General features: G+C 45.5%; 1 protein-coding gene across 5 annotated transcripts; it reads right to left on the reverse strand.

Annotated features, from left to right (window-relative positions):
• Nucleotides 1-17,618: 17,618 nt before the first annotated feature.
• Nucleotides 17,619-236,191, reverse strand: FBXL18 (F-box and leucine rich repeat protein 18). 5 transcript variants are annotated; one of them, XM_069733819.1, is made up of 5 exons: nt 236,103-236,191; nt 222,784-222,975; nt 169,694-171,240; nt 92,476-92,694; nt 17,619-17,872 (listed from the first exon to the last, which is right to left on the reverse strand). In XM_069733819.1, the coding sequence occupies exons 1-5, from the start codon at nt 236,121-236,123 to the stop codon at nt 17,716-17,718; spliced, it is 2,136 nt and encodes a 711-aa protein (XP_069589920.1). In that variant the 5' UTR covers nt 236,124-236,191; the 3' UTR covers nt 17,619-17,715. The 5 variants fall into 5 exon arrangements, with proteins under 5 accessions (XP_069589920.1, XP_069589922.1, XP_069589923.1 ...); XM_069733821.1 differs by having other exon boundaries at nt 235,972-236,191; XM_069733822.1 differs by having other exon boundaries at nt 235,804-236,191.
• Between the last annotated feature and the right edge of the window lie 52,167 nt (nt 236,192-288,358).

A 288,358-nucleotide genomic window follows, 5' to 3' on the forward strand; every position in this document is an offset into this window, starting at 1 on the left:
TTGTGCCCGACTCTCCGGGTGTATCTGAGCCGGCGGGTATCCTCAAAGAGGGAGTAATTGTGTCTGCCATCTCCCCTGATTTGCGGCGGGTGCTGCAGAAATTTCAGGCTAATAAACCTGATCGTTGCCCAGCGGAGAAACTGTTTGTCCCTGATAGGTGGACGAATAAAGTCATCTCTGAGGTTCATTGTTCGGTGTTAGCTGGTCATCCTGGAATCTTTGGTACCAGAGAGTTAATGGCTAGATCCTTTTGGTGGCCATCTCTGTCGCGGGATGTGCATACTTTTGTGCAGTCCTGTGGGATTTGTGCTCAGGCTAAGCCCTGCTGTTCTCGTGCCAGTGGGTTGCTTTTGCCCTTGCCGGTCCCGAAGAGGCCTTGGACACATATCTCTATGGATTTTATTTCAGATCTTCCCATCTCTCAAAAGATGTCAGTCATTTGGGTGGTCTGTGATCGCTTCTCTAAGATGGTCCATTTGGTACCCTTGTCTAAATTGCCTTCCTCCTCTGATTTGGTGCCATTGTTTTTCCAGCATGTGGTTCGTTTACATGGCATTCCAGAGAATATTGTTTCTGACAGAGGTTCCCAGTTTGTTTCGAGGTTTTGACGAGCCTTTTGTGGTAGGATGGGCATTGACTTGTCTTTTTCCTCGGCTTTCCATCCTCAGACTAATGGCCAGACCGAACGAACCAATCAGACCTTGGAAACATATCTGAGATGCTTTGTTTCTGCTGATCAGGATGACTGGGTGTCCTTTTTGCCTTTGGCTGAGTTCGCCCTTAATAATCGGGCCAGCTCGGCTACCTTGGTTTCACCGTTTTTCTGCAACTCTGGGTTCCATCCTCGTTTCTCTTCAGGGCAGGTTGAGTCTTCGGACTGTCCTGGTGTGGATACTGTGGTGGACAGGTTGCAGCAGATTTGGACTCATGTAGTGGACAATTTGACCTTGTCCCAGGAGAAGGCTCAACGTTTCGCTAATCGCAGACGCTGTGTGGGTCCCCGACTTCGGGTTGGGGACTTGGTTTGGTTATCTTCTCGTCATATTCCTATGAAGGTTTCCTCTCCTAAGTTTAAACCTCGTTTTATTGGTCCGTATAGGATTTCTGAGGTTCTTAATCCTGTGTCTTTTCGTCTGACCCTTCCAGATTCTTTTTCCATACATAACGTATTCCATAGGTCATTGTTGCGGAGATACGTGGCACCCGTGGTTCCATCTGTTGATCCTCCTGCCCCGGTTTTTGTGGAGGGGGAGTTAAAGTATATTGTGGAGAAGATTTTGGATTCTCGTGTTTCTAGACGGAAACTCCAGTATCTGATTAAGTGGAAGGGTTATGCTCAGGAACATAATTCCTGGGTCTTTGCCTCTGATGTCCATGCTCCCGATTTTGTTCGTGCCTTTCATATGGCTCATCCTGGTCGTCCTGGGAGCTCTGGTGAGGGTTCGGTGACCCCTCCTCAAGGGGGGGGTACTGTTGTGAATTCTGTGGCAGAGCTCCCTCTTGTGGTCACAAGTGGTACTTCGGCTGATTCTCTCTGTGAGCTTCCGTTGGTGGAGGAAAGTGGTACTGCGGCTTCTGAGTTTCCTTCCTCAGGTGATATAGGGAAGTCGTTAGGTGCTACCCTATTTAACTCCACCTGGTGCTTTGATCCTGGCCTCCAGTCAATGTTCTAGTGTTGGACCTGTTTCCTCCTGGATCGTTCCTGTGGCCTGCTGCTCTGCATAGCTAAGTTCCTCTTTGCTATTTGTTTGCTGTTTTTTTCTGTCCAGCTTGTCATTTTGTTTTTTTCTGCTTGCTGGAAGCTCTGGGACGCAGAGGGTGTACCTCCGTGCCGTTAGTTCGGTACGGAGGGTCTTTTTGCCCCCTTTGCGTGGTTTTTGTAGGGTTTTGTGTTGACCGCAAAGTTACCTTTCCTATCCTCGCTCTGTTCAGAAAGTTGGGCCTCACTTTGCTAAGTCTTTTTCATCTCTACGTTTGTCTTTTCTTCTTAACTCACAGTCATTATATGTGGGGGCTGCCTTTTCCTTTGGGGTATTTCTCTGAGGCAAGGTAGGCTTATTTTCTATCTTCAGGCTAGCTAGTTTCTCAGGCCGTGCCGAGTTGCATAGGCAGCGTTAGGCGCAATCCACGGCTGCCTCTAGTGTGGTTGGAGAGGATCAGGGATTGCGGTCAACAGAGTTCCCACGTCTCAGAGCTCGTTCTTATTTTTTGGGTTATTGCCAGGTCACTGTATGTGCACTGACCTCTATGTCCATTGTGGTACTGAATTACCTTTCATAACAGATGGGTATTGATTTGTCTTTTTCTTCAGCGTTCCATCCTCAGACAAATGGTCAAACTGAGCGAACTAATCAAACCTTGGAAACCTATTTGAGATGCTTTGTGTCTGCTGATCAGGATGATTGGGTGACTTTTTTGCCGTTGGCCGAGTTTGCCCTTAATAATCGGGCCAGTTCGGCTACTTTGGTTTCGCCTTTCTTTTGTAATTTTGGTTTCCATCCTCGTTTTTCTTCAGGGCAGGATGAGTCTTCTGATTGTCCTGGTGTGGATTCTGTGGTGGACAGGTTGCAGCAGATTTGGGCTCATGTGGTGGACAATTTGACGTTGTCCCAGGAAAGGGCTCAGCGTTTTGCTAACCGCCGTCGGTGTGTTGGTCCTCGGCTTCATGTGGGGGATTTGATCTGGTTATCCTCTCGTCATGTCCCTATGAAGGTTTCTTCCCCTAAGTTCGAGCCTCGGTTTATTGGTCCTTATAAGATTTCTGAGATTATCAATCCTGTGTCTTTTCGTTTGGCCCTTCCAGCTTCTTTTTCCATCCACAATGTTTTCCATAGATCTTTGTTGCGGAGATATGTGAAGCCCGTTGTTCCATCTGTTGATCCTCCTGCCCCGTTGTTGGTTGAGGGGGAGTTGGAATATGTGTTTGAGAAAATTTTGGATTCTCGTTTTTCAAGGCGGAAGCTTCAGTATTTTGTCAAGTGGAAGTGTTATGGCCAGGAAGATAATTCTTGGGTTGTTGCCTCCGATGTTCATGCTGCCGAGTTGGTTCGTGCTTTTCATTTGGCTCGTCCTGATAGGCCTGGGGGCTCTGGTGAGGGTTCGGTGACCCCTCCTCAAGGGGTGAATTCCGTTCTTGGTTGGAAGTAGTATTTTTGTGAGTTCTGCTCTTGGGCTCCTCCTGTGGTCTTTAGTGGTATTGCTGCTTCTTGGATTTAGCTTCTCAGCTGTTTCCTTTGATTGTCTTTTGGGCTCGGCTATATTAGTCTGGCCTTAGCCCTCAATCAATGCCAGTTTTCAATTGTCTCTGCCTGGAGTCATTGCTCTTTGGATTGTCCTGACTCTCTGACCAAGTTCTGCAAAGCTAAGTCTTTCTATGTCCTTTGCGGTTCACTTATTGTGGACTTGTTGTTTTGTACGGTCTTGTTTTTTGCTCATGTGTCCAGTTTATCAGTATGGATCTATTTAGCTAAACTGGAAGCTCTGGGCAGCAGAGTTTGCCCTCCACACCTTTAGTTAGGTGTGGAGATTTTTGCATTTCTCTGCGGCGGATTTTTCTAGTTTTTTCTACTGACCGCACAGAGCTCTTTTCTGTACTTTCCTTTTTAGCTAGAAGTGGCCTCCTGTGCTCAATCTTGTTTCATACTACGTATGTCATTTCATTCTCCTCTCAGTCATTACATGTGTGGGGCTGTCTTTCCTTTGGGGATTTTCTCTGAGGCAAGATAGTTTTCCTGCTTCTATCTTTAGGGGAAGTTAGCTCTTAAGCTGTGACGAGTTGCCTAGGGAGCGTTAGGAGCAATCCACGGCTGCTTCTAGTTGTGTGTTGAGCTTAGGGTCTGCGGTCAGTATAGATACCACCTGCTCAGAGCTAGTCTCATGTCGCTCCATAATCACCAGACCATAACAGTACCCCTGTAACCTATTTAAACCTGCATCGAGCCTCCTTTTTTATTTTAGGACTACTAAGTCTGTCTGCGGTCTCTCCTTGCAATCGTCCTCCGCTGACCACACCAATGCTGCCTGTGTACCCCAGTAACCTATTTAAATCTGCATCGAGCCACCTTTTTTTATTTTAGGCCTACTAAGTCTGTCTGCGGTCCCTACTTGCAATCGTCCTTCTCTGACCACACCAATGCTGCCTGTGTACCCCTGTAACCTATTTAAACCTGCATCAAGCCTCCTTTTTTATTTTAGGCCTACTAAGTCTGTCTGCGGTCCATCCTTCCAATCGTCCTCCGCTGACCACACCAATGCTGCCTGTGTACCCCAGTAACCTTTTTTAAACTGCATTGGGTCAACTTTTTAGTTTAAGGCCTACTACCTGTGACTGTCTGCGCCACTCAATACAGCTGATATTTTTAATCTGAAACTGCATTTGGGCTACTAGTTTGGTTGGGGCCTACTAACGGTGTCTGCCGCTCCTTGGTGTTCTCCTGGTTTGTTTTCCTGAGCTTCGATCTTCAGTCTTTCGGCCTATAATTTTAATAGGAAACTGCATTTGGGCTACTAGATTGGTTGGGGCCTACTAACGGTGTCTGCCGCTTCTTGGTGTTCTCCTGGTTTTTTTTGCCTTAGCTTCAATCTTCAGGCTTTCGGCCTATATTTTTAACCCCTTAGTGACGGAGCCAAATTTTTTAAATCTGACCAGTGTCATTATATGTGGTAATAACTCTGGAACGCTTCAACAAATCCCAGTGATTTTGAGACTTTTTTTCGTGACACATTAAACTTTATGATAATGATAAATGTAGGTCAATATGTTTTGTTTGTTTATAAAAAATATCAGAAATTTGAGAAAAATTTTCAAAAATTTGCAATTTTCAAACTTTGAATGATTATCTCTTTAATCCAGATAGTCATATGTTATGGACCTGGTGGTTAAGAGCACCCGGAACGACCTGATGGTTAAACTCACACAGGACAAGCTCTGAGAAGTGGGAACTCTGCTGACCGCAACCCCTAATCCTATCACACAACTAGAAATAGCCGTGGAGCGTACCTAACACGACCTAGACGCCTCTTCACAGCCTAAGAGCTAACTAGCCCTAAAGATAGAAAATAAAGCCTACCTTGCCTCAGAGAAATTCCCCAAAGGAAAAGGCAGCCCCCCCACATATATTCACTGTGCGTTAAGATGAAAGTCACAAACACAGAGATGAAACAGGTTTCAGCAAAGGGAGGCCAGACTTACTAAACAGACTGAGGATAGAAAAAGGTATGTTCGCGCTCAGCACAAAAAACTACAAAAAAACACGCAGTGTGCGCAAAAAGACCTCCGCACCGACTCACGGTGCGGAGGTGCCACTCTGCATCCCAGAGCTTCCAGCTAGCACGACAAAATCATGATAGCCAACTGGACAAGGAAACAATGAACAAATAATTAACTAGCAGGGACTTAGCTTCTGCTGGAGTAGACAGGTCACCAAAAAGATCCAAGAGCGAACTGAACCAGTACAAGAACATTGACAGCTGGCATGGAGTAACGATCTGAGTGGAGTTAAATAGAGCAGCCAGCCAACGAACAAACTACGTCACCTGTGGAAGGAACCTCAGAAGCAGCAGCTCCACTCACAGCCACCAGAGGGAGTCCATATACAGAACTCGCCGAAGTACCATTCATGACCACAGAAGGGAGTTCGAAAACAGAATTCACAACAGTACCCCCCCCACTTGAGGAGGGGTCACCGAACCCTCACCAGAGCCCCCAGGCCGATCAGGACGAGCCAAATGAAAGGCACGAACTAGATCGGCAGCATGAACATCAGAGGCAAAAACCCAGGAATTATCTTCCTGACCATAACCCTTCCACTTGACCAGGTACTGGAGTTTCCGTCTCGAAATACGAGAATCCAAAATCTTCTCCACCACATACTCCAACTCCCCCTCGACCAACACCGGGGCAGGAGGATCAACGGAGGGAACCATAGGCGCCACGTATTTCCGCAATAACGACCTATGGAACACATTATGGATGGGAAAAGAAGCTGGAAGGTCCAAACGAAATGACACAGGATTAAGAACTTCAGAAATCTTATATGGCCCAATGAAACGAGGCTTAAACTTAGGAGAGGAAACCTTCATAGGAACATGACGAGATGACAACCAAACCAAATCCCCAACACGAAGTCGGGGACCAACACAGCGCCGGCGGTTAGCGAAACGTTGAGCCTTCTCCTGGGACAATGTCAAATTGCCCACCACATGAGTCCACATCTGCTGCAACCTGTCCACCACCGTATCCACACCAGGACAGTCCGAAGGCTCAACCTGCCCTGAAGAGAAACGAGGATGGAAACCAGAATTACAGAAAAAAGGCGAAACCAAAGTAGCCGAGCTGGCCCGATTATTAAGGGCGAACTCAGCCAAAGGCAAGAAGGACACCCAATCATCCTGATCAGCAGAAACAAAGCATCCCAGATATGTCTCCAAAGTCTGATTAGTTCGTTCGGTTTGGCCATTTGTCTGAGGATGGAAAGCCGAAGAAAAAGACAAATCAATGCCCATCTTAGCACAAAAGGACCGCCAAAACCTCGAAACAAACTGAGAACCTCTGTCCGAGACGATGTTCTCCGGAATGCCATGCAAACGAACCACATGCTGGAAAAACAATGGCACCAAATCAGAGGAGGAAGGCAATTTAGACAAGGGTACCAAATGGACCATCTTAGAGAAGCGATCACAAACCACCCAAATGACCGACATCCTTTGAGAGACAGGGAGATCTGAAATAAAATCCATGGAAATATGCGTCCAGGGCCTCTTCGGGACCGGCAAGGGCAAAAGCAACCCACTGGCACAAGAACAGCAGAAGAACAGCTTAGCCCGAGCACAAATCCCACAGGACTGCACAAAAGAACGCACATCCCGTGACAAAGAAGGCCACCAAAAGGATCTAGCCACCAAATCTCTGGTACCAAAGATTCCAGGATGACCCGCCAACACCGAACAATGAACCTCAGAGATAACTCTACTAGTCCATCTATCAGGGACAAAGTTTCTCCGCTGGACAACGGTCAGGTCTATCAGCCTGAAACTTCTGCAGCACGCGCCGCAAATCAGGGGAGATGGCAGACAAAATTACCCCCTCTTTGAGAACACCCGCCGACTCAGGAACACCCGGAGAGTCAGGCACAAAACTCCTTGACAGGGCATCAGCCTTCACATTCTTAGAGCCCGGAAGGTACGAAACCACAAAATCAAAACGGGAGAAAAACAGCGACCATCGAGCCTGTCTAGGATTCAACCGTTTGGCAGACTCGAGATAAGACAAGTTCTTGTGATCAGTCAAGACCACCACGCGATGCTTGGCTCCTTCAAGCCAATGTCGCCACTCCTCGAATGCCCACTTCATGGCCAACAACTCTCGATTGCCAACATCATAATTGCGCTCAGCAGGCGAGAATTTTCTAGAAAAGGCGGCACATGGTTTCATCACCGAGCCATCAGAACTTCTTTGCGACAAAACAGCCCCTGCTCCAATCTCAGAAGCATCAACCTCGACCTGAAACGGGAGTGAAACATCTGGCTGGCACAACACAGGGGCAGAAGAAAAACGACGCTTCAACTCCTGAAAAGCCTCTACAGCCGCCGATGACCAATTGACCACATCAGCACCTTTCTTGGTCAAATCAGTCAATGGTTTAACAACACTAGAAAAATTAGCGATGAAGCGACGGTAAAAATTAGCAAAGCCCAGGAACTTCTGCAGGCTCTTCACAGATGTCGGCTGAGTCCAATCATAAATGGCCTGAACTTTAACAGGGTCCATCTCGATAGTAGAAGGGGAAAAAAATGAAACCCAAAAATGAAACCTTCTGAACCCCAAAGAGACATTTCGACCCCTTCACAAACAAGGAATTCGCACGAAGGACCTGGAACACCATTCTGACCTGCTTCACATGAGACTGCCAATCATCCGAAAAGATCAAAATATCATCCAAATATACAATCATGAATCTATCCAGGTACTCTCGGAAGATGTCATGCATAAAGGACTGAAACACAGATGGAGTATTAGAAAGCCCGAATGGCATAACCAGGTACTCAAAATGGCCCTCGGGCGTATTAAATGCTGTTTTCCATTCATTGCCCTGCTTAATTCGCACGAGATTATACGCCCCTCGAAGATCTATCTTGGTGAACCAACTAGCCCCCTTAATCCGAGCAAACAAATCAGACAGCAGCGGCAAAGGGTACTGAAATTTGACTGTGATCTTATTAAGAAGGCGGTAATCAATACAAGGTCTCAAAGAGCCATCCTTCTTGGCCACAAAAAAGAACCCTGCTCCCAACGGTGATGACGACGGGCAAATATGGCCTTTCTCCAAGGATTCCTTTATATAACTCCGCATAGCGGCGTGCTCTAGCACAGATAAATTAAACAGTCGGCCCTTAGGAAACTTACTACCAGGAATCAAATTAATAGCACAATCGCAATCCCTATGAGGAGGTAAGGCACCGGATTTGGGCTCTTCAAATACATCCCGGTAATCTGACAAAAACTCAGGGACTTCAGAAGGAGTGGAAGGCGAAATTGACAGCAATGGAACATCACCATGCACCCCCTGACAACCCCAGCCGGACACAGACATAGATTTCCAATCCAATACTGGATTATGGACCTATAGCCATGGCAACCCCAAAACGACCACATCATGCAGATTATGCAACACCAAAAAGCGAATATCCTCCTGATGTGCAGGAGCCATGCACATGGTCAATTGAGTCCAGTATTGAGGCTTATTCTTGGCCAAAGGCGTAGCATCAATTCCTCTCAATGGAATAGGATACTGCAAGGGCTCAAAGAAAAAACCACAGCGCCTGGCAAACTCCAAGTCCATCAAATTCAGGGCAGCGCCTGAATCCACAAATGCCATAACAGAATAGGACGACAGAGAGCAAATCAGAGTAACGGACAAAAGAAATTTAGACTGTACCGTACCAATGGTGGCAGACCTAGCGAACCGCTTAGTGCGCTTAGGACAATCGGAGATAGCATGAGTGGAATCACCACAGTAAAAACACAGACCATGCCGACATCTGTGTTCTTGCCGTTCCGCTCTGGTCAAAGTCCTATCACATTGCATAGGCTCAGGCCTATGCTCAGAGAATACCACCAAATGGTGCACAGCTTTGCGCTCACGCAAGCGTCGATCGATCTGAATGGCCAAGGACATAGACTCATTCAGACCAGCAGGCGTGGGAAATCCCACCATGACATCCTTAAGGGCTTCAGAAAGACCCTTTCTGAAAATTGCCGCCAGGGCACACTCATTCCACTGAGTAAGCACAGACCACTTTCTAAACTTCTGACAGTACACCTCCGCTTCATCCTGACCCTGACACAAAGCCAGCAAGATTTTCTCTGCCTGATCCACTGAATTTGGTTCATCATAAAGCAATCCAAGCGCCAGAAAAAAACGCATTAACATCACGCAATGCAGGATCTCCTGGCGCAAGGGAAAATGCCCAGTCTTGAGGGTCACCATGCAACAAAGAAATAATGATTTTTACTTGTTGAACGGGGTCACCAGAGGAGCGGGGTTTCAAAGCTAGAAACAGTTTACAATTATTTTTGAAATTCAGGAATTTAGATCTATCCCCAGAAAACAAATCAGGAATTGGAATTCTAGGCTCTAACATCGGATTCTGAACCACAAAATCTTGAATCTTTTCTACTCTTGCCGTGAGATGATCCACACAAGAGGACAGACCCTGAATGTCCATATCTACACCTGTGTTCTGAACCACCCAGAGGTTAAGGAGAAAAGAAAGACAAAAAACACTGCAGAGAAAAAAAAAATGGTCTCAGAACTTCTCTTATCCCTCTATTGAGATGCATTAATACTTTGGGCCAGCTGTACTGTTATGGACCTGGTGGTTAAGAGCACCCGGAACGACCTGATGGTTAAACTCACACAGGACAAGCTCTGGGAAGTGGAAACTCTGCTGACCGCAACCCCTAATCCTATCACACAACTAGAAATAGCCGTGGAGCGTACCTAACACGACCTAGACGCCTCTTCACAGCCTAAGAGCTAACTAGCCCTAAAGATAGAAAATAAAGCCTACCTTGCCTCAGAGAAATTCCCAAATGAAAAGGCAGCCCCCCACATATATTGACTGAGTTAAGATGAAAATCACAAACACAGAGATGAAGCAGGTTTCAGCAAAGGGAGGCCAGACTTACTAAACAGACTGAGGATAGAAAAGGTATATTTGCGGTCAGCACAAAAAACTACAAAAAACCACGCAGAGTGTGCAAAAAGACCTCCGCACCGACTCACGGTGCGGAGGTGCCACTCTACATCCCAGAGCTTCCAGCTAGCAAGACAAAATCATGATAGCCAACTGGACAAGGAAACAATGAACAAATAATTAACTAGCAGGGACTTAGCTTCTGCTGGAGTAGACAGGTCACCAGAAAGATCCAAGAGCGAACTGAACCAGTACAAGAACATTGACAGCTGGCATGGAGTAACGATCTGAGTGGAGTTAAATAGAACAGCCAGCCAAAGAATAAACTACGTCACCTGTGGAAGGAACCTCAGAAGCAGCAGCTCCACTCACAGCCACCAGAGGGAGTCCATGGACAGAACTCGCCAAAGTACCATTCATGACCACAGGAGGGAGTTCGAAAACAGATTTCACAACAGTCATACCATAGAAAAAAATTAATAAATAACATTTCCCACATGTCTGCTTTACATCAGCGCCATTTGTAAAATGTTATTTTATTTTGTTAGCATTTTAAGAGGTTTAAAAATGTACCAGTAATTTTTCATTTTTTCAAATAAATTTACAAAATTTATTTTTTTAGGGACCTATCCAGGTTTGAAGTGCCCTTAGGGGTTCTATATATTGGGAAACCCCAAAAGTTATACCATTTTAAAAACAGCACCCCCTGACATTGAAATCTGCTGTCAGGTAGAGTATTAACCCTTCAGGTGCTTTGCAGGAATTAATGCAAAGTGGCATGACAGAAATTAAAAAGTGTATTTTTACCACCTAAATATCTCTAACTTCTGAACAGATTACTACAGCTGGCAGACTCTAAGGCCGCTATTTGGTCATGAATTACCATGGCAAACATTAGGACCACAAAATTATGATTTCATGGTGCCAATTGGGATAAAGGGGAAGCCCCCACACTCTGTTAACCATTTATAACTATGTAGTCACTATTGACAGCAGCATCTAAGGGGTTAAACAGATTTGGACGGTGCAAACACTGATCGTGCCTGATGCAGCAAGTTGTCAGCTACAGTGTACAGCCGACAGCTGCTGGATTGTCACCTGTATGGGGAGGCTATTCTCTCATATCTCAGGTCAGTTAAAAGACATTTTGGTGGTCAATAAGGGGTTAATATTAAACAGCATTTGGCCTACTAGTTTGGTTGGGCCCCAATAACGGTGTCTGCTGTTCCTTGGTGTTGTCCTCCAAGGAAAAAAGCTGAGCTTCAATCTTCAGGCTTTCAGCCTATATCAGATATTTCACTGCATTGGCCTACTAGTTTGGTTGGGGCCTAATAACGGTGTCTGCCGCTCCTTGATGGTCTCCTGTTTTTTTTTCCTGAGCTTCAATCTTCAGGCTTTCGGCCTATATTTTTAATATGAAACTGCATTTGGGCTACTAGTTTGGTTGGGCCTACTAACGGTGTCTGCCGCTCCTTGCTGTTCTCCACTGAACAAAGCAGTGCCGCCTGTTTACTACTGTTGCCAATTTTTACCTGCATTTAGCCTACTTACTTATTTGGGCCTACGAACTGTGTCAGCCTCTCATTACAGTTGTCCTCCACTGAACAAAGCAATGCCGCCTGGTTAGTCCTGTTACCAATTTTGAACTGCATTTAGCCCACTTTATTATTTGGGCCTATATCGGTGTTTCCTCCTCATCCTGCCCATTGCCCAGCCAGTGCTAGATGAGTCTGCTGGTACATTGACCCAGATCACTACATTCCCCTTGCACGCTACACAGCCAGAATCTGACCCTGCTGAAAGTCAGGTTCCCCTTCCCGCATACTATACCACCTTACACGGGGACAAAGAGGTAGGTGCAGATGAAAGTGCAGCTTCCTTCATCAGGTGGGGGGCATACTCATTGGCGACGTCACTGGCACAGGGCCCCTCATAGTACGCAAACGTGTCGCTGCTGGTGGGAGGCGCCCCCGCCGTGCAAACACACCGCCGTACTTTGAGGGGCCCTGTGCCAGTGCCAATGCGAACGAGTGGGCCCCCCCTTCTTGCTCAGGATCACAGCACTTGCAAAGTTGAAATACTTACCTCTCCCTGCTCCACCGCCGTGAGGTAGTCCACGTTTCCTGGGCCTACTAAAAACTTGAATCAGCCCTACCCCCCACAACTTTAGCCAAATGACCCCCAATTTCCAATGCCTAACTATTATTATAAGGTACATTAAGATTGACAAGCTTTAGTAACAAGAATGGATGTTTAGGTGTTTTCCTGGCCTCCACTCACTGCCGCCTATGCTTCCCCATTGACTTGCATTGGGTTTCGTGTTTCGGTCGATCCCCGACTTTTCGCGATAATCGGCCGATTTCACTCGACCCAACTTTTGAGAAAGTCGGGTTTTGCGAAACCCGACTCGATCCTAAAAAAGTTGCTCAACCCTAGCCATCACCATTCTAAGCACTGCCGGACACGACTACAGCACCACCACCATGCCGAGTGCTGTTGGACAGCCCACCACCATGCCAACTGCTGCTCCTGCTTGTGCATCCTCCACTGCCACCAGCATGCAACAGCAGCTCCTGGACCATGACAGATTGACCACCATCACCAGGTCCCAGCTGCAGCAGCAGCACCCAGACCCTGGCATGGCTTTCACCACCACTAGGATGCAGCAGCAGCACCTGTACCCTGGCATGGCCTTCACCACCACCACCATGCAGCAGCAGCACCCCCCGGACCTTGGCATTGCCTTCAACACCACCACCATGCAGCAGCACACGGACCATGACAGGCTGGCCACCATCACCGGGCCACAGAAAATGAGCACACCGAGGCTCCCCAGACCGCAGCGCCGATCCCAAAATGTTAAAAAAAGAAACAGCGGACTATCGCCATCCCACCCCCCTCACCTTCCAATGTGTCTGTGATGTCAGGTTTGTCTCACCACTCCAGTGTGTCTCTGCCGTCCCATGCCTCCAGTACCATCCCTGAACTTCTGAGCTCACTAGTTTAATCACCCTTTCTCCTGCAACCCCTACGTCGTCTTCAGCCAGCCAGGCCTCACATTTACATACCCCCCAGTTCCGTCACTCTACCCCAAGCCAGCACAATTTTTTATTTTTGTTAATAAATTTCGATGTTTTTTGCCCCAATACTGTTTCGTTCTTCGTGTATTTCGCCACCAGCAACACACCGTGCGACGAATAAACACACTGTGGCATACACTTTATGTTTTTTCCTCCTCATAGCTCCAGGAGTGAGACAAGTTGAACACTGCAGCTTTGCTTCTTGTGTTTGGTATGAAGCTATGAGTTGTCAAAAACTAATAGTACTTGTATTTTTTCCATCATCTCTTCAGACTGCTTAATGTATGTGACGCAGACTGAAGAGACAATGGAGGTAATACAAAGCAGAACTATACTCAACAAGTCATGTGTCATAAATAGTGAATTCATGATGCACAAAACCCAGCATCTTGAACTCATTATTTCTGTCACCTGACCTGGTGAGTATAGATCTGCTTTGTATTATACCTCCATCTTCTCCTCAGTCTGCGTTCAATAGATAAAATGGAGAAGAGATGCAGGATGTAATGATGTCAACTACCATACCACTGACATCATAAGTGGTTTTTGGAGGAAAGACATAGGAGACTCGGTATAGGTATCAAAACACTTTATTTACAAAAAATATTAGTAACATTTAAAACATAACTGGTACAGAACCAAACCCAACAGAATATTTTACACAATATTATCTTGCCATGCCACACGTCCGATGTCAGAAACAAAAGAGGCAGCAAATTGGTTCCGCATGTGGGCAACTTCAACAGTTGACCACAGAGGGTGATGCTGGCAATCTGGCAATAGGTTTGCAACTGGTTCAATGTGGGGTCGCTCCTTAGCCATTATGTAATTGTGGAGTACCACACAGGCTTTGACAACCTCATCGACTGTCTCCATTTTTAGATTAATGGCTGTCCCAAGAATGTGCCATTTTGAGACAAGAATACCAAAGGTACACTCAACTGTTCTTCGGGCCCTTGTCAGTCTGTAGTTATAAATCCTTTTAGTGTGGTTCAATTCCTGACTGGAATATGGCTTCAGTAGATTTTCACACACCTGAAAGGCATCATCCTCAACCATAACAAATGACATCGGTGGGACTTGAGTGTTGGGGAGAGGTCGTGGCAGGGGAAAATTAAAATGTTGCCATATAAATGTCGGCCCATATACGAGTTCTTGAAAGTCTGGGAGTTATTGCCACGGCCAAAAGCTCCAATGTCTATGGCGATAAAGCGACAGTCCGCATCTGCTATTGCCATGAGCACTACTGAAAAATATTTCTTGTAGTTCAAGTACTCTGATGCAGACCTGGCGGGTTTGGTAATCCGTATGTGCTTTCCCTCCTCTGCTCCCAAACAGTTGGGGAAATTACACACTCTACAGAATTTGTTGGCAATTTCCATCCACATGTCTGCGGTGGGTAGGGGAATAAATTCATCTCGGAGAACATTCCACAAAGCCCGGCATGTGTCCGGAACTATTCGAGACAAGGTGGAAATTCCAAGCCGGTAGTGAAAGTGGAGCAATGATAAGCTCTCTCCAATGGCCAGGAATCTGCAAAAAAAAAAAAAAAATAAAAAAATATTACGAACAATTCTATTTATGGTGGGATTTTGCTAAACACAAAGGAAAATACAAATAATACATGCCAGAACAATAATAATTATGACAGGCATTTGTTTAGAATTATTACATACCTTAGTGTGACCAGGAGACGTTCCTCTGCATGAATCGCTCTACGGAGCTGGGTGTCCTGTCTCCGGATGGCTCCTTGGACACAACCAAGCAAATCCCGAAAAGTCTCTTGAGACATCCTGACATGAGCGTCAGCGCAGAGGATGCAGAAGACGCAGCGGCGGCTGGCGACGGTGGAATGGGGAGCAGGTGAATATAGCGCACTGCTTATACTCACCTGCCCCTGGCGCGGTCCCTGCTTTCCCGGCGCCGGCAGCTTCTTCCTGTAGTGAGCGGTCACATGGTACCGCTTATTACAGTAATGATTATGCGGCTCCACCCCTATGGAAGTGGAGTGGGGTCCATATTCATTACTGTAATGAGCAGTACCATGTGACCGCTCACTACAGGAAGAAGCTGCCGGCGCCAGGGAAGCAGGGACACAGCACCAGGAGCAGGCGAGTATGCTCAGACCGCTGCCACTCCACCTCCCCTGCTGACCCCTGGGTATTACTCGAGTATAAGCCGAGAGGGGCAATTTCAGCCTAAAAAAATGGGCTGAAATTCTCGGCTTATACCTGAGTATATACAATAAATCCAGGTTGAAATAAAAGCTCTCCATGCGAAGATCCATCATGACACAGGATACAGTACCAAACTGTGAAGATTTCAGCTGTCCAAGGGTCTATATAAAGATATTCCATAGCACACGTCCACTGTTGTCCCATTGGTGGTGTCTGTTTATCTAGATTTTTCTCCTGTAAAATTTTCCACCATGTGCACAAAAAACGCAAACGCATGCAAAACACATGTAAACATTGCGTTCTTTTGACCGCATGCACTAACGTATGTGTCTAAAAAATGCTGCGTTTGCACGCGGTTTATCGTGCGATTTCATCAGACCATATGACATTTTACCAATATTCTTCTGTATAATCCAAATGTTCTCCAGTAAACTTAAGACGGGCCTGGACATGTACTGGCTTAAGCAAAGGGACACGTCTGGCACTGCAGGATCTGAGTCCCTGGTGGCATAGTGTGTTACTGATGGTAGCCTCTGTTACAGTGGTCCCAGGTCTATACAGGTCATTCATGTGTGGTTCTGGGATTTTTGCTCACCGTTCTTTTGATAATTTTGACCCCATGGGGTGAGATCTTGCGTGGAGCCCCAGATTGAGGGAGATTATCAGTGGTCTTGTATGTCTTCAATTTTCACACCAAGCTGCTTGCCTATTGCAGATTAAGTCTTCCCAGCCTGGTGGAGGGCTAAAATTTTGCTTCTGGTGTCCTTCAACAGCAATTTGGTCTTCACCATAGTGGAGTTTGGAGTGTGACTGTTTGAGGTTGTGGACAGGTGTCTTTTATACTGATAAGTTCAAACAGGTGCCATTACTACAGGTAATGAGTGGAGGACCCTCTTGAAGAAGTTACAGGTCAGAAATCTTGCATGTTTTTAGGTGACCAAATACTTATTTTCCACCATAATTTGCAAAATAAATCTTGCCAAATCAGACAAGATGATTTTCTGGATTTGTTTTCTTATTTTGACCTATGGTGTTAATTATGTTAATTACAGGCCTCTCATCTTTTTAAGAGGGAGAACTTGCACAATTGGTAGCTGACTAGTGATCAGCGAGTATACTCGTTGCTCGGGTTTTCCCGAGCATGCTCGGGTGACCTCCGAGTATTTGTTAGTGTTCGGAGATTTAGTTTTCATCGCGGCAGCTGAATGATTTACAGCTACTAGCCAGCTTAAAGGGAACCTGTCACCCCGTTTTTTCAAGAGCTAAAAATAGCGTTAAATAGGGGCAGAGCTGTGCTTTACATTAGTGTATTTTGTGAGCCTTTATTCCCCACCTATGCTGCCGAAATACCTTTGTAAAGTCGCCGTTTTGAGCTGTCACTCACGCTAGTCAGGTCATATGGGCGTGGTGACAGCGCTGTTTCTGCCCCAGATCTCCGTTGGTGGCGTAGTGGTGTGCGCATGTCCAACTGGCGAATCCACTGTGCAGCTTGAAGGAAAATAGCGTTATCTGCGCTATTCAGCCGTTTATCGGTGGGCACGGCCATCTTTGTGAGGCCGCGTTTGCGCAGATGGTTTTTCTCGGCTTCCCGGGGCTTCAGGAAAATGGCCGTGGGTTGCCGCGCGTGCGCAGATGGCGAACTCGGCTTCAGGAAAATGGCCGCCGCCATTGCACGTGGTTTATCGTGCGTTTCAGGTTGCGGCATAAACACTGCGGATTCTACTGCAAATGTGACACTAGCCTTAGAGAGGTCTGGGTTATTTTTTTTCATACAGAAGGCATAGGAAACTGGACAGAACCAGTTTAAGGACTTGTGCAGAATCCATAATTTACGACCTTGTTATTACAAATTAAAATACTTTCTTTCCCCAATTAAAATATTTTATTTTTTAGGTCATGTAGTAAGCCATTCCGTTTCTTCTGTGGGTCTAATAAAATAATAGATGCTTGAGATCTGAGGGCAGAGAAGAATTATACACTGACAAAGTGGCAGTGTGTATTTTCTAATCTCTTATGCATTGTATTTATTTTATTTTAATTTGTACCAAATAATGGCAGACTTGGAGATTGTTTGCCCCTGCATGATCATGAATCTTCTAATTCACAAATTAGGATCTCCGAAAGTAAACTAAAATGTAACATGAAAGAGAAACACAACTTGTTTAGGGGTAATATAGTAATATTTTATTATGTACAATACAATGAAAATAAAAGTAATTGATGACATTTATTCATGCTGATTTTTCTGCAGTCTAAGAAACTTAAGGCCATAGCTTTGGGGGTTCCTCTGCCACTCGACTTTTAAATAAAGTTATTTCATCCAAATGCATCAAGGGAACATCTCTGATCACTTCAGCTAAATTCTCATGAAGTAAGGGGAAGATTGTGGTGTTTAATGCTGGACGGTCCACAGAAAACCTTAAAATATGAAAGAGAAAGACAGCCAAGGTTATAATATAATACTACACAAGTGAAAACACCAAAATACAGATTCAAAAGGCAGAAATAACCAATCTTAGCCAGAAGCATTCTTGTACTTGCTTCTCCATCAATAGTATCCAACCAAGTAAAGATTAGTGGACAAATCCATATAGCTACCACAAGATGAGTACCAAGTACCCACAGACCACTATATCACAAATGCCATAAAATCAATAAAGTTTATTGAGAACAAATTTAAAAGTATACATAATACCATGTGAGTTTTGTCAAAGAGAATTAGTCAAAATTCCATGAGCCGCGGAAGTACCACATCTAACCATATCATTTTAAGCATTAAAGCACACTGTGATTGATATAAGTCCCATATAAGATTCCCAGAAACATCCTTTAAGGTAGTCATACATATATTGTTCCCGGATGATGAGAATTCAGTATATAGTATATAAAGTAATTATCAGATGTTGTAAGTGGATCAATACTTACCCATAGTTGTGTACCGCTGCCCAGGAACACCCCGACGCGCGTTTCGCCCGTGCTTTTTCAAGGGGAGTCCCCTTGATGTGGTACTTCCGCGGCTCATGGAATTTTGACTAATTCTCTTTGACAAAACTCACATGGTATTATGTATACTTTTTAAATTTGTTCTCAATAAACTTTATTGATTTTATGGCATTTGTGATATAGTGGTCTGTGGGTACTTGGTACTCATCTTGTGGTAACAAGTGAAAACACCAGTTGTATATCTAGATAATGCAATGTGGACTGCCATATAATATTAAATGATGTATTGAAAATTCTGGCACTCAAAAAAATTGATGCAAATGAATTTTATTAAAGAAAGTCCCAATATCTTATAACGTTTCGGTCTTTGATTCAAACCTTCATCAGACTAGAGGAATGGAAGAATAGGAATACACAGTACGCCCAACCATGGAAATAGTCTTGAAAAATGGCTGTATTCCCATGGCCATGCTGTGTGGGATGGCTGAAAAAATTATAGGAAATTACCCATAGGTACGATGAGTTGCGTATGGAATGGGCATGAATTGCCATAGGAAAAGCGTTTTTCCCAGGGCGATTCATGCCCATTCCATACACCGCTCAAATCATTCAGCTGAGGTGATGAAAACTAAATCTCCGTACACTAACAAATACTCTGTGATCTTCGTGCCACCCCCAGTGATCTGGGTCCCCCCGATGATCTATGAGCCCCACTCTGTGATCTATGTGCCTCCCCGGTAATGTCTGTCCCCCACAATGCTGTATATCCGCCCTCCCTAAGTGCTGTATATCCCCCCAGGGCTGTATGCGCTCCAAGTGATATGTATATTCCCCAGTGCTGCATTTGCCCTCGAAGTGCTGTATATCCAACTGAGTACTGTATATTGCCCCCAGTGCTGTATATCCCCCAACCTGTGATGTATATAGCCCCCAGTGCTGTATAGAGCCCTCAGTGATGTATGTGACCCCAGCAGTGATGTATATTCACCCAGGGACATATATACCCCCAGTGCTGTCTGTGCTTCCTAGTGATGTATTTAGCCCCTCAGTGATGTCTATTCTCCACAGTCTCCCTGGTGATGAATATGTCCCAGCATCTCCTGTGATGTCAACGCCCCCCCCCAACCCCTCCTGTAATTCATATGACCACAGAGTCTCCTGTGATGCACATACAGCAGGGTCAATATTTCCTATGTTATATATGTACAGCAGTCCCAGCTGTACAACAGTCCCAGCATCTTCTGTGTGATGTATATACAGCTGTCTCCACGTCCTCTATGTGATATAGATACAGCAGTCTCAGCATCTCCTATGTCATGCATAGACCGCAGTCAGTGTCTCCTATGTGATATATATATATCCTATGTATATTTGTAGGCCCAGCACTTCCTGTGTGTATACAGTCATGGACAAAAATTTTGAGAATGAGACAAATATAAATTTTTCCAAAGTCTACTTCATTTTTTCAAATGGCAATTTGCATATACTCCTGAATGTCAGAGTGATCAGCTTAACAGCAATTACTGTACTTGCAAAGTCAATATTTGCCCAGAAAATGAACTTTAACCCCCAAAACACATTTCAACATCATTGCAGTCCTGCCTTAAAAGGAGCAGCTAACAGTTTTAGCGATTGATCCATTAACACAGGTGTGGGTGTTGATGAGGACAGGGTTGGCGATCAGTCATGATTAAGTAAGAATGACATCACTGGACACTTTAAAAGGAGGCTGGTGCTTGGTATCATTGTTTCTCTTCAGTTAACCATGGTTATCTCTAAAGAAACACGTGCAGCCATCATTGCACTGCACAAAAATGGCCTAACAGGGAAGAGTATCGCAGCTAAATAGATTGCACCTCAGTCAACAATCTATCGCATCATCAAGAACTTCAAGGAGAGAGCTTCCATTGTTGTCAAAAAGGCTCCAGGGCGCCCAAGAAAGACCAGCAAGTGCCTGGACCGTATCTTAAAACTGTTTCAGCTGCGGGATCAGACTACCAGCAGTGCCGAGCTTGCTCAGGAATGGCAGCAGGCTGGTGTGAGTGCTTCTGCACGCACTGTGAGGCGGAGACTCTTTGAGCAAGGCCTGGTTTCAAGGAGGGCAGCAAAGAAGCCACTTCTCTCCAGAAAAAACATCAGGGACCGACTGATATTCTGCAAAAGGTACAGGGAGTGGACTGCTGAAGACTGGGGCAAAGTCATTTTCTCTGATGAATCCCCTTTGTTTGGGACATCTGGAAAACAGCTTATTCGGAGAAGAGGTGAGCGCTACCACCAGTCTTGTCTCATGCCAACTGTAAAGCATCCTGAAACCATTCATGTGTGGGGTTGCTTCTCAGCCAAGGGGATGGCTCACTCACAGTCTTGCCTAAAAACACAGCCATGAATAAAGAATGGTACCAGAATGTCCTCCAAGAGCAACTTCTCCCAACCGTCCAAGAGCAGTTTGGCACCCAACAATGCCTTTTCCAGCATGATGGAGCACCTTGCCATAAAGCAAAGATGATAACTAAATGGCTCATGGAACAAAACAGAGATTTTGGATCCATGGCCTGGAAACTCCCCAGATCTTAATCCCATTGAGGACTTGTGGTCAATCATCAAGAGACAGGTGGACAAACAAAAACCAACAAATTCTGGCAAAATGCAAGCATTGATTATGCAACAATGGACTGCTATCAGTCAGGATTTGGTCCAGAAGTTGATTGACCTCTCGTGTCTCCCCTTTTCCCCATAGTTTGTAAGCTTGCGAGCAGGGCCCTCACTCCTCCTGGTATCTGTTTTGAACTGTATTTCTGTTATGCTGTAATGTCTATTGTCTGTACAAGTCCCCTCTATAATTTGTAAAGCGCTGCGGAATATGTTGGCGCTATATAAGTAAAATTATTATTATTATTATTATTGAGAGCATGCCAGGGAGAATTACAGAGGTCTTGAAGAAGAAGGGTCAACACTGCAAATATTGACTTGCTGCATTAACTCATTCTAACTGTCAATATAACCTATTGGTACTCATAATATGATTGCAATTATATTTCTGTATGTGATATAAACATCAGACAAACACTAATAAAAACCAGAGGGCAGCAGATCATGTGAAAATATATTTTGGTGTCATTCTTAAAAATTTTGGACATGACTGTATACAGCAGTCCTTATGTCTCCTATGTGATGTATATACAGTAGTCTCTGCATCTCCTATGTGATGTATATACAGCTGTCTCTGCACCCTCTATGTGATAAAGATACAGCAGTCTCAGTGCCTCCTTTGTGATGTATAGACAGCAGTCAGTGTCTAACTATGTGATGCTTATAAAGCAGTCCCATTGTCTCCTATCTGGGTGCAGAGAAGAGCGACCAAGGTTATTAGAGGACTGGGGGGTCTACAATACCAAGATTGGGTATTACACTTGGGGCTATTTAGTTTGGAAAAACGAAGGATAAGGGGTGATCTTATTTTAATGTATAGGTATATGAGGGGACAGTACAAATACCTTTCTGATGATCTTTTTAATCATAGACCTGAGACAGGGACAAGGGGGCATCCTCTACGTCTGGAGGAAAGAAGGTTTAAGCATAACAACAGACGCGGGTTCTTTACTGTAAGAGCAGTGAGACTATGGAACTCTCTGCTGTATGATGTTATGAGTGATTCATTACTTAAATTTAAGAGGGGACTGGATGCTTTTCTTGAAAAGTATAATGTTACATGTTATGTATATTAGATTCCTTGATAGGGCGTTGATCCAGGGAACTAGTCTGACTGCCGTATGTGGAGTCGAGAAGGAAGTGGTTTTACACTTTAACAAAAGTGATGACCAGATGACTGCACAGTTGTAAAAAAAACACAAATAATCCTCACTTTCCTTAGGTCCAGCACAGGCTCTCTGCTGCTACTATGGTCTTTGTGTTTGGCAGCAGCCATAATATCATGGTTACAGCATAAGCTGAAGCCAATCACGGAGCTCAGTGAGTCTGCTGCTGTAGACAACACAAGCCACTTACATTTAAAATGCATGCTCTCTGTAATGCGCTTCCTCTTTTAAATCTCCCACCATACAGATGTATGATCGCAGGACATGTGATCATTATGCCTATTTATTTCCTGTTGCAATGTGCTGTGCATTAATCTAATGATGCACCCCACATCTAGAAGGCTCTAAAAATAAACAGCAAAATAGCAATCATGGTAAAAAAACTTTGTAACTTAGTCATTAATTGGTTTTTAGATTACTTTATTAACCCCTTCATGATATATCACAAACTTGCATCATATGCCGACTCCTTGATTTCGAACCAGGCTGGCACACAGCCCACATCTTTCTTGTACATGATAGCTGATTTAATCAGCAATCATGTGCCTCTAACAACCGCGGATGGAGTGGAGTTCCGCCTGTGGCTGTTATTCTATTAAATTCCAATGTCAATGTCTGACAGCAGTGTTTAACATGCACAGACAGAGGCGTGTGTCATTCCATGCCCCCATCGGCCTGCCCGTGACGTAATCGATGGGTTGTAAGGAGAGCAGTCAGACTGCTGATGACCCCCATGCCTATCATTACAATCTTCCTGTGAAAGCGTGCGCATGGCTGGCGTTCATAGGAAATTGTGATTTTCACTATACAGAGCAAAATATCACAGACTTAAATACTATATTACACTAACTAGTATAAAACAACACTTTTATTAAAGATATATTAAAAGGAAATTTTAAAAATTGATGAAGTTAAATGCACTGGATTTAAAAATTATATAAAAAAATTAATGTGACTTTAAGTTCCTGATCTTGACTGTGTTTTATTCATCACCCAAAGTTCACAAAGGTCTTGATCCCCCCTTAAAGGCCATCCAATTGTGGTAGGAATTGATTCAATTACACAAAACTCAAGTATCTATATTGATAGGATCTTGAGGCCTTTTGCGATCTTGTTACCCTCATATATTAGAGATACAGACCTTCTCAAGGTGGAAGATGTGGTGATAGGTAAGGAGGTTTATCTGGCGTCAATCAACATAAAATCCCTTTATAGTAGTATTCCCCTTCCCCTGATGAAGTCACCCAGAGTAACAATACGCGTTGGGAGCTAGCGGGCTCTTTAATTTCCATTGAGTAGTGAGTATTACTATTTCTGTATTTATCTATGTACCTTACACTCTCTGCCATGTGCTCAATGTGGGGTGTCCTCGTTCATATTATGGATTGCTAACCATTATTTACTTATTTATATTTATATGAGCTGTCTATCAGAATTACTATTCATACAGAATTTAATCCTTTTTATAAACCATTATGTACCGATATTGCCTATTGGAAATCTATAGCCATGTAGAGGCGTTTTTCCACTTGAGCCTGTGGTGGGTGTGTATATTTACATTTCATTTACATTTCATTGTGATTTGTGGATAGTTACTACTCACTGGGATCCCCTCTTTTGGGACTATTTATTCCCTTGAAAATAGCAAATGGCCGACAGCACATTAGACATATGGATGCACGTCCTAGTTCCACTGGACCCCCATGGAGATTGTACATACCAAGTAAACAATGAAGGACAGCATCCAATCCAGGTGAAATGTTCAAAAATGGATTTCTTTATTTGCCAAAGTGCAACGTTTCAACCCACAAGGGTCTTTTTCAAGCAAGAAAAAGACTCTTGTGGGTTGAAACGTTGCACTTTGGCAAATAAAGAAATCCATTTTTGAACATTTCACCTGGATTGGATGCTGTCCTTCATTGTTTACTTGGTATTTATTCCCTTGAGCCTGCTTTATTCACATCCTCATATACAGGGGGTGTTGTTTGGGTATATATATTTTTAAAGTGTTTTAATGTTTTTATGTTTTGTAAGCACTTTTTGTCTCAATAAAGCCTTGCTCACTTTACATGGGTTGTGTGTGCACTTCATTTGCGCTTCTTTTTCTCTTTCTCTTATACATGCTTTTTATAATAAATAATAATAATCTTTATTTTTATATAGCGCTAACATATTCCGCAGCGCTTTACAGGTTGCACACATCATCATCGCTGTCCCCGATGGGGCTCACAATCTAAATTCCCTATCTGTATGTCTTTGGAATGTGGGAGGAAACCGGAGTACCCGGAGGAAACCCACGCAAACACGGAGAGAACATACAAACTCTTTGCAGATGTTGTCCAAGGTGGGATTAGAACCGAGGACTCCAGTGCTGCAAGGTTGCTGTGCTAACCACTGCGCCACCGTGCTGCCCTTTTTGGCGCATTAGTTGCACCCTCCCTCTTATATTGGTAATGTATTTGTAGTGGTGCCCACTCATTTTCTTCTTTTCTTTATAGTAATATTCCTTATAGCATCGGGCTAATGGCGCTAAAACGCTACTTTAGGTCAAAAGGGATACAGTTTGCCTCACATAATAGATTGTGTCTGACCTGAAGTTTGTCTTGAAGCATAATTTCTTTGCTTTCAATGATTAGTTCTTCCGCCAGCTCAGTAACACTGCGATGGGGAGCCCGGGTGCCCCAGGTATAATAACTTTGTTGGGAATTTAATAATAACACTGTGGGTCTGAGACTAACATATGACTGATTACAACTCGATCAATTTTGTGGACAGCCAGATTGGTAGGGACACTGCCACTGAAACCTTCCATAAACCTACTGCCACTAATGACTTTTTTCGTTGGGACAGTCATCACTGAGTAGAAAGCCTAAAAAATATATTGACAAGGATATATCAAAGCAGAAAACAAAGGGAAAAAGAACCCTTATAAAAATACCCTTTATTTGTATTCATTAAAAGCACAAAAATTGAAAAAAATCCATAAAGGGTCATCAAAAATGTATACAGTCAGGTTGGTATAAAAGATACCCATACATCCTTTAATAAGAAAAAATCTACGGGAATAGAATGCGTCTTAAGTCTCCCTTCCTAACCGGTACCCTAGGTCTCCGTTCCTAACAGCGGAAGTTGGCACCCTGAGGATACGATATGGCGCCCCCACTCCACGTAGGCTCTCTGTTGTGAATTCCGTTCTTGGGCTCCCTCCGGTGGATGTAAATGGCACTTTTGTGAATTCTGCCCTTGGGCTCCCTCTGGTGGTTTTGAGTGGAACTGCCGCTCCTTGGGTTTAGCTTTAGCAGCTGCTTTCACTAATCGTCTCTCCTGGCTCTGCTATTTAACCTGGCTCTAGTCTTCAGCCTATGCCACTTGTCAATGTTTTCTGGCTGGAGTCACATCTCTGCTTGGATTCTCCTGGTTTCCTGACCAGTTCTGCAAAGATAAATTCTGGCTTTGCTCATTTCAGTCCACACGTTGTGGAATTATTGTTCTGTGCATTCTATTTTTGTCCAGCTTGTCATTATGGATTTTTTCTGTTAGCTGGAAGCTCTGGGAAGCAGATTTACCCTCCACACCTTTAGTCAGGTGTGGAGATTTTGTAAACTCTGTGTGGATTGTTTTGTAGTTTTTATACTGACCGCACAGTATCCTTTCCTGTCCTATCTATCAAGCTAGACTGGCATCCTATGCTAAAATGTGATTTCATCTCTGCGTATGTTATTTTCCCCTCCTCTCACCGTCAATATTTGTGGGGGGCTATCTTTCCTTTGGGGATTTTCTCCGAGGCAAGATAGGTTTCCTGTTTCCATCTTTAGGGGAAGTTAGATCTTAGGCTGTGCCGAGGGGTCTAGGGAGTGTCAGGTACCCCCCACGGCTATTTCTAGTTGTGCTGCTAGGTTCAGGGTCTGCAGTCAGTACAGATACCACCTCCTTCAGATCTTGTCTCATGTTGTTCCTAAACCACCAGATCATAACAGCTATCCCTACCTGACCCTTACAGGAGGTCCTTAAGCAAAGCCAACACCACCACCCAATAAAGTGCTTAAAGTTCTATACAAACATAGGATATGTCTGGTCAGACCTATAAGGTGCTGGCCTAAAAAAGCGGATGCCTCTCTACAGCTGTATATAGGTATAAAACTTTTCACAAATGGAGAGAAGTGCTGTAAGGGCAGAGACACAATGCCGTATCTCTCGTGCGAGAATCGCATCGTGAAATTCGTACTGACTGTCGGCTCTTCTGACCTGAGCTTGACAGTTAAGTAATCCATCATGCTGTCATGCTCAGGTCAGTAGAGGTGCCGGCCAGTCCATGCAGTGCGATGCGATTCTCACACGAGAAATACAGCAGTGTGTCTCTGCCCTAAAAAAGATTCTCAGATTTGTTCAAACTGTCTCTTGACGCAAAATCTTCTGCATCAAATGAATAAATGGATCCAATAGAGAATGATCCACATGTATCTATATGCTTGTTGACCGTATAGGGGTAGTCCCAGTGCTTGAGAGGTAGGTATAAGTAAGAAAAATTAAATACCCAAAAGTCATAACCATCAGTTATCAGATTATTTAAAGTGTGACAAAATAATAAATTGCACATACCCCAAACGTGTCAGACTAAAGCCTAATAGACACAGCATATTCATGATAGAATAGTGCAAAATCATATACAAGTAAGGAAGACCAACGATCAACTTACGGTAACAAATAAAATGCCCCATCCGACGTGTTTTCCCCCTTTAGGTTCAATAAAGGGTCCATCAGGTGATATACTGGGTAAGAGAAACAGAGCTAAGATAAAGCTTCTGCCACATTGACCAAAAATATTATGATGGAATGCTGCGTCCGTTCCACCACAGATGGAACCCTTCTAAGGCTGGTTTCGCATTTGCGGTTGTGTCCGCAGCATTTTGGACGCATACATCCACATGCATCTCGATTTCCCATCTTTATCCTTGTAGACGCAGGTACATGCGTTTGCATGTGTTAGCCCGCATTTGCTTACGCATGTGTATTTTGGCGGTGTGTGGCTGACGCACCATGTTAGAATTTTTGTGGCAGCAAATTTCCGCCGCCATAAGCATGTGTACGCCTGCGGAAGGAATGAGTCAAATTAACGCATTACAGTCTATGGGAACGCATGCGTACACAAGTGTTTGCGTTTGCTTGCGTTTGCGTACGCATGCGTTCTTCTGAGTAAACATTTCTAGGAACTTGTATGAAGCCACCCCCCAAGCAAAGGTTATAAAAGTAGGTTTGGGCAGTGGAACTCCATTACTCTCAAGACTCTGGAAGCAACACAAGACTTGCAGTCTCAAGTGTGGAAGACTCCTACAAAATGTAAGCATACACGCTATATGTCTGCCTGTTTTTCTCCCTGCAGTCTGTAATCATTTCTATCTTTCTTGCAGCATTCCTCATCATGTCCTCCTCTGAAGATCAGAGCTCACACAGTGGACCGGATACTGAAGTGAGTACATTTGCTCCTGATAGTCACGGGTGGGATTCAAATTTTTAACAAGAGGTTCTGTGTTTGTGTGTAGGAAAGCCACACCAATTTTTAAGCCACACCCATTTACACACACCTTTTCCTCAAACATATACAAGTAGGAGTGCAGTCAAACAGTTGAAAAAAATACAATGGAATAAGATCAGAACAGTGCACATTCTGTCCAGCGGCTCTCCTAACCCGATCCAAAGCATGCAAACAACGCTGCGCTTACAAACCACAGGCAATTCCTGTTTTGGTTCTGAGCTCCATCTACTACATTATGCCACCAGAATACAAAGAGAGGGAGCACTGTGATCACCCCCATCATTCTCCGTACAGTAGAGGATGGTCTAATACCCATGTTGCCCTCTAAAATCCTGACCACACATTGCATCCACAGCACCCCTATAACAAATCACCCCAGATCCTACGAGACGCTATTTGGGGTCTAGATTTTTTTTTTGATAATTAGTAGATTAAAAACTTTTGTTTCATCATTTTTTTGAAGACAGAATATGGGAAAAATTAATTAAGGTAAAGCCTGGTTTAGGAAACCCAATTTCATAAATTTTATACATTTATTATATATTTGGGGGTCTCCTTTCAGGACCTTTATCAAACAACTAAAAGAAAGGGTGGCTGCAAAGAAAGTCTCATTCTCTCTCTGAATGACCAAGATTGTCCCCTCCTTACACTGACCACCACACAGGAGCTGACATACCATTGGTGCAACTGCACAGGGTAAGGGGGCCATTTCCACCACAAAAGCAAGAGAAATTATACTGAATTACTGTATGCATATATTATTTTTGCACAGGGGTCCTTTTCTCTGTGTCTGCCTTCTGTCGCCACCAGCGTAATGCCCGATTTCCCCTGTGATGGTGGAGCTGTGAAGGAACAAAAGAACTGAATGCTCTGTGTTGGTTGTCTCCATAGATCACAGCTGATCACTGAGGGTCCTACTATTTTACAAAATTCTCTGGTGTACACAATCCTTATCGGCATGGACTTTTTAGGGCATAAAGGGGGTGCAGCTCCCCATGGCTCATGTGGGTAACCATAAAGGGGGTGCAGCTCGCCCTGGCTCATGTGGGCAGCCATAAAGGGGGTGCAGCTCACACTGGCTCATGTGGGGAGCCATAAAGGGGTGCAGCTCGCCATGGCTCATGTTGGCAGCCAAGAAGGGGCTGCAGCTCGCCCTGGCTCATGTGGATAACCATAAAGGGGGTGCAGCTCGCCATGGCTCATGTGGGCAGCCATAAAGGGGGTGCAGCTCACCCTGGCTAATGTGGGCAGCCATAAAGGAGGTGCAGCTCGCTCTGGCTCATTTGGGCAGACAAAGGGGTGCAGCTTGCCCTTACTCGTGTGGGCAGACATAAAGGGGCTGTTGCTCGCCCTGGCTCACGTGGGCATTTTGCAAACACCCATTCATTTAATAAGTGCAGTGTAATCCTCAATGTCCCTATTGTGACATAGTAGGGACATTAAGGACTTGACAGACCGCTAATTAAAGTGGTCCATTACTGATGCACCCAAAGATCGGCTTGGGGTGTGTTATGCTATAGGGTAGTCCAATGGGAAGAAATATATAGAAAAACACCCCTGTTACCTGGGTGGTAAAGGTCTGATCATGCCCCGAACCCTCAATGCCCAGCAGTCCAGAAATAAAACCTGATTTGTACCTTGGGACAAATGAAAGCACCTGTGGGGATGCAACTGGTAGTGTGGCTATTACCTGTATGGTGAGTGACAGAGGCACCACAAGTCCCAGCAGCACAGGGCATGCAGGTGTGTACAGCTCCCCGTTGTGCAGCACTCCTGCTTTTGCACAACTACAACACCCAGAGTTCCTTAAGCAGCAGTTGGGAGTTGTAATTCCACAGCAGGTTGCAGAGCGCTAATATTTGCGTTGCGGAATTGCATTTCCGTATTATGGTGGATGGGTGAAGACACAAAAGAGAATAGTAAAACCAAAAACACTCAGTTTGAAAAAAATCGCAGTAATCCGCAAGTGCTAGTAAAAGATGTAAAAAACAGGGTATTTGGTTGATACGTTTTTTGCAAAAATGTATACTAAGCTGCTCTACCAAACTTCACGGTATACCCATATCAGAGCAGTCCTAACTAATGTATGCAATCCCTATCTGATGGATTTTTCCTCTCTGAACCCTGTTCACACAGGTAATATACAGATGATCAGGTTTTTAAATACATCAGATAGGGATTGCATACATTAGTTAGGACTGCTCTGATATGGGTATACCGTGAAGTTTGGTAGAGCAGCTTAGTATACATTTTTTGCAAAAAACGTATCAACCAAATACCCTGTTTTTTTACATCTTTTACTAGCACTTGCGGATTACTGCGATTTTTTTCAAACTGAGTGTTTTTGGTTTTACTATTCTCTTTTGTGTCTTCAGGTTTCTTGGTGGTGTGTGAACATGTTCCTACAGACTTGTTCACTGTGCAAGTAGCCCATGTGTTCCTGTTTCCATTATGGTGGATGGGGTAGAGAGAAGCGTTTGTTTAGCAAGGTGAGGCCTGGGAGCCGCTTACTCTCCTGGAGCAGAGCTCTGTCACCGGCAGTCCTGTCATCATCCTTCTTGTCGGTTATGACTAAACCCGGGCTGTATTGGCCACAGATATCAGTGCACGGGTCCCGGCGTGGTGCAGGCATCAGTGCACAGTATCTGGCGGCATGCAGGCTGGGAAGCAGAGCCCTCCGTGCTGTTGTTGTTGTGCTGCATAAGTACCGGATCGTGGCTCAATTTCCCAGCTTCTGGGAACTGGCTGCTTTTTTTAAGAAACGGTTCCATTGAACCAGGGAGAACCTGCCGAATCCCACCCCTGCTGATTGGCAAGTATTCACTGTCACTATTACACATGTGACAAAATATTTTTATTTTTATTTTTACAGAACCCTTCCAGTGCAGATCATCAGGAGCAGCAAACTCAGGCCCAAGCTCCGGTGGCAAGACGGTGTGCAAGTATTCTTGACTGTTTTTATTTATTCTTGGCTCTTGTTGTTACTCTTGCCTTTTTTAATTTATTCTTGACTGTTTTTGTGCCGCTTGACTTTTTTTTGTGACTGTTTTAGATTTAAGGGCAGAGACTCACTGCCGTATTCCTCCTGCGATAATCGCATTGCACTGCACGTACTGGCCAGCACCTCTCCTGCCCCTAGCATGAAAGATTACTATTCAGCTGTCAAGTTCAGGTCAAAAGAGCCGACAGCCAGTACCAGTTTTATAATGCGATTCTCACACGAGAAATAAGGCAATGTGTCTCTGCCCTAGTGTTTTATCTTTCTAACTTTTTTTTTCATTTCTAGGTCACACAACGGGAGGAGGAATACTTGGATAATTACCTCCTCATCATCATCCTGGTGCAGGAGCGAGTTCCATTGTGGGACACCCGTCAGCATCAGCACTCGGACATTGTGGTGATTCGGCGGCTGTGGAATGAGGTGGCCCAAGCGCTGATGGATGACTGGGACAATGCCACGTCACGGATCAGAAAGGCTTTTCGTAAGTATTGCAGTGAGGTCTGATGCGGCAGTGAACCTGAAGGCCGGAATCACACAACCGTGTGTGATGCTATAAACTCCTGCAAGTTTGTCGCATCACACATGATTGTGGGATCCCTGCCTAAAGTGCATTAACAATTTTTTTTGCCATATTCACAGTGATCACAGTCAAAACCCGTTGGCGTTCAATGAAGGATTGCTTCAACAACCACCTGAGACAGGAGATTCAAAATTGCAGTGGTGCTGCTGCAAGGCTTGGGATATACACATATCACCTGGTGCTGTCTTGCTAGGACAGACGTCCAATCTCAGAAAAAGTAAGATGCAAATGTATCATTTGGGCAACTTCAACTGTTGTCCTGAAAGGGTGATGATGGTAATCTGGGAATGGGTTAGAAACAGGTTCATCAAGTTCAATGTTGGGTTGCTCTTCAGCCATAATATAGTTGTGCAACACCACACACGCCTTGACCACCTCATCGACTGTCTCAATTTTTAGATTAATGGCTGACCCTAAAATGCGACATTCTGAAACAGGGATAAAAAATGCACACAACAGATCTTCTTGCCCTGGTCATTCTTTAATTAAAAATCCTTTTTGTGTGGTTCAAGTCCTGACTGGAGTATGGTTTCAGGAGGTTTCCACACATCTGAAAGGCCTCATCCCCAACCACAACAAATGGCATTGATGGGCCTTGAGTGTTGGGAAGAGGTTGTGGCTGGGTGAAATTAAAATTCCCATACAATCTTTGGCCCATGTCCGAATTTTTAAATGTCTGCGAGTCATTACCACGGCCAAAAGATCCAATGTCCATGGCATCAAACCTACAGTTAACACAGTTAACAGCTGCAATCGCCATGAGCACTATGGAAAAATATTTTTTATAATTAAAGTACTCTGATCCAGTTCCAGCCTGTTTGGTAATCATGATATGTTTTCCGTCCACTGCTCCCAAACAGATGGGGAAATCACAAACTTCCAAAAATTGGTCTGCAGTTTGCTGCCAGATTTCCGTAGTGGGTAGGGGGATAAATTCCGCACATAGAACATCCCACAAAGCCTGGCAGGTGTCTGTGACAATCCCAGAGTGTGGAAATCCCTATCCGGAACTGGAAATGGAGCGATAATAGGCTCTCTCCGGTAGCCAGGAATCTGCCAAAAGGAGAAAGAAAAAAATAAAATCAGAATAATAATTTTTATGACTGGGTGTTTTGAAAAAAAGAGAAAAAGAAAGAAAGAAAGAAAGGAAGAAAGAAAGGAAGAAAGAAAGGAAGAAAGAAAGGAAGAAAGAAAGGAAGAAAGAAAGGAAGAAAGAAAGAAAGGAAGAAAGAAAGGAAGGAAGAAAGAAAGAAAGGAAGAAAGAAAGGAAGAAAGAAAGAAAGGAAGGAAGAAAGGAAGAAAGAAAGAAAGGAAGGAAGAAAGGAAGAAAGAAAGGAAGGAAGAAAGAAAGAAAGAAAGAAAGAAAGAAAGAAAGAAAGAAAGAAAGAAAGAAAGAAAGAAAGAAAGAAAGAAAGAAAGAAAGAAAGAAAGAAAGAAAGAAAGAAAGAAAGAAAGAAAGAAAGAAAGGAAGGAAGGAAGGAAGGAAGAAAGAAAAAGAACATGGTTTATAGAACAATAATATTTAGGACAGCTAAACCAAAAAAAGGAAAAAATATTAAGTACATTGCAGAACAATAATAATTATGACAGGTGTTAATGTTTAAATATTACGTACCATAGTATCACCAGCAGACGTTCCTCAGCACGAATTGCTCTACGGAGCCGGGTGTCCTGCCTCCTGATGGCTCCTAGTACATGGTCCAGCAATACCATAAAGCTATCTTGAGACATCCTCGTGTACTCAAAATATTTTTGTGAGTTTTCATGGAGCTCAGTGAATAAGGAGTGGTAGGCTCCACAGCTTTGTCGTAGTTCAACAATTGGGTCCTGCCAATAGCGCAAATGCAGTCTTCTCTGCTCTTCTCTTTTCCGTTCTTGCTCACAAGCAAATGCAAAGGAAATAAACAAGTTGACATCCAAATCCAGATTGCAATAGAAACTCTCCATATGAAGATCCATCTTGACACAGGATTCAGGAACAAACTGAGGATTTCATCTGTATAAGGGTTTATATGGAAAAATCCCATGAGCCACGCCTCTTGAGGGCAGAGGATAGTACTGCAGTGCGCAGGCGCCGGAAAGGTCAGAGGCCCGGCGCCTGCGCACTGCAGTACTTTGTCTGCCCTCAACAGGGCAGAGCAAAGTACGCCTGCGCCGAAGATCAGAAGAGGACGTCTTGTAATGAAGATGGGAGGCGCAGGAGCGGACCAGAGACGCCCATCCGACCTGACCAGCAGCGGGACCGCCCCTGGGTGAGTATAATATAACGTCTTTTTCTCCTTTTTCAGGTAACATCGGGGACTTATCTACAGCATTACAGAATGCTGCAGATAAGCCCCTGATGCCGGTGGGCTTACCTCACCCGCGATTTTCGGGGTGACAGGTTCCCTTTAAGGCTAGAGGGAAAGGGAAAGCTGAATTGGGAGAGATTGATGATGATAGATGGGAATCGATTTTAGAATACGTGCATAAGATCTCTGAGTGAACCTGGGAGGTTATCGCAGTTATTTTAATTCATAGGGCATATAGAACCCCTGAAAGGTTATTCAAAGCTGGATTGAGGCTAATTCTGATTGCCCAAGGTGTTCACAATCTCAGGCGGGTATATTGCATATGTTGTGGCATTGTCCCAGATTGTTTTCCTTCTGGATAGTAGTATTGAATCGTATTGAATTAGTGTATGGGTGCATTTTTCCTAGAAATCCATTGGTATGTATATTGGGATACGTGGAAGAAATAACGGATAATACGACCAAAATAGTAATTGCAAGATTATTATTCATTGCAAGAAAGCTGATCGCTAAATTTTAGATTAGAGAGGAACCTCCAACTAGGAGAGTCTTTATTACACAGACGGATCATATACTTCTACCGGAAAAAAAGTATTTACACCAAGAGAAACAAGTTGGATCTTTTCCACAAGATATGGCAACCGTGGATTGATTGGAACTAATGCGGTGGGAGGGATATATGACGCTATAAAAGGTTTTCATGTGTTGTGAGTGTATGTTATTTGACTATGTGTAAAACGCGAGTAATGTTGTTTGCTTATGTTATGGCCTCTAAGGGTTGGGCGGGGATGGGGGGACAGGGGAGGGATACTTTACTTTAAAAATTGTTACCTGAGTAAAAAGTTATGTAATAAGCAATACATGTTTTATTCTGTCATATTCAATAAAAATTTATCTGATTAAAAAAAAAAAAAAAAAAAACGCAGGCGAAATCCGCAGAAAACCGGCAGGGAATCCGCAGGTAAAACGCAGGTCATTTTACTTGCGGATTCTGCAGAATCCGCGCTGAAAAATCTGCAATGTGTGCACATACCCTTAAAGAACCCCCTTCTCTCCAATCTAGCCAAGTGCCTGTTGTTCTCAGGGTTCTGTAATGGCTATGGACTGCATAACCTCGAACAGACTTGCCTCTCTTGAAATTGACTGATGGTGTAGGGGGAAAAATGATTTGAATTAACCGGATGAACCCGTAAAATATCCCAGTACTTCAAGATGTTCATTATTCTCTTGTTTTGGTCATCATAGGTACCAATCAGTGCGATTTGTTTTGATGCATCTTTAAAGTGAACCTCTCAGCAGGATTGTGCACAGTAACCTACAGACCATGTCAGGTTGGCGCTGTTATAATGATTATAATTATACCTTGGTTGATGAAATCTGTCTTGTGGTTGTTCTTTAATATTTATTTTTGGCTTTGAGCTAATGATATGCTCTGGGGTGGTCTTCATGTGGTGCTCTGATTAGGTATCCATATGTATGTCTTCTGACAGGTCACTGATCCCTCTGTGACTTGCCTCCTAGTTTACATAATCAATATCATTATATATTGGAGAAAAAAAAATCCCCTTCTGCAGGCAGGTGCCCGCGGTGGAGCCTGCTCTGCAACCTGGTTGCATATGTAATGTGTATAAAATTCATTTGCTGCTGACAGGTTTCCTTTAATGCCAGTAGTAAGCAGTTCTGTTTGGTTACTCCCAGTGCATGTCTGTAACCAGCATCAATTATTTGTGGCGGTTAGCCTCTATTATGTCATCTCCTTTTTAAATTGTTCGCCTGTATTTTGAAACATCTTCAGGAGGAACAATTACTTCCCAGCTTCAAAAATTGCCCTTTAGGGATCCCCTTCTTGAGGCTTAGAGGATGATAACTCTCCCACCTTAAGAGGCTATTTGATGCTGTCGGTTTTAGGAAAATAGAGGTTTTTAGGTAACTTTCCACAGCCTTTGCAATCATAATATCCAGGAAGGAAAACTTGTCCCCAGCTATCTTACATTTGAACCTGAGGCTGATTGTTCCTATTGAAGTGTGCTACAAATTTGACAAGGAATTTTGATTCCCCGACCACAGAACAAGGATGTCGTCACTGTATCGCCCCAGAATTGTATCCGGGAGCAGGGTTGAACTGGGGAACCGGGACACCGGAGAATCCTCCAGTGGGCCCGTCTCCAGCCCCTGCCTCCTTGGTTAGTGCCTGCCCTGTATGCAATAGCGTGCACCGAGTGGTGTGCACTTTATTGTATAGCTGGCACAGGCAGGCAGACTGCACAAGTGATGTGAAGTGTAGCGGCAGTGCCTTCACAGAAATGTGCATGTGTGCTGAACCTCACTTCAGCCAGCACAGTCAGAGGCACAGTTGACTGTGTGAGGTTGAGTCTGAGAGGAGACAACAGCTGACCCAAGGTCACCTATTTCCTGTGCCGAGTCTCCGGCTCCTCTTCCACAACTCCCTGGACAGCAGTGGTCTAACGCTGATTGGCTGAAATAGTTTTCTTTGTGTGATCTCACAGCACAGCTCAGGCTAGGAGCTGTGCTGTGATTTGTTAGCTATCCTGTCCAAGCAGCACAGAGGTATTGTATAGATAAGCAGATGGACAATGTTGATGGCTGCAGTACAATATGTCTGTAAGTAAAATATATGATGCTTGCAGCCCGACTACTTCTTCAGCCACTGAGGCAGTTAGAGGAGGGGGCCGTAATGCAATCTAAAGGAGACACAGGGTAGGGGGCCCATAGCAAATGTCTATTTTCCTGTGGGCCCCCTCCCCCATTCATTGAGTCAATCTCCCCCTCTGAGCACGCCCAGAGGAAATTAGAGGTAAAACACTGGGGGAGGGGGGCCACAGGAAATTAGTTGACAGTGGGGGAGGGGGCCCACAGGAAATTAGGTGACACAGTGAGGGAAGAAGGCTCTCAGGTATTTCACCACCCCTTCACGACATCCACCTTACATGTATGACACATGTTAAATGTCAGTGTTAATCTCTGACAGCAGCATTTAATACACACTGACATACATACGTATCATTCTCTTGGCCATCGGCAAGCCCATGACGTGATCACAGGTTGACGATAGGTTGTCTTGACAGTCGCGGGTCAGCTGATAACACCTGTGCCTGTCATTGTGGAGCTCCTCTGAAACCCTTCCTGTGGTCAAGCTTCAAATGAGACCATGATTCCTGCTATATGCAGCGATGCTGTGGCATCACTGCATATAATAGCACATGCGATTGGAAGATCGCATCTTCAGGTCTACTAACGGGGCTAACAAGAACAGTGAAAAATAAAAAACATGTCCGATCTATCAAAATATAAAAACAATTAACCTGATCAGTAAACCCTAGTGATGACCGAGTGTACGCTCGGTTGGTCTCCGAGTATTTGTAACTGCTCGGAGATTTAGTTTTTATCAACCCAGCTGAATGATTTACAGCTACTAGCCAGGCTGAGTACATGTGGAGGTTGCCTGGTTGCTAGGGAATCCCCACATGTTATCAAGCTGGATAGTAGCTGTAAATCATTCAGCTGTGGTGATGAAAACGAAATCTCTGAGCAGTTACAAATACTCGGAGACCACCCAAGCAACGAGTACACTCGCTCATCACTAATAAACGGCAAAAAATCAGGAACGCCAAATTCTTTTTTTGTGGTTGCCGCAACCAAGCTGTAATAAGCAATTAAAAAGTCACATATATGACATAATATCACGTATATTAAAATGATACTAATAAAAATATTGTCTGGCCCCCGCAAAAATTAAGCCATCACACAGCTCCATCATCCAAAAAATAAAAATGTCTCGGAAAATGGTGACAACCCCCCCAAAAATGTTATGCCAACTTCCAGATTTTTTCACTAATAAAATTAAAAAACTGGACCTGTTCATTACCGCCATAATCGTATTGATGAGCAGAATCATAATGCAGTCATTTTACAACAAAATGTACACCGTAAAAACAATACCCAAAAAACAGTGGCAGAATTTCCTTTTTTTTCACAATTTCACAGCACTTGGAATTTATTTCCCATTTTCCAGTACACTATGTGGTAATATGAATTGTGTCGTTCAAAAGTACAACTTGTCCCGCAAGAAACATATGCCTATATGGACATAAAAATAAAAAATGATGGCTCTTGAAGGAGGGGAAATAAAAAATGAGAGCTCAAAAATGGAAAATTTCCCCATCACGAAAGAGTTAATTCACATTAATTCACTATTACTTATTATTAATGTGCCATACAAAGACATATTGTGAGAGCAGTCAATGCAGTAAATCTATAGGAAGTCTGATATTTTAGGAGCTTGACCTGTATTTTGTTTTCTGCTCACTTCTACTTTTCCTTGACATAGTGAGCCGACACCAGAGATCTCAGTCTCAGAATTGTGAGTAGTGCCCCTGTTTCCATATATAGTAATGATTATTCAGGTCTTATTATAAATGGGATGTCATTGTTTGTAATGTTCAGGTTTGATGTTCACATTTAAGTTCATAGTTCCTTTCAGAGGGGGGACAACTTTTTAGAGAAAAAGACATTAGTGTTATGTCCTGCTCTGTCTTCTTTATTTCCATATCAGTACGGGAGTCAGTGCGGTAGACTTACTGTACATTATATTGTTGGGGTCTGTACTAGAAATTGGAGTCTAGGGGAGCTATAAGCAGCATGGACTGGTGGTCTGTGCACATAAACTGTATTTTTATCGGACTATAAGACGCCCTTTTTTAACCAACAAATTTTGGGGGAAAATTGGGGTGTGTCTTATAGTTGGAATGCACTTACCAGGAGTGTGGCAGCGGCAGAAGTTGGGCGATTCTGCCGGCCCTGAGCTGGGAGGAGGGGGTGTTCAATGGTCCGAAGCTGCATGGTGAGGATATGACTCCCATCCCAGACTGGTGCGGCAGTATTCCGTGGTGTAGGCTCCGCTGTCATTTTGTGAAAGCCCGGAGCCCCCACACTTCCATTGCTGCAATGCAGTGGCCTCCAGAAGCGGCGCATCTGCAGATTGAGATCTCGGCAACAAAATCTTGTCCCGAGCCCCATACCACCGAGCACAGCGGATCCCGTCTAGAATGGAAGTCATATCGCCAGACCACCAAACACGCCCTGTGACCCCGCTCCATCAGCGCTGCCGTTCCCCCGCCACCTGGTAAGCTGAATTCTGACTAAGACGGACCCTCATTTGATGCATTAATTTTCTTCCCCTATTTTCCTTCTGCAAATTTGGGGAGCGTCTTATGGTCCAGGGCGTCTTACATGCCGAAAAATACGGTACATGCAAGTCCAGTGATATAATAGACACATTGCCATAATTTCAGAAATCAGTTCCTTTAAATTATTATTTCAGAGTATTTTTTATTTCACCACAGGAGTGGTATCAGCAATGTAAGTTCCTTGTGTATAATAAAATATGTAGCAGTCACCGTCTTCTGCCACTGTGTCGTTGCTTTCGTCCTCTTCGCTGCAGTGGAATACGGCCAGCTACATATTAGTACGTATTTTACTACACACACCGGACCAGCATTACGGATACCACTCCTGTAGTTAAATAAAAAAATAACCTGGAGTGGTATTTTAAATAAGATGATATGTCAGCACTTCTGTGCAGTACAGGATATTGAGTATGTGTCCCATGTGGTGTAGTATATCGAAAATCTGTCAGTCCTCCAGTGTGGTGTAGTGTGTAGAAGATCTATCACCTCTCCTGTGTGGTGTTGTATATATAGGACCTGTCAGCACACCTGTGTGGTGAAGTATATAGAGGATCTGTCAGCTCTCCTGTGTGGAGTAGTAAATAGAGGATGTGTCCCGTGTGGTGTAGTATATAGAGGATGTGTCCCGTTTGGTGTAGTATATAGAGGATATGTCCTGTGAGGTTTAGTATATAGAGGATATGTCATCTCTCCTGTGTGGTGAAATACACTGCTCAAAAAATTAAGGGAACACTTAAACAACAGAATATAACGCCAAGTAAGGCTACTTTCACACTAGCATCGGAATCTCCCCGTCGCATTGCGTCGGGCAGAGATTCCGACGCTAGCATTTGATGCACTGCACAACGGGTGCAGCGGATGCATTTCTCCGGCGCATCCGCTGCCCCATTGTAAAGTGCGGGGAGGTGGGGGCGGACTTCCGGCTGCGCATGCGCGGTCGGAAAAAGCAGTCCGTCAGGAGCAAAAAACGTTACATTTAACGTTTTTTGCTTCCGGCGGTCCGCCACAACACGGCGCAACCGTCGCACGATGGTTGCGAGGTGTTGCAAAGCGTCGCAGTGAGTTGCTAATAATCTATGGGGCAAAAACGCATCCTGCAAACAACAGGATGCGTTTTTTGCCATAAACGACGCATTGCGACGTCTGGCAAAAAACGCCAGTGTGAAAGTAGCCTAAATCAAACTTCTGTGAAATCAAACCGTCCACTTAGGAAGCAACACTGTTTGACAATCAATTTCACATGCTGTTGTGCAAATGGAATAGCCAACAGATGGAAATTATTGGCAATTATCAAGACACCCTCAATAAAGGAGTGGTTCTGCAGGTGGGGAGCACAAACCACATCTCAGTACCAATGCTTTCTGGCTGATGTTTTGGTCACTTTTGAATGTTGGTTGTGCTTTCACACTCGTGGTAGCATGAGACGGACTCTACAACCACACAAGTGGCTCAGGTAGTGCAGCTTATCCAGGATGGCACATCAATGCAAGCTGTGGCAAGAAAGTTTGATGTGTCTGTCAGCGTAGTGTCAAGAGGCTGGAGGCCCTACCAGGAGACAGACCAGTACACCAGGAGATTTGGAGGCTGCAGGTGCTACCAGGAGACAGGCCAGTAAACCAGGAGACATGGAATGGGCCGTAGGAGGGCAACAACCCAGCAGCAGGACTGCTACCTCAGCCTTTGCGCAAGGAGGAACAAGAGGAGCACTGCCAGAGCCATGCAAAATGACCTCCAGCAGGCAACAAATGTGCATGTGTCTGCACAAACTATTAGAACCCGACTCCCTGAGGATGGTCTGAGTGCCCGACGTCCACAAATGGGGGTAGTGCTCACAGCCCAACACCGTGCAGGACGCTTGGCATTTGCCACAGAACATCAGGACAGGCAAATTCGCCACTGGCACCCTGTGCTCTTCACAGATGAAAGCAGGTTCACACTGAGCACATGTAACAGACGTGACAGAGTCTGGAGACGCCATGGAGAGCAATCTGCTGCCTGCAACATCCTTCAGCATGACCGGTTTGGCAGTGGGTCAGTGATGGTATGGGGTGGCATTTCTTTGCAGGGCCGCACAGCCCTCCATGGTGCTTGCCAGAGGTAGCTTGACTGCCATTAGGTACCGAGATGAGATCCTCAGACTCCTTGTGAGACCATATGCTGGTGCGGTTGGTCCTGGGTCCCTCCTAATGCAGGACAATACCAGACCTCATGAGGCTGGAGTGTGTCAGCAGTTGCTGCAAGATGAAGGCATTGAAGCTATGGACTGGCCCACCCTTTCCCCAGACCTGAATCCGATTGAACACATCTGGGACATCATGTCTCGCACCATCCACAAACGTCACGTTGCACAACAGACTGTCCAGGAGTTGGCAGATGCTTTAGTCCAGGTCTGGGAGGAGATCTCTCAGGTGACCATCTGTCGCTTCATCAGGAGCATGCCCAGGCGTTGTAGGGAGCTCATACAGGGACGTGGAGGTCTCACACACTACAGAGCATCATTTCCTTGTCTTGAGGCATTTCCACTGAAGTTGGATCAGCCTGTAACTTCATTTTCCACTTTGATTTTGAGCATCATTCCAACTCCAGACCTCCGTGGGATATTAGTTGTGATTTACGTTGATCATTTTTAGGTTTTATTGTTCTCAACACATTCCACTATGTAATGAATAAAGATTCACAACTGGAATACTTCATTCAGTGATATCTAGGATGTGGGATTTTAGTGTTCCCTTTATTTTTGAACAGTGTATACAGGATCTATCCTGTGTGGTATTTTTACATAACCCAGAAAAAAAAGTATACCCAGTTTTTGCATGTCTTATAGCCTATTTTTATTTTAAATGAATACCATTAAAGCTTAGTGATTTTATATCTTGGAGATGGATTCCCTTTTTCCACAAGTGCATTTTTACATAAGTGCATTGTGGGGCCCAAGATTGATTTTTCTCTGGTGGGCCCAAGGTACTCCAGTCCGGCACTGTCCGGGAGCACCATGAAACATCCCCGTTTTGGAACATAACAGTGTTCTCCCACCAACACAGTTAACATGTGGAGGCAAAGGGGCTCCCCATCGCTGTGCCCTTGATCTGGTGGTAGAATCGGCCAAACAGAAAATAGTTATGACCGAGTACAATTTTTAATAGATCCAACAGGAACTTGTTGTTATGTTCTGTTAGACGAGTTCTCCTTGTACTAAGGTAATATTCCACTGCTTGGATACCTTTTCTGTGTGGAATACTACTATAATTCAAGATGAACCACGAGTCCAGGAAAGACCAGCCATTAAGATACAGATTGGAATAATTGTGGTAAATTTCTGCACTGCTGAATCACTAGAATTCCAGAATTATTAGTACATGTGGCTTTATTATTCTACGCATTTCAGAGTTCAAGACTCCACAGGAACATTATGGCTATGTGCACACGTTCAGGAATTCATGCAGAAAATTCCTGAGAATTCCGGACATTTTCTGCATGAAAACCGCAAGAAAACCGCGTGCGTTTTTGCCGCGTTTTTGCCGCGGTTTTGACGCGTTTTTTTCCGGACACTTCCCAATGCATTTTGGAGTGGGAAATCTGCAGAAAAACCGCAAAAAGATAGAGCATGTCCGGATTTTGTGCGGTATGCGTTTTTTATGCGGGAAAAAAACGCATCATGTGCACAAAACATCTGGAATTCATTCTAAATGATGGGATGCTTATTGTATGCTGTTTTTGTGCAGTTTTATAGCGTTTTTATCGGGAAAAACCGCGAAAAACCGCGAAAAAACCCAACGTGTGAACACAGCCTATGGGTGTCAGGTCAGAGCATTCCTACATGAACAGTTTCCTGGAAAGTGGATTGGTTGTTGTGGGCCAGTTGAATGGCCACCAAGGTCTCCCGAACTGACCCCCTTAGACTTTTATCTTTGAGGTCATTTGAAGACAATGGTCTATGCTGTGAAGATACGAGATGTGCAGCATTTGAAACAAGAGATACTGGAAGCCTGTGCTAGCATTTCTTCTGGGGTGTTGCCATCAGTGTGTCAAGAGTGGGAGAAGAGGGTTGCATTGACAATCCAACACAATGGGCAGCACTTTGAACACATTTTGTAAGTGGTCATAAATCACGAAAGAATAAAGTTTTGTTAAAATCAAGCACACCATTGTTTTTCTTGTGAAATTTTCAATAAGTTTGATGTGTCACATGACCCTCTTCCCATTGGTAAAAATAAAGTTGGATCCAAAATAGCTGACTTCAAAATGGCCGCCATAGTCACCACCCATCTTAAAAAGTTTCCCCCTCCCATATACTAATGTGCCACAAACAGGAAGTTGATATCACCAACCCTTCCCATTTTATTTAGGTGTATCCATATAAATGGCTCACCCTGTAGATACAGCTTTAGATCAAGGCAGATATTAAATCCCTTCTTAGAAAAACAAAAAAAAAATGTTTTTTTTGTTTTAAATACGGTCCCATGGACTGTTTAATCCGTTCATCATTCAGAAAAAAAACTGGCACATTTTGGAACATGATACAGAGCTCACGGAAATTGTATCTAGGGGTCCTTTGATCTCTTGAAGAAGCACTAATTTAAGGGATGTTCTGGTGCACAACTGCATGAAATCTGAACAAAAAGACTGGCTTGGGGCCTGTACCTTTAACCCCTTCATGACCCAGCCTATTTTGACCTTAAAGACCTTGCCGTTTTTTGCAATTCTGACCAGTGTCCCTTTATGAGGTAATAACTCAGGAACGCTTCAACGTATCCTAGCGGTTCTGAGATTGTTTTTTCGTGACATATTGGGCTTCATGTTAGTGGTAAATTTAGGTCAATAAATTCTGCGTTTATTTGTGATAAAAACGGAAATTTGGCAAAAATTTTGAAAATTTCGCAATTTTCACATTTTGAATTTTTATTCTGTTAAACCAGAGAGATATGTGACACAAAATAGTTAATAAATAACATTTCCCACATGTTTACTTTACATCAGCACAATTTTGGAAACAAAATTTTTTTTTGTTAGGAAGTTATAAGGGTTAAAATTTGACCAGCGATTTGTCATTTTTACAACGAAATTTACAAAACCATTTTTTTTAGGGACCACCTCACATTTGAAGTCAGTTTGAGGGGTCTATATGGCTGAAAATACCCAAAAGTGACACCATTCTAAAAAATGCACCCCTCAAGGTACTCAAAACCACATTCAAGAAGTTTATTAACCCTTCAGGTGCTTCACAGCAGCAGAAGCAACATGGAAGGAAAAAATGAACATTTAACTTTTTAGTCACAAAAATTATCTTTTAGCAACAATTTTTTATTTTCCCAATGGTAAAAGGAGAAACTGAACCACGAAAGTTGTTGTCCAATTTGTCCTGAGTACGCTGATACCTCATATGTGGGGGTAAACCACTGTTTGGGCGCACGGCAGGGCTTGGAAGGGAAGGAGCGCCATTTGACTTTTTGAATCAAAAATTGGCTCCACTCTTTAGCGGACACCATGTCACGTTTGGAGAGCCCCCGTGTGCCTAAAAATTGGAGCTCCCCCACAAGTGACCCCATTTTGGAAACTAGACGCCCCAAGGAACTTATCTAGATGCATAGTGAGCACTTTGAACCCCCAGGTGCTTCACAAATTGATCCGTAAAAATGAAAAAGTACTTTTTTTTCACAAAAAAATTCTTTTAGCCTCAATTTTTTCATTTTCACATGGGCAACAGGATAAAATGGATCCTAAAATGTGTTGGGCAATTTCTCCTGAGTACACCAATACCTCACATGTGGGGGTAAACCACTGTTTGGGCACATGGTAAGGCTCGGAAGGGAAGGAGCGCCATTTGACTTTTTGAATGAAAAATTATTTCCATCGTTAGCGGACACCATGTCGCGTTTGGATAGCTCCTGTGTGCCTAAACATTGGCGCTCCCCCACAAGTGACCCCATTTTGGAAACTAGACCCCCCAAGGAACTTATTTAGATGCCTAGTGAGCACTTTAAACCCTCAGGTGCTTCACAAATTGATCTGTAAAAATGAAAAAGTACTTTTTTTTCACAAAAAAATTCTTTTCGCCTCAATTTTTTCATTTTCACATGGGCAGTAGGATAAAATGGATCATAAAATTTGTTGGGCAATTTCTCCCGAGTACGCCGATACCTCATATGTGGGGGTAAACCACTGTTTGGGCACACGGCAGGGCTCGGAAGGGAAGGCGCGCCATTTGACTTTTTGAATGGAAAATTAGCTCCAATTGTTAGCGGACACCATGTCGCGTTTGGAGAGCCCCTGTGTGCCTAAACATTGGAGCTCCCCCACAAGTGACCCCATTTTGGAAACTAGACCCCCCAAGGAACTTATCTAGATGCATATTGAGCACTTTAAACCCCCAGGTGCTTCACAGAAGTTTATAACGCAGAGCCATGAAAATAAAAAATAATTTTTCTTTCCTCAAAAATGATTTTTTAGCCTGGAATTTCCTATTTTGCCAAGGATAATGGGAGAAATTGGACCCCAAATATTGTTGTCCAGTTTGTCCTGAGTACGCTGATACCCCATATGTGGGGGTAAACTACTGTTTGGGCGCACGGCAGGGCTCGGAAGGGATGGCACGCCATTTGGCTTTTTAAATGGAAAATTAGCTCCAACCATTAGCGGACACCATGTCACGTTTGGAGAGCCCCTCTGTGCTTAAACATTGGAGATCCCCCAGAAATGACACCATTTTGGAAACTAGACCCCCAAAGGAACTAATCTAGATGTGTGGTGAGGACTTTGAACCCCCAAGTGCTTCACAGAAGTTTATAACGCAGAGCCATGAAAATAAAAAAAAATAATTATTTTCTCAAAAATGATCTTTTAGCCTGCAATTTTTTATTTTCCCAAGGGTAACAGGAGAAATTTGACCCCAAAAGTTGTTGTCCAGTTTCTCCTGAGTACGCTGATACCCCATATGTGGGGGTAAATCACTGTTTGGGCACATGCCTGGGCTCGGAAGTGAAGTAGTGACGTTTTGAAATGCAGACTTTGATGGAATGCTCTGTGGGCGTCACGTTGCGTTTGCAGAGCCCCTGATGTGGCTTAACAGTAGAAACCCCCCACAAGTGACCCCATTTTGGAAACTAGACCCCCAAAGGAACTTATCTAGATGTGTGGTGAGCACTTTGAACCCCCAAGTGCTTCATAGAAGTTTATAATGCAGAGCCGTGAAAATAATAAATACGTTTTCTTTCCTCAAAAATAATTATTTAGCCCAGAATTTTTTATTTTCCCAAGGGTTACAGAAGAAATTGGACCCCAAAAGTTGTTGTCCAGTTTCTCCTGAGTACGCTGATACCCCATATGTGGGGGTAAACCACTGTTTGGGCACATGCCGAGGCTCGGAAGTGAAGTAGTGACGTTTTGAAGTGCAGACTTTGATGGAATGCTCTGTGGGCGTCACGTTGCGTTTGCAGAGCCCCTGATGTGGCTTAACAGTAGAAACCCCCCACAAGTGACCCCATTTTGGAAACTAGACCCCGAAAGGAACTTATCTAGATGTGTGGTGAGCACTTTGAACCCCCAAGCGCTTCATAGAAGTTTATAATGCAGAGCCGTGAAAATAATAAATACGTTTTCTTTCCTCAAAAATAATTATTTAGCCCAGAATTTTTTATTTTCCCAAGGGTAACAGGAGAAATTTGACCCCAATATTTGTTGTCCAGTTTCTCCTGAGTACGGTGATACCCCATATGTGGGGGTAAACTACTGTTTGGGCACATGCCGGGGCTTGGAATTGAAGTAGTGACGTTTTGAAATGCAGACTTTGATGGAATGCTCTGCGGGCGTCACGTTGCGTTTGCAGAGCCCCTGATGTGCCTAAACAGTAGAAACCCCCCACAAGTGACCCCATTTTGGAAACTAGACCCCGAAAGGAACTTATCTAGATGTGTGGTGAGCACTTTGAACCCCCAAGTGCTTCATAGAAGTTTATAATGCAGAGCCGTGAAAATAATAAATACGTTTTCTTTCCTCAAAAATAATTATTTAGCCCAGAATTTTTTATTTTCCTAAGGGTTACAGGAGAAATTGGACCCCAAAAGTTGTTGTCCAGTTTCTCCTGAGTACGCTGATACCCCATGAGTGGGGGTAAACCACTGTTTGGGCACACGTCGGGGCTCAGAAGGGAAGTAGTGACTTTTGAAATGCAGACTTTGATGGAATGGTCTGCGGGTGTCACGTTGCGTTTGCAGAGCCCCTGGTGTGCCTAAACAGTAGAAACCCCCCACAAGTGACCCCATTTTAGAAACTAGACCCCCCAAGGAACTTATCTAGATATGTGGTGAGCACTTTGAACCCCCAAGTGCTTCACAGACGTTTACAACGCAGAGCCGTGAAAATAAAAAATCATTTTTCTTTCCTCAAAAATTATGTTTTAGCAAGCATTTTTTTAGATTCACAAGGGTAACAGGAGAAATTGGACCCCAGTAATTGTTGCGCAGTTTGTCCTGAGTATGCTGGTACCCCATATGTGGGGGTAAACCACTGTTTGGGCACACGTCAGGGCTCAGAAGTGAGGGAGCACCATTTGACTTTTTGAATACGAGATTGGCTGGAATCAATGGTGGCGCCATGTTGCGTTTGGAGACCCCTGATGTGCCTAAAAAGTGGTAACCCCTCAATTCTACCTCCAACACTAACCCCAACACACCCCTAACCCTAATCCCAACTGTAGCCATAACCCTAATCACAACCCTAACCGCAACACACCCCTAACCACAACCCTAACCCCAACACACCCCTAACCCTAACCACAACCCTAATTCCAACCCTAACCCTAAGGCTATGTGCCCACGTTGCGGATTCGTGTGAGATATTTCCGCACCATTTTTGAAAAATCCACGGGTAAAAGGCACTGCGTTTTACCTGCGGATTTTCCACGGATTTCCAGTGTTTTTTGTGCGGATTTCACCTGCGGATTCCTATTGAGGAACAGGTGTAAAACGCTGCGGAATCCGCACAAAGAATTGACATGCTGCGGAAAATACAACGCAGCGTTTCCGCGCGGTATTTTCCGCACCATGGGCACAGCGGATTTGGTTTTTCATATGTTTACATGGTACTGTAAACCTGATGGAACACTGCTGCGGATCCGCAGCGGCCAATCCGCAGCCAAATCCGCACCGTGTGCACATGGCCTAATTCTAAAGGTATGTGCACACGCTGCGGAAAACGCTGCGGATCCGCAGCAGTTTCCCATGAGTGTACAGTTCAATGTAAACCTACGGGAAACAAAAATCGCTGTACACATGCTGCGGAAAAACTGCACGGAAACGCAGCGGTTTACATTCCACAGCATGTCACTTCTTTTGTGCGGATTCCGCAGCGGTTTTACAACTGCTCCAATAGAAAATCGCAGTTGTAAAACCGCAGTGAAATGCGCAGAAAAAAACGCGGTAAATCCGCCATAAATCCGCAGCGGTTTAGCACTGCGGATTTATCAAATCCGCATCAGAAAAATCCGCAGAGGAACAGAATACGTGTGCACATACCGAAACCCTAACCCTAGCCCTAACCCTACCCCTAACCCTACCCCTAGCCCTACCCCTAACCCTAACCCTACCATTAGTGGAAAAAAAAAAATTTCTTTATTTTTTTATTGTCCCTACCTATGGGGGTGACAAAGGGGGGGGGTCATTTATTATTTTTTTTATTTTGATCACTGAGATATAATCTCAGTGATCAAAATGCACTTTGGAACGAATCTGCCGGCCGGCAGATTCGGCGGGCGCACTGCGAATGCGCCCGCCATTTTGGAAGATGGCGGCGCCCAGGGAGAAGACGGACGGGACCCCGGCTGGATCGGTAAGTATGATGGGGTGGGGGGGGGACCACGGGGGGGGGGGGGGGGGGGGGATCGGAGCACGGGGGGGGGAATCGGAGTTCGGGAGGGGTGGAACGGAGCACGGGGGGCGTGGAACGGAGCACGGGGGGGCTGGAACGGAGCACCGGGGGGTGGAACGGAGCACCGGGGGGTGGAACGGAGCACCGGGGGGGTGGATCGGAGTGCAGGGGGGGTGATCGGAGCACGGGGGGGTGATTGGAGCACGGGGGGAGCGGACAAGAGCACGGGGGGGGAGCGTAGCACTGGACGGAGGGGAGCCGGAGCAGTGTACCGGCCAGATCGGGGGGCTGGGGGGGCGATCGGTGGGGTGGGGGCACATTAGTATTTCCAGCCATGGCCGATGATATTTCAGCATCGGCCATGGCTGGATTGTAATATTTCACCCGTTATAATAGGTGAAATATTACAAATCGCTCTGATTGGCTGTTGAAAGTGAAACTGCCAATCAGAGCGATCGTAGCCACGAGGGGGTGAAGCCACCCCCCCTGGGCTAAACTACCACTCCCCCTGTCCCTGCAGATCGGGTGAAATGGGAGTTAACCCTTTCACCCGGCCTGCAGGGACGCGATCTTTCCATGACGCCACATAGGCGTCATGGGTCGGAATGGCACCGACTTTCATGACGCCTACGTGGCGTCATGGGTCGGGAAGGGGTTAAGGGAAACTAAGTGTGGACATTGTTCCTTTTGTCCTCAACACATGATAGGATGCTCTTTGCTCATTGGGGCTGTTTCACACGGGGTATGGGATTTTATTTCTTGCAGGACCAATTACGTTGTACTCGTGATATCCTGCCCTTGTAAGATTTCTCACTCCTATATTTGTGAGGTCCCTCCGTCATTCCATATCGTTAGCTAGATTGTGGAATACATATTCCACATCACTTTACAATGACAGCTAAAACATGCCCATTTGAATTTTGGGCTTCGCCTGCCACCACCACCACATCCACAGCCACGTGGCCCTCGCTTGACATTTTCAGATGGCCAGTATTTGCCGTGAAGTCTGAGTTTTGTGAACTCCACAGTTCATTTTGACCACCGAATCCCAATGGAGCCAATGTCATAGCGAGTGACGCTGCTGGAAGGTGACTATAATACAGGAGTTGGGGGAGCTCTATGTATGTCAATAAATTGGATATTAACCCCTTCATGACCAGGGGATTTTTCGTTTTTCCGTGTTCGTTTTTCGCTCCCCTCCTTCCCAGAGTCATAACTTTTTTATTTTTCCGTCAATTTGGCCATGTGAGGGCTTATTTTTTGCGGGACGAGTTGTACTTTTGAACAACATCATTGGTTTTAGCATGTCGTGTACTAGAAAACGGGAAAAAAATTCCAAGTGCGGTGAAATTGCAAAAAAAGTGCAATCCCACATTGGTTTTTTGTTTGGCTTTTTTGCTAGGTTCACTAAATGCTAAAACTGACTTGTCATTATGATTCTCCAGGTCAGTACGAGTTCATAGACACCAAACATGACTAGGTTATTTTTTATCTAAGTGGTGAAAAAAAATTCCAAACTTTGCTAAAAAAAAAAAAAAAAAAAAAAAAAATTGCGACATTTTCCGATACTCGTAGCGTCTACATTTTTCATGATCTGGGGTCGGTTGAGGGCTTATTTTTTGCGTGCCGAGATGACGTTTTTAATGATAGCATTTCGGTGCAGATACGTTTTTTTGATCGCCCGTTATTGCATTTTAATGCAATGTCGCGGCGACCAAAAAAACGTAATTCTGGCGTTTCGATTTTTTTTCCCGCTACGCTGTTTAGTGATCAGGTTAATACTTTTTTTTAATTGATAGATCGGGCGATTCTGAGCGCGGCGATACCAAATATGTGTAGATTTGATATTTTTTTTATTGATTTATTTTGATTGGGGCGAAAGGGGGGTGATTTAAACTTTTATGTTTTTTTTATTTTTTTCACATTTTTTTAAACTTTTTTTTTTTTTTACTTTTGCCATGCTTCAACAGCCTCCATGGGAGGCTAGAAGCAGGCACAACGCGATCGGCTCTACTACATAGCAGCGATCTGCTGATCGCTGCTATGTAGCAGAAATGGAGGTGTGCTGTGAGCGCCGACCACAGGGTGGCGCTCACAGCCACCGGTCATCAGTAACCATAGAGGTCTCAAGGACCTCTATGGTTACAATATACAAGCATCGCCGACCCCCGAACATGTGACGGGGGTCGGCGATGACGTCATTTCCGGCCGCCCGGCCGGAAGCGGTAGTTAAATGCCGCGGTCTGCGTTTGACAGCGGCATTTAACTAGTTAATAGGTGCGGGCAGATCGCGATTCTGCCCGCGCCTATTACGGGCACATGTCAGCTGTTCAAAACAGCTGACATGTCCCGGCTTTGATGCGGGCTCACCGCGGAGCCCTGCATCAAAGCAGGGGAGCCGGCATCGGACGGTATAGTGCGTCCGATGCCGGTAAGGGGTTAAAAGACATGAAAAGCATTATAATGAAATTCTGAATACAGTGTATGCAAGCGAGGGCCTGTATTGTGGTCAGTCTGTCAGGCCTGAAACCCATGTCAGGAACATGTACAAGCCTCATTTTACTGGTAAGCAGCCTCTTCAAGGGAAAGAGACAACCAATCTGAACAAGTCTACGCACTTCTTCTGGAAACTACCCAACCAGGCAGAATTTCTCTTTTACATGGTTTTGAGTAACAATGGAGTAATAACAGGATATTTCCAAGAGAGTGATGAGGTCTGTGGAGTGTATTACTCAGGTGACAGGCAGTTATACAGAGCTCAGGTAAAGACCTTAGCATGGCAATGACCATGTTCCAATATGTGTAAGGATGTGGCATGAATAGGTCTGTGGAGTATATTAACCCCTTAAGCCCCGAGGGTGGTTCGCAGGTTAACCCCTTCACACCCCCGGAGATTTTTCCGCTTGTTCATTTTCGTTTTTTTGCTCCCCTCCTTCCCAGAGCCATAACTTTTTTATTTTTCCGTTAATATGGCCATGTGAAGGCTTATGTTTTGCGGGACGAGATGTACTTTTGAACGATACCATTGGTTTTACCATGCCATGTAACAGAAAACAAGAAAAAAATTCCAAGTGTGATGAAATTGCAAAAAAAGTGCAATCTCACACTTATGTTTTGTTTGGCTTTTTTGCTAGGTTCACCAAATGCTAAAGCTAATTTGCAATTATGATTCTCCAGGTCATTACGAGTTCATAGACACCTAACATGTCTAGGTTATTTTTTATCTAAGTGGTGAAAAAAAATTCCAAAATTTGCTAAAAAAAAATATAAAATTGTGCGATTTTTTTGATACCTGTAGCGTCTCCAATTTTCGTGATCTGGGGACAGGTGAGGGCTTATTTTTTGCGTGCCGAGCTGGCGTTATTAATGATACCATTTTGGTGTAGATATGTTCTTTTGATCGCCCGTTATTGCATTTTAATGCAATGTCGAGGCGACCAAAAAAACGTAATTTTGGCGTTTTGATTTTTTTTCTCGCTACGCTATTTAGCGGTCAGGTTAATCCTTTATTTTTTTGATAGATCGGGCGATTCTGAACGCGGCGATACCAAATATGTGTATGTTTGATTTTTTTAATAGTTTTATTTTGATTGGGGCGAAAGGGGGGGCGATTTGAACTTTTATATATTTTTTTAAATATTTTTAATCACTTTTTTTTTTTTTTGGCATGCTTCAATAGCCTCCATAGGAGGCTAGAAGCATGCATAACTCGATCGGCTCTGCTACATAGAGGTGAAGTACAGATCACCTCTATGTAGCAGAAATGCAGGGTTGCTTTGAACGCCGACCACAGGGTGGCGCTCAAAGCAATCGGCCATCAACAACCATAGAGGTCTCAAGGAGACCTATGGTTGTTATGGCAATGCACTGCTGACCCCCGATCATGTGATGGGGGTCAGCGGTGCGAGCAATTCCGGCCGCGAGCGCTAGTTAAATGCTGCTGCTGTCAGCGCTTGACGGCGGCATTTAACTAGTTAATGGGCGCGGATGGATCGCGATTCCGCTCGCGCTCATTGCGCGCACATGTCAGCTGTAGAAAACAGCTGACATGTCGCGGCTTTGAGGTGGGCTCACCGCCGGTGCCCACCTCAAAGCAGGGGATCTGCCAGCTGACGTACTATTCCGTCAACTGGCAGAAAGGGGTTAATGACCGGGCCAATTTTTACAATTCTGACCACTGTCACTTTATGAGGTTATAACTCTGGAACGCTTCAACGGATCTTGGCGATTCTGACATTGTTTTCTCGTGACATATTGTACTTCATGATAGAGGTAAAATTTCTTTGATATAACGTGCGTTTATTAGTGAAAAAAACGGAAATTTGGTGAAAACTTTGAAAATTGTACAATTTTCCAACTTTGAACTTTTATGCCCTTAAATCACAGAGATATGTCACACAAAATAATTAATAAGTAACATTTCCCACATGTCTACTTTACATCAGCACAATTTTGGAACCAAAATTTTTTCTTGTTTGGGAGTTAAGGGTTAAAAGTTGACCAGCAATTTCTCATTTTTACAACACCAATATTTTTTAGGGACTACATGACATTTGAAGTCATTTTGAGGGGTCTATATGATAGAAAATAACCAAGTGTGACACCATTCTAAAAACTGCACCCTACAAGGTGCTCAAAACCACATTCAAGAAGTTTTTTAACCCTTCAGGTGTTTTACAGGAATTTTTGGAGTGTTTAACCCCTTCCCGACCCATGACGCCACGTAGGCGTCATGAAAGTCGGTGCCATTCCGACCCATGACGCCTATGCGGCGTCATGGAAAGATCGCGTCCCTGCAGATCGGGTGAAAGGGTTAACTCCCATTTCACCCGATCTGCAGGGACAGGGGGAGTGGTAGTTTAGCCCAGGGGGGGTGGCTTCACCCCCTCGTGGCTACAATCGCTCTGATTGGCTGTTGAAAGTGAAACTGCCAATCAGAGCGATTTGTAATATTTCACCCATTATAACGGGTGAAATATTACAATCCAGCCATGGCCGATGCTGAAATATCATCGGCCATGGCTGGAAATACTAGTGTGCCCCCACCCCACCGATCGCCCCCCCAGCCCTCCGATCTGGCCGGTACACTGCTCCGGCTCCCCTCCGTCCAGTGCTCCGCTCCCCCCCGTGCTCTTGTCCGCTCCCCCCGTGCTCCAATCACCCCCCCGTGCTCCAATCACCCCCCCGTGCTCCAATCACCCCCCCTGCACTCCGATCCACCCCCCCCGGTGCTCCGTTCCACCCCCCCGTGCTCCATTCCAGCCCCCCCGTGCTCCGTTCCAGCCCCCCCGTGCTCCGTTCCACGCCCCCCGTGCTCCGTTCCACCCCTCCCGCACTCCGATTCCCCCCCCCCGTGCTCCGATCCCCCCCCCGTGGTCCCCCCCCCCACCCCATCATACTTACCGATCCAGCTGGGGTCCCGTCCGTCTTCTCCCTGGGCGCCGCCATCTTCCAAAATGGCGGGCGCATGCGCAGTGCGCCCGCCGAATCTGCCGGCCGGCAGATTTGTTCCAAAGTGCATTTTGATCACTGAGATAGATTATATCTCAGTGATCAAAATAAAAAAAATAATAAATGACCCCCCCCCTTTGTCACCCCCATAGGTAGGGACAATAAAAAAAAGAAAATTTTTTTTTTCCACTAATGTTAGAATAGGGTTAGGGTTAGGGTTAGGGGTAGGGTTAGGGCTAGGGTTAGGGTTAGGGGTAGGGTTAGGGCTAGGGTTAGGGTTTCGGTATGTGCACACGTATTCTGGTCCTCTGCGGATTTTTCCGCTGCGGATTTGATAAATCCGCAGTGCTAAACCGCTGCCGATTTATGGCGGATTTACCGCGGTTTTTCTGCGCATTTCACTGCGGTTTTACAACTGCGATTTTCTATTTGAGCAGTTGTAAAACCGCTGCGGAATCCGCACAAAGAAGTGACATGCTGCGGAATGTAAACCGCTGCGTTTCCGTGCAGTTTTTCCGCAGCATGGGCACAGCGATTTTTGTTTCCCGTAGGTTTACATTGAACTGTAAACTCATGGGAAACTGCTGCGGATCCGCAGCGTTTTCCGCAGCGTGTGCACATACCTTTAGAATTAGGCTATGTGCACACGGTGCGGATTTGGCTGCGGATCCGCAGCAGTGTTCAATCAGGTTTACAGTACCATGTAAACATATGAAAAACCAAATCCGCTGTACCCATGGTGCGGAAAATACCGCGCGGAAACGCTGCGTTGTATTTTCCGCAGCATGTCAATTCTTTGTGCGGATTCCGCAGCGTTTTACACCTGTTCCTCAATAGGAATCCGCAGGTGAAATCCGCACAAAAAACACTGGAAATCCGCGGAAAATCCGCAGGTAAAACGCAGTGCCTTTTACCCGCGGATTTTTCAAAAATGGTGCGAAAATATCTCACACGAATCCGCAACGTGGGCACATAGCCTTAGGGTTAGGGTTGGAATTAGGGTTGTGGTTATGGTTAGGGGTGTGTTGGGGTTAGGGTTGTGGTTAGGGGTGTGTTGCGGTTAGGGTTGTGTTTAGGGTTATGGCTACAGTTGGGATTAGGGTTAGGGGTGTGTTGGGGTTAGTGTTGGAGGTAGAATTGAGGGGTTACCACTGTTTAGGCACATCAGCGGTCTCCAAACGCAACATGGCGCCACCATTGATTCCAGCCAATCTCGTATTCAAAAAGTCAAATGGTGCTCCCTCACTTCCGAGCCCTGACGTGTGCCCAAACAGTGGTTTACCCCCACATATGGGGTACCAGCATACTCAGGACAAACTGTGCAACAATTACTGGGGTCCAATTTCTCCTGTTACCCTTGTGAATCAAAAAAAATGCTTGCTAAAACATAATTTTTGAGGAAAGAAAAATGATTTTTTATTTTCACGGCTCTGCGTTGTAAACGTCTGTGAAGCACTTGGGGGTTCAAAGTGCTCACCACATATCTAGATAAGTTCCTTGGGGGGGTCTAATTTCTAAAATGGGGTCACTTGTGGGGGTTTCTACTGTTTAGGCACACCAGGGGCTCTGCAAACGCAACGTGACACCCGCAGACCATTCCATCAAAGTCTGCATTTCAAAAGTCACTACTTCCCTTCTGAGCCCCGACGTGTGCCCAAACAGTGGTTTACCCCCACTCATGGGGTATCAGCGTACTCAGGAGAAACTGGACAACAACTTTTGGGGTCAAATTTCTCCTGTAACCCTTGGGAAAATAAAAAATTCTGGGCTAAATAATTATTTTTGAGGAAAGAAAACGTATTTATTATTTTCACGGCTCTGCATTATAAACTTCTATGAAGCACTTTGGGGTTCAAAGTGCTCACCACACATCTAGATAAGTTCCTTTCGGGGTCTAGTTTCCAAAATGGGGTCACTTGTGGGGGGTTTCTACTGTTTAGGCACATCAGGGGCTCTGCAAACGCAACGTGACGCCCGCAGAGCATTCCATCAAAGTCTGCATTTCAAAACGTCACTACTTCAATTCCAAGCCCCGGCATGTGCCCAAACAGTAGTTTACCCCCACATATGGGGTATCACCGTACTCAGGAGAAACTGGACAACAAATATTGGGGTCAAATTTCTCCTGTTACCCTTGGGAAAATTAAAAAATTCTGGGCTAAACAATTATTTTTGAGGAAAGAAAACGTATTATTTTCACGGCTCTGCATTATAAACTTCTATGAAGCACTTGGGGGTTCAAAGTGCTCACCACACATCTAGATAAGTTCCTTTGGGGGTCTAGTTTCCAAAATGGGGTCACTTGTGGGGGGTTTCTACTGTTAAGCCACATCAGGGGCTCTGGAAACGCAACGTGACGCCCACAGAGCATTCCATCAAAGTCTGCATTTCAAAACGTCACTACTTCACTTCCGAGCCCCGGCATGTGCCCAAACAGTGATTTACCCCCACATATGGGGTATCAGCGTACTCAGGAGAAACTGGACAACAACTTTTGGGGTCAAATTTCTCCTGTTACCCTTGGGAAAATAAAAAATTGCAGGCTAAAAGATCATTTTTGAGAAAATATTTTTTTTTTTTTTCATGGCTCTGCGTTATAAACTTCTGTGAAGCACTTGGGGGTTCAAAGTCCTCACCACACATCTAGATTAGTTCCTTTGGGGGTCTAGTTTCCAAAATGGTGTCATTTCTGGGGGATCTCCAATGTTTAGGCACACAGGGGCTCTCCAAACGTGACATGGTGTCCGCTAATGATTGGAGCTAATTTTCCATTTAAAAAGCCAAATGGCGTGCCATCCCTTCCGAGCCCTGCCGTGCGCCCAAACAGTGGTTTACCCCCACATATTGGGTATCTGCGTACTCAGGACAAACAGGACAACAATATTTGGGATCCAATTTCTCCTATTATCCTTGGCAAAATAGGAAATTCCAGGCTAAAAAATCATTTTTGAGGAAAGAAAAATTATTTTTTATTTTCATGGCTCTGCGTTATAAACTTCTGTGAAGCACCTGGGGGTTTAAAGTGCTCAATATGCATCTAGATAAGTTCCTTGGGGGGTCTAGTTTCCAAAATGGGGTCACTTGTGGGGGAGCTCCAATGTTTAGGCACACAGGGGCTCTCCAAACGCGACATGGTGTCCGCTAACAATTGGAGCTAATTTTCCATTCAAAAAGTCAAATGGCGCGCCTTCCCTTCCGAGCCCTGCCGTGTGCCCAAACAGTGGTTTACCCCCACATATGAGGTATCGACGTACTCGGGAGAAATTGCCCAACAAATTTTATGATCCATTTTACCCTACTGCCCATGTGAAAATGAAAAAATTGAGGCGAAAAGAATTTTTTTGTGAAAAAAAAGTACTTTTTCATTTTTACAGATCAATTTGTGAAGCACCTGAGGGTTTAACCCCTTAATGACCGCCAATACGTCTTTTAACTGACCTGAGATTTAAGAGAATAGCCTCCGCATACAGGTGACAATCCAGCAGCTGTCGGCTGTGCACTATAGCTGACAACTTTCTGCATCAGCCACGATCAGTGTTGGCACCGTACATATCTGTTTAACCCCTTAGATGCTGCTGTCAATAGTGACTACAACATTATAAATGGTTAACAGAGTGTGGGGGCTTCCTATTTAACCAAACTGGTGCCCTCAGGTCATGATTGTGTGGTCCTGATGTTTGCGATGGCAATTCATGACCAAATAGCGGCCTTAGAGTCTGCCGGCTGTTGTAATCTGTTCAGAAGTTACCGACATTTAGGTGGTAAAAATACACATTTTCATTTCTGTCATGCCACTTTGCATTAATTCCTGTAAAGCACCTGAGGGGTTAATAAACTACCTGACAGCAGTTTTCAATATGTCAGGGGGTGCTGTTTTTAAAATGGTATCACGTTTGGGGGTTTCCCAATATATGAGACCCCTAAAGTCACTTTAAACATGGATAGGTCCCTAAAAAAATAAATGTTGTAAATTTCCTTGAAAAAATGAAAATTGCTGCTACATTTTTAAACCTCCTAAAATGCTAACAAAATAAAAAAACATTTTACAAATGATGCTGATGTAAAGCAGACACGTGGGAAATGTTATTTATTAATGGTTTGCTGTGGTATGACCATCTGGATTAAAGGGATAATCATTCAAACTTTGAAAATTGCTAATTTTTTAACATTTTTCTCAATTTTTTCATATTTTTTATAAATAAACACAAAACATATTGACCTAAATTTACCATTATCATAAAGTATAATGTGTCACGAAAAAATCTCAAAATCACTGGGATTTGTTGAAGCGTTGCAGAGTTATTACCACATAAAGTGGCACTAGTCAGATTTCAAAAATTTGGCTCCGTCACTAAGGGGTTAAAGTGCTCACTAGGCATCTAAATAAGTTCCTTGGGGGGTCTAGTTTCCAAAATGGGGTCACTTGTGGGGGAGCGCCAATGTTTAGGCACACAGGAGCTCTCCAAACGCGACATGGTGTCCGCTAACGATGGAAATAATTTTTCATTCAAAAAGTCAAATGGCGCTCCTTCCCTTCCGAGCCTTACCATGTGCCCAAACAGTGGTTTACCCCCACATGTGAGGTATTGGTGTACTCAGGAGAAATTGCCCAACACATTTTAGGATCCATTTTATCCTGTTGCCCATGTGAAAATGAAAAAATTGAGGCTAAAATAATTTTTTTGTGAAAAAAAATACTTTTTCATTTTTACGGATTAATTTGTGAAGCACCTGAGGGTTTAAAGTGCTCACTAGGCATCTAAATAAGTTCCTTGGGGCGTCTAGTTTCCAAAATGGGGTCACTTGTGGGGGAGCTCCAATTTTTAGGCACACGGGGGCTCTCCAAACGTGACATGGTGTCCGCTAAAGAGTGGAGCCAATTTTTGATTCAAAAAGTCAAATGGCGCTCCTTCCCTTCCAAGCCCTGCCGTGCGCCCAAACAGTGGTTTACCCCCACATATGAGGTATCAGCGTACTCAGGACAAATTGGACAACAACTTTCGTGGTTCAGTTTCTCCTTTTACCATTGGGAAAATAAAAAAATTGTTGCTAAAAGATAATTTTTGTGACTAAAAAGTTAAATGTTCATTTTTTCCTTCCATGTTGCTTCTGCTGCTGTGAAGCACCTGAAGGGTTAATAAACTTCTTGAATGTGGTTTTGAGTACCTTGAGGGGTGCAGTTTTTAGAATGGTGTCACTTTTGGGTATTTTCAGCCATATAGACCCCTCAAACTGACTTCAAATGTGAGGTGGTCCCTAAAAAAAATGGTTTTGTAAATTTCGTTGTAAAAATGACAAATCGCTGGTCAAATTTTAACCCTTATAACTTCCTAACAAAAAAAAATTTTGTTTCCAAAATTGTGCTGATGTAAAGTAAACATGTGGGAAATGTTATTTATTAACTATTTTGTGTCACATATCTCTCTGGTTTAACAGAATAAAAATTCAAAATGTGAAAATTGCGAAATTTTCAAAATTTTTGCCAAATTTCCGTTTTTATCACAAATAAACGCAGAATTTATTGACCTAAATTTACCACTAACATGAAGCCCAATATGTCACGAAAAAACAATCTCAGAACCGCTAGGATACGTTGAAGCGTTCCTGAGTTATTACCTCATAAAGGGACATTGGTCAGAATTGCAAAAAACGGCAAGGTCTTTAAGGTCAAAATAGGCTGGGTCATGAAGGGGTTAAATAAAAATGAACATTTAACTTTTGTTAATAAACAATTTACTCCAGCTCCAATTTGTTTTATTTTACCAAGGGTAACAGGAGAAAATGGACACCAAAAGTTGTTGTACAATTTGTCCTGAGTACGCAGATTTGACTTTTCAATGCAAAATTGACCGGAATTGAGATGGGACGCCATGTTGCGTTTGGAGAGCCCCTGATGTGCCTAAATATTGAAACCCCCCACAAGGGACACCATTTTGGAAAGTAGACCCCCTAAGGAACTTATCTAGATTTGTGGTGAGCACTTTGACCCACCAAGTGCTTCACAGAAGTTTATAATGCAGAGCCGTAAAAATAAAAAATATTTTTTTCACAAAAATGATCTTTTCGCCCCCAATTTTTTATTTTCCCAAGGGTAAGAGAAGAAATTGCATCCCAAAAGTTGTTGTGCATTTTGTCCTGAGTACGCTGATACCCAACATGTGGGGGTAAACGACTTTTTGGGCGCATGGCAGAGCTCGGAAGGGAAGGAGCGTCATTTGGAATGCAGACTTAGATGGATTGGTCTGCAGGCGTCACGTTGCATTTGCAGAGCCCCTGTTGTACCCAAACAGTAGAAACCCCCCACAAGTGACCCCATATTGGAAACTAGACCTCCCAAGGAACTTCTCTAGATGTTTTGTGAGAACTTTGAACCCCCAAGTGTTTCACTACAGTTTACAACGTAGAGCAGTGAAAATAAAAAAATAAAAATTCCCACAAAATTGATTTTTAGCTCCCAAATTTTTATTTTCCCAAGGGTAACAAGAGAACTTGGACCCCAAAAGTTGTTGTTCAATTTGTCCCGAGTACGCTGATACCCCATATGTGGGGGTAAACCCCTGTTTGGGTGCACAAGAGAGCTCGGAATGGAAGGAGCACTGTTTTACTTTTTCAACACAGAATTGGTTGGAATTGAGATCGGACGCCATGCCGCGTTTGGAGAGCCCCTGATGTGCCTAAACAGTGGAAACCCCCAATTCTAACTGAAACCCAAATCCAAACATACCCCTAACCCTAAACCCAACAGTAACCCTAACCACACCCCTAACCTTGACACACCCCTAACTAGTCCAAACCCTAATCCCAATAGTAAATGTAATCCAAACCCCAACCCTAACTTTAGCCCCAACCCTAACCTTAGCCCCAACCCTAACTTTAGCCCCAACCCTAACTTTAGCCCCAACCCTAACCCTGACTTTAGCTCCAACCCTAGCACCAACCCTAACCCTAGCCCTAACCCTAACGGGAAAATGGAAATACATTTTTTTTTAATTTTATTATTTTTCCCTAACTAAGGGGGTGATGAAGGGGGGTTTGATTTACTTTTATAGCATTTTTTATAGCGGATTTTTATGATTGGCAGCAGTCACACACTAAAAGACGCTTTTTATAGCTAAAAAGTTTTTGCGTCTCCACATTTTGAGACCTATAATTTTTCCATATTTTGGTCCACAGAGTCATGTGAGGTCTTGTTTTTTGCGGGACAAGTTGACGTTTTTATTGGTAACATTTTCTGACACGTGACAGTTTTTGATCACTTTTTATTCCGATTTTTGTGAGGCAGAATGACCATAAACCAGCTATTCATGAATTTATTTTGGGGGAGGCGTGTATACAGTTCCGCGTTTGGTAAAATGGATAAAGCAGTTTTATTCTTCGGGTCAGTAGGTTTACAGCGAAACACCATTGATATAGTTTTTTTATGTTTTGGCGCTTTTATACGATAAAAACTATTTTATAGAAAAAATAATTATTTTGGCATCGCTTTATTCTCAGGACTATAACTTTATTTTTTTGCTGATGATGCTGTATGGCGGCTCATTTTTTGCGGGACAAGATGACGTTTTTAGCAGTACCATGGTTATTTATATCTGTCTTTTTGATCGCGTGTTATTCCACTTTTTGTTCGGCGGTAAGATAAAGCGTTTTGTGCCGCTTTTTTTTTTCTTACGGTGTTCACTGAAGGCGTTAACTAGTGGGACATCACAGATCACTGATCTGACAGTTTGCACAGCACTCTGTCAGATCAGTGATCTGACTTACAGCACTGCAGGATTACCAAGCGCCTGCTCTGAGCAGGCACTTGGTAAGCCACCTCCCTTCCTGCAGGACCCGGATGCGCCGGCCATTTTGGATCCGGGCCTGCTGCAGGATGGAGAGGTAAGAGACCCTCGCAGCAACACGATCACATCGCGTTGCTCCAGGGGTCTCAGGGAAGCCCGCAGGGAGCCCCCTACCTGCGCGATGCTTTCCTATACCGCCGGCACACCGCGATCATGTTTGATCGCGGTGTGTCGGGGGTTAATGTGCCGGGAGCAGTCCGTGACTGCTCCTGGCACATAGTGCCGGATTTCAGCTGCGATAGGCAGCTGACACCCGGCCGCGATCGGCGGCGCTCCCCCCGGGAGCGCGGCCGATCGCATATGACGTACTTGCCCATCACTGGGAATTAAGTCCCAGGGCACCTTGATGGGATAGTACGTCATATGGGATTAAGGGGTAAACCCAGTCTCTTAGATGTGCTTAAAATGTACAGAAACTGGGCAATACCCCACCACCATTTTTTTAACCAAAATTTAGAAAATTTAAGGTAGGTGACAGTTTAATAAAGAGACAAGTCTCATTTAGAAGCCTAGAAAAGCCAGCAATGGTTTTTGTCCAGTGCCAGACAATGTTAAATGCTAATGAACATGTATGCTCTATCTAACAATTTGGTAAGAGACATATATATTGACAAGGGACAACTGAACGTTGCACTGAGACAATGAACTGGACATGGTTGCTGACTGTTGTGTCTGTGCAACTGCAGGTTGTGGGAAAGAGCTATCAGTGCCTCCTTCCTGGACAGCAGATTGGAAATGCCGTAACACAGGGGACGGGCCAGTGGTTTCACCCTGTGATACAGATGTTGTACCCAGGCATTCCGCTCGCGTACTGGAGTACTGCGTATGGCAGCAGAATATGGCGTATGCTAATAGATATGATGTTGAGTTTTCCTTTATAAAGGCATGTGTGGGTAAGATTTTCAAACTAGCAGCATATATACAGAGCATGTTTCATTACTCATATTATTCTGTGCAGGGCTGAAACTTGAAGAGTGTGGAGCAAGTTAATGTATTGATGCTCCACAATGTCCAAGTGTAGACCAAAAATTCAACATCAGGCTCCCAGTTAAACGCTTAAAGAGTTCATGAGAAGGGAAACAAAATTAAAAAAAATAGAATATATAGAGACTAGTTGGTCCGTGCAAAATTTTCGCACATTGGTCGTCGGGGGCACAGGCAATTTCTGAAAAAGCAAGCTGGTCAAATGTAAATGTATTTAATGAGATGAACACAGACAGGTTTGAGCTACGTGATCATTCTTTTCAATAAGTGTCTAAAGTTCTTTACAAACAGTAATGGCATGTAATTTCACCTTTCCCTTGTGGCAACAGATGGAAGCAGATTGGTCACGACCGACTTCACCTAAATAGAGCTTTGCTGAACAATGTGGACATTCTTATCCATACTCCCAACACTGTGGGTTTTAACTTCATTGTCTGGAAGTAATAAGCGAGCACAACAGTATGTCTTTGGAAGTGAATGTTGGCACCTCCTTGCACAGATGTCTTGCTGTATGCAGGAAGTAATCAGGTGGAACTATATCAATACAGTGCTCTTGCAGTAGTGTTCTACGCTGATTCACTATCTGTTGTCTGTGCTTCTGTTGAGCCCGTCTATGGTTTACAAGTCTTTGTTGCCTTTGTTCATCAGGTTGTAGTCTGATGTTCGCTGAGATGGTGTCTGAAGAGGTCTGGGATGTCTCGTTCGTGATGGCCTGACTTGAGGCCTGCTTTTTATACACCTCTTCCTAGTCATACTGCAAAGTAGTTCCAAACCCAAACAATATCAGGTCTGCGCTTGAAATGTACAATAGGCAATGCATGTTTCCAATAGAATAAGCAGTACATGTTTCCAAATGTGTTCGCATATGTGATTCACCAGCGGTGAAGTGTGCAATCTGTTTGGATTTCTTTGTGATGTCTGAAAGCAGCTTTGTGGTAGTGTGCTTTGGGGTAGTGTGGTGCCACCTGCAGGTCATTTTTCCTTACTGCAGGTTTATGAAAATTAATGTTTAAACTGTATTTTATGATCACATCGTGGATGTGTGGTTTGGCTATTTTCTTGTTGAAGGGGGCAAGTTTACCTTTCAAATTGTGTATCATTTGTGTGTGGGTGCAGTATGAACGGAGAAACAAAGGAATCACTGAAAAAGAGTGTTTAGAAATAATATAGAAAGATTGAGAGTAGAAATTTGACCACTGCACAATGTCCAAAGGTTTCCAAAAATTACCCAAGGGGTGTGTATCATACACTTATGAACTGGTGGTTTAGGAGCAACATGGGACGCGCTCTGAAGGAGGTGGTACCTGTACTGACCGCAGTCCCTAAGCTCAACACAACACTAGAAGTAGCCGTGGGATGCTCCTGTCACTCCCTAGGCACCTAGTCACAGCCTGAGAATTAACTACCCCTAAAGATAGAAACAGGAAAACTATCTTGCCTCAGAGAAAATCCCTAAAGGATAGATAGCCCCCCACAAGTAATGACTGTGAGTGGAGAGGGAAAAGACATACGTAGAATGAAACCAGGATGTAGCACAGGAGGCCAGTCTAGCTAGATAGATAGGACAGGACGGAATACTGTGCGGTCAGTATAAAAAACTACAAAAATCCACAGAGTTTACAAAAATCTCCACACCTGACTAAAGGTGTGGAGGGTAAATCTGCTTCCCAGAGCTTCCAGCTTAACTGAATTAATCCATACTGACAAGCTGGACAAAACATAGAATGCACAGAACGCATAAGTCCACAACATGTGGACAGAAAAGAGAGAAAGGACTTATCTTTGCTGAACTGGTCAGGATATCAGGGAAATCCAAGAGAGATGTGAATCCAACCAGGAACCATTGACAAGTGGCACTAGCTGAAGGGAAGAGCCAGGCATAAATAGCCGAGCAGAAAGACAATCAGTGGAAGCAGCTGCAGACTGCTAAATCCAAGGAGCAGCCATTCCACTTAAAACCACCGGAGGGAGCCCAAGAGCAGAACTCACAAAAGTGCCACTTACAACCACCGGAGGGAGCCCAAGAGCGGAGTTCACAACAGTACCCCCTTTTGAGGAGGGGTCACCGAACCCTCACCAGAGCCCCCAGGCCGATCAGGACGAGCCAAGTGAAAAGCACGAACCAAATCGGCGGCATGGACATCGGAGGCAACAACCCAAGAATTATCCTTCTGGCCATAACCCTTCCACTTGACAAGATACTGAAGCCTCCGCCTCGAAAAACGAGAATCCCAAATTTTCTCAACCTCATATTCCAACTCTCCCTCAACCAACACCGGGGCAGGAGGATCAACCGAGGGAACAACGGGCACCACATATCTCCGCAACAAAGATCTATGGAAAACATGGCTGGAAGAGCCAAACGAAAAGACACCGGATTGATAATTTCAGAAATCTTATAAGGACCAATAAACCGAGGCTTAAACTTAGGGGAAGAAACCTTCATAGGAACATTATTATTATTATTATTATTTATTATTATAGCGCCATTTATTCCATGGCGCTTTACATGTGAGGAGGGGTATACATAATAAAACAAGTACAATAATCTTGAAAAATACAAGTCACAACTGGTACAGGAGGAGAGAGGACCCTGCCCGCGAGGGCTCACAATCTACAAGGGATGGGTGAGGATACAGTAGGTGAGGGTAGAGCTGGCCGTGCAGCGGTTTGGTCAATCGGTGGTTACTGCAGGTTGTAGGCTTGTCGGAAGAGGTGGGTCTTCAGGTTCTTTTTGAAGGTTTCGATGGTAGGCGAGAGTCTGATATGTTGTGGTAGAGCATTCCAGAGTAGGGGGGATGCACATGACGAGAAGACAACCAAACCAAATCCCCCACACGAAGCCGGGGACCAACACACTGACGGCGGTTAGCAAAACGTTGAGCCTTTTCCTGAGACAGCGTCAAATTGTCCACCACATGAGTCCAAATCTGCTGCAGCCTGTCCACCACAGAATCCGCACCAGGACAATCAGAAGGCTCAACCTGCCCCGAAGAAAAACGAGGATGAAAACCAAAATTACAAAAGAAAGGTGAAACCAAAGTAGCCGAACTAGCCCTATTATTAAGGGCAAACTCGGCCAACGGCAAGAAAGACACCCAATCATCCTGATCAGCAGACACAAAGCATCTCAAATAGGTTTCCAAGGTCTGATTAGTTCGCTCAGTTTGGCCATTAGTCTGAGGATGAAACGCCGAAGAAAAAGACAAATCAATGCCCATCCTAGCACAAAAGGCCCGCCAAAACCTAGAGACAAACTGAGAACCTCTGTCAGACACAATATTCTCAGGAATGCCATGCAAACGAACCACATGATGAAAAAACAATGGAACCAAATCTGAGGAGGAAGGCAACTTAGGCAAAGGTACCAGATGGACCATTTTAGAGAACCGGTCACAAACAACCCAGATAACAGACATCTTCTGGGAAACAGGAAGATCCGAAATAAAATCCATGGAAATATGCGTCCAGGGCCTCTCAGGGACCGGCAAAGGCAAAAGCAACCCACTAGCGCGGGAACAGCAAGGCTTGGCCTGGGCGAAAATCCCACAGGACTGCACAAAAGCACGCACATCCCGCGACAAAGAAGGCCACCAAAAGGACCTAGCAACCAAATCTCTGGTACCAAAAATCCCAGGATGACCAGCCAACACTGAACAATGAACCTCAGAAATTACCTTACTTGTCCATCTATCAGGAACAAACAGCTTCCCCACTGGACAGCGGTCAGGCTTATCAGCCTGAAATTCCCGAAGCACCCGCCGCAAATCAGGGGAGATGGCAGAAAGAATCACCCCTTCCTTAAGAATGTCAACCGGCTCAAGGACTCCAGGAGAATCAGGCAAAAAACTCCTAGAGAGGGCATCAGCCTTAACATTCTTAGATCCCGGAAGATACGAGACCACAAAATCAAAACGGGAGAAAAACAGGGACCATCGAGCCTGTCTAGGATTCAGCCGCTTGGCCGACTCGAGGTAAATCAGATTCTTATGATCAGTCAAGACCACAACGCGGTGCTTAGCTCCCTCAAGCCAATGTCGCCACTCCTCAAACGCCCACTTCATAGCCAACAACTCCCGATTGCCGACATCATAATTGCGTTCCGCAGGCGAAAACTTTCTGGGAAAAAAAAGCACACGGTTTCATCAAAGAACCATCAGAATCCCTCTGAGACAAAACGGCTCCTGCCCCAATCTCAGAAGCGTCAACCTCAACCTGAAAAGGAAGAGAAACATCCGGCTGACGCAACACAGGGGCAGAAGTAAATCGGCGTTTAAGCTCCCGAAAGGCCTCAACAGCCGCAGAGGACCAATTCGTCACATCAGCGCCTTTCTTCGTCAAATCAGTAAGGGGCTTAACCACACTGGAAAAGTTGGCAATGAAACGGCGATAGAAATTAGCAAAGCCCAAAAATTTTTGAAGGCTCTTCACAGATGTGGGTTGAATTCAGTCATGAATAGCTTGGACCTTAACAGGATCCATTTCCATAAACGAGGGAGAAAAAATAAAACCCAAAAGAGAGACCTTCTGAACTCCGAATAGGCACTTAGACCCCTTCACAAATAAAGCATTATCACGAAGGATCTGGAATACCATCCTGACCTGCTTCACTTGAGACTCCCAATCATCGGAGAAAATCAAAATATCATCCAAATATACAACCATGAATTTATCAAGATAATTGCGGAAACGATAATGCATGAAAGATTGGAACACAGATGGAGCATTAGAGAGCCCGAATGGCATCACGAGGTATTCAAAATGGCCTTCGGGCGTATTAAATGCAGTTTTCCATTCGTCACCCTGTTTAATACGAACATGATTATATGCCCCTCGAAGGTCAATTTTAGTAAACCAACTAGCCCCCTTAATCTGAGCAAACAAATCAGAAAGCAAAGGCAAGGGGCATTGGAATTTGACCGTGATCTTATTAAGAAGACGATAATCTATACAGGGTCTCAAGGAGCCATCCTTCTTAGCAACAAAAAAGAAACCCGCTCCCAATGGTGACGAAGACGGCCGAATATGCCCCTTCTCCAAAGATTCCTTAACATAACTCCGCATGGCGGCATGCTCTGGCACAGACAGATTGAAAAGTCGGCCCTTAGGGAACTTACAACCAGGAATCAAGTTAATAGCACAATCACAGTCCCTATGTGGAGGAAGGGAACTGGACTTGGGCTCATCAAATACATCCTGGAAATCCGACAAAAACTCAGGGACCTCAGAAGAGGGGGAAGAGGAAATTGACATCAAAGGAACGTCACTATGTACCCCTTGACAACCCCAACTAGTCACAGACATAGTTTTCCAATCCAGCACCGGATTATGTTCCTGTAACCATGGAAAACCCAGTACAGGTTGCAGGTTATGCAACACCAGAAAACGGCAATCTTCCTGATGTGCTGGAGCCATGTACATGGTCATCTGCGTCCAGTACTGAGGTTTATCCTTGGCCAATGGTGTAGCATCAATGCCCCTTTAAAGGAATAGGGCTCTTCAAAGGCTGCAAGGAAAAACCACAGCGCCTGGCGAATTCTAAGTCCATTAAGTTCAGGGCAGCGCCTGAATCCACAAATGCCATGACAGAAAAGGACGACAATGAGCAAATCAGGGTCACAGATAAAGGAAATTTAGGCTGTACAGTACTGATGGTAACAGACCTAGCAACCCTCCTAGTACGCTTAGGGCAATCAGAAATAACATGAGCAGAATCACCACAGTAAAAACACAGCCTATTCTGACGTCTGAATTCCTGCCGTTCTGTTCTAGTCAAAATCCTATCACATTGCATAGGCTCAGGACTCTGCTCAGAGGACACTGCCATATGGTGCACAGCTTTGCACTCGCGCAGACGCCGATCAATCTGAATGGCTAGAGACATAGATTTGCTCAAACCAGCAGGCGTACGGAAGCCCACCATAACATCTTTAAGGGCTTCAGAAAGACCTTTTCTGAAAATAGCAGCCAGAGCATCCTCATTCCATTTAGTGAGCACAGACCATTTCCTAAATTTCTGGCAGTATAATTCTGCCGCTTCCCGACCTTGACACAGGGCCAACAGGATTTTTTCTGCATGATCCACAGAATTGGGTTCGTCATACAATAATCCGAGCGCTTGAAAAAATGCGTCTACATTCAGCAATGCCGGATCCCCTGATTCAAGGGAGAATGCCCAGTCCTGAGGGTCAACACGCAGCAAGGATATGATGATTTTAACTTGCTGAATGGGATCACCAGAAGAATGGGGTTTCAAAGCAAAAAAACAATTTGCAGTTATTTTTAAAGTTCAAAAACTTGGATCTGTCCCCAAAAAACAAATCAGGAGTAGGAATTTTAGGCTCCAAAGCCGGAGTCTGGACAATATAATCTTGGATACTCTGTACTCTTGCAGCAAGTTGATCCACACAAGAAAACAAACCCTGAACATCCATGCCAGAGTGTAAATCCTGAACCACCCAGAGATCAAGAGGAAAAAAAAAAGACAAAACAGAGCACAGAAAAAAATGGCTCAGAATTTTTTTTCCCTCCTTTTGAGATGCATTTAATTCATTTTTGGCCACTTGTACTGTAATGAACTGGTGGTTTAGGAGCAACATGGGACGAGCTCTGAAGGAGGTGGTACCTGTACTGACCGCAGTCCCTAAGCTCAACACAACACTAGAAGTAGCCGTGGGATGCTCCTGTCACTCCCTAGGCACCTCGTCACAGCCTGAGAATTAACTACCCCTAAAGATAGAAACAGGAAAACTATCTTGCCTCAGAGAAAATCCCCAAAGGATAGATAGCCCCCCACAAGTAATGACACTGAGTGGAGAGGGAAAAGACATACACAGAATGAAACCAGGATGTAGCACAGGAGGCCAGTCTAGCTAGATAGATAGGACAGGACGGAATACTGTGCGGTCAGTATAAAAAAAATACAAAAATCCACACAGAGTTTACAAAAATCTCCACACCTGACTAAAGGTGTGGAGGGTAAATCTGCTTCCCAGAGCTTCCAGCTTAACTGAATTAATCCGTACTGACAAGCTGGACAAAACATAGAATGCACAGAACGAATAAGTCCACAACATGTGGACAGAAAAGAGCAAAGAAAGGACTTATCTTTGCTGAACTGGTCAGGATATCAGGGAAATCCAAGAGAGATGTGAATCCAACCAGGAACCATTGACAAGTGGCACTAGCTGAAGGGAAGAGCCAGGCATAAATAGCCGAGCAGAAAGACAATCAGTGGAAGCAGCTGCAGACTGCTAAATCCAAGGAGCAGCCATTCCACTTAAAACCACTGGAGGGAGCCCAAGAGCAGAACTCACAAAAGTGCCACTTACAACCACCGGAGGGAGCCCAAGAGCGGAATTCACAACAATACACGCTGAAAGACAGTGATGGGGACCTCACAATACATTTTGCAGTTATCATTGCTAGAGATATGGAGTACAAGTTTCACCGTTGCAATGTACAAAGGTTTCCAAAAATGTAAAAACATTACTCAAGTCGGGTAGACATATGACCACTAAGTACTTGTAGAAGCAGGTAGAGTAGGATGCGGTTTCCTGAGCAAAATGGGACTGAATGATCAGGCATGGATGTTAAGACAACTTCCAAAAAAGAACATTTGGGCAGCATTTACATTAGTTTGCTGTCATCCCTAGGGCTTACAAAGTCAGAGGAAATCCAGCCGTGTTCAATTTTAGAAGAGTCAACCTGTCTGCATTTTCCATTGACAGCCGTATGTGCCTCTCCATTATGCAGCTATGACTGCACCGGCCAAACTAAAAACACGCTCAGCCAACACACTTGTAGCAGGGCATGGCAGCTCCTTCAAGGCATACAAGGAGAGGTCGGGCCAAATGTGAAGCTTGGAAAACCAAGAGTTAAAGGGTACTGAAGAATCAGGAAGGACGCTAGTATTGTCACTTACGTACTCAACCATCTTGGTCAACTTCTCCCTCCTCATCTTAGTTACACCCACAGATAGCCCTTGCTGATGGGATGGTTTCACTGCCTCCCAACCCCCGAGTTGCACTTGGTGTGCGTGCCCCTTCCCTGTAATCCTTGTGGGTGAAAAGAGACGGTACCTCTGCCAGCAGCGTTGTCTGAGGGTAATCTGTTCAGCAAGTCTTCCATATAACGGCCATCTGGCACGCATGCACTGAAAATGGCATGTCTGCATCCAACGTGAGAGAAGGACATTTCTCCTTGTACTGTGGGTCAAGAAAGGTGCACAGCCAGTATTTCATGATGGACAAAATGTCTTTCACGCGCGGATCTTGGGAAAGGCATCTGGACATGAACTGTGCCATGTGTGGAAGACTACAAAAGAGTCAAACGTTGTGTCCCCACCAGGATGAAAACTAACCATCCTCTCCTTCTCACGACGCATCACCACCTCCTCTTTAGGCCATCCATGCAGGGCAGGCATGAAGCTGGGATCTGGAGTCCCCTCTGTAGCGCAGAGCAAAAAATTCTGTTTCTCCTCCTGTTTTTCGTCATCACCCAATATGGCTGGAGAATATTGTGAGGGGCTGGGCTGTGGGGTATCAGCCACTGTAAAATCTTCCTCCATAGCCACTTGTTCAGTATTCAAAGATTCCGCTTTGAGATTCTGCAGCGAACGTTTTAATAAACAGAGCAGCGGGATGGTTACGCTGATAATAGTGTCATCAGTGCTCATCATCTTGGTACACTACTCAAAATTTTGAAGAACCTCACATATGTTAGCAATCCACACCCACTAGGCAGTTATGTGTGGGGGCTGAGCGTTACACGGACGGCATTGAGAAGCTGGAATTCAGAGACTGCCCTCTGCTACTCACCAAGCCTTGTCAACACATGAAAAGGTGGAATTTCAGCATGTTGGCAGGTCACAAATCAATCAGTGACCAGGCAAATTAAAGCACTGCTGCAGCAAAGCCAGACCGGCAAAAGCCTGAGATGACTTTCGGAAATGGTCGGTGATATGGCATACTTTGTCAAGTAGGTCCGGCAAGTCAGGGTATGCTTTTAAAAACCGCTGTAAAAACAAGTTCACCATGTGGGCCATGCATGAAACGTGTACCAGCTTGACGAACTTTAAAGCCGCCACCAAGGTACGCCCGATATTGCACACAACCAGACCTGGGAGGTTCAGCAGGGAGATCCACTGATCGGTCTGCTGCATTCTGGGACACTCTGGGACGTGGTGCCAAATCTTAGTGGAACCAACCCCTATACAGGTATACAGGGATCGTCAGGGTCAGGCCCAGGGAAGTTGAATACCATGACAGCCAGTACCAAAGGGGTGGCTCGTAGGAGACAAGGAAATAATGTGTGAATCTTGTGAGAATACAAAGGGTACTGGCGAACAGGGAGAACAGGAAGAAGGGCAACAGAAATGCTGGATCTATAGGTGGGAGTAGGAAAGGGAACTGAGGATCAGAGCCTGAGGGAACGGGGCAGAAACAGGGAACCTATAGGGACTAAGGCGAGGACAGGCACTAGAAGGGAAAAAAGCAAAAGGCAGGATAAAGCAAGAGCTAGACAAGCACAGTGGGTGGTACACAGAGGTCAAAGTACTGACAAGCACCTAGGCAGGCACTTATAGCAATAATCAGGTGCCTCCTTAAGGAGAAAGCCACCTGATATACCTGACACATCGCCAATTGGCAGGAAAGTGCTTTCGGGTCAGGACACCGCCGCAGTATAAAGAACAGAAGAAGCGCGCAGATGCGTCCCAAGATGGCCAGGGAGCATGCTCAGACAGTGGGACCCCCGGGCCGGACGAGAGATCGGAAGTACTGGCGCGATGCGACGAGATCTTCACCTGACAGCACACTGGGACATCGGAGAGAGAGTATCAGGTTAAGTATCACGGGACCAGGTGGACAGGGCTGTGACATCACCTAAACAGATGAGCTTCAGCAGAGCATGCTGCCGCTATGCCAAGACAGTGCTGCAGACCTCCCAGCTGGGGAGTGATGAAGAGGCTAGTTCCTCTGAAGGAGGAGGAGTATAAACAGGAAGTGGAATACGAGGAGACAAACCCTGATGGAAGTTGGGCCTGGTATTCTTGGTGTGGTTAAGATGTGTGAAGTCCCAGCCTCTGACTTTGTCCCAGGCTCCACCAGGTTCACCCAGTGTGCCGTCAGGGAAATGTAGTGTCCCTGTCCACGTGTCTGTGGTTAGGTGGACCTCCCCTGAGACTGCATTGGGGCTACAGCACAGCTGATATTGTGTAACACATGCTTCTGTAACAAGTGTTCGACACACTGGGAAAAATAGCAGAAGCTGGGAATCGAGATCCATGGGGCTGCCACTGCCAAAAGTTCACGGCAACATTTCAAGGGCAAGCAGTCTGGCAATGTGGGTGTTTAGCGTTTGGGCCTGTGAGTGGGTGTATATTTCTGCTTCCTGTGAAACATCTGAGGCAGGGACAACTGAAAGCTGTGCTGGCACAACGAACTGGATGTGGTTGCTGACTGTTGTGTCTGTGCAACCACTGGTTGTGGTCAGGAGGCATCAGTGACTGCTTCCAGGACAGCAGATTTGGAAGGCCGTAACACAGGAAAAGGGGAAGTGGTTTGACCCTCAGATACAGATTTTGTACCCAGGCATTCCGCTCACCTACTAGCGTGCTTGGCTGCCAAGTGCTTCTGCATGTTGGCAGTCTTCTTGCGTTTTCTCATCTTCATCAGGCAGATTGCTGGAAATTACAGTTTTGTCTGAAGGACTTTCAGAAAAAAAACTCATACAGGGGAACAATGCACCCTTTGCTTTTTACCTAGACGAGTGGGGGGGGGGGGGCTCTGTGGAACAGTTGACAGAGTTCTCCTTCTGGTCAAACAACTACCTCTTTTTGCCTGTTTTCATGCTACGGATACATCCCTCTTGGCACTGCTGTGCTTACTAGGTGTGCCACCGTACCAGGTTGGATCAGTGGCCTCAACATCGACCACGTAATCTTCCAATTCATCAATACGATCATTCTTTTGAGTTGTGATTTTAGCCTGAACTGATGGCAACTGTGCATCATAATTATCCTCCACCTCTACAGACATGAAATAACCTTCCCCAACGTGGCTTTCTCCTGCCCGTGGGTGCTCAAATTTTTTTGCATCAGTGCACATATTGAATGCGTAATGAAAAAAAAATTTCCTGGCTTTATTTTTCTTAAGTACCCTCACACAGGTGTTCCGCACAAATTCCCCATATCTAGCAATGTGTGGGTATTTTTTTTTTCCAGATATTAGTTTTATTACACACAGAAACAGCAGACTCAGGAAACTTACAGCTAAATAGTCATGTTTGCGTATCTCAGCAGGCTTTGCGGCAGTCACACAACTGCTAGATAAAGATACGCTATTTAACCAATAGAAAATTAAGGTTTTTTTTATTGCCTTTATGATGCGATGCCACCAGAAGAGTAAAGAAAATTAATGGTAAATCGTGATGTTTGCGTAACCATGCAGGCTGTGTGCCGGTCGCACAACTGTAGATAAAAATACGCTATTTATTTAACCAATGGAATTTTTTTATATTAACTTTATGACATGCCAACAGTAGACTAAGGAAAATTAATGGTAAATTGTGATGTTTGCATACGTATCTCTGCAGGCTTTTCGTCAGTCGCATAATTGCTAAATAAATATTAGCTATATCAGCAATAGGTGAGGAATATTATTTAGCAAATAGCTTTTAAAAATGATGTTTATGCTGGCACTGATGAATATTGTTTAGTTGTAAAAAAAACAAAAAAAGTTTTTTATATGCTGGTACGCAGGAATATTATGTAGCTCCAAAAATAAAATGTTTAGTATATGCTGGTACTAAGTAATACTGTTTGGCTCTAAACACTTTTATATATTATGGTAGTGGATGAAACCCTGCCTCTCTTCCTACACAACACAATGCAAACTAGCAGAGATCTGCAGCATGTACTTGCAATGATAACACCCAGGTGCCTGCCTTTTCCTCATATTAAAACTATCCCTACTATATCTCCACCTAACAGAGAACTAATCTTCATTCTCAGTAGGTCTTAAAAGAGCTTATTGTAATCACAAACTCTCCCTATATGCAGCTTTCATTCTCCCAACGCTCACACTACGCTGTTTCCAGCTGTAATGTGCGCAAGATGGCGCCGGCAGAGATTATATATCCCCTATGACGCAAGCCAATCACAGTAATGCCAGACCCAATATGATTACTATCAGGGCTGCCACTAGAAATTTCGGGGCCCCATACTGGCAAAATTTTCGGGGCCCCCTTGAAACTCCGCCCAGGCTCCACCCCAGCCCCGCCTCCAGGCTCCACCCCACGAACTGTCCACAGTCCCACCGCTCTCTCTTGGAAAATCTCCACTTCTCACCTATCACACATTGACAGTTCCCATCACCAGATCACACATATAGCAGGCAGCTTTTGTTTTGGCCAAAAGATTTTTTAAGCCGCCACCACAACAAGGTAGACACTTTTGGCCGGGCCCTACTCTACTGTAACCTACTAAATATTTGTTAAAATATGCAATACAATTTAGGTATATTTTTATTTATTTTTCAATTTTTAAAATGACCTATAATACTACATACAAGGAACAAATACCACAACACTATGACCAGATGACATATTACCACCACAGTGATCGAATAATATAAAATACAAGGAACAAATACCGCTACACCATGACCAGACCACATATAACCTCCACATCATGACCAGACCACATATTACCAACAATGACTGAATACTACAATACTGATCAGTAATACAAAAAAAACCCACAATACTATCACCATCAGTGCCATTATGCACAGGAGATCTGTAATTAGTAAGCAGTGTCTGTGTACAGGTAATACAGTGATCACCGGTGACATTACACACAGGAGCTCTGTATATAATGTATAGATAATACAGTGATCACTGGTGACATTGTACACAGGACCTCTGTATATAGTATACAGTGTATAGTGTAAGTGTATAGGTAACACTGACTCACCAGTGACGTCTCTAGGTGAAGTCCTTCATCTTTCATCCAGCACAGACCGCCATCACTTTATCCAGCCAGGACTCGTCTCTGCAGGAAATAAAACAGTTATCTCGAGTTCCGCTTGTAGAACACATTACTTAATTTTCCCAACTTCTACATTACACCACATGAAGAAGGCAACATAGTATCACTCTACACAGTAACAGGACCGCCCCCCCCATTTAAAACAGTATACTCAAAAAATAAAATAAATACATCACTGCAATAATAATATCCCTTAATTAGCCCCTATGGTAATATTCGCCATCCTGGCCACCGTGTGTCTCATTTCAGGCTCCAGCCATATGTTCTCTCATCCTGCCCTCATGAGTATCCATTCTACCCCATATGATCTCCCCATCCTGCCCCATCTGTCTCCATCGTATCCATCCTGCCCCATCTGTTTCCAATCCTGCACCATCTCTGTCCAGCACTCTGCCCCATCTCTGTCCAGCACTCTGCCCCATCTCTGTCCAGCACTCTGCCCCATCTCTGTCCAGCACTCTGCCCCATCTCTGTCCAGCACTCTGCCCCATCTCTGTCCAGCACTCTGCCCCATCTCTGTCCAGCACTCTGCCCCATCTCTGTCCAGCACTCTGCCCCATCTCTGTCCAGCACTCTGCCCCATCTCTGCCCAGCACTCTGCCCCATCTCTGCCCAGCACTCTGCCCCATCTCTGCCCAGCACTCTGCCCCATCTCTGTCCAGCACCCTGCCCCATCTCTGTCCAGCACCCTGCCCCATCTCTGTCCAGCACCCTGCCCCATCTCTGTCCAGCACTCTGCCCCCCATGTGTCCAGCTTTCTGCCCCCCATGTGTCCAGCTTTCTGCCCCCCATGTGTCCAGCTTTCTGCCCCCCCCCCCCCCCCGTGTCCAGCTTTACTGCCCCCTCTGTGTCCAGATTTACTGCCCCGTGTCCAGATTTACTGCCCCCTTTGTGTCCAGATTTACTGCCCCCTGTGTCCAGATTTACTGCCCCGTGTCCAGATTTACTGCCCCCTCTGTGTCCAGATTTACTGCCCTCTGTGTCCAGATTTACTGCCCCCTCTGTGTCCAGATTTACTGCCCCCTGTGTCCAGATTTACTGCCCCCTGTGTCCAGATTTACTGCCCCCTCTGTGTCCAGATTTACTGCCCCCTCTGTGTCCAGATTTACTGCCCCCTCTGTGTCCAGATTTACTGCCCCCTCTGTGTCCAGCTTTACTGCCCCCTCTGTGTCCAGCCTTACTGCCCCCTCTGTGTCCAGCCTTCTGCCCCCCGTGTCCAGCTTTACTGCCCCCCTGTGTCCAGCCTTCTGCCCCCCGTGTCCAGCCTTCTGCCCCCCGTGTCCAGCGGCCTTCTGCCCCCTCTGTGTCCAGCTGCCTTCTGCCCCCTCTGTGTCCAGCTGCCTTCTGCCCCCTCTGTGTCCAGCTGCCTTCTGCCCCCTCTGTGTCCAGCTGCCTTCTGCCCCCTCTGTGTCCAGCTGCCTTCTGCCCCCTCTGTGTCCAGCTGCCTTCTGCCCCCTCTGTGTCCAGCTGCCTTCTGCCCCCTCTGTGTCCAGCTGCCTTCTGCCCCCTCTGTGTCCAGCTGCCTTCTGCCCCCTCTGTGTCCAGCTGCCTTCTGCCCCCTCTGTGTCCAGCTGCCTTCTGCCCCCTCTGTGTCCAGCTGCCTTCTGCCCCCGTGTCCAGCTTTACTGCCCCCCTGTGTCCAGCTGCCTTCTGCCCCCCTGTGTCCAGCTGCCTTCTGCCCCCTCTGTGTCCAGCTGCCTTCTGCCCGCTCTGTGTCCAGCTGCCTTCTGCCCGCTCTGTGTCCAGCTGCCTTCTGCCCCGTGTCCAGCTGCCTTCTGCCCCGTGTCCAGCTGCCTTCTGCCCCCGTGTCCAGCTGCCTTCTGCCCCCTCTGTGTCCAGCTGCCTTCTGCCCCGTGTCCAGCTGCCTTCTGCCCCCGTGTCCAGCTGCCTTCTGCCCCCTCTGTGTCCAGCTGCCTTCTGCCCCCCTGTGTCCAGCTGCCTTCTGCCCCCTCTGTGTCCAGCTGCCTTCTGCCCCCCTGTGTCCAGCTTTACTGCCCCCCTGTGTCCAGCTGCCTTCTGCCCCCTCTGTGTCCAGCTGCCTTCTGCCCCCCTGTGTCCAGCTGCCTTCTGCCCCCTCTGTGTCCAGCTGCCTTCTGCCCGCTCTGTGTCCAGCTGCCTTCTGCCCGCTCTGTGTCCAGCTGCCTTCTGCCCCGTGTCCAGCTGCCTTCTGCCCCCGTGTCCAGCTGCCTTCTGCCCCCTCTGTGTCCAGCTGCCTTCTGCCCCGTGTCCAGCTGCCTTCTGCCCCCTCTGTGTCCAGCTGCCTTCTGCCCCCTCTGTGTCCAGCTGCCTTCTGCCCCCCTGTGTCCAGCTGCCTTCTGCCCCCTCTGTGTCCAGCTGCCTTCTGCCCCCGTGTCCAGCTTTACTGCCCCCCTGTGTCCAGCTGCCTTCTGCCCCCTCTGTGTCCAGCTGCCTTCTGCCCCCCTGTGTCCAGCTGCCTTCTGCCCCCCTGTGTCCAGCTTTACTGCCCCCCTGTGTCCAGCTGCCTTCTGCCCCCTCTGTGTCCAGCTGCCTTCTGCCCCCCTGTGTCCAGCTGCCTTCTGCCCCTCTGTGTCCAGCGGCCTTCTGCCCCCCTGTGTCCAGCTGCCTTCTGCCCCCTCTGTGTCCAGCCTTCTGCCCAAACCCCCCCCCCCCCCCGATCGCCGCTCTCCGCTCTTAATAGAAAAAAAAAAAAGTTCTACTTACCTGCCGCGCTCCTCTCTCCACGCAGCTGCACTGTGCACTCGCCGGCGACTGACAATGACGTCAGACGCCGGCGACCTGCACGCTGCGGCTGGCGGCTGTTAACTATTGACGTGCGGGCGCGGGCCCGCGTGTCAATAGCGTACAGCTGCAGCGCCGGCCGCCGCTAAGGGCCCGGTTCAGCCTGCGGCTGCCGGTAGGGGCCCGGTGAGCAGGTAAGAGGGGGCCCGATGCGGGCCCCCTCTGCTCACCGGGCCCCTTACGCCAGTCACGGCTGTAATGCCCTGATGGCGGCCCTGATTACTATGATTGGCAAGCAAGCCCAGCATGTTCATTGGCAGCAAATAAAGCACCATGCTGGGCGGTTCACTTGAATATACCGAGGTAAATAGCAAATTAGTCGCCGAATAATTAAGAGCCCAAATATACTGTAGTACCATCCGTGCAAGTAACGAATAGTGCTGAATGTATTCACTCATCAGTAGAGGTCAGTAAAAATATGTATTGGTGGCCACTAAGGGGTTAAACTGTGCACACAGAGGACTATATGAAAAATTCTTTGATGTTTCGTTTTCATTTAGGCCACCAGTAGAAAGGCGTTCAAAGCAGTTAGTTTCACACCTAGGTGACCAGAAAGAAGGGAAGAATGGGCCCAATATAAGAATGGGTGGCGTTCATTTGAGACTAGATAATTTTATTTAAGTAGAGAATTGGGGAACGAGATGGAAGCAAGGGTAAGTTCAATTACATGTTTGGGTGCATACTCAGATGAAGCACGTGGATCAAAGGTCCTGGACAGGGTGTCAATCCTGTGGTTTTTCTCTGCAGGAATTAGAATGAAGTTTAACTGTGAGAAGAAATTTCCGGGGACAAATACTTCATATTCTGGAACAATTGCAAGGCTGCCAAAACTTTTGGTCATGAATATGGGTTGAATTTGTTTTAAGAAAAAAAAAACAACAACACACAAGTAGTCAGCTCACCTGGAAATCTGCCACCTCTCATCTGTTCCTGCACGGAGGTAGGAGCACACAGTCCACAAGACAAAATACGATAAATCCAGCAGGAAATTCAAGTAAAAATTCTTATTTATTTCTTCATATTTCTCCTGAATTTGTGCAAATGGAACAGACAACAGGTAGAAATGATCGACAATTAGCAAGACGACCCCTAAAAAGGAGTGGTTCTGCAGAGGGTGACCAAAGGCCATTTCTCAGTGCTCATCCTGTTTGGCTGCGGTTTTGGTCACTTTTGAATTTTGTCAATGCTCTTACACCTAGAGGTATTGTACAGTAGCATGAAACGTGTCTACAGCCCACAGAAGTTGTTTAAGCAGTGCAGCTCATCCAAGATGGCACATCAGTGCGAGTTTTGGCAAGAAGGGTAGCATTGTCTCCCAGCACAGTGTCCAGAGCATGGAGCAGATACCAGGAGATAGGCCAGTACACCAGGAGACTAGGGAGGCAACAGGAGAGTAACATTTCAGTAGCAGGACCGCTACCTCATCCTTTGTGCAAGGAGGAACAGAAGTAGAAGTGTCAGAGCCTGCAAAATTACGTCCAGCAGGCCACCAACATCCATGTGTCTGCTTCAACTGACAGATCAGACTATGAGGGTGGTATGAGGGCCTGACATCCACAAGTGGGTGTAATGCTTACAGTGCACCACCGTAATGGCGATTGACATTTGCCAGAGGACTAAAAGATTAACAGATTCGACATTGGTGCCTTGTGCTCTTCACAGATAAAAGCAGGTTCACACTGATCACATGAGACACGAGTCTGGAGATGCCGTGGAGAACGTTCAGCTGCCTGAAACATCCTCCAGCATGACCAATTTGGCATGGGGTCAGTAATGGTGGGAGGCATTTCTTTGGAGGGCTGCACAGCCCTCAATGTGCTAGCCAGAGGCACCAGGACTGGCATTAGATACAGGAATGAGATCCTCAGACCCATTGTTAGACAAAATGCAGGTGCACTGGGCCCTGGGTTCCTTGTGATGCATCACAAGTCAAAATGGGAGGACTACTGGATGTTCGTGTTTGGCCGAAAAGTTAAAAAAAAAGTTTGTATACCAGAACAGTACCCGAACCCACACCGCATTCACTTGAATGGGGGGCGCGAATATCCAGTGTTTTCCACGTTATGTACAGGATAGTACAGCAAATACCAATTATGAACATAGTAAAATCGTTACCGCCAGTCAGGCAGCCACGGTTACCACGCTGTCAAATGATAGCGTGAGCCTGCAGCTGTGATCGTAAGTAGAAAGTTTACCTCCGTTCACTGGCGTCGGCTAATGGGACTACTGCTCCGAAAACAGCGAGAGTAGGCAGCGGCTGATTTATCAGCCGACGCTGGGCTCTAAATAAATATAGAAAAAAAAAGTCAGCATGGGTCCCCCTGTATTTTTGATGGCCAGCCAAGCAAAACTGACAGGAAGGCTGGCTATTAAGAATAGAGGGGTCCCCACCCCCCATTTTTGACAACCAGCCAAGCTAAAGCAGACAGATGGGGGCTGGTATTCTCAGGCTGGCAAGGGGCCATGGAGATTGGTCACCCCAGCCTAAAAGTAGCAGACCGCAGCCACCCAGAAAGTGCACATCTATTAGATGCACCAATTCTGGCACTTTGCATGGCTCTTTCCACTTGCCCTTTAGTGGTGGCAAATGGAGTTGATGTAACCTTTGTATTGCTCGATGACATCAAGCTCACGGGTTAGTAACGGAGAGGTATCTATAAGACACCTATGCACTACTAATCCCATAGTTGTATTGTAAAAAATATACAGCCAAAATAAAGTCCTTTATTTGAAATAAACACACTTTTGCTTTTGTATTTAAAAATTAAATCAGTTATACTCACATAACAGCCATTCCATTGAAGCCAAAGTCTCCTGTAATAAAACAAAAATAAAGAACAACCATATCCCTCAACTGTCCATCGTTAAGTCCCACGCCGTAATCTAGGTCTCGAAATAATTTTCAACCTGGACGTTTCCAAGATGCGACCACCCAGGCTGAAAACCCATGATGAATAAGATGCTGCTAACTCCGCCTCAATGACGTCATCGCTGGTCACTGAGGCTGCGTTCCCAGAAGGGAAAATGACCTGCGGTGACCTCGGTGAAATCACCACTAGCACAGTGAGAAAAGTCTCACAGTGCAGCTGTGAGTTAACCACAGTTCACTGGGAGAAATATCTCCCGGTGAACTCACCGCTGTACTGTGAGATTTTTTCTCATTGTGCTAGCGGTGATGACCGTAGTTCAGGGGCCCTCTCGCTGCAGCTCATTTTTTCTTGCTTCCCAGCATGAACGGTAGCATGATACCACCATCCATGCTGAAGAGCACATGTCGCACAGATGGACTATGGCGTGGGACACACTGGATTCCAGCCACCCCTCCATCTCTCCAGCCATCTCTTATCCATCCCTCATTCACCCATTCGTCATGAAGTCATCCATTCATTCCTCATCCATCCATCCCTCATCCATCCAGTCAGCCATCCCACGTAGCCTCAGTGAACGGCGGTAACCTCGATGTCATCACCGCTAGTCACTGATGCTATGATCGCAGCAGCTAGTTCTCCAAGTGGTTCTCAACCTGGAGGGTCGCATCTTGGCACAGTCCAGGTTTTAAACTGTTTATCCACAGTCATGGATTATAGCATGGTACACAAAGACAGACAGGTGAGGGATTTTTTTTTTTTTATTACAGGAGACGAGGGCTTCAATCGAATGGGCGTTAGGCGAGTATAATGGTGTTTGTTATTTTAAAAAAAATGAAGTGTACTGTTTTTATTTCAAATAAAAGACATACTGGCTGTTTATTTACCATACCACTATAGGATTAGTAATAGATTAGTGTCTTATAGACGCCTCTCCATTACTAACCAATTGGCTTGAAGTCACCGGACAATACAAAGGTGACCCCATCAACCCCACAAATACGAACCCCACTTGCTACTGCTACAGAGCAAATGGGAAGAGCCAAGCAAAGCGCCAGAGTTGGCACACCGAACAGATGCGCATTTTCTGTGCGGCTGTGGGCTGCTATTTTTAGCTTGGGATGCCTTGCTAATGATGACAGCTGAGGGTTACAGTTTTTTGTTTGGCTGGTTTTCAAAAATAATTTATTTAATTATTTATTTAGAGTGAAGACACTGGCTGATGATTACTCCCATAAGCAGCTGCCTGCTCTCGCTGTAATTGGCAACAGCAGGCATAAACTGATGGGAGTAATAGTCCCAACAGCAGACGCCAGTGACCGGAGGTAAACTTTTTACTTCCAGTCACAACTGCTGGCTCAACTGACAGCGTGAGAACACGGCGGTATGACCTGTGGTAATGATTTCATTGCTGATCAGGAGCAGTGTTTGCCACGCTGTCATGCATATGAAAATTGGACAAATACCCAGCGTTCAAGACCTGAACAGTAACACGGACTTATTGATGGAAGTCCGTGTTTGGCGTCCATGCCCAAACAGTAGGTGTTCGGTACGGACACAACTTTAAATGCAGGCTTTACCATTATTAGCCATAGGTAAGTGTTCACACTAGGCAGACAGGTCAGGTACCCATCCGATCTGAGATTACCTTGACGTTTGGTGGATGGGCTCACAATTTTTGGCCAAATCTTGTGCTAAGCATCTCATGTGCTTTTTCATAGATTTCACAAGCCATTATGCTATTCACATTTCATGTATCGCACATTTCCTTGCTTTAGTACAGTAAAATTGAGTGCAGCCATTGATCTATTTGACATTCCAGAACAGTGTAATTGTTCCTCTGCATGAATGCCTGAGTAGATTTGGAGCGGTGTTTTGGATCATTATCTTGCTGAAAGATCCATCCCCTGCGTAACTTCAACTTTGTCACTGATTCATGAACATTATTGTCAAGAATCTGCGGATACTGAGAGGAATCCATGTGTCCCTCAACTTTAACAAGATTCCCGGTGCCGGCATTGGCCACACAGCCCCAAAGCATGATGGAACCTCCACCAAATTTTACTGTGGGTAGCAAGTGTTTTTCTTGGAAAGCTGTGTTTTTTGGCCGCCATGCATAACGCCTTTTTGTATGACCAAACAACTCAATCTTGGTTTCATCAGTCCACAGGACCTTCTTCCAGAAAGAAATTGGCTTCTCCAAATGTGCTTTTGCATACCTCAGCCGACTCTGTTTGTGGCGTGCTTGCAGAAACGGCTTCTTTCGCATCACTCTCCCATACAGCTTCTCCTTGTGCAAAATGTGTTGTATAGTTGACCGATGCACAGTGGCACCATCTGCAGCAAGTTGATGCTGCAGCTCTCCGGAGGTGGTCTGAGGATTATCCTTGACTGATCTCACCATTCTTCTTCTCTGCCTTTGATGTTTTTCTTGGCCTGCCACTTCTGGCCTTAACAAGAACTGTACCTGTGTTCTTCCACTTCCTTACTATGTTCCTCACAGTGGACATTAACAGGTTAAATCTCTGAGACAGCTTTTTGTATCCTTCCCCTGAATAACTATGTTGAATATTCTTTGTTTTCAGATCATTATACAGTTGTTTTGAGGAGCCCATGATGCCACTCCTCAGAGGAGATTCAAACAGGAGAACAACTTGCAAGTGGCAGCTTTAATTAGCTTTTCTCATGATTGCATACACCTGGCTATGAAGTTCAAAGCTCAATGAGGTTAGAAAACCAAAAAAAGTGCTTTAGTAAGTCAGTAAAAAGTAGGTAGGAGTATTTAGTACAGGAAAATGATAAGGGTGCCCATACTTATGCACCTGTCACATTTTCTGTTAGTACAATAAACCTCATTTCAAGGCAGAAACATTACTGTGTCCAACAGTTATTAGATATATGATACTGAAATAGCTGTTGCAAAAAAAAAAACAATTTTTATAAAACATTAAGCTTAAGATTAATAGGGGTGCCCAAACTTTTTCATATAACTGTATATGTAATACTGTGAAAATTAAAAATGTATAGCAGATAGAGGCAAAGCCAACATGATAAGTATCAATTATTAACCAGGACAGTGTATCATAGAAAAGGGGGTATAAAGTGCAAATGCATGAAAGTGCTTGGTTGTGTCAGGTTTATGCAATTAATAGTAATGCAGGATAGTGACTATTAGGCCGGCGTTACACTAGCGAGTTTTACGGACATATGAGAGACGCAGAAAATACGGATTGCATACGATACAATGATTCTCAATGGCCCAGATCCTATCTGCCGTATTTTACGGATCCGTATTATACGGTCTTCTACGCCCGTAGAAAATCGCAGCATGCTGTGTTTGTCACCGTATTGCGCAAAAAATACGCTAATGAAAGTCTATGGGGCGAGAAAAATACGAATTACACATGGACCAACAGTGTGACTTGCGAAAAATACGCAGCGGTCTTCTAGCGAAAAGCCGGCAATTCAGTGCTGTGTACAGTAAAATCACACTGACAGGTTACAATAGAATAGCTAAAATAAATATCTACACATAGTATAGGGGTGTATATATTTCATACAGCGCTAGATGGCAGAAAAGCCGGTAATTCAATTGCCGGCTTTTTCTATCTCCTTCTGAAACCCGACATGATATGAGACATGGTTTACATACAGTAAACCATCTCATATCCCTTCTTTTATTACATATTTCTCTTTAGAAATGGAAGAAGTGTCTGTATGTTAAATTTGGTAGCTCTAGCTATTAAAATAAAGGGTTAAATCGCGGAAGAAATTGGTGAGGGCTCCCGCGCAATTTTCTCCGCCAGAGTGGGAAAGCCAGTGACTGAGGGCAGATATTAATAGCCTGGAGAGGGTCCATGGTTATTGCCACCCCCCCTCCCCCCTGGCTAAAAACATTTGCCCCCAGCCACCCCAGAAAAGGCACATCTGGAAGATGTGCCTATTCTGGCACTTGGCCACTCTCTTCCCATTCCCGTGTAGCGGTGGGATATGGGGTAATGAAGGGTTAATGTCACCTTGCTATTGTAAGGTGACATTAAGCCAGATTAATAATGGAGAGGCGTCAATTATGACACCTATCCATTATTAATCCAATAGCGTGAAATGGTTAAAAAAAACACACAATATTGCAAAGTATTTTAATGAAATAAACACACAGGTTGTTGTAATATTTTATTCCACTCTCAATCCACCTGAAGACCCTCGACCTGTAACAAATAAAAAATAATAAACCAACAATATCTCATACCTTCCGTCGATTTGTCCCACGATATAAATCCATCTGAAGGGGTTAAATTACTTTACAGGCAGGTCACACACAGACCCCGCCCGCACACACAGACACGCAGTCTCCGCCCACGCATCGCCCACACTCCATTATAGTGCATCATTGCACTATGAGAACTTCAAATTCCAGTATCCGATATCGCAAAAGTACCGGAACTCTGTATCTGAAATCCGATACAGCGAATATCGGCCGATACCCGATATTTGCAGTATCAGAATGCGCAACACTATTCAGCACAGATATTTTGGTGAACGAACAGTTATCGAACAGAAACTCGAAAAGCCGAATTTTAAGCAAATTGTTCGAGTTCGACCAACGACTCGAACACCGCACAAAACAGCTTGAATTTGAAATTGGCGAACAGTTCGACTCGAACACCGCTCATCTCTAATTATAACTCCCAGCATGTCCTGCTGATCCTATGGATGCTGGGAGTTATAGTTCACCACGGGAATGGCGGCGTGCTTTTTTGTGTGTTGTAGTGACTAACCTTTTAATTAATTGTTAGTTGTTCAGGCTGTGCAGGTCCTGCAGCCATCCATCCATGCTGTGGTGAGGTAAAGAGCTGGAACTTCCCATGACCGCACAGAGCCCTCCCTCTTGTTGACTCTCCACAGGTCATAAGAGGAAGCTTGCAGATTCTAGTGGCATGTCTGAAGGAACTGTGATGACGACATGAAGAGGGAGGGCTCTGTGCTGTGATGCTCCAGCCCGCCCTCTTCATAATCTCACACAGGTCCTTATGCGGCAGCACTCAGCATCCAGCACGGCCCGGGCAGGGGCTGTGCTGTCAGGTATGTGGCGATCTCTCCTCTTGCACCCTGCTCCAGTACCCTGCTCCTGCCACCTCCTCCACCGGACACACGATCTCCCCAGCTGCTGCAGGAATCCAGCACTGGAGAAACCATGTGTGTCCGCTGTTTAACCCCTTTACCCCCAAGGGTGGTTTGCACGTTATGGACCGGGTCAATTTTTACAATTCTGACCACTGTCCCTTTATGAGGTTATAACTCTGGAACGCTTCAACGGATCCCGGTGATTCTGACATTTTTTCTCGTGACATATTGTACTTCACGATAGTGGTAAAATTTCTTTGATATTACCTGCGTTTATTTGTGAAAAAAACGGAAATTTGGCGAAAATTTTGAAAATTTCGCAATTTTCCAACTTTGAATTTTTATGCAATTAAATCACAGAGATATGTCACACAAAATACTTAATAAGTAACATTTCCCACATGTCTACTTTACATCAGCACAATTTTGGAACCAAAAATTTTTTTTTGTTAGGGAGTTATAAGGGTTAAAAGTTGACCAGCAATTTCTCATTTTTACAACACCATTTTATTTTAGGGACCACATCTCATTTGAAGTCATTTTGAGGGGTCTATATGATAGAAAATACCCAAGTGTGACACCATTCTAAAAACTGCACCCCTCAAGGTTCTCAAAACCACATTCAAGAAGTTTATTAACCCTTCAGGTGCTTCACAGGAATTTTTGGAATGTTTAAATAAAAATTAACATTTAACTTTTTTTCACAAAAAATTTACTTCAGCTCCAATTTGTTTTATTTTGCCAAGGGTAACAGGAGAAAATGGACCCCAAAAGTTGTTGTACAATTTGTCCTGAGTACGCTGATACCCCATATGTGGGGGTTAACCACAGTTTGTGCGCATGGCAGAGCTCGGAAGGGAAGGAGCGCCATTTGACTTTTCAATGCAAAGTTGACTGGAATTGAGATGGGACGCCATGTTGCGTTTGGAGAGCCACTGATGTGCCTAAACATTGAAACCTCCCACAAGTGACACCATTTTGGAAAGTAGACCCCCTAAGGAACTTATCTAGAGGTGTGGTGAGCACTTTGACCCACCAAGTGCTTCACAGAAGTTAATAATGCAGAACCGTAAAAATAAAAAATCATTTTTTTTCACAAACATTATCTTTTCGCCCCAAATTTTTTATTTTCCCAATGGTAAGAGAAGAAATTGGACCACAAAAGTTGTGGCACAATTTGTCCTGAGTACTCTGATACCCCATATGTGGGGGTAAACCATTGTTTGGGCGCATGGTAGAGCTCGGAAGGGAAGGAGCGCCGTTTGACCTTTCAATGCAAAATTGACAGGAATTGAGATGAGACGCCATGTTGCGTTTGGAGAGCCACTGATGTGCCTAAACATTGAAACCCCCCACAAGTGACACCATTTTGGAAAGTAGACCCCCTAAGGAACTTATCTAGAGGTGTGGTGAGCACTTTGACCCACCAAGTGCTTCACAGAAGTTTATAATGCAGAACCGTAAAAATAAAAAATCATTTTTTTTTTCACAAAAATTATCTTTTCGCCCCCAATTTTTTATTTTCCCAATGGTAAGAGAAGAAATTGGACCACAAAAGTTGTGGCACAATTTGTCCTGAGTACTCTGATACCCCATATGTGGGGGTAAACCATTGTTTGGGCGCATGGGAGAGCTCGGAAGGGAAGGAGCGCCGTTTGACCTTTCAATGCAAAATTGACAGGAATTGAGATTGGACGCCATGTTGCGTTTGGAGAGCCACTGATGTACCTAAACATTGAAACCCCCCACAAGTGACACCATTTTGAAAAGTAGACCCCCTAAGGAACTTATCTAGATGTGTGGTGAGCACTTTGACCCAATAAGAGCTTCACAGAAGTTTATAATGCAGAGCCGTAAAAATAAAACAAAATTTTTTTCCCACAAAAATAATTTTTTAGCCCCCAGTTTTGTATTTTCCTGAGGGTAACAGGAGAAATTGGACCCCAAAAGTTGTTGTGCAATTTGTCCTGAGTGCGCTGATACCCTAGATGTGGGGGAGAACCAGCGTTTGGGCGCATGGGAGGGCTCGGAAGGGAAGGAGAGCCATTTGGAATACAGACTTAGATGGAATGGTCTGCAGGCGTCACATTGTGTTTGCAGAGCCCCTAATGTACCTAAACAGTAGAAACCCCCCACAAGTGACCCCATATTGGAAACTAGACCCCCCAAGGAACTTATTTAGATGTGTTGTGAGAACTTTGAGCCCCCAAGTATTTCACTACAGTTTATAACGCAGAGCCGTGAAAATAAAATAAAAAATTTCCCCTCAAAATTATTTTTTAGCCCCCAGTTTTGTATTTTCTCGAGGGTAAAAGGAGAAATTGGACCCCAAAAGTTGTTGTCCAATTTGTCCTGAGTGCGTTGATACCCCATATGTGGGGTGAACCAGCGTTTGGGCGCATGGGAGGGCTCGGAAGGGAAGGAGCGCCATTTGGAATGCAGACTTAAATGGAATGGTCTGCAGGCGTCACATTGCGTTTGCAGAGCCCCTAATATACCTAAACAGTAGAAACCCCCACAAGTGACCCCATGTTGGAAACTAGACCCCCCCACGAACTTATCTAGATGTGTTGTGAGAACTTTGAGCCCCCAAGTATTTCACTACAGTTTATAACGCAGAGCCGTGAAAATAAAAAATCTCTTTTTTTCCCACAAAAATTATTATTTTTTAGCCCCCAGTTTTGTATTTTCCCAAGGGTAACAGGAGAAATTGGACCCCAAAAGTTGTTGTCCAATTTGTCCTGAGTACGCTGATACCCCATATGTTGGGGTAAACTCCTGTTTGGGCACACGGGAGAGCTCGGAAGGGAAGGAGCACTGTTTTACTTTTTCAATGCAGAATTGGATGGAATTGAGATCGGTCGCCATGTCGCGTTTGGAGATCCCCCTGATGTGCCTAAATAGTGGAAACCCCCCAATTATAACTGAAACCCTAATCCAAACACACCCCTAACCCTAATCCCAACGGTAACCCTAACCACACCTCTAACCCAGACACACCCCTAATCCTAATCCCAATCGCAAATGTAATCCAAACCCTAACCCTAACTTTAGCCCCAACCCTAACTGTAGCCTTAACCCTAACCCTAGCCCTTACCCTAGCCCTAACCCTAGCCCCAACCCTAACCCCAACCCTAGCCCTAGCCCTAACCCTAACCCTAGTCCCAACCCTAACCCTAGCCCTAACCCTAGCCCTAGCCCTAACCCTAACCCTAGTCCCAACCCTAACCCTAGCCCTAACCCTAGCCCTAACCCTAGCCCTAACCCTAGCCCTAACCCTAGCCCTAGCCCTAACCCTAATCCTAGCCCTAACCCTAGCCCTAGCCCTAGCCCTAACCCTAGCCCTAACCCTAGCCCTAACCCTAACCCTAGCCCTAACCCTAACCCTAGCCCTAATGGGAAAATGGAAATAAATACATTTTTTTCATTTACTTTTATAGCGGGTTTTTTAGCGGATTTTTATGATTGGCAGCCGTCACACACTGAAAGACGCTTTTTATTGCAAAAAATATTTTTTGCGTTACCACATTTTGAGAGCTATAATTTTTCCATATTTGAGTCCACAGAGTCATGTGAGGTCTTGTTTTTTGCGGGACGAGTTGACGTTTTTATTGGTAACATTTTCGGGCACGTGACATTTTTTGATCGCTTTTTATTCCGATTTTTGTGAGGCAGAATGACCAAAAACCAGCTATTCATGAATTTCTTTTGGGGGAGGCGTTTATACCGTTCCGCGTTTGGTAAAATTGATAAAGCAGTTTTAATCTTCGGTTCAGTACGATTACAGCGACACCTCATTTATATCATTTTTTTATGTTTTGGCGCTTTTATACGATAAAAACTATTTTATAGAAAAAAATAATTATTTTTGCATCGCTTTATTCTGAGGACTATAACTTTTATTTTTTTGCTGTTGTCGCTGTATGGTGGCTCGTTTTTTGCGGGACAAGATGACGCTTTCAGCGGTACCATGGTTATTTATATCCATCTTTTTGATCGCGTGTTATTCCACTTTATGTTTGGCGGTATTATAATAAAGCGTTGTTTTTTGCCTCGTTTTTTTTTTTTTTTTCTTACGGTGTTTACTGAAGGGGTTAACTAGTGGGCCAGTTTTATAGGTCGGGTCGTTACGGACGCGGAGATACTAAATATGTGTACTTTTATTGTTTTGTTTTTTTTATTTAGATAAAGAAATGTATTTATGGGAATAATATATATATTTTTTTTTTCATTATTTAGGATTTTTTTTTTTTTTTTTTTTTTTACACACTTGGAAATTTTTTTTTTTACTTTTTTACTTTGCCCCAGGGGGGGACAATACAGATCGGTGATCTGCCAGTTTGCACAGCACTCTGACAGATCACCGATCTGTCTGAGAGCAGTGCAGCGTTACCAAGTGCCTGCTCTGAGCAGGCACTTGGTAAGCCACCTCCCTCCCTGCAGGACCCGGATCCGCGGCCATTTTGGATCCGGGACTTACTGCAGGGAGGGAGGTAGGAGACCCCCGGAGCAACGCGATCACATCGCGTTGCTGCGGGGGTCTCAGGGAAGCCCGCAGGGAGCCCCCTCCCTGCGCGATGCTTCCCTGCACCGCCGGCACATCGCGATCATCTTTGATCGCGGTGTGCCGGGGGTTAATGTGCCGGGGGCGGTCCGTGACCGCTCCTGGCACATAGTGCCGGATGTCAGCTGCGATAAGCAGCTGACACCCGGCCGCGATCGGCGGCGCTCCCCCCGTGAGCGCGGCCGATCGCGCTGGACGTAATATTCCGTCCTTGGGAACTAAGGCCCACCCCACATGGACGGAATATTACGTCCAATGGCAGAAAGGGGTTAAGTGAAGGAATATTCATTTGCTGCTCCCTGCTGGGCCCTGACAGGTGGAAAAGTGGCTAATGAATATTCACCTCACTTGAAGTATCAGGACCACGTGGTTTCCCCAGCGCCGGATTCCTGCAGCGGAGAAATTTTCCTGCCTCCTACGAGTGGGATCCCACTCGCCGCAGCCCCCTCCCCACATATTACATCAGTACCATAAGATGAACCCCACATTTCCTCCCAAATTTGGAGGAAAAAAAGTGCGTCTTATGGTCCGAAAAATACGGTATACGTTTGTATCTGCGGTAGGGATCCACACTGTGGTAGCCTTTGATTCACACAGTCACAGGGGTTTTATATCAAAACAGTATAAAGTTTATTATCCATAAAAAAACTTTACAGCTCTAAAACGAAAACCACTTTTATACAACTGAATAACAAACAGTGCTTTCTTCAGACACAAAGAAACCAAGCACAGCCTCACCAATCTCCGTATTTCAGGCAGTGTCAGCTAAAGCAGTTTAAATGTTTGTCAAGCACACACATATCTGATCAGTTCCAGCACAAGACTCCCTCTGCTGCAGCTGTTATTAGGCCTGAAACCTTTAACCTGCATTATGGGAACAACCGTTTTTTCCACCAGGCTTATTTAATCGCAGACCCTAAATCCCAGACCCAAAATACTGTCAAATATTAAAACTGTTACTGATACAGACTTTACATTAAACAGATAAACCACCTCAGGCTAATAGGGAACAATTAACAATTGCTGAAGCTATAGATTATGCAAGCCTCTAATTTTTTTAAGACCTTATAGAATCAGTACTACAATAAGATGCTGAATTTGAAAAGATAGTAAAACATGTAATAACTTATTCTATTAACATACTATACCTTTTTATTACATCACTTTGAAGGCTTTTACAAGCAGTTAGTGTTTCTCCGGTGAATAGATGACACATGATTAACTCTTGACATTTGTGAATAAATGACATCACAGCATCAGCTTGGAAATTTCCATTTCGAGATATAACACATAGACGTTGAAGGTATGAGCAGTGACTAAGAGCTAGGAAGAACTTCTCATTTGCTGGGAAATAAGGCTGTTCCAATCTATAAACAATGGAAAAATATGTTAATACAATTATTTTTCACAAGTAAAAAGTTAACCACATTCAGAATTTTTTTTGCTACATCGGAAAAATTAAGAATTTCTTTTGTAATCAGTGCTGCATCTGATTTTCTTCGCTGTCCATTGGACTTAAGGTAAGGCTAGAGATTGGATGAAGTGATAATGCGAATTATGTATGTGACACCATCACTGCATGACTGCTAAATTGAGGACAACCTGTTTAAGGACTCCTTTCTATGGCAAAAATGGTCATAGAAGAAAGGTGTACAATAATTACAGCCATTATCACATGACATTGTTTTGTTCAGTATTTTGACTACCACTTGTTAGCAAAAGTCATGTGTTTTCAAAACATGGAAGTAGTACAAATCTTTCCACTCTTCCAATTTTGGGGGTATTTACAGGACACAGATTTGAATTTCTGCAACTAAAAATCAGTTACATTCATGATCTGAACATCATTGTTTTGGCAGTTTGCACACAAATTTTTGGAGATTGATTTCATGGGGTTCATTTAAATATATGAAACAAGTTTCAAATATTTTACAATAAATCTGTCGTATACACATTACTGATGCAAACATGAGAGTCCAAAAGGTGAGATACACTGGACATAAAAAGTCTATACATCGCTGTTAAGATGGCAGATTTTTTTTTTTGATATGTAAAAAAAAAATACCAAGGAGAATACATGTGAGAACTCCTTCACCTTTATCCTCAAAGGTGGGCGGTTTACACGTTAATGACCAGGCCAATTTCTACAATTCTGACGACTGTCACTTTATAAGGTAATAAGTCTGGAACGCTTTAACGAATCCCGGTGATTCTGAGACTGCTTTTTCGTGAAATATTGTACTTCACGATAGTGATCACATTTCTTCGGTATGACTTGCGTTTGTGAAAATAATGGAAATTTGTCAAAAATTTCGCAATTTTCCAACTTTGAATTTTCATGCCCTTTAATCCCTTTCCGACATCGGGAGTAATAGTATGCCAATGTCGGACTCCCTCCCTTTGATGTGGGCTCCGGCACTGAGCCCACATTTTTCCCGGGACATGTCAGCTGTTTTGAACAGCTGACATGTGTCCAGAATATCCGCGGGTGGAATCGCGATCCACCCGCAGCTATTAATTTGTTAAATGTAGCTGTCAAACTCTGACAGAGGCATTTAACTCGTGCTTCCGGCCATCGGGCCAAAAACCAGTGGTCAGTGCTCAAAGCAAGTGAGTAATTCTACTACACAGAGGCAATCTGATCATCGCCTCTATGTAGCAGAGCCAATAGGGTTGTGGCAGCTTCTAGCAGGCTCGAACTGGCCCACCGGGGTACCAGAGGATCCCCCGGTGGGCCCCTGACTTAGACAGTCTCTCTCTTCTGAGCATCGCTGCATGCCCGATTTAAGCTCCGCCTCTCCCCGCCCATCAGAAGAGAGAAAAGCTGAGCTCCTGCATTGCCTGGTATAATGGTGGGGATCATTGGCTCAGAGTGCAGTATGAGAGCAGGGTGCGGGCTGGATCTCTTCCCTCCCCGGAGTCTCTGGTGGCTAGTAGGATGGGACGAGGGAGGCTCAGCACAGACATTTCATTGACCTGCACTGATGCTGCTCCTGGAGCCTGACAGCAGTAAGCCCCGCCCACCAGCACAGACGGGTCAGGCTGTTGCAGCATGTGGCCAGGAGAGCTGTGCAGTCACTGCTGAAGCTACTGCTAGCAGTGAAGAAATTGCTTCTGGAAGTGGTGTCCTCTGGCACCTGCACTGCTCCAGCACTGTCAGGAGGGGGAGGGGAGGCTCCAGAGGAACACAGTGGCCTGAAGTGAGTACTGGAGCTTCTTGTTTATGTCTCTGTCCTGACTCTCTCCTGTCCTCCATCCCAACAAAAGCTGCTTTCTTTGCCCCACACAGCTGTGCTCTCCCTGCCCTCTCTACCTTCTAGTTGTTCATATCACTTTACCTTCCCCCACTGCTGTTCTGTCATGCTGACAGGGGGCCCCCCCATCTTCTTCATTGCACTTGCTGCCTGAAATCCTACCTATCCTTTAAAAAAGATACCTGGCATTTTTATATGCAGAATGAACAATTAATATATTTATAATGTTATTTATAGGAAAAAGATAATAGTAAAAAAAATGCTATCTCTCCAGTTTGCATCAGGTGCTCTATAACCGTGATCAAAAGGAAACAATGGGAAAAAGGTTCCTATTGTTGCCGGGTATCGGCTGGCAGATCTCGGCAGGCGATAATGGCAATCACATGATCAGAGAGTGGAAAATCCTGCCCTGATCATGCTCTCCGGGATCTCGGCCACTCCTGATAGCCAAGGCCCCCGAGATTTTCTAACTCTGGGGGGGGGGGGGGGAGAAGGGGGGGAGATCACTACAGCCTTATTCCTGATTGCCATTTTATAACGGCAATGAGGAAATAAGTACACTTAGCTTAATGAGTATCGGTGGTTGCTAAAGGTTTAAACCAGTGTTTCCCAAACTCCAGTCCTCACGGACCCCACAGGTCATGTTTTCAGGATTTCCATAGTGTTGCACAGATGAGAGAATTCCTGAGGGCTTGATGAAACTTCCACCACCTGTGCAATACTAAGGAAATCCAGAGAACATGACCTGTGAGGACCGGAGTCTGGGAAACACTGGTTTTATACTAAAGCTATGTGCACACGTTGCGGATTAGGCTTAGGAATTTCTGGTGCGGATTCGGCCTCTCCTGGCAGAAAACGCACCTGCGGATTTGTTGCGTTTATTGTGCAGTTCCGCAGCGGTTTTTGTGCGTTTTTGCTGCGGTTTTTTACCCCTGTGGTTTTCTATAATGCAATGGGTACAAAAACGCTGCAGATTCACAAAAAAGTAGTGACATGCTATTTCTTTTAAAGCGCAGCGTTTCCGCAGCAGATTTTCCGCAAAGTGTGCACAGCATTTTTTTTTCTCATTGATTTACATTGTACTGTAAATCAATTGCGGATCTGCAGCGTTTCTGCACTGCAAAAAAGCTGCGGATCCACAGAGAATCCGCAACGTGTGCACATACCCTCAGGCTACGATCACGAAAACAGTATTTGGTCAGTATTTTACCTCAGTATTTGTGGCCAAAATCAGGAGGAACAATCAAAGGGAAAGTATAAGGCTACGTTCACACTGGGCGTTTTTGCAGTGTTTTTAATGCATTTTTTATGCAAATTTTCAGCTGCGTTTTACAGTACCAGCAAAGCCTATGAGATTTCACAAATCTCATGCACACACATTGGTTTATTTTTTATCAGTATTTTGTGCTTTGCTTGTTTTTATGGATGTAGAGCATGTCACTTCTTTTAGCAATTGAATGGAAAAAAACACACCAAAAATGTAGCAAAACCTTCCGTTTTTGCCACAGCTTCTTTCCTGCCAAGCACTTGGGTTTTGCTGCAGAAAAAACACAGCACAAATGCCCACTGTAAACTTAGCCTTATAGAAACACGTCACCACTTTGGTATTTTTCACCCACTCTTGGTTTTGGCTGCCAAATACTGATGTAAACTACTGTAAGGCTATGTGAACACGTAGGAAAAGAGGTGCAGAATTTTCTGCACAAAATCCGCATCTCCTGGCAGAATCCGCAGCTGCGGATTTGCCGTGGATTTTGTGCGATTTTTATCATGGAGGGGTGCAGAAATGGTGCAGATCCACACAAAAGAAGTGACACGCACTTCTTTGAAATCCGCAGCAATTTCGCACTGATTTTTCCGCACCATCTGCACAGCTATTGTTTATCCCATTGATTTACATTGTACTGTACATCACAGTGCGGATCTGCAGCGTTTCTGCGCGGAAAAAATTGCTGCGGATCCGCAGAAAAATCCGCATCGTGTTCACATAGCCATAGTGTGACCATAGCCTTAAAGAAATGGATCAGTTAAAAATAGACAAAAATGGCGATGGACAGAACCAATTAAATACATTTATCAGGTCTTTGTTGTTTCCGTTAGGGTATGTTTCCATAGATAGATAGATATATTGATAGATAATAGATAGATTGATTGATTAAAAAAGATTGATAGATAAGATATATCTATAGATAGATCATAGATAGGTAGATAAATATATCTATAGATAATACCAAGGCCGATGTTTAGTAATAAACGTAATAAAATGGTATGTAAAAAGTTAGGCTAGGATAACACATGCGAGAAACTCGGACGAGTCTTGCATCTTAATATCCGGCACTGCCGCCGGCACTCAGGACGGGAGCGTGCGGCTGCATGTATTTCTATATAGCTGAACGCTCCAGTCCGAGTGCTAGCAGCAGTGCAGGGTATTGAGGTGTGAGACTTTTGCAAGTTTCTCGCAAGTGTGACCCCAGCCTTAAATGCAATATCGGTTTAACTTAACAAAAATGGCGTGGGCTCCCGCACAATTTTCTGCAAGAGAGGGAGAGCCAGCCACTGGGGGACTGATGTTTGTAGTCTGGGAAGGGGTTAATACCCATGCATCTTCCCAGGCTATGAATATCAGCCCGCAGCTGTATATTTAGTCTTTACTGGTTATTAAAATAGGGGGACCCCCCCTACCCCCCCCCCCCCCCAAAAAAAAATGACGTGGGATCGAACAATAATTTATAGCCAGAAAGGCTTCGCAGACAGCTGCGGGTTGATATTCATAGCCTAGGAAGGGAGCATGGATATATACCAGTCCCCAGCCTCCCCAGAAATGGCGCATCTGTAAGATACACCAATTCCAGTACTTAGCCTCTCTCTTCCCACTTGCCCTGTAGGGGTGGCATATGGGGTAATAAGGGCTTAATGTCACCTTTTGTAAGGTGACATTAAGCTGGCTTAGTAATGGAGAGGCGTCAATAAGACACCTATCCATTACTAATCCTATAGTTGTGAAAGGATTAATTAAACACACACATGCAGAACAAAGTATTTTAATGAAATAAACCACCACAGTTTTGTCATCTTTATTATACTGGTAATCCAAGCGAAGCCATCCATCATCTGAAAAAAAATAAATAAACAAACAGTATACTCCCTGATTAGTCGTAGTCCTTAATAACGAGTGTCCCATGACGAGTTCAGCTCTGCTACATCTGGATGCCTGACATCCAGACATAGCAGAGCTTGTAGATGATCACCGGAGATAACTCTTCAGTGATCGCCTACACTGCATCATTCTCACAATCAGCTGATCGTGAGAATCAGACTAGTGACCGGAGATAACCCCCGGTCACTTGCACGGTAGTTCTCGCGGTAAGCTAAGTTATCGCGAGAACTGCAGTGGACGCGGGACTTCTGGCGGTGGGACAGGTAAGACCTTACTGAATCCCTTTCTGTCATTGGATGTACTATTCCGTCCATGTGAGGTGGGCCTAAATTCCCACATATGCAAAGAAAAAAGAAAAAAAGCCAGCTCACCATATCCAGTGTTATCAAAGGTAATTCAGTACCACAATGAACATAGAGGTCAGCGCACATACAGTGACCTGGCAATAACCCAAAAAACAAGAACGAGCTCTGAGACGTGGGAACTCTGTTGACCGCAATCCCTAATCCTCTCCAAACCACACTAAAGGCAGCCGTGGATTGCGCCTAACGCTCCCTATGCAACTCGGCACGGCCTGAGAAACTAGCTAGCCTGAAGATAGAAAATAAGCCTACCTTGCCTCAGAGAAATACCCCAAAGGAAAAGGCAGCCCCCACATATAATGACTGTGAGTTCAGATGAAAAGACAAACGTAGAGATGAAATAGATTTAGCAAAGTGAGGCCCAACTTTCTGAACAGAGCGAGGATAGGAAAGGTAACTTTGCGGTCAACACAAAACCCTACAAAAACCACGCAAAGGGGGCAAAAAGACCCTCCGTACCGAACTAACGGCACGGAGGTACACCCTCTGTGTCCCAGAGCTTCCAGCAAGCAGTAAAAAACAAATTGACAAGCTGGACAGAAAAAAACAGCAACAAAATAGCAAAGAGGAACTTAGCTATGCAGAGCAGCAGGCCACAGGAACGATCCAGGGGGAAACAGGTCCAATACTAGAACATTGACTGGAGGCCAGGATCAAAGCACTAGGTGGAGTTAAATAGAGCAGCACCTAACGACTTCACCACATCACCTGAGGAAGGAAACTCAGAAGCCGCAGTACCACTTTCCTCCACCAACGGAAGCTCACAGAGAGAACCAGCCGAAGTACCACTTGTGACCACAGGAGGGAGCTATGCCACAGAATTCACAACAATCCAGCAGAGCACGGAACCAAGTCCTGACATGATGCGAACCAATGGAAAAAAAAAAAAAAACCACGATGTTCCAGCTCCAAAAGGTAAAATAAACAAACTTTATTGGGAAAATATAAAAACATGAAAAATCATGAGCTCCATGAAGACAACACCATGACCTGCGTGAGTTTGGCTACGCGTTTCGACCGGAAAGGTCTTTGTCAAAGTGCTGCGAGGGTCTCCTTACCTCCCTCCCTGTAGCAGGCCCGGATCCAAGATGGCCGTGGCATCCGGGTCCTGCAGGGAGGGAGGTGGCTTACCAAGTGCCTGCTCAGGGCAGGCGCTTGGTAAGCCTGCATAGCTCTCAGACAGATCGGTGTTCTGACAGAGTGCTGTGCAAACTGTCAGATCAACGATCTGTGATGTCCCCCCCTGGGACAAAGTAAAAAAAAAAATTCCACATGTGTAAAAAAAAAAAAAAAAAAAATCCTAAATAAAGAAAAAAAATATTATTCCCATAAATACATTTATCTAAATAAAAAAAACAAAAAAGTACACATTTAGTATCGCCGCGTCTGTAACGACCCAACCTATAAAACTGTCCCACTAGTTAACCCCTTCAGTAAACACCGTAAGAAAAAAAAAAAAAAAAAAAACCCAAAACAGGCTTTATTATCATACTGCCGAACAAAAAGCGGAATAACACGTGATCAAAAAGACAGATATAAATAACCCTGGTACCGCTGAAAGCGTCATCTTGTCCCGCAAAAAACGAGCCATAGTCCTCAGAATAAAGCAATGCAAAAATAATTATTTTTTCTATAAAATAGTTTTTATCGTATAAAAGCGCCAAAACATAAAAAAATGATATAAATGAGGTATCGCTGTAATCGTACTGACCCGAAGAATAAAACTGCTTAATCAATTTTACCAAACGCGGAACGGTATAAACGCCTCTCCCAAAAGAAATTCATGAATAGCTGGTTTTTGGTCATTCTTCCTCACAAAAATCGGAATAAAAAGCGATCAAAAAATGTCACGTGCCCGAAAATGTTACCAATAAAAACGTCAACTCGTCCCGCAAAAAAACAAGACCTCACATGACTCTGGGACTCAAATATGGAAAAATTATAGCTCTCAAAATGTGGCAACGCAAAAAATATTTTTTGCAATAAAAAGCGTCTTTCAGTGTGTGACGGCTGCCAATCATAAAAATCCGCTAAAAAACCCACTATAAAAGTAAATCAAACCCCCCTTCATCACCCCCTTAGTTAGGGAAAAATTAAAAAAATGTATTTATTTCCATTTTCCCATAAGGGCTAGGGTTAGGGCTAGGGTTGGGGCTAGGGTTGGGGCTAGGGTTGGGGCTAAAGTTAGGGTTAGGGTTTGGATTACATTTACGGTTGGGAATAGAGTTGGGATTAGGGTTAGGGGTGTGTCTGGGTTAGGCTACGTTCAGACTAGCGTTGTGCGCCACTGCGTCGGCGACGCACAACGCACCGAAAAACGCGGCAAAACGCACGCAAAAACGCTGCGTTTTGCGACGCGTGCGTCGGTTTTTGCCGAAAATCGGACGCAAAAAAAATGCAACTTGTTGCGTTTTCTTGGGCCGACGCTTGCGGCAAAAAAGACGCACGCGTCGCAAAACGCAACACAAAAACGCATGCGTCCCCATGTTAAACATAGGGGCGCATGACGCGTGCGTCGCCGCTGCGTTTCCCGACGCAGCGTCAGGAAATGCTAGTCTGAACGTAGCCTTAGAGGTGTGGTTAGGGTTACCGTTGGGATTAGGGTTAGGGGTGTGTTTGGATTAGGGTTTCAGTTATAATTGGGGGTTTCCACTGTTTAGGCACATCAGGGGCTCTCCAAACGCGACATGGCGTTCGATCTCAATTCCAGCCAATTCTGCATTGAAAAAGTAAAACAGTGCTCCTTTACTTACGAGCTCTCCCATGCGCCCAAACAGGGGTTTACCCCAACATATGGGTTATCAGCGCACTCAGGACACATTGGACAACAACTTTTGGGGTCCAATTTCTTCTGTTATTCTTGGGAAAATACAAAACTGGGGGCTAAAAAATAATTTTTGTGGGAAAAAAAAAAGATTTTTTATTTTCAAGACTCTGCGTTATAAACTGTAGTGAAACACTTGGGGGCTCAAAGTTCTCACAACACATCTAGATAAGTTCCTTGGGGGTCTAGTTTCCAATATGGGGTCACTTGTCGGGGGTTTCTACTGTTTAGGTACATCAGGGGCTCTGCAAACGCAATGTGACGCCTGCAGACCATTCCATCTAAGTCTGCATTCCAAATGGCTCTCCTTCCCTTCCGAGCCCTCCCATGCGCTCAAACGGTGGTTCCCCCCACATATGGGGTATCAGCGTATTAAGGACAAATTGGAAAACAACTTTTGGGGTCCAATTTTTCCTGTTACCCTTGGAAAAATACAAAACTGGGGGCTAAAAAATAATTTTTGTGGGAAAAAATTTTGTTTTATTTTTACGGCTCTGCATTATAAACTTCTGTGAAGCCCTTGGTGGGTCAAAGTGCTCACCACACATCTAGATAAGTTCCTTAGGGGGTCTACTTTCCAAAATGGTGTCACTTGTGGTGGGTTTCAATGTTTAGGCACATCAGTGGCTCTCCAAACGCAACATGGCATCCCATCTCAATTCCTGTCAATTTTGCATTGAAAAGTCAACCTGCGCTCCTTCCCTTCCGAGCTCTCCAAAACAGTGGTTTACCTCCACATATGGGGTATCGGCGTACTCAGGACAAATTGTACAACAACTTTTGGGGTCCATTTTCTCCTGTTACCCTTGGTAAAATAAAACAAATTGGAGCTGAAGTTAATTTTTTTGTGAAAAAAGGTTAAATGTTCATTTTTATTTAAACATTCCAAAAATTCCTGTGAAACACCTGAAGGGTTAATAAACTTCTTGAATGTGGTTTTGAGCACCTTGAGGGATGCAGTTTTTAGAATGGTGTCACACTTGGGTATTTTCTATCATATAGACCCCTCAAAATGACTTCAAATGAGATGTGGTCCCTAAAATAAAATGGTGTTGGAAAAATTAGAAATTGCTGGTCAACTTTTAACCCTTATAACTCCCTAGCAAAAAAAAAAAAAATTTGGTTCCAAAATTGTGTTGATGTAAAGTAGACATGTGGGAAATGTTAATTATTAAGTATTTTGTGTGACATATCTCTGATTTAATTGCATAAAAATTCAAAGTTGGAAAATTGCGAAATTTTCTAAATTTTCGCCAAATTTCCGTTTTTTTCACAAATAAACGCAGGTAATATCAAATAAATTTTACCACTATCATGAAGTACAATATGTCACGAGAAAACAATGTCAGAATCACCGTGATCCGTTGAAGTGTTCCAGAGTTATAACCTCATAAAGGGACAGTGGTCAGAATTGTAAAAATTGGTCCGGTCCATAACGTGCAAACCACCCTTGGGGGGTAAAGGGGTTAAATTAGTAGACATGCATAGTAAGCTGCGTTTACGCAGTTATTACGCATGTGACTAATCATTTGATGTGGTTTTACTGCACCTAATGATAGTCTATGGTAAATTTACGGTGCGGCAACAGAGCGTCGCCGCATTGTAAACAGACATGCTGCGTTCTGGAAAGACGTGCCGCATGTCCGTTTACGTGGGTCTGCTGCCTGCGTGTTTTACTGCATAGTGAAGACTGGATTTCAGGAAATCCACTCCACTATGTTGTAACATCTGAACACTGGGTGTTTGACGCTGCGGCTCTACGCAGCGTCAAACATGCAGCATTTCCTGACCGTGGAAACACACCCTTAGGCCGGCGTCACACTCGGCGTAAGACAATACGGTCCGTATTTAACGGCCGTAATACGCCCGTAATGTTACAGAAATATTGTTCTGTATGGAATCCGTTGCCTAGGTGTGGTCGCTTATTTTGCACATGTAATGTTGCGTGTGTGATCCGTAGTGCATATTTTTCACGCAACGTCACAAAAAGGACATTTAACGGTTCTCTGGCCTGCAAATTATTCAAATCATCAGCAACAACACTATTTAAGCCCTCTACAACAGGTGGCACCCTCCCATCTGACCATTTATTGTGCTTATTTTGGCTGTGTTGGTTGTACCTTCAAAAAATGTCTGACCATGTGTCTTTAAAGGGAAGGTGCCACCAGTTTTCTTGTATTTTGTTTTTTTGTGAAATTAAGCTTAAAATAGTAATTAAAATGTATTAATGCAATGTTTGCACTGTTTGCAAACATTTCTATATGAAAAATATTATATATTTTTCTAAAAATATACATATTTACCACTAGGGGGAGCATTTTCCGTTTTAGACCTCAAGCAGCTACAGTAAGATTTAGCAGCTCTGCCCCAGGGATATTAGACCACCCAAAAGGGGAGGGAAATGGTGATGTCAGCAGTTACTGCCCCAACAGTAAGAATGAAGAGCAGCATGACAGGGCAGCACCATTTTGTGTGTGACTGCCCTGTGACCTGCTATCACCAGCAGTTACTGCATCAAAGGAGCAGAAACCAGGGATTCAAGCTTCAGGAGGCTAATTTGCATATTCCAGGTGCCTTCTGGGAGAAGCGAAGTCTCCCTAAGCTAGAAGATCGTTGGGTACAGCCGGGACCAGCTGCTTCGAAAGCATCACCAAACCAGGGATTCAAGCTTCAGGAGGCTAATTTGCATATTCCAGGTGCCTTCTGGGAGAAGCGAAGTCTCCCTAAGCTAGAAGATCGTTGGGTACAGCCGGGACCAGCTGCTTCGAAAGCATCACCAAACCAGGGATTCAAGCTTCAGGAGGCTAATTTGCATATTCCAGGTGCCTTCTGGGAGAAGCGAAGTCTCCCTAAGCTAGAAGATCGTTGGGTACAGCCGGGACCAGCTGCTTCGAAAGCATCACCAAACCAGGGATTCAAGCTTCAGGAGGCTAATTTGCATATTCCAGGTGCCTTCTGGGAGAAGCGAAGTCTCCCTAAGCTAGAAGATCGTTGGGTACAGCCGGGACCAGCTGCTTCGAAAGCATCACCAAACCAGGGATTCAAGCTTCAGGAGGCTAATTTGCATATTCCAGGTGCCTTCTGGGAGAAGCGAAGTCTCCCTAAGCTAGAAGATCGTTGGGTACAGCCGGGACCAGCTGCTTCGAAAGCATCACCAAACCAGGGATTCAAGCTTCAGGAGGCTAATTTGCATATTCCAGGTGCCTTCTGGGAGAAGCGAAGTCTCCCTAAGCTAGAAGATCGTTGGGTACAGCCGGGACCAGCTGCTTCGAAAGCATCACCAAACCAGGGATTCAAGCTTCAGGAGGCTAATTTGCATATTCCAGGTGCCTTCTGGGAGAAGCGAAGTCTCCCTAAGCTAGAAGATCGTTGGGTACAGCCGGGACCAGCTGCTTCGAAAGCATCACCAAACCAGGGATTCAAGCTTCAGGAGGCTAATTTGCATATTCCAGGTGCCTTCTGGGAGAAGCGAAGTCTCCCTAAGCTAGAAGATCGTTGGGTACAGCCGGGACCAGCTGCTTCGAAAGCATCACCAAACCAGGGATTCAAGCTTCAGGAGGCTAATTTGCATATTCCAGGTGCCTTCTGGGAGAAGCGAAGTCTCCCTAAGCTAGAAGATCGTTGGGTACAGCCGGGACCAGCTGCTTCGAAAGCATCACCAAACCAGGGATTCAAGCTTCAGGAGGCTAATTTGCATATTCCAGGTGCCTTCTGGGAGAAGCGAAGTCTCCCTAAGCTAGAAGATCGTTGGGTACAGCCGGGACCAGCTGCTTCGAAAGCATCACCAAACCAGGGATTCAAGCTTCAGGAGGCTAATTTGCATATTCCAGGTGCCTTCTGGGAGAAGCGAAGTCTCCCTAAGCTAGAAGATCGTTGGGTACAGCCGGGACCAGCTGCTTCGAAAGCATCACCAAACCAGGGATTCAAGCTTCAGGAGGCTAATTTGCATATTCCAGGTGCCTTCTGGGAGAAGCGAAGTCTCCCTAAGCTAGAAGATCGTTGGGTACAGCCGGGACCAGCTGCTTCGAAAGCATCACCAAACCGCGCGCCGTAGGACATTATTGCAAGAGAGCTTGGCTGAGTAGATTACACAAGAAGGAAAACACACAGCAAGTCAGCAGGATCTAGGAGCAACATGGCAGATGTGACAACCTACATGGTGAGCTGCAGCATGTGCTACATGTTCACAGATCGACCAGAAGAAGAATCCAATTTCACCTGTCAGAAGTGTAGACTAGTGGCCCTTTTAGAAGAAAAGGTGCGGGGTCTGGAAGAAAGAATAGCAACTTTGAAACTCATCAAAGAGAATGAAGACTTCCTAGACAGAACAGAAGCATCGCTACTGGTCACAGAAGGTGAAAAAAGTGTCAGAGAACCTCCAAAAGCAGATGAGTGGAAGCAGGTGACCAAAAGAAGCAAGAAGACCATGGAGAAATCACCAACCACACAACTGAAGAACCGATATCAAATCTTTGTAGAGGATGAAGATGGCACACCTAAGAATGAAGCAATACCAGCAAGCAAAAAAGAAAAGGGCACACAGCAACAAGTGACAGCAAAAAGTACAGCCAAGAAGCAACGAAGAGTGGTGGTGGTGGGAGACTCACTACTGAGAGGCACAGAAGCAGCCATCTGCAGACCGGACATAACTGCAAGAGAAGTATGCTGCCTTCCAGGTGCGATGATCAAGGATGTGACCGATAGGATACCAAAGCTCTTCAGCTCCAAGGACGTCCACCCATTTCTTCTGATACATGTTGGCACCAATGACACGGCAAGGAAGGACCTACCGACAATCTGCAAGGACTTTGAAGAGTTGGGGAAGAAAGTAAAGGAACTGGATGCACAGGTAGTTTTTTCTTCTATCCTTCCAGTAGACGGGCATGGCACCAGGAGATGGAACAGGATCCTTGATGCAAACAACTGGCTAAGACGATGGTGCAGACAACAAGGATTTGGATTCCTGGACCACGGTGTGAATTACTGGTATGATGGACTCCTCGCCAGAGACGGACTACACCTCAACAAACCTGGGAAACACACATTCGCCAGAAGACTCGCTACACTCATCAGGAGGGCGTTAAACTAGAAGAAGAGGGGACGGGAAGAAAAACATTAGACTCGAACAAAAACGACCCAGGAAAACATACTCTGAAGGGAGGTAAGAACATTTCTAAAACAATCCACAGTGAGGAGATTGGAACAAAACAAAATCCTCTAAACTGCATGCTCGCAAACGCCAGAAGCCTGACAAACAAGATGGAAGAACTAGAAGCAGAAATATCTACAGGTAACTTTGACATAGTGGGAATAACCGAGACATGGTTAGATGAAAGCTATGACTGGGCAGTTAACTTACAGGGTTACAGTCTGTTTAGAAAGGATCGTAAAAATCGGAGAGGAGGAGGGGTTTGTCTCTATGTAAAGTCTTGTCTAAAGTCCACTTTAAGGGAGGATATTAGCGAAGGGAATGAGGATGTCGAGTCCATATGGGTTGAAATTCATGGAGGGAAAAATGGTAACAAAATTCTCATTGGGGTCTGTTACAAACCCCCAAATATAACAGAAAGCATGGAAAGTCTACTTCTAAAGCAGATAGATGAAGCTGCAACCCATAATGAGATCCTGGTTATGGGGGACTTTAACTACCCGGATATTAACTGGGAAACAGAAACCTGTGAAACCCATAAAGGCAACAGGTTTCTGCTAATAACTAAGAAAAATTATCTTTCACAATTGGTGCAGAATCCAACCAGAGGAGCAGCACTTTTAGACCTAATACTATCTAATAGACCTGACAGAATAACAAATCTGCAGGTGGTCGGGCATTTAGGAAATAGCGACCACAATATTGTGCAGTTTCACCTGTCTTTCACTAGGGGGACTTGTCAGGGAGTCACAAAAACATTGAACTTTAGGAAGGCAAAGTTTGAACAGCTTAGAGATGCCCTTAATCTGGTAGACTGGGACAATATCCTCAGAAATAAGAATACAGATAATAAATGGGAAATGTTTAAGAACATCCTAAATAGGCAGTGTAAGCGGTTTATACCTTGTGGGAATAAAAGGACTAGAAATAGGAAAAACCCAATGTGGCTAAACAAAGAAGTAAGACAGGCAATTAACAGTAAAAAGAAAGCATTTGCACTACTAAAGCAGGATGGCACCATTGAAGCTCTAAAAAACTATAGGGAGAAAAATACTTTATCTAAAAAACTAATTAAAGCTGCCAAAAAGGAAACAGAGAAGCACATTGCTAAGGAGAGTAAAACTAATCCCAAACTGTTCTTCAACTATATCAATAGTAAAAGAATAAAAACTGAAAATGTAGGCCCCTTAAAAAATAGTGAGGAAAGAATGGTTGTAGATGACGAGGAAAAAGCTAACATATTAAACACCTTCTTCTCCACGGTATTCACGGTGGAAAATGAAATGCTAGGTGAAATCCCAAGAAACAATGAAAACCCTATATTAAGGGTCATCAATCTAACCCAAGAAGAGGTGCGAAACCGGCTAAATAAGATTAAAATAGATAAATCTCCGGGTCCGGATGGCATACACCCACGAGTACTAAGGGAACTAAGTAATGTAATAGATAAACCATTATTTCTTATTTTTAGTGACTCTATAGCGACAGGGTCTGTTCCGCAGGACTGGCGCATAGCAAATGTGGTGCCAATATTCAAAAAGGGCTCTAAAAGTGAACCTGGAAATTATAGGCCAGTAAGTCTAACCTCTATTGTTGGTAAAATATTTTAAGGGTTTCTGAGGGATGTTATTCTGGATTATCTCAATGAGAATAACTGTTTAACTCCATATCAGCATGGGTTTATGAGAAATCGCTCCTGTCAAACCAATCTAATCAGTTTTTATGAAGAAGTAAGCTATAGGCTGGACCACGGTGAGTCATTGGACGTGGTATATCTCGATTTTTCCAAAGCGTTTGATACCGTGCCGCACAAGAGGTTGGTACACAAAATGAGAATGCTTGGTCTGGGGGAAAATGTGTGTAAATGGGTTAGTAACTGGCTTAGTGATAGAAAGCAGAGGGTGGTTATAAATGGTATAGTCTCTAACTGGGTCGCTGTGACCAGTGGGGTACCGCAGGGGTCAGTATTGGGACCTGTTCTCTTCAACATATTCATTAATGATCTGGTAGAAGGTTTACACAGTAAAATATCGATATTTGCAGATGATACAAAACTATGTAAAGCAGTTAATACAAGAGAAGATAGTATTCTGCTACAGATGGATCTGGATAAGTTGGAAACTTGGGCTGAAAGGTGGCAGATGAGGTTTAACAATGATAAATGTAAGGTTATACACATGGGAAGAGGGAATCAATATCACCATTACACACTGAACGGGAAACCACTGGGTAAATCTGACAGGGAGAAGGACTTGGGGATCCTAGTTAATGATAAACTTACCTGGAGCAGCCAGTGCCAGGCAGCAGCTGCCAAGGCAAACAGGATCATGGGGTGCATTAAAAGAGGTCTGGATACACATGATGAGAGCATTATACTGCCTCTGTACAAATCCCTAGTTAGACCGCACATGGAGTACTGTGTCCAGTTTTGGGCACCGGTGCTCAGGAAGGATATAATGGAACTAGAGAGAGTACAAAGGAGGGCAACAAAATTAATAAAGGGGATGGGAGAACTACAATACCCAGATAGATTAGCGAAATTAGGATTATTTAGTCTAGAAAAAAGACGACTGAGGGGCGATCTAATAACCATGTATAAGTATATAAGGGGACAATACAAATATCTCGCTGAGGATCTGTTTATACCAAGGAAGGTGACGGGCACAAGGGGGCATTCTTTGCGTCTGGAGGAGAGAAGGTTTTTCCACCAACATAGAAGAGGATTCTTTACTGTTAGGGCAGTGAGAATCTGGAATTGCTTGCCTGAGGAGGTGGTGATGGCGAACTCAGTCGAGGGGTTCAAGAGAGGCCTGGATGTCTTCCTGGAGCAGAACAATATTGTATCATACAATTATTAGGTTCTGTAGAAGGACGTAGATCTGGGTATTTATTATGATGGAATATAGGCTGAACTGGATGGACAAATGTCTTTTTTCGGCCTTACTAACTATGTTACTATGTTACTATGTAGAACACAGTGGGCTCAGCAGCATCTGGACCCAAGAAGAGTGAAGACATGTGGTGTGCATGGAGCAGCATTAGGATCTGTCTGGGAGCTCCAGCTCTGCAGTGAATAGCCAGGCATTATGGAGGGAGGGGAGAGATGCATTGTATGGCTAAGGCCGGGGTCACACTAGACCGCAATACGGACGAGTGCAATGCGATAAAAAATCGCAAAGCGCTCGTCCCAATGTTAATCTATGGGGCAGCTCCCATCATCCGATATTTTCTCGGCCGTATTCAGGATCTGAGTGAAATCGCAGCATGCTGCGATTGTCAGCGTATCTTGGCCGAGAATCGCCAATGAAAGTCTATGGGGTGAGAAAAAAAAAAAAAAAAAAAAAAAAAAAAAAAAAAAAAAAAAAAAAATCGCACAGCACACGGACCATCAGTGTGACTTGCGAGAAATTCTCAGGCATTGGGCAGGTGACAGGAAAGGTTCAGCCATTATTTGCTCATTTTGCAAGTGTTTGAGATAATCTCGTCACACGGATGTCACACGGATCATTGGATGCGAGAAAATCGCATCCTTGCACTGCACACGGATCACTGTTTTGGTAACATTTGTGCGATTCTCGTCCGTCAAAAACGGACCTTTTTTTATACGTTGTGTGTGTCCCCGGCCTAAGAGTGACTGATGGGAGAGAAAGAGACGTGAAGTATGATGAGTGAGACACATATGGAGTGTGATGGGGAGATACACCTTGAGGCTGTGTGCACACGTTCAGGATTTTTCGCATTTTTTTGCGTTTGTTCGCTATAAAAATGCGATAAAAACCATTTAAAAATGCATACATATGCATCCCATCATTTATAATGCATTCCGCAATTTTTGTGCATATGTTGCGTTTTTTTCTGGGGGAAAAACACATCGCAGTAAAAAACGCAACATGTTCTGCGCATGTCGTGTCTCCTCCTTTAATGTGGGCTCCGGCGCCCACATCAAAGTCACGACATGTCGGCTGTTTTGTACAGCTGACATGTGCGCGCAATAGCGTCAGGATGGTCACCATAGAGATCCTTGAGACCTCTATAGTTACTGATGCCGGTTTGCTGTGAGCGCCACTCTGTGGTCGGCACTCATAGCAAGCCTGTAATTCAGCTACGGAGCAGCAATCTGATGATCGCTGCTATGTAGCTGAGCCGATCGAGTTGTGCCAGCTTCTAGTTTCCCATGGAGGCTATTGAAGCATGGCAAATGTAAAAAAAATGTTTTTAAAAATATGAAAAAAATAATAAAAAATTAAAGTTTAAATCACCCCCCTTTTGCCCCATCAAAAATAAAACAATAAAAAAAAAATCAAACCTACACATATCTGTCAATAAAAAAAACATGACTGACATGTGCCCGCAATAGCGACGGGTGAAATCGCGATTCAACCGTTCCTCTGTATGTGTTTTCCGTCCGGCGGAAACAGCTGTTTTGACGGATCCTGCAAAAAACGGATGAAACGTGTGGCCATCCGGCGCTAATACAACTCAATGAGAAAATAACGGATCCGGCGAAAAAAACCTGATCTGGCAGAAAAAAAAGGAACTTGTGGAAAAAAACGTATCTGGCGGGAAAAAACGGATCCGGCGGAAAAAACTGATCTGGCAGAAAAAAAGGAACTTGTGGAAAAAAAACAGATCCGGCGGAAAAAAAACGGATCAGGCGGGAAAAAAAGGATCCGATGGAAAAAAAACTGATCTGGCAGAAAAAAAAGGAAATTGTTGGAAAAAAAACGGATCCGGCGGAAAAAAACGGATCAGGCGGAAAAAAAGGAACTTGTGGAAAAAAAACGGATCCGGCGGGAAAAAAAAGGATCCGATGGAAAAAAAACTGATCTGACAGAAAAAAAAGGAAATTGATGAAAAAAAACGGATCAGGCGGGAAAAAACGGATCAGGCGGGAAAAAAAGGATCTGGTGGGAAAAAATGGATCCGGCGGAAAAAACTGATCTGGCAGAAAAAAAAGGAACTTGTGGAAAAAAACCGGATCAGGCGGGAAAAAAAAGGATCCGATGGAAAAAAAACCTGATCTGGCAGAAAAAAAAGGAAATTGTGGAAAAAAATGGATCCGGTGGGAAAAACGGATCCGGCAGGAAAAAAGTGGATACGGCGGGAATTAACGGATCCAGCAGGAAAAAATGGATCCGGCGGAAAAAAACGGATTCGGCGGGAAAAAAATGGATCCGGTGGAAAAAACGGATCTGGCAGAAAAAAAACGGATTCTGCAAATGTGCTCGCAGGATGCGTTTTTTTCCCATAAACTTGTATTAGCGACGGATCGTGACGGATGGCCACACGTCGCGTGGTCGCGTCTGTCGTGCAACGAATCCGTCGTGTTTTGGCGGACCGTTGGCACGAAAAAACGTTCAAGTGAACTTTTTTTGTCCAGCGCGTCCGCCATTTTCTACCGCGCATGCGCTGCCAAAGCTCCGCCCCCTCCTTCCAGACTTCAGAATGGGCAGTGGATGTGTTGAAAAACTGCATCCGCTGCCCACGTCGGGCACAAATTTCACAACGTGCGTCGGTACGTCGGCCCGACGCATAGCGACGGACTCGTACAGACGCAAGTGTGAAAGAGGACTTTATGAGGGTTGAATTAAAACAAAAAAAAAAAAAACGCGTGGGCGCCTGTGCAATTTTCTGCGCCAGAGGGGGAAAGCCGACGGCCGGGGGCCAATATCTGTAGCCTGCTATGAATATCAGCCCGCAGCTGTCTGTATAGCCTTTACTGGCTATTAAAATAGGGGGACCCCAAAAAAAAATTGCGTGGGGCCCCCCTATATTTTATAGCCAGAAAGGCTACGCAGACAGCTGCAGGCTGATATTCATAGCCTAGAGAGGGGCCATGGATATTGCCCCCCTCCCCCCCCCCCAGGGCTACAAATACCAGTCCGCAGCCGCCCCAGAAATGGCGCATCTATAAGATGCGCCAACTCCGGCACTTAGCCCCTCCCTTCCCACTCCCATGTAGCGGTGGAATATGGGGTAATAAGGGGTTAATGTCACCTTGCTATTGTAAGGTTGCATTAAGCCGGGTTAATAACGGAGAGGCGTCAATAAGACGCCTATCCGTTATTAATCCAATAGTAAGAAAGGGTTAAAAAAAAACACGCACACATTAGGAAAAAAGTATTTTAATATTCTTAATTTCACCATACTTCAGCGCCTGAAAAAAGCGTAAAATAATAAACCGTATACTACCTGTCCGCCGTAGTCCAATTAATATCGAGTGTACCACGACGATCTCCCCTATAGAACAGTGACATCGGGTGATGTCACTGTTCTATAGGACCCTCAGTGACACACTGACAGGAGACAATGGCTCCTACAGTGCATCACTGAGAGGTTACCTTAGGACAAGGTCTCACTTTATGGCAATTGCTGCCTGGGAAAAATTCTCATACAGCAATGGCATAAAGTGAGACTAGGGACTTTTTTTTTACAGCGGCGGAGGAATACAGTGGTGGAAGGATACCTTCCTGCTGTCATTGTGTTCCTGGAGCCCCTAGAGAGCAGTCACATTATCTGATGCTGCTTTTCTCCACGGGAGATCGTCGTGGGACACTCGTGGATTTCTGCGGACAGGGAGTATATTGGTTGTTTGTTTTTTTCATATTTTTTTACAGATGACACTGGCTTCGGGGAACAAAATGACAAGTAATGGTGAGTATGAAATCTATGTTTAATGTACTGTATGTCTATAAGTATGTAATGTATTGTATGTAGCATGTATGTAGCATGTATGTATGGAGTATATATGGAGTATGTATGGAGTATTTATTTATTTTTTTCATTCAACACATTAGCCGGATGATGGGACTATTACTGTCCCATAATTGGCTAATGTGTCAATCACTGTCATTGTAGCAGGCATCGTCCGATGGGACTTGTAGTCCCATCAGACGATGCTTGCATACACGCATAGAGACCCCCCCCACGCCGCACAGACCCCTCCACGCCGCACAGAGACCCCCCCACGCCGCACAGAGACCCCCCAAGCCGCAGAGACCCCCCACGCCGCACAGAGACCCCCCACGCCGCAGAGATCCCCCACGCCGCACAGAGATCCCCACGCCGCACAGAGACACCCCACGCCGCACAGAGACACCCCACGCCGCACAGAGATCCCCCAAGCCGCACAGAGATCCCCCAAGCCGCACAGAGACCCCCCCAAGCCGCAGAGACCCCCCCCACGCCGCACAGAGACCCCCCATGCCGCACAGAGATCCCCCATGCCGCAGAGACCCCCCCAAGCCGCACAGAGACCCCCCACGCCGCACAGAGATCCCCATGCCGCATAGAGACCCCCCCACGCCGCACAGAGACCCCTCCCACGCCGCACAGAGACCCCCCCGCCGCACAGAGACCCCCCACGCCGCACAGAGACCCCCCCACGCCACAGAGATCACCCACGCCGCACAGAGACACCCCCCAAGCCGCACAGAGACACCCCCACGCCGCACAGAGACCCCCCCATGCCGCACAGAGACCCCCCCAAGCCGCACAGACCCCCCCAAGCCGCACAGAGACCCCCCCCACGCCGCACAGAGATCCCCCACGCCGCACAGAGATCCCCCCACACCGCACAGAGAGGGAGAGCGACACAGGGGGAGAGTGCAGTTTACCGGAGATCACTGGGACTGTGGGGAGGCGGAGACAGAGCAGGGGGAAGCACACAGGGCAGAGTGTGAGAGCAGAGGATGTCTGCCCAGGACGTGCAGTGCCTATGTTGAGGAGAGCCATAAGATCAAATACTAAATTAACCCCAAGACATAAGAGGTTGAGAGAAGCAACCCATAGCGTGTATTGTTGAATCTTACATAAGTTTTTTTAGATGAAAGTAAGACACTAAAGATGGCTGCCATTTCCTGTATCAGAGAGCCATGTGGCTGCCTGGCTGGTATCCAAGATGACGCCCACCCTGATGACCTCATGGATCCACCCACAGTGACGCCCACCTTGATGACCTCATGGACCAACCCACCCTGATGACCTCATGGATCCACCCATGGACTTGCTCATTGCCCAACCCACTAACCAATGGAATGCATCCGATCACTCCCATTTTAGAGCTAACCGAGCCCCCTTACAGGGGATATATAAATCTGTGTCTTGCCTGAATAAACTCTCTTTTTCCCTTGCAGCTGGGCCATAGATTGATCATGGAGAGTTTACATATGACTGTGTGTTGTTATATGTTTATTTCTTTGGTGCGCACCTGATCAATATCCATTAGGCCAGGAGTAGGCAACTTAAGTGAAGTGAACATTTTATTAAATTGTTCAAACTAACACCTAGAAGTACAGAGGAGCAGTCAGTGCTTCTGTCCTGCGATAGAGCGTAAGTGGAGCTCAACAAATAGCACTGGACTATAATAAAATGGCAGCTAGTCACACCTACAGCAGTGAGTTGTGCAGCCCACAGAGGCATGCCCAGCTCACTGCTAATGCTGCTGCAATGTTACAGATAGGGTCCGAGCCGGTCTATTATTTCCTATGTCCATGGGGTGCCGTAATCTGACACTGATAGTGACGTGCTACTGCTGCAAAACCAAGATGTCAGCCCCCAGTTCCTTCTTTTTTACTCATATATCACACAAAATCTGTTTTACATGCATTCAAATCTGGGTTATAACAGCATGTTATGCTACATTACATTGATTAATTAATAATCTACAAACGCGGTACCTTCCCTTTAAGCACAACTCAGCGGGTGTTGTTTCACTGGCTGTTGTCGCGTCGCTTTGGGCAGCCATATCCGGTGAATGTTGATCCACGAAGGAGGAGACGAAGATTGTGGGTGCATCCTCTACTGACCCAATGCCTCAGTAAAGGACATTTTGAGAGGCTCTATACAGCTTTGAGGTCACATCCTGATAAGTTCTATCTGTACTGTCGCATGACCATCAGTATCTTTGATATCTTGTTGGAGATCTTACGTCCAGGTATCACCTTTCAGGACACAAGGATGCGAAAAAAGCCATATCTGCTGAGGAGCGTCTTCTCCTAACTTTACGGAATGTATTCAACATTCTCACATACTGTATGTTGATTTTTTTTTGTGTGTTGTAGCATGCTTTGGCAAGTATATGTGGACATTATGGCACAAGCACATCAGCCAAACTGTGGTTAATGTTGTAGTAAAGTAACCAAGGGAACTGATTTTTTGGTATGCAAATAATGTCTTTGTAAATAGACTATGCACTTGTGCTTCTTCATGTTTTCTTTGTACTCATGTTAAATACCTAATATCTTTGTCTTTCAGCTTCCTGTCCACAGGCTTGTCGTATGCGGGACTACACCTGGAGTTTCTGATTGGGCGGTCGACAATTTCTGGCATTGTTCGTTCAACCTGTTTTCAAATATGGGAGAAACTTCAGGAACTTGTTATGCCTGAGCCCAAAAAGGAGGATTGGCTCAAAATTGCCAGTGGATTCCAGAACACTTGTGACTTCCCTAACTGCATTGGAGCTGTGGATGGGAAAAATATCAGGGTGCGTAAGCCCCCGAACTCTGGCTCCCAATTCTACAATTATAAGCAGTTTTTCTCTGTAGTTCTGTTAGCTGTTGCTGACAGTAACTACAGGTTTTTAATTGTAGACATTGGGGCCTATGGGCGAACTGGAGATTTTAGGGTCTTCAATTCGTCCATAATGGTTCGTCGGCTACGTGACAACCAGTTACACCTCCCACCACCACAACTCCCAGGCTCCAATGCGGAAGCAGTGCCTTTTGTTTTGGTTGGAGATGAGGCATTCCAACTGACGAGGCACGTCATGAGGCCTTATCCCCGGCGCAACCTGGACCACCGGCGGAGGATCTTTAATATGAGGCTTTCCAGGGCGCGGAGACTGGTGGAGTGCGCCTTTGGGATTCTGGCAGCAAAATGGCATGTTCTCCAGTCTGCCATTCAGCTCAGTGAGGCTACAGTCAATGAAGTCATAAAAGCCTGTGTTATTTTGCACAATTTTACCAGCATACATGATTGTTCCTCAGCTGATATTGCTGAACACCTGTTGAGCAATGTGATTATGCCTACACCATATGTCCATCCTCCGCGGCGTCCCCTTTCTGGTCTCAAAGTTAGGGATGTATTCACCAATTATTTTGTTTCTCCTCATGGCGCAACTCCCTGGCAAGATTAATCAATTTTGCCTGTTTTTTTCCTTTTCTTTCTAAATATTTATTTTTTCCCAAAAATTTAAGCATGAAACTAAAAAACATTTGTGTAGTATTGACTTAACTCACATATGGTTATGAGCAGAGCATGTGTGTGTGATGTAAGAATGATTGGACAACAACCATAATTAGGCTTTTGAAATGTACAATTTTACTGAACTAAAAAGCCTTTTTGAAGTTCCTTTTTTTTTTAACTCAATTTTATTTTTGCTTTTTAAAGCATATTCAATTGTTGGCAATATATGCCTAAAACCAGAACATATGAACAAAGTGCTATGTCAGCACAAACAAACAACACATGGATATGTCCACAAAAATACAAAAAAAAAAAATCACAGATTTTGATACGTAGGTGGTGGAGATGGGGGTAGAGCAGGGTCCTCATCAGGTGGCCTTTGTGGGCCCAATTGTCCTTCACCCTGTGTCTATGATGTGTGGGCTGGAGGAACATTCTGCCTGGACTCATGTGGGCCAGTTGGGTAATGGCCATAAGGATTTTGAGCAAATCCCTCATGTTGTGGAAAATATGGCCTGGAATCATATCCAAACCCAATATGGCCATGTCGTCCAAACCCAGGTTGGGACCAACCTCCAGCACTGGGTCTCCACAAGTAGACATATTGGGATGGTTGCTGAGAGCCTGCCATATGGGACTGAGGTTGCCATGGTGGGTTGGGTGTGGGTAGGGGTTGAGGTGCAGGCTCACGTGGAGGGGGTGCTTCAGAACCCTGTTGAGCATGCACCTGTTGACAGCCGCAGGAGATTTTGTGGCGACAGCTGCCAATTTTCTATAGTCTCCATAAGCTGGTATGGGTTATTTGGGGGGGTGCATGCATCAATAAGGATCTGAATGCACCCTCTCACGCGGAGCATCACCTCACGCTCTAGGGGTCGTAAATACCGGGCCAGGCTCCTCGTAAAGCCCTCCTCACCATCATCCTCACGAACCCTTGCCAGGTAGTTCAACACCCTAGCATCAACATTTCTCCTACTTTGGAGTAGCTCTCCTCTGCGGCGAGCACGCTGTGAGATGACTGCAGCCTGTGGTGAGCACTACAGGGCAACAGTAGGGCTGCTGCTGTTTGCAGGGTCATCCTGGCATGGTTGTGCTGCTTCTGCTGCTGGTGTTGATGGTGGGGCATCTTCTTGTCCTGGTGCTGCTGGAGCTGGATGGCCAGATGACGAGGCTCCTGGAGGGATGGAGCATGACGGCTCAGAAGATGGGCCAGCCACCTCTTCTCCTTCCCCAACTGGGTCTATGACCACCTCCGAATCCGACCCGGTCTCCCTCTCAGTGAGGTTAGACTGTGTTCTGTAATTAAAGTATTTATTTAAATGTTTAAAGATTAAAAAAAAAATTTTGCAAATGTGTTGTGAGGTTTGTACTTACGGTCTGAGATCCATGCTGGGATTGAAGGTCAAACGGTCAAAATATATATATTTTAGTTTTCTAGGACGTGAGCCTGCCCCACTTCTGTCATGCTGCCTCTCCCTCCTATACTGATCGCGCGTGCTCCGCCATCTTGTCATCACATCACCCACTGAAACAAAATACATTAAACAAATTGATTAACCCATTATGCACAGTGGTCACACAAGGTGTAATTGACTACACAGATTTTAGTGTAGCATAGGAATATGCATTTGTGGAATACATTTATTAGTAATTGTGATCAAATAATACAATTTGTATGTAAGGCCACAAGGACAGAGTCCGCTACCCTCTATCCCAGAATGTAATTTTGCTGTTTAACACTGTAATGGACTTCTGTAAAAAATATTTATTTAATCCGTTTAGCATGTACAGCACCATGTACATACTGGTGTTCTTTAAATTAATTTATGAACTAATTAACAATTTCATGTATAATACTTCAAAGGAGTTAGACACTGCTGTTTCACAAGAAAAATAAATTACAAGCATGAGTGTACTTACTTATTTGGCTTTGTGCCTCACGTGGCTGCTGCTCAAAATGTGGGAATAGGGACCCACATACACTCCTCCATGCTGCCTCTTTTTGGACCCTGTTGGCATAGTTGGGCTCTCTCTGGTCCCAAATTACTGGCCTTTCTTGCACCAAAATTATGAGCATGTCCACAGTGATGAGGTTAGCCATGCTGATTCTCAATCCGTGGAGGCGTGCAGCAGACTTCCGGGTTCACCGTTTGGCTTTTTCAGCTAATTAGCATGTCTCAGCTTCCTGATTGAGGCCTTTGGACAATTCCTGACACCTGCAAGAGTGTAGCGTATTTCTCGCAAGTCACACGCATGGTCCGTATGCATTCTGTATTTTGCGTGCCCCCATAGACTTTCATTGGCGTATTTTTTGCGCAATACGGTGACAAACGCAGCATGCTGCAATTTTGTACGGCCGTAGAAAGCCGTATAATACGGATGCGTAATATACGGCTGATAGGACCTGACCAATTGAGAATCATTGGGCCGTGTGTAACGCGTGTTTTACGGACCTATTTTATGCGCTCATACGTCCGTAAAACTCGCTTGTGTGACGTCGGCCTTAGAGTGTCCATCTTTTTAGCAGAAAGAAACGTGCAGCATGTTGTACCTGTTCTAGTGAATATGATGAAACTTACTACTGAGCCTCCTAAAAAATACTACAACACAATGGTGTACCTAGCCTGGGTGCTGAAATTTAGAGTGGGCCCCTGGAGTCGGTTCCACAGGCACCCCAGTCCGACACTGGCTTCTAGTCTCCCATAGAGACTATTATTGAAGCCTGCCAAAAGTAAGAAAAAAAAGTTTTTAAAAATATATAAAAAGTTCAGATCACCCCCCTTTCACCTCATTCAAAATAAAACCAAAAAAAATTAAACACACACATATGTGGTATTATTGCAGTCAAAATCGCCAGATCAATCAATTAAATAAAAAGGATTAACCTGATCGCTAAACGGCATAGTGAGAAAAAAGTCAAAACATCAAAATTACATTTTGTTGGTAGCTACGACATTGCATTAAACCGCAATAAGGAGCGATCAAAAGATCGTATCTATACCAAAATGGTATTATTAAAAAAGTCAGCTTGGCCCGCAAAAAACAAGCCCTCACGTGGCCATATTGACGGAAAAATAAAAAAGTTATGGCCCTGAGAAGGAAAGCAAAAAACAAAAACGCAAAACCGAAAATACCTCTTGGGGCTAAGGGGTAAAATCACAGAGATATGTCACACAAAATAGTTAATAAATAACATTTCCCACATATCTACTTTACATCAGCATAATTTTGAAACAACTTTTTTTTTTTGTTAGGAAGTTATAAGGGTGAAAAGTTGACCAGCAATTTTTTTTTATTTTTTTTTTTTTGACCACAACACATTTAAAGTAGGAATAAAAACTGGGAAAGAAAGAGTGCAATAGGGTCTTATTCAATGACAATAGGGTGTCAGGAAAAAGGGGAGATACACTCACCTTGCTCAGCTGCTAAATGGCAACAGACAAACGGCATGTAACAGCTGCTGTACAGATACCAGTCACGACGACTACAGGTATAAAAGAAAAACGAACGGAGGTATCACTTATGCACTGCCGAGATGGAATATCCTTAGAATAAAAACATTTATTAGAACAGATTAAAAGTCAACGTGTTTCAAGATCATGCAGAACTTCTTCATCAGGACAACCTCAAACCAGGTTCTAATAAATGTTTTTATTCTAACGATATTCCATCTCAGCAGCGCATAAGTGATACCTCCGTTCCTTTTTCTTTAACACATTTAAAGTGACTTTCAGGGATTATATGATCGCTGTTACCCAAAAGTGACATCATCCTAAAAACTGCACTCAACAAAGTGCTCAAAACCACATTCTAGAAGATGATTAACCGTTCAGGTGTTTCACAGGAATTTTTGGAATGTGGGGAAAAAAAAGAACATTTAACTTTTTTCACAAAAAATTTATTTCAGATCCATTTTTTTTATTTTGATAAGAGTAATAAGAAAAAATGGACCCTACAATTTGTTGTGTAATTTCTCCAGAGCATGCAGATTCCCCATATGAGGGAGAAAATCCACAGTTTGGGCACACGGCAGGGCTTGAAAGGGAAGGAGCGCCATTTGACTTTTTGAATACAAAACTTGCTGGAACAATTGGCGGATACTATGTCTCGTTTGCAGAGCCCATGATATGCCTAAACAGTGGAATTCCTCCACAAGTGACACCATTTTGGAAACTAGACCTCTCATGGAACGGATGTAGACATGTAGTGAGCACATTGAACCCTCAGGTGCTTCACAGAATTTTATAACGTTGAGCTGTGAAAATAATAAAAAATAACATTTTGCCCACAAATATCTTTTTAGTTTCAAATGTTGCATTTTCATAAGGGTAACAGGAGAAATTGCACCATACAATTTGCAGTGCAATTTCTCCGGGGTATGCAGATACCCCATGAGGGGAAAAAAGTAAGGCACATGGCAGGGCTCAAGGGAAGGAGCAACATTTGACTTTTTGAATCTAAAATTTCCTGGAATTATTAGGGGACATCATTTCCCATTTGGGAAGCCCCAAATGTTCCTAAGCAGTGGAAATCCCCCACAAGTGACCCCATTTTGGAAACTAGAGACCTCAAGGAAAGTATTTAGATGTGCGGTGAGCACCTTGAACTCCCAGGTGCTTGACAGAAGTTTATGATGTTGAGCCGTGAGAATAATAAAATCACATTTTCCTCACAAACATGTATTAGCCCCAAGTTTTTAATTTTTCTAAGGGCTAATAATGTTTTACAACAAACTGAGGTTTATTTTTTCCTGAGTGCGCCAATACCATACATATAATCGGAAAATATTTTTCAAGCATAGTTCAAAGCTCAGGTGGCAAAGAGAGCCAGACTTTACTGTTAATGTTTACAGGTGCCATAACCCACTGGGAGAGCCCATAAGGTGCCAGAACAGTAGAACCCCCCCATCCCCATGTGACCCCATTTTACAAACTACACTTCTCAATGAATTCATCTAGGGGTGCAGTGATCATATTGACAAAACGGGTGTGTCATAATTTTATACCATTGAGCAGTGAAGAAAGAAAAACTAAATTTCTAAGACACAAATTTTGTTTTAGCCCCAGATTTTACATTTTCACACGAGAAGTGGATAAAATTGCACCATAAGTTATCCCACAATTTCTACTGAATGCAGCAATACCCCAAATGTGGCTGTACAGTACTACTTAGCCATAAGGAAAGACTTGGGAGGAACAGAGCACTATTTGCCTCCTGGAGCGCAAATTATCCTAGAACAGTTTGTGTACTCCATATACAGAGCACCTAATTGCTAGAACAGAAGAATTCTCAGCCCCCCCCCCCCCCCCCCAAAAAAAAAAAAAGTGACCCCATGTTAGGAATTTATATACAGTATAGAAAAAAGTTTGGACACACCTTCTCATTTAAAGAATTTTTTGTATTTTCAAGACCATGAAAATTGTAAATTCACACTGAAGGCATCAAAGCTATGAATTAACACATGTGGAAATATATACTTAACAAAAAAGTGTGAAACTTCTGAAAATATGTCTTATATTCTAGGTTTCTTAAAGTAGCCACTTTTTGCTTTGACGACTGCTTTGCATACTCTTGGCATTCTCTTGATGAGCTTCAAGAGGTAGTCACCGGAAATGGTCTTCAAACAATTCTGAAGGAGTTCCCAGAGATGCTTAGCACTTGTTGGCCCTTTTGCCTTCACTCTGCGGTCCAGCTCACCCCAAACCATCTTGATTGGGTTCAGGTCTGGTGAATGGAGGCCAGGTCATCTGGCGTAGCACCCCATCACTCTCTTTCTTGGTCAAATAGCCCTTACACAACCTGGAGGTGTTTGGGGTCATTGTCCTGTTGAAAAATAAATGATGGTCCAACTAAACGCAAACCGGATGGAATAGCATGCCGATGCAAGATGCTGTGGTAGCCATGCTGGTTCAGTATGCCTTCAATTTTGAATAAATCCCCAACAGTGTCACCAGCAAAGGACCCCCACACCATCACACCTCCTCCTCCATGATTCACGGTGGGAACCAGGAATGTAGAGTCCATCTGTTCACCTTTTCTGCATCGCACAAAGACACGGTGGTTTGAACCAAAGATCTCAAATTTGGACTCATCAGACCAAAGCACAGATTTCCACTGGGCTAATGTCCATTCCTTGTGTTTTTTAGCCCAAACAAGTCTCTTCTGCTTGTTGCCTGTCCTTAGCAGTGGTTTCCTAGCAGCTACAGTTGTGGCCAAAAGTATTGACACCCCTGCAATTCTGTCAGATAATACTCAGTTTCTCCTGAAAATGATTGCAATCACAAATTCTTTGGTATTATCTTCATTTAATTTGTCTTAAATGAAAAAACACAAGAGAATGAAGCAAAAAATTGATCATTTCACACAAAACTCCAAAAATGGGCCAGACAAAAGTATTGGCACCCTCAGCCTAATACTTGGATGCACAACCTTTAGCCAAAATAACTGCGACCAACCGCTTCCGGTAACCATCAATGAGTTTCTTACAATGCTCTGCTGGAATTTTAGATCATTCTTCTTTGGCAAACTGCTCCAGGTCCCTAATATTTGAAGGGTGCCTTCTCCAAACTGCCATTTTTAGATCTCTCCACAGGTCTTCTATGGGATCCAGGTTTGGACTCATTGCTGGCCACTTTACCTGGCCACTGGAGCCATTGCTGGCTCCAGTGCTTTCTCTCAAACCATTTTCTAGTGCTTTTTGAAGTGTAAATAATAAAAAAGCTATCTGCGCTGGAATCCAAGTTTTGACCCCCTCTGAGGACCGAAACTGTTGAACAGTGATGGCTGCCAAAAACAACTAACCACAATATGTGAAAAATGTAGCTAAGAGTGGAATAGCAAATGGGCGTTTCTTATATATAATAAGCTACTAGTGTGGTAACAGTTAAAGGGAACCTGTCACCCCGAAAATCGCGGGTGAGGTAAGCCCACCGGCATCAGGGGCTCATCTACAGCATTCTGTAATGCTGTAGATAAGCCCCCAATGTTACCTGAAAGAGGAAAAAAGAGGTTATATTATACTCACCCAGGGGCGGTCCCGCTGCTGGTCAGGTCGGATGGGCGTCTCTGGTCTGCTGCGGCGCCTCCCATCTTCATTACAAGACGTCCTCTTCTCGGCGCAGGCGTACTTTGCTCTGCCCCGTTGAGGGAAGAGGATAGTACTGCAGTGCGCAGGCGCCGGAAAGGTCAGAGGCCCGGCGCCTGCGCACTGCAGTACTTTGTCTGCCCTCAATGGATGGGCCAGAGGCTGGATCAGTAAAGGGCAGAGAGCTCCACTCTCCAGCAAGGTGGAGGTGGGGTACTGGGATGGGCTGATATCAAAGATGAACTTGTAAGACCTTTTCTGGTTGAGGATAGAGTGCAGCTCAACTCCCAGACCTACTGCCAGTTTCTGGAAGACAACTTCTTCAAGCAGTGGTACAGGAAGAAGCTGGCATCGTTCAAGAAAAACATGATTTTCATGCAGGACAATGCTCCATCACATGCCTCCAACTACTCCACAGGGTGGCTGGCCAGTAACAATCTCAAATTAGAAAAAATATTGACATGGCCCCCTTGTTCACCTGATCTGAACCCCATAGAGAACCTGTGGTCCCTCATAAAATGTGAGATCTACAGGGAAGGTAAACAGTACACCTCACAGAACAAGGTCTGGGAGGCTGTGGTGGCTGCTGCATGCAATGTTGATCATAAACATATCAAGCAACTGACAGAATCTATGGATGGAAGGTTGTTGAGTGTCATTATAAAGAAATGTGGCTATATTGGCCACTAATTTTTTAGGGTTTTGTTTTTGCATGTCATAAATGTTTACATAGTTATTAAGGTTGAAGGAAGACTAAGTCCATCTAGTTCAACCCATAGCCTAACCTAACATGCCCTAACATGTTGATCCAGAGGAAGGCAAAAAAAAACCACGTGGCAAAGAGTAAGCACCACATTGGGGAAAAAAATTCCTTTCCGACTCCACATACGGCAATCAGACTAGTTTCCTGGATCAACGCCCTATCAAGGAATCTAGTGTATATACGCTGTAACATTATACTTTTCCAGAAAGGTATCCAGTCCCCTCTTAAATTTAAGTAATGAATCACTCATTACAACATCATACGGCAGAGAGTTCCATAGTCTCGCTGCTCTTACAGTAAAGAATCCGCGTCTGTTATTATACTTAAACCTTTTTTCCTCCAAACGCAGAGGATGACCCCTTGTCCCTGTTTCAGGTCTATGATTAAAAAGATCATCAGAAAGGTCTTTGTACTGTCCCCTCATATATTTATACATTAAAATAAGATCACCCCTTAGTCTTCTGTTATGAAAGGCAATTCAGTATCACAATGGACATGGAGGTCAGAGCACATACAGTGATCTGACAATAACCCAAAATAATAGAACGAGCTCTGAGACTTGGGAACTCTGCAGACCGCAATCCCTAATCCTCTCCAAAACAACACTAGAGGCAGCCGTGGATTGCGCCTAACGCTACCTATGCAACTCGACACAGCCTGAGAAACTAGCTAGCCTGAAGATAGAAAAATAAGCCTACCTTGCCTCAGAGAAATACCACAAAGGAAAAGGCAGCCCCCCACATATAATGACTGTGAGTTAAGATGAAAAGAAACGTAGAGATGAAATAGATTCAGCAAAGTGAGGCCCGATATTCTTAACAGAGCGAGGATAGGAAAGATAACTTTGCGGTCTACACAAAACCCTAAGAAAAACCACGCAAAGGGGGCAAAAAGACCCTCCGTACCGAACTAACGGCACGGAGGTACACCCTTTGCGTCCCAGAGCTTCTAGCAAAACAAATAGACAAGCTGGACAGAATAAATAGCAAACAAATAGCAAAGAAGAACTTAGCTATGCAGAGCAGCAGGCCACAGGAATGATCCAGGGAAAAACAAGTCCAATACTGGAACATTGACAGGAAGCATGAATCAAAGCATTAGGTGGAGTTAAGTAGAGAAGCACCTAACGACCTCATCAGATCACCTGAGGGAGGAAACTCAGAAGCCGCAGTACCAGTTTCCTCCACAAACGGAAGCTCCCAGAGAGAACCAGCCGAAGTACCACTTGTGACCACAGGAGGGAGCCCTGCCACAGAATTCACAACAGTCTTCGTTTTTCCAAACTAAATAGCCCCAAGTGTAATAACCTATCTTGGTATTGCAGACCCCCCAGTCCTCTAATAACCTTGGTCGCTCTTCTCTGCACCCGCTCTAGTTCAGCTATGTCTTTCTTATACACCGGAGACCAGAACTGTGCACAGTATTCTAAGTGTGGTCGAACTAGTGACTTGTATAGAGGTAAAATTATGTTCTCCTCATGAGCATCTATGCCTCTTTTAATGCATCCCATTATTTTATTTGCCTTTGTAGCAGCTGCCTGACACTGGCCACTGAATATGAGTTTGTCATCCACCCATACACCCAGGTCTTTTTCATTGACGGTTTTGCCCAGAGTCTTAGAATTAAGCACATAATTATACATCTTATTACTTCTACCCAAGTGCATGACCTTACATTTATCCCCATTAAAGCTCATTTGCCATTTATCAGCCCAAGCTTCTAGTTTACATAAATAATCCTGTAATATAAAATTGTCCTCCTCTGTATTAATTACCCTGCAGAGTTTAGTGTCATCTGCAAATATTGAAATTCTACTCTGAATGCCCCCTACAAGGTAATTAATAAATATGTTAAAAAGAAGAGGGCCCAATACTGACCCCTGTGGTACCCCACTGCTAACCGCTACCCAGTCCGAGTGTGCTCCATTAATAAACACCCTTTGTTTCCTATCCCTGAGCCAGCTCTCAACCCACTTACACATATTTTCCCCTATCCCCATTATTCTCATTTTATGTATCAACCTTTTGTGTGGCACCGTATCAAAAGCTTTTGAAAAGTCCATATACACTACATCTACTGGGTTCCTTTGGTCCAGTCCGGAACTTACCTCTTCATAGAAACTGATCAAATTAGTCTGACATGAACGGTCCCTAGTAAACCCGTGCTGATACTGGGTCATGAGGTTATTCCTCTTCAGATACTCCAGTATAGCATCCCTTAGAATTCCCTCCAGGATTTTACCCACAGTAGAGGTTAAGCTTACTGGCCGATAATTTCCGAGTTCAGTTTTTGTCCCCTTTTTGAATATTGGCACCACATTTGCTATACGCCAGTCCTGTGGTACAGACCCTGTTATTATGGAGTCTCTAAAGATTAAAAATAATGGTCTATCAATGACTGTACTCAATTCCTGCAGTACTCGAGGGTGTATCCCATCCGGGCCCGGAGATTTGTCAATTTTAGTGATTTTTAGACGCCGCCGCACTTCCTGCTGGGTTAAGCCGGTGACATTTAATTGGGAATTTTTATCACTAGTCATTTTGTCTACCATGGGATTTTTTTGTGTAAATACTGATGAAAAAAAGTCATTTAGCATATTGGCTTTTTCCTCATCCTCATCCACCATTTCACCCAGACTATTTTTAAGGGGGCCAACACAATCATTTTTTAGTTTCTTACTATTTATGTAGTTAAAGAATATTTTAGGATTATTTTTACTCTCTCTGGCAATGAGTCTCTCTGTCTCAATCTTTGCTGCCTTGATTTGCTTTTTACAGAATTTATTTAATTTTTTGTATTTATTTAATGCCTCATCACTACCTACTTCCTTTAATTTAATTTCTAAATTTTGTGCAGTTATATTGGTTTACCTGGGAAAAAAAAAACAAGTGAGATGGGAATATATTTGTTTTTTATTAAGTTGCCTAATAATTCTGCACAGTAAGGCTGGGGTCACACTAGAGAGGAATACGGACGAACGAGAGGCGCAAAAACAACGCATTGCACACGGACCAATGTTTCTCTATGGGGCAGCTCCCATTTGCCGTATATTTCTCCGCCGTATTTTACGGGCTGAGAAAATTGCAGCATGCTGCGTTTGTCAGCGTACTGCGCAAAAAAAATCCGCCAATGAAAGTCTATGGGGGCGAGAAAAATATGGATTACACACGAACCATCAGTGTGACTTGCGAGAAATACGCACCGGTGTTCTATAGAAAAGCCGGCAATTCAGAGCGGTGTACAACAAAATCATAAAAACAGGCAGACTATATATATGTGTCGCATCCGAAAATGCCCACATTGTATGGTCTGCCAAAAGTACACAAAAGTGAAGGTATACCAGCAATGAGACCCATTGTATCTAGCATAGGCTCAATGAGTGAGCATTTATGTGAGTGGGTAGACTCCATTTTGCAGCCGTTAGTGGTGAAATTTCCAGGCTATATTAAAGATTCGAGAGAAGTGTTAAAAACCTTCTCAAATAAAATATGGCATAACAACTACTCATGGCTGAGCTGTGATGTTATATCACTATACACATGTATACCACACACATTAGCAATGGAGGCGCTTCAATTCCATCTGGAATATCACAGTTCTTGTAAAACAAAATTTGTAAGATCCTGAGTACAAGTCACTTTTTTCCTTCTAAAGCACAACATTTTTTCTTTTGATGGTGTGGTCTATAAACAAAAGACAGGAATTCCAATGGGGTCTAAATACTCCCCCTCTTTAGCCAGTCTCACAATGGCATATTGGGAGTGTAAATACATGTATAATGTGAACAATCCCTTTATCAAGTCTCTTGTCTGGTACGGCAGATACATAGATGACACCCTAATTATTTGGGGGGGGCAGTGTATCTGCCGTACCAGACTTCATAGAATACATTAATAAAAATGAATACGGTATTAAATTTACCTATACAGTGGGGCAAAAAAGTATTTAGTCAGTCAGCAATAGTGCAAGTTCCACCACTTAAAAAGATGAGAGGCGTCTGTAATTTACATAATAGGTAGACCTCAACTATGGGAGACAAACTGAGAAAAAAAATCCAGAAAATCACTGTCCGTTTTTTTAACATTTTATTTGCATATTATGGTAGAAAATAAGTATTTGGTCAGAAACAAAATTTCATCTCAATACTTTGTAATATATCCTTTGTTGGCAATGACAGAGGTCAAACGTTTTCTGTAAGTCTTCACAAGGTTGCCACACACTGTTGTTGGTATGTTGGCCCATTCCTCCATGCAGATCTCCTCTAGAGCAGTGATGTTTTTGGCTTTTCGCTTGGCAACACGGACTTTCAACTCTCTCCAAAGGTTTTCTATAGGGTTGAGATCTGGAGACTGGCTAGGCCACTCCAGGACCTTGAAATGCTTCTTACGAAGCCACTCCTTCGTTGCCCTGGCGGTGTGCTTTGGATCATTGTCATGTTGAAAGACCCAGCCACGTTTCATCTTCAATGCCCTTGCTGATGGAAGGAGGTTTGCACTCAAAATCTTACGATACATGGCCCCATTCATTCTTTCATGTACCCGAATCAGTCGTCCTGGCCCCTTTGCAGAGAAACAGCCCCAAAGCATGATGTTTCCACCACCATGCTTTACAGTAGGCATGGTGTTTGATGGATGCAACTCAGTATTCTTTTTCCTCCAAACACGACAAGTTGTGTTTCTACCAAACAGTTCCAGTTTGGTTTCATCAGACCATAGGACATTCTCCCAAAACTCCTCTGGATCATCCAAATGCTCTCTAGCATACTTCAGACAGGCCCGGACATGTACTGGCTTAAGCAGTGGGACACGTCTGGCACTGCAGAATCTGAGTCCATGGTGGCGTAGTGTGTTACTTATGGTAGGCCTTGTTACATTGGTCCCAGCTCTCTGCAGTTCATTCACTAGGTCCCCCTGCGTGGTTCTGGGATTTTTACTCACCGTTCTTGTGATCATTCTGACCCCACGGGGTGGGATTTTGCGTGGAGACCCAGATCGAGGGAGATTATCAGTGGTCTTGTATGTCTTCCATTTTCTAATTATTGCTCCCACTGTTGATTTCTTCACTCCAAGCTGGTTGGCTATTGCAGATTCAGTCTTCCCAGCCTGGTGCAGGGCTACAATTTTGTTTCTGGTGTCCTTTGACAGCTCTTTGGTCTTCACCATAGTGGAGTTTGGAGTCAGACTGTTTGAGGGTGTGCACAGGTGTCTTTTTATACTGATAACAAGTTTAAACAGGTGCCATTACTACAGGTAATGAGTGGAGGAAAGAGGAGACTCTTAAAGAAGAAGTTACAGGTCTATGAGAGCCAGAAATCTTGATTGTTTGTTTCTGACCAAATACTTATTTTCCACCATAATATGCAAATAAAATGTTAAAAAAACAGACAATGTGATTTTCTGGATTTTTTTTTCTCAGTTTGTCTCCCATAGTTGAGGTCTACCTATGATGTAAATTACAGACGCCTCTCATCTTTTTAAGTGGTGGAACTTGCACTATTGCTGACTGACTAAATACTTTTTTGCCCCACTGTAAATGGGACAGCAATTGAATTTCTTTTCTGGATTTGGATTTGGTGGGGACTATCAATCAAGTCATAGGAAGCAAAACACATCTGAAACCTTTAAGTGAAAATACAGTATTACATGCGAAAAGCAGTCACCCCAAACACACCATTAAATCCATTCCGGTAGGTGAACACACAAGGCTGAAAAGAAACTGTGGAGACATGAAGGAAAGAAGTGACAAATTCAATAACTTGAGAAATAAATTACAAAAACGAAAATATCCTAAATGGACTCTAGACAGAGAGCATCAAATAGTTAATAATAAATCCAGAGATAGCTTGCTTGTACCCAGTGCAGATGGTAAAAAGTAAAAAAAGAACAGAAAAAATAAACCATATGTCTGTTTCCAATACAGTAGCCAATTTAACCCCTTAGCGACCGCCGATACGCCTTTTAACGGCGGCCGCTAAGCGTACTTAAACCACAGCGCCGTTAATTAACGGCGCTGTGGAAAAAAGTGTATAGCGCCCCCCAGAGTCCGATTTTCTCCGGGGTCTCGGCTGCCGGGGGTAGCCGAGACCCCAGAGAACATGATTCGGGGGGTTTTTTACCCACCCCGCATTTGCGATCGCTGGTAATTAACCGTTTACCGGGGATCGCAAAATTAAAAAAAAAAAAAAAACGCGATTTGCGTTGTGTTTCTCTCCCCTCTAATGTAATCGGACATTAGAGGGGAGAGAAATAGGGTCCCCCGAGCCCCCCACGGTACCTAATGTACCGGTGAAGGTGCCCCCCCGGTCCCCGACCCTCCTCCTTGCTGTCCGGGCTCCAAAATGGCGGGCGCAAGTGCAGATGCGCCCGCCAAAACCTAGCTTCCCCCGCAGTGTATTGGGGTCGGTTTTTACCGACCCCTGGAGCGATCGCAATCCCGGGGGTCTTTACAGACCCCCGGGGTTGCGATTGCTGCAAATAGTTTGTAAAAAAAAAAAAAAAATGCTTTGCATTTCTCTCCCCTCTGATGTGATCGCACATCAGAAGGGAGAGAAATAGAGGCCCCGAGCCCCCCACCATACCTCCTGCACATCAGTGCTCCTGTCCCCGGTCCCCGATCCCCAGCCCATGGTCCCCGATCCTCAGCCCATGGTCCCCGGTCCTCAGCCCACGGCTCCTGGCCCCCCTTCTTCTCTGCTGGAAGAAAATGGCGGGCGCATGCGCAGTGCGCCTGCCATGATCTGCCAGCAGAGACCCAGCAGAGAATTTTCTCATTGGCTGCTGGGTTTTGATTACTGTAATATGTCCAATTACAGTGATCAAAACCCCTAATATTTGATAAACATGGCAGCACTTGGGCTGTACCTTTCTCTTCTCTCCTTGTAGTTGTTCTAGGAGAGAAGAGAGAGAGACTACAGTTCAAGTGCTGCCCTGTCAGTTACAAAAAACATAATATCTGCCTCTGCCAGCATCCCAGTTACCAACCCTTGTTCTCCGTAATCCCTGCATCATCAGCAGAGGATTATACAAAAAAAAAAAAATAAATAAAATTATAATTTTTTTTTTTAATTTTTTGTTAGGGTTAGGGTTAGGGTTAGGGTTAGGGGAGGAATTAGATAAAATGGCCCGCAGAACTTTTAGCGCGGAGCAAGCTTACAGCCTGCTTTGCTCCGGCAGCAAAACAGATTCTGCCCCTGAAGTTGAGCAGCTTTCAGACAGTGATGACGACTCTTCCTCCACGGGATCCCCCAGCCCGGTGGTAGCGGAGTCGGTCGTCACTGCTGAAGCTTCAGAGGCAGGACCAAGTACCGCAGTCCCCCCACCGCTGTGGTATAATGACACCTCATTTTCCCCTCAAATTCCCCCTTTTGCTGCAGTCCCTGGAATAAAAGTAGATGTCGCCAATTTTACCCCCATTGATTTTTTTGAAATTTTCATTAGCCCCGAAGTCCTGCAATTAATCGTCCACCAAACAAATCTATATGCCCGGCAATATATTTCCCAAAAACCCACTGCCTTTCATTCCCGTTCCTGGATCCCCACAAATGTCCCTGAAATAAAAAAATTCTTAGGCCTCACCCTGAATATGGGTATAGTAAAAAAAAAACCACTCTCCGCTCTTACTGGGCAACAAAAGCTGTCCACTGCACCCCTGTATTTGCAGCCATCATGTCCCGAGCCCGTTACGAAGCCCTGATGAGATTTCTCCACTTCAGTGACAATTCCCAAGCTCTCCCAAGAACTGACCCCAACTACGATCGGCTAAATAAATTAAGACCCCTAATTTCCCTCCTAAAAACTTCCTTTCCAAATTCCTATACCCCAGAGCAAAATATGGCAGTCGACGAGTCCTTGATGAGCTACAAAGGCCGTCTGTTATTCCGCCAATTTATTCCCTCCAAGAGAGCCAAATACGGCGTAAAATTATATAAAGCTTGCGAGAGCTCATCAGGGTACACGTCCACCTTCCTAATTTATGAAGGTAGGGACCGCCAAATAAACCCCCCAAACTGCCCCCAGACAATTGGTATCCCAGGCAAAATTGTCTGGGAGCTAATGACGCCCTTCCTCAATCAAGGGTACCACGTGTATACCGATAACTATTACAAAAGTATCCCCCTATACAAATCCCTCCATGCTGCAAATACAGGGGTCTGTGGGACAGTGAGGAAAAACAGAGTGGGGTTTCCGTCACAGTTGGTGTCCAGACGTTTGGAGAGGGGGGCGTCATTTTCACTTGCAAGCGACCAACTTCTTGCAGTGAAGTGGAAAGACAGGAAGGACGTCTATATGCTTTCCACACTGCATACGGACACCACTGTGACGGTCAGAGAGAGGGGTGCCACCAGGGACAAAGAAAAACCTGTCTGCGTCACAGACTATAACAGACATATGGGTGGCGTAGACCTGTCAGACCAGGTTCTGCAACCATACCTGGTCAAGAGGAAGACCAGGGCGTGGTATAAAAAGGTGGCAATCTATCTAATTCAGACTGCCACATATAACAGCTTTGTCTTATATAAAAAATCTCAAGGACTGCTAACTTTCCTGCACTTTCAGGAAAAAGTAGTAGAGAGCCTCATATTTGAGTCCATGGCACCGGGGGAAGCCTTCGACTCTGAGGATTCCCGGAGACTTTCAGAACGCCATTTTACTCACCCTGTCCCTGTCACTCCCACCCAAAGGTATCCTCAAAAAAGGTGCCGAGTTTGCAGAAAGCATGGCAGGCGGAGTGATTCCCGATTCTATTGCCCCACATGCCCATCCCAACCAGGCCTTTGTATCTCCCCCTGTTTTGAGACCTACCACACCACCTACAATTATTAGTTTGCTTTTTTTTCAATAATTTTTATTTTCTGCTTAGTGGCCCCAGTAGTACAATTTGGAACAATTGATAAATAATATTTTAATTAGTAGATCCCATTTTACCCCATTTCATAATTCCAGAACTTGATCAATCCCATACCAAACTACTATCCCAACGAATTCTCGTCCACGTACCCACGTCTGTACGCTCTAGAGTGTGGACCCCACAAATGTTCTTGCAAAGTCAGGTCATCTGAAAATTCTACGACTCGATCAATCCCATACCAAACTACTATCCCAACAAATTCTCATCCACGTACCCACGTCTGTACGCTCTAGAGTGTGGACCCCACAAATGTTCTTGCAAAGTCAGGTCATCTGAAAATTCTACGACTCGATCAAACCCATACCAAACTACTATTCCAACAAATTCTCGTCCACGTACCTATGTCAATAAGCGTTAGAATGTGGACCCCAGAAATGATCTTGAAAAGTGAAATCATCTGAAAATGAATTCTAGGACTTTATTACTCACAAACATTTTTGACCATTTATCTAACTTTGACTGTTTTATGACTCTTGCTACACAAAACTTTGGCTTCCATTTATATTACTTATATTTATGTTGATGATACGGGCATGATCATTTTATTGTAGGATTTCTAAAAAAATTAGGAAGTTCCGTACTTATACACTATGGGCTTTACTTTATGGTTCTTGCCGAACCTCTGGTACCAGACAATACTTTCTATAGAGAACTGGTTGTTTTGTGCATATAGCGGTTCTGACCTTGGCGGGTGGGAGCTTGCTATGGTGTACCACGTCTATTGGCACATTCGTCTCTCATATAGGGATTGATGGAGCTAAAAGGACGTTGTACGACCAGTCTCTGAAAGTGTCTGCCATTCTAGCCCTGATGGTGTTCTTTCATCTTTGGAACAAACTCCGCTTTGCCACATAGTTGGCTGCATTTTCCTACACATTTTGCCCTTCATTCCAGTTTATTCTTCCTGCTACAATATACGCAAATGCGGGACAACTGTTTTGTTAGCAAGACCAATTTTATAGTCAGCCATTGTGTTTTAGGAGCATGCCTCCCTCTGTGAGTAATAATTCCTGGAAGGATTTTCTTTTTTGCTCAATGTCTCTAGAAGCTTTGAATGGGTCCTGGATCTTCAATTTCAAATAAAGCCAAATTTGTCACATTGTGCCCCTTTCTGTCCAAGCCCTGCCATTTGTCCAAACAGAACTTTTTGACTACATATGGGATATCGCTGCGCTCATAATAAAGTGGGTAACGAATTGTGGGGTCCACTTTTTGATGTTATTTCTGAAAAAGTGAGACATTCAGGTCTAAAACAAGATTCTCGTGGAAAAAAATGAATTTTTTCAATATGACGACCTAATGTTATCAAACTCTGTGTCATACATGTGGGTTCAAATTGCTCAATATACCCCTGATTAAAATCTTTGAGGGGTGTAGTTTCCAAAACGGGGTCAGTTGTGGGGGGTTTCTGCTGTTAGGCACATCTACAAACCCAAAATGGCGTCCGCTCTCACAATTAAGAGATTTAAAATTCAAACGGCGCTCATTCCCTTCCAAGCTCTGCAGTGCGCCCAAACAGAGGTTTACCCCCACATACGGGGTATCGACATACTCAGGACAAATTGCACAACAACTTTTGGGGTCCAATTTGTCTTGCTACCCTTGGGAAAATAAAAAATTGGGGGTGAAAAGATCATTTTTGTGAAAAAAAAATGATTTTTAATTTTTTCGGCTCTACGTTATAAACTTGTGTGAAGCACTTGGGTGTTGAAAGTGTTGACCACACACCTAGACAAGTTCCTTAGGGGGTCTAGTTTCCAAAATGGTGTCACTTGTGGGGGGTTTCCACTGTTTAGGCACATCAGCGGTTCTCCAAACGCGACATGGTGTCCGATCTCAATTCCAGGGAATTCTATGTTGAAAAAGCCAAATGGCGCTCCTTCCCTTCTGAGCTCTACTGTGCACCCAAACAGTGGTCCTTCCCCACATACGGGGTATCGGCATTCTCCGGACAAATTGCACAACAAATTATGTGGTTCATTTTCTTTTTTTACACTTGTGAAAATAAAAAAAAATTGGTTCTGAAGTAAAATGTTTGTGAAAAAAAGTAAAATGTTCATTTTTTCCTTCTACATTGCTTCAGTTCCTGTGCAGCAACTGAAGGGTTAATAAACTTCTTGAATGTGGTTTTGCGCACCTTGAGGGGTGCAGTTTTTAGAATGGTGTCAATTTTGGGCATTTTCTGCCACATAGACCCCTCAAACTGACTTCAAATGTGAGGTGGTCCCTAAAAAAAATGGTTTTGTAAATTTTGCTGTAAAAATAAAAAATTGCTGGTCAAATTTTAACCCTTGTAACTCCCTAATAAAAAAAAAATTTTATTCCAAAATTGTGCTGATGTAAAGTAGACATATGGGAAATGTTATTTATTGACCATTTTGTGTGACATATCTCTTTGATGTAAGGGAATAAAAATTCAAATTTTGAAAATTGCTAAATTTTCAAAATTTTCACCATATTTCCGTTTTTTTAATAAATAATCGCAAGTAATATCGAAGAAATGTTACCACTAACATGAAGTACAATATGTCACGAAAAAACTATCTCAGAATCAGCGGGATCCGTTGAAGCGTTCCAGAGTTATAACCTCAAAGTGACAGTGGTCAGAATTGCAAAAATCGGCTTGGTCATTAAGTACCAAATTGGCTCTGTCACTAAGGGGTTAACAAAATTAAAAAAAAAAGTTTTAAATAGATTACCCACTTTACGGGAAGACAATAGCCTTGCAGATATCCTAAAAGACGGATTAAATATAGTGGCCAGAATTGCACCATCTATTGGTAGCTCCCTTTCCCCAAACTGCTTTGCTTATCAACCCGTATCTAAAACATGGCTACAATGTAGGGGTTTTTACAAATGCGGCACTGCTGCTTGCAGCACATGCCGCAATGCGAAAACTGATAATACTTTCCAAAACACAGAGGGAACGAAAACATATCAAATAAAGGAATTTATAAACTGTCACACAAATAATGTTGTTTATAAAATAGACTGCATTTCTTCTAAAATCTCTTATATAGGATGCACAACGAGGAAACTTAAAATTAGAATATCGGAACATCTCAGAGACCTAACCAGTAATAACACAACTAGCCGTAATGTTTCAGCTGTTGCCAAGCATTTTGTTACTTGTCATTCAGGTGATTATTCCATGATGACAGTACAGGGTATTGAACAGATAAAACCTTCCCAAAGGGGAGGGGATATAAAAAGACAGCTTCTCACTAGAGAAGCTTTTTGGATTTATAATCTACAAACGAGATACCCTTTTGGCCTCAACCGAAAAAACTAAATCATGTATCACTATGCTTAAAACTTATTTATTGTTTATTGGTTTTTTCTCAGCTCTTATTGTGTTTATATTTAAATTTGGTAGTTTGGTTTGTTTTATTATTTAGATAAGTTCATTTACATTGCATTGACATAATTATGTCCAGGACCAGCAGAAGTAATCAGTTAAAAACAAAAAAAATAAAAAAAAATTCAGAATTCACACTAAACTAAGCATGGATTAAGATCAGACAAGATCGAAACGCGTCGCTCTCATTGTGACACTTCAGCATTCACATTTATGCAAGGATATTTTGTACTAAAATTTTAATGGAAAAATAAAGCATTGACATTTTATGGAGCTGGAATATTTCCTTTCTTCGGCTGCAATTACCACTCGTCTTGGTCCCAGATGAAGTTCCGAGCACCACAAAAGGATCGGTGAGCTGGCTGCGGTCTAATTTCATTAGCAGCATTTTTACTATTTTGTTATTTACAATAAAATCACACTGACAGGTTAGAATAGAATAGATAAAATAAATGTCTACACATAGTATCGGTATATATATATATATATATATATATATATATATATATATATTTTTTTTTTTTTTTTAATATAGAGCTAGATAGCAAAAAAGCAAGTAATTCAAATGTCGGCTTTGGCTATCTCCCTATCAAACCCGACAGGATATGAGACATGGTTTACATACAGTAAACCATTTCATATCCGTTATATTTTTAGATATTCCTGACTAATAATTTTAGCGTTTGTGTGTAAAATTTTGGAGTTCTAGGTGTTAACCCCTTCATGACCCAGCCTATTTTGACCTTAAAGACCTTGCCGTTTTTTGCAATTCTGACCAGTGTCCCTTTATGAGGTAATAACTCAGGAACGCTTCAACGGTTCCTAGCGGTTCTGAGATTGTTTTTTCGTGACATATTGGGCTTGATGTTAGTGGTAAATTTAGGTCAATAAATTCTGCGTTTATTTGTGATAAAAACGGAAATTTGGCAGAAATTTTGAAAATTTCGCAATTTTCACATTTTGAATTTTTATTCTGTTAAACCAGAGAGATATGTGACACAAAATAGTTAATAAATAACATTTCCCACATGTTTACTTTACATCAGCACAATTTTGGAAACAAAATTTTTTTTTGTTAGGAAGTTATAAGGGTTAAAATTTGACCAGCGATTTCTCATTTTTACAACGAAATTTACAAAACCATTTTTTTTTTTAGGGACCACCTCACATTTGAAGTCAGTTTGAGGGGTCTATATGGCTGAAAATACCCAAAAGTGACACCATTCTAAAAACTGCACCCCTCAAGGTACTCAAAACCACATTCAAGAAGTTTATTAATCCTTCAGGTGCTTCACAGCAGCAGAAGCAACATGGAAGGAAAAAATGAACATTTAACTTTTTAGTCACAAAAATTATCTTTTAGCAACAATTTTTTTTATTTTCCCAATGGTAAAAGGAGAAACTGAACCACGAAAGTTGTTGTCCAATTTGTCCTGAGTACGCTGATACCTCATATGTGGGGGTAAACCACTGTTTGGGCGCACGGCAGGGCTTGGAAGGGAAGGAGCGCCATTTGACTTTTTGAATCAAAAATTGGCTCCACTCTTTAGCGGACACCATGTCACGTTTGGAGAGCCCCCGTGTGCCTAAAAATTGGAGCTCCCCCACAAGTGACCCCATTTTGGAAACTAGACGCCCCAAGGAACTTATCTAGATGCATAGTGAGCACTTTCAACCCCCAGGTGCTTCACAAATTGATCCGTAAAAATGAAAAAGTACTTTTTTTTCACAAAAAAATTCTTTTAGCCTCAATTTTTTCATTTTCACATGGGCAGTAGGATAAAATGGATCCTAAAATGTGTTGGGCAATTTCTCCAGAGTACACCAATACCTCACATGTGGGGGTAAACCACTGTTTGGGCACATGGTAAGGCTCGGAAGGGAAGGAGCGCCATTTGACTTTTTGAATGAAAAATTATTTCCATCGTTAGCGGACACCATGTCGCGTTTGGATAGCTCCTGTGTGCCTAAACATTGGCGCTCCCCCACAAGTGACCCCATTTTGGAAACTAGACCCCCCCAAGGAACTTATTTAGATGCTTAGTGAGCACTTTCAACCCCCAGGTGCTTCACAAATTGATCTGTAAAAATGAAAAAGTACTTTTTTTTCACAAAAAAATTCTTTTCGCCTCAATTTTTTCATTTTCACATGGGCAGTAGGATAAAATGGATCATAAAATTTGTTGGGCAATTTCTCCTGAGTACGCCGATACCTCATATGTGGGGGTAAACCACTGTTTGGGCACTCGGCAGGGCTCGGAAGGGAAGGCGTGCCATTTGACTTTTTGAATGGAAAATTAGCTCCAATTGTTAGCGGACACCATGTCGCGTTTGGAGAGCCCCTGTGTGCCTAAACATTGCAGCTCCCCCACAAGTGACCCCATTTTGGAAACTAGACCCCCAAAGAAACTTATCTAGATGCATATTGAGCACTTTAAAACCCCAGGTGCTTCACAGAAGTTTATAACGCAGAGCCATGAAAATAAAAAATAATTTTTCTTTCCTCAAAAATGATTTTTTTAGCCTGGAATTTCCTATTTTGCCAAGGATAATAGGAGAAATTGGACCCCAAATATTGTTGTCCAGTTTGTCCTGAGTACGCTGATACCCCATATATGGGGGTAAACCACTGTTTGGGCGCACGGCAGGGCTCGGAAGGGATGGCACGCCATTTGGCTTTTTAAATGGAAAATTTGCTCCAATCATTAGTGGACACCATGTCACGTTTGGAGAGCCCCTGTGTGCCTAAACATTGGAGATCCCCCAGAAATGACCCCATTTTGGAAACTAGACCCCCAAAGGAACTAATCTAGATGTGTGGTGAGGACTTTGAACCCCCAAGTGCTTCACAGAAGTTTATAACGCAGAGCCGTGAAAATAAAAATAAAAAATTATTTTCTCAAAAATGATCTTTTAGCCTGCAATTTTTTAATTTTCCCAAGGGTAACAGGAGAAATTTGACCCCAATATTTGTTGTCCAGTTTCTCCTGAGTACGGTGATACCCCATATGTGGGGGTAAACTACTGTTTGGGCACAATGCTGGGGCTCGGAATTGAAGTAGTGACGTTTTGAAATGCAGACTTTGATGGAATGCTCTGCGGGCGTCACGTTGCGTTTGCAGAGCCCCTGATGTGCCTAAACAGTAGAAACCCCCCACAAGTGACCCCATTTTGGAAACTAGACCCCGAAAGGAACTTATCTAGATGTGTGGTGAGCACTTTGAACCCCCAAGTGCTTCACAGACGTTTACAACGCAGAGCCGTGAAAATAAAAAATCATTTTTCTTTCCTCAAAAATGATGTTTTAGCAAGCATTTTTTTAGATTCACAAGGGTAACAGGAGAAATTGGACCCCAGTAATTGTTGCGCAGTTTATCCTGAGTATGCTGGTACCCCATATGTGGGGGTAAACCACTGTTTGGGCACACGTCAGGGCTCGGAAGTGAGGGAGCACCATTTGACTTTTTGAATACGAGATTGGCTGGAATCAATGGTGGTGCCATGTTGCGTTTGGAGACCCCTGATGTGCCTAAACAGTGGTAACCCCTCAATTCTACCTCCAACACTAACCCCAACACACCCCTAACCCTAATCCCAACTGTAGCCATAACCCTAATCACAACCCTAACCACAACCCTAATTCCAACCCTAAGGCTATGTGCCCACGTTGCGGATTCGTGTGAGATATTTCCGCACCATTTTTGAAAAATCCGCGGGTAAAAGGCACTGCGTTTTACCTGCGGATTTTCCGCGGATTTCCAGCATTTTTTGTGCGGATTTCACCTGCGGATTCCTATTGAGGAACAGGTGTAAAACGATGCGGAATCCGCACAAAGAATTGACATGCTGCGGAAAATACAACGCAGCGTTTCCGCGCGGTATTTTCCGCACCATGGGCATAGCGGATTTGGTTTTTCATATGTTTACATGGTACTGTAAACCTGATGGAACACTGCTGCAAATCCGCAGCGGCCAATCCGCTGCGGATCCGCAGCCAAATCCGCACCGTGTGCACATAGCCTAATTCTAAAGGTATGTGCACACGCTGCGGAAAACGCTGCGGATCCGCAGCAGTTTCCCAGGAGTTTACAGTTCAATGTAAACCTACGGGAAACAAAAATCGCTGTACACATGCTGCGGAAAAACTGCACGGAAACGCAGCGGTTTACATTCCGCAGCATGTAACTTCTTTGTGCGGATTCCGCAGCGGTTTTACAACTGCTCCAATAGAAAATCGCAATTGTAAAACCGCAGTGAAATGCGCAGAAAAAAAACGCGGTAAATCCGCCATAAATCCGCAGCGGTTTAGCACTGCGGATTTATCAAATCCGCAGCGGAAAAATCCGCAGAGGACCAGAATACGTGTGCACATACCGAAACCCTAACCCTAGCCCTAACCCTACCCCTAACCCTACCCCTAGCCCTAACCCTAGCCCTAACCCACCCCTAATTCTAACATTAGTGGAAAAAAAAAATGTCTATTTTTTTTATTGTCCCTACCTATGGGGGTGACAAAGGGGGGGGGGGTCATTTATTATTTTTTTTATTTTGATCACTGAGATATAATCTATCTCAGTGATCAAAATGAACTTTGGAACGAATCTGCCGGCCGGCAGATTCGGCGGGCGCACTGCGCATGCGCCCGCCATTTTGGAAGATGGCGGCGCCCAGGGAGAAGACGGACGGGACCCCGGCAGGATCGGTAAGTATGATGGGGTGGGGGGAATCGGAGCACGGGGGGGGGGGGGGGAATCGGAGCACGGGGTGGGGAATCGGAGCGCGGCAGGCGTGGAACGGAGCACGGGGGGCGTGGAACGGAGCACGGGGGGGCTGGAACGGAGCACGGGGGGGTGGATCGGAGCACGGGGGGGTGGAACAGAGTATGGGGGGGGGTGGATCGGAGTGCAGGGGGGTGATTGGAGCACGGGGGGGTGATTGGAGCACGGGGGGAGCGGACAAGAGCACGGGGGGGGGGGGAGCGGAGCACTGGACGGAGGGGAGCCGGAGCAGTGTACCGGCCAGATCGGGGGGCGATCGGTGGGGTGGGGTGGGGGCACATTAGTATTTCCAGCCATGGCCGATGATATTTCAGCATCGGCCATGGCTTGATTGTAATATTTCACCAGTTATAATAGGTGAAATATTACAAATCGCTCTGATTGGCAGTTTCACTTTCAACAGCCAATCAGAGCGATCGTAGCCACGAGGGGGTGAAGCCACCCCCCCTGGGCTAAACTACCACTCCCCCTGTCCCTGCAGATCGGGTGAAATGGGAGTTAACCCTTTCACCGGATCTGCAGGGACGCGATCTTTCCATGACGCCACATAGGCGTCATGGGTCGGATTGGCACCGACTTTCATGACGCCTACGTGGCGTCATGGGTCGGGAAGGGGTTAAAATAAAGGGTTAAAACATTTTTAAATTAAACACATGGGGTTTTAATATCTTTATTGTATGCCCAATCCAACTGACGACCCTCGTCTTCTGAAAAAAAAAAAAAAAAATCAACAATATCCCATACCTGTCCGCCGTACGGTCATGTACCACGCTGTAAATCCATCTGAAGGGGTTAAACAAATTTACAAGCAGGAGCGCTAATGCAGCCGCCCATGGCTGTAAAAACTGGGGAATGAATGGAATGCAGCTTCATTGACTTGCGGTGCTGCGCCCCCTGGTGGCATAACCTTATATGAACTGTGGGGTGTGAATTTTTCTGAATATTTTCTCTTGGTACAGTTCATATGAGTTTATGCCACCAGGGGTAGCAGCGCCGCAAGTCAACGAAGCTACGTTACCTTAATTTCATTAATTCCCCAGTCTTTTACAGCCAGGAGCAGTCGCATTAGCAGCGCTCCTGGCTAACTGTATTTAACCCCTTCAAATGGATTTACATCGTGGGACATGACTGTAAGGTGGACAGGTATGGGATATTGTTGTTTTCATTTTCCTTTTTTTCTAGGAAAATCGAGGGTCGTCAGGTGGATTGAGCATACAATAAAGAATAATAAAACCCCATGTGTTTGTTTCTTTCATTAAAATACTTTATTCTTAATGGGCGTATTTTTAACCCTTTCCTACTACTGGATTAATAATGGATAGGTGTCTTATTGACATCTCTCCATTATTAACCAGGCTTGATGTCACCTTACAATAGCAAGGTGACATTAACCCCTTGTTACCCCATATCCCACCGCTACAGGGGAGTGGGAAGACAGCACCTAAGTGCCAGAATAGGAGCATCCTACAGATGCGCCTTTTCTGGGGTGGTTGGGGGCAGATGCTTTTAGCCGGGGGGGGGTCAATAACCATGGTCCCTCTCTAGGCTATTAATATCTGCCCAAAGTCACAGGCTTTCCCACTCTGGCGGAGAAAATTGCGCGGGAGCCCATGCCAGTTTTTTCCGTGATTTAACTCTTTATTTTAACACCTAGAGCTTTCAAATTTTACACACACTACTAACATTATTAATGAGAATATGTAAAAATATAACGGATATGAAATGGTTTACTGTATGTAAAACATGTCTCATATCCTGTCTGGTTCGGTAAGGAGATAGCAAAAGCCGGAGATTATATATATATATATATATATATATATATATATATATATATATATATATATATATATATATATATATATATATATATATATATATATATATATTTTATAACGCTGGGAGCGTCACTCTGTCCGAAGCCTTTATAGACTCAGTCTGGGCCTCACAGAGTGACGCTCCCGGGAGATCGCGATGTGCGTTCACACTGAACGCACACCGCGATCTCCAACAGAGAAGCAGGGACCGCCGGGAGGGTGAGTATCGCCTATATTCACCTGTCCTGCGTTCCATCGCTGAGCGCCGCCATCTTCCCGGTCTTCGGCCTGTAACCTTCAGTTCAGAGGGCGCGATGATGCGCTTAATGCGTGCCGGCGCCGCCCTCTGACTGAACAGTCACAGCCAGGAGACCGGGAAGATGGCGGCGCTCAGCGATGGAACGCAGGACAGGTGAATATAGTAAGTGCTGGGGGGCCTGAGCTGGCGGCGATACCGGCACCTGACCCCCACAGCGAGCCGGTGTCCCCGCAGGATGGTGCAGCACATGACAGGATGGGGACGCAGGATGGTGCAGCACATGACAGGATGGGGACGCAGGATGGGGACGCAGGATAGGGACGCAGGATGGGTGCAGCACATACCAGGATGGGGACGCAGGATGGGTGCAGCACATGACAGGATGGGGACACAGGATGGGTGCAGCACATGACAGGATGGGGGCGCAGGATGGGTGCAGCACATGACAGGATGGGGACGCAGGATGGGTGCAGCACATGACAGGATGGGGGCGCAGGATGGGTACAGCACATGACAGGATGGGGACGCAGGATGGGTGCAGCACATGACAGGATGGGGACGCAGGATGGGTGCAGCACATGACAGAACGGGGGCGCAGGATGGGAGCAGCACATGACAGGATGGGGACGCAGGATGGGAGCAGCACATGACAGGATGGGGACGCAGGATGGGTGCAGCACATGACAGGATGGGGACGCAGGATGGAGCAGCACATGACAGAACGGGGGCGCAGGATGGGAGCAGCACATGACAGGATGGGGACGCAGGATGGGTGCAGCACATGACAGGATGGGGACGCAGGATGGGTGCAGCACATACCAGGATGGGGACACAGGATGGGTGCAGCACATGACAGGATGGGTGCAGCACATACCAGGATGGGGACGCAGGATGGGTGCAGCACATGACAGGAAAGGGATGCAGGATGGGTGCAGCACATGGCAGGATGGGGACGGAGGATGGGTGCAGCACATGACAGGATGGGGACGCAGGATGGAGCAGCACATACAAGGATGGAGACCATATACCAATATAAATGCTCGCCACCCGGGCGTAGAACGGGTTTAATAGTATATATATATATATATATATATATATATATATATATATATATATATATATATATATATATATATATATATATATATATATATATATATATATATATATACACACACACACACATACATACATACACCGTATATGTTTTCACGAATATTTGAGCCCAAGGATCTATTATATGTCCATTTTGCAAGCCAGCAAGAAAATTTCGCCTTACGGATGCCATACGGAGGTTTACATGCACAAAATGCGCAGCCACACCTTGCCTACGGATGACATACGGATCACTGTTCAGGGAACATTTCTGCATATTTGGTCTGTAAAATACGGACCGTATTTTTCTACGTTGTGTGTGACATGCACAAACAGATATCCTCCTAAGATAGCCAAATCTAAAAAAAAAACACTCCAACTTCCAAAAATATTAAGCTTTGATATTTTTGAGTCTTTTGGGTTGATTGAGGACATAGTTGTTAATCAATAATAAAAATAATCCTCTAAAATACAACTTGCCTAATAATTCTGCACACAGTGTAGTTAACCAAGAATTGTACACAACAGAACAGAAAGAGTGAACGATTGGCACATATGCCGTAACAACACCATGTAGCCTATAGGAGTTCTTCTAATCTGAAAAAAAAAGGTATCAAGATGATTCATGGAAACTGGAATAATCTTGTTATACATCGAAGAGGGAAATATGTTAGCCCCTTAACCAGTGGTATTGACTGTTTTCTTGTTCCCCTTCTTCCCAAAGCCATAGCTTTTTTTTATTTTTTGATTAATGTGCCAATGTGAGGGCTTGTTTTTTTGCGGGAAAAGTTGTACTTTTGAACTACACCATTGGATTTAGCATATCGTATACTGGAAAACAAGAAAAAATTTCAAGTGTGGTGAAATTGCAAAAAAAAAGTCCAATTAGACAGTTGCTTTTTGTCTTTTTTTACCATGTTCACTGAATGCTAAAACTGACCTGCCATTATGATTCTGCAAGGTGATTACGAGTTCATAGACACCAAACATGTATAGGTCCTTTCTTATTTAAGTGGTGACTAAAAAATCCAAAATTTGTTTAAAAAATGGTGTCCTTTTCCGAGACCTATAGTATCTCCATTTTTCGTGATCTGGGGCTTATTTTTTGAACGCCCAGCTGACGTTTTTAATGATACCATTTTGGTGTACATACAGTCTTGATTGCAATGTAGCCGTGACCAAAAAAACAATTCTGGGGTATTGAATTTTTTCTTGTTATGTCGTTTAGCGATCAGGTTAATTCTTTTTTTATATTGATAGATCGGGCGATTCTGAACGAGGCAATACAAAATAGTTGTAATTTTTTTTTTATTGTTTTATTTTGAATGAGTCTAAAGGAGGGTAATTTGAACTTTTATTTTTTTACTTTTTTATATTTTTAAACTTTGTTTTACTTTTTGCATGCTTCAATAGTCTCTATGGGAGACTAGAAGCTGCAGTACTTTGAACAATTCAGCTACACACAGGCAATGATCAGAATGACTGTATAGCAGAAATGCTATCTTGCTATGAGCGCGACCACAGGGGTGGCGCTCATAGCAATCTGGCAATGGCAACCATAGAGGTCTGCTGTAGACCTCTGGTTGTCATGCCGACCAGTGTCGTTGGGAGGCATTCACTCAGTCATCCATTCTCAATTAAAGGTGGAAATAAATCTTATTTCATCTTGTGACTTCTCATTTTTTAGAGGATGCAAGAGGGCTCGCCGACTGCTTTTTTTGGCTCTATCATAGGCCCTTTTTATGCATCTGTTGCTATAGCCTCTCATTTGGAATCTTTCCCCGAGATCCTCTGCCTGCTTATGAAATTTCTCATCAGATGAACAAATGTGCCTTATTCGCAGATATTATTCAACTGGGATGGCCCTAATTGTTGCATATGGATGACAGGAGTCAACATGCAGAAGAGAATTTACCGAGTTAGGCTTTCTAAAGACATCTGTCTGTAATTATACGACTAATTTTTATTTATATAGCGCCAACATATTCCGCAGCGCTTTACAATTATAGAGGGGCTTTGTACAGACAATAAAGATTACAGCATGACAAACACAGAACAAAACAGATACCAAGAGGAATGAGGGCTCTGCTCGCAAGGTTACAGATTATGAGGCAAAAAGGGGAGACACGAGAGGTGGATGGTAACAATTGCTTTTGTTGTTCGGACCAACCAGTGTAAGGATCGGGTGTTAATGAAAAGCTTCATGAACCAGTTAACACTCTAAATAGTTAGGTCCATATATATTTGGACAGAGACAGCATTTTTAAAATTTTGGTTATAGACATTACCACAATGAATTTTAAACAAAACAATTCAGATGCAGTTGAAGTTCAGACTTTCAGCTTTCATTTGAGGGTATCCACATTAAAATTGGATGAAGGGTTTAGGAGTTTCAGCTCCTTAACATGTGCCACCCTGTTTTTAAAGGGACCAAAAGTAATTGGACAATTGACTCCAAGGCTATTTCATGGACAAGTGTGGGCAATCCCTTCGTTATGTCATTCTCAATTAAGCAGATAAATGGCATAGAGTTGATTTGAGATGTGGTGCTTGCATTCGGAAGGTTTTGCTGTGAAGTAAACATGCGGTCAATGGAGCTCTCCATGCAGGTGAAACAAGACATCCTTAAGCTGCAAAAACAGAAAAACACCATCCGAGAAATTGCTACAATATTAGGAGTGGCAAAATCTACAGTTTGGTACATCATGAGAAAGAAAGAAAGCACTGGTGAACTCATCAATGCAAAAAGACCTGGGCACCCACGGAAGATAACAGTGGTGGATGATCGCAGAATAATCTCCATGGTGAAGAGAAACCCCTTCACAACAGCCAACCAAGTGAACAACACGCTCCAGGATGTAGGCGTATCAATATCCAAATATACCATAAAGAGAAGACTGCAAGAAAGTAAATACAGAGAGGTCACTGCACTGTGCAAGCCACTCATAAGCATCCAGAATAAAAAGGCAAGACTAAACTTTGAACACTGCCCCCATTCCTTATGGGAAATATGCAAATGCATGTGTAAAAGCCGCAGAGACACCATCACGTGTTTCTCAACGCAAGCAATAAATAGCCAGGCCTTTCACCGGGAAGGAACAACCACAGGAAGGGCAGCATCCAAAAGGAAGACGACCTATGCCAAAACATGGTATCCATCCACAGACAGCTGTTTCGGGGTAAATATTTCCCATAAGGGATGGGGGCAGTGTTCTGGATCACTGCATTGAGAAACACGTGATGGTGTCTCTGCGGTGTTGGATGTTTTGATCTCCCCGAGGTCATTCATCCTTATGTTTATAGTCCTTTTACTAGGCACTGCTCCTATTAGCCAGTTTCCTACTCCACACTGATGAGGGGCAAATACCCCGAAATACCCCAAAACAGCTGTTACCCCAACATATGGGGTATCAGCATACTCAGGACAAATTGGACAACTATTGGGGTCCAATTTCTCTTGGTACCCTTGGGAATATAAAAATTGGGGGGCTAAAAAAAAAACATTTTTTGCAACGTGACGCCTGCAGACCAATCCATCTAAGTCTGCATTCCAAATGGCGCTCCTTCCCTTCCGAGCTCTGCCATGCGCCCAAACTGTGGTTCCCCCCACATATCAGCGTACTCAGGACAAAATTGGATAACAACTTTTGGGGTCGAATTTCTCCTGTTACCCTTGGGAAAATACAAAACTGGGGGCTAAAAAATAATTTTTGTGAAAAAAAAATTTTATTTTCACGGCTCTGCATTATAAACTGTAGTGAAACACCTGGGGGTTCAAAGCTGTCAAAACACAGCTAGATAAGTTCCTTAGGGGGTCTTACTTTCCAAAATGGTGTCACTTGTGGGGGGTTTCATTGTTTAGGCCCATCAGGGGCTCTCTAAACGTGACATGGTGTCCCATCTCAATTCCACTCAATTTTGCATTGAAAAGTCAAATGGCGCTCCTTCCCTTCCGAGCTCTGCCATGCGCCCAAACAGTGGTTTACCCCCACAAGTGGGGTATCTGCGTACTCAGAACAAATGGCACATCAGGGGCTCTCCAAACGCAACATGGCATCCCATCTCAATTCCAGTCAATTTTGCATTGAAAAGTCAAACGGTGCTCCTTCCCTTCCGAGCTCTGCCAAGCACCCAAACAGTGGTTTACCCCCACATGTGGGGTATTGGCGTACTCCGAACAAATGGCACAACAACTTTTGGGGTCCAATTTTTTCCTCTTACCCTTGGGAAAATAAAACAAATTGGAGCTGAAGTAATTTTTTTTGTGAAAAAAGTTAAGTTAATTTTTTTTTTAAACATTCCAAAAATTCCTGTAAAACGCCTGAAGGGTTAATAAACTTCTTGAATGTGGTTTTGAGCACCTTGAGTGGTGCAGTTTTTAGAATGGTGTCACACTTGGTTATTTTTTTTATCATATAGACCCCTCAAAATGACTTCAAATGTGATGTGGTCCCTAAAAAATATTGGTGTTGGAAAAATTAGAAATTGCTGGTCAATTTTTAACCCCTATAACTCCCTAACAAAAAAAATGTTTGGTTCCAAAATTGTGCTGATGTAAAGTAGACATGTGGGAAATGTTACTTATTAATTATTTTACATGACATATCTCTGTGATTTAAGGGCATAAAAATTCAAAGTTGGAAAATTGCAAAATTTTTGCCAAATTTCCATTTTTTTTTTCACAAATAAACGCAAGTTATATCGAAGAAATTTTACGACTATCATGAAGTACAAGATGTCACGAGAAAACAATGTCAGAATCGCTAAGATCCGTTGAAGCGTTCCAGAGTTATAACCTCATAAAGGGACAGTGGTCAGAAATGTAAAAATTGGCCCGGTCATTAACGTGCAAACCACACTTGGGGCTTAAGGGGCTAAAAACAGGGTGCCACAGGTTAAGGAGCTGAAACTCCTAAACCCTTCATCCAATTTTAATGTGGATACCCTCAAATGAAAGCTGAAAGTCCTAACTTCAACTGAATTTGAATTGTTTTGTTTAAAATTCATTGTGGTAATGTCTATAACCAAAATTCGAAAAATGTTGCCTGTCCAAATATATGTGGACTTAACTGTATGTAACAGTACATACAGAGGGGGCAATTAAATGCATAAAGCGTATGAGAACATAATGCGAGGAACCTGATTATGGTTGAAGTTTTTTGAACGGGCCACACAGGGATAGTCAGGTTAATGCGTTGAGGCGGTAGGCCAGTCTGAACAAATGCGTTTTTAGGGCACACTTAAAGCTGTGGGGATTGGGGATGAATCTTATTATCCTGGGTAGTGCATTCCAAAGAATTAGCACAGCACATGAAAAGTCTTGGAGATGGGAGTGGGAGGTTCTGATTAATGAGGATGTTAACATTAGGTCATTAGCAGAACTGAGGGCACGGGTAGAGTAGTAGACAGACAAGTGAGGAAATGTAGGGTGGTGCTGAGCCATGGAGAGCTTTGTGGATGAGTGTAGTAGTTTTGTACTGGATTCTGGAGTGGATGGGTAACCAGTGTAATCACTGGCACGAGGTAGAGGCATCAGTATAACGATTGGTGAGGAATATGATCCTGGCTGCAGCATTCAGGACAGATTGGAGAGGGGACAGTTTGGTAAGAGAGAGGCCGATTAGAAGAGAGTTACAATAGTCCAGACGAGAATGAATAAGTGAAACAGTAAGAGTTTTTGCAGAGTCGAAAGTAAGAAAAGGACGAATTCTAGAAATGTTTTGAGGTGCAGATAAGAAGAGCGAGCCAGTGATTGGATGTGGGGGGTGAATAAAGCCCGGAATCAAGCATGACCCCAAGGCAGCGTGCATGTGGCTTGGGAGTAATGGTGGAACCACGCACGGAGATGGCAATGTCAGGCAAAGGTAGGTTAGTAGAGGGAGAGAACACAAGGAGTTCAGTTTTTAACAGGATCAGTTTCAGATAGAGGGAGGACATGATGTTGGAGACAGCGGTAAGACAATTACTGGTGTTTTCTAGAAAGGCAGGCGTGATATCAGGAGCAGAAGTGTATAATTGGGTGTCATCAGCATAGAAATGGTACTGGGAACCAAATCTACTGATTTATTGTCCAATAGGAGCAGTATACAAAGAGAAGAGGGGGCCTAGGACTGATCCTTGAGGAACCCCAACAGTAAGGGGAAGGTGAGAGGAGGAACCAGCAAAAGATACAGTGAAGGAGCAGTCACAGAAATAGGAGGAGAACAAGTAGAGAACAGTGTCCTTGAGGCCGATGGAGTGTAACATAGTGAGGAGGAGCTGATGGTCCACAGTGCTGAATGCAGCGGAGAGTGACCATTAGATTTAGCTGTTAGAAGATTAGAGACTTTAGTGAGGGCAGTTTCAGTAGAATGTAAAGAGCAAAAACCAGATTGAAGAGGGTCGAGAAGAGAGTTATCTGATAGATCGCGGATAAGACGAGAGTGGACCAGGCGTTCGAGGAGTTTGGAGATGAAGGGGAGATTAGAGACAGGTCTATAGTTAGCGGCACAATTTTGGTCGAGGGATGTTTTTTTAAGTAATGGATGTATGATGGCATGCTTAAAATGAGGAGGGAAAGATACCGGAAGAGAGAGAAAGGTTGAATATTTTTGTTAAGTGAAAGGTGACAGCAGGGGAAAGGGACTGGAGGAGATGTGACGGAACGGGGTCACTGGAGAGTTTGTTACACACAGAGCGAGAACTCCAAAGGGCACAATTGAAAGAGGCAGAAGGCATGCATGGGATATTAATAAGCTTAGAGAGGTTTCTGTGTGTAGCAGTTGGGAGATATGACTTGCTATAACTTGGGGGGCCGGGGTTGGGAGAGATGTCTCCTGCGAGACAGAAAGAGTGAGCAGATGGTTAAGTGATGTGTGAGAGTGTCTCTTGTGTTGGCTGGTGGGACCGAATGGATCTGCACTGTTAAGCAATGTGAACAGAGCGTGAGTGTTATACATAGGAGAGCAAAGGACGGAGGGGCCGATATGAATGGAGTGTAAAAAGTTAATGCAAGGGCGGTGAATGTGAGTGAATGCAGCAAACAGGATATAGATTAGACAAAGGCATATGGTGAGTATTTGTTGTGTTCCAAGTGAACAGGCAATAGATTTATTTGATTGTCTTACCTGTCTCCTGCCCTGTCTAACTGCCATGTTTTAACTGCCAATACTTTGATGAAATATACTTAGATGAAATGTGCACTTATAAAAGTGCACAAATGCACCCCTGCACGAATGCTTCCCCAGGCTATGTCTAAATTTATAGGGGCTAGCTCTTAGATCTTACTTTTTTTTTTCTCTCTCTCGCTAGCAATCAAACTAACTTGAGACAGCAGGACACAATAAATGTAGTGAATAGATAAACAAATGTCCAGGCCTACATGGATCATAATGCACTTTGAAGACAGTTATATGCCTCTCTGCATAAGGGAGAAGCAGAAGTAAGTTCAAGAGTGATATAACAAAATATACCAAAACAAATGCTTGCTAAGATGGCTAACAAATCTGAACGCATGCAGGATTCAATGGCGGAGATAGAATGATATGATTACCATTCAGGTTGCTTGCTGACAAAGAATGTACATGTTAGTCAACTTGAATTTTGATGTCAAGAAAGTGCGCATCGGCATCACTAGGTGTATGGGTTAATTTGCTATTAAATCTATTGACATTCAATTCCCCCATAAAATTCTGTAACTGGTGATATGACCCCTAAGAGATAATGAAAATGTCATCGATAGAACGTAGCCAGCACTGCACATGGTCGGCAGCCTAGGTTCCCACCCCCCTAAAAACCTCCCTCTCCCAAAATCCCAAGAAGAGGCTGGCGAAGGAGGGCTCACAGGCCGCACCCATGGCAGAGCTGCATTACTGTTAACATCTCAAAAGACAAAAAATAAATAATTGTGTGAGAGAATATAATAAAGCAAATCCAACACCAAATCACATATAAAGGCCATCTCAGTTGCTGCCTGCCAGATAAAATTTCCATGCTTCTAGTCCGTCCTGAAGGCGGATACATGTATGAAAAGCCTCAATGCCTGATGTTAATAACAACATATCTTTCTCCAAAAACTCATCCCATCGATCCTCGCCAGGACGTCCATTGTGTCACGAACATAAGAAGGAAGCGATTCAATCAGGGGTTTTAAATAATGGTCTATGAATTTACAAACTGGTTCGCATAAACCTCCCATGCCATACACAAAGGGATGTTCCGGCAGCTCAACTGGATTTTTATTGATCTTCGGTAAAAAAATATATGATGGGCATCTTAGGGAACTTAGTCAAGAGGCCAGGTAGAACCCTTTTGGGGATAATTCTTCACTCAAAGGTCTAACTAGGATACTTTCCAGATCATCTGAGAATGTTTTTAGGGGGCTCTGATCTAATTTGAAGTACGTCTTTGTCCCTCATCTGTCTATATGCCTCCTTTTCGTACATGGATTGGGGCCATATCACTGTTTCAGCTTTGTCCGCAGGTTTTATCACAATGTCTGGATAAGTTTGTAACTCTTATAGAAGCACATTGTTTTGCTGTTAAATTGTCAGATATCCCTTAGGTTGGAATTTGACGGAAATCTTCTATAACCAATTTAGTAAAAATCTCAAATGCGGGACATATCGACAAGGGGGAAAACTTAGTGGATTGCGGATAAACAAACTGACGGAACATACCCTCAAAAGGTACTCAAGCACCCATAGAGCCTCTTCTACTAACTGGCTACTAGATGGTTGATCCCTTTTAGCACTACTCTACAATTTCTTTAGGATCAGCTTTCTCAAAAAAAAAATATAAATTCTTTATTGCTGAAAAGAAATTAAAAGAATTAGTGGGGAAGAAAGTTAGCCCTTTGGAGAGCACCTCTATTTGGGCTGGTGTAAGGGTATGATTGGACAAATTGATTATCTTAAGAGTGCTTTTATTCCTTTTATTCTGTTTAGAGAATTGAGAAATCTTGTGTTTGATGGTTTGGACATCTTTATCGGAGCCTGTATTACGTAACTCCATAAGTTTTAAACTAGACTTAGATGATCCTTTACTTGAGGCATGTGACATTATGGACGTTGATCTTGCTCTGGACTAATTCCTAAATCGATTCTATTTATATACAGTATTAGAAGATTGTTGATCACCGAGGTCCCTTTGAAATTTGTTTTTGCTTCGCAAATATCTTTCTCCCATTTAATGAACTCTGTGTCTAGTTCCAGATTGAGGGCCACTGTTTAACAGATCTTTAAGAGTTTTTATAGCTTACTGTGAGTCTCTGCTGCCACCTGCCACTGATACTCCGGGTGTCTCACTGGACACCTCATCAATTTGTATTAACCACGCTTGTTCACATGCCTTATAGTCCATATAGGGTTTTGAGGGGATGGCTATGAAAAACACAAACAATTAGTACAGTATGAATTCTCCAATTATACATTATTGTTCGCAATGCATACAGTCATGGCCTAAAGTATTGAAACCCCTGCAAATGATTGCAAACACAAATTATTTGGTATTACCATCTTCATTTAATTTGTCTTAAATGAAAAAAAACACAAAAAGAATTGTCCTAAAGCCAAATTGGATATAATTCCACACCAAACATTAAAAAGGGGGTGGACAAAACTATTGGCACTGTTCGAAAAATCATGTGATGCTTCTCTAATTTGTGTAATTAACAACACCTGTAACTTACCTGTGGCACCTAACAGGTGTTGGCAATAACTAAATCACACTTGCAGCCAGTTGACATGGATTAAAGTTGACTCAACCTCTGTCCTGTGTCCTTGTGTGTACCACATTGAGCATGGAGAAAAGAAAAAAGACTAAAGAACTGTCTGAGGACTTGAGAAACCAAATTCTGAGCAATCTCAAGGATACAAGTCCATCTCCAAAGACCTGAATGTTCCTGTGTCTACTGTGCGCAGTGTCATCAAGAAGTTTTAAGCCCATGGCACTGTGGCTAACTTCCCTAGATGTGGACGGAAAAGAAAAATTGACAAGAGATTTCAACGCAAGATTGTGCAGATGTTGGATAAAAAACCTCGACTAACATCCAAACAAGATCAAGCTGCCCTGCAGTCCGAGGGTACAACAGTGTCAACCCGTACTATCCGTCGGCATCTGAATGAAAAGGGACTGTATGGTAGGAGACCCAGGAAGACCCCACTTCTTACCCCGAGACATAAAAAAGCCAGGCTGGAGTTTGCCAAAACTTACCTGAAAAAGCCTAAAATGTTTTGGAAGAATGCTCTCTGGTCAGATGAGACAAAAGTATATCTTTTTGGGCAAAGGCATCAACATAGAGTTTACAGGAGAAAAAAAGAGGCATTCAAAAAAAAAGAACATGGTCCCTACAGTCAGACATGGCGGAGGTTCCCTGATGTTTTGGGGTTGCTTTGCTGCCTCTGGCACTGGACTGCTTGACCGTGTGCATTGCATTATGAAGTCTGAAGACTACCAACAAATTTTGCAGCATAATGTAGGGCCCAGTGTGAGAAAGCTGGGTCTCCCTCAGAGGTCATGGGTCTTCCAGCAGGACAATGACCCAAAACACACTTCAAAAAGCACTAGAAAATGGTTTGAGAGAAAGCACTGGAGACTTCTAAGGTGGCCAGCAATGAGTCCAGACCTGAATCCCATAGAACACCTGTGGAGAGATCAAAAAATGGCAGTTTGGAGAAGGCACCCTTCAAATATCAGGGACCTGGAGCAGTTTGCCAAAGAAGAATGGTCTAAAATTCCAGCAGAGCATTGTAAGAAACTCATTGATGGTTACCGGAAGCGGTTGGTCGCAGTTATTTTGGCTAAAGGTTGTGCAACCAAGTATTAGGCTGAGGGTGCCAATACTTTTGTCTGTCCCATTTTTGGAGTTTTGTGTGAAATGATCAATGTTTTGCTTTTTGCTTCATTCTCTTTTGTGTTTTTTTAATTTAAGACAAATTAAATGAAGATAGTAGTACCAAATAATTTGTGTTTGCAATCATTTTCAGGAAGAAAATAAGTATTATCTGACAGAATTGCAGGGGTGTCAATACTTTTGGCCATGACTGTAGGATGTTGTCGGCTATAGACATGAGAGCTCCCGATCTTGTTCCTCCTTGATGATTTATGTATGCGACTGATGTCATGTTGTCTGACAAAATTATTGTATGTGCTCCGCGTAGCTGCGGAAGGAATTTACACACGGCATGATAGATAGCTTTTAGCTCCCTTTCGTTAGATGAATCATTTGACTCCCTAATAAACCACTGACCTTGAACTATCTGATCTCCTAAGTGTGCTCCCCAACCACAAGGAATAGCATCAGTAAATATTTTTGAGGGTTTAACCACCCAGGGGACCCCACAGACAATGTGATTCGGCTCTAGCCACCAGGTCAGGGATTGGATTACTTCTGTTTGAAGGGATAGATCGACCATCTAAATGACCCTGTAATCTTTCTTCTTCCACTAAAAATGTATACTGTAATCGCCGAGTATGGAATTGAGCCCATGGGACAGCTGGAATGCATGATGTGAAAGAACCAAGAAGGGACATGCCTTCTCATAGGGAAATTATGGGGTTATTAACCACTGATTGTACTTTGTTTCTAATTGTTAATTGTTTAGATTCTGGAAGAAAACATCTCTGGCTTAGAGTCTAATATAAGACCTAGGAATGTTTGGCGAGTTTTTGGAGACAATCTGGATTTTTCCCAATTAATTAACCACCCCAATTCCTGCAGGAATGAAATTATATTAAACAGACGTTGCCGACACTGTGAAGGGGAATTTCCCACCACTAATAGGTCATCTAAGTATGGTATTACTGGAAAAGGAGGTCTTTTCCTTTCTGATAAGCCAGCGAACATTATGTCCTGGGGCGTTTTAGGGTCTTTAGTGTATTCAATGCCCATGGTGTTACACACAGATTTAACAAGATTATCAATGCTTTCTGTCAGAAAGCACGTGTCTTGTTCACCCTCTGAGGAAACGTATTCCTGGGAAACGTCCGTATCTCTATCGCCAATATCAGTAGACTGGTCAGATTTTGGTGAATTGTATTTCCTCCTATCTTTACTCTCAGGAATAGTCTCGGAACCTCGTAAGGCTCGTAATTCATCTCTAATCATTTTTCTAATGTCTTCCTACCTATCTGAGGATTCGTCACGTAAAGTGGATTCAATGCATGTGTGACACAATCTTTTTGTATGAAAATCTGGGAGGGGCTGGGAACATAACGCACATTGTTGGCGTTTCATTTTTTCAGTTCTTTTTGCCTAGGGTGCACAGAAGGATAATCAGCTTAATAAGGTAGATACACACTCACCCCAGTAAAGCTATATGCCAAGGTACCGGATGAAGAGGAGGAGACAGAGGCACAGGCTGAGGAATAGATCGGTCTGATCTCTTATCCTTGGTACTCCTTGTGGAGGACCTGCTTTGTTTGGAGCGTCCGCTGCTCGTACGGCTGCCAGGTGTAATTGCAGTGACTTCTAATGAAGACATCGCAGGGTCCTGAGGGGATGCCATATTGGACGCCGGAGTATCAGCGCTAAATTCAAGGGAATGGAGCACACTCAGCAAATCAGGTGGTGCAGGCTGTACTTGGGAAGAACCAAATACCAGTCAAAAACGATAAAACAGCCGCACTCTCTTGGGTTATAGCTTGCAAAGTGGTGTATTTATTCACATGTGTTTGACATTCAAATATATGTACACATACAGCAGGATAAGAAATAAGTGACGTTTCGACCCAATTCCGGGTCTTTCTCAAACTGAGTAGCTGATACTGTTTGAAAGTTTGAAATTAGGTCCCAAAAAGGGCTCCTCTAAGTGTGGCGCTGGGGTATCCTGCTTCCTGGAAGTGTGTGGGCACACCACTTTGCAAGCTATAACCCAAGAGAGTGCGGCTGGAGTATCAGCGCTGGCGTCCTTTTGATAATGGGGGCCGCCATTTTATTCCTGTTGCACCCGGAAGTGTTTGTCACTTCCAGGCTGCGGCCATACTGTGTGCGTCTGTGCACTGCCACTGCTCTCAGCGCAGTCACCGTCTATCCTCTTAGTTCACCACGGAAGTTTTTGCTTTACTTCTGGGGGAAGATACATTGGGGCCCCACGCTGCTCGTGCGCCCACCGAGGAGAGTGCAATGACAGCCTTACCCGAGCGGTTTGTTCCCCGCAGGCCACGTGGATGGATCTCCGTGAGCCAGGCAACTCCCCGGATTTGGCCTCACGGCGCCTGCCAGCAGAGGGGGGAAGCTGACGCCAGGACCTCCGACGTTGCTTCCAGCTCTGGAGCCCTTGCTGTCCTCAAGGTAAACTGCGCAATCGGCATCCAGGCTAGGCATCCTCTTCTCTCCATGAGTTCCCTTAGGAACAGGAAACCAACTGTGGGAGCGAGGGGGACCGCCCCTTTTATCTCTCCATAGGGTTTCCTGTTCCTAGGGGTGGATCTCTCAAGTGGGTGCTGTCGTGGAGAAGAAAAAAATTCGTTTTCAACCTGGACGGTGACAAGATGCGACCATCCAGGCTGAGAACCACTGGTGAATAAGCTGCTTGGAACGCAGCGTCATTGAACAGGGGTGACGACTCAGAGGTTATATCCAGTCACTGAGACTCCGTTCCCAGCCGGGCTGAACTGCGATGACTTTGGGGAGTGTCATGATATGTACTTTTGCCCTGTCCTGTATTTGAATAATATGTCATGATGTGATGCGACTTCTCTTTCGTTGTATTTACTGCACATTTTGCAATGTCATGGGGTGTATGTAACTAAACTGTCTACTTCCCCCAATACTTGTAGCCCTGAGCTATAATGTAATTAAGCTTTGTCCACACCACTAGTGGAGGAATAGCCATTCTTCCTCACAGCAGGTGGCTAGCCAAATACACAAACTTCTAGACTAAGCGGAGCCCACCAGTCTAGAATCTTCTGGTGGACCCAACCATTGAATAGAAGGTGTGACCCCTACCCCCTTCATGGGCGGATCCCAGGAACTCACAATCCATTCTTATTTTTGAGATCAGATGTGAGTTGATCCTTGAAGGAGAAGGAGTGGGGATTCTTAGCTGAGGCAAGACCCCCACGCCCATCTAGGACTGTGGAAGCGAACGGGGCGAGACTTGAGCTGAGGACATATCTCGTCGTTCGTGAGATTGTTTTGGGATCCCTTGGACTAATTGTGGACTATTGCTTTGTTACCTGGCACAAGGATTATCGGGAGGTGCCCCCAAACCTGTTCCATTGGACTAATTGTGGACTCTGTAGATCTACCTGCATGTGTTGTTCCAGCGTTCTTGATAATAAATCTGTTGAATCATCCCTCGGCCTGTTGTCCCTTCTTGCTCTGCCGTACACCCCGTCACAGTGAGCTCCGCACTAGCACCGTGAGTGCTCACGGTGCTATCAGGGATCTCACTGCAGCTCAGCCGGGGAACAAATCCCAGGGAAACGGAAGAGACTGGAAGGAAACCTCGATGACGTCACTTCCGGTCACTGAAGCTGCGTTCCCAGCAGCTCATTCACCAGTGGTTTTCAGCCTGGACGGTCGTATCTTGGCACCGTTCAGGTTGAAACTAGTTATCCCCCTGACATGGATTAAGGCGTGGGACAGAACTACAGACAGTTATGTTATAGCATTGTTTTTTATTTTAGTTTTATTACAGGAGTATGAGGGCTTCAATGGAATAGGCATTTGGTGAGTATAACTGTTATTTTTAAATAAAAATGGAAAACTATGTTCGGTCTTATTTCAAATTAAGGACTTTATTCTGGCTGAGTTTTTATCATGTAACCATAGGAATAGTAATGGATAGGTGTGTTATAGATGCTTCTCCATTACTAAGCCATGGGCTTGATGTCACCTGACAATACAAAGGTGATATCAACCCCACAAATATGAACCCCACTTGCCATCACTACAGGGCAAGTGGGAAGAGCAGAGCAAAGCGCCAGAATTGGCGCATCTAATAAATGTGCCTTTTCTAGGCAGCTGCAGGCTGCTATTTTTTTAGGCTGGAGGGGTCAATATCCATGGCCCCATAACAGCCTGAGAATACAAGCCCCCAGCTGTGAGCTTTAGCAAGGCTGGTTGTCAAAAATGGGGAGAACCCCACCCGTATTTTTTAGTTAAATATTTAATAAACAAAACAAAAATATATATTAAGGGCAGCACGGTGGCGCAGTGGTTAGCACAGCAGCCTTGCAGCGCTGGAGTCCTGGGTTCAAGCCCCACTAAGGACAACATCTGCAAAGAGTTTGTATGTTCTCTCCGTGTTTGCATGGGTTTCCTCCGGGCACTCCGGTTTCCTCCCACATTCCAAAGACATACTGACAGGGAATTTAGATTGTGAGCCCCAATGGGGACAGCAATGATAATGTGTGTAAAGCGCTGCGGAATATGTTAGCGCTACATAAAAATAAAGATTATATATATATATATATACATACATACATACATATATACACACACACACATACATACACACACTGTATATATGTTTTCAAGAATATCTGAGCCCATGGATCCATTATGTCCACTTTGCTAGCCGCCGACAAAATATCACCAGACGGATCACTGTGCAGGAAACATTTGTGCGATTCTCGTCCGTCTGAAAACGGGCCGATTTTTTATATCTTGTTTGTGACTCCAGCCTTAGTAACAGCAGGGGTAGGCTGATGGGAGTAATAGTCCCATCAGCAACCACCTGCTGTCTCTTATCACCTAAATGTACAGTGTTGGTTCAGAGACCATTCATACCCCATTCATACCCCTTTTGCATTTTTCACTCTTTTGAACTTACCATTGGCTGCAATTAAACAAAGTTGATTTTATTTTCTCATTAATGTACACTGGCAGAGGATTCCCACATCCAGGTGTGAAAAACTTGTTGCATCATACCCTAGAAGACTCCTGGCTGTACTAGCTCAAAAGGATGTTTCTACTCAATACTGAGCAAAGGGTCTGAATACTTATGACCATGTGATATTTCAGGTTTTCTTTTTAATTTGCAAAAATTTCTACATTTCTGTTTTTTTCAGTCAAGATGGGGTGCAGAGTGTACATTAATGTGAAAAAATGAACTTTTTTGAATTTACCAAATGGCTGAAATGAATCAAAGAGTGAAAAATTTAAAGGAGTCTTAATACTTTCCGTACCTACTGTAACTCTCAACATTTTCCCCCTGCTCGCGCCAATTTCTGGCAGAGCATTGGAGAATGATGAGAGCCGTGTTCAAGCACCCAGCGGCGGAAAACAGAGCTTACTGTAATGCTTCTTCCCCAGCGCCGATGCATCTCACATGGATGACATCCATGTGTGTTATGCGTATGCACGTGTGCGGGATGTTTTTTGGCCTTGCTGACATTAAAAAACGGACATGTCAGCGTGTTTTGCCCACGCACACAAGGTACGTGGAAACACACTGACATGTGCACAGATCCATTCACTTGAATAGACAAATAGCGCTCCGTTCCTCGCGAGTCTCTACGGCTAAGTAGTACTGTATAGCCACATATGGAGTATTGCCACGTTCAGTAGAAATTGTGGTACAAATTTGGAGGCCATTTTTACCCACTTTGTGTGTGAAAATGTAAAATCTGGGGCTAAAAAAATGTTGGTAGTTATTTTGCCTTCACTGCTTAATGGTATACAATTCTGTGACACACACACATGGTGTCAATATGATCACTGCACCCCTAGATGAATTCATCAAGAGTTGTAGTTCGTAAAATGGGGTCACTTATGCAAGGTTCTGCTGATCTGGCATCTCAGAGTGGGTCATACCACCTGCAAATCATAACAGTAAAACCTGGCACTCATTGCCTTCTGAGCTTTGCATTGGGCCTGAAAAATATTTCCGGATTACATGTAGGGTATTGGCACACTCAGGAATAAATGGACCTCAGTTTGCTGTAAAAAAAAAAACCCTATTAGCCCTTAGAAAAATTAAAAACTTTGGGATAAAAACATTTTAGTGGTAAAAATTTAATTTATTCTTTCTTCACCGCTCAGTGGCATAAAATTCTGGAAGGCACCTGCGGTGTTAATATGATCATTGCACCCCCTAGATGAATTTATTGGGGAGTGTAGTTTGTAAAATTAGCTCACATATAGGGCGTTTCTGTTGCTCTGTCACCTCAGGGGCTCTGCCAATTTGACACGGCACAGTCAAACCATTCCAGCAAAATCTGAACTCCAATATGGCGCCTCTTCAATTCTGAGCTTTGCACTGTGCCTCAAAAGGAGTATTCCCCTACATATAGGATAACAGTGAGCTCAAGAGAAATTTCACAAAAGCTTTTGGGGTCCAATTTCTACTGTTACCCTTGGGGAAATAAAAAGTTAAGGGTGAAAAGATCATTTTTGTGGAAAAAATATTTTTACGGCTCTTCGTTCTAAACTCCTGTGAAGCACTTGGGGGTTTAAAGTGTTCACCACACATCGATATAAGTTCCTTGGGGGGGGTCTAGTTTCCAAAGTGGTGTCACTTGTGGGGCGTTTCCACCGTTTAGGCACATCAGGGGCTCTCCAAACGTGACCTGGCAACAGATCTCAATTCCAACCAATTTTGTGTTGAAAAAGTCAAACGCCGCTCCTTCCCTTCTGAGCTCTGCCATGTGCCCAAACAGTGGTTTACTCCCGCATATGGGGTATCAGCGTACTCAGGACAAATAGCACAACTTTTGGGGTCCAATTTCTCCTGTCACTCTTGGAAAAATAAAAAAATTGGAACTGAAGTAAATTTTATGTGAAAAAGTTAAATGTTCATTGTTTTTTAAACATTTCTGTGAAGCACCTGAAGGGTTAAATAAACTACTTGAATGTGATTTTGAGCACCTTGAGAGGTGCAGTTTTTAGAATGGTGTCACTTTTGGGTATTTTCTATCATATAGACCCCCCCCCCCCCCCCAATGACTTCAAATGTGATGTGCTCCCTAAAAAAAAAAATGGTGTTGTAAAAATGAGAAATCGCCATCGGGACACATATCTGGATATCAAGCCTCCTGAGGAGCCCAGATGGGGCAAAACACGTTGAGGACCACCTTTTCACCAGAAAACCTATTTGGCATATGGCAGATGAAGGGAGAGAAGTGATCATATTGAACTATTTATGTAACACCACGTGGTTTCTTATCTGATGCTTGGATTGTGCTCGATTTCTGGGACATTGAAACCATGGTGGTTGGTGGAATATGCACAGATGAGGGGCGTTTTAAACTGCCCTTGCACTTTGATTGTGAATCTAGCAGGTCTGTTTAGGATGTCTCTAGGGGAAAGGAGACAATATGGTTGGTTAATCCTCTAAGCAAACATGATGTTTATCTAATGAATCTACTTAAATAGAGTGCTATCTGTATATGAAGTCATTTATACTCCTTCACTATGGTGCCATGAATATGCCTCATGTGTTCTACATATACTAATGTTTGTCATGTGTTGGGGTCTAGTATTCCTTTAGTGCAGTAAATATCTTTGTTTATTGCTAGTGGACCTATAGCTTGTGGGTAGGAGGATTCCCTAGTGGTGGTAGGGTGCAACAGGGTCCCTAGGGGCAGCCATCGTGGAGCGGGGGCGCCAAAACGCTCCCCCCTAGGGTGCCAACCTCCGCAGATAGGCAGGTGTGAGTATAGACAACACACCAGGGATACCTAGTACCCCCCACTTTTAATTAGTGTCTATGTGAGCACTAGTGTTTATTTTTGATTTTGTCATTTTTTGTGGTGTGAACCGATTTGTGGGTTCTAATTATCAATAAAGATTTGTAGGTAGGGATTATAAAGATTCACTGCGGGCAAGTGTGGAGCTCACTGGTCAGTGATGGATCAATTTCTCATCACTGGAAAGCAGGGACCTCACAACTAACAGATAGTAGATCACTGTGACCGCCATTACATGCATTGGGTTCATGTAGAATGTCCTGAGCTCATTTTAGCTAAACTTACGCTCTGCTTCTTCTCCAATTATGTTCTAGCAGTCCAGATGAACTGACTGCACGGGAATCAGGACGAGAGCTGGTATTTAGTTAACCCCTTCATGACCAGGGGATTTTTCGTTTTTCCGTGTTCGTTTTTCACTCCCCTCCTTCCCAGAGCCATAACTTTTTTATTTTTCCGTCAATTTGGCCATGTGAGGGCTTATTTTTTGCGGGACGAGTTGTACTTTTGAACGACATCATTGGTTTTAGCATGTCGTGTACTAGAAAACGGGAAAAAAATTCCAAGTGCGGTGAAATTGCAAAAAAAGTGCAATCCCACATTGGTTTTTTGTTTGGCTTTTTTGCTAGGTTCACTAAATGCTAAAAATGGCCTGCCATTATGATTCTCCAGGTCATTACGAGTTCATAGACACCAAACATGACTAGGTTATTTTTTATCTAAGTGGTGAAAAAAAATTCCAAACTTCGCTAAAAAAAAAAAAAAAAAAAAATTGCGCCATTTTCCGATACTCGTAGCGTCTCCATTTTTCGTGATCTGGGGTCGGTTGAGGGCTTATTTTTTGCGTGCCGAGATGACGTTTTTAATTATAGCATTTCGGTGCAGATACGTTCTTTTGATCGCCCGTTATTGCATTTTAATGCAATGTCGCGGCGACCAAAAAAACGTAATTCTGGCGTTTCGAGTTTTTTTCCCGCTACGCTGTTTAGCGATCAGGTTAATACTTTTTTTTATTTGATAGATCGGGCAATTCTGAGCGCGGCGATACCAAATATGCGTAGATTTGATATTTTTTTTATTGATTTATTTTGATTGGGGCGAAAGGGGGGTGATTTAAACTTTTATATTTTTTTTATTTTTTTCACATTTTTTTAAACTTTTTTTTTTAACTTTTGCCTTGCTTCAATAGCCTCCATGGGAGGCTAGAAGCAGGCACAGCACGATCGGCTCTGCTACATAGCAGCGATCTGCTGATCGCTGCTATGTAGCAGAATTGCACGTGTGCTGTGAGCGCCGACCACAGGGTGGCGCTCACAGCGACGGGCAATCAGTAACCATAGAGGTCTCAAGGACCTCTATGGCTACAATGGAGACACATCGCCGACCCCCGGACATGTGACGGGGGTCGGCGATGATGTCATTTCCGGCCGCCCGGCCGGAAGCGGTAGTTAAATGCCGCTGTCTGCGTTTGACAGCGGCATTTAACTAGTTAATAGGTGTGGGCAGATCGCGATTCTGCCCGCGCCTATTACGGGCACATGTCAGCTGTTCAAAACAGCCGACATGTCCCGGCTTTGGTGCGGGCTCACCGCGGAGCCCTGCATCAAAGCAGGGGAGCCGGCATCGGACGGTATAGTACGTCCGATGCCGGTAAGGGGTTAAGATAACATGAAAAATATAGAAAGGCAGTACTGTTTCCTATGGTGAAAAGAAGTCCCTCACTGACCTGCCCCCTAGTTTGCATAATGAATATATACCATATGTACCGTACTTTAAAAAAAAAAAAAAATTCTTCAGGCAGGTGCCAGCCGGGGCACCTGCTCTGTAGCATAATCGCATGTTTTGTGCGCCAATAATACATTTTCATCATGTTATTCAACTTGGATAAAAAAAAAAAAAAAAAAAATCGATTTTAAAATTGTGGCTGCAGCACCTGCGCAGTAGCAGTTCTCGGATCACAGCTATAGACACCGATACGAGCTACAGCGCAGGTGCTGCGGGCACCATTTTCATTTTTTTTTTTCTCCTTAATAGCATGAAGAAAATGTACTATTGGCACATGAAACATGGCATCTACCAGCAGACGAGGTTTTTTTTGTTTGTTTTGTTTTTAAGTACATACTTATATTCATTATGTAAACTGAGGTCACTGAGGGATGAGTGACCTGTCAGCAGTCTGCATTATGAATACCTAATAAAAGCGCCACATGAAGACCCCCTCCAAGACCCACCTTAGGGCATGAGCATATGATTAACTGATAATAAAGTTTAAAGAACAACCATAAGACAGATTTCATCAACCAAGGTATCATTTTAATCAGTATAACGGCGCTGAACTGACTGTGTAGGTTACTATGCACAATCCTGTTGACAGGTTACCTTTAACAGAAGTTTATAACGTTGAGCCATAAAAATATGGCATTAAAAAATACACCATTCAATTTACTGTGCAATTTCTCTGAGCACGCTGATATCCCCGCATGTGGGGGGAAACTACCGTTTGTATGTGCGGCAGGGCGTTTTCGAACTCAGACTTTGATGGGATGTTCTGAGTGTGTCATGTCAAATTTGGAGAGCCTCTGACGTGCCAAAACAGTGGAAACCCCCACAATTGACCACATTTTGGAAACTGGCTCTCTCAGGGAACTAATCTAGATGTGTTGTGAGCACCTTGAACCCCCCCAAGTGCTTCTAAGAAGTATATAATGTTGAGCCATAAAAATAAAAAAAAAATATTTTCCCCACAAAAATGTTTTTAGCCCCAATTTTTTATTTTCACAAAATTAACAGGAGAAAATAACACCCCAAAATTGTTGTGCAATTTCTCCTAAGTACACAAATACCCAAAATGTGGTTGAAAATGACTTTTGAGGCACAGTGCAAAGCTCAGGAGGGAATAAGTGCCATATTGAAGATCAGATTTTGATGGACTGGTTTCACTGTGCCATGTCACATTGGTAGAGCCCTTGAGGTGCCAGAACAGCAGAAGCCCCCATAACTGGCCCCATTTTACAAACTATACCTATGAATGAATTCATCTAGGGGAGCAGTGATCATATTGACACCACAGATGTGTCACAGGATTTTATGTATGAACAGTGAGGAAAAAATTATTTTTAATCACCAAAATTTTGTTTTAGCCTCAGTGTCACGCCGTAAGCGGCGTTAAAGGGGCAGGAGGGCGTACTGGGACCCACACCTGTTCCTACCACTTTAATGGGGCCCTGGCTTTCCCTCATCTCGGGGGTACCTATGATGCTTAGGAGGCCCGAGCCGCCAGCGACTCCCTGTCTCCTGTGCAGGCCCTATAAGTGGCCCCCTCTCCCCCCCAGGGAGGAGGACTGCACCAGTGTATAAACACAACAATAAACAGGGTATACAGACAAGGTAAAGTCTCAAACTCAACAAGTGCTCACACAACCACAGAGAGTACACATAGAAGGGAAGAGAAGGAGAAAACTAGGAAGGAAAACAGGTTAAACAAGCAACCAAAAGAACAGGCACCAATCTCTGTAATAAACCTCCAAATATCACTCTCCTTCAACCTACAAGCCAGGCAGCAGAACTGATCACTGACACTAGCTGTAGTCAAGGCTGGGTCTATATAGAGGAGGAGATGACAAAAATACACTTCAGCTGAGAGACCCAGCTCTCAGCAACTTAGCAAATAAGGTTAACTCCTGCACTGCTGGCACAAAGCAGCCAGGTCAAAATACAGGAGAAGAGCTTCTGTTCACTGTGTGTGTGAACGAGGTCCAGAGCGCTGCGTTCTCTGGAACCTCTCTGTAGCCCCGTGACACTCAGATTTTACATTTTCACACTGGAAAAGAGTAAAAATTGCACCAAAATGTGTACCACAATTTCTGCTGAATGTAAAAATACCCAATATGTGGCAGTACAAAACTGCTTATCCACGCAGAGAGAATCGGGAGGAACTGTGTGCTATTTCCCTCCTGGAGCGCAGATTTTGTTAGGCTATCTTGCGGACATCATATACAGAGCTGCTAAGTGCTAGAAGATCAGAACCCCCCTCCCACTCCTCAACCCCGCAAGTAACCTCATTTTGGAAATTATATCACTTTGGGAATTTATCTACAGGTGTAGTGATGATTTTGACTCATAGGTGTTTTCCAGAAACAAGAAATAATGGATGTTTCTGAGTGAAAATTGCAAAATGCCATTGTATTGTCCAGCTCAAGCTAATGGAGACATACACCCATAAATTAGGAGGTCTGTCATTGCTACAAAAATGCCAAACATGTGGACGCTAAACGTGGTTTAGACAAACTGTGGGGCTCAGAAAGGAGGGGGGAATTTGAACTTTGGTAGAGCAAAATTTGCTGAAGTTCTTTTGGGGTGTGAAGAGCTACAGCACTTTTACAGACCCTTTGTACTATTAGTAAAATGGAAGCTACCTCTATTGACAGACCTGAGTGGGGACTTATTTTGTAAATTGAGTTGAAGTTTTGTTGGGAACATTTTACAAAACATTTGGGATCACATTTATCAGACGCTCTATGTTGACCACTTGCTTTGGTGTTTTCATCTTAATCTCTGAGTTACGTGATTCAGATGAAACCCCCAAGGGATTCATTCACTATAATGAGGCAACAGAATTACTCTGGACTTCATCTGGCCTCGGTTCAGTGGTGTCCTTTTCAGAATTGTGGTCAGCACTTTTACGTAATCCTAAAAACACTGACACCGCCGAATCACAGGTCAGACGGTGTCTACAGTGCCTCCATCTGCCTCATTATAGGGAATCTTCTGCCAGAGGCTTCGTCTGAATCGCGTATTTCAGAGATTTACACGGAAACCCCAATGCAAGCGCTCAGCACAATGCACAGGATAAATGTAAGCTGAGCTTACTGCAATCTATGGGAGGAAGAATGAAAAAATCCACCGTAGGTGAAGTATTGGTTTTTATATTTTTTTACGCCGTTCCTCGTGTGGTATAAGCGATTAGGTGACTGTATTCTTCGGGTCGGTGCGATTACAGCTATTCCAGATTTATATTGGGTTTTTATGTTTGGCTACTGTCACACACAGTAACAGACGCTTTTTACTTGCAAAAAGTAGTTTTTGCATCTACATATTTTTCCATATTTTGACCCACAGATTCAAGTGAGGGCTTGTTTTTTTGCGGGAGGAGTTGACGTTTTTAAAAAACAGCAAGTCAGCCTTTTTTTTGGAAGGGAGGGTTATGCCATTTTCCGTGTGGTAAAATTGATAAGGCAGTTTTTTGCTTCGTATCAGTATTATTATAGTGATACCTCATTTACAGTTAGGTCCATATATACTTAGACAGAGACAACATTTTTCTAATTTTGGTTCTAGACATTACCACAATGAATTTTAAACAAAACAATAAAGATGCAGTTGAAGTTCAGACTTTCAGCTTTCATTTGAAGGTATCCACATTAAAATTGGATGAAGGGTTTAGGAGTTTCAGCTCCTTAACCTGTGCCACCCTGTTTTTTTCCACTCCAACTTACGCAACGGGGACAGCGATGATAAAGTATGCAACCTGTAAAGCGCTGCGAAATATGTTAGCGCTATATAAAAAAAATAAAGATTATTAGAAAAAAAGATCACCCGTGTGTGCGGGCAATCGTGCAGACATAATCCGTCCCCGGTCAGATATCCCCAGGGCACGCGGACGGGATTATTACATTCGATATCAGAAAGGGGTTAATTTTCATGGCCCATTGCTATAAAATTCTGTGAAACACCTTCAGATTCATGGTGCTCACCACACATCTAGATAAATTGCTTGAGGAGTGTACTTTACAAAATGGGGTCACGTGTCATGGGTTTTTACTGCTTAAACACATCAGGGGTGATGCAAACATAACATGGCACCCTCTATCTACTTCAGCCAATTTGGGGCTCCAAAAGTCGAACGTCACTCTTTCCATGCCAAACCTGCCATATCCCCAAACAGAAGTTTTTCACCACATATGGATGAAATTGCACAACAAAATTGTAAGGTCTATTTTTCCCCGTTACCCTTGTGAAAATGCAAAATCTGGGTTTAAAACAATATTTTTTGGGGAAAAAAAATAAATGTTTCATTTTTGCTTCTACATTGCTTTAATTCTTGTGAAGCACCCAAAGGGTTAATAAACTTATTGAATGTGGATTTGAGCACTTTGAGGGGTGCACTTTTTAAAATGGTTCACTTGGGTATTTTATTCCATATAGACCCATCAAAAGTCACTTCAAATCTGATGTGATCCCCCTAAAAAATTGGTTTTGTAAATTTTGTTAGAAAATGAAAAATTGCTGATACATTTTTAATACTTATAATTTCATAACAAAACAATGGTTAAACATGATGCTGATGTAAAGTAGATTAGTTCTAAATGTTATTTATTAAGTATTTTGTGTGGTATGACTATCTGCTCTAAGGGCAGAAAAATTCAAAACTAGAAAGTGGTGAAATTTTCAAACTTTGTCAAATGTTCGATGTTTTCATAAGTAAAAGCAAACTACATTGACCAAAATATAAAACTAACATGAATACAGCATGTCCTGAAAAAACAATCTGAAAATCACTAGGATCCGTTGAAGCGTTCCAGAGTTGTTACCTCATAAAACGGACACTGGTCAGAAATGAAAAACCTGGCCTGGTCAGGGAGGCAAAATCGGGATTGAGGGTGAAAGGGTTAAAACCTCTGTATAGAGTTTCAGAATATGTTGACCCTATAGGAGCAATAAGAATAAACAGAATTACAGAATACCACAGAAAATATTATTGCTTACCTGAGATCTTTTAAATATTTGCAGTGTGTCAACATCTCGCACAGTGACGGCATGAACATCGTTTTGCCCATCATACCAAAATTTGCAAGCGATAAGGTACGCAACTGCTGACAGCTCCTACCAATGCTCACAAGGCAAGAACCTGTAAGTATTCCCGGCAGCTGTGCCAGGGTAAGACTTTGCAAAAAACTAAGTTGACTGATTGCGGCGATATCTTCATCACGCACAGTTTGGGAACGTTTACATGGTGGGTAAGTATTTCGTATTGCAGGATCATTTCGAGGCATAACTGAATAAAAATTAGAGCCAATCAGTTCTAATTGTTGCAAAACTGGTATTTCCTTGAGAAGTTTCCAGAATGCAGACTGTAATTTAAATGTATCTTGCTCTTCAGACATCTTTGGAAAAGAGGGTATTCCAATACGCACCTTTTTGCCAAAGGTATAAGCAGAATTGCTGGGAACAGACTGTCCTGGAGTCTGATAGAGAGTTTTGGTTCTAGTATCTGTTATAGCACACACTGGTAAAGATATCGATCGTAGTTTCTTAAGCTGTGAAAGAATGTCACAAAGATGTACTCCAGATGTAACTGAACTATGGTGGTGTGCTGATGACAAGTTCAAATGTACAAGGTTTGGGCAAGCAGATATTAATCCATCTAAAACTGAACAATCAATTTCATCTTCTGGTTTTCTGAAAGTTAAGTTTGAAATATGGCATAATGTGCATCCCCTCAAATTCAAACTGACAAGGCTTTTGCAGTCTCTTCTACCATTTAAGATTGACTGAGTAAGCTGTTCACCAGAAATCATGCAGCGGCTAAAACTCAAATATGAAGGACAACTAAACTTCATGTGCTGGAGTAATGAAGATCCATTAAGCCAGGATTTTGGTAACTGGAAGGCCTCCAACGTTACATTTTTTGCCATGGATTCAAAGAGATTTTTGGTAGCTCTGCTTTCTGTTAAGCTTCCAGGAACAGATATGAGAAAAGATCTAAGATTTTCCGGAGTACGATCACTAAGAACTGCTAGATACAATCGAACAACCTCTTCATTTATATATCCAGGTGCAAGACGAGCATAAAACAGTCTAAGGTGTTGGTAATGTGGCACATTACTTTCTCCTACCATGAGTTGACCAGACATTACCATTCCTTCACGAGTTCTATCCAATACTTCAAAGTAGAGAAGCAACTTTTCAAGTCTAGTGCAACAGGGCACAACACCATAAGATGGAACAAACAGAGTCTGTTTTAATTCTCTCAAGTGCCCGAGAGTAGTTCTACACTCACTACTCAGCTGTCCAGAGTCAAAACCTGCATTGATGTCAATAGACAACGAACACAAAAAATGAAGATTTGTAAGAATCTTAGACAACCTCAGAGAGGTTATTGAACATCCAGACATATTCAATTTAACAAGTTTCCTACAGCTCGATACAATATCCATGGTAGGGAAGGTCAGCCAGTAGCAATCACTCATATCAAGTTCACAGATCTCTCCAGATATTACTTTAAGCATTTGCTTCACTTGTTCATCTCTAGCCTGAAAAAAACAAAACATAAAAAAACACATAAAACAAGGCAAAAAATAAAATTAAGATAAACATGTTTTAAATTTTAAGTTATATTATGCTAAGTCAGACCTGGGCAAAGTGCAGCCCGCAGGTCACATCCAGTCCTCTGTCTGTTCATGTCCAGCCTGTGGACTGAGTTAGCTGAGGGGCTAAAAACAGTGGCCCAAAAGTCACACCATGCCCTCCCCAGTCTGTTGGCTGGCGCCCAATGTCACCTCTATATGCATAAGCTATGGAGGTCTCATTCCAGACATGGGGAAGCTATAGGGTCTCATGCTAGATGAGAAAAGGCTGTATGGCTCTCGTGCTGGACATGGGGAGGCTGTGTGGCTCACGTGCTGGACATGGGGAGGCCGTGTGGCGACTGCGGCTGGACATGATGGGGAGGCCATGTGGCGACCCCCGCTGGACATGATGGGGAGGCCATGTGGTGACCCCCGCTACAAATGATGGGGAGGCCGTGTGGCGACTCCCGCTGGACATGATGGGGAGGCCGTGAGGCGACTCCCGCTGGACATGATGGGGAGGCAGTGTGGCGACTTCCGCTGGACATAATGGGGAGGCCGTGTGGCGACTCCCGCTGGACATGGCGAGGTTATGTGGGGACTCCTGCTGGACATAGAGATGCTATGTGGGGACTGCTGCTGAACATGGGAAGGCTATGTGGGGACTCCTGCTGGACATGGGGAGGCTATGTGGGTCTCCTGCTGGTCAAGGGGATGCTATGTGGGTGCTCCTATGGCATATAGGGGCTGCATGTGTGCTCATATGATATATAAAAGGGGCTATGTGCAAACTGAAACGATATATAGGAGGATGTCAGCATACTTAATTCTGCTCAATATTGTAATAATTATTTTATATTAATTGTAATATGTTAATATTAATACTGAGCAGAATTAATTTCAGCCTATTAGTTCAGCGCTCCACAACAGTCACAGTCTCTCATGTTGCCCCTTGAGAAAATTAACTGCCCACTCCTGGGCCAGGTTCACAAATGTATAGATGTTCCAGGTTATAATGGCACTGTCGAATGATGGAAGCCAACAGCGTCATGGGATTCATAGGTTTCTGCTTTAGGGTCAGGATTTTTGTAAGCATGCAAAATTTCTCAAGACTGTAGTGTGAGGCCCAGCCTCTGAAAGTAATATAAACAGAGAATTAATAGTGTCTGCAAAATAAATTGTTCACCAATTACACTAACTGTATTAGTACCAAAGAAGAAGCAACCTTTAGTTATCTCTCACCATTATGATTTTAATGCCATGCATTTTTATTTATGCCTAAAGAGTTAGAAGCTGTTTAAAACAAGTTTTCCCACAATGAACAATTTGAAACAATAAGACTGTGTGCCCATGTTGCGTTTAAGCGTTTCCGCCGTGTTTTTCCGCAGCGGAAACACTTAAATGCTAACAAAGTGCATCCCATTAATTTTAATTGCATCCCGCAATTGCTGTACCCATGCTGCATATTTTTCCGCAGCGGAATTGCATCGCAGTAAAATATGCAGCATGTTCATTTATTTTGAGGAATCGCAGCAATTCCGCCGCCATAGACTTGTATTGGAAAGCTTGAAATCCGTAAATATTAAAAATGTTTGCGGATTTCAAGCACATTTGCGGCAGTTTTGTAGATCAAAACCGCCGCAAAAAGGAATTGACATCATGGGCATCCCATCATGCCATCCCATGAGCATCCCAAAATCCAGGAAGATGAGAATCTCAGATCATTCCAGTCTTCCTGGATGATGGCTGCTAACATGGACTGGTATGATTGTATAGAGCTGGATGTCCCTTTCATGATCAGTGTGGTAAGTAAGTGTGCGTGTGTGTGCACGTGCGCGCGTGTGCATGTAACTAGACACAGGCCGATGAGACAACTACTCCCATCGGCCTATGTCTGTTCCCCTTTAGTAGAAGTAAAGTTAGCGTGCACTCGATCCAAATTCTGAGGTGACGTTGTAATGGACCAATTGGCCCTAATGACAGTATAATATAAATTCAGCGCACACTCATGTAGATTTCATGCTAATTGTATAAATAATAAAATTTAAACCAATTTGTGGGAGCAAAATATATAGTAGATGCGATATAAACACGACGTTTCGGCTCTGCCAGAGCCTTAATCACTTTATCGCTGCAAATATAAAAGAAACATATCAGAAAAAGAAAAAAAGGTTACAAAAAGGCAGAATTAAATCTTCCCAGTAAGCAAAAAATAATAATTAATTATAATAGTTTTGTTGTTATGGAGAGAAGTGAGAGCCTGTTTTTCAATCAATGAAAGATTAGAATGTGCAGGAAAAAGACCAAGTTGTTGATGAGAAAGCATTTTGACTTCATGGTCCACTAGTGAGATGAAAGTCTCAGTTGAATGGTATGTGCGTGGAGGACAGAAATTACTAGAAGTACGGAGGCCAAGTGATGAAATTGAGAGCTCAGGAACCGAGATATCACGTGATGGTGATGCCACCTCTCTAGGGGACAACCCAAAGTGAGTTTTTAATCTAATAGTCCGGTAAAAACGCTCAAGATCCTTCGCAAGCTGGAACGAGTCCCATATAGGGATGGGGCAGAAGGATAACCCCTTCTGTAAAAACACAGTTCCGCTGGGGAGAGGAGATAGTTCAAGATGTTGATTACTTAGAGCTACTGGGCACCTTTTACTTATAGTACTTATAGTACTATTGGCGCTATTGCAAAGTCTATTACCTTCATTTGGACAGCATATTAGTCACATCTGGACCACTTGTTTTCCACAGACCTTTATACTACTAGGTGGTTACCTACAATCATCTCAAGAGCAGTGTTGCAGTACTAGGTATTACATTGCTTTTTCCTTTACTCACAATAGATTTTGGGCACTATGGGGAGAACTATCCCTTAATCCGCACCTTATCTATAGTCTGGCTTTGGATTAAAGAAGTCGTCCACTACTATAACATTTTTTTTCATAAATCTTGCTATTATGTGCCACTGAAAACATCCACTATGTTTATTTTAGCAATATTACCTTTTATCATGCTGTAGCAGCACATCTTCAGTGCTGGATCCAGCTCTCATGGGGTTAAAGACAACTTCCTTTCTCCTGACTTATTGTGGTCTAATACTACAAGTTCCATGATGCATTGCACTGGCCACTAAGCCCGAACCTAGCACACCCACTCTAAAACACACCCAAACCCCTCCCTCCTCTCTTCAAAAAGATTTGTGATGTCATTTCTTGTCCAACCTCCTCTTTTACATTTGTCCAACCCACACTCTATTACACACAGATGGGTAGATAGCTAGACATAGATAATAGATAGATAGATAATAGATCGATGATAGATAGATCTATCTATCTTACCTATCTCTGTATGTATCTATTTCCATAGATATGTCCATATCCATGTTTCTAAACCCCTTCACCCTTGGAGCTTTTTTTTTTTAGGTTTTTTAGTTTATCGCTCCAATTCTTTCCAGAGCCATAATTTTTCCATCAATATGGCCATGTGAGGGCTTGTCTTTTGCGGGACAAGTTCTACTTTTGAACGACACCATTGGTTTTAGCATGTTGTGTAACAGAAAAGTGACAAAAATTCAAAATGTGATGAAATTGCAAAAAAAGTGCAATCCCACACTTGTTTTTTGCTTGGCTTTTTTGCTAGGTTCACTAAATGAAAAAAAAAAAATCATGTAAATACCCTAAAACTAAAAATAACTTATTATTAACCCCTTTCTGACCTCGGACGGGATAGTACGTCCGAGGTCAGAAGCCCCGCTCTGATGCGGGCTCCGGCGGTGAGCCCGCATCAAAGCCGGGACATGTCAGCCGTTTTGAACAGAATCGCGATCTGCCCGCGCCTATTAACTAGTTAAATGCCGCTGTCAAACGCAGACAGTGGCATTTAACTACCGCTTCCGGCCGGGCGGCCGGAAATGACGGCATCGCCGACCCCTGTCACATGATCGGAGGTGCTTCAGTATTGTAACCATAGAGGTCCTTGAGACCTCTATGGTTACTGATCCCCGGCAGCTGTGAGCGCCACCCTGTGGTCAGCGCTCACAGCACACCTCCATTTCTGCTACATAGCAGCGATCAGCAGATCGCTGCTATGTAGCTGAGCCGATCGTGCTGTGCCTGCTTCTAGCCTCCCATGGAGGCTATTGAAGCATGGCAAAAGTAAAAAAAAAAAAAAAAAAAAAAAGTTTAAAAAAAAATGTGAAAAAAATAAAAAAAATATATAAAAGTTTAAATCACCCCCCTTTCGCCTCAATCAAAATAAATCAATGAAAAAAAAAAAAATCAAATCTACACATATTTGGTATTGCCGCGTTCAGAATCGCTCGATCTATCAATTTAAAAAAAGCATTAACCTGATCGCTAAACAGCGTAGCGAGAAAAAAATTCGAAATGCCAGAATTACGTTTTTTTGGTCGCTGCGACATTGCATTAAAATGCAATAACGGGCGATCAAAAGAACGTATCTGCACCAAAATGCTATAATTAAAAACATCATCTCGGCACGCAAAAAAGCCCTCAACCGACCCCAGATCATGGAAAATGGAGACGCTACGAGTATCGGAAAATGACGCAATTTCTTTTTTTTTTTTTTTTTAGCAAAGTTTGGAATTTTTTTTCCACCACTTAGGTAAAAAATAACCTAGTCATGTTAGGTGTCTATGAACTCGTACTGACCTGGAGAATCATAATGGCAGGTCAGTTTTAGCATTTAGTGAACCTAGCAAAAAAGCCAAACAAAAAACAAGTGTGGGACTGCACTTTGTTTGCAATTTCACCGCACTTGGAATTTTTTTCCGTTTTCTAGTACACGACATGCTAAAACCAATGATGTTGTTCAAAAGTACAACTCGTCCCGCAAAAAATAAGCCCTCACATGGCCAAATTGACGGAAAAATAAAAAAAGTTATGGCTCTGGGAATGAGGGGAGTGAAAAACGAACACGGAAAAACGAAAAATCCCAAGGTAATGAAGGGGTTAAAATAAAAGCAAACCATACCACCCGTCGTGACAAAAAAAAAAAAAAAAAAAGCGTTCAACCCAAGAAATCTAATGGGTATTGCTAGATATCCCTGGACAAGTAACTAGATAAACCCTACCTAGCTGCGGAGGTAGACACCCTAGGGGGGAGCGTATTGGCGCCCCCGCTCCACGATGGCTGACCCTAGGGTCCCTGATAAACCCTGCAGCCACTAGTGAGATCCTCTACCCACAGCCTACAGGACCTTTATCAATAAACATAGGTCTGCTGTCCTAAGGAAATGACTAGAACCCCAAAAGCTTAAAAACAAACATGAACACAGAGGGCAAGAAATGGTGTTTCGATAAATAAGACATTAAATTCTGCAGACAGTAATACAAAGGCGTGGTTGGTATTAGGTATACACCACTCACCACCTCAGAAGTTTTGATAAACTCATCTAGATTTCCATCCTTATTTAGTCAGTGCCCTGGACAATTACAATAAGGGGATCCCCCCAAAATTCTCAAAGATACATTTAATCATCCAGTGGTTCACCTACATGCATGTACCCCAGCGAACCGGGTTCACAATGAATCATAGCCAATGACAAAAGAGATGGAAACCATTAATACTCATCTGCACTTTGACTGAATGTCATGCACCATTAACCCTTTAGCGTTAGCGCCTCAACGCGTTTCACCTGCTTAGGCTCATCAGGAGGCCCGATGTCATGATATCTTGCGTCATAATAGATGATAGCTTAGTGCCAGATATTAACAGCTTCCTTTTTATATTTACCGCCATGTGTGCCTTGTAATGATACTTCCCCTCCATTTCCTGTGGCGTGCTGCCCACAGCCGGGTTGCGTCACCTCCGCCCCTTAATGCGCGTGCGCCTCCTGGAACGCTCTGGACCGCATCCGTCCCATTACTCCATGACGCGCATACATGAGGACTTCCGGTTTCCCCAGGGACTACTTCCTGGATATTACGTTCTCCCATGCACTCCGTGCGCACGCGCTGGGGGTTGCCTAGTAACTACGGAGGAACAATCTAAGCACCACACACGCCACTGCACTAGTAGCACAGATAGTTTCAAAGTGCGCCGCACCTCAGATACAGAGTGCAGCGCTCGGGGAGCACGTAAATGGGGGGGCTATTTTATCTACCAATCTAATACCCTGGCCCCAGATCCCCGATAGATATTAGGGAGAAAACAGGCTGTATACTACGCTACCGTATATACAAAACAGAGCGCTTGAGACTTATTCCCCTATCCAAACCTGGCTCAATTAAATCCAGGTAAGCAAACGCAATGTACATGGATCACACTAGTATTTAGGGCACAGAATCCCCATAGTTGGTATCACTTCCATATAAATAATGGCTGATACATCGGCACGGTACATTAGGCAATCACAGCATATTAGCCCAAAAACTCCGGGCTAGATTTGAATATGCTTTACTAGCCCACATTGGTTCCATATGGGCCAGCAGGTGTATTTTTCAAATCATGCCACTGTAAGAGTCACAGCATCGTATATGATAAAGGATGCCCACCGCAGGTATAAAGTTGCTTCAACCAGTTAGCGATAGCACACCTGCGGAAAATACTAAAGGAAGATGGGCGATATTCTTTGATTCTTTGATATATCATAATAATATATGCTATTCCCCAATGAGGAATCTAACGAAAATTCAGCACAGTCAGTAACTAAAGAACCTGTCTTATTCAGGCTCAAAAAAGAAAGGGAAAGGATAAATAAAGCTGGCAAAGGACAATGGTAAATACATCTATAGAAAGCAGGCATATGACACCTGCTCATTCATTCCCTTAGGTTCTCGGGATTCCATCCTAAATATCCACTCACATTCACGTCTGAGGATCATCCTGTCAATGTTCCCCCCCCCCACGGGTTCACCTTAACAACCTCTATAACCGTGAACCTAACTCCTGTTGGATCCTCACTATGGTATGTGTGCATATGCTTGGCCAATGGGGTATCGCTGTTATTTCTAATGTCACCAATGTGCTCCCCCACTCTCCTCCTGAATTCCCTCTTGGTTTTCCCTATGTAGTCCTTTGGGCAGGAGCAGGATGCCAAATACACCACACCCGTAGTCTTACAGTTAGAGAACTCCCGTTGGTAGAAAATGTTACCTGTGGTGGAGCTCTGAAACCTTTACAGGGTCTCATCCGCCTACATAGCCTGCAGTCGCCACATTTAAAACAGCTACATGGTCTCCTGTGAAGCCAAGTACAGTACCACTGACTTTAGGTCTCTGGTACTGGCTATGTACCAGCATATCTCTAATTGATCTGCCCTTCCTGAATGTAATATTCGGGCGTTCGCCCACTGTCTCCGACAGGTCTGGGTCAAATCACAGAATGTCCCAATGTTTTGCAAATATCCGTCTCACGTCCTGATGCCGCGCATCAAAGGTACCAATGACCCTCACAACATCCTGAGAATCATCCTTGGCACGCTTCTGTAAAAGGCCTTGTCGATCCGTCTTTTTCACAAAATTAAACGCTGTATCAAGCACGTGCCTAGGGTATCCCTTTTCTTGAAACCTATTAAACATGTCCCCCGCCTGACTTTTGAATGTATCATATCCAGAGCAATTCCCTCTCAATCTAAGGAATTGTCCCTTAGGGATCCCTCTCGAGGGGGACCGGATGGTGGCTATTCCAATGTAGTAAGCTATTAGTACTTGTCGGCTTATGATATATACTAGTGGCTACCCCCCATTGTCTCCTTCCTGATTTTGATATCTAAGAATGCCAATTCTTCCTCGTTAATTTCTGATGTAGATCTAAGACCCACATCATTTACGTTCAGACACTGAAGGAACTCATGGAACTCCTCTTTAATTCCTGTCCATACCACAAAAACATTATCTATACCAAATAGACATATGTTCATGCCACCACCTATCCTCACCTCCAAAGACGATGGTCTCCTCCCACCAGCCCAGGAACAAGTTTGCATACGAATGGGCACAGGGATACCCCATCGCAGTGCCCCTGAGCTGGTGGAAGTGTTTACCATCAAAGGTAAATACCTTATGGGTCAACACATATTCTAATAATGACAACACAAAGTCATTATGTTCACTGCAAGTCACCGATCTCTGTTGTAAGAAATACTTCACACCATGAATCCCTGCTGGATGTGGGATACTGCTATATCATGCCTCTATATCAATAGAAGCTAGCCACACATTTTGACCCAAATGCACACCTTCGAGTTTAAGTAATAGGTCTGATGTGTCTCTCAGGCATGAGGGGATGGAGATGACAAATGGATGAAGAATCTGATCTATATAGATCCCACATTTTTGTGTCAGGGAATCCACCCCAGAGACAATAGGTCGTCCCTTAAGGGGGTGGAGACCCTTATGTACCTTGGGGAGTACATAGAATGTAGGTTCACTAAATTTAAGGCTGTGCGCACACGTTGCGGATTTGATTGCAGATCCGCAGCTTTTTTTGCCACATGTAATTGCATCAAATCCTCAGTGTAGTGCACAACCAATGTAAGTCTATGGGAGCCGCAGACTTGTGCACATGCTGCGGAAAAAGCCGCACCGAAACACAGCTTTTTTTTTTCCGCAGCATGTCACTTTTTTGTGTGGAACTGCAGCGTTTCTGCACACTAAGGCTGTGTGCACACGTTGCTGATTTTTCATGGTTTTCGCTATAAAACCACAAAAAAAAACGGCATACATTATGCATCCCATCATTTAGAATGAATTCCGCAATTCCCACCACCGTTTGGGCACACGACAGAGCTTGGATGGCAAGGAGCGCCATTTGACTTTTCCAATGCAGAATTGGCTGGAATTGAGAACGGATGTCATGTCACATTTAGAGAGCCCCTGATGTGCCTAAACAGTGGAAAACCCCCACAAGTGACACCATTTTGGAAACTAGATCCCTTAAGGAACTTATCTAGATGTGTGGTGAGCACTATGAACCCCCAAGTGCTTCACAGAAGTTATAACGTAGAGCCATGAAAATAAAAAAATCTTTTTTTCCCTCACAAATGATTTTTTAGCCTGCAATTTTTTACTTTCACAAGGGTAGCAATAGAAATTGGACCCCAAAAGTTGTTGCAAAGATTGTCCTGAGTACGCAGATACCCCATATGTGGGGATGGGGGGGACCACCGTTTGGGCGCGTGGCAGAGCTCGGAAGGGAAGTAGTGATGTTTTGGAATGCAGACTTTGATGTAATGGTCTGCAGGCATCATGTTGTGTTGCAGAGCCACTGATGTGCCTAAGCAGTAGAAACCCCCCACAAGTGACCCCATTTTGGGAACTAGAACCCCTAAGAAGCTTATCAATATGTGTGGTGAGCACTTTGAACGCCCAAGTGCCTCACAGAAGTTTATAACGCAAAGCCGTGAAAATATAAAAACTTTTTTCCACAAAAATGATTTTTTAGCCCACAATTTGTATAAATTTCCCAAGGGTAGCAGGAGAAACTGGACCCCAAAAGTTGTTGTCCAATTAGTCCTGAATACGCTGAAGCCCCATATGTGGGGGTAAAACACTGCTTGGGTGCACGGCAGAGCTCAGAAGGGAGGGAGCACCATTTGACTTTTTCAATGCAAAATTGGCTGGAATCAATGGTGGAGCCATGTCTCGTTTGGAGACCCCCTGATGTACCTAAACAGTGGAAACCCCCAATTCTAACTCCAACCCTAACCCCAACACACCCCTAACCCTAATCCCAACCCTAACCATAACCAAAAACCTAACCCTCATCTCAACACACCCATAACCCTAATCCTAACCCAAATCCCAAACCTAACCCTAATCCCAAACCTAAGGCTTCTTTTACACTTACAGGGTTGTTTTGCGGATTGCCATTTTTCAGGTGTGCAATACTATGGCAAAAGCACTGGAAAAAAACGGCGGCCCACAAAACCTGAAGTCACAGTGCACCGCAAGAACAACCTTCCGTTGTTTTTGCGGCCCCATTGAATTACAATGGGTACCATCCGCACATAAAGCGCTCACTTTACGCATGGTGGGCATAGCCACATGCGTAAAGTGAGAGTTCCAATGCAATCCTATGGCTGCGGAATCACCGCGATTATGCAGAAATAATGAACATGCTGCGTTTTTTTCTGCAAAGTGTTTCCACTGGGGGAAAAAAAATGCAGCATGGGCACAATTGCGGAATGCCATTAACATAGTAACATAGTTAGTAAGGCCGAAAAAAGACATTTGTCCATCCAGTTCAGCATACAGTGGGGCAAAAAAGTATTTAGTCAGTCAGCAATAGTGCAAGTTCCACCACTTAAAAAGATGAGAGGCGTCTGTAATTTACATCATAGGTAGACCTCAACTATGGGAGACAAACTGAAAAAAAAAATCCAGAAAATCACATTGTCTGTTTTTTTAACAATTTATTTGCATATTATGGTGGAAAATAAGTATTTGGTCAGAAACAAAATCAAGATTTCTGGCTCTCACAGACCTGTAACTTCTTCTTTAAGAGTCTCCTCTTTCCTCCACTCATTACCTGTAGTAATGGCACCTGTTTAAACTTGTTATCAGTATAAAAAGACACCTGTGCACACCCTCAAATAGTCTGACTCCAAACTCCACTATGGTGAAGACCAAAGAGCTGTCAAAGGACACCAGAAACAAAATTGTAGCCCTGCACCAGGCTGGGAAGACTGAATCTGCAATAGCCAACCAGCTTGGAGTGAAGAAATCAACAGTGGGAGCAATAATTAGAAAATGGAAGACATACAAGACCACTGATAATCTCCCTCGATCTGGGTCTCCACGCAAAATCCCACCCCGTGGGGTCAGAATGATCACAAGAACTGTGAGCAAAAATCCCAGAACCACGCGGGGGGACCTAGTGAATGAACTGCAGAGAGCTGGGACCAATGTAACAAGGCCTACCATAAGTAACACACTACACCACCATGGACTCAGATCCTGCAGTGCCAGACGTGTCCCACTGCTTAAGCCAGTACATGTCCGGGCCCGTCTGAAGTTTGCTAGAGAGCATTTGGATGATCCAGAGGAGTTTTGGGAGAATGTCCTATGGTCTGATGAAACCAAACTGGAACTGTTTGGTAGAAACACAACTTGTCTTGTTTGGAGGAAAAAGAATACTGAGTTGCATCCATCAAACACCATACCTACTGTAAAGCATGGTGGTGGAAACATCATGCTTTGGGGCTGTTTCTCTGCAAAGGGGCCAGGACGACTCATCCGGGTACATGAAAGAATGAATGGGGCCATGTATCGTGAGATTTTGAGTGCAAACCTCCTTCCATCAGCAAGGGCATTGAAGATGAAACGTGGCTGGGTCTTTCAACATGACAATGATCCAAAGCACACCGCCAGGGCAACGAAGGAGTGGCTTCATAAGAAGCATTTCAAGGTCCTGGAGTGGCCTAGCCAGTCTCCAGATCTCAACCCTATAGAAAACCTTTGGAGGGAGTTGAAAGTCCGTGTTGCCAAGCGAAAAGCCAAAAACATCACTGCTCTAGAGGAGATCTGCATGGAGGAATGGGCCAACATACCAACAACAGTGTGTGGCAACCTTGTGAAGACTTACAGAAAACGTTTGACCTCTGTCATTGCCAACAAAGGATATATTACAAAGTATTGAGATGAAATTTTGTTTCTGACCAAATACTTATTTTCCACCATAATATGCAAATAAAATGTTTAAAAAACAGACAATGTGATTTTCTGGATTTTTTTTCTCAGTTTGTCTCCCATAGTTGAGGTCTACCTATGATGTAAATTACAGACGCCTCTCATCTTTTTAAGTGGTGGAACTTGCATTATTGCTGACTGACTAAATACTTTTTTGCCCCACTGTATATTCCATCATAATAAATCCCAAGATCTACGTCCTTCTACAGAACCTAATAATTGTATGATACAATATTGTTCTGCTCCAGGAAGAAATCCAGGCCTCTCTTGAACCCCTCGACTGAGTTCGCCATCACCACCTCCTCAGGCAAGCAATTCCAGATTCTCACTGCCCTAACATAGGGATTTTTGTGTACTCACCGTAAAATCCTTTTCTCCGAGCCATTCATTGGGGGACACAGACCGTGGGTGTATGCTGCTGCCAATAGGAGGCTGACACTAAGTGATACAAAAAAAGTTAGCTCCTCCCCTGCAGTATACACCCTACTGCTGGCTCTCAGCTAACCAGTTCGGTGCAAAAGCAGTAGGAGATCAATAACAATATATGAGCGTATAGCATGTCATATTCTAAAAAACAAGCATAAGCTAATAACAGGGTGGGAGCGGTGTCCCCCAATGAATGGCTCGGAGAAAAGGATTTTACGGTGAGTACCCAAAAATCCCTATTTCTCCTTCGCCTCATTGGGGGACACAGACCGTGGGACGTCCCAAAGCAGTCCCTGGGTGGGGACAACAATAGATCAGGCCCTGTGTGACCGCTACTTACAAGTGCGCCACCGCGGCCTGCAGAGTCCGCCTGCCCAGACTCACATCTGTGGAAGTGTGGGAATTAGAGTGCTTCAAGAATGCATGCGGACTGGACGAATCCGCAAGCTTCCAGGCGTGCCTTGCTGACGCCTGGTGCCTAGAACCCTTGATAGACAGGGAGATAGGCTGACATCTAGCACGGAAGGACTCCTGGATGGTGAAAAGAATTCACCATGTTATCATGGTCGATGAAACAGCTAAACCCTTCCTGAAAATGTCAGGAAGCCTTGCTCTACCGTCAGGAAGCCCAAATAAAACATCCAACCTTCAGAAGGACGCCGTCCTCAAGACGTACCTACTCAGAGCACTCACTTTTCGTCCAGAATATGGGGGATCTTATTCCATTTTGTGGACTGGAACCAAAAGAGATGAGGGAAGAACTATGCCCTCATAACAGTGGTAATACAGTACCACCTTGGTAACAAGGGATGGAGATGGCCTGAGGACAACCTTGCCTCGAAGGTAATAAGGGAAAAAAGTCTGAAAGAGCAGAGAAGCTAGCTCCGAAGACTCGTCAGAGTGAGAATATCGCAGAGGAGAACGGGACGACTTACCCTGATGGTAAAGTCTGCCCGGATGAAAAAGGAGCCTACTGTAAGGCTCCTAGGAATAATAAGGTCCCAATGATCTAACGATATGCGATAGGGAAGAACTACGTGTGAAAACTCCCTGTGAGAAAGTCCCTACTTGCAGTTGTGCTGCGATAAGGCGAGAAGATGCTAGCTCCGCAAACAAAAAAACAGACGTGGTCAGTGCGGATCTCTGAGGATCACTGGGGCCCCTTTCTGCTTCCGAAAGCCTTTCGGAAGCAGTGGAAGGGGAGTTATGGAAACTGGTACCACGGCAGAACCAGAGCATGGAGAGCGATGGCTCTTGGATCTCGAGGCGAACCACGAACTCGAGTACATTGGCATTCAGTCTGGATGTCATCCCACCTACAACTGGAGAGCTCCAGTAAGGACAGATCTGATGGAAGACTTCGGGGCGAAGTTCCCACTGACTTGAGGCGGAACCCTGACGGCTGAATTTGTTTGCCGTTCAGAGTTCTACTTCTGGGATATATACTGCCGAGATCACCGAATAATAGACTTCGGCCCATCAGAGAAAGTGAGGTACCTCAGTCATGGCGCCTGACCGTGGGTACCTGCTAGATGACTGACGTAAGGCACCGCCGTGGCATTATCCAATTGAATTCGGATAGGGTGACCCGCCAGAAGGCAGTGGACCTGCTGTAAGACTACCGTTCAGATCTCCAGAACAATGATGGGGAGAAGAAGACTGGCATTGGTAGTTACTAATAACCATTGAACCGGGAGAAAGGCCCTGGATGAAGAAGGAGCTCAGAGACTATTGTCTGAAAGTCTGTTTGACTTGCTGAAAACGAGCGGAGCGAAGGAAACCGCTTCCATTGTCGTCACCATTTTTCCTCAGAACTCTCTTAGCAAATCGAATGAAATGAGGGGGTGAGAAATCAAGTCCTCAGAACTCTCCTTGCGCGAGCTCCCTGTTGAAGGGCCATGACCTTGTCTCGAGGAAGAATTACCATCCTTCTAGAAGTGTGCAGGATCATCCTCAAAAAGGATATCTGCTGGGCTGGAAATGAGGAGAACTTGTCTAAGTGTAGCTGCCAGCCCAGGAGAGAAGGTATCGCAAGAGATATAGACGACTCAGCGTAGTCCTGGAAGGGCGGCTAGACAGACCAAACAGGGCAGGACGAGCACGCCTCTAGAATGCAAGAGAAACATGACATCCGCCATGACCCGAGCGAACACTCTGGGTGCGGAAGCAAGGCCGAAGGACAAGGTTGTGACTTGAAAATGCTGTTGACGAATGGAAAGGCGAAGGAATTTTTCCAGAGGGCAAGCATCCCGAATGACTATGGATGCCGGAAAATGCACCTTTTTCTGTTGAATGGCTGAGCGGAGGAACTCCATCCAAAGAAGGAGGACCATGTCAAAGGTTGTTAGAAGCTTGAGGTCCAGGGTCGATCTTACTTTTCGTTCCCCTGTTTGGAACCAAGATCCCTTAGATCTAGACTGTGCTGGACAATCCTTATACAATCCTTTGTCAGACTCCCGCTCAAAGGATTTGATTGGCCAGTTGTTGCTGGTGTGAATCAAGGTAGTTAAGGTCTCCAGCCAGGAGACCATTGCTCTAGCAATAGCAATCCATGCGGCCGCTAGGGAGGATAGAGCGCTGGACCCGAAGCCGCAAGACGGAACGAACCAGATTTGCTATCTGACAGTCCGTGGTATTTTTAATTGATGACCCATCAGGTAGGGATACTGGTAGGTATACCACAGGAGATTCTACCCGGTTAATCTGCCCCATGGCAGAATGTGCGGCTGCATCCAGCAGGTCATAGTCTCTTGCCATCTCATCTTTTCACGGTGCAGAGATAAAAATTAGGAACCCTCGATCCATCAACCTCTTAACCGGGAAGTGGAGAGGAATTGTCCGCCCTCTTGCATCATCCATTAAATAGTGGTGATGCAGAGGGGGGAGCTCGTACGCCAAAAAGGGTGCCTCTATATGTCCACAGAGTTCAGGTCTCCAGGTGGACAGGACAGGTTGTCTGGCGTTAGGCCTGGATGCAGAAGAGGAAACATGGAGACGACACTCCGTGTGCTCGTCTGTTGATGGTGTGGGGAGATCGGTGCCCTTTAAAGGACCCGTCTCCCTTAAAAAACAGGCCAGGCATGGCATCCCACGTAGAGGCTTCTGTCAGGTGAATCGCTTATCCGAATTGAATGGCAAATGCTCTCGAGGGAGTTTAGTCTCTGAAGCTCTGGCAAGCTCAGGCAATATCCAATCCATATGCAGAGCCTTGTTGTCATCAAATCATTGGTGAGGGAGCAGGAAACGAAAAACTTCCGTTTTCTAGATGCCTGTATGTTTCTAGACGCCTGCACGTTTCTAGAATACTTGCGGCCCCTGCTAGCCGACGGCTCCCATGTAGGATAGGGACCATGTATATTGGTCCTGCGAGCACTCCAAACACAGAGGGTACACAGAGGGATTCAATCTCTTGGGTTAGAGAACCATGGATTGGTCAGTGAAGAAGTCCACTGACGGGAACTAGAGGATAAAGCTGGAGTCGGCGGCGGAGGGCTCCTCGGACTGATCAAGCACCTTTAAGACCAGGGAATACTGGTCATGCGCCTTTAAGAACAGAGAACAACTGGCCATGCGCCTTTAAGACCGGGGAATACTGGCCATGCGCCTTTAAGACCGGGGAATACTGGTCATGCGCCTTTAAGACCAGGGAATACTGGTCATGCACCTTTAAGACCAGGGAATACTGGTCATGCACCTTTAAGACCAGAGAATACTGGTCATGCGCCTTTAAGGACAGAGAATACTGGTCATGCGCCTTTAAAACCGGGGAATACTGGTCATGCGCCTTTAAGACCGGGGAATACTGGTCATGCGCCTTTAAGACCAGGGAATACTGGTCATGCGCCTTTAAGACCAGGGAATACTGGTCATGCACCTTTAAGACCAGAGAATACTGGTCATGCACCTTTAAGACCAGAGAATACTGGTCATGCACCTTTAAGGACAGAGAATACTGGTCATGCGCCTTTAAGACCGGGGAATACTGGTCATGCGCCTTTAAGACCGGGGAATACTGGTCATGCGCCTTTAAGACCAGGGAATACTGGTCATGCACCTTTAAGACCAGGGAATACTGGTCATGCGCCTTTAAGACCAGGGAATACTGGTCATGCGCCTTTAAGACCAGGGAATACTGGTCATGCGCCTTTAAGACCAGGGAATACTGGTCATGCGCCTTTAAGACCAGGGAATACTGGTCATGCGCCTTTAAGACCAGGGAATACTGGTCATGCACCTTTAAGACCAGGGAATACTGGTCATGCACCTTTAAGACCAGGGAATACTGGTCATGCAACTTTAAGACAAGGGAATACTGGTCATGCGCCTTTAAGACTGGGAATACTGGCCATATGCCTTTAAGACCAGGGAATACTGGTCATGTGCTTTTAAGACCAGGAAATACTGGTCATGCGCCTTTAAGACCAGGTACTTCCTTACCCTGGTACTGATGTAGAGTCGATGTGCCCCTTTAATGCAAAAATACTGTCACCCCAGTGTGAGCTGGCCGGGTGGACCAAGATGGCCACCGGGAGTTGCAGAGTTGATAAAATCTCGCAGAGAGCGAGAAGCGCCAATTTGGGGGGCGGAGCCACAGACACGATGTTGAATAGGCCTAAGCCGGGGCCTAAATTTCTGTAGCTGGCGGACGTCACCAGTGGGTCGTTCCAGGCAAGACTTCCAGGATGCGGCCTACAGATCGGCCGAAGCCGGGGGCTAAATTTTTGCAGCCATCCAGAGCGTTACCTCAGAGAGGTGGGCCACAGGGAAGTGGCTGAGGCTGCCTGTCAGCATGTGGATATCCCTCTGAAGATGCATCCACTCACCATCGGTGCGCGTCCCGGCATGGAGCCGCCGCGGATGTGGGTTTCAGCGCTGTTCTGAGCAGCGTGGACGGTGCAGGGATTAGCCTCAATCCATCATCCGTTTGTTAGGGAGGTGGAGAGGACCCGTCCACCTCCTTGTGCCATCCGCTTTCACAGTGGTGGGACAGTGGGGGCTGCTCGGACACCATAGAGAGTGGCCTCTGTACAGCCACGGAGTTCAGTCCGGTTGGACAGGGCCAGTTGTCCGGCATTAGGCCTGGCTCCAGGAGAGGATACATGGAGGCGACACTCCATGTGGTCGCCTGCTGCGTTTATGGGGAGATCAGGACCATGAAAGGAACCGTCGCCCCTGAAGTGAGCTCAGGCATGGCTTCCCACGTCGCAGGAGAGGGTACGAGGAGGTATACTCGCCGTGCTCGCCTGTTGATGGTTCGGGGGAGATCGGAACCTTGAAAGGAACCATCGCCCCCTTCACTCCGTTAATTAAAAAATAAAAATTTACAGAAAAGTAAACAATAAAATAAAAACGTTGGGGTCTGAACCAGACCCATGTGCCTCCTACAGACACTAAGCAAGAACTGGTTAGCTGAGAGCCAGCAGGAGGGTTTATACTGCAGGGGAGGAGCTAACTTTTTTTGTATTGGCAGCAGCATACACCCACGGTCTGTGTCCCCCAATGAGGCGAAGGAGAAAGTAAAGAATCCTCTTCTATGTTGGTGGAAAAACCTTCTCTCCTCCAGAAGCAAAGAATGCCCCCTTGTGCCCGTCACCTTCCTTGGTATAAACAGATCCTCAGCGAGATATTTGTATTGTCCCCTTATATACTTACTAGCTATTGAACCCGTTCTACGCCCGGGTGGCGAGCATTTATATTGGTATATGGTCTCCATCCTGGTATGTGCTGCTCCATCCTGCGCCCCCATTCTGACATGTGCTGCACCCATCCTGCGCCTCCATTCTGACATCTGCTGCTCCCATCGTGCGTCCCCATCCTGTCATGTGCTGCTCCCATCCTGCGTCCCCATCCTGTCATGTGCTGCTCCCATCCTGCGCCCCCATTCTGACATGTGCTGCTCCCATCCTGCGCCACCGTTCTTTAATTTGCTGCTGCCATCCATATGCCCCATACGCTGCTCCATAAAGGTTTATGGCCCCCATAAAATGCTCCATAAAGGTTGATGGCCCCCATAAGATGCTCCATAGTATAGGCCCCCCGTACACTGCTCTATAAAGGTTTATGGCCCCCATAAGATGCTCCATACTGTATGCCCCATACGATGTTCCATAAAGGTTTATGGCCCCCATAAGATGCTCCATAGTATATGCCCCCGTACACTGCTCCATTATGGTTTATGGCCCCATAAGATGCTCCATGGTATATGCCCCCGTACACTGCTCCATTATGGTTTATGGCCCCATAAGATGCTCCATAGTATATGCCCCCGTACACTGCTCCATTATGGTTTATGGCCCCATAAGATGCTCCATGGTATATGCCCCGTATGCTGCTGCAATATATAAAAAAAAAAACAAAACACTCCCCCTATGGTCGCTGGACACCGAGTGCTGGGGGGCCTGAGCAGGCGGGGACACCGGCGCGCTGTGGGGGTCAGGTGTCGGTATCGCCGCCAGCTCAGGCCCCCGACACTTGCTATATTCACCTGTCCCGTTTAAGCATTGCGCGCCACCATCTTCCCGGTCCTCTGGCTGTGACTGGTCAGTCAGAGGGTGGCGCCGGCGCGCATTAAGCGCGTCATCGCGCCCTCTGAACTGAAGGTCACAGGCCGAGGACCGGGAAGATGGCGGCGCGCAGCTGTGGAACGGGGCCAGGTGAATATAGCTCATACTTACCCTCCTGGCGGTCCCTGCTTCTCTGTTGGAGATCGCGGTGTGCGTTCAGTGTTTACGCATACCGCGATCTCCTGGGAGCGTCACTGAGGCCCAGACTGCGCCGGCGCTCGAGCTTGCGCAGTCTATAAAGGCTTCGGACAGAGTGACGCTCCCAGCGTTATATTATAGATACATGGTTATTAGATCGCCCCTCAGTCGTCTTTTTTCTAGACTAAATAATCCTAATTTCGCTAATCTATCTGGGTATTGTAGTTCTCCCATCCCCTTTATTAATTTTGTTGCCCTCCTTTATACTCTCTCTAGTTCCATTATATCCTTCCTGAGCACCGGTGCCCAAAACTGGACACAGTACTCCATGTGCGGTCTAACTAGGGATTTGTACAGAGGCAGTATAATGCTCTCATCATGTGTATCCAGACCTCTTTTAATGCACCCCATGATCCTGTTTGCCTTGGCAGCTGCTGCCTGGCACTGGCTACTCCAGGTAAGTTTATCATTAACTAGAATCCCCAAGTCCTTCTCCCTGTCAGATTTACCCAGTGGTTTCTCATTCAGTGTGTAATGGTGATATTGATTCCTTCTTCCCATGTGTATAACCTTACATTTATCATTGTTAAACCTCATCTGCCACCTTTCAGCCCAAGTTTCCAACTTATCCAGATCCATCTGTAGCAGAATGCTATCTTCTCTTGTATTAACTGCTTTACATAGTTTTGTATCATCTGCAAATATCGATATTTTACTGTGTAAACCTTCTACCAGATCATTAAATGAATATTTTGAAGAGAACAGGTCCCAATACCGACCCCTGCGGTACCCTACTGGTCACAGCGACCCAGTTAGAGACTATACCATTTATAACCACCCTCTGCTTTCTATCACTAAGCCAGTTACTAACCCATTTACACCCATTTTCCCCCAGACCAAGCATTCTCATTTTGTGTTCCAACCTCTTGTGCAGCACGGTATCAAACGCTTTGGAAAAATCGAGATATACCACGTCCAATGACTCACCGTGGTCCAGCCTATAGCTTACCTCTTCATAAAAACTGATTAGATTGGTTTGACAGGAGCGATTTCTCATAAACCCATGCTGATATGGAGTTAAACAGTTATTCTCATTGAGATAATCCAGAATAACATCCCTCAGAAACCCTTCAAATATTTTACCAACAATAGAGGTTAGACTTACTGGCCTATAATTTCCAGGTTCACTTTTAGAGCCCTTTTTGAATATTGGCACCACATTTGCTATGCGCCAGTCCTGCAGAACAGACCCCGACGCTATAGAGTCCCTAAAATTAATAGGATGCTTTTTGTTAGCATTTTCACAGCATTTCCGCAGCAGAAAACCGCCACAAAAACGCTAAAAATAAGCAAAAAATCCTGAACGTGGGCACATAGTCTACAAAACATGTTTTTCCCTGTTTTCTGAGACCCATAACTGTTTTTCAGTCAGATTATAGGAAGCGGTAAGCTGTGTTCTTATTGGTACGATTTGGAATACATTTAACCCCTTAGTGACAGAGCCAATTTGGTACTTAAAGGGAACCTGTCACCCCGTTTTTTGAGATTGAGCTATAAATACTGTTAAATAGGGCCTGCGCTGTGTGTTCCTATAGTGTATGTAGTGTACCCCGATTCCCCATGTATGCTGAGAAATAACTTACCAAAGTCGCCGTTTTCGCCTGTCAATCAGGCTGGTCAGGTCGGGAGGGCGTGGTGACATCGGTGGTTCTTCCTCAGCTTTACGTTGGTGGCGTAGTGGCGTAGTGGTGAAGACACAGCGCGCGATCTGCGCTGTCATCCCTTTCGTCGGTGGGGGCGGCCATCTTCCTGGGGCCGCGCGTGCGCAGATCGAGTGCTCTGCTGCACGGGGCTTCAGGAAAATGGCCGCGGGATGCCGCGCGTGCGCATTAGAGATCGCGGCGGCCATTTTCACAAAGCCGAGATGCAAACTCGGCTTTGGGAAAATGGCCGCCGCGATCTCTAATGCGCACGCGCGGCATCCCGCGGCCATTTTCCTGAAGCCCCGTGCAGCAGAGCACTCGATCTGCGCACGCGCGGCCCCAGGAAGATGGCGGCCCCCACCGATGCAAGGGATTACAGCGCAGATCGCGCGCTGTGTCTTCACCACTACGCCACCAACGTAAAGCTGAGGAAGAACCACCGATGTCACCACGCCCTCCCGACCTGACCAGCCTGATTGACAGGCGAAAACGGCGACTTTGGTAAGTTATTTCTCAGCATACATGGGGAATCGGGGTACACTACATACACTATAGGAACACACAGCGCAGGCCCTATTTAACAGTATTTATAGCTCAATCTCAAAAAACGGGGTGACAGGTTCCCTTTAATGACCGAGCCAATTTTTGCAATTCTGACCACTGTCACTTTATGAGGTTATAACTCTGGAACGCTTCAACGGATCCCGCTGATTCTGAGACTGTTTTTTCGTGACATATTGTACTTTATGTTAGTGGTAACATTTCTTCGATATTACTTGCGATTATTTATGAAAAAAACGGAAATATGGCGAAAATTTTTAAAATTTTGCAATTTTCAAACTTTGTATTTTTATGCGCTTAAATCAGAGAGATATGTCACGAAAAATAGTTAATAAATAACATTTCCACATGTCTACTTTACATCAGCACAATTTTGGAAACAAAATTTTTTTTTGTTAGGGAGTTATAAGGGTTAAAAGTTGACCAGCAATTTCTCATTTTTACAACACCATTTTTTTTTAGGGACCACATCACATTTGAAGTCATTTTGAGGGGTCTATATGATAGAAAATACCCAAGTGTGACACCATTCTAAAAACTACACCCCTCAAGGTTCTCAAAACCACTTTCAAGAAGTTTATTAACCCTTTACGTGCTTCACAGGAACTGAAACAATGTGGAAGGAAAAAAATGAACATTTAACTTTTTTTTGCAAACATCTTAATTCAGAACCATTTTTTTTATTTTCACAAGTGTAAAAACAGAAATGTAACCATAAATTTTGTTACGCAATTTCTCCTGAATACGCCAATACACCATATGTGGGGGTAAACCACTTTTTGGGCGCACCGCAGAACTTAGAAGTGAAGGAGCGCCGTTTGACTTTTTCAATGCAGAATTGGCTGGAATTGAGATCGGACGCCATGTCACGTTTAGAGAGCCCCTGATGTGCCTAAACAGTGGAAACCCCCCACAAGTGACACCATTTTGGAAACTAGACCCCTTAAGGAACTTATCTAGATGTATGGTGAGCACTTTGAACCCCCAAGTGCTTCACAGAAGTTTATAACGTAGAGCCGTGAAAATAAAAAATCGCTTTTCTTTACACAAAAATGATCTTTTCGCCCACAAATTCTTATTTTCATAAGGGTAACAGGAGAAATTAGACCACAAAAGTTGTTGTGCAATTTCTCCTGAGTACGCTGATACCCAATATGTGGGGGTAAACCACTGTTAGGGCGCAACGCAGAGCTTGGAAGAGAAGGAGTGCCGTTTTACTTTTTCAATGTAGAATTCGCTGGAATTGAGATCGGACGCCATGTCGCGTTTGGAGAGCCCCTGATGTGCCTAAACAGTAGAAATCCCCCACAAGTGACCCCATTTTGGAAACTAGACCCCCCATGGAACTTATCTAGATGTGTGGTGAGAACCTTGAATGCCCAAGTGCTTCACAGAAGTTTATAATGCAGAGCCGTGAAAATAAAAAATATTTTTTTTTCCACAAAAAAGATATTGTAGCCCCCAAGTTTTTATTTTCACAAGGGTAACAGGAGGAATTGGACTGCAATAGTTGTTGTCCAATTTATCCCGAGTACGCTGATGCGCCATATGTGGGGGTAAACCACTGTTTGGGCGCACGGCAGAGCTCGGAAGGGAAGGAGCGCCTTTTGGAATGCAGACTTTGATAGAATGGTCTGTGGGCATTATGTTGCGATTGCAGAGCCCCTGATGTACCTAAACTGTAGTAACCCCCCACAAGTGACCCCATTTTGGAAACTAGACCCCCCAAGGAACTTATCTAGATGTGTGGTGAGAACTTTGAATGCCCAAGTGCTTCACAGAAGTTTAGAATGCAGAGTCGTGAAAATAAAAAATATTTTTTTTCACAAAAAAGATATTGAAGCCCCCAAGTTTTTATTTTCACAAGGGTAACAAGAGAAATTGGACCCCAGAAGTTGTTGTCCAATTTATCCCGAGTACGCTGATGCCCCATATGTGGGGGTAACCCACTGTTTGGGCGCACGGCAGAGCTCAGAAGGGAGGGAGCACCATTTGACTTTTTGAGCGCAAAATTGGCTGTCGTGTTTGGAGACCCCCTGATGTACCTAAACAGTGGAAACCCCCCAATTCTAGCTCCAACCCTAACCCCAACACACCCCTAACCCTAATCCCAACCTGATCCATAATCCTAATCACTAACCCTAACCATAATCACAACCCTTACCCCAAAACAACCCTAATGTCAACCCTAACCATAACCCTAATCAAAACCCTAAATCCAACACACCCCTAATCCTAATCTCAACCCTAACCTCAAACCTAACCCTAATCCCAATACACCCCTAATCACAACCCTAACCTTAACCCTAATCCCAAGTGTAACCCTAATGCCAACCCCAACCCTAATACCAACCCTAATCCAAACCCTAACCCTAATCCCAGCTCTAACCCTAACTTTAGCCCCAACCCTAGCCCTAACTTTAGCCCCAACCCTAACCCTAGCCCTAAGGCTACTTTCACACTTGCATCCGTCGCAATCCGTCGTTTTGGACAAGAAACGGATCCTGCAAATGTGCCCGCAGGATGCGTTTTTTGCCCATAGCCTTTTATTGCCGACGGATCGTGACGGATGGCCACACGTCGCGTCCGTCGTGCACTGGATCAGTTGTGTTTTGGCGGACCGTCGGCACAAAAAAACATTCAATGAAACGTTTTTTCGTACGTCGCATCCGCCATTTCTGACCGCGCATGCGTGGCCGTAACTCCGCCCCCTCCTCCCCAGGACATAGATTGGGCAGCGGATGCGTTGAAAAACTACAGCTGCTGCCCACCTTGTGCACAATTTTCACAACGTGCGTCGGTATGTCGGGCCGACGCATTGCGACGGCCCCGTACCGACGTAAGTGTGAAAGAAGCCTAACCCTAAATTTAGCCCCAACCCTAACTCTAAATTTAGCCCCAACCCTAGCCCTAACCCTAGCCCTAACCCAACCCTAACCCTAACCTAACCCTACCCCTAACCCTAATTTTAGCCCCAACTGCTCTTCTCCTGCCGGCCGGCAGATGGAGACAGATGGCGGGCGCACGTCCGCCATGTTCTTCTGCCGGCGGCCAGGAGGAGCAGCAAGAGGATCCAGGGACACAGGTGAGTATTGTAGGGTCCCCGAATCCCCCTATTTCTCTGTCCTCTGATGTGCGATCACATCAGAGGACAGAGAATTACACTTTACTTTTTTTTTTTTTGCGGTCGCCGGTAAACAGTTAATTACCGGCGATCGCAAAACAGGGTTCGGTAAAACCGACCCCGATTATGCTCTTTGGGGTCTCGGCTACCCCCGGCAGCCGAGACCCCAAAGATTCTCCCATTCTCCCGGTGCCGGCCGGCGGGCGCACTGCGCATGCGCCCGCCATTTTGAAGATGGCGGCGCCCACCGGGAGACACGAGGAGCATCGGGGGAGCTAGGTGAGTATTGGGGGGCCACCTGGGACCCCTTTTCTCTGTCCTCCGATGTGCGATCACATCGGAGGACAGAGAAATTAAAAAGAGATCGCTTTTTTTTTTTTTTTTTTTTTTTTGCGATCGCCGGTAAACGGTTAATTACCGGCGATCGCAAATGCGGGGTGGGTTAAAAAAAACCCGAATCATGTTCTCTGGGGTCTCGGCTACCCTCAGCAGCCGAGACCCCGGAGAAAATTGGCCTCTGGGGGGCGCTATTCACTTTTTCCACAGCGCCGTTAATTAACGGCGCTGTGGTTTAAGTACCCTTAGCGGCCGCCGTTAAAAGGCGTATCGGCGGTCGCTAAGGGGTTAAAGCTTTGAAAATTTTCTTGCATCTCTTTGGGATAGGAAGTGACGATACATTAGAAGTATACACACAATGATTTTTTTTTTTTTTTTCTGGAAAGGAATAATGGGAGTGACCGTTTTTATTTTTTTTTTGTAAACCTTAACACTTTTCCTAAAACATTTTTTTAGGGTCTGAAAATATTATAAGGTTAACTTTACAGTCGCCAGCTGCCATGCCATGAGCACCACATAACTATAATGTATGGAGCAGTTTTGACTCCTGAGCCCACAAACATCCTTACCCAATTACCCAACATGTAACTTCTGTATAAACTTCACATCTCACGAAGGGGTTAAATCTATGTCTCAGCAGCATAACCAATCTTCAGCATTTCAGAGTCTACTTTTTTTTTTATTAGAAAAAACAAATTTTTAATCATATTTGCAATCTTTTTAGTTGCGATTTGGAACTGGCATACACTGCTTAATTTTTTCTTTTTAAAAGACTGATACACACAGACGTCCATCAGGGCAAGCCATTTTTGGTGGTCTTAAGAGAACCTGACAGCTGATACATGCTGCTCGATCCGCATACAACATGTATCATCACTGGCTGTATAATCTAAGCAAGGTATATTTGACTCTGAAACGCTGCTGTGTTTCAGAGAAAAACACACTTTAAAATCCACCGGCTATCCTGGATGGACAGGTTAGTATTTTTACCATACTTTTAGGATTATAAGATGCACTTTTTTACTCCAAATATGTGGAGGAAAATGGGGGGGGTGCATCTTATAGTCTGGATGTACCAGCTCTGGCTCTGGTGAGGAGGTGGGGGAGCAGCATCGGCGGAGCAGGAGATCACAGAGACAGTAGCCGGATGAAGCAGCTAACTTCTTTGCTTGCTGCTAAAGAGAAATGAATATTCACTGCATTCCACGCCCATGGGTGTAGACAGTGCCACCATCAGGGCATTACTGCCCTGATTGGCGTCTGGACCCGATGAGCAGAGGGGTCCCGCATCGGGCCCCCTCTCTTCTGCTCACCGTGTCCCAGCGGCAGGATTCTCCCGGGCCCACACAGCAATAATGAAAGGCCACCAGCCAATAGGAGGCTGGCAGCTGACATCAGGATCATGGTGCAGGATCATGGGCAAGATGGAGACATGGGGCAGGAACATGGTGCAGGTTTGAGACATAGGGCAGGATGGAGACAGATGGTGCCGGATCATGGGGCAGGATAGAGACAGAATCGTGGAGCAGGATCATGGGACAGATGGAGCAGGATCATGGGACAGATGGAGCAGGATCATGGGACAGATGGAGCAGGATCATGGGACAGATGGAGCAGGATCATGGGACAGATGGAGCAGGATCATGGGACAGATGGAGCAGGATCATGGGACAGATGGAGCAGGATCATGGGACAGATGGAGCAGGATCATGGGACAGATGGAGCAGGATCATGGGACAGATGGAGCAGGATCATGGGACAGATGGAGCAGGATCATGGGACAGATGGAGCAGGATCATGGGACAGATGGGGCGATCATATTGGGCAGGATGGGACATCACATGGGGAGAATGGATACTCATGGAGGCAGGGTGGGAGAACATATGGATGGAGCCAGGAATGAGTGACAAGGGGGCCAGGATGGATGATATTATTACTATAGGGGCTAATTAAGGGATTATTATTACTGCAGTCATGTATTTTATTTTGTGCGCAGCTACTTAAGAGAAATTAATATTCACTTCTCTCCACGCCTAGAAAGGTGAATATCCATTTCTGTTAAGCGACAAATGTGACCGCCCGGCAGCTGCAGGAAGACTGACTGTGCGCACTACTGAAGAGCAATAAATACTCATGCTCTCTGAGTGCATAGTCCCAGCGTGCATAGCAGTGAGTATTCCAGCAGCTGCCCTTCGGCTCGCAAGCAGCGCATAATGTCCCTGCCATGTGCTGGCATCGGAACAAGATGCTGTAAGGGAGCACCGGGAAGGTAAGTGTAATGTTTTGTTTTTTTAACATGTCTTCTGATGGGGCCATGCATACCAGTATCAGGGTGGGGGATTAATCATAAAGATGGGGCCAATCATACCAGAATATGGATGGGGGCCATGCATACTAGGACGAGTTGGGGGCCCTGCGTACCAGGATAGGGATGGGGGCCAAGTCATACTAGGACAAGATGGAGACTCTGCATACCAGGATAGAGATGAGGCCATGCATACTAGGATGAGATGGGTGCAGCGAACAGCAGGATAGGGATGGGGCATACAAACTAGGATAGGGTTGAAAGGGTCATGCATCCCAGGGTAGGGATGAGGGAGCTATGCATATCAGGATGGGAATGAGGGGGCCATATATACCAGGATAGGGGATATTAAATACAGAATTGAGCAAATTTTTTGCTTCAATTTTTTTTCCCTAATTTCCGCCTCTAAAACCCTGGTGTGTCTTATGGTCCGATGCATCTTATAGTACACAAAATATGGCATGTTTTTCTCTGAGTTGCACCAAGTGTTTCAAAGTCCAACATACCTGGCTGAGGTCATACTGCCAGTGTGATACATGCTGAGTAGGATTGAGCAGCATGTACTGTCCTGTACATAGTTATTGACACCTATGAAGTTTAACCCCTTTCTGCCATCGGACGGAATAGTACTTCCGATGGCAGATACCGCTTTGATGCAGGCTCCGGCTGTGAGCTGTGGGCTCAAAGCCGGAGCCCGCATCAAAGCCGTGACATGTCAGCTGTTTTGTACAGATGATGTGCCCACAATAGCGGCGGGTAGAATCGCGATCCACCCGCTGCTATTTAGTAGTTAAATGCCGTGTCAAACGCTGACAGCGGCATTTAACAAACTCTTCAGGCCATTGGGCCGGAAATACGCACACCGCTGACCCCCGTCACGTGATCGGGGGTCATCGGTGCATTGTTGATGCCAGATTGCTGTGAGCGCCAACCTGTGGTTGGTGCTCATAGCAATGCAGTAATTCTGCAACTTGGGAGCAATCTGAGCATCGCTCCTATGGAGCAGAGCCGATCAGGCTTTCCCAGCTTCTTGCCTCCTATGAGGCTATTGAAGCATGGCAAAACTTAAGTAATAAAATTTAAAGTTTTAAAAAATATAAAAAAAATATATAAAAATATAAAAAGTTCAAATCACACCCCTCTTGCCCCATTCAAAATAAATAAATAAATAAAACCTACATATATTCGGTATCTTCGCGTTCAGAATCGCCCGATCATGAAAAAAAAAAAAAAAAAAAAAAAAAAGAAAGATTAACCTGAAAGCTAAACGGCGTAGCGAGAAAAAAAAATCAAAACGCCATTATTAGCTTTTTTTTGGTCACCACATAAATGCATTAAAATGCAATGACAAAGCGACATTGCATTAAAATGCAATAATGGGTGATCAAAAGAACGTATCTGCATCAAAATTGCATCATTAAAAACGTCAGCTCGGCGCGCAAAAAATAAGCTGTCACCTGACTTGAGATCCTGGAAAATGGAGACACTATAAGTCTCGGAAAATCATACATTTTTTTTTTTTTTTTTTTAGCTATGTTTGGAATTTTATTTCACCACTTAGAAAACTTAAAAAATAACCTAGACATGTATGTTGTCCATGAACTCGTAATGACCTGAAAAATCATACTGGCAGGTCAGTTTTAGCATATAGTGAACCTAGCAAAAAAGCCAAACAAAAAACAAGTGTGGGATTTTTATTGCAATTTCACCGCACTTGGAATTTTATTCCCATTTTCTAGTACACAACATGGTAAATCCAATGGTGTCTTCCAAAAGTACAACTTGTCCTGCAAAAAAATAAGCCCTCACATGGCCCTATTGACTGAAAAATAAAAAAGTTAAGGCTCTGGGAAGGAGGGGAGTGAAAAACGAAAACGCAAAACTGAAAAAAGCTCTGGGGGTTAAGGGGTTAAGTACATAATGTGGAATATCTCCTGAAAAAATGAAACAAGTGAAACAAGTTTTTTTGTATAGAGCAAATGATAAACAATTTAAAACAACCAGTGGGAGTGAAAAATACAAAACCCTAAAGCTTGCTGTGACACTGGTATTGGCAGCCTTTACGTAAAGTTAGTATGGAAACACATTTTGACTCACCTATGGTAAATCACAAATGAGAATCAACAGTGATTGTCGGTGCCCATGTGACATGAATGATGACTTCAGTGGTTTAAAGGGAACCTGTCACCCCGTTTTTTCAGTAGGAGATAAAAATACCGTGAAATAGGGCCTGAGCTGTGCTTTACAATAGGGTATTTTTTGTCCCCTGATTCCCCACCTATGCTGCCGAAATACCTTACAAAAGTGGCCTTTTTCGCCTGTCAATCTGGCTGGTCAGGTCAGATGGGCGTGGTCACATTAAACATGGTGGAGGATACATAATGCTGTGGGGTTACTTTGCTGCATCTGGTACTGGAGACCTTGACTGTATCACAGGAATGATGAAATCAGAATTATCATGAGATTTTAGAGTGTCCTACTCAGTATATTAAAACTTGATGTTAGACTAATATCATGGGTCTTCCAGCAAGACAAGGACAGAAAGCACATATCCAAAAGTAAACAGAAATGGTTGAAAAGAAAAAATGGATTGATTTAAAATGGCCAGCAATCCCACTTGAAAATCTGAAAATCTTTGGAGTAAGCTGAAATGTGCAATTTGGAAAAAGAACACTGCAAACATTCAAGACCTCGAACAAACTGCAAAGGAAGAGTGGGAGAAAATACTAGCTAAGAATTGCAAGAAGCGTATATATGGCTACAAGAAATGTTTGGAGGCTGTCATCCACGCCTAAGGGCGTGCAGCCAATTATTAATTAGGGGTGCATTTGTTGCTGCACATGCGGTTTATTCGGTTTCTTCTTTGAAATTGTAACATGTAAGTTGAAAGACAATGTTATATTATTTCATTACTTTGAGCCACTAATTAAAAAATCCTGAGGATATAACTATGGTGCAATTCCATTTATTTCTGAAGCTATTGTAAAGTTTATGAAAAAAAGAAGGGATGCCAATAATGGTGAGAAGGACTATCAGCAGTCAGGTTCCTATTAAAAGAGTCTTCCATAAATCAATCCACCAAGCATAAGATTAAGGCTATGTGCACACGTTGCAGATCCGCAGCGTTTTTGCTGCACGAAACTGCACCAAATCCACAAAAGATTGCTCAAGCAAGGTTTATCGATGGGAATCCAGAATTCGTGTGCACATGCTACGGAAAATTCCATCCTGATTCGCACCGTTTAATTTACCGCAGCATGTCAATTCTTTTTGCGGATCTCCAGTGTTTCTGCACCCATTGATTTTCATTAAGTCAGTCAAATCTGCAGCAAAAACGTAGGTGTAAAAAGGTTTGCGTATTTGCTGCAGATTTGCTGCCTAAAACGCTGTGATTTGTCAAAGGGAAATGATGGCAGAAAGAGGTGGAGTGTGTGGGCGGAGAATGTGTGTGAGCGGAGGATGTGTGTGTGCATGCGTGCCGCCAATAATACACTGACCGGAGGTAATCACTCCCCCAGTGCATCGCTCAGCTGCCGTGAGTGTTCACCGCAGTTCATCAGCTGATCAGCTCCGATGCTCTCACTTACGGCATTGCTGCATGGGAAAGTTCTCACGCAGCGGTGCCGTAAGTGAGAAGATCGGAGCTGATGAACTCACGGTGACTCAGTGATACACTGCGGAAGCGATTACCTCCTGTCAGTGTATCGCCAGAGGCCAGGTAGAGCGGTCTGATCTACACGTGAGATCGCCATGGGTATTTAATGGACTACGTCTGACAGGATAGTATTATATGTTGGTTTATGGTTTTATTTTTGTTGCAGGAGACGAGGGCGTCGGGGATTAGACGTTCAGCAAGTATGGTAAATATAAATTCAATAAAGGAGTCTGCATGATTATTTCAAATAAAGGACTTTATTCTGGCCATGTCTTGATTTACCATGTAACTATAGGATTAGTACTGGATAGGTGTCTTATAGACGCCTCTCGATTACTAAGCCGTAGGCTTGATGTCACCTGACAATACAGTTGACATCAACCCCACAAATATTAACCCCACTTGCCACAGCTACAGGGCAAGTGGGAAGAGCGAGGCTAAGTACCAGAATTGGCGCATATATAGAATGCGCCACTTCTGGGGAGGCCGAGAGCTGATGTTTTTAGCCTGGGGAGATGCTAACATCAATGACCATTTCCCAGGTTATTAATATCAGTCCGCAGCTGTCTGCCTAGCCTTTGCTGGTTTGATTTTATAGGGGGACCTAATGTCAATTTTTTCTGGGGTTTCCTTATAAAGTAGCCAGTAAAGGCTAAGCAAACAGCTGTGAGCTGATATTAATAACCTGGGAATCTTTGGCTATTGGCTCCTTCCCAGAATAATAACATCAGCCCTCAGCTTTCCCTCTGCTGGATATTAAATTATGTTAATGCTCCTACATAGGCTGGTGTGTGTGTGTGTGTGTGTGTGTGTGTGTGTGTGTGTCTCTATTTAATATTAGTGAGGGTACCTGGCTGAAGAGGTTAAACAAGGAAATAACCACTTTTTTTAATAATATATCTTTTTTAGCTCTATGGACTTACAAAAACTCATGACAATCCACATGAAAAACACAAAACAAGAACGGAATTTCTACTGTGTTTTCTGCCAAGAGATGCAGAAACCGTGCAGAAATTTCTCCAAGCAAATCTGCAACGTGCGCACATATATTCTAAGGCTATGTGCACACGTTGCGGATTTTGTTGCGGATCCGCAGCGTTTTATCCATGCGGATTTGCACCAAATCCGCAAAAGAGTGCTCGGGCAATATTAATCAATGGGAATCCAGAATTGGTGTGCACATGCTGCCGAAAATTTCACACGGATTTTCAGAGTTTTATTTTCCGCAGCATATCAATATGTTTTGCGGATCTGCAGCGTTTCTACACCCATTGACTTACATTGAGTCAGTAAAATCCGCAGTTAAACCGCAGGAGTAAAAATGTCTGGATTAGCTGTGGATTTGCGTGCCAAAAACGCTGAAGAAAGGAAGGAGGAAGAGTGTGTGGGCTGAGAAGACGTGCCCGTCTGCGGGCATCCGTGTGGGGGGGTGTGTGTAGCCAGCCATCGTCTGATGGACGACTACTCCCATCAGTCTATATCTGGTATCAGTGACAGCATGAGCCAATGATGGGACAGTAGTAGTCCCATCATCCGGCAACTGTGTTCAATTGTAAAACAAAAAAAAAAAAAACATTCATACTCAAACATTTAATTCCCTGATGCCCTCGATCTCCTGCAAAAAAATAAAATAAACCAACTATATACTTACCTTTCCGCCATAGTCCATTTAATAACGAGTGTCCCACGACGATCTCACATGTAATACAGTCACATTAGGGGATGTGACCGCTCTACCTGACTCACGGTGATAGTGACAGGAGGTATCCTCCCACAGTATAGTTACATAGTTATTAAGGTTGAAGGAAGACTATAAGTCCATCTAGTTCAACCCATAGCCTAACCTAATATGCCCTAACATGTTGATCCAGCAGCGACTGCAGCGACATCAGAGTTCACTGGAGTTTGTGCTGACACTTACGGCACCGCTGCATGAGAAAATTCGCTCACTCTTCGTGTCGCCAGCGGCCAGGTAGAGCAGTCACATATCGAGGGGTGACTGTTCTACACGTGAGATCGTCGTGGGACACTCGGTAATGGACTGCGTCAGACAGTGAGGATTTGTGTTTGTTTTTTTTTTTTTCTTGCAGGAGATCAAGGGATTCGGGAATTAGGCGATGCAGTAACTATGGTTTAATTAAGATTAATAAAGCAGTCTGTGTGATTATTTCAAATAAAGGACTTTAATTTTATTCTGGCTGTATCTTTATTTACCATGTACCTATAGGATTAGTAATGGATAGGCGTCTTATAGACGCTTCACTACTAATCCGTAGGCTTGATGTCACCGGACAATACACAATTGACATCAACCCCATACACACATATACAGTATATACTCGAGTATAAACCGACCCGAGTATAAGCCGACCCCCCTAATTTTGCCACAAAAAACAAAAAATCGGAAAACTTAATGACTCGAGTATAAGCCTAGAGTGGGAAATGCAGCAGCTACCGGTAAAAGTCAAAAGTAAAAATAGAAACCAATAAAAGTAAAATTAATTGAGACATCAATAGGTTAAGTCTTTTTGAATATCCATATTGAATCAGGAGCCCCATATAATTCTCCATAAAGTTTATGATGGCCCCATAAGATGCTCCATATTAAAATATGCCCCATATACAGTCATGGCCAAAAGTATTGACACCCCTGCAATTCTGTCAGATAATACTTATTTTCTTCCTGAAAATGATTGCAAACAAATTCTTTGGTATTATTATCTTCATTTAATTTGTCTTAAATGAAAAAACACAAAAAGAATTGTCCTAAAGCCAAATTGGATATAATTCCACACAAAACATAAAAAAGCGGGTGGACAAAAGTATTGGCACTGTTCGAAAAATCATGTGATGCTTCTCTAATTTGTGTAATTAACAGCACCTGTAACTTACCTGTGGCACCTAACAGGTGTTGGCAATAACTAAATCACACTTGCAGCCAGTTGACATGGATTAAAGTTGACTCAACCTCTGTCCTGTGTCCCTGTGTGTACCACATTGAGCATGGAGAAAAGAAAGAATACCAAAGAACTGTCTGAGGACTTGAGGACCAAATTGTGAGGAAGCATGAGCAATCTCAAGGCTACAAGTCCATCTCCAAAGACCTGAATGTTCCTGTGTCTACCGTGCGCAGTGTCATCAAGAAGTTTAAAGCCCATGGCACTGTGGCTAACCTCCCTAGATGTGGATGGAAAAGAAAAATTGACAAGAGATTTCAACGCAAGATTGTGCGGATTGTTGTGAATTCTGTTGTCAGGCTCCCTCCTGTGGTCATGAATGGTACTTCGGCTGGTTCTGTCCATGGACTTCCTCTGGTGGGTGTTTCTGAGTTTCCTTCCACAGGTGACGAGGTTAATTCGTTAGCAGGCTGCTCTATTTAACTCCACTTAGATCTTTGCTCCATGCCACCTGTCAATGTTCCAGTATTGGTCTATTTCACTCCTGGATCGTTCTTGTGACCTGTCTTCCCAGCAGAAGCTAAGTTTCAGCTTGTATTTCTTTGGTTTGCTATTTTTCTGTCCAGCTTGCTATTTTTATTGTTGTCTTGCTTGCTGGAAGCTCTGGGACGCAGAGGGAGCGCCTCCGCACCGTGAGTCGGTGGGGAGGGTCTTTTTGCGCCCTCTGCGTGGTCTTTTTGTAGGTTTTTGTGCTGACCGCAAAGTAACCTTTCCTATCCTCGGTCTGTTCAGTAAGTCGGGCCTCACTTTGCTAAATCTATTTAATCTCTGTGTTTGTATTTTCATCTTTACTCACAGTCATTATATGTGGGGGGCTGCCTTTTCCTTTGGGGAATTTCTCTGAGGCAAGGTAGGCTTTATTTTTCTTTCTTCAGGGCTAGCTAGTTCCTTAGGCTGTGCCGAGTTGCATAGGGAGCGTCGTTAGGAGCAATCCACGGCTATTTCTAGTGTGTTTGATAGGATTAGGGATTGCGGTCAGCAAAGTTCCCACGTCCCAGAGCTCGTCCTTTATTATCCGTAACTATCAGGTCATTCCGTGTGCTCTTAACCACCAGGTCCATTATTGTCCTGACCACCAGGTCATAACAGCGGATGTTGGATAAAGAACCTCGACTAACATCCAAACAAGTTCAAGCTGCCCTGCAGTCCGAGGGTACTAAAGTGTCAACCCGTACTATCCGTTGGGAGTCTGAATGAAAAGGGACTGTATGGTAGGAGACCCAGGAAGACCCCACTTCTTACCCCGAGACATAAAAAAGCCAGTCTGGAGTTTGCCAAAACTTACTTGAAAAAGCCTAAAACATTTTGGAAGAATGTTCTCTGGTAAGATGAGACAAAAGTAGAGCTTTTTGGGCAAAGGCATCAACATAGAATTTACAGGAGAAAAAAAAAAAGAGGCATTCAAAGAAAAGAACACGGTCCCTACAGTCAAACATGGCGGAGGTTCCCTGATGTTTTGGGGTTGCTTTGCTGCCTCTGGCACTGGACTGTTTGACCGTGTGCATGGCATTATGAAGTCTGAAGACTACCAACAAATTTTTTGCAGCATAATGTAGGGCCCAGTGTGAGAAAGCTGGGTCTCCCTAAGAGGTCATGGGTCTTCCAGCAGGACAATGACCCAAAACACACTTCAAAAAGCATTAGAAAATGGTTTGAGAGAAAGCACTGGAGACTTCTAAGGTGACCAGCAATGAGTCCAGACCTGAATCCCATAGAACACCTGTGGAGAGATCTAAAAATGGCAGTTTGGAGAAGGCACCCTTCAAATATCAGGGACCTGGAGCAGTTTGCCAAAGTAGAATGGTCTAAAATTCCAGCAGAGCATTGTAAGAAACTCACTGATCGTTACCGGAAGCGGTTGGTTTTCAGTTATTTTGGCTAAAGGTTGTCCAACCAAGTATTAGGCTGAGGGTGCCAATACTTTTGTCTGGCCCATTTTTGGAGTTTTGTGTGAAATGATCAATGTTTTGCTGTTTGCTTCATTCTCTTTTGTGTTTTTTCATTTAAGACAAATTAAATGAAGATAATAATACCAAATAATTTGTGTTTGCAATCATTTTCAGGAAGAAAATTAGTATTATTTGACAGAATTGCAGGGGTGTCAATACTTTTGGCCATGACTGTAATCCTGCATAAAGGTTAATACAGGCCCCATAAGATGCTCCACAGACACATTTGTCCCATATAATGCTGCACAAATGCCGATTATGGCCCCATAAAGACACTTGCCCCATATAGTGCTGAAAAAATGTTATGGCCCCATATAGTGCTGCACAAACGTTATGGCCCCATAGATGCTCCATACAAACACTTGCCCCATATAGTGCTACACAAACGTTATGGCCCCCTAGATGCTCCATACAAACACTTGCATCATATAGTGCTGCAGAAACGTTATGGCCCCTTATAGTGCTGCAGAAACGCTATGGCCCCTTATAGTGCTGCAGAAACGCTATGGCCCCATATAGTGCTGCACAAACGTTATGGCCCCATAGATGCTCCATACAAAACACTTGCCTCATAGTGCTGCACAAACGTTATGGCCCCATATAGTGCTGGACAAACGTTATGGCCCCATATAGTGCTGGACAAACGTTATGGCCCCATATAGTGCTGGACAAACGTTATGGCCCCATATAGTGCTGCACAAACGTTATGGCCCCATATAGTGCTGCACAAACGTTATGGCCCCATATAGTGCTGCACAAACGTTATGGCCCCATATAGTGCTGCACAACCGTTATGGCCCCATATAGTGCTGCACAACCGTTATGGCCCCATATAGTGCTGCACAAACGTTATGGCCCCATATAGTGCTGCACAAACGTTATGGCCCCATATAGTGCTGCACAAACGTTATGGCCCCATATAGTGCTGCACAAACGTTATGGCCCCATATAGTGCTGCACAAACGTTATGGCCCCATTTAGTGCGGCACAAACGTTATGGCCCCATAGATGCTCCATACAGACACTTGCCCCATTTGCTATTGCTGCGATAAAAAAATAAATAAATTAAAAAAAAAAAAAAAAAATCACACTCACCTCTCCGTCGCTCAGGCCCCCAGCACTTTCAATAGTCACCTGCTCCTCGTTCCGGCGCCACTCCATGTTCAGCACTGATGTTCAGCAGAGGGCGCACACTAACCACGTCACCGCGCCCTCTGACCTGAGCGTCACAGCTGAAGACGGAGCGGCGCCGGAACGAGGAAAGGTGACTAACGCGCAGCGCTCCCCTCCCCGATATACTCACCTGGTCCTGGCGCTGTGCAGGTCCCTGCTTCCCCGACGCCGCAGCTTCATCCTGTACTGAGCGGTCACCGTTACCGCTCATTATAGTAATGAATATGCGGCTCCACCCCTATGGGAGGTGGAGCCGCATATTCATTACTGTAATGAGCGGCACCATGTGACCGCTCAGTACAGGAAGAAGCTGCTGCTGCCAGCGCCGGGGAAGCCAGGGACCTGCAGGGACTGCACCTGGAGTAGGTATTATTAGACAGCCCCCGCTCCCCCGCCCACCCCTGGGTATGACTCGAGTATAAGCCGAAAGGGGGACTTTCAGCCCCAAAAAGATGGGCTGAAAACCTCAGCTTATACAGGGTGCGCTATCTATGTATGGATACATCTACATGAAATGGGAATGGTTGGTGATATCAACTTCCTGTTTGTGGCACATTAGTATGTGGGAGGGGGAAAACTTTTCAAGATGGGTGGTGACCATGGCAGCAATTTTGGATCCAACTATATTTTTTTCAAATGGGAATTGAGAATTTCACAAGAAAAACAATGGTATGCTTGGTTTTAATGTAACTTTATTCTTTGATGAGTTATTACAAGTTTATGACCACTTATAAAATGTGTTCAAAGTGCTGCCCATTGGGGGGGCGTGGCCTATGCCTGAAGCATGAGGACGTAGGTTCTGGAGCTCTAGGGATAAACATCCCAATCCAACTTAATAAGCTACTTTAATCAAGCCATCCAGCCCCTAAACTGTGTGGGAAAGGTCCAGGACACAGCTTAACCCCTTTCTGGACGTTTATTTTCTAATTTGGGGACTTTAGAAGCCTAAACTGGGCTGAGGCCTATAACGCTGGTGCAACACAGAGGCCGGGACATTAATTTCCTCTTTAAGGCTATTTTACCGGAAGGCTCCCATCATCAGAGCGACACCAGGGATCCAGAGAGCACCCGAACGGAGCCGCAGACATTGCCGGAGCCGCCGTACACAGGAGGTAAGAGCCCCCAGACCCAGCACTCGGAGCGCAGACTTCACATACATCAGTAGAAGCAGCATCGTGCCTGCTGCTGCAGATTCTGATGCTTCTGCGTTCTATCCACTATAGCACCACCGCACAGTTGGAGGTCTCTCTCCCTCCTGCAGGCACGTATATAAGTGCCACGCTAAGGCCGCTTCAAATACAGCAACAGCGGCGGCTCCCACACCGGTTATCCCGGTATCAAAACCATATACTCTTCTGGGGACAGAGTGTAAGTGACGGCCCCCCCTGTGCACTCGACGAGCTGACCCCATATACTTTAGTAGAAGCAGCGTCGCGGCTGCGGCTGCAGACCCTGACGCCTCTGAGTTATATCCACTTCAGCTCTACCGCACAGTTAGAGGACTCCCTCCCTCCTGCAGGCACGTACATAAGTGCCCCTGAGCCATACTAAGGCAGCTACAAGTACAGCAGCAGCGGCAGCTCCCACACCAGATAACCCGGTTTCAAATCATATAATCCCCTGGGGACAGAGTGTAAACGACGGCCCCCACCTGTAATACTCATTGGGGAAGACACGTTTATCTCACACTGTGCTGCCAAAACCCTGCCTAAGGGTACCGTCACACAGTGGCATTTTGATCGTTACGACGGCACGATTTGTGATGTTCCAGCGATCTAGCTGTGTCTGACACGCTCCTGCGATCAGGGACCCCGCTGAGAATCGTACGTCGTAGCAGATCGTTTGAAACTTTCTGTCGTCATCTACTGTCCCGCTGTGGCGGCATGATCGCATGGTGTAACAAAGGTGTGCACGATATTGTATACGATGTGCGCATAGTAAACAACGGCTTCTACATCGCACATACGTCATGAAATTATCGCTCCAGCGTCGTACATTGCAAAGTGTGACAGCAGTCTACGACGCTGGAGCGATATTGTTACGATGCTGGAGTGTCACGGATCGTGCAGTCGTAGCGATCAAAATGCCACTGTGTGACGGTACCCTAAGCAGCAAGGAACACATCTCACACAGCTCTGGGTTTAACTAGAGAAGCTGTCCAATACCGCTCGTGGAAAAACACAGAGAGCAGGACAACTGCAGGCTAAGTGGATAGAGACATTAGATTATTAACAGTCTATATGTTACAACAATCAAACTATCAAGTTCAGTCACTATGAGCTTTTCAAAAACAAAAGGAGGAACTCAACACCAATACTCACCAAAATCCCAAAGTACTGCAAAGCAGAATAAACTCTACAGCAGTTACAAACCGCATAGGGAACAAGCGAATCTTATCAGTCCTGTCAAATCTAGGTCCCCTCCAAGAGACTTAAATCATCGTCCAGAAATAAATAGGAAAATAAAAATGGATGGAAATCCCAACTTATCAGACAAAATGGACTCAACTTTCTCTTCTAAAAGAAGTACGCCAGGAGCATCTGGTGAAAAATATGAGGACATAAAAGATCTATGTGAATCAGAAGACTCCTCAAATGACTATAGCCCTAACCAAAGTCCAGACAAACAAAGAGCCAGAAGAGAGAGCCCTAAAAGAACTCAGTCTGCTACAAACCTGCAGAATCAAGATATCCCAGCAGATATCCTTGACAAGATAGGTATAATGCTAGATAAAAAATTTGAACTGCAGAACCAAAAAATCGACAGCGCCAATGAACAATTTGTGAAATTTTGCGACAAAGTCGAAAAACAACTGACAAACCATGAGAACAGGATCCAGAAATTAGAAAGAGGAGCTGCGGAATCGTCAGTTGACCTGGAATATATTTCAGAGGAAGTCCATAAGTTGAGAGTAAAAATGGCGGACATCGAAGACAGGGGGCGACAAAATAATATAAAGATCAGAGGACTACCGGAAACAATAACCCAAGAAGATCTCTCAAACCACATTCAAGATATCTTCAAAACAGCTATCCCAGACTTGACACCTTCTGACCTCATTATAGATAGGGTACACAGACTCCCTCGACCCTCCAGAATTGCATCGGATGTTCCAAGAGACACCATCTTGAGAATCCACTTCTACCAAACTAAAGAAAAAATTCTAAACTACCTGAGAAAAAATAAATTCTTCCCTGAACCGTATAAGGATTTGAAAGTTTTCCCGGACCTCTCTAAAGAGACACTAGAAGGCCGAAAAGAGTTCAGCAGAGTTACCTCTATTCTCAGAGAGGAAAAAATACCCTACAAATGGGGCTTTCCCTTAAGACTGTTGGTGATCTTTAAAGGACGAACCATCCCAATTCATTCTCCTGGAGAAGGAATGGACTTCATCCATTCGATAAAAGAAACTTTCACCAACGCTAAAGAGTGAGACAAAACTGTTCCCAAAGGTCTTATTACTATAAATGGGGGAAGTTTGGTTCTGATTATCCGCTTTTAGGATGTTATCTCTTTTTTCCCTCCACGGGAGTTTCCCGCTGAGAAGTGGTAGTAGCTCTTCTGGTCTACCTGAGCAATTGTTTCATATTGTTAATTATCTTTTCTTTGCAGAAAGTCGGTTATATTGTTGAGTATTGAGTATTGTTATAGCTGTAACTGTTTATAATACCCTACCCTTTTGAGCAAACTTCACTACTGTGTTTCTTTCAGCTATTTATATAAAACAATGGAGCTGAACGTAGTTTCTTATAATGTTAGGGGTCTTAACAATCCAAGGAAACGGCTTGCCCTCTGGAAAGAACTGATCAAATCTAAGGCTAATATATGCATTCAGGAATCTAAATTTCTTGAGGGTAACCATCCATACTTCACACACCACAAATTTCAACACATTTTTGAGGCATGCAATACAAAAAAGAAAGCAGGTGTAATAACAATGGTAGACAGCTCTAAGCCAATCGAAGCACTAGGCGAGTACAAAGACAAAAGAGGTCGATATCACATCTTGACCTGTAAAATAAATGACCAGGAATGTACATTCGCTAACATCTATGCCCCAAACATAGGTCAGATCCCTTTTTTTAACAAGGTCATGAAGAAAATTGAAGAAGTCAAGAGAGGGAATTTGTTTCTGTTGGGTGATTTTAACATTACCCCAGACAACAAGCTAGACTCATCTTCAAAAAATTGGCCAAGTGCAGATTGTCTTAATGTATGGTTGGTCAAGAACGAGGTGTTCGACACCTTCAGATGCCTTAACTCAAACTCCAGAGAGTTCACACATTTTTCAGATGTGCACCAAACAGCCTCACGAATTGATTTGATTCTCACTGACATATTTTCCTTGACCAAATTTAAAGGAATTTCAATTGGTGACAGAACAATTTCTGATCATGCCCCAGTCGCCGGGAAAATTATGATAGGTCCCCCTCTACTAAACGCTAAACTCTGGAGGTGTAGAGCAAAAATCTTGCATAACCCAGTAAATAAACAAACAATCCATAAAGCCATCTCTAATTACTTTGACGACAATAAATCAGACATGACAAACCCCTGCAATAAATGGTGTGCCCATAAGGCAGTAATCAGGGGAGTGATGATGGGTATAGCCTCTAAGGAGAAAAAAAAGAGTCAAGAAAAAAGATCCAGAACTTATCAAACAAAATTCGCGAATTGGAAAACAAGTCACTAAAATTTACCACCCCCCCCCAAAGTTTTCAGACTGAACTAACTAAACTGAGAGCTGAGCTTAGAGAGTTATTATTCTCACCATATGATGCCATTGTGAAAGTGTCTAACTATAAGTATTACACTTCCAACAATAGACCAACTAAGTTTATGGCCAACAAAATCAAAAAGAAAAGGATTAGCAACAGGATTAGCAGAATCAACAAATTGGATGGGAAGGGTAAAACCTCGCACCCACAAGAAATAGCGAATTAATTCTCAAAATTCTATTCAAAACTCTATAATATCAATCCCAAACAGAATGACCCCTTAAATAAAAAAGATAAAATTGACAAAAATCAAAACATTCCTGTCGCAAATTAATCTACCCACTTTAACACCAGACGAACTCATATCCCTTAAAGCCCCAATTACACCTGCTGAGATAGAGAGTGTAATCAAGGAAATCAGTCTTCACAAATCTAATGGCCCTGATGGGTTCACAAACGCCTACTTTAAAGCCTTCTCAAATGTTCTCTCACCACATTTGGCTGAAGTTTTTAACTATATTTTCCAGGGAGGCTCTTTTCCCCCAGAGATGTTGATGGCTACAGTATCGGTAATTCCTAAATCTAAAGGAGACCCTGAAGCCATGGAAAACTTCAGACCTATTTCCCTTATAAACGTAGACATAAAGATCTACTCCAAAATTTTGGTGGACAGGATTAGTCTAATTCTACCAAGACTAATACCCAACGATCAGATGGGATTTATAAAAATAAGGCAACCAGCAGATGCGACTAGGAGGATCGTTGACATCATGAGTTGGGCGAGGCAAAACAAAATACCCTTAGCCTTACTATCACTAGACGCCGAGAAGGCTTTCGACAGAGTCGACTGGGACTTTCTGCGGGCAAGCCTAACTAAATTTGGGTTTGACGATTCTATGGTATCCCATATTATGGCCCTATACTCAGAGCCTAGAGCCAGCATCTGCTGTAACTGCCAAATCTCAGGTCCCTTCAGTATCAAAAATGGCACCAGACAGGGGTGTCCCCTTTCACCCATTCTGTTCAACCTAGTCATAGAACCCTTGGCCGAACTGATTCGATCCAACAATAAAATTACAGGTATCTCCCCCTACACACGGCATCACAAAATAACATTATTTGCGGATGACATAATATTAACCTTATCAAACCCAGAAATTTCAATCCCCGAGACTCTATTAAATATTAAAAGATTCTCTTCACTTTCAAATTTCAAAATAAACGAAGCCAAGTCCAATATCTTGTCCATGGGCCTAAACAAAGATCAAATTCAAGTCATAAAAAACTCAACTTTATTGAACTGGTGTGAGAAAGAGTTTACATATTTAGGTATCTTAATAAACAAGACTATGAAAGGGACAATAAAATCTAACTTTAAACTATTAAGTGAGATAATAAACAAAGAGAATATTGCTCATAGAGATAATACACTATCATGGTGGGGTAAAACCCTTACAATGGGGTTATTCATTGTACCGAAACTTCTTTACATCCTCAGATGTATACCCTTACCAATCTCAGACATTGGCTTTACCCACCTACAGGCACAGATCAATGCTTTTATCTGGAATTCTAAGAAACCAAGAACAGCCACACAAACCCTTTACAAAAAGAAAATCAATGGAGGGATCAATATTCCAAATCTTAAAGCACACTACTACTCCCTACTAATAAAACAAAGTTTACACTGGCTCCAAAACTCAGACCCTCCAGTATGGCTGGACTTAGAGATAGCAATAAATCGTAATTGCCATCCAAGATCAATCATCTACAAAGCTTTATTTGATAACCTACCAGACTCTGTAACACACCCCCTCTTCCAGGCGGTGGCTAAGGCTTGGCATAAATTATCCCATCAAAAAAAAGGCTTAAAACAATCAGATATTTTAAAAGAAATGCCCATCTCACTTGTATACTCTATAATCAACCAAACTCTGCCTAAGCTATGGGCAGACTCAAATTAAAAAATAGGGGACATTTACACGGGTCAGACATTTGTGAGCTTTCAAACCCTGAAAAACAAGTTTGGCATTCACCCATCCTCCTTTATGGAATTCCTGATCCTCAAAAAGAACATCGGGTCTTTCATAGGGGATAAACCAAAACTCTCAGAATCATCAATTAAATTATTAAACAACATTGGACACCGTATATTTTGGAGTCATAAATTTATCTACAATAACTTTAATTTTGACTTCAATCTCTCCAAAAGCCCTCCAATGATAAAATGGGAACAAGACCTAAAAAAACTCACATAACATCGAAGACTGGGAAGAGGCCATAACCATTTCCTATCAATCAACTCTCTCCATGTCCCTCCAAGAAACCCATTTTAAGGTGTTGTCGCGATGGTATTACACTCCAAGCAGACTAGCACACATTAGATCCATAAATTCCTCCCAATGTTGGAGAGGATGCGGCCAAAGAGGTGACATAATGCATGTTTTCTGGAGTTGCCCAACGGTAAATTCTCTCTGGACAAAAATTTCCAATGATATTCTTAGCAAACTCATCAACGCTCCCTACACTTTACGACCTCAAACTGCCCTACTATCATTAGGGCTTGAACAACTAGACCATAATCTGAAAATAAATATAATCCACATATATACACATATAAAAACAGTATTGCATTCCATTGGAAGAGTCAACACATTCCATCAACAAAAGATATAATACTAAGAATTTCCCAACACAGATCACATGAATCTCAATTTGCAATATCAAATAACCAATTTACAAAATTCACGAAAAAATGGTCTAGATGGGATCAGATATTCCCTACCCCGATTACGTGAAGAGTCAGACAAGTTCATGCTCCATTCAATAAATATAAAGTTATAAATTTGATCCATGTTTCCAAATTGCTCTAATTTCCTTTCTTGGTTATACACCAAGATGTTTAGTGTTTCTCTTAAAGTACTAATGATACCAACAATATGTTTGATTGTACTTTATTCTATTTATTTTCTTTCCCTCTTTTCCCTCTCCTCCCTCCCTCCCTCTCCCCCCCTCTACTTTCCATCCCTCCCATTTGATTTGCTAGTTTGTTAAAATTTCAATAAAATATTTTGAAACCAAAGTGCTGCCCATTGTGTTGGATTGTCAATGCAACCCTCTTCTCCCACTCTTGACACACTGATAGTAACACCGCAGAAGAAATGCTAGCACAGGCTTCCAGTATCCATAGTTTCAGATGAAACTGTGGGAAATAATGCAAGTCTGACACACGTGTGTGTGTGTGTGTGTGTGTGTGTGTGTGTGTGTGTGTGTGTGTGTGTGTGTGTGTGTGTGCGCGCGCGCGCGTGCGGGGGGGGGGGGGGGGTTGGTAAAAATGACCTGTGAAGAAGATTCCCAGGGAGTCAGTATGCTCATCGAGACTCATCACCTCTACAGGTTTTTTTTGTCAAAACCATAAAAGAAATTCAGAGGTTTGTAAAACAAAAATTTTAACATGTGGAGCCATTTTTTACTTTTTTTTTTTCTGTGGATGAAGTTGTAGAGGCGTTTATAGATATTATTTGGGAGTTCATACGATGTTTTGATTGCTTTTGACTTTTTTGTTTTTTAAGCGCATGTGGTAGGTGGAAAAAAGCATTTCTAGGCCTTCAAGTTTTATTTTTCTTCACAGATCTTAATGTTGAGGTTAATTTTATATTTTGACAGATGGGACTTTTATGAATGTGGCTTCACCAGAAGAGTTTATTTTTTCCATGTCTCTATTTTTAATAGCCGAAAAGAAAAAGACTAAGTCAAGTTTAAATTTTTTTTTATTTGTCTATTACCCGATTTTCGCCTCAACTGAGCTCATCAATACACTGCACTGTAAGTGAAAGAAGTAGAGCTGCACCCATAAGAGGGAGGAGGTACGAGTGAAAATTGCAAACTGCCGCTGCAGTCACCAGTATGAAGCAACGTTGCAGTCACCAGTACGTTATGCCCAGCCCGTGATTCTGGAGACATGCACTCTTAAGTTAAGCAGGTTCTCATTGCTCCAGAAATGCCAAACATGTGGATATTATATGTGGTACACTGTGGGGATCAGAAGGGAGGGGGCATTTGGATTTGGGAGCACAGAATTAGCTGCATTTCTACAGCCTTGGTACTACAAGTAACGTGGAAGGCTCCTATATTTCTAATAACAAACCTGAGTGAGGCTTGCTTTTGTGCGGATTGAGTTGAAGCTTTTTATTTTTATTTTACATAATGTTTGGGATCACATTTATCTGGTTCTCTACGCTGAGCTCTTACTTTGGGTTTTCCATCTAAATCTCTGAGTGATGCAATTCAGATGAAACCCCAGAGGGATCCAGTCACTATAATGAGGCAACAGAGTTACTCTGGACTCCGTCTGGCCTCTGTTCAGTGGTGTCCTTTTCAGAAGTGCACAAAACTGTAAAACGGCACTTCTATGTAATCCTAAAAAGACGGACACCACCAGATCACAGGTCAGACAGCGTCTTCAGTGCCTCCATCTGCTTCATTATAGGTAATCTTCTGCCAAAGTCTCCGTCTGAATCCCATTTTTTGCCAAGGCAAACAGGATCATGGGGTGCATTAAAAGAGGTCTGGATACACATGATGAGAGCATTATACTGCCTCTGTACAAATCCCTAGTTAGACCGCACATGGAGTACTGTGTCCAGTTTTGGGCACCGGTGCTCAGGAAGGATATAATGGAACTAGAGAGAGTACAAAGGAGGGCAACAAAATTAATAAAGGGGATGGGAGAACTACAATACCCAGATAGATTAGCGAAATTAGGATTATTTAGTCTAGAAAAAAGACGACTGAGGGGCGATCTAATAACCATGTATAAGTATATAAGGGGACAATACAAATATCTCGCTGAGGATCTGTTTATACCAAGGAAGGTGACGGGCACAAGGGGGCATTCTTTGCGTCTGGAGGAGAGAAGGTTTTTCCACCAACATAGAAGAGGATTCTTTACTGTTAGGGCAGTGAGAATCTGGAATTGCTTGCCTGAGGAGGTGGTGATGGCGAACTCAGTCGAGGGGTTCAAGAAAGGCCTGGATGTCTTCCTGGAGCAGAACAATATTGTATCATACAATTATTAGGTTCTGTAGAAGGACGTAGATCTGGGTATTTATTATGATGGAATATAGGCTGAACTGGATGGACAAATGTCTTTTTTCGGCCTTACTATGTTACTATGTTACACGAAAATCCCAGTGCAAGCGCTCAGCGAAGAACGTAGGATAAATAGGTGTTGGGCCTTTCTGCGAACTTTGGGAGGCAGAATTTAAAGAAATAAAAAAAATAAAAATCAACAGCAGGTGAAGAATTGGTTTTACTTATTTTTACGCCGTTCCTCATGTTGTATAAGTGATTAGGCGACTTTATGCTTCGGATCAGTGCGATTACAACGATATCAGATATCGTGTTTTTATGTTTGGCTGCTGTCACACACACACTAAAAGATGCTTTTTTTTTTATTTGCATCACCATATTTTGAGAGCTACATTTTTTCCAAACTCTGACCCACAAAGTCATGTGAGAGCTTGTTTTTTTGTGGGACAAGTTGATGCTTTTACTGGTACCATTTGTACCGCTTTCTATAATGCTACACTCACATCAGTCATAGACTCAGTCGCCCCTCAAGCATGGCAAAGTGCGACAAATCAATAGGCAACCCTGGCACAACAATCTCACCAAAAAACTTTGACAAGCATTCAGGGTTGAAGAGCGGCGTTGGAAGAAAACACGCCTGCCAGATGACTTCACTGCTTTCAATCAAGCTACACTTGCCTTCAAATTAGCCCTCGCCTCTACTAAACAGACCTACTGCTACAGATTCTTTCTTCCCTTGGCATCAAAGACCTTGCCCTGTCCTGGATTGCCTTATACCTGTCCGACCTCACATTTAGCGCTTCCCACTCCCACACTACCTCTTCATCCTGCACTCTCTCTGTTGGAGTCCCTCAAGGCTCTGTCCTGGGGCCACTACTTTTTTCCATCTATACCCTTGGCCTAGGACAACTCAAAGTCCCATGGCTTCCAGTACCACCAGTAAGCGGACGACACTCAAATCTACCCAATCCATCGATTATGGTAAACTGTATCACGCTCTCTCCCGCACCTGTAATCCGCTGCCTTGGAGTAACTCTCGACTCTGCTCTGTCCATCAAACTGCACGCCACCTCCTGTCGACTCCAACTCTGAAATATTTCCAGAATCCGTCCCTTACTCAGCCCTCGATCTACTAAAACTCTTGTGCATGCCCTCATCATCTCCCGCCTTGATTCCTGCAACACTCTGCTCTGTGGCCTCCCCGCTAACTCTCTTGCACCACTCTAGTCTGTCCTCAACATTGCTGCCCAACTAATCCACCTCTTTCCTCCCGTTTCACCCCTTTGCAAATCCCTCCCTTGGCTCCCAATTCCGCAATGAATCCAGTTCAAACTACTGACACTGATCTACAAAGCCATCCACAACCTGTCCTCTCCCTATATCTCTGAACTAATCTCCCAATATCTTCCCTCACTTAATCTTCGATCCTCCCAAGACCTCCTACTCTCCTCCACACTTATTCGTTCCTCACACAACCGCCTTCAAGATTTCACCCAAATATCCCCAATCCTCTGGAATTCCATCCGCCTTGGTGATAGCGTTCTATTCCACTTTTTATCAGGCGGTATGATAAAGCATCGTTTTTTGCCTTTTTTATTTTTTAAGGTGTTCACTAAAGGGGATAACTAACTAGTGGGATAGTTTTTGCAGTTCAGGTTGTTGCGATCGCGGTGGTACTAAATATTTGTACTTTGCTTATATTTTTTTTCATACAAATATTTATAGATGTAATCTACTGTTATTTAATATATTTGATTTTTTTTTTTTAATAATTTTACAATTAAAAAAAAAAAGTTTTACTTTAACTTTTTTACTTTGACCCACTATGGGACTATCAATTCTTGTAGGCTGATTGCTTCAATAGCATGGGGATGCAGCAGCATCCCCATGCTGTACAAACTGTCAGCTCTGCACTGGCTGCGCATGATCAGCAACCTTCCTAGCTGAAGACAAGAGGTCGTCATGACAACATTGGGTCCTCATGGAAACAATCTGGACCCTGCATCATGCCACAGGGGTCTCTGACCCAAAGCAGGGCTAGCCCTCTGCCGCCTCCCGGAATGCTGCAATTGTGTTCGACAACAGCATTTGTGGGGTTCAAAGTGCCAGGAGCGGTGAGAGTCAGCTGTCAGAATCGGCTGACATCCGGGTGTGATCACGTGCGCACACCCTGTGTACGATCACCATGTCCTAATAATCCATTCCTGTTCAGGTAGGCCAGGGCAAAGGGACATATTATGACAAAAGTCAAAAAGGGGTTAAAGATTAATTCTCTGAGCTCGGTTGGTTTATTTAAATGTCCATTTATTATGCCATACCTCTATTTGTTTGTGCATATATCTGCTTCTTCAGAAACTTTATTATACCATGTCTGAGGAAGAGACCTAAGGGCATATGCACATGTTGCAGATTTGCCTGTGGAATTTTCCGAGCAGATTTTGCATCTCTTGGCAGAAAACGCAGGTAAAAATCAGTGCCGATTTTATGCGTTTTTTATTCTTTTTTTTTTCATGTGGATATGTATGGGTTTTTGTAAGCTAAATAAAGATCTACTTAACAAAAAAAAAAAAAAAAAAAAGAATTGATGTCATTTCTTGTCCAACTTCTTCATTTACTCCATTGAAGAATGTTTACACAACCAGATAGATCGATCTATATATAAATAGATAAATGATAGATATTATCTATTATCGATCGAACTACCAAGCCCGATGTTTAGTAATACACATAATAAAATGGTACATAAAGAGTTAAATAATGAAACACAAAATCTGTGTTAGGCCGGAGTTACAATTGGGAGAAACTCGTACCAGTCTCTCGCATCAATACCCAGCACTGCCGCCGCCACTTGGGACCGGAGCGTTCAGATGCATAGAAATACATGCAGCCACACACTCCGGTCCCAAGTGCAGGTGGCAGTGCCGAGTATTGAGGTGTGAGACTCGTGTCAGTTTGTCACAAGTGTGACCTCGGCCTTAGGGCTTGTTTCCACTAGCGAGATATACGTCCGAGTCTCGCATGTGGAAACGAAGCTCTGGTGCCGACGCTCCGGAGCAGAGCGTGCGGCCGCATAGCAACACATGGAGCCGCACGCTCCGCTCTGGAGTGCCGGCACCAGAGCTTCGTTTCCACATGCGAGACTCGGACATATATCTCGCTAGTGGAAACAAGCCTTTAAACGCAACATCTGCTTAATTTAAAAAAAAATAAGATAAGAAAAAATGGTGCGGGCTCCCGTGCAATTCTCTGCGCCAAAGAGGGAAAGCCAGTGACTGGGGGACAATGTTTACAGCCTAGGAAGGGGTTAATACCCATGGATCTTCCCAGGTTATGAATATCAGTCCGGAGCTGTATATTTAGCCTTTGGCTATATTTGGCTATTAAAATAGATGGACCCCCCCAAAAAAAACGATGTGGCTTCCCAAATAATTAATAGCCAGAGAAGGCTATGTAGACAGCTGCAAGCTGATATGCATAGCCTAGGAAGGGGCCATGGATACTGCCCCCCCCCATCCCTGGCAACAAACACCAGCTCATAGATATGGCGCATCTATAAGATGCGCCAATTTCGGCACTCAGCCTCTCTCTTCCCACTGCCCTGTAGTGGTGACATATGGGGTAATATTTGTGGAGTTGATGTCACCTTTGTATTTTAAGGAGACATCAAGCCTTCTTACTAATGGAGAGGTGTCAATAAGACACCTATCCATTACTAATCCTACCATTGTGAAAGGGTTAAATAGCCAGCATAAAGTATTTTAATTAAATAAAACACTACACAGTTTGCCATCTTTATTGTGCGCCTAATTCCTGCGACGCCTTCAATCTCCTGCAATAAAAATAAAATAAACTAAAACAAACACTTCCTGGTCTGATGTAGTCCATTTAATAACGACTATCCCATGACGATCTCCCCTATAAAGCAGTCACATCAGGAGATATGACCGTTCTACTGGGCCTCCAGTGACACACTGACAGAAGACAATGGCTCCTGCAGTGTTATCACAGCGGGGTTCAATGGAGTTCAGGCTCTCACTTTACGGCACTGCTGCGTGAGAATTTTCCCACGCAGCGGGGCCGCAAGTGATAGCAATCTCTAACAGCGGAGTGAAAAAGTGCAGGAGGATACCTGCCATCATTTTATCACCAGAGCCCCTGGAGAGCGGTCAAATCTCCTGATGTGACAGCTCTCCATGGGAGATAGTCGTGGGACTAAATGGATTACATCGGAACAGGGAGTATACTGTTGCTTTTTTTTTTTTTTTTTTTTTTTTTTTTTTTTACAGGAGATTGAGAGCGTCTGGGATTAGCTGTATGGGGAGTATGTAGTGTATGTGTACATGTGTTTTTGTTTTTTTACACTTGAACACAATTGCCTGTCACTGTAGCATAGCCGGATGGGTGTAGTAGTTCCATCGGACAATGCCTGCCTATAGACACACACACACCCCCAAGCACACATCCATGCCCGCCCATACCTCCTCCCGGCCACACACACACACACACACACACACACATACGGAGACCCCCCCTCCCGTCCACACCCCCTACAGACCACACACCTACACCGCAGACCCCCTGCTGGCTCACACACCCTCACCGACTACACACATGCCCACACCCCCCGCAGACCCCCCACCCACCAATCAATGGAAGTCAATGGGTGCAGAAACGCTGCAGATCCACAAAATCGTCAACATGCTGTGGAAAATAAAACTCCTCAAATCTGCAAGCTTTTTTTCTGCAGCATGTGCACACCAATTGTCAATTTCCCATTGACTATTATTGTTTGTGCACTACACTACGGATTTTCTGCAATTCCGTGCGTCCAACAACGCTGCGGAAAAGCATCAAAATCCACAACGTGTGCATATAGTCTAATAAGTCTCAAAAGCTTGCTTTGTAACATCATTTAATTTTATTTTTGTTAACCATTAATATTAATAACTACAATGTTAACTTGTTTTTACCACTGAGTGCACTTTAATTTCCCACACCAGATAAATTGATATCACCACCAAAAAGACTAATGCAAGTCAGATCCAGCATAGGAATGAAAACTGGACAGGTTTAATTTCTTGCATACAAGTACCGTGTGATGTGACCAACCTATGCATTCTCCATTCAGATTTTAGCAATTGAAAGAACCTACCTGATATTGCTTATGGAGAACCACACTGTTGGTCAGGCTCTTGTCAAGACATAATGCTGCAAATTTATGACATGTATTCTTCACATTAAGTATCAGATCTGTGCATGGAATGTAGCTTAAAATTTGCAGCAGGATTTCATCTGACAGATCAGTTGGATTAATGCAACTTTCCATTTTCGCATAGCTCCGAACCTAAAAATAGAACACATATTACTTATAACTCAGACCCCACCCTGTTTTTCATCTCTTAAAAAAAGCAAACAGGCTATAAAAAAAAATCCTAAAAAAAAAGTACCCTTACGAATCTCCACCATTTCTCTTGTAACGCTGTCCATGTCATCTGCAGATCTTGTATCGGTGTTGGGGGGATAAACTATAAGCCTCTTATTCATGAAGATTAAGGGTACTTTTGAGTTAAAAATCATCCCCCTCACATCTGTCCCCTACTTATTACTTGCATTCCAATTTTAAATTGGTAAGAAACAGGGGATCCATTCAAAGCAATATGAATACTGGTCTCAAATGTCGATGTTGAGGAGCCCTTGTCAAGGAGGAAGTCAGAAGTCAGGGGAGCAGTGTGATCCTGATGTCAGAAGATAAGCACACCCCTTTAATAAGAGAAGCAAATTTATAATTTCTTACTCCGGGGTTTAGCACGCCTTCTCTGCGTCGCTCTATTGACTGCACTCGCAACTCTGCTTCCCCAACAGCAGTTTTACTAGGCAGCTCCTACCACCACTCCTTGCCTGATCGCTGGTTTCCAGTTGTTTGTCTCTGGATCCTGTGGGTGCATATTTGTTTTGTCTCTCCCAATATCAACCCTGATTGTATACCCGTACCGTCTGATCTCTCCGGTCTTGAGCTCGGCTTCATACTCCGATCATGTGCTGCCTGCTCTGCCCCCAAATTATCTGACCATATCTTTGACTTTGTAATCCTTCACCTCATACCAGTGTCTGACCCTTACAGCCACATGTTGCAGACCCGGGGACTGCCCTGGAGTGGTACATGGTGACTGCTTGTAGCCAAGTTTATCCTCATCCTCACCATTAGATTCTCTAGTGAATACCAGGTAGTCACTTAGTTACACCCCTCCAGAGTAACTCCCGCCTGTAGCACTGTTGATCCACATCCACCAGCATTACATCAATTTTGTTATGCCTTTATGTAATGTGGTCATACGAGAGGTGTCATCAGTATGAAATCGGTGGCAGTCTGACAAGTCACATCCACTGACCAGAAGATAACAACTCAGGGAGTAGCTGGAAGAAAACACAGGGAAATGGAGCAGCAGGGAACAGCTTCATTAAGGCTACGTTCACATTTGTGGCTTTGGACGCAGCGTCGTGGACGCAACGCACGAAAGAGGCAAGTAGAACGCATGCATTTTTGACGCATGCGTTCAACCCTTTTTTACTATATAGGGTCTTTTCATTTTTTTTTTTTTTTAAAGTAAAGAACGCATGCGTCCTACAACGCACAACAACACAAGTGCTTGCGTCTTCTGCGTTGCCAATACACTTCAATTTGCTTCGACGACGCAAATACAACGCAAGTGCGACGCAAGCGTTTTTTAAAAATTTTGGACGCAGAAAAAATGCAACATGTTGCATTTGCAACGCACTGCCAGGTGCGTCGAAAGGACGCATGCGTCGCAAAACGCACCGAAACGCATGAAAACGAACGCACATGCGTCCCCAATGTTAAAGATAGGGAAGCATGACGCGTGCGTTGTTTTGCGGCGACGCCGTTGCGTCCAAAGCCGCAAATGTGAACGTAGCCTTAGTGTGTAGCAACCAATGCCAGATTTAAATTATATAATAACATAATTAGCAAGAAAAAAAAGACGTTTGTCCATCCAGTTCAGCCTATAATCCGTCAGAATAAATCCCCAGTTCTACGTCCTAAAGAACCGAATAACGGTAAGATACAATCTACTATATAATTGTCTAAGGGTCACTTCCGTCTTTCTGTCTGTCACAGATATTCATTGGTCGAGGCCTCTGTCTGTCATGGAATCCAAGTCGCTGATTGGTCTCACCAGCTGCCTGTTATGGCTGCCGTGACCAATCAGCGACGGCCACAGTCTGATTAGTCCCTCCCTACTCCCCTGCACTCAGCGACCGCTCCATACACCCGCAGTCACCGCTCACACAGGGTTAATGCCAGCGATAACGGACCGCGTTATGCCGCGGGTAACTCACTCCATTACCGCCGCTATTAACCCTGTGTGACCAAGTTTTTACTACTGATGCTGCCTATGCAGCGTCAATAGTAAAAAGATCTAATGTTAAAAATAATAAAAAAAAATAAAAAATAGAATTATTCTTACCGTTAATTCGGTTTCTAGGAACCTTCCACGACAGCGGTACTGGAGGATGTCTCCCCGCCCTAATGGGGGACAGGAAACACAAAGAGGTTAAATACCCTCCCCTTCCTGCCACCTCCAGTGTTTTTTCTGGACACAGTAGTATGTATAGTTACCACTTAAGTGCAGGAATCATCCAATAAAATCATCAGATAGGGAGGGAAATTAGTGCTGTCGTGGAAGGTTCCTAGAAACCGAATTAACGGTAAGAATAATTCTATTTTCTCCAGTCACCTTCCACGACAGCGGTACTGGAGTAGTACCAACAGATAATTTCTAGGGGGGGGACAACCGCCTGCAGAACTGTTCTGCCGAAAGTTAAATCCCAGTTGAAATCAAGCCTGTAGTGCCTGGTGAACGTATGTACTGATGACCAGGTGGCAGCTCTGCAAATCTGCTCCGTAGAAGCGTTACCCCTCTCTGCCCATGATGTTGACACCGACCGTGTAGAATGGGCCTTCAGTGATGGAGGAAGTGGTAGATTCTGGGATGAGTATGCCAGAGATATGGCTTGTTTAATCCAGTTGGCGATAGTATTTTTCGTAGCCTTTCTGCCTTTGTTCTTCCCGGAGAGTTGAATGAAGAGATTTTGGTCAATCCTCCAACTCTCTGTTTGTGAAAGATAATGTAAAACCACTCTGCGGACATCCAGAGTGTGGAAGGACTCTTCCCTCACATTAGAAGGATCTGGGTAGAATGAGGGCAACACTATGTCCTGACCTCTATGAAAGTCTGATGTTACTTTAGGTAGGAAGGTAGGATCTAGACGCAGGATTATACTATCAGATGTTACCCTCAAGTAAGGCTCCTGTATGGATAGGGCATGTAGTTCCCCTATCCGTCTGGCAGAGGTAATATCCACTAAAAAGACCGTTTTTAGGGTAAGAACCTTTAATGAAATCTGAGATAAAGGTTCAAAAGGATCTCGAGTTAGACTCTTAAGGACCAGATTAAGGTCCCAAGGAGGAGTATTGTTGAGAACTCTGGGACGGATTCTAGTTGCTGAAGTAACAAAGCGCCTGATCCACCGATGTTTGGCTAGATCCTGATCGAAATAGGAGCTAAGTGCTGAAATTTGTACCTTTAAGGTGTTAGGCTTAAGACCCAACTCTAGACCTTTTTGCAAGAAGTCCAGAATTTTGGCAATATTTGGATGAAATGGGTCAGGAATATCTGGAAGATACCACGATGAAAACCTCTTCCAGATTTTGGCATAAATGGCATTTGTTATGGGTTTTCTACTGTTCTGGAGAGTATGAATTACTCCATCTGAGAGACCCCTTGCCTTTAGTATCTCGGCCTCAGAAGCCATGCCGAAAGATTCAATCTGTGCAGGTTTGGATGCAGCAATGGACCCTGACGAAGAAGATTTTCCTTCTGAGGTAGACACACTGGACCTTCCTGAGCCATGTCTAACAGGGCGCTGTACCAACTCCTCCCTGGCCATGTTGGCGCGATCAAAATCGCCGTAACTCGTTCCGATCGGATCTTCTGTAGAGTTTTCGATATCAATGGGATCGGAGGGAATGCATAAACAAGGTTGAACCTCCACGGGTGAGAGAACGCATCCATGCCCAGTGCTCTGTCTGTCATATTTAAGGAGAAATAAGTTCTCAGCTTGGCATTTTGACTGTTGGCAAAAAGGTCCACCTCTGGGATCCCCCATCTGGAAATCAGGGAGAGAAAGACCTCCTGGTCCAGACACCATTCTCCTGGATGCACATCCCTTCTGCTCAAGAAATCTGCCTGGGTATTGGCTGACCCCTTCAGGTGAATTGCTGAGATAGAGAGAACGTGTCTCTCTGCCCAGAAAAAAATGTTTGAGGCTAAGGTCTTTAGTTTCCTGAATCTTGTGCCTCCTTGATGACGAAGGTATGCTACCGTGGTCATGTTGTCGGAATATATTCTGACATGGTGTCCTTGAACAAGGGAGGATGCAGCTCTTAATGCTTCTTCTACCGCTTTCAGTTCTCTGAAGTTTGAAGAGCTTGCTCTGATGTCTGGGGCCCAGGTGCCCTGGAAATGGGTTCCCTCGACTATAGCTCCCCATCCCCTTTGACTGGCATCCGATGTTAGTGTCTTTAGTGGGATCTGATCCCAACTGACCCCCTTTTGGAGGTTTCGAACCCGTAGCCACCATGCCAGGGATGTCTTGACATGATTGGGAAGGCAAACTCTCTTGGAGAGAGAACTCTGCTGACCGTCCCAGGATGATAGGACATGGGTTTGGAGGATTCTCGTGTGGGCTTGTGCCCAAGGTACCATCTGGATACAAGATGTTAGAGATCCCAGCACAGACATGGAATGTCGTAGAGTAGGAGCCTTCAGGGTTCTGAATGCTGTTATCTTCTGTACCAGATCGAGTTGACGTTCTCTGGGCAGAAAGGATTTCCTCGCCTCCGAGTCCAGAAGAACTCCTAGGAATTTCTTCCTCCTGGAGGGATGAAGGTCCGATTTTTCTAGATTTGGGATCCAACCCAATGATTTTAGGATTTCTAGAGACCTTGTTAAGTCGGCACTGAGGCGGGAGACTGAGGGAGCGACATTGAGAAGATCGTCTAGATAGGGTACCATGCAGATCCCCTGAAGACGGATGAATATAATGGCTTCTGCCATGATTTTTGTAAAGACTCTGGGTGCTGAGGCGATTCCGAAGGGAAGGGAGTTGAACTGATAGTGTACTATCTCCCGATCCTGAGATATTGCAAATCTTAGGAACTTCCGGAATTCTGGATGGATTGGGACGTGGTAATAAGCGTCCCTCAAATCTACTGTAGCCATCGCCCAGTCCTGTCCTATCAGAGGGATCGCTGTCTTGACCGACTCCATCTTGAACCTCCTGTAGGTTATTACTTGATTCAGGGGCTTCAAGTTGATTATTATTCGGTGCTTCCCCGAAGGCTTCTTGATCAGAAACAGGTGAGACTAGTGTCCTCTGCCAATTTCTTGCTGAGGTACTGGGGAAATTACTCCTTCCTGGAGTAAGTTCTGTAGGCCGGAAAGGAATGCGCCCTGAGGGCTGAGACTCTGCAATGAGGTTATCCTCAAGTGATGAGGGGGAGGGCTCTCGAACTCTAATTTTAGTCCATTCTGAATAGTGTCGAGTACCCACTGGTTCGACGAAATGGACCTCCACTGGTTGATAAAGTTCGAGAGACGCCCCCCAACGCCCTGGGCGTAGTCACTGCTTTTCTGGGGCCTGCTGGGACTGGGGAACTAGGATGTTCCTACCTTTCCCCCCTTTAGGATAGCTCCAGCGTCCTGATTTGCCTTTCCCTTTGAATTCCCGTTGGAAGGGTTGCTCTTTTGAGGGACGAAAAAAACGTTTCTTCGGATTTCTCTGTTCCGGAAGCGCTTTCTTTTTGTCCGTTGCTTTATCCAGAATATCATCCAGGGCCTGCCCGAACAGATAGCGGCCCTGAAAGGGAATGGCACATAGTTTTGTTTTGGACGTTATATCCCCACTCCAAGACTTGAGCCATAGAGCTCTTCTGGCTGAGTTAGAGAGAACTGCTGATTTGGCAGCCACTCTTACGGACTCTGCCGAGGCATCGGCCAGGAAGCCCGTAGCTTTCTGGAGAAGCGGGAGAGAATCTAAGATTATTTCCCTAGATGTTCCCTGGGTAAGGTGGTCTTCCAGCGTGCGGAGCCAACGAAATAGGGATCTAGCCACGCAGGTGGACGCAATGTTAGTTTTAAGGAGATTGGTAGAAGTCTCCCACGATCTTCTTAGTAAACTCTCCATTTTGCGGTCCATAGGGTCTCTGAGTTGGGAAGAATCCTCGAAAGGGAGAGTTGTCTTTTTTGACACTCTAGAGACCTGCACGTCTACCTTAGGGGTATCCCACAGAGAGACATCTCCATCGAGAGAAAAACGATTTTTAAGCTCAGAGGGAACAGAAAGACCTTTTTCAGGTGATTCCCATTCATGAAGGATGAGACTCTGTACATTCTCATGTATAGGGAACCCTTTTAATTTTTTAGGTTTCAACCCACCGAACATCTCATCCTGCACCGATGGCTTCTCCTCCTCCTCTTCCGACACCCATTGTCCCCCTGACCATACTGATTAACTCCTGTATGTCCTCTGAGGAAAAATAATATTTTTTACTCTCCTCTCTGGGGGTGGAAGTGGAGCCCTCATTCTCCCACAAATCCTCCGAGCCGGAGGAATGAACTTCACCAGAATCTGAATCAGAAGTAACCGCCGCCGTCTTCCTTTTTTTAGGAGGAGGAGGCGGTGGTGGTAACAGAGACTGGGAAAGGGCCGATACCGAGGATTGCACTTCCTGTTTAATGAGGGATTTAATGCTCTCAAACAAGGATGGCTGTTCCGAGCGAATTATTTCATCGGTGCAGGGCTGGCATAGTCTCTTCTTGTAAGAAGAAGGTAGCTTTGCTGCACAAACACCACATTTACGATCTTCCGTTTTTGTCTTGGAAGATCTGTCCTTCCTAGGAGCAGAGGCCTTGTCTCCCTAAAAAAAGAGAGAGAAGGGGACTAAGTATATGGCACCCTAAGGAATACAGGGATAGAGGGACCTTAACCCACTACTCACGGTAGGAGGGAGGACGCAGGGCTCGGCAGAAGCAGAGACGGATCTGTCACCCTCCATGGTCAGTCAGTACTGTAGTCCAGTCAGTCAGACAGGGGGCCTTACCTGGAGGTGACTACCAGGGTTAAATACCGTGGAAGCTGCGTCCAATGTTGTGCTCCTCCTCCCGGTCCCAGGCGTAGGAGAAAGACCGCTATGCCGCCAACAGAAACTGCAGTCCGACGTGCGTGCGTTCCACCGCTGGAACGCACATGCCGAGAACCGGAAGTTCGGGTACTTCTGGTTCGCGCGTCCACTGTTTCCGGCCATGAGGAGAGGAGGAAATGCCGGGGAGCCGCGCGGGGACCCCGGCCGCACCACACCGCTCCGCTTTACTCCCGAAGGAGCGCGGGAGGAGCGGAGATAGGGTCCCGAGTCCGCACCATGTGGGGAGACGGGAGCAGCGCCGCAGGGAGGAGACACATCCCGACCCAGGCTGCCCGGCTAGGTAAGACCTGAGTGCTCCGATCGCCGGCCACGGCAGCACTACCGCAGGACCTCTTCATGCCCCAATAGGGGACAGGAAAAACACTGGAGGTGGCAAGAAGGGGAGGGTATTTAACCTCTTTGTGTTTCCTGTCCCCCATTAGGGCGGGGAGACATCCTCCAGTACCGCTGTCGTGGAAGGTGACTGGAGAAAATCATCATATTCTCACCCTCCGGCGCCTTTCCCGCTCCTCCGGTGCTAAAAATGGTATGCGACAAGGACCTTCCATGACGTCATGGTCACATGACCGCGACGTCATCACAGGTCCTGCGCGAGAAGGACCAGCCATGACGTCACGGTCATGTGACCGCGACGTCATCATACCCTGGAACCGGACGCTGGCGAACAGGCGACAGAACTACAAGGGGCCCTCGGATCTGAAGGGGAGTATGTTTATTTTTTATTTTTTTTTATCCTGTAACATACGTGGCTGGGCAATATACTAAGTAGCTGGGCAATATACTACGTGGCACAGCCCCCATAGAATGTAATACAGCACAGCCCCCATAGAATGCAGCACAGCCCTCATAGAATGTAATGCAGCTCCCCCCCCCCATAGCCCCACAATCCAGTTATCACTCATGACCGTGACATCATGGAAGGTGCTTGTCGCATACCATCGTTAGCACCGGAACCTGCCACCTTGCTGGAGCGGTCACTGGAGATACGCGAGGAGCGGGAAAGGCGCCGGAGGGTGAGTATATGATGATTTTTAATTTTTTTAAAATTATTTTTAACATTAGATCTTTTTACTATTGACGCTGCATAGGCAGCATCAATAGTAAAACCTTGGTCACACAGGGTTAATAGTGGCAGTAACGGAATGAGTTACCCGTGGCATAACGCGGTCCGTTACCGCTGGCATTAACCCTGTGTGAGCGGTGACGGCGGGGAGTATGGAGCGGGCGCCGAGCACTGACAGCAGGGGAGTAGAGAGGGACTAAACGGACTGTGGCCATCGCTGATTGGTCGCGGCAGCCATGACAGGCAGCTGGCGAGACCAATCAGCGACTTGGATTCCATGACAGACGGAGACCACGACTAATGAATATCTGACAGACAGAAAGACAGAAGTGACCCTTAGACAATTATAATGAGTGAGTGAGTGAGTGTATATATCGTATATACTCGAGTATAAGCCGACCCCCCTAATTTTGCCACAAAGAAACTGGGAAAACTTAATGACTCGAGTATAAGCCTAGGGTGGGAAATGCAGCAGCTACCGGTAAATTTCTAAAGTAAAAATAGATACCAATAAAAGTAAAATTAATTGAGACATCAGTAGGTTAAGTGTTTTTGAATATCCATATTGAATCAGGAGCCCCATATAATGCTCCATAAAGTTTGATGGGCCCCATTAGATGCTCCATATTAAAATATGCCCAATATAATCCTGCATAAAGGGTTATAAGGGCCCCATACGATGCTCCGTACAGACACTTGCCCCATATAATGCTGCACAAGCGTTATGGCCCCATAAGATGCTCCATACAGTCTCTTGCCCCATTATAGTGCTGCACAAGTGTTATGGCCCCATAAGATGCTCCATACAGTCTCTTGCCCCATTATAGTGCTGCACAAGTCTTATGGCCCCATAAGATGCTCCATACAGTGACTTGCCCCTTATAATGCTGTACAAGTGTTATGGCCCCATAAGATGCTCCGTACAGTGACTTGCCCCTTATAGTGCTGCACAATTGTTATGGCTCCATACAGTCACTTGCCCCTTATAGTGCTGCACAAGTGTTAAAGGGAACCTGTCACCCTGTTTTTTCAGATTGAGATATAAATACTGTTAAATAGGGCCTGCGCTGTGCGTTACTATAGTGTATGTAGTGTACCCTGATTCCCCACCTATGCTGAGAAATACATTACCAAAGTCGCCGTTTTCGCCTGTCAATCAGGCTGGTCAGGTCGGGTGGGCGTGGTGACATCGCTCTTTCTTCCCCAGCTTTCCGTTGGTGGCGTAGTGGTGTGCGCATGTAGCAGTGACGAATCCACTGCGCGCACGTGAAGAAGCAGCGCGCGATCTGCGCTATTACCCCGTCATCGGTGGGGGCGGCCATCTTCCTTTGCATCTCGGCTTTGGGAAAATGGCCGCCGCGATCTCTTCTGCGCACGCGCGGCATCCCGCGGCCATTTTCCTGAAGCCCCGTGCAGCAGAGCACTCCATCTGCGCACGCGCGGCCCCAGGAAGATGGCCGCCCCCACCGATGACAGGGGGTAATAGCGCAGATCGCGCGCTGCTTCTTCACGTGCGCGCAGTGGATTCGTCACTGCGACATGCGCACAACACTACGCCACCAACGGAAAGCTGGGGAAGAAATTGCGATGTCACCACACCCACCTGACCTGACCAGCCTGATTGACAGGCGAAAACGGCGACTTTGGTAAAGTATTTCTCAGCATAGGTGGGGAATCAGGGTACACTACATACACTATAGTAACGCACAGCGCAGGCCCTATTTAACAGTATTTTTATCTCAATCTGAAAAAAACGGGGTGACAGGTTCCCTTTAATGCCCCATAAGATGCTCCATACAGTGACTTGCCCCATATGCTTTTGCTGCGATAAAAAAAAATTAAAAAAATCACATACTCACCTCTCTTCGCTCAGGACCCCTGGCACTTTCAATATTTACCTGCTCCTCGTGCGGCTCCATCTTCAGCACCGACGTTCAGCAGAGGGCGCGCACTGACTACGTCACCGCGCCCTCTGACCTGAGCGTCACAGCCAGAGGACGATGAAGATGGAGCCGCACCGGAACGAGGAGCGGTAAATATCGCGCAGCGCTCCCCTCCCCATATACTCACCTACTGCTGGCGCTGTGCAGTCCCTGCTTCTTCCAGCGCTGCATCTTCTTCCTGTATTGAGCGGTCAGTTACCGCTCACGACAGTAATGAATATGCGGCTCCACCCCTATGGGAGGTAGAGCCGCATATTCATTACTGTAATGAGCGGTACCATGTGACCGCTCAGCACAGGAAGAATCTGCAGCGTTGGAAGAAGCAGGGACCTGCAGGGACCGCACCAGCAGTAGGTGAGTATAATTAGACACCCCTCACCTGCCGACCCCGGGTATGACTCGAGTATAAGCCGAGAGGGGGACTTTCAGCCCAAAAAAATGGGCTGAAAATCTCGGTTTATACGGTGTGTGATTATATATTTCATACAGCGCTAGTTCGCAGAAAAGCCGGTAATTCAACTGCCGGCTTTTCTGCTAACTAGAGCTATAGATAGATAGAGATTATATATATATATATATATATATATATATATATATATATATATATATATATATATATATATATATATATATATATATATATATATATATATATATATATACACACATATATACACATATATACACACATATACACTGTATATATGTTTTTACTAATATTTGAGGCCAGGGATCCATTCTATGTCCGTTTTGCAAGCCGGCGAGAAAATCTCACCGTAGGGATGCCATACGGATGTCACATGGATAATTTGATGAGAGGAAATCGCATCCTCGCACTGCACACGGATCACTGTTTTGGTAAAATTTGTTCGATTCTCGTCCGAGTAAAACGGACCGTATTTGTATACGTTGTGTGGGTCCCTGGCCTTAAGCACATAGTTATACATCTTATTACTTCTACCCAAGTGCATGACGTTACATTTATCCCCATTAATGCTCATTTGCCATTGATCAGCCCAAGCTTCTAGTTTACATAAATCATCCTGTAATATAAAATTGTCCTCCTCTGTATTGATTACCCTGCAGAGTTTAGTGTCATCTGCAAATATTGAAATTCCGCTCTGTATGCCCCCTACAAAATCAATAAATATAAGAGGGCCCAATACTGACCCCTGTGGTACCCCACTGCTAAACGCGACCTAGTCCGAGTGTGCTCCATTAATAACCACCCTTTGTTTCTTATCCCTGAGCCAGCTCTCAACCCACTTACACATATTTTCCCCTATCCCCATTATTCTCATTTTATGTATCAACCTTTTGTGTGGCACCGTATCAAAAGCTTTTGAAAAGTCCATATAGACTACATCCACTGAGTTCCCTTGGTCCAGTCCGGAACTTACCTCTTCATAGAAACTGATCAAATTAGTCTGACATGAACGGTCCCTAGTAAACCCGTGTTGATACTGGGTTATGAGGCTATTCCTTGTCAGATACTCCAGCATAGCATCCCTTAGAATGCCCTCCAGGATTTTACCCACAGTAGAGGTTAAGCTTACTGGCCGATAATTTCCGAGTTCAGTTTGTGTCCCCATTTTGAATATTGGCACCACATTTGCTACACGCCAGTTCTGTGGTGTCGATCAAAAGTACAACTTGTCCCGCAAAAAAAAAACAAGCCTCACATGGCCAAATTGACAGAAAAATAAAAAAGTAATGGCACTAGGAAGGAGGGGAGCAAAAAAAAAAAATGCAAAAACGAGAAAGGGCTCCATCATGAAGGGGGTTAAGTTACCCACAATAAGGTACGCCTTTTGGATGGCTGTTAAGACTCCCATGAATTAGCCAATTTGTGCCAAGTACCTGCTCTCATTTTAATGACATTTTCTTGTAGCAACAGTGCAACTCAATTTTTCTAATATTCCATATGTACATTTACCATGAGCATAATGAAATTCCTATTTTCTAAATTTGCTATTTTTTCTACATTTCACAGTGCGGCATTATATCCTTAGTTTTAAAGGCAACCTAACATCAATTTCATGCTGCCTGAAGTACGGGCTACATGAAACTGAATCCAACTCACTATTTTCAGCCAGGTATCTTATTTTTTCTGCAACAATGCAGCATTGCAGAGTAAAACATTTCTAAGTCTACGTTCACATTTGCGTTGTGCGATGTTGCGTCCGAGATGCAACGCACAACGCAAAACAAAACGCACGCTAAAACGCAGCGTTTTACGACGCATGCGTCCTTTTTTGCATGCAAAAAAAATGCAACTTGCTGTGTTCCCTGCGCCCCTACGCTTGCGGCAAAAAAAACCGCATGCATCGCAAAACGCAGCACAACGCATGTCCATGCGCCCATGTTAAATATAGGGGCGCATGACGCATGCGTCGCCGCGGTTGCGCCCGACAAATGTGAACGTAGCCTAACTGCCATCATGCAGCCAAGCTCTGATAGTTCGGGCACCATCAAATTAATTACTTTAAATTTTGTCGTTAAAGATGTGGTCCAGGCAAACTTTTCTTAGGAAAGCAGATATGTAAAAAACAAAGCCATATTTACCAACCAGCACCCATCAGGATCCGCGCAGGCTACAGTGATGTCGCCGTTCCACCAAAATGTTACGCTCTGTGATTGGCTGGAGCAGTCAGGGTGACGTCAGCAGCACATCATCAGATGTAATTAAAGTGACCAGACGGCTGCAACCAATCACATGACACAGTGGTCCTGAGCGGATCAAACATCACCGTTACCGAACACTACGTAGACCAGAGTGCCCTGCGCTGGATCTCGGCGGGCTAATAAGCTGCATTTATCATATTTTGCATATTGTTTTTGTTTTAACATGAAAAGGTGGACAACTTTAATGAACTTGCTTACGTTATTTTCCAGAATGCAAGTCTTCAAATGTAAATAAAACAAATAAAAGTGCAATCAATTAACAGTAATTAATATGCATAACGCTCCTGAGTGACAGGTGAGAGCCCCTCCCGTTTGCACATTTCAGAGCGGCCATGTGATAAGGTGTTTATGTTCCTGCTTTCAAACCTTGCGTGTGCCAGCACAAACTTCTATCGGCTTCTTTTCGTCTCCCGAGAGAGAGGCTTTGGGGTGCGCCCTCCTGGCCCGTGATACTCAGGGAAGACGGGAGGGAACCAGGAACCCTGGCAGATACTCACGGCGGTACACGCATCCGCCATATGTGGCTGAGCCTTTCTCTTCCCACAATGCACTAGAATCCAGGAGCCATGAACAGCATGATCAGCAGCGGTGCGCAGGCGTAGGCGCCTTTGTTATGTGGAGTTTTTTTCTCTCAATAACTTTATTGCTAACGTCACAAAGAACATTTGTAGAGAAGGTGGATGGTTACGAGGGTCCGGTTGCCTAGCAACCTGCTGGGAAGAAGCTTAATACTAGCCTGCAAATTGTTAGTAATGCATACCATCCAACTTTCTTAGAACGCAAAGTGGGACGAAGGCAGCCGCGCGGCAAATTTTAGGCCACGCCCATGACCACACCCATTTTACGACGCATCACACCCATATCCATCCCCCCAAACCACACCCATTTAGCGCTGCTGATCACACTGTTTCATAAACAATAATTAAAAACAGAAAAAATATGGCCACACAGTGCTCCATGCTGTATAATGGCCTCACATGATGCTCCATACTGTATACTGGCCACAAAGTGCTCCATACTGTATAATGGCCTCACATGATGCTCCATACTTTATAATGGCCACACTTGATGCTCCATACTGTATAATGGCCTCACATGATCCTCCATACTGTATAATGGCCCCACATGATGCTCTATACTATACAATGGCAACACATGATGCTCCATACTGTATAATGGCCTCACATGATGCTCCATACTGTATACTGGCGACAAAGTGCTCCATACTGCATAATGGCCTCACATGATGCTCCATACTGTATAATGGCCTCACATGATGTTCCATACTGTATAATGGCCTCACATGATCCTCCATACTGTATAATGGCCCCACATGATGCTCCATACTGTATAATGGCCTCATAATATGCTCCATACCTTATAATGGCCCCACATGATGCTCCATACTGTATAATGGCCTCACATGATGCTCCATAATGTATACTGGCCACAAAGTGCTCCATACTGTATAATGGCCTCACATGATGCTCCATACTGTATAATGGCCACACTTGATGCTCCATACAGTATAATGGCCTCACATGATCCTCCATACTGTATAATGGCCCCACATGATGCTCTATACTATACAATGGCATCACATGATGCTTCATACTGTATAATGGCCCCACATGATGCTCCATACTGTATAATGGCCTCACATGATGCTCCATACTGTATACTGGCGACAAAGTGCTCCGTACTGTATAATGGCCTCACATGATGCTCCATACTGTATACTGGCCACAAAGTGCTCCATACTGTATAATGGCCTCACATGATCCTCCATACTGTATAATGGCCCCACATGATGCTCCATACTGTATAATGGCCTCACATGATCCTCCATACTGTATAATGCCCCCACATGATGCTCTATACTATACAATGGCAACACATGATGCTCCATACTGTATAATGGCCTCACATAATGCTCCATACTGTATACTGGCGACAAAGTGCTCCGTACTGTATAATGGCCTCACATGATGCTCCATACTGTATAATGGCCTCACATGATGCTCCATACTGTATAATGGCCTCACATGATCCTCCATACTGTATAATGGCCTCACATGATGCTCCATACTGTATACTGGCCACAAAGTGCTCCATACTGTATAATGGCCTCACATGATGCTCCATACTGTATAATGGCCTCACATGATCCTCCATACTGTATAATGGCCCCACATGATGCTCTATACTATACAATGGCCTCACATGATGCTCCATACTGTATAATGGCCCCACATGATGCTCCATACTGTATAATGGCCTCACATGATGCTCCATACTGTATACTGGCGACAAAAATGCTCCGTACTGTATAATGGCCTCACATGATGCTCCATACTGTATAATGGCCTCACATGATGCTCCATACTGTATACTGGCCACAAAGTGCTCCGTACTGTATAATGGCCTTACATGATCTTCCATACAGTATAATGGCCCCACATGATGCTCCAAACTGTATAATGGCCTCATAATATGCTCCATACCTTATAATGGCCCCACATGATGCTCCATACTGTATAATGGCCTCACATGATGCTCCATACTGTATACTGGCCACAAAGTGCTCCATACTGTATAATGGCCTCACATGATGCTCCATACTGTGTAATGGCCACACTTGATGCTCCATACAGTATAATGGCCTCACATGATCCTCCATACTGTATAATGGCCCCACATGATGCTCTCTACTATACAATGGCATCACATGATGCTTCATACTGTATAATGGCCCCACATGATGCTCCATACTGTATAATGGCCTCACATGATGCTCCATACTGTATACTGGCGACAAAGTGCTCCGTACTGTATAATGGCCTCACATGATGCTCCATACTGTATAATGGCCTCACATGATGCTCCATACTGTATACTGGCCACAAAGTGCTCCGTACTGTATAATGGCCTCACATGATCCTCCATACTGTATAATGGCCTCATAATATGCTCCATACCTTATAATGGCCCCACATGATGCTCCATACTGTATAATGGCCTCACATTATGCTCCATACTGTATAATGGCCCCACATGATGCTCCATACTGTATAATGGCCTCACATGATGCTCCATACTGTATACTGGCCACAAAGTGCTCCATACTGTATAATGGCCTCACATGATGCTCCATACTGTATAATGACCTCACATGATGCTCCATACTGTATACTGGCCACAAAGTGCTCCATACTGTATAATGGCCTCACATGATGCTCCATACTGTATACTGGCCACAAACTGCTCCATACTGTATAATGGCCACACATGATGCTCCATACTGTATAATGGCCTCACATGATGCTCCATACTGTATACTGGCCACAAAGTGCTCCATACTGTATAATGGCCTCACATGATGCTCCATACTGTATACTGGCCACAAAGTGCTCCATACTGTATAATGGCCTCAAAAGGACCAAAAAAAAGGGATAACTTGGAACCCTAGAGAAAACACAGCACCTGAACAACAAGGATCCCTAAAAAATAACTTTTATTAAACAATAATTAAAAATCTCTAATCATGCCGCAGATAATAATGATAAATGAAGTAAACACAATTGTGTACCTGTTAGGTCCTAGGGCGTCTCTACACTGGATCCTACCTGTCAGTGGAGGTTGGCACCCTAATTTTCTGCGGTAGGCGCCCCCACTCCGCGTCGACTCGACCCTCACAACTCCCTAGAATTCCCTAAATAAGGAACCCTAGAAAGAACTAACAATATCCCTATGGGAAAAAGACCTGCCTAACAGTGGGGGTAGGCACCCTAATGTGAAACGGTAGGCGCCCCCACTCCTCGTCGACTGACCCTAGAAACCCTACAAAATCCCTAGATAACTGTAGGCGCCCCCACTCCTCGTCGACTGACCCTAGAAACCCTACAAAATCCCTAGATAAGGATCCTTATCTAGGGATTTTGTAGGGTTTCTAGGGTCAGTCGACGAGGAGTGGGGGCGCCTACCGTTTCACATTAGGGTGCCTACCCCCACTGTTAGGCAGGTCTTTTTCCCATAGGGATATTGTTAGTTCTTTCTAGGGTTCCTTATTTAGGGAATTCTAGGGAGTTGTGAGGGTCGAGTCGACGCGGAGTGGGGGCGCCTACCGCAGAAAATTAGGGTGCCAACCTCCACTGACAGGTAGGATCCAGTGTAGAGACGCCCTAGGACCTAACAGGTACACAACAGGTACCCTACAAAATCCCTAGATAAGGATCCTTATCTAGGGATTTTGTAGGGTTTCTAGGGTCAGTCGACGAGGAGTGGGGGCGCCTACCGTTTCACATTAGGGTGCCTACCCCCACTGTTAGGCAGGTCTTTTTCCCATAGGGATATTGTTAGTTCTTTCTACCGTAGGGTTCCTTATTTAGGGAATTCTAGGGAGTTGTGAGGGTCCAGTCAACGCGGAGTGGGGGCCCCTACCGCAGAAAATTAGGGTGCCAACCTCCACTGACAGGTAGGATCCAGTGTAGAGACGCCCTAGGACCTAACAGGTACACAATTTTGTTTACTTCATTTATCATTATTATCTGCGGCATGCAGGGCCGGCGTCAGCACCCGGCGTACCCGGGCAAGTGCCGGGGCCCTGGTGAGATGGGGGGGCCCATTTAAGGTAGTAACACTACAGTACAGACACGGACGGTACTACACTGATGCGCTCCTGGGGGGCCCCCACAGCCGGACTACATCCGGCTGTGCTGTGTGTATTTACAAGATCAGCTCTGTGATCTCCGTCTCCCAGCCAGGACTCGGAGGCGGAGCCATCCCTGGCAGCAGGCGCGGCACAGAGCTCTCTCTGACTGAGTTTCGCTGCGCAGGTGCTGGAATACTCACCACACCATCACTATGGATATGAAGAGTCACTTCCGGGCCGGCGGTCGTCTGTGTCGTCACTTCCAGGTGAGCTCAGGTGCTCGGCGATCGTCCACCATCCAGCCAGGTCCGGCGCCAAGCATGAAGACGACGACGAGCAGCCAGCAGTCAGTGAATGGTGCACCCAGGCCATCCCTGTACAATGGGGTGACTGCGTGAGTGACGGTGAAAGCAGTGAGTCTTCCTGCCAAGTTCCACGCTGGTCCCAAAGCATTGCGGGGGGGGGAAGCAGCCTGGGAGGACAAGGTGCGACTGTACGGGGCCACCACAGACCTACAGTATGGCATCTGAGTGATGCTGGGTGTGGGTGGGACTTATATAGCACAGCCAGTCATGTAGTATATAGTCTATACTACGTGGGCTGTGCTGTATGCTATGTGGGCTGTGCTGTACGCTACGTGGGCTGCGCTGTACGCTACGTGGGCTGTGCTGTACGCTACGTGGGCTGTGCTGTACGCTACGTGGCTGTGCTATATTTCTTTCCTGCATCTGTGCATTATGAATCATGGTATGTGTTAAGGGGGGGGCCCACTGAGACTTTCGCCCGGGGCCCTCAGAAACCTGGAGCCGGCCCTGGCGGCATGATTAGAGATTTTTAATTATTGTTTAATAAAAGTAATTTTTTCGGGATCCTTGTTGTTCAGGTGCTGTGTATAATGGCCTCACATGATGTTACATACAGTTTAACCCCTTTACCCCCAAGGGTGGTTTGCGCATTAATGACTGGGCCAATTTTTACAATTCTGACCACTGTCTGTTTATGGGGTTATAACTCTGGAACGCTTCAACGGATCCTGATGATTCTGACATTGTTTTCTCGTGACATATTGTACTTCATGATAGTGGTAAAATTTCTTTGATAATACCTGCGTTTATTTGTGGGGAAAAAAACGGAAATTTGGCAAAAATTGTGAAAATTTTGCAATTTTTATGCCCTTAAATGACAGAGATATGTCACACAAAATACTTAATGAGGCTGCCGTCACACTAGCAGTATTTGGTCAGTATTTTACATCAGTATTTGTAAGCCAAAACCAGGAGTGGGTGATAAATGCAGAAGTGGTGCATATGTTTCTATTATACTTTTCCTCTAAATGTTCCACTCCTGGTTTTGGCGTACAAATACTGATGTAAAATACTGACCAAATACTGCTAGTGTGATGGCAGCCTAAGTAACATTTCCCACATGAATACTTTACATCAGCACAATTTTTGAACCCAAATTTGTTTTTGTTAGGGAGTTATAAGGGTAAAAGTTGACCATCAATTTCTCATTTTTACAACGCCATTTTTTTTAGGGACCACATCACATTTGAAGTCACTTTGAGGGGTCTATGTGATAGAAAATACCCAAGTGTGACACCATTCTAAAAACTGCACATCTCAAGGTGCTCAAAACCACATTCAAGAAGTTTATTAACCCTTCAGGTTTTTCACAGGAATTTTTTTAATGTTTAAAGAGAAATTAACATTTAACTTTTTTTCACAGAAAATTTATATCAGTTGCAATTTGTTGTATTTTACCAAGGGTAACAGGAGAAAATGGACCCAAAAGTTGTAAAATTTGTCCTGAGTACGCTGATACCCCATATGTGGGGGTAAACCACTGTTTGGGGGCATGGCACAGCTCGGAAGGGAAGGAGGGCCATTTGACTTTTCAATGCAAAATTGACTGGAATTCAAATGGGATGCCATGTTGCGTTTGGAGAGCCACTGATGTGCCTAAACATTGAAACCCCCCACAAGTGACACCATTTTAGAAAGTAGAATCCCTAAGGAACTTATCTAGATGTGTGGTGAGCACTTTCACTCACCAAGTGCTTCATAGGAGTTTATAATGTATAGCCGTAAAAATAAAAAAATCATATTTTTTCACAAAAATGATCTTTGCGCCCCCAATTTTTTATTTTCCCAAGGGTAACAGAAGAAATTGGACCCCAAAAGTTGTTGTAATAATTGTCCTGAGTACGCTGATACCCCATATGTGGGGGTAAACCACTGTTTGGGCGCATGGCAGAGCTCGGAAGGGAAAGAGCATCCTTTGACTTTTCAGTGCCAAATTGACTGGAATTGAGATAGTACACCATGTTGCATTTGGAGAGCCCTTGATGTGCCTAAACATTGAAACACCCCACAAGTGACATCATTTTGGAAAGAAGACCCTCTAAGGAACTTATCTAGATGTGTTGAGAAAACTTTGAACCTCCAAGTGTTTCACTACAGTTTATAACGCAGAACCGTGAAAATAAAAAATATTTTTTTTCCCACAAAAATTATTTTATAGCCCCCAGTTTTGTATTTTCCCAAGGGTAACAGGAGAAATTGGACCCCAAAAGTTGTCCAATTTGTCCTGAGTACACTGATACCCCATATGTGGGGGGGGGGGGGGAACCACCGTTTGGGCACATGGCAGAGCTCGGAAGGGAAGGAGCTCCGTTTGGATTACAGACTTAGATGGATTGGTCTGCAGGCATCACGTTGCATTTGCAGAGCCCCTGATGTACCTAAACGGAAGAAACCCCCCACAAGTGACCCCATATTGGAAACTAGACCCCCCAAGGAACTTATCTAGATGTGTTGTGAGTAGAGTTGAGTGACTTTTACTTTTTTAGGATCGAGTCGGGTTTCGCGAAACCTGACTTTCTCAAAAGTTGGGTCGGTGTTGTGAATTCCGCTCTTGGGCTCCCTCTGGTGGTTGTAAGTGGCACTTTTGTGAGTTCTGCTCTTGGGCTCCCTCCGGTGGTTTTAAGTGGAATGGCTGCTCCTTGGATTTAGCTGTCTGCAGCTGCTTTCACTGATTGTCTTTCTGCTCGGCTATTTATGCCTGGCTCTTCCCTTCAGCCAGTGCCACTTGTCAATGGTTCCTGGTTGGATTCACATCTCTCTTGGATTTCCCTGATATCCTGACCAGTTCAGTAAAGATAAGTTCTTGCTTTGCTCTTTTCTGTCCACATGTTGTGGACTTATTCGTTCTGTGCATTCTATGTTTTGTCCAGCTTGTCAGTATGGATTAATTCAGTTTAGCTGGAAGCTCTGGGAAGCAGATTTACCCTCCACACCTTTAGTCAGGTGTGGAAATTTTTGTAAACTCTGTGTGGATTTTTGTAGTTTTTATACTGACCGCACAGTATTCTATCCTGTCCTATCTATCTAGCTAGACTGGCCTCCTGTGCTACATCCTGGTTTCATTCTGTGTATGTCTTTTCCCTCTCCACTCACAGTCATTACTTGTGGGGGGCTATCTATCCTTTGGGAATTTTCTCTGAGGCAAGATAGTTTTCTTGTTTCTATCTTTAGGGGTAGTTAATTCTCAGGCTGTGACGAGGTGCCTAGGGAGTGACAGGAGCATCCCACGGCTACTTCTAGTGTTGTGTTGAGCTTAGGGACTGCAGGCAGTACAGGTACCACCTCTGTTATGAACTGGTGATTTAGAACCACAATGGACCTGGTGGTTAAGAGCACTGAAAATGACCTGATAGTTACTAATAACATAGGACGAGCTCTGAGACGTGGGAACTCTGCTGACCGCAATCCCTAAACCTATCACACCACACTAGAGGTAGCCGTGGAGCGCTCCTGACCAGACCTAGGCGCCTCGGGCACAGCCTGAGAAACTAGCTAGCCCTGAAGATAGAAAAATAAGCCTACCTTGCCTCAGAGAAATTCCCCAAAGGAAAAGGCAGCCCCCGCATATAATGACTGTGAGTAAAGATGAAAATACAAACACAGAGATGAAATAGATTTTAGCAAAGTGAGGCCCGACTTACTGAATAGACCGAGGATAGGAAAGATAGCTTTGCGGTTAGCACAAAAACCTACAACAACCACGCAGAGGGCGCAAAAAGACCCTCCGCACCGACTAACGGTACGGAGGTGCTCCCTCTGCGTCCCAGAGCTTCCAGCAAGCAAGACAAACCAATATAGCAAGCTGGACAGAAAAAATAGCAAACAAAAGTAACACAAGCAGAACTTAGCTTATGCAGGGCAGACAGGCCACAAGAACGATCTAGGAGAGAGCAAGACCAATACTGGAACATTGACTGGAGGCCAGGAACAAAGAACTAGGTGGAGTTAAATAGAGCAGCACCTAACGACTTAACCTCATCACCTGAGGAAGGAAACTCAGAAGCCGCAGCCCCACTCACATCCACCAAAGGAAGCTCATGGACAGAACCAGCCGAAGTACCACTCATGACCACAGGAGGGAGCCTGACCACAGAATTAACAACACACCTCCTTCATAGCTCGTCCCATGTTGCTCCGAAACCACCAGTTCATAACAGGTCGGGTGAAATCGGCCGATTATTGCGAAAAGTCGAGGGCCGACCAAAACACGACACCCAATGCAAGTCAATGGGGAATCAAAGGCGGCAGGGAGTGGAGGACAGGAAAACACTTACAGTGCCCATTTTAATGCCAAAAACATCAATTCGTATTACTGAAGCTTGTCAATCTTATTTACTTTATAATAATATTTAGGCATTGAAAACAGGGGGTCATTTGGCTAAAGTTGTGGGGGGGTAGGGCTGCCTTAAGACTTTCGTGGGCCCTGGAAACGCGAAATACTTCACGGCGGTGGAGCAGGGAGAGGTAAGTATTTCAAATTTGCAAGTGCTGTGATCCTGAGCAAGCAGGGGGGGGCACTAGTTGGCACTGGCACAGGGCCCTTCATAGTACGGCAATGTGTTTGACGGCGGGCGGCGCCTCCCACTGCCAGAGACATTTTTGCGTACTATGAGGGGCCCTGTGCCAGTGCCAACGAGTATGCCCCCCCTCCTGATGAAAGAAGCTGCACTTTCATCTGCACCTACCTCTTTGTCCGATGCGGGCCCCCTCTTACCTGCTCACCGGGCCCCTACCAGCAGCCGCAGGCTGAACCGGGCCCTTAGCGACGGCCGGCGCTACAGCTGTTTAACGCTATTGACGTGCGGGCCCGCGCCCGCACGTCAATAGTTAACAGCCGCCAGCCGCAGCGTGCAGGTCGCCGGCGTCTGACGTCATTGTCAGTCGCCGGCGAGTGCAAGCTGCAGCTGCGTGGAGAGAGCAGGAGCGCGGCAGGTAAGCAGAACTTTTTTTTTTTTTTTTATTGAGAGATGGACACAGGGGGGGCAGAAAGCTGGACACAGGGGGGGCAGAAAGCTGGACACAGGGGGGGGCAGTAAAGCTGGACACAGGGGGGGCAGTAAAGCTGGACACAGGGGGGGCAGTAAAGTTGGACACAGGGGGGGCAGTAAAGCTGGACACAGGGGGGGGCAGTAAAGCACACTGGGGGGGCAGAAAGCTGGACACAAAGGGGGCAGTAAAGCTGGACACAGGGGGGGCAGAAAGCTGGACACAAAGGGGGCAGTAAAGCTGGACACAGGGGGGGCAGAAAGCTGGACACAGGGGTGGGCAGTAAAGCTGGACAAGGGGGGGCAGTAAAGCTGGACACAGATGGGGGCAGTAAAGCTGGACACGGGGGGGCAGTAAAGCTGGACACGGGGGGCAGAAAGCTGGACACAGAGGGGGCAGTAAAGCTGGACACAGAGGGGGCAGTAAAGCTGGACACAGGGGGGGCAGTAAAGCTGGACACGGGGGGGCAGTAAAGCTGGACACAGGGGGGGCAGTAAAGCTGGACACAGGGGGGGCAGTAAAGCTGGACACAGAGGGGGGCAGTAAAGCTGGACACAGGGGGGGGGCAGAAATCTGGACACAAAGGGGGCAGTAAAGCTGGACACGGGGGGCAGAAAGCTGGACACAAAGGGGGTAGTAAAGCTGGACACAGGGGGGGGGCAGAAAGCTGGACACAGAGGGGGCAGTAAAGCTGGACACAGGGGGGCAGTAAAGCTGGACACAGGGGGGGCAGAGTGCTGGACAGAGATGGGGCAGAGTGCTGGACACTGATGGGGCAGAAAGCTGGACACAAAGGGGGCAGTAAAGCTGGACACGGGGGGGCAGAAAGCTGGACACAGAGGGGGCAGTAAAGCTGGACACAGGGGGGGGGCAGTAAAGCTGGACACAGGGGGGGCAGTAAAGCTGGACAACGGGGGGGGGGGCAGTAAAGCTGGACACGGGGGGCAGAAAGCCGGACACAGAGGGGGCAGTAAAGCTGGACACAGGGGGGGGCAGTAAAGCTGGACACAGGGGGGGCAGTAAAGCTGGACACAAAGGGGCAGTAAAGCTGGACACAGGGGGGGCAGTAAAGCTGGACACAGGGGGGGCAGTAAAGCTGGACACAGGGGGGGCAGTAAAGCTGGACACAGGGGGGGCAGTAAAGCTGGACACAGGGGGGGCAGTAAAGCTGGACACAGGGGGGGGCAGTAAAGCTGGACAAAGGGGGGGCAGAAAGCTGGACACAAAGGGGCAGTAAAGCTGGACACGGGGGGCAGAAAGCTGGACACAAAGGGGGTAGTAAAGCTGGACACGGGGGGGGTAGAAAGCTGGACACAGAGGGGGCAGTAAAGCTGAACACAGGGGGGGGGGCAGTAAAGCTGGACACAGGGGGGGCAGTAAAGCTGGACACAGATGGAGGCAGTAAAGCTGGACACGGGGGGGCAATAAAGCTGGAAACGGGGGGCAGAAAGCTGGACACAGAGGGGGCAGTAAAGCTGGACACAGAGGGGGCAGTAAAGCTGGACACAGGGGGGGCAGTAAAGCTGGACACAGGGGGGGCAGTAAAGCTGGACACAGGGGGGTGCAGAAAGCTGGACACAGGGGGGGCAGAAAGCTGGACACAGGGGGGGCAGAAAGCTGGACACAGGGGGGCAGAAAGCTGGACACAGAGGGGGCAGAGTGCTGGACAGAGATGGGGCAGAGTGCTGGACACTGATGGGGCAGAAAGCTGGACACAAAGGGGGCAGTAAAGCTGGACACGGGGGGGGCAGAAAGCTGGACACAGGGGGGGCAGTAAAGCTGGACACAGGGGGGGGCAGTAAAGCTGGACACAGGGGGGGGGCAGTAAAGCTGGACACAGGGGGGGCAGTAAAGCTGGACACGGGGGGCAGAAAGCCGGACACAGAGGGGGCAGTAGAGCTGGACACAGAGGGGGCAGTAAAGCTGGACACAGGGGGGGCAGTAAAGCTGGACACAGGGGGGGCAGTAAAGCTGGACACAGGGGGGCAGAAAGCTGGACACAGGGGGGGCAGAAAGCTGGACACAGGGGGGGCAGAAAGCTGGACACATAGGGGGCAGAGTGCTGGACAGAGATGGAGCAGAGTGCTGGACACAGATGGGGCAGAGTGCTAGACACAGATGGGGCAGGATTGGACACAGATGAGGCAGAGTGCTGGACACAGATGGGGCAGAGTGCTGGACACAGATGGGGCAGGATTGGACACAGACGGGGCAGGATTGGACACAGATGGGGCAGAGTGCTGGACACTGATGGGGCAGAGTGCTGGACACTGATGGGATGGGGCAGAGTGCTGGACACTGATGGGGCAGAGTGCTGGACACTGATGGGGCAGAGTGCTGGACACTAATGGGGGAGAGTGCTGGGCACTGATGTGGCAGAGTGCTGGACACAGATGGGGCAGAGTGCTGGACACAGATGGGGCAGAGTGCTAGACACAGATGGGGCAGGATTGGACACAGATGGGGCAGAGTGCTGGACACAGATGGGGCAGAGTGCTGGACACAGATGGGGCAGAGTGCTGGACACAGATGGGGCAGAGTGCTGGACAGAGATGGAGCAGAGTGCTGGACAGAGATGGGGCAGAGTGCTGGACAGAGATGGGGCAGAGTTCTGGACAGAGATGAGGCAGGATTGGAAACAGATGGGGCAGAGTGCTGGACACAGATGGGGCAGGATTGGACACAGACGGGGCAGAGTACTGGACACAGATGGGGCAGGATTGGACACAGATGGGGCAGAGTGCTGGACACAGATGGGGCAGAGTGCTGGACACAGATGGGGCAGGATTGGACACAGATGGGGCAGAGTGCTGGACACAGATGGGGCAGAGTGCTGAACACAGATGGGGCAGAGTGCTGGACACAGATGGGGCAGAGTGCTGTACACAGATGGGGCAGGATTGGACACAGATGGGGCAGAGTGCTGGACACAGATGGGGCAGAGTGCTGGACACAGATGGGGCAGAGTGCTGGACACAGATGGGGCAGAGTGCTGGACACAGATGGGGCAGGATTGGACACAGATGGGGCAGAATGCTGGACACAGATGGGGCAGTGTTATGAAAGGTAATTCAGTACCACAATGGACATAGAGGTCAGCGCACATACAGTGACCTGGCAATAACCCAAAAAACAAGAACGAGCTCTGAGACGTGGGAACTCTGTTGACCGCAATCCCTAATCCTCTCAAACCACACTAAAGGCAGCCGTGGATTGCGCCTAACGCTCCCTATGCAACTCGGCACGGCCTGAGAAACTAGCTAGCCTGAAGATAGAAAATAAGCCTACCTTGCCTCAGAGAAATACCCCAAAGGAAAAGGCAGCCCCCACATATAATGACTGTGAGTTAAGATGAAAAGACAAACGTAGAGATGAAATAGATTTAGCAAAGTGAGGCCCAACATTCTGAACAGAGCGAGGATAGGAAAGGTAACTTTGCGGTCAACACAAAACCCTACAAAAACCACGCAAAGGGGGCAAAAAGACCCTCCGTACCGAACTAGCGGCACGGAGGTACACCCTCTGCATCCCAGAGCTTCCAGCAAGCAGAAAAAAACAAGTTGACAAGCTGGACAGAAAAAAAACAGCAAACAAATAGCAAAGAGGAACTTAACTATGCAGAGCATCTGGCCATAGGAACGATCCAGGAGGAAACAGGTCCAATACTAGAACATTGACTGGAGGCCAGGATCAAAGCACTAGGTGGAGTTAAATAGAGCAGCACCTAACGACTTCACCACATCACCTGAGGAAGGAAACTCAGAAGCCGCAGTACCACTTTCCTCCACCAACGGAAGCTCACAGAGAGAACCAGCCGAAGTACCACTTGTGACCACAGGAGGGAGCTCTGCCACAGAATTCACAACAGTACCCCCCCTTGAGGAGGGGTCACCGAACCCTCACCAGAGCTCCCAGGATGAGCCATATGAAAGGCACGAACAAAATCGGGAGCATGGACATCAGAAGCAAAGACCCAGGAATTATCTTCCTGAGCATAACCCTTCCACTTAACCAGATACTGGAGTTTCCGCCTTGAAACACGAGAATCCAAAATCTTCTCCACAATATACTCCAACTCCCCCTCCACCAAAACCGGGGCAGGAGGATCAACAGATGGAACCATAGGTGCCACGTATCTCCGCAACAATGACCTATGGAATACGTTATGTATGGAAAAAGAATCTGGAAGGGTCAGACGAAAAGACACAGGATTAAGAACCTCAGAAATCCTATACGGACCAATAAAATGAGGTTTAAACTTAGGAGAGGAAACCTTCATAGGAATATGACGAGAAGATAACCAAACCAAGTCCCCAACCTGAAGTCGGGGACCCACACAGCGTCTGCGATTAGCGAAACGTTGAGCCTTCTCCTGGGACAAAGTCAAATTGTCCACTACATGAGTCCAAATCTGCTGCAACCTGTCCACCACAGTATCCACACCAGGACAGTCCGAAGACTCAACCTGCCCTGAAGAGAAACGAGGATGGAACCCAGAGTTGCAGAAAAATGGTGAAACCAAGGTAGCCGAGCTGGCCCGATTATTAAGGGCGAACTCAGCCAAAGGCAAAAAGGACACCCAGTCATCCTGATCAGCAGAAACAAAGCATCTCAGATATGTTTCCAAGGTCTGATTGGTTCGTTCGGTCTGGCCATTAGTCTGAGGATGGAAAGCCGAGGAAAAAGACAAGTCAATGCCCATCCTACCACAAAAGGCTCGCCAAAACCTCGAAACAAACTGGGAACCTCTGTCAGAAACGATATTCTCTGGAATGCCATGTAAACGAACCACATGCTGGAAAAACAATGGCACCAAATCAGAGGAGGAAGGCAATTTAGACAAGGGTACCAAATGGACCATCTTAGAGAAGCGATCACAGACCACCCAAATGACTGACATCTTTTGAGAGACGGGAAGATCTGAAATAAAATCCATAGAGATGTGTCCAAGGCCTCTTCGAGACCGGCAAGGGCAAAAGCAACCCACTGGCACGAGAACAGCAGGGCTTAGCCCGAGCACAAATCCCATAGGACTGCACAAAAGTACGCACATCCCGCGACAGGGATGGCTACCAAAAGGATCTAGCCACTAACTCTCTGGTACCAAAGATTCCAGGATGACCAGCCAACACCGAACAATGAACCTCAGAGATAACTTTATTCGTCCACCTATCAGGGACAAACAGTTTCTCCGCTGGGCAACGATCAGGTTTATTAGCCTGAAATTTTTGCAGCACCCGCCGCAAATCAGAGGAGATGGCAGACACAATTACTCCCTCTTTGAGGATACCCGCCGGCTCAGATACACCCGGAGAGTCGGGCACAAAACTCCTAGACAGAGCATCCGCCTTCACATTTTTAGAGCCCGGAAGGTATGAAATCACAAAGTCAAAACGGGCAAAAAACAACGACCAACGAGCCTGTCTAGGATTCAACCGCTCGGTGGACTCGAGATAAGTCAAGTTCTTATGATCAGTCAAGACCACCACGCGATGCTTAGCTCCTTCAAGCCAATGACGCCACTCCTCGAATGCCCACTTCATGGCCAGCAACTCTCGATTGCCCACATCATAATTTCGCTCAGCAGGCGAAAACTTCCTGGAAAAGAAGGCGCATGGTTTCATCACCGAGCAATCAGAGCTTCTCTGCGACAAACAGCCCCTGCTCCAATCTCAGAAGCATCAACCTCGACCTGGAACGGAAGCGAAACATCTGGCTGACACAACACAGGGGCAGAAGAAAAACGACGCTTCAACTCTTGAAAAGCTTCCACCGCAGCAGAAGACCAATTGACCAAATCAGCACCTTTCTTGGTCAAATCGGTCAATGGTTTAGCAATACTAGAAAAATTGCAGATGAAGCGACGATAAAAATTAGCAAAGACCAGGAACTTTTGCAGACTTTTCAGAGATGTCGGCTGAGTCCAATTATGGATGGCTTGGACCTTAACAGGGTCCATCTCGATAGTAGAAGGGGAAAAGATGAACCCCAAAAATGATGGGCAGAGTGCTGGACACAGATGGGGCAGAGTACTGCCCCCCCTGTGTCCAGCTTTACTGCCGCCTCTGTGTCCGGCTTTCTGCCCCCCGTGTCCAGCTTTACTGCCCCCCCCCCCCCGTTGTCCAGCTTTACTGCCCCCCCTGTGTCCAGCTTTACTGCCCCCCCTGTGTCCAGCTTTACTGCCCCCCCTGTGTCCAGCTTTACTGCCCCCTCTGTGTCCAGCTTTCTGCCCCCCCCCTGTGTCCAGCTTTACTGCCCCCTTTGTGTCCAGCTTTCTTCCCCATCAGTGTCCAGCACTCTGCCCCATCTATGTCCAGCACTCTGCCCCCTCTGTGTCCAGCTTTCTGCCCCCCCTGTGTCCAGCTTTCTGCCCCCCCTGTGTCCAGCTTTCTGCCCCCCCTGTGTCCAACTTTCTGCCCCCCCTGTGTCCAGCTTTTCTGCCCCCCCTGTGTCCAGCTTTTCTGCCCCCCCCGTGTCCAGGTTTACTGCCCCCCCTGTGTCCAGCTTTACTGCCCCCTCTGTGTCCAGCTTTACTGCCCTCTCTGTGTCCAGCTTTCTGCCCCCCGTTTCCCGCTTTACTGCCCCCCCCCGTGTCCAGCTTTACTGCCCCATCTGTGTCCAGCTTTACTGCCCCCCCTGTGTCCAGCTTTACTGCCCCCCCGTGTCCAGCTTTACTGCCCCCTCTGTGTCCAGCTTTCTGCCCCCCCCGTGTCCAGCTTTACTACCCCCTTTGTGTCCAGCTTTCTGACCCCCGTGTCCAGCTTTACTGCCGCCTTTGTGTACAGATTTCTGCCCCCCCCTGTGTCCAGCTTTACTGCACCCCCCGTGTCCAGCTTTACTGCCCCCCCTGTGTCCAGCTTTACTGCCCCCCCTGTGTCCAGCTTTACTGCCCCCTCTGTGTCCAGCTTTACTGCCCCCTCTGTGTCCAGCTTTCTGCCCCCCCCGTGTCCAGCTTTACTGCCCCCCCGTGTCCAGCTTTACTGCCCCCATCCGTGTCCAGCTTTACTGCCCCCCTTGTCCAGCTTTACTGCCCACCCGTGTCCAGCTTTCTGCCCCCCCCTGTGTCCAGCTTTACTGCCCCCTTTGTGTCCAGCTTTCTGCCCCCCGTGTCCAGCTTTACTGCCCCCTTTGTGTCCAGCTTTCTGCCCCCCCCTGTGTCCAGCTTTACTGCCCCCCCTGTGTCCAGCTTTACTGCACCCCCTATGTCCAGCTTTACTGCCCCCCCGTGTCCAGCTTTACTGCCCCCCCCTGTGTCCAGCTTTACTGCCCCCCCGTGTCCAGCTTTACTGCCCCCCCCTGTGTCCAGCTTTCTGCCCCCCCTGTGTCCAGCTTTCTGCCCCCCCTGTGTCCAGCTTTCTGCCCCCCCTGTGTCCAACTTTCTGCCCCCCCTGTGTCCAGCTTTTCTGCCCCCCCTGTGTCCAGGTTTACTGCCCCCCTGTGTCCAGCTTTACTGCCACCTCTGTGTCCAGCTTTACTGCCCTCTCTGTGTCCAGCTTTCTGCCCCCCGTTTCCCGCTTTACTGCCCCCCCCGTGTCCAGCTTTACTGCCCCATCTGTGTCCAGCTTTACTGCCCCCCCTGTGTCCAGCTTTACTGCCCCCCCGTGTCCAGCTTTACTGCCCCCTCTGTGTCCAGCTTTCTGCCCCCCCCGTGTCCAGCTTTACTACCCCCTTTGTGTCCAGCTTTCTGACCCCCGTGTCCAGCTTTACTGCCGCCTTTGTGTCCAGATTTCTGCCCCCCCCGTGTCCAGCTTTACTGCACCCCCCGTGTCCAGCTTTACTGCCCCCCCTGTGTCCAGCTTTACTGCCCCCCCTGTGTCCAGCTTTACTGCCCCCTCTGTGTCCAGCTTTCTGCCCCCCCGTGTCCAGCTTTACTGCCCCCCCGTGTCCAGCTTTACTGCCCCCATCTGTGTCCAGCTTTACTGCCCCCCCTTGTCCAGCTTTACTGCCCACCCGTGTCCAGCTTTCTGCCCCCCCTGTGTCCAGCTTTACTGCCCCCTTTGTGTCCAGCTTTCTGCCCCCCCCTGTGTCCAGCTTTACTGCCCCCCCTGTGTCCAGCTTTACTGCACCCCCTATGTCCAGCTTTACTGCCCCCCCGTGTCCAGCTTTACTGCCCCCCCCTGTGTCCAGCTTTACTGCCCCCCCCCCTGTGTCCAGCTTTACTGCCCCCCCCTGTGTCCAGCTTTCTGCCCCCCCTGTGTCCAGCTCTCAATAAAAAAAAAAAAAAAAGTTCTGCTTACCTGCCGCGCTCCTGCTCTCTCCACGCAGCTGCAGCTTGCACTCGCCGGCGACTGACAATGACGTCAGACGCCAGCGACCTGCACGCTGCGGCTGGCGGCTGTTAACTATTGACGTGCGGGCGCGGGCCCGCACGTCAATAGCGTTAAACAGCTGTAGCGCCGGCCGTCGCTAAGGGCCCGGTTCAGCCTGCGGCTGCTGGTAGGGGCCCGGTGAGCAGGTAAGAGGGGGCCCGATGCGGGCCCCCTCTGCTCACCGGGCCCCATACGCCAGTCACGGCTGTAATGCCCTGATGGCGGCCCTGGTCAGCCACTCCTTACAGTTGTCCTCCGCTGAACAAAGCAATGCCGCCAGTTTAGTCCTGTTAGCAATTTTGAACTGCATTTAGCCTACTTACTTATTTGGGCCTAGTAACTGTGTCAGCCACTCCTTACAGTTGTCCTCCGCTGAACAAAGCAATGCAGCCAGTTTAGTCCTGTTACCAATTTTGAACTGCATTAGCCTACTTTCTTATTTTGGCCTACTAACTGTGTCTGCCCCTCATTACAGTTGTCCTCCGCTGAACAAAGCAATGCCGCCTGTTTAGTCCTGTTACCAATTTTGAACTGGATTTAGCCTGCTTTCTTATTTGGGCCTATAACTGTGTTTCCTCCTCATGCTGCCCATTACCCAGCCACTGCTAGATGAGTCTGCTGGTACATTGACCCAGACTACTACATTCCCCTTCTACTCTACACAGCCAGAATCTGACCCTGCTGAAAGTCAGGTTCCCCTTCCCTCATACTATACCACCTTACACGGGGACAAAGAGGTAGGTGCAGATGAAAGTGCAGCTTCTTTCATCAGGAGGGGGGGCATACTCGTTGGCACTGGCACAGGGCCCCTCATAGTACGCAAAAATGTCTCTGGCAGTGGGAGGCGCCGCCCGCCGTCAAACACATTGCCGTACTATGAAGGGCCCTGTGCCAGTGCCAACTAGTGGCCCCCCCTGCTTGCTCAGGATCACAGCACTTGCAAAGTTGAAATACTTACCTCTCCCTGCTCCACCGCCGTGAAGTATTTTGCGTTTCCAGGGCCCACGAAAGTCTTGAGGCAGCCCTACCCCCCCACAACTTTAGCCAAATGACCCCCTGTTTTCAATGCCTAAATATTATTATAAAGTAAATAAGATTGACAAGCTTCAGTAATACGAATTGATGTTTTTGGCATTAAAATGGGCACTGTAAGTGTTTTCCTGTCCTCCACTCCCTGCCGCCTTTGATTCCCCATTGACTTGCATTGGGTGTCGTGTTTTGGTCGGCCCTCGACTTTTCGCAATAATCGGCCGATTTCACCCGACCTGTTATGAACTGGTGGTTTCGGAGCAACATGGGACGAGCTATGAAGGAGGTGTGTTGTTAATTCTGTGGTCAGGCTCCCTCCTGTGGTCATGAGTGGTACTTCGGCTGGTTCTGTCCATGAGCTTCCTTTGGTGGATGTGAGTGGGGCTGCGGCTTCTGAGTTTCCTTCCTCAGGTGATGAGGTTAAGTCGTTAGGTGCTGCTCTATTTAACTCCACCTAGTTCTTTGTTCCTGGCCTCCAGTCAATGTTCCAGTATTGGTCTTGCTCTCTCCTGGATCGTTCTTGTGGCCTGTCTGCCCTGCATAAGCCAAGTTCTGCTTGTGTTACTTTTGTTTGCTATTTTTTCTGTCCAGCTTGCTATATTGGTTTGTCTTGCTTGCTGGAAGCTCTGGGACGCAGAGGGAGCACCTCCGTACCGTTAGTCGGTGCGGAGGGTCTTTTTGCGCCCTCTGCGTGGTTGTTGTAGGTTTTTGTGCTGACCGCAAAGCTATCTTTCCTATCCTCGGTCTATTCAGTAAGTCGGACCTCACTTTGCTAAAATCTATTTCATCTCTGTGTTTGTATTTTCACCTTTACTCACAGTCATTATATGTGGGGGGCTGCCTTTTCCTTTGGGGAATTTCTCTGAGGCAAGGTAGGCTTATTTTTCTATCTTCAGGGCTAGCTAGTTTCTCAGGCTGTGCCCGAGGCGCCTAGGTCTGGTCAGGAGCGCTCCACGGCTACCTCTAGTGTGGTGTGATAGGTTTAGGGATTGCGGTCAGCAGAGTTCCCACGTCTCAGAGCTCGTCCTATGTTATTAGTAACTATCAGGTCATTTTCAGTGCTCTTAACCACCAGGTCCATTGTGGTTCTAAATCACCAGTTCATAACAGAGGTGGTACCTGTACTGCCTGCAGTCCCTAAGCTCAACACAACACTAGAAGTAGCCGTGGGATGCTCCTGTCACTCCCTAGGCACCTCGTCACAGCCTGAGAATTAACTACCCCTAAAGATAGAAACAAGAAAACTATCTTGCCTCAGAGAAAATTCCCAAAGGATAGATAGCCCCCCCACAAGTAATGACTGTGAGTGGAGAGGGAAAAGACATACACAGAATGAAACCAGGATGTAGCACAGGAGGCCAGTCTAGCTAGATAGATAGGACAGGATAGAATACTGTGCGGTCAGTATAAAAACTACAGAAATCCACACAGAGTTTCCACACCTGACTACCGGAGGGTAAATCTGCTTCCCAGAGCTTCCAGCTAAACTGAATTAATCCATACTGACAAGCTGGACAAAACATAGAATGCACAGAACGAATAAGTCCACAACATGTGGACAGAAAAGAGCAAAGCAAGGACTTATCTTTGCTGAACTGGTCAGGATATCAGGGAAATCCAAGAGAGATGTGAATCCAACCAGGAACCATTGACAAGTGGCACTGGCTGAAGGGAAGAGCCAGGCATAAATAGCCGAGCAGAAAGACAATCAGTGGAAGCAGCTGCAGACAGCTAAATCCAAGGAGCAGCCATTCCACTTAAAACCACCGGAGGGAGCCCAAGAGCAGAACTCGCAAAAGTGCCACTTACAACCACCAGAGGGAGCCCAAGAGCGGAATTCACAACACCGACCCAACTTTTGAGAAAGTCAGGTTTCGTGAAACCCGACTCGATCCTAAAAAAGTAAAAGTCACTCAACTCTACTCACAACACATCTAGATAAGTTCCTTGGGGGGTCTAGTTTCCAATATGGGGTCACTTGTGGGGGGTTTCTTCTGTTTAGGTACATCAGGGGCTCTGCAAATGCAACGTGATGCCTGCAGACCAATCCATCTAAGTCTGCAATCCAAACGGAGCTCCTTCCCTTCCGAGCTCTGCCATGTGCCCAAACGGTGGTTCCCCCCCCCCCCCCCACATATGGGGTATCAGTGTACTCAGGACAAATTGGACAACTTTTGGGGTCCAATTTCTCCTGTTACCCTTGGGAAAATACAAAACTGGGGGCTATAAAATAATTTTTGTGGGAATAAAAATAATTTTTATTTTCATGGCTCTGCGTTATAAACTGTAGTGAAACACTTGGAGGTTCAAAGTTTTCTCAACACATCTAGATAAGTTCCTTAGAGGGTCTTCTTTCCAAAATGATGTCACTTGTGGGGGGTTTTAATGTTTAGGCACATCAAGGGCTCTCCAAATGCAACATGGTGTACTATCTCAATTCCAGTCAATTTGGCATTGAAAAGTCAAAGGATGCTCTTTCCCTTCCGAGCTCTGCCATGCGCCCAAACAGTGGTTTACCCCCACATATGGGGTATCAGCGTACTCAGGACAATTACTACAACAACTTTTGGGGTCCAATTTCTTCTGTTACCCTTGGGAAAATAAAAAATTGGGGGCGCAAAGATCATTTTTGTGAAAAAATATGATTTTTTTTTATTTTTACGGCTATACATTATAAACTCCTATGAAGCACTTGGTGAGTGAAAGTGCTCACCACACATCTAGATAAGTTCCTTAGGGATTCTACTTTCTAAAATGGTGTCACTTGTGGGGGGTTTCAATGTTTAGGCACATCAGTGGCTCTCCAAACGCAACATGGCATCCCATTTGAATTCCAGTCAATTTTGCATTGAAAAGTCAAATGGCCCTCCTTCCCTTCCGAGCTGTGCCATGCCCCCAAACAGTGGTTTACCCCCACATATGGGGTATCAGCGTACTCAGGACAAATTTTACAACTTTTGGGTCCATTTTCTCCTGTTACCCTTGGTAAAATAAAACAAATTGCAACTGATATAAATTTTCTGTGAAAAAAAGTTAAATGTTAATTTCTCTTTAAACATTAAAAAAATTCCTGTGAAAAACCTGAAGGTTAATAAACTTCTTGAATGTGGTTTTGAGCACCTTGAGATGTGCAGTTTTTAGAATGGTGTCACACTTGGGTATTTTCTATCACATAGACCCCTCAAAGTGACTTCAAATGTGATGTGGTCCCTAAAAAAAATGGCGTTGTAAAAATGAGAAATTGATGGTCAACTTTTACCCTTATAACTCCCTAACAAAAACAAATTTGGGTTCAAAAATTGTGCTGATGTAAAGTATTCATGTGGGAAATGTTACTTAGGCTGCCATCACACTAGCAGTATTTGGTCAGTATTTTACATCAGTATTTGTACGCCAAAACCAGGAGTGGAACAATTAGAGGAAAAGTATAATAGAAACATATGCACCACTTCTGCATTTATCACCCACTCCTGGTTTTGGCTTACAAATACTGATGTAAAATACTGACCAAATACTGCTAGTGTGACGGCAGCCTCATTAAGTATTTTGTGTGACATATCTCTGTCATTTAAGGGCATAAAAATTAAAAGTTGAAAAATTGCAATATTTTCACAATTTTTGCCAAATTTCCGTTTTTTTCCCCACAAATAAACGCAGGTATTATCAAAGAAATTTTACCACTATCATGAAGTACAATATGTCACGAGAAAACAATGTCAGAATCATCAGGATCCGTTGAAGCGTTCCAGAGTTATAACCCCATAAACAGACAGTGGTCAGAATTGTAAAAATTGGCCCAGTCATTAATGCGCAAACCACCCTTGGGGGTAAAGGGGTTAAACTGTATGTAACATCATGTGAGGCCATTATACACAGCACCTGAACAACAAGGATCCCTAAAAAATAACTTTTATTAAACAATAATTAAAAATCTCTAATCATGCCGCCAGGGCCGGCTCCAGGTTTCTGAGGGCCCCGGGCGAAAGTCTCAGTGGGCCCCCCCCTTAACACATACCATGATTCATAATGTACAGATGCAGGAAAGAAATATAGCACAGCCACGTAGCGTACAGCACAGCCCACGTAGCGTACAGCACAGCCCACGTAGCGTACAGCACAGCCCACGCTATGTACAGCACAGCACACGTAGCATACAGCACAGCCCACGTAGCGTACAGCACAGCCCACGTAGCGTACAGCACAAAGATAAGGTATACATGTCATTTACTCTTGTTGCTCGAACCCGCCAACATCTATATGGTTCACTTATATTGGCACTATTTTTTTCTGGCGTATATACTGCTATTATGTTTTGCTCTAATATGCCTCACACATATCTGGTTTAGCACGAGTGCACTTTACTTGCATTTTTGCACTCTTCATTTTTTTTTAAATGTTTCATTACATGCACTTATTTGCGGTTTTACATATATCTTTTCCTGGCATATATACTGCCATTTTCTGCCCTAATATGCCTTACACATATCTGTTTTAGCACTTATACACTTTTACTTGCATTTTTCGCACTCTTTATTTTATATATTTCATTACATGCACTTTCGTTGCGGTTTTACATATGACTGTGTTGCATTTTATATATACCTTGTGACGCACCTTTGTGTGCCGTGTGGTTCGAGCTAGTCATTTTTCTTATATATATACCTGACCTCTTCTGTGTCCGTTTTATTGTTCCTAGTGAAATTTTTTTCTCATATATCTTGATATACATACGCATATATATATTTTAGCATATACTTTATACTTACCTCCAGGTACAGGCACATTTATGTCTGTGCCATTTTTTGCCCATTATATTTGTAATAAAGGCATTTTTATATTCAATTTTGCTTTTATTCCATTCTTTAAATTGGTTAATATTCTTACCCTTCACATGTAAGACACATATTGGTTGATTTCCATACATAGGGTTCTTTGTTGTACTAACATGAAGCATCATGTGGGGCCATTATACAGTACAGAGCATCATGTGTGGCCATTATACAGTATGGAGCACTGTGTGGCCATTATACAGTAATGCGCATCATGTGTGGCCATTATACAGTATGGAGCACTGTGTGGCCATTATACTGTACGCAGCATCATGTGTGGCCATTATTCAGTATGGAGCATCATGTGGGGCCATTATACAGTACGAAGCATCATGTGGGGTTATTATACAGTATTAAGCATCATGTGTTGCTGTTAAATATTAATTATTCTTATTTTTATTCTGTACTGAGCACATTGCTTCTTGCTGACACTATGAAAAGCTATTTCTGTGTATGTAGCTCAGAGTATACGTTAACTCCATATACAGAAGACACGTGATCTGTAGAAACCATATATAAATGTCTCTTAGGAGGGGGTGGGGGGCTTTTGTCACGTGGGACGGTCACCTCCCTTCCTTCACCATCATTCTCCATGGACATGGGACAAGACACGAGGAACAACAGCTGTTAGCTACTCCATGCTATGATGACTTCAGACTTCACACAGACAGATGACTTCTACCATTCAGGACCTTGGAAAGATGAGTATCAAGACGAGCGCTGATATCTACACATGGACAATCTATTTTTATGTTTTCTGCAATTTGGTTTTTCTGTGGACTAGTCAATAAACCACTATACTTTCTTCAGAAAATCATGACATTTTTCTTTTAAGAATAACGCACCTGGTTAAGTCTTGATTAGATATTTTTGCTCGATAACGATTTTTAACATTGGCCTAGCCAGCCAGTTTTGATTTTTTGTGCTATTTTTGCGTGAATTTCCTTCTTCTCGCACACGGGGGAAGACAGAAGAGTTCTGCTAGATTGTGCAAGTATTCAGGAATTCCACTTCAAAACTTCAAGTCACAAAGAACTCATACAAGAGTCTACGAATTACGAAGACTTTAACAGGTGTCAGACGGATTGACAGCAAGCACTGGTAGTGCTGAAGATAGATGTGCTAAAAATAGCCGTGCTGAAGTCCGGAGCCCAGCGTTGTAAAAGCAAAGGGATTACAAGCTGAGATTTCAAGGTAAGACAAATGGATTTGATAAATTCATATGCTAAATCAAGTCAGATAGAATTTGTAAGTTTGTATGGATCTAGCTTAGAAATATTTTGGTCTAATTTATTTGCAGAATGCAGAATAGCGAATTCGAATTTAGATTCTAAGCTAATGTTTAAGAAAAAAAGAAAAAGAGCAACTTAAAAATATTTTACATATGGTTTATGTATTTAACGAGTTTGTGACAGAGAAGTCCAAAAAAGACAGTGTAGAAAGAATTTCTAAGGAAACGAATGATGTTCCCAAGATTGACTGTAATGAGAAGAGTGAGAAAGATGTGACGCACGTATCTGTAATGACGATGACCACCCAAAGTGACATTGACTTTGTGACACGATGAAAAACAAGATGGAGGAAGTGAAGGAGACATGACAATTGACAAAGATGATCTACGAGGGACAGATGTACAAGGGCCACTAAAAATAGACGACTCAGAGGCCCAACTCCAACTTAAATCTAGGAAAATCCTGCTAAAATTATGCAAAATCATTCCTGCATATGATGACAAAATCCATGTGTGCAGAAATTCAGAGATATTTGAAAGTTTTGCTGATAAGTTTGATTTGACTAATCAGGAGAAAAATAATTTGTTTAAAATTTGGCTGCCAGTAACTTTTATCAGAAGATATTCATTAGAAATGCAGAATGAGGAGTATGAAAATATGACTGATGTAGAAAGATTAAGAATTTTGATTTTCTGTGGATTAAAAGAAAATTATCCAGATCTTGATATTCTTCTAAAATTGAAGATTGGCCAGAAAGAATGTACTTTTACATTCATGTCCATTTTTGAAAGGATTTATAAATTGGTCTGTACGAATTTGAATCAACAATCCATGATAAATTGTTTTGTAAACAAGTTTAAATTCTTAAATCCTGTATCTCGTATAATTGCTACACAGAAAAATTCTTTATACGAATGCGCCCAATCCCTTGATTTTTCTAGAAAACACGAGAATCTTGAAAGGAAAACACATTTTACTAAGTTTTTGAAACCAGTCAGAATTCAATCTTATCAAAAGCCAAAATCAAAATCTTCAAATCTGATCCAAAATCAAATCTATGAAGTACGAAGAAAATTACATATTTGTTACAAACCGTATGAAAAGATTCAGGAGTCTATTAAAGAAATTTCTCTGAAAGATTTAAAATCTGAAGGCTCAGATCTGTCTCTAAAGATGGCGGAGACTGACAGACGGAAGCAGGTGAGTATCCCAGGGGGAGCTCAGCTGAACACTCCATTATCACAGCAGCTCTTCAAAGAGTCCATAGGGTTAAAACTGACCTTACTAAATTTAGCATTTCAGCAGATTATCGACAAACAGCCAAATTTTGGGATAGGAATTGGCTAAAAATGTAATTATATTATATGATGAGTTATACAATGTATTATTTATTAATGTAATTATTTTATTCTATATAATTCTGCAGTTACATATATTAATATAGTATACAGTAAATACTGTAGCATATTTGTATAAATAGAGATTATATTAACTGTATTTTTATATGTATAGTGAAATAATTAAAATTTACTCCAGTAATAATATTTAGAATTACAATTAAATACATTTATTAAATATATACATATGTATAAGATATCTAAATTATTTTGTTTTGAAATAAATATGAAATTAACCTTTATCTTTCATTTTCCCTTAGAATTTTACTTTCAAAGCGAGGATTGAACAAAAAATACCTGTTTCATGAATTTATGTCTTATTCACACAGGAAGCTATATTAACTGCATGATTTTTATATATTTAACACTTAAAAATAAATAATATATCTAACAACCAAAAAAAAAAAAAACATGTGTGTACTACATGTTTTTCTGTAACATTATGTTTTTTTCCTCTCACTGCATGGTGTGACAGCTGTGAGTTAAGGAATATCATATAGCCTTGTTTTTTAATTTTAGGAATTTTCCTCAGCCTTACATTCAAAGGGTTTCAGTTACAGGCTTGTACCGAAATAGCGTTAGAACATTCAACTCAAGTTTCTTGTAAATGAGTCCAGTCCTTTCTATAGTTTAAAACATACTGATACTGTTAAATAATATTTGGGGAATATTCAAAGGAATATTAGAATACTAAATTTAATAGATTACAATGCGCATTGATTGATAATTAGGATACAATATTTTGGGTTAATATACATGTTTTTTATTCTTTGTATGTGAAATGTATTGTGAACGTCTATGTGAGTCACATGTGACAGGTGAGAGAACATATGAGCAGCTGCTGAGTGAATTTGACATGAGATGTGATGTAAGAGTGACCAGAGCGTGGTATGTGGAGTGTGGAATGTGTATGCACAGTTTGACTGAGGCCTCATGATTTATGGTATGTTTGAGAGAAAAGAAAAAAAAAAACAACAACTTTGTGTTTAATAAATAATAAGATTCAGTTAAATTATTAGAATATTAAGATATATTTAAATATTATTATTCAACATATATTTCTTTAGTGATTATTAGTGAATAAGTACAATAACATTTTCCAAATGATAATTTTTTCATATTCAGTGTTTTTTTATGGTTACATAGATGAGTACACATCTTCAAACAAATATATGGCACAAGTTGATATGACAGTTATAAAAATAATGATTTTTCACTTGGGTTTTTACAAATTAATTTTTTCATAAAATAATATTTTTTGATATTAAGGGGGAAATGTGTTTTTGATCTTGATCACATCATCACATTTCATCAATACCTCTTCTTTACACATTTTAATAAAGAAATATTAATAAGGTATTATTGGGTATAATAACAATAAATATTATAAATGTCATTTTTTTTCCTCAATTAAGGGTATTATATGCAAAGTTGCATAATTTCAATATTTTGGTAATCCAAGGTTATGACAACATCTACATGAGGAAAATATTAAGGAAATGTGTTACTGAGAAATAATCTCAACATTTGTCATCAACATATAAAGGTCTTATTCTTATTTTTTATTCTCATTTTTGTTTTTAATTTTTCATTTTTTTCATCAACAAATGAAGGCCTTATTTTAATTTTTAATTTTTTCTTCAATTTTTATTTTTCATTTTTATTTTTCATCAAGGAAAAATCAATATTTAATAGAGTAATGTCTACAAGCATATTGCTTTATCAAATATAATGATCATATGGTTTCATTATATAAGAAATGTTTCAATCCTGAGTTAAATACAACAATTCTTTCACTCATTTATTCATTTATTCATATATATATTCTTATTTTGGTTCATGGCTATACATACTTACATATTATTGGTCTACTGAACATAAATTAATAAAGTTTTAATACTAAATATCAGCACTTGTTACATAAAAGACATACTGACATCTATGGGTTCAAAAAGAAATTACACCTATGACATAAAAATGTCCAATCACATGAAGAATATGGTAAATAATATATCATTTATTATTATTATTTTATTTTCCAAATATAAATTCCATTTTAATATCATTTAATAATTATATGGATATTATTGATTGCTATGGTACGCTGTGATATTATAAGTTAGGGAAATTACCAGATTTGGTATAGAATAGGGAATGAAGACTTCAATCAAGATACTGACGTTACGTTAATAAAGACTTTTCATATTTTCAATTGATTCTAAAAAGTTGCAAGAAGAAAAGCCGTTATCCAGAAGTTCCACAAGGTAACAATGCTATGATTTCTGAGTAATAGACTGTGTCAAATGCAATTCATGTCACCACTCACAACTACAGCATCCATCACTGACAACTGAGTACAGTATCAAAGATGAACAGTGTTATTACGTTCCAGTGGTTTCCTATCACCTATAAGACTTCCATGAAAGCTGGTGAACACTCAGGTAATTGTCAGGACGCTACAACCCTGACATGTGTCCTGTGCACTAAGGACTGGTTATGGTGCTATGTTTGGCAAGGAAGAGTCAATGTAACCCTTGCTGTCCTGACCAAAGACGTCACACCTGTCCCAAGACCAGTGCGGATGATATGAGGATTCCAGATGATTTCCAAGGCGAGCCAATGTAAGTCCAGGTTTCTAAAGGTGACACTGCACAGATATTAAAGCTTCATTTCATCTATGAACATTGTTTTCTTATCAACATTTGAATTTATGGACTTTGATTGACACATGACACACGGTCTCTACATATCTACATGCTATCATCTATTACAAAAGACTTATATTAAAGATGGTTTAAAAGAACCAAGAAGACATCAATATGAAGACCAGATGACATCAGACCTGAGATGCTTCAAATAGATATAGGGAAGTATAATAATATATTTTATATGAATATTAGTCACGGCCTACCATGACATGAATTTACATATCATTATATTATTGAGAACATATAACAATATTATTATTGATATTATTTATTACATCATTTTGCCAAAGAAGAAAGAAGATTTTATTAATATTTTAATTTGAGGGTTCCAATCAATGTCTGTCACCCTCAAAAGGGGGAATTGTTAAATATTAATTATTCTTATTTTTATTCTGTACTGAGCACATTGCTTCTTGCTGACACTATGAAAAGCTATTTCTGTGTATGTAGCTCAGAGTATACGTTAACTCCATATACAGAAGACACGTGATCTGTAGAAACCATATATAAATGTCTCTTAGGAGGGGGTGGGGGGCTTTTGTCACGTGGGACGGTCACCTCCCTTCCTTCACCATCATTCTCCATGGACATGGGACAAGACACGAGGAACAACAGCTGTTAGCTACTCCATGCTATGATGACTTCAGACTTCACACAGACAGATGACTTCTACCATTCAGGACCTTGGAAAGATGAGTATCAAGACGAGCGCTGATATCTACACATGGACAATCTATTTTTATGTTTTCTGCAATTTGGTTTTTCTGTGGACTAGTCAATAAACCACTATACTTTCTTCAGAAAATCATGACATTTTTCTTTTAAGAATAACGCACCTGGTTAAGTCTTGATTAGATATTTTTGCTCGATAACGATTTTTAACAGTTGCCATTATACAGTATGGAGCACTGTGTACAATTATACAGTATTGAGCATCATGTGTGGCCATTACACAGTATGGAGCAATGTGTGGCCATTATACAGTATTGAGCATCATGTGTGGCCATTATACAGTATGGAGCTTCATGTGGGGCGATTATACAGTATGGAGCTTCATGTAAGGCCATTATGCAGTATGGAGCCTCATGTGGGGCCATTATACAGTATTGAGCATCATGTGGGGCGATTATACAGTATGGAGCTTCAAGTGGGGCCATTATACAGTATGGAGCTCTGTGTGGCCATTATATAGTATTGAGCATCATGTGGGGCGATTATACAGTATGGAGCCTCATGTGGGGCCATAATACAGTATTGAGCACCATGAAGGGCCATTATACAATATGGAGCATCATGTGGGGCCATTATACAGAATGGAGCATCATGTGGGGTCATTATACAGTACAGAGCATCATGTGTGGCCATTATACATCATGGAGCACAGTGTGGCCATTATACAGTAATGTGCATCATGTGTGGCCATTATACAGTATGGAGCACTGTGTGGCCATTATACTGTACCCAGCATAATGTGTGGCCATTATTCAGTATGGAGCATCATGTGCGGCCATTATACAGTACGAAGCATCATGTGGGGTTATTATACAGTATGGAGCATCATGTGGGGCCATTATACAGGATGGATCACTGTGTAGCCATTATTACCTTTCTGACATTAGACGTACTATCCCGTCGAGGTGGAATGGGCCCGTATGACCACCGACGGGATAGTACGTTTAACGCGATCAGCCGTGCTCACGTGGCGAGCACGGCCGAGTGTCAGCTTGCTATCACTGCTGACATCTGGCACTATGTGCCAGGAGCGGTCACGGACCGCTCCTGGAACATTAACCCCCGGAACACTGTGATCAAAGATGATCGCAGCGTTCTGGAGGCATAAGGAAGCATCACTCAGGGAGGGGGCTCCCTGCGTGCATCCCTGAGACCCTCGGCCCATTACAAGATGAATCGGACATGGAATGCACAGATGCACAGCCACAGCTAGATTATTATGCTGTTCCATTGACTCAGATCACTACATTGCCCTCGTAGTGTACTGAGCCAGAATCTGACCATGATGAGACAATGGTGCCCCGTCATGAACGCTATAGCACCTTACACGGTGACACAGAGGAAGGTGCACATGACATTGAAGAGGAGGTGATAGATGACCCAGTTGTTGACCCAGATTGGCAGCCATTGGGGGAAGAGGGTGCCGGTAGCTCAGAAGCGGAGGAGGGTGATCTGCAGCAGCCATCTACATTGCAACAGCTTTCATCTGGCAGGCCCGTATCTGGCCAAAAAATGTTAGTCAAAACCAAAAACAGTTTTAGGACAGCGAATGCCTGAAAAGGTAATCCATAGTAGGAAGAGTGCAGTGTGGGAATTTTTTAACCAAGACCTGAATGATCAGTGCAAAGTTATCTGTAAGAAGTGCTCAAAGACCTTTAGCAGATGGAAGAATCTCCTAAATTTAAATACAACGTGCATGCGTAGACATTTAGCCAGCATGCACTTGCAAGCCTGGACTAACTACCAAATGTCCAGTACCGTTGGTGCATCTGCTCAGAATGAAGGTAGTTAGCAACGCTACATTGCTTCCCTCACAATAAGCCCACCGGTTAGATGAAAGTGCAGGTTCCTTCATCATTTGGGGGGGGGGGGCATACTCGTTGGGTTCGCAAGCCCAAAGCAGTCAGGGAATCACAAGGTTCTTGGTAAGAAACACTGTAGGTAGGCCAGCATCAAGAATACCATCACCAACCCTCTCTCAATCTGCCATGTCCACCACCACCCCCGCTAGTTCCACCATATGCAGCTCTCCAGTCCAGCTCACCCTACAAGAGACTCTCGTTAGGAAGAGAAAGTACTCATCCTGTCATCCGCGTACACAGGATTTGAACGCCCACATTGCTAGACTAATCTCGTTAGAGATGATGCCCTACCTGTTGGTTGAAAGCAAAGCTTTCAAAGCCCTGATGACCTACGCCGTACCACGCTATGACCTACCCAGTCGACACTTCTTTGCGAGAAAAGCCATCCCAGTCCTCCACCAGCATGTCAAAGACCGCATTGTCCATGCACTGAGGCAGTCAGTAGAAAGGTGCACCTCACAACAGATGCATGGACCAGTAGGCATGGCCAGGGACGTTACGTGTCCATCACGGCGCACTGGGTTAATGTGGTGAATGCAGGGTCCACAGGGGACAGCCATAGTCGGACAGTTCTTCCTAGCCCACGGTCTACGAAAGAGTTTGCTGTAGGCGTTAGCCACCTCTCGTCCTCCTCCAGAAGTGAAAGCTCGTTCACAGAGCGCAGTTGCACAACCACTCCATCCGCAGCTGCCAGTGTTGCACACGTGGTGTCCCATTATGGAACAGCTAGTGGTAAGCATCAGCAGGCTGTGCTACAAATGAAGTGTTTGGGCGACAACAGACACACCGCGGAAGTACTGGCTGAGTACTTGCAGCAAGAAACTCAGTCATGGCTGGGCAGTGTACATCTTGAGGCAGGCAAGGTAGTCAGTGATAACGGAAGGAATTTTATGGCTGCCATAGCCCTTTCAGAACTGAAACACATTCCTTGCCTGGCTCACACCTTGAACCTGGTGGTGCAGTGCTTCCTGAAAAATTATCCGTAGTTTCCAGCCCTGCTCCTGAAGGTGCGAAGACTTTGCTCGCACATCCGTCGGTCGCCCGTACACTCCAGCCGTATGCAGAACCATCAGCGATCGCTGAATCTTCCCCAGCACCACCTAATAATCAACGTTGCAACAAGGTGGAACTCCACACTGCACATGCTTCAGAGGCTGTGCGAACAGAGGCGTACTGTCATTTATTTGTGGGAGGATACACATACACGGGCAGGCAGTTGGATGGCAGACATGGAGTTGTCTGGTGTGCAGTGGTCGAAGCTCCAAGACCTCTGTCAAGTCCTTCAGTGTTTTGAGAAATGCACATGGCTGGTAAGTGCAGACGACGCCATCATAAGCATGAGCATCCCACTAATGCGTCTGCTGATGCAAAGTTTGACGCACATCAAGGAGCAGGCGTCTGCAGCCAAGGAGGAGGGAAGCCTTGATGACAGTCAGCCATTGTCTGGTCAGGGAACTCTCCTGGCGGACGGAGAGGAGGAGGATGATGGGGATGAATATTTATGGGAGATGGATGCTTCTCAGGGGGCAATAGAAACAGGTAGCGTTGCAAGGTCAGGTACAGGGGTTTTGCGGGCCACAAGTGATGTTGATTTGCAAGAAAGTGCTCCTCAACCCAGCACAAGCAGTGAATTGACACCTGGAACATTGGCCCACATGGCAGAGTATGCCTTGCGTATCCTAAAAAGGCACTCCCGCATTATCAAATGATGACCGATGACTATTACTGGTTGGTCTGCCTCCTGGATCCATGATACAAAGGAAAATTATAAAATATCATGCCACATGAGAACCTTGAGCAAATATTGGCTACCAAACAAGCAACTCTTGTAGACCGTTTGGTTCAGGCATTCCCAGCACACAGAGGCGGTTCTCACACGAGCTGTAGGGGGCAACATGGCAGAGGTGTTAGAGGTGCACAAATCCAAAGTGGCGTTGGACAGAGGGGTTTTATGACCAGGTTGTGGAGTGATTTCGCAATGACCGCAGCAGACACGACAGGTACTGATGCATCAATTCTAAGTGACGGGAGACATCATTTGTCCAGTATGGTTACCAACTATTTTTCCTTCCTTATCGATGTTCTCCCTCGCAGGTCATTCCCCTTTGATTACTGGACATCTAAAATAGACACCTGGCCGGAATTGGCAGAATTTGCATTACAGGAGCTCGCTTGCCCAGCTGGTAGTGTGCTATCAGAAAGAGTCTTCCGTGCTGCTGGTTCAATACTGACCGAAAAAAGGACACGTCTGGCTACCAGAAATGTTGATGATCTAACCTTCATTAAAATGAACCAATCATGGATTTCAAATTATTTTGCCCCACCCTCCCCTGCTGATACGAAGCTTGCCTTAAAGGGAACCTGTCACCTGAATTTAGCGGGACGGGTTTTTGGTCATATGGGCAGAGTTTTCAGGTGTTGGATTCACCCTTTCCTTACCCGCTGACTGCATGCTGGCCGCAATATTGGATTGAAGTTCATTCTCTGTCCTCCGTAGTACACACCTGCACAAGGCACTTTGCTAAATCTTTTTCATCTCTGTGTTTGTATTTTCATCCTTACTCACAGTCATTATATGTGGGGGGCTGCCTTTTCCTTTGGGGAATTTCCCTGGCACAGGGTCCCTCATAGTACAATGAAGTGTCTCTGATGGATCACTGTGGTGCACAACCAACGTCAGACACACCGTCGTAATATGAGGGGCCCTGTGCCAGTACCGCCGCCCACGAGAGAGTGTTCCCCCCAGCTCGAACAGTGCTCTACCACTTGCAAAACTTACCTCTCCCTGCTCCACCACTGTGTAGTCTGTGCTATTAAATCCTTCAATGGCACTGCCAATACAAATTTGTTGAAATGATAGATGATAGTTAAAATATACAGGGGCCATGGCCTCCAATTAGAACAAAGCTGTGTACTCCTCTTACCAATTTTGAACTGCATTTAGCCTATTTACTTACTTGGGCCTAGTAACTTTGTGAGCCTCTCATAACAGTTGTCCTCCTCCGCTGAACAAAGCTATGCCGCCTGTGTACTCCTCTTACCAATTTTGAACTGCATTTAGCCTACCTACTTACTTGGGCCTAGTAACTGTGTGAGCCTCTCATAACAGTTGTCCTCCTCCGCTGAAAAAAGCCATGCCACCTGTGTACTCCTCTTACCAATTCTGAACTGCATTTAGCCTAATTACTTACTTGGGCCTAGTAACTGTGTGAGCCTCTCATGTTGTGAATTCTGTTGTCGGGCTCCCTCCTGTGGTCATGAATGGTACTTCGGCTGGTTCTGTCCATGGACTTTCTCTGGTGGCTGTGGGTGTTTCTGAGTTTCCTTCCACAGGTGACGAGGTTAATTCGTTAGCTGGCTGCTCTATTTAACTCCACTTAGATCTTTGCTCCATGCCACCTGTCAATGTTCCAGTATTGATCTAGTTCACTCCTGGATCGTTCTTGTGACCTGTCTTCCCAGCAGAAGCTAAGTGACTGCTTGTTTTTCTCTGGTTTGCTATTTTTCTGTCCAGCTTGCTATTTTGATTGTTGTCTTGCTTGCTGGAAGCTCTGGGACGCAGAGGGAGCGCCTCCGCACCGTGAGTCGGTGCGGAGGGTCTTTTTGCACCCTCTGCATGGTCTTTTTGTAGGTTTTTGTGCTGACCGCAAAGCTACCTTTCCTATCCTCAGTCTGTTTAGTAAGTCGGGCCTCACTTTGCTAAATCTATTTCATCTCTGTGTTTGTATTTTCATCTTTACTCACAGTCATTATATGTGGGGGGCTGCCTTTTCCTTTGGGGAATTTCTCTGAGGCAAGGTAGGCTTTATTTTTCTATCTTCAGGGCTAGCTAGTTGCTTAGGCTGTGCCGAGTTGCATAGGGAGCGTTAGGCGCAATCAACGGCTATTTCTAGTGTGGTTGATAGGATTAGGGATTGCGGTCAGCAGAGTTCCCACGTCCCAGAGCTCGTCCTATATTATCAGTAACTATCTGGTCATTCCGTGTGCTCTTAACCACCAGGTCCATTATTGTCCTGACCACCAGGTCATAACACTCTCATAACAGTTGTCCTCCTCCGCTGAAAAAAGCTATGCCGCCTGTGTACTCCTGTTATCAATTTTGAACTGCATTTAGCCTACTTTTTTATTTTAGGCCTAGTAACTGTGTCAGCTACTAGAAATTTTGGGGCCCCATACTGGCAAAATTTTCGGGGCCCCCTTGAAACTCCACCCAGGCTCCACCCCAGCCCCGCCTCCAGGCTCCACCCCACGAACTGTCCACAGTTCCACCGCTCTCTCTTGAAAAATCTCCACTTCTCACCTATCACACATTGACAGTTCCCATCACCAGATCACACATATAGCCAGCAGCTTTTGTTTTGGCCAAAAGATTTTTTAAGCCGCCACCATAACACGGTAGACACTTTTGTCCGGGCCCTACTCTGCTGTAACCTATTAAATATTTGTTAAAATATGCAATACAATTTAGATATATTTTTATTTATTTTTCAATTTTTAAAATTACCTATAATACTACATACAAGGAACAAATACCACGGCACTATGACCAGATGACATATTACCACCACAGTGATCGAATAATATAAAATACAAGGAACAAATACTGCTACACCATGACCAGACCGCATATTACCACAAATGACTGAATACTATAATACTGATCAGTAATAAAAAAAAGTGTCCAGCACTCTGCCCCATCTGTGTCCAGCACTCTGCCCCATCAGTGTCCAGCACTCTGCCCCATCTGTGTCCAATCCTGCCCCATCTGTGTCCAGCACTCTGCCCCATCTGTGTCCAATCCTGCCCCATCTGTGTCCAGCACTCTGCCCCATCTGTGTCCAATCCTGCCCCATCTGTGTCCAGTACTCTGCCCCGTCTGTGTCCAATCTTGCCCCATCTGTGTCCAGCACTCTGCCCCATCTGTTTCCAATCCTGCCTCATCTCTGTCCAGCACTCTGCCCCATCTCTGTCCAGCACTCTGCCCCATCAGTGCCCAGCATTCTGCCCCATCAGTGTCCAGCACTCTGCCCCATCAGTGTCCAGCACTCTGCCCCATCTGTGTCCAGCACTCTGCCCCATCTGTGTCCAGCACTCTGCCCCATCTGTGTCCAGCACTCTGCCCCATCTGGTCCAGCACTCTGCCCCATCTGTGTCCAGCACTCTGCCCCATCTGTGTCCAGCACTCTGCCCCATCTGTGTCCAATCCTGCCCCATCTGTGTCCAGCACTCTGCCCCATCTGTGTCCAATCCTACCCCATCTGTGTCCAGCATTCTGCCCCATCTGTGTCCAATCCTGCCCCATCTGTGTCCAGCACTCTGCCCCATCTGTGTCCAGCACTCTGCCCCATCTGTGTCCAATCCTGCCCCATCTGTGTCCAGCACTCTGCCCCATCTGTGTCCAATCCTGCCCCATCTGTGTCCAGCACTCTGCCCCGTCTGTGTCCAATCCTGCCCCATCTGTGTCCAGTACTCTGCCCCGTCTGTGTCCAATCCTGCCCCATCTCTGTCCAGCACTCTGCCCCATCTCTGTCCAGCACTCTGCCCCATCTCTGTCCAGCACTCTGCCCCATCTCTGTCCAGCACTTTGCCCCATCTGTGTCCAATCCTGCCCCATCTGTGTCCAGCACTCTGCCCCATCTGTGTCCAGCACTCTGCCCCATCAGTGCCCAGCACTCTCCCCCATCAGAGTCCAGCACTCTGCCCCATCAGTGTCCAGCACTCTGCCCCATCAGTGTCCAGCACTCTGCCCCATCAGTGTCCAGCACTCTGCCCCATCAGTGTCCAGCACTCTGCCCCATCAGTGTCCAGCACTCTGCCCCATCTGTGTCCAATCCTGCCCCATCTGTGTCCTGCACTCTGCCCCATCTGTGTCCAATCCTGCCCCATCTATGTCCAGCACTCTGCCCCATCTGTGTCCAGCACTCTGCCCCATCAGTGTCCAGCATTCTGCCCCATTAGTGTCCAGCACTCTGCCCCATCAGTGTCCAGCACTCTGCCCCAGTGTCCAGCACTCTGCCCCATCTGTGTCCAGCACTCTGCCCCATCTGTGTCCAGCACTCTGCCCCATCTGTGTCCAGCACTCTGCCCCATCTGTGTCCAGCACTCTGCCCCATCTGTGTCCAGCACTCTGCCCCATCTGTGTCCAGCACTCTGCCCCATCTGTGTCCAATCCTGCCCCATCTGTGTCCATCACTCTGCCCCATCTGTGTCCAATCCTGCCCCATCTGTGTCCAGCACTCTGCCCCATCTGTGTCCAATCCTGCCCCATCTGTGTCCAGCATTCTGCCCCATCTGTGTCCAATCCTGCCCCATCTGTGTCCAGCACTCTGCTCCATCTGTGTCCAGCACTCTGCCCCATCTGTGTCCAGCACTCTGCCCCATCTGTGTCCAATCCTGCCCCATCTGTGTCCAGCACTCTGCCCCATCTGTGTTCAGCACTCTGCCCCATCTGTGTCCAGCACTCTGCCCCATCTGTGTCCAATCCTGCCCCATCTGTGTCCAGCACTCTGCCCCGTCTGTGTCCAATCCTGCCCCATCTGTGTCCAGTACTCTGCCCCGTCTGTGTCCAATCCTGCCCCATCTCTGTCCAGCACTCTGCCCCATCTCTGTCCAGCACTCTGCCCCATCTCTGTCCAGCACTCTGCCCCATCTCTGTCCAGCACTCTGTCCCATCTCTGTCCAGCACTTTGCCCCATCTGTGTCCAATCCTGCCCCATCTGTGTCCAGCACTCTGCCCCATCTGTGTCCAGCACTCTGCCCCATCAGTGCCCAGCACTCTCCCCCATCAGAGTCCAGCACTCTGCCCCATCAGTGTCCAGCACTCTGCCCCATCAGTGTCCAGCACCCTGCCCCATCAGTGTCCAGCACTCTGCCCCATCAGTGTCCAGCACTCTGCCCCATCAGTGTCCAGCACTCTGCCCCATCAGTGTCCAGCACTCTGCCCCATCAGTGTCCAGCACTCTGCCCCATCAGTGTCCAGCACTCTGCCCCATCAGTGTCCAGCACTCTGCTCAGCACTCTGCCCCATCTGTGTCCAATCCTGCCCCATCTCTGTCCAGCACTCTGCCCCATCAGTGTCCAGCACTCTGCCCCATCTGTGTCCAGCACTCTGCCCCATCTGTGTCCAGCACTCTGCCCCATCTGTGTCCAGCACTCTGCCCCATCTGTGTCCAGCACTCTGCCCCATCAGTGTCCAGCACTCTGCCCCATCTGTGTCCAATCCTGCCCCATCTGTGTCCAGCACTCTGCCCCATCTGTGTTCAGCACTCTGCCCCATCTGTGTCCAGCACTCTGCCCCATCTGTGTCCAGCACTCTGCCCCATCTGTGTCCAATCCTGCCCCATCTGTGTCCAGAACTTTGCCCCATCTGTGTCCAATCCTGCCCCATCTGTGTCCAGCACTCTGCCCCGTCTGTGTCCAATCCTGCCCCATCTGTGTCCAGTACTCTGCCCCGTCTGTGTCCAATCCTGCCCCATCTCTGTCCAGAACTCTGCCCCATCTCTGTCCAGCACTCTGCCCCATCTCTGTCCAGAACTCTGCCCCATCTCTGTCCAGCACTTTGCCCCATCTGTGTCCAATCCTGCCACATCTGTGTCCAGCACTCTGCCCCATCTGTGTCCAGCACTCTGCCCCATCAGTGCTCAGCACTCTCCCCCATCAGAGTCCAGCACTCTGCCCTATCAGTGTCCAGCACTCTGCCCCATCAGTGTCCAGCACTCTGCCCCATCAGTGTCCAGCACTCTGCCCCATCAGTGTCCAGCACTCTGCCCCATCAGTGTCCAGCACTCTGCCCCATCAGTGTCCAGCACTCTGCCCCATCAGTGTCCAGCACTCTGCCCCATCAGTGTCCAGCACTCTGCCCCATCAGTGTCCAGCACTCTGCCCCATCAGTGTCCAGCACTCTGCCCCATCAGTGTCCAGCACTCTGCCCCATCAGTGTCCAGCACTCTGCCCCATCAGTGTCCAGCACTCTGCCCCATCAGTGTCCAGCACTCTGCCCCATCTGTGTCCAGCACTCTGCCCCATCTGTGTCCAATCCTGCCCCATCTATGTCCAGCACTCTGCCCCATCTGTGTCCAGCACTCTGCCCCATCAGTGTCCAGCATTCTGCCCCATTAGTGTCCAGCACTCTGCCCCATCAGTGTCCAGCACTCTGCCCCAGTGTCCAGCACTCTGCCCCATCTGTGTCCAGCACTCTGCCCCATCTGTGTCCAGCACTCTGCCCCATCTGTGTCCAGCACTCTGCCCCATCTGTGTCCAGCACTCTGCCCCATCTGTGTCCAGCACTCTGCCCCATCTGTGTCCAGCACTCTGCCCCATCTGTGTCCAGCACTCTGCCCCATCTGTGTCCAATCCTGCCCCATCTGTGTCCAGCATTCTGCCCCATCTGTGTCCAATCCTGCCCCATCTGTGTCCAGCACTCTGCCCCATCTGTGTCCAATCCTGCCCCATCTGTGTCCAGCATTCTGCCCCATCTGTGTCCAATCCTGCCCCATCTGTGTCCAGCACTCTGCTCCATCTGTGTCCAGCACTCTGCCCCATCTGTGTCCAGCACTCTGCCCCATCTGTGTCCAATCCTGCCCCATCTGTGTCCAGCACTCTGCCCCATCTGTGTTCAGCACTCTGCCCCATCTGTGTCCAGCACTCTGCCCCATCTGTGTCCAGCACTCTGCCCCATCTGTGTCCAATCCTGCCCCATCTGTGTCCAGCACTCTGCCCCATCTGTGTCCAATCCTGCCCCATCTGTGTCCAGCACTCTGCCCCGTCTGTGTCCAATCCTGCCCCATCTGTGTCCAGTACTCTGCCCCGTCTGTGTCCAATCCTGCCCCATCTCTGTCCAGCACTCTGCCCCATCTCTGTCCAGCACTCTGCCCCATCTCTGTCCAGCACTCTGCCCCATCTCTGTCCAGCACTTTGCCCCATCTGTGTCCAATCCTGCCCCATCTGTGCCCAGCACTCTGCCCCATCTGTGTCCAGCACTCTGCCCCATCAGTGCCCAGCACTCTCCCCCATCAGAGTCCAGCACTCTGCCCCATCAGTGTCCAGCACTCTGCCCCATCAGTGTCCAGCACTCTGCCCCATCAGTGTCCAGCACTCTGCCCCATCAGTGTCCAGCACTCTGCCCCATCAGTGTCCAGCACTCTGCCCCATCAGTGTCCAGCACTCTGCCCCAGTGTCCAGCACTCTGCCCCATCTGTGTCCAATCCTGCCCCATCTATGTCCAGCACTCTGCCCCATCTGTGTCCAGCACTCTGCCCCATCAGTGTCCAGCATTCTGCCCCATTAGTGTCCAGCACTCTGCCCCATCAGTGTCCAGCACTCTGCCCCAGTGTCCAGCACTCTGCCCCATCTGTGTCCAGCACTCTGCCCCAGTGTCCAGCACTCTGCCCCATCTGTGTCCAATCCTGCCCCATCTGTGTCCAGTACTCTGCCCCGTCTGTGTCCAATCCTGCCCCATCTCTGTCCAGAACTCTGCCCCATCTCTGTCCAGCACTCTGCCCCATCTCTGTCCAGAACTCTGCCCCATCTCTGTCCAGCACTTTGCCCCATCTGTGTCCAATCCTGCCACATGTGTGTCCAGCACTCTGCCCCATCTGTGTCCAGCACTCTGCCCCATCAGTGCTCAGCACTCTCCCCCATCAGAGTCCAGCACTCTGCCCTATCAGTGTCCAGCACTCTGCCCCATCAGTGTCCAGCACTCTGCCCCATCAGTGTCCAGCACTCTGCCCCATCAGTGTCCAGCACTCTGCCCCATCAGTGTCCAGCACTCTGCCCCATCAGTGTCCAGCACTCTGCCCCATCAGTGTCCAGCACTCTGCCCCATCAGTGTCCAGCACTCTGCCCCATCAGTGTCCAGCACTCTGCCCCATCAGTGTCCAGCACTCTGCCCCATCAGTGTCCAGCACTCTGCCCCATCAGTGTCCAGCACTCTGCCCCATCAGTGTCCAGCACTCTGCCCCATCAGTGTCCAGCACTCTGCCCCATCAGTGTCCAGCACTCTGCCCCATCTGTGTCCAATCCTGCCCCATCTATGTCCAGCACTCTGCCCCATCTGTGTCCAGCACTCTGCCCCATCAGTGTCCAGCACTCTGCCCCATCAGTGTCCAGCATTCTGCCCCATTAGTGTCCAGCACTCTGCCCCATCAGTGTCCAGCACTCTGCCCCAGTGTCCAGCACTCTGCCCCATCTGTGTCCAGCACTCTGCCCCATCTGTGTCCAGCACTCTGCCCCATCTGTGTCCAGCACTCTGCCCCATCTGTGTCCAGCACTCTGCCCCATCTGTGTCCAGCACTCTGCCCCATCTGTGTCCAGCACTCTGCCCCATCTGTGTCCAGCACTCTGCCCCATCTGTGTCCAATCCTGCCCCATCTGTGTCCAGCATTCTGCCCCATCTGTGTCCAATCCTGCCCCATCTGTGTCCAGCACTCTGCCCCATCTGTGTCCAATCCTGCCCCATCTGTGTCCAGCATTCTGCCCCATCTGTGTCCAATCCTGCCCCATCTGTGTCCAGCACTCTGCTCCATCTGTGTCCAGCACTCTGCCCCATCTGTGTCCAGCACTCTGCCCCATCTGTGTCCAATCCTGCCCCATCTGTGTCCAGCACTCTGCCCCATCTGTGTTCAGCACTCTGCCCCATCTGTGTCCAGCACTCTGCCCCATCTGTGTCCAGCACTCTGCCCCATCTGTGTCCAATCCTGCCCCATCTGTGTCCAGCACTCTGCCCCATCTGTGTCCAATCCTGCCCCATCTGTGTCCAGCACTCTGCCCCGTCTGTGTCCAATCCTGCCCCATCTGTGTCCAGTACTCTGCCCCGTCTGTGTCCAATCCTGCCCCATCTCTGTCCAGCACTCTGCCCCATCTCTGTCCAGCACTCTGCCCCATCTCTGTCCAGCACTCTGCCCCATCTCTGTCCAGCACTTTGCCCCATCTGTGTCCAATCCTGCCCCATCTGTGCCCAGCACTCTGCCCCATCTGTGTCCAGCACTCTGCCCCATCAGTGCCCAGCACTCTCCCCCATCAGAGTCCAGCACTCTGCCCCATCAGTGTCCAGCACTCTGCCCCATCAGTGTCCAGCACTCTGCCCCATCAGTGTCCAGCACTCTGCCCCATCAGTGTCCAGCACTCTGCCCCATCAGTGTCCAGCACTCTGCCCCATCAGTGTCCAGCACTCTGCCCCATCAGTGTCCAGCACTCTGCCCAGCACTCTGCCCCATCTGTGTCCAATCCTGCCCCATCTGTGTCCAGCACTCTGCCCCATCAGTGTCCAGCACTTTGCCCCATCTCTGTCCAGCACTCTGCCCCATCTCTGTCCAGCACTCTGCCCCATCTGTGTCCTATCCTGCCTCATCTGTGTCCAGCACTCTGCCCCATCAGTGCCCAGCACTCTGCCCCATCAGTGTCCAGCACTCTGCCCCAGTGTCCAGCACTCTGCCCCATCAGTGTCCAGCACTCTGCCCTATCAGCGTCCAGCACTCTGCCCAGCACTCTGCCCCATCTGTGTCCAATCCTGCCCCATCTGTGTCCAGCACTCTGCCCCATCTGTGTCCAATCCTGCCCCATCTGTGTCCAGCACTCTGCCCCATCTGTGTCCAGCACTCTGCCCCATCAGTGGCCAGCACTCTGCCCCATCAGTGTCCAGCACTCTGCCCCATCAGTGTCCAGCACTCTGCCCCATCTGTGTCCAATCCTGCCCCATCTGTGTCCAGCACTCTGCCCCATCTGTGTCCAATCCTGCCCCATCTGTGTCCAGCACTCTGCCCCGTCTGTGTCCAATCCTGCCCCATCTGTGTCCAGTACTCTGCCCCATCTGTGTCCAATCCTGCCCCATCTGTGTCCAGCACTCTGCCCCATCTGTGTCCAATCCTGCCCCATCTGTGTCCAGCACTCTGCCCCATCAGTGTCCAGCACTCTGCCCCATCAGCGTCCAGCACTCTGCCCCATCTGTGTCCAGCACTCTGCCCCATCTGTGTCCAGCACTCTGCCCCATCTGTGTCCAGCACTCTGCCCCATCTGTGTCCAGCACTCTGCCCCATCTGTGTCCAATCCTGCCCCATCTGTGTCCAGCACTCTGCCCCATCTGTGTCCAATCCTGCCCCATCTGTGTCCAGCACTCTGCCCCATCTGTGTCCAATCCTGCCCCATCTGTGTCCAATCCTGCCCCATCTGTGTCCAATCCTGCCCCATCTGTGTCCAGCACTCTGCTCCATCTGTGTCCAGCACTCTGCCCCATCTGTGTCCAGCACTCTGCCCCATCTGTGTCCAATCCTGCCCCATCTGTGTCCAGCACTCTGCCCCATCTGTGTTCAGCACTCTGCCCCATCTGTGTCCAGCACTCTGCCCCATCTGTGTCCAGCACTCTGCCCCATCTGTGTCCAATCCTGCCCCATCTGTGTCCAGCACTCTGCCCCGTCTGTGTCCAATCCTGCCCCATCTGTGTCCAGTACTCTGCCCCGTCTGTGTCCAATCCTGCCCCATCTCTGTCCAGAACTCTGCCCCATCTCTGTCCAGCACTCTGCCCCATCTCTGTCCAGAACTCTGCCCCATCTCTGTCCAGCACTTTGCCCCATCTGTGTCCAATCCTGCCCCATCTGTGTCCAGCACTCTGCCCCATCTGAGTCCAGCACTCTGCCCCATCAGTGTCCAGCACTCTGCCCCATCAGTGTCCAGCACTCTGCCCCATCAGTGTCCAGCACTCTGCCCCATCAGTGTCCAGCACTCTGCCCCATCTGTGTCCAATCCTGCCCCATCTGTGTCCAGCACTCTGCCCCATCTGTGTCCAATCCTGCCCCATCTGTGTCCAGCACTCTGCCCCATCTGTGTCCAGCACTCTGCCCCATCAGTGGCCAGCACTCTGCCCCATCAGTGTCCAGCACTCTGCCCCATCAGTGTCCAGCACTCTGCCCCATCAGTGTCCAGCACTCTGCCCCATCTGTGTCCAGCACTCTGCCCCATCTGTGTCCAATCCTGCCCCATCTGTGTCCAGCACTCTGCCCCATCTGTGTCCAATCCTGCCCCATCTGTGTCCAGCACTCTGCCCCGTCTGTGTCCAATCCTGCCCCATCTGTGTCCAGTACTCTGCCCCATCTGTGTCCAATCCTGCCCCATCTGTGTCCAGCACTCTGCCCCATCTGTGTCCAATCCTGCCCCATCTGTGTCCAGCACTCTGCCCCATCAGTGTCCAGCACTCTGCCCCATCAGCGTCCAGCACTCTGCCCCATCAGCGTCCAGCACTCTGCCCCATCTGTGTCCAGCACTCTGCCCCATCTGTGTCCAGCACTCTGCCCCATCTGTGTCCAGCACTCTGCCCCATCTGTGTCCAGCACTCTGCCCCATCTGTGTCCAATCCTGCCCCATCTGTGTCCAGCACTCTGCCCCATCTGTGTCCAATCCTGCCCCATCTGTGTCCAGCACTCTGCCCCATCTGTGTCCAATCCTGCCCCATCTGTGTCCAATCCTGCCCCATCTGTGTCCAATCCTGCCCCATCTGTGTCCAGCACTCTGCTCCATCTGTGTCCAGCACTCTGCCCCATCTGTGTCCAGCACTCTGCCCCATCTGTGTCCAATCCTGCCCCATCTGTGTCCAGCACTCTGCCCCATCTGTGTTCAGCACTCTGCCCCATCTGTGTCCAGCACTCTGCCCCATCTGTGTCCAGCACTCTGCCCCATCTGTGTCCAATCCTGCCCCATCTGTGTCCAGCACTCTGCCCCGTCTGTGTCCAATCCTGCCCCATCTGTGTCCAGTACTCTGCCCCGTCTGTGTCCAATCCTGCCCCATCTCTGTCCAGAACTCTGCCCCATCTCTGTCCAGCACTCTGCCCCATCTCTGTCCAGAACTCTGCCCCATCTCTGTCCAGCACTTTGCCCCATCTGTGTCCAATCCTGCCCCATCTGTGTCCAGCACTCTGCCCCATCTGAGTCCAGCACTCTGCCCCATCAGTGTCCAGCACTCTGCCCCATCAGTGTCCAGCACTCTGCCCCATCAGTGTCCAGCACTCTGCCCCATCAGTGTCCAGCACTCTGCCCCATCAGGGTCCAGCACTCTGCCCCATCAGTGTCCAGCACTCTGCCCCATCTGTGTCCAGCACTCTGCCCCATCTGTGTCCAGCACTCTGCCCCATCTGTGTCCAGCACTCTGCCCCATCTGTGTCCAGCACTCTGCCCCATCTGTGTCCAATCCTGCCCCATCTGTGTCCAGCATTCTGCCCCATCTGTGTCCAATCCTGCCCCATCTGTGTCCAGCACTCTGCCCCATCTGTGTCCAATCCTGCCCCATCTGTGTCCAGCATTCTGCCCCATCTGTGTCCAATCCTGCCCCATCTGTGTCCAGCACTCTGCTCCATCTGTGTCCAGCACTCTGCCCCATCTGTGTCCAGCACTCTGCCCCATCTGTGTCCAATCCTGCCCCATCTGTGTCCAGCACTCTGCCCCATCTGTGTTCAGCACTCTGCCCCATCTGTGTCCAGCACTCTGCCCCATCTGTGTCCAGCACTCTGCCCCATCTGTGTCCAATCCTGCCCCATCTGTGTCCAGCACTCTGCCCCATCTGTGTCCAATCCTGCCCCATCTGTGTCCAGCACTCTGCCCCGTCTGTGTCCAATCCTGCCCCATCTGTGTCCAGTACTCTGCCCCGTCTGTGTCCAATCCTGCCCCATCTCTGTCCAGCACTCTGCCCCATCTCTGTCCAGCACTCTGCCCCATCTCTGTCCAGCACTCTGCCCCATCTCTGTCCAGCACTTTGCCCCATCTGTGTCCAATCCTGCCCCATCTGTGCCCAGCACTCTGCCCCATCTGTGTCCAGCACTCTGCCCCATCAGTGCCCAGCACTCTCCCCCATCAGAGTCCAGCACTCTGCCCCATCAGTGTCCAGCACTCTGCCCCATCAGTGTCCAGCACTCTGCCCCATCAGTGTCCAGCACTCTGCCCCATCAGTGTCCAGCACTCTGCCCCATCAGTGTCCAGCACTCTGCCCCATCAGTGTCCAGCACTCTGCCCCATCAGTGTCCAGCACTCTGCCCAGCACTCTGCCCCATCTGTGTCCAATCCTGCCCCATCTGTGTCCAGCACTCTGCCCCATCAGTGTCCAGCACTTTGCCCCATCTCTGTCCAGCACTCTGCCCCATCTCTGTCCAGCACTCTGCCCCATCTGTGTCCTATCCTGCCTCATCTGTGTCCAGCACTCTGCCCCATCAGTGCCCAGCACTCTGCCCCATCAGTGTCCAGCACTCTGCCCCAGTGTCCAGCACTCTGCCCCATCAGTGTCCAGCACTCTGCCCTATCAGCGTCCAGCACTCTGCCCAGCACTCTGCCCCATCTGTGTCCAATCCTGCCCCATCTGTGTCCAGCACTCTGCCCCATCTGTGTCCAATCCTGCCCCATCTGTGTCCAGCACTCTGCCCCATCTGTGTCCAGCACTCTGCCCCATCAGTGGCCAGCACTCTGCCCCATCAGTGTCCAGCACTCTGCCCCATCAGTGTCCAGCACTCTGCCCCATCAGTGTCCAGCACTCTGCCCCATCTGTGTCCAGCACTCTGCCCCATCTGTGTCCAATCCTGCCCCATCTGTGTCCAGCACTCTGCCCCATCTGTGTCCAATCCTGCCCCATCTGTGTCCAGCACTCTGCCCCGTCTGTGTCCAATCCTGCCCCATCTGTGTCCAGTACTCTGCCCCATCTGTGTCCAATCCTGCCCCATCTGTGTCCAGCACTCTGCCCCATCTGTGTCCAATCCTGCCCCATCTGTGTCCAGCACTCTGCCCCATCAGTGTCCAGCACTCTGCCCCATCAGCGTCCAGCACTCTGCCCCATCTGTGTCCAGCACTCTGCCCCATCTGTGTCCAGCACTCTGCCCCATCTGTGTCCAGCACTCTGCCCCATCTGTGTCCAGCACTCTGCCCCATCTGTGTCCAATCCTGCCCCATCTGTGTCCAGCACTCTGCCCCATCTGTGTCCAATCCTGCCCCATCTGTGTCCAGCACTCTGCCCCATCTGTGTCCAATCCTGCCCCATCTGTGTCCAATCCTGCCCCATCTGTGTCCAATCCTGCCCCATCTGTGTCCAGCACTCTGCTCCATCTGTGTCCAGCACTCTGCCCCATCTGTGTCCAGCACTCTGCCCCATCTGTGTCCAATCCTGCCCCATCTGTGTCCAGCACTCTGCCCCATCTGTGTTCAGCACTCTGCCCCATCTGTGTCCAGCACTCTGCCCCATCTGTGTCCAGCACTCTGCCCCATCTGTGTCCAATCCTGCCCCATCTGTGTCCAGCACTCTGCCCCGTCTGTGTCCAATCCTGCCCCATCTGTGTCCAGTACTCTGCCCCGTCTGTGTCCAATCCTGCCCCATCTCTGTCCAGAACTCTGCCCCATCTCTGTCCAGCACTCTGCCCCATCTCTGTCCAGAACTCTGCCCCATCTCTGTCCAGCACTTTGCCCCATCTGTGTCCAATCCTGCCCCATCTGTGTCCAGCACTCTGCCCCATCTGAGTCCAGCACTCTGCCCCATCAGTGTCCAGCACTCTGCCCCATCAGTGTCCAGCACTCTGCCCCATCAGTGTCCAGCACTCTGCCCCATCAGTGTCCAGCACTCTGCCCCATCAGTGTCCAGCACTCTGCCCCATCTGTGTCCAATCCTGCCCCATCTGTGTCCAGCACTCTGCCCCATCTGTGTCCAATCCTGCCCCATCTGTGTCCAGCACTCTGCCCCATCTGTGTCCAGCACTCTGCCCCATCAGTGGCCAGCACTCTGCCCCATCAGTGTCCAGCACTCTGCCCCATCAGTGTCCAGCACTCTGCCCCATCAGTGTCCAGCACTCTGCCCCATCTGTGTCCAGCACTCTGCCCCATCTGTGTCCAATCCTGCCCCATCTGTGTCCAGCACTCTGCCCCATCTGTGTCCAATCCTGCCCCATCTGTGTCCAGCACTCTGCCCCGTCTGTGTCCAATCCTGCCCCATCTGTGTCCAGTACTCTGCCCCATCTGTGTCCAATCCTGCCCCATCTGTGTCCAGCACTCTGCCCCATCTGTGTCCAATCCTGCCCCATCTGTGTCCAGCACTCTGCCCCATCAGTGTCCAGCACTCTGCCCCATCAGCGTCCAGCACTCTGCCCCATCAGCGTCCAGCACTCTGCCCCATCTGTGTCCAGCACTCTGCCCCATCTGTGTCCAGCACTCTGCCCCATCTGTGTCCAGCACTCTGCCCCATCTGTGTCCAGCACTCTGCCCCATCTGTGTCCAATCCTGCCCCATCTGTGTCCAGCACTCTGCCCCATCTGTGTCTAATCCTGCCCCATCTGTGTCCAGCACTCTGCCCCATCTGTGTCCAATCCTGCCCCATCTGTGTCCAATCCTGCCCCATCTGTGTCCAATCCTGCCCCATCTGTGTCCAGCACTCTGCTCCATCTGTGTCCAGCACTCTGCCCCATCTGTGTCCAGCACTCTGCCCCATCTGTGTCCAATCCTGCCCCATCTGTGTCCAGCACTCTGCCCCATCTGTGTTCAGCACTCTGCCCCATCTGTGTCCAGCACTCTGCCCCATCTGTGTCCAGCACTCTGCCCCATCTGTGTCCAATCCTGCCCCATCTGTGTCCAGCACTCTGCCCCGTCTGTGTCCAATCCTGCCCCATCTGTGTCCAGTACTCTGCCCCGTCTGTGTCCAATCCTGCCCCATCTCTGTCCAGAACTCTGCCCCATCTCTGTCCAGCACTCTGCCCCATCTCTGTCCAGAACTCTGCCCCATCTCTGTCCAGCACTTTGCCCCATCTGTGTCCAATCCTGCCCCATCTGTGTCCAGCACTCTGCCCCATCTGAGTCCAGCACTCTGCCCCATCAGTGTCCAGCACTCTGCCCCATCAGTGTCCAGCACTCTGCCCCATCAGTGTCCAGCACTCTGCCCCATCAGTGTCCAGCACTCTGCCCCATCAGGGTCCAGCACTCTGCCCCATCAGTGTCCAGCACTCAGCCCCATCAGTGTCCAGCACTCTGCCCCATCAGTGTCCAGCACTCTGCCCCATCAGTGTCCAGCACTCTGCCCCATCAGTGTCCAGCACTCTGCCCCATCAGTGTCCAGCACTCTGCCCCATCAGTGTCCAGCACTCTGCCCCATCAGTGTCCAGCACTCTGCCCCATCAGTGTCCAGCACTCTGCCCCATCAGGGTCCAGCACTCTGCCCCATCAGTGTCCAGCACTCAGCCCCATCAGTGTCCAGCACTCTGCCCCATCAGTGTCCAGCACTCTGCCCCATCAGTGTCCAGCACTCTGCCCCATCAGTGTCCAGCACTCTGCCCAGCACTCTGCCCCATCTGTGTCCAATCCTGCCCCATCTCTGTCCAGCACTCTGCCCCATCTGTGTCCAATCCTGCCCCATCTGTGTCCAGCACTCTGCCCCATCAGTGTCCAGCACTTTGCCCCATCTCTGTCCAGCACACTGCCCCATCTCTGTCCAGCACTCTGCCCCATCTGTGTCCTATCCTGCCTCATCTGTGTCCAGCACTCTGCCCCATCAGTGCCCAGCACTCTGCCCCATCAGTGTCCAGCACTCTGCCCCATCTGTGTCCAGCACTCTGCCCCATCAGTGTCCAGCACTCTGCCCAGCACTCTGCCCCATCTGTGTCCAATCCTGCCCCATCTGTGTCCAGCACTCTGCCCCATCTGTGTCCTATCCTGCCCCATCTGTGTCCAGCACTCTGCCCCATCTGTGTCCAGCACTCTGCCCCATCAGTGTCCAGCACTCTGCCCCATCAGTGTCCAGCACTCTGCCCCATCAGTGTCCAGCACTCTGCCCCATCAGTGTCCAGCACTCTGCCCCATCAGTGTCCAGCACTCTGCCCCATCAGTGTCCAGCACTCTGCCCCATCAGTGTCCAGCACTCTGCCCCATCAGTGTCCAGCACTCTGCCCCATCAGTGTCCAGCACTCTGCCCCATCAGTGTCCAGCACTCTGCCCCATCAGTGTCCAGCACTCTGCCCCATCAGTGTCCAGCACTCTGCCCCATCAGTGTCCAGCACTCTGCCCCATCAGTGTCCAGCACTCTGCCCCATCAGTGTCCAGCACTCTGACCCATCAGTGTCCAGCACTCTGCCCCATCAGTGTCCAGCACTCTGCCCCATCAGTGTCCAGCACTCTGCCCCATCAGTGTCCAGCACTCTGCCCCATCAGTGTCCAGCACTCTGCCCCATCTGTGTCCAGCACTCTGCCCCATCTGTGTCCAATCCTGCCCCATCTGTGTCCAGCACTCTGCCCCATCTGTGTCCAATCCTGCCCCATCTGTGTCCAGCACTCTGCCCCGTCTGTGTCCAATCCTGCCCCATCTGTGTCCAGTACTCTGCCCCATCTGTGTCCAATCCTGCCCCATCTGTGTCCAGCACTCTGCCCCATCTGTGTCCAATCCTGCCCCATCTGTGTCCAGCACTCTGCCCCATCAGTGTCCAGCACTCTGCCCCATCAGCGTCCAGCACTCTGCCCCATCTGTGTCCAGCACTCTGCCCCATCTGTGTCCAGCACTCTGCCCCATCTGTGTCCAGCACTCTGCCCCATCTGTGTCCAGCACTCTGCCCCATCTGTGTCCAATCCTGCCCCATCTGTGTCCAGCACTCTGCCCCATCTGTGTCCAATCCTGCCCCATCTGTGTCCAGCACTCTGCCCCATCTGTGTCCAATCCTGCCCCATCTGTGTCCAATCCTGCCCCATCTGTGTCCAATCCTGCCCCATCTGTGTCCAGCACTCTGCTCCATCTGTGTCCAGCACTCTGCCCCATCTGTGTCCAGCACTCTGCCCCATCTGTGTCCAATCCTGCCCCATCTGTGTCCAGCACTCTGCCCCATCTGTGTTCAGCACTCTGCCCCATCTGTGTCCAGCACTCTGCCCCATCTGTGTCCAGCACTCTGCCCCATCTGTGTCCAATCCTGCCCCATCAGTGTCCAGCACTCTGCCCCATCTGAGTCCAGCACTCTGCCCCATCAGTGTCCAGCACTCTGCCCCATCAGTGTCCAGCACTCTGCCCCATCAGTGTCCAGCACTCTGCCCCATCAGTGTCCAGCACTCTGCCCCATCAGTGTCCAGCACTCTGCCCCATCTGTGTCCAGCACTCTGCCCCATCTGTGTCCAGCACTCTGCCCCATCTGTGTCCAGCACTCTGCCCCATCTGTGTCCAGCACTCTGCCCCATCTGTGTCCAATCCTGCCCCATCTGTGTCCAGCACTCTGCCCCATCTGTGTCCAATCCTGCCCCATCTGTGTCCAGCACTCTGCCCCGTCTGTGTCCAATCCTGCCCCATCTGTGTCCAGTACTCTGCCCCGTCTGTGTCCAGCACTCTGCTCCATCTGTGTCCAGCACTCTGCCCCATCTGTGTCCAGCACTCTGCCCCATCTGTGTCCAATCCTGCCCCATCTGTGTCCAGCACTCTGCCCCATCTGTGTTCAGCACTCTGCCCCATCTGTGTCCAGCACTCTGCCCCATCTGTGTCCAGCACTCTGCCCCATCTGTGTCCAATCCTGCCCCATCTGTGTCCAGCACTCTGCCCCGTCTGTGTCCAATCCTGCCCCATCTGTGTCCAGTACTCTGCCCCGTCTGTGTCCAATCCTGCCCCATCTCTGTCCAGAACTCTGCCCCATCTCTGTCCAGCACTCTGCCCCATCTCTGTCCAGAACTCTGCCCCATCTCTGTC

This window comes from Ranitomeya imitator, chromosome 7 (assembly GCF_032444005.1).
Source record: "Ranitomeya imitator isolate aRanImi1 chromosome 7, aRanImi1.pri, whole genome shotgun sequence".
Taxonomy (NCBI): Eukaryota; Metazoa; Chordata; class Amphibia; order Anura; family Dendrobatidae; genus Ranitomeya; species Ranitomeya imitator.

Coding starts and splice junctions, on each gene's coding strand:
- FBXL18 (XM_069733819.1), bottom strand. CDS start 236,123: ATGGCGGATGCGTGTACCGCC. Junction 171,241..222,783: donor TTCTCCATAAGCAATATCAG/GTAGGTTCTTTC, acceptor TGTTTTTTTCAG/GCTAGAGATGAACAAGTGAA. Junction 17,873..92,475: donor CAAAGTGATGTAATAAAAAG/GTATAGTATGTT, acceptor TCATATTTTAAG/GTTTTCTGTGGACCGTCCAG.